Source organism: Ascidiella aspersa, chromosome 6, assembly GCF_963924565.1.
Source record: "Ascidiella aspersa chromosome 6, kaAscAspe10.2, whole genome shotgun sequence".
Classification (NCBI taxonomy): domain Eukaryota; kingdom Metazoa; phylum Chordata; class Ascidiacea; order Phlebobranchia; family Ascidiidae; genus Ascidiella; species Ascidiella aspersa.
Window position 1 is genome coordinate 32,713,187 of NC_139452.1, and position 284,617 is coordinate 32,997,803.

The window sequence follows — 284,617 nt, forward strand, 5'->3', positions numbered from 1 at the left end:
CGGTTGTATGACATTCAGTTTTAGAGCTAAATAAATGGAGATTTGTTGAATATGACAGTAAAAGTGTTGCAGCAAGTTAGGAAGTCCTTGTTGTAATTCTACTTGCACAATAAAGTCCAAGTTAAACCTTTAAAAAACAAAGTCAAACGGCATCAACAAAAAATCTACTTACAGGCATCAACAGGAGGTTTTGTGATGAAATGTGTACTTATACAAGTTGGCAATAAAGCGTCAATCAAGCTAATTACTTTGGCCGACTAATTCGGGAAAAGCCTTTCCTGTGTCACCCGGCATACAATTTTCGCTTAATCGTTAGTTAGTATTACTCCAGCAAGGTTGATAACCTGCCAAACCACAACTTTATGTTTGCTTTATTTCGGTGCTTATTTACAAACTTCCATTTACCAAGTGATTTATCGACTGACTTATACTGTGTGAGGTTTGTGAGCCGGACATTTTCGTAATCTAAAATCCTATTTATCACATCGTAAAATCACTTAATGAACTCTAAGATTTGGCTTATGGCAATTAATCAATTTGGGTGTTTAAGTGTTGATAAACACGTAACACAGTTGCATAGGAGAAAGTATATCATTCAAAACAATGATATACTTAAAACAAAGAAATTGAAAACAAGAAATTGAATGCTACCAGAATAATAAACATTTAGTATTTTTATATTAAATTTTAAATATTGTATACTGCTAATTTTAGACACAGTATATAATGTAGAGCATTATATGTTTACAATACAACATTCAGCAATTTTATAGATAAACATGACATTTTATGCCGATAAAAATAAATCAGAAAAAACAAATCTTCTTTCACCACAAAATGTTAACACACTAAATCATGAAGACCCCGAAATAGGTTTCAGTGTCATAAGTTGCCACTTTCACATATTCAGGTTTCTCGATATAAAGCCACAGCCGGTCACCGTTTAAAAGCTTGTAAGTTCCCACTGAGCTTAAAGTGTGGAAACCGACATTTGATTTCCCATAACCTGGTCTGTCTCTGTGATAACCAACAGGCAAGTCACACTGAACCACTTCTTGACTGCTCAGTATTGATTCTCCGTTGTTGGGAGATTGTGATTGTACTTTCCATTGTCGCTTTACTTGCTGGGAAATTGAGCATCTAAGACAAATGTTACATTACTATCTTTAGCTAAAATAAATGTCTTCGGCATCTACAAGAGAAATATAATAAGGCAGTCTTATTATGTCCAATTTAAGTAAAATTTATCATGGGTTAAAAATATCGTTTACGAATATTTAATATGTATAACACCATTAATAAATTATGATTTTAGTTTGGGCATCTGTAACCAAAATAAAATTAAGCAACTTTAGAATTGAAATCAATGATTAAGTCACAATAGCCATTAATGCAAAACAAATCTTTGCCTTTTTATCTTATTTTTTCAAGGTAATATTAAAAATTAACAAAGCCTGAAGACATCTGATTATACCTTGAAAAACATAGATCATTATATTAAATTACACTTATGCACAATTCTTTAATTTTGGTTAAAAGTAATACCTTGTTTTGTTGTTATCCTCTTTTGTGCTAAAGAAGGTTGTGTGAGCGTAAACTTTGTACAGTCCGTTCCTTGGAATTGTAAGCACCCCCGTTTGATCATCGTACATTGATTCAGGGTCGGTGAAAGACCAACCTGATAACGGACTCCATTTCCACGACTTCATAACCCATCCACGCTCGGTGTCTGGAAAATTGTAACAAAATACAAAATGTTTTAAAAAAACAATCTCTTAGCCCCGTTTAATCAATGTCTCTTATGCTATCAAAAAAAAATAGTCAAACCACCACTAACCTAATTGGAAATAATTCCATAACTATAAAAAAAAACATTTTTAGAATATTGTTATCAAGTTAATAAAACTTAAAATTTGTAAAAATACTTCAGGTTTCCACTATGTATATATATATCTTGTATTTTGTTTTGAAAATATTTATTAGAATTGTTTACCTTGAACTTTCTCTGGTTGATCGTTTGCAAGTAAATGTGCAAATGGAAGTTCTGGTTGAATAATTTCCTTATCCATAGTTTTTAAATTACCATCATGTTGCCAAACTAAATAAAATGTTTAAATTTTTTCACCAAATTGAAAAAATGTTATTTTTCCTAAGAAACCAACACCAATTATGATTTTTAGAAGACAGTATATTTTATCTAATGACTAAAAAGTAGAAACAATATTATTAAAAAGATGCCCAGAATATAAATAGGTATATGTTTTAAACTACAATATTTTAATATTGTTGTGTTACCTTCCATTAATGAATTGTCATTTGTAGATAAAACCATGTGTTTCTTTAAAATCTGTAAAAGTTTATTTAGTAAAATGGGAATTTACGAAAGGTATACAATTACACAATAAATATGTTTTTACCTCTTTTATTTCATTGTTATTGAACTGTTGCAGAGTTAAGGTTTCATTCACTTCACATGGAACACTAAAAAACACCATGTTTAATTAAATTAATAAATTACTAAATTGAATTATTAAATGTCCAAAATCACAACAATCAGTTTGCATTAAATTTTAGACCAAACAACAACTTTTAAATGTTTCTTTCAATCAAGCCGATGAAGTAAGACACTTCATAAAAAAGAGGAGGTAGCTAATTAACAGGATTGCTCTTTCACGCTTGCAACTATAGGTCATGAATACTTTGGTGTCCTGGTCAATAGCCTCATCTAAAAAGCATGATGAGCTTTGTGTTTGGCAAAGTTAAAAATCAAGAAAGTAAAGTTTTGGCGCTGGTCTAGAATCCTACCATTTTTTTATAGAACGATATAAGTTTTCAAAAATGAAATCGCAAGAGAGAAATAAATATGGAAGAATAAATGGCGTTCCTTCAGTTAAATGTGTGTAGAAATTAACCAACAAAGAGCAGTCCACAAATGCCAAGTGACCCACCCTCACCCAAATAATGTGCGTTGTGGTATGAGGTATATTTTGTTTTGTTTTTTTTGCATAACTTTCTACAGACAAAAGTTAAGGAGCACCGACTGAATGTAATATAATACCTGACCGAACCAAACCCAAATAATGTTAGCAATATAATATAAATATAATATATTAACTGCACTGAAGTCAAGTCAATGACTTAAGTCATTACAACACTGTAAACCCCCAAACAAAAATAGCGGCAAAAGCTACTTTACAGTACAACATATTATAAGTAGTTTTATTCTGACAAACCTGTTCTTGCATGCATCGCATTGTTTGGAAACAGTTCGTTGAACACAGCAGTCTAAACAAGTTTTCAAAGCATCAAAACTTTTTATGTATTCCTCAATTTTCAGCTGTCTAACCAGCGTGTACTTCCACATGTAGCCCATAGGTGGGATAAATACAAAAGAAGTGAGCAAAAATACACGCAGAAACACGCAAAACATCTTGTTAGCAGATTAATGTCGGTAAAATGAAAGAGGAACTACAATTAAATTCAAAAGCAAATTTTACAACTAGGGAATTTCCCTGTTTGAGACAATGCTTAAACTGTTACACCACGATTTCTCAAGTTAATCTTTGATATTAGTTTTATACAAAGATATATTACCATAAATTAATCCCGTTGTTTGATTCTTATAGTTTTTAAGCGTTTTTGTCGTCAATGCTTTATCTATTTTAGTTTGGCCACAACGCGCAACCTTTTATAAGAGATTCAATATGTTCCTAGAAATATTTATCTTTAAACTATTTTTCAGAGATAGCGTGATTTATAACATCTAATAATGCTCTACACGAGCTTTCACAAGATCTGTTAAAATACCGAGTTTGTAATTTTTTTATTGATTTTGTTTTTTTGACTGAACTTTCCTTTAAAATATTGGCATCTTACGGGCTTATTGGTATTACTTATGTAGCGTACCGTAGTAAATATTTGTGTTCTTTTAAGTTCTGGTACGAATAAAGGGTCCCGGTCAGGATTTAAATGCAATTTTTAAGTTTTAAATAAGAAATTAAAAAAAAACGTTCAACATTTGTCGATAACTAAAGCAATCTAGCTTATGATTTAAGAATTGACCATACCAACCTGGCCCTACTACACTGGTCATGTAAACAGACTAAAAACGTGGACTATTGAAATTTGTTTCAAGATTGGCATTTTTTGCAGAAACCTCTGAAGAGAAAGTGAATTGATTCTGTGTATTTTGTGGTTTTATGGGCTGTGTGGATAAATTAGGGGATCGCATAAAAAGAAAGTGATACTTCTACAAAAGCACAGATTGCGAATTGACGAACAATGACAAATTACTAATATAGTGGGCTGAGTGATTGTGAAGCAACAGTTTAATGCATTGTGACGCACTATTCTTAAAACATCACGCCAACAAACCTTGAAGTTCAATTAAGAGCAACTTTTTCGTTATACTTTGGGTTTACTTTTTCATATCATGAAATGTCAATTGACACATGGGAATATATCCACTCGCACCTTGAATCAATTGCAACATTTTAAGATCAAATACTGGGATGGGCAAGTTTGTCGTTGAATATGAATAGAAGCAAAGGAATCTAAACAGATGCTTTATTTCAAAATGACCCAAACCTTATCCCGGCTTGACCGGAGGTCGTGAGTTCGAACCTCACTGCAGGCCAGTTGTTTTTCTGGCTTGCTCTGCTTGCATCATAGATCGACAGATTCGGCGAGTCTGCGATGGCTTTTCGGTGTACTTATGTAGAGAGGTGTACAAATTGAATTCGGCGTTTTTGTGTTCGCCTGTCGCGACGGAACTTAATTTGTTCAAGGCGGGCAAACATAGAAGGGCAGGAATAACCCAGACAATGTTTTGTATTGTACTGTAATGCAGAACCAACCAATGGCGTGAAGGGGCGGATGTTGTTTACCCCCGAACTGGCCAATCAGCAGCAAGGTAACCACCAGCTCAAAGTCAACGACCGTAGCAAAATAAACTTTGATGCTCATTGCCGCTTGCAGTCTTAATATATGCAATGCCAGTCGTTTGCTTAAACAACACAACATGTAGTTTCCTGAGGCCACTTGCATTATGTGGCTTGTTAAATAGCAAAACCAGCTTGTGCTTTGTATAAAAACGCGCTGCACCAATCGAATTGTTGAGCAACCAACTGTAAAACGGGTTCCTCCAGTGGAAAATTTTAGAAGACGCCAAGCGTGAAAATAACAACAGAGCGTTAAAAACGTCACATGGCTGCTCGTATTCCTAGCGAAGCAGTTGTTGGGTGTGACTCTAAAATTCACAAAGCCTGGTAACCCTAGATACAACCCTTTGTAACATACTATTACTACAATACTCTGCTTTGCTGCGACAAGGTTCTTAACTTTGCTGTCGGACACTTTGCCGCCATTTTTATTTTCATACATTTTGCAATTTTTTGGTACACTATGCACGGATCTGTAATGTAGCTTAAAAATAAATTTTAAAGCCAAAAAGGTCGAGTAGATCTACTCGACCTTTTTGGCTTTGAAATTTATTATTTTGCAATTTTATTGTATCAAAATAAGGCAAAAAACATATTTTCGGTCATAATCACGGTTCATTTTGTTTTCGAAATTTTCAAATAAAAATTATTTTAATTTTTGCGACAAACTATTGCGTTCTGGCCGTATTTTTTTCGTCGCCTGAATACACAATAATGTTTTTACCCGAATCATCGTTCAAAAATACAAAAAAAATGAACGATTTTGTCTACTGTCCAAGCCAACTAAAAACACCCTACCAGTTATTTGTAAATAAACATAAAATGCATGGTTTTAAAGTGTATTCTCAATGCAACAAACGTTGTGGCTCTTCAAAGTTTCCAACGCTTTTATTACCAGAGCAAAACTCTTTCACACAAACAAAATTTGTTTAAAAATCGAAATGTATCATTTAGTGGCGGCAAACATTTTTGTCGCGGTCCAAAGTACTCTTTTCAGAGCTATTTAAGGCCCACTACGTAAAACACTACGAAATCGGTAGCGGATTCAGGATATTGTTTTTCAGGTGGGGCCAAAACACTGCCACGCCGTAATAAAAAATATACTAGAAAATATTTTGCGTTTACCTAAGGTAGGCAGCTCCGGACCACATTTGGCACGGTTGGGTCTAAACGACGCTGAGACAATATAAAAAATTTAAAACAACATATATCTTTAAAACAAAGTGCAGTGAATGTACGGCTACCACGCGGCCCACAACTACATGATAACACTAAGATATTCAAGAGTAACTCGCGGCCCACAGTTGCCGACCACTGATTTAGTGTTTTGCTCGCCACTGGGAATAGGCGACATATCAAGGGAAATTCCCATATGGGGATTCCCAGAATTGTGTTTCAGTTCCTCTCGATGTAGGATTGTGAAACAGAGGTAACAGTTTGCCTTGGGAAGTTCCTTTTCAGCTCGTTCCAATGTTTTTAAATATTATAATATAACGTTATCAAGCAATGAAAGTATTTTTACTGTAGTCATGACGTTACTAGAGATGTATTTATAAATATTATTTTACAGAACAATTTATCAGTTGTCACAATTAATGTATTACGGTCTTTAGCTTAAGGTCACTTAATATACCGTAATATTCAATAAACATAGATTTCAAAAAGTTGAAAAATATACAACATATGAAACTAGCAGCAGTTTAAGTATGAATTGGAACTCGTCCAATTGAATTTTCTAGTGTGATAAACATTTTGCTAGGTTTAACAAAAAATATGTATATTTTTTAACTTTTGATGTTTTTACAGCTTGAAAGGGTTTGTTAATATGAATAAATCACTCTGTCCATCATTATTAACGTTTGGTTGCATTTCAATATGGTTTCTCCCCTTTATAATTTTCATGGGGAATTCAATCCACAACACAAACATGGTTTATAAGGATCACATGGAAAGTTTGGACCATAACATTAGGTGTTTTAATTGTTGTGTGAAAGGGTTTGAAATCAACTCAACTGGGTGTGAAGACTGTCCTGATTTCAGGTATGAAATATCAGTTTTGTCCCACATATTCAACATCATCAAGGGCATGTTATTTCAAGCCATTTTGCAAAATATGCTCAGTCAAGACCCTTGGTTGGGTTAAGTAAGTCATTAGTAGAGAAAGTCAGCTTTAAGTCAAATCACTTATATCAAAATAAAACAATAAAATATTAAAATTAGTAAACTCATCTGTATAATGAGCAATAACTAATTCACCTTATTAAAACTTCAGTTTATAAAGTGTTTTTGGTTGATTAATTTGTTGTTTATTAAGTTAACATAAATCAGTTTGCTGTCATAATTTTTCTTTATTTTTGTACTGATTCTTAATAGGCCAACATCTGTTCCAAAGGCACCGGTATATTATTATAAGTATGATGTAATTGTTGGTCAGTATTACTTCAGCTGGGCTAGACTTTATGGTTTGGCTAAAGTATGTGTAACTTAAGTGAAGTAATTTTGATAAAACCTTGACAACATTCAGAGATCATCTCACTTGTTGTGAAGTACCTTAAAACACCTCCCATGTGTTCTCTACCGTTGCCTTTATGACATGAAGGTAGAATCTTCCAGTCAATAATCCTTTAAAATTAAAACCGTTTGAATTTGAGTTTAATTAGACATTTGTAAAGAATTTAATTTCAGAACATAAAACTAATAAAAAAATCATTGACTCTAGATTATCCAATGAAATCTGAACACGCGCATGTGTGTTTACAACTGTGTGTTCAGATTTCATCGGATAGTAATATGGTACTGTGAATCCCCTTCAATTGAAGTTGCTTGTACTAACAGATTGAGCAAGCATTGGCGTATGGTTGTTTCTCGACTCGTTCCCTTCTGGGCCTGCATAACTCAGTTGGTAGAGCGACGGTCCAGGCTTTACCGGAGGTCGTTAGTTCGAACCTCGCCCGGGCTAGTTTTTTTTTTCTGCTTAAAATTAGATGCAGAACATTTTACAAATTCAAACCCTATTATTTGCTAATCTAAATAGATGTGAAATATATAAATGAAATTAATAACTATTTATTGTTTTCAGATGTAATGTTACAAGTTCTGTACTTCTGCAACATTTTAAAACAAAAGAAATTAAAAAGGTATCTACTATACAACTCCATGCTTGACAATAGTATAATTTTCATTTTTAGACTAATTATATTTCTGAGCTAAATAATGTGTTGAATATTGTTATTCAAACAATATGTAGAAACAAGTTAAATGTAATTATATTTAGTTCCAAAAAAATGCATTTAAGGGTTCCGGAGTCCAACAATAATTTCTCCACTTTATCTATTTCTATAAACCATAAGCTTAACATAAAATGTAATTTCTTGTTATGTGTTTTAGGTCTTGATGCGGGAAATGAGAAAAAAAGCTGAAGGTATGTTATATTATAACAATAGAATAACGCTACACCAAAAGCCATCGCAGATTCACGAAATCCGATCTAATTATGCAAGCAGGGCAGGCTAAAAAAACAACTAGCCTAGGGTGAGGTTAGAACTTACAACCTCTGTTATTTTTCTAGCCTACCTTGCTTACATCATTGATCTTCAGATTTGTTAGTCTGTGCCAATGATATGTAAGCTTGATTGCGTATATGTGTGTGTGTATCTTTCATTGTAGAATGATGCTTTTAGAAATTCAGAGGTTTCCTTAATACGGCAGAAAAAGTTCCTCCAAGACATGAAATTTGAATTTCTAAAAAATTATATTCGCCACTTAGGGCACTATCTATTTCAATTCCTATTCATAACTTTTATTGCACATTTCTAATTTCTCCCACACTTTTTTCAGTTGGTGTTGAACACAACAAGCAGATGATAAACTTGTCGGAATTCATAGTTTCACCAAAGTTGTCGTTTGCTCATTTCTATGCGAACGGACAACCGGAAAAAACAGGTAATTGTTTGCTTTACTTTATAGGTTATACCTTTGCTATTTTAATATTAAAATATTATAATTGAGCAGTTAAAGAAATCGTGTTAACATTTGTCTAAAATCACTTCTTATTGTTTTATTGCCTGCTTGACTGTATTACCATAAAACCCAATTAAGTTGTTAAGTTTGTTCATATAACCAAATAAAGTGTTTTATATTAACTTTACCAAATCTGAGGCAACGTTCCTTTTTTATCACAAACTCAAAAAAAATATATATTCTTTTTTTAAAATGTTATGTTTTTTCAATTGATTGTTTTCAGACAATGGTAATTATGTGATGAACAATTGGGAATGGCGGAGGGGTGCTCGTCACGCTTATGTGACCCCGAGTGAAATGTACCACAATCGGAGTTCAAAGGTCATCGTGGCACAGAGCGGACTTTATCTGGTTTACATTCACACAACGTTCATTAACGATGGCGATGATTCGGAATTGTAAGTTGATCATGTTTGGACAAATTTTTGTGTTATTTACTGAAAGAATCATTTTATAAAATACAGTTATGTGGATTTGAAAAGCCTCTAATCCAGGGGTCGGCAACCTTCGCACTTTACGCCAATACTTTACCTGCCTCCTTAAATGTAATTAAACACGTTTTTAAGTGTAAAAAAAGATCTGAGGCCCGCTAGATTCACAAACCTTTCTAAGTTTGGTTTAGGCCCGCGACTAGAAAAAGGTTGCCGACCCCTGCTCTCATCAGTGCTGTAACTCAAGTCAATGACTTCACTGAGATGCGAGGTCACACTTTTTAAATGACTTGACTTCAGTCCCTTTCACGTCGTGGCTTTTATTTAATTTTCGAGCAAGGTAAAGGTCGTAATAGTATTAATCTTTTTTTATTATCAATATTTTACTTCATTAAAAATTTCTTTAAACCGCTATTTGTTTTTATTTTATGCAGTTCTTAATTCTCACACGATTTTTTTGGCTTTCGTAAGTTTTGTCTAATTTTTAGCTGATAGTTATTTGTGTTGAACCTTTTTTAATTCTTTTTAATTAATTTTTTCCAGTTGTGAATTCTCACATGAACTGAGATCAAATCCCGGGGTTTTATTGAATGCAACCGAAGTTCGCTCATGCAGAACCGGCCTACTGACCAATCAGCATCGAGCATTCCACACTCTCCACTCAAGCGGAACGTACCAGTTGAAGAAACACGATTTTATTTCAGTTTTTTACCAAATGCCAAATCACTTTCGGATCAGTGATGTTTGCACGCAGACATACTTTGGGATGGCAATGATTTAGTTTTGGGGGGTTTGTTGCTGTATATATGAACTGTACTGTCCCTAAACACTACAAGAGTCGTTGTGCGGGTTATTTGCGTGCACAGGCATCCATTTAAGTTAAACAACGTCACTATTTGGCTAAATAACTATACCTCACTTGGTTGTAATATAAAGTTTCTTAACCAAGGCCCTCAGCCTCAAGAATATTATGTTTAATTATTATTCAAACTTAAATTTGTGGTTTTCGTTATGACTTCATAGACCGCCCTTGTGACGTTTGGTGGCGTATTTTTGTAAACCGTGAGCAATGGATTACTTGGACTTAAAATGCGACCGACTTTTAATGTTTTAAAAGGATATTCAGGTATTTTAACTGTAGTTTTAATATTATTTGGTAAAGGTGATGCACAACAAGCTCTTTTTATCACATCGTGTTTTTGAATTCTGGCGATTTTTGGCTCAAAGAGAATTTCTTTATATGTTACAGTTTGTTTCTAATTATGAAAAAAAAAATTATGCTAGAAGTTGTTCCACAGAGTTTCATTTTTATGCACTTTATCTTGATTTTTAGCTTTTACACCTGCTAGCATTTGTACAGTTCTGTTCCAGTATGTTGTGCTTTTGTATGCGCCTTCTCGTTTTGTTTATGTAATTTAAAATTATGGTGCCTCCAAGTGACTTAATACATTTTTAAGCTGAATATTTGCAATTTCATGGGTTAAAAAATAGTCTATAAAGCCACATGTGAACATCATATTATTTCACTTTCATTCAACGCAAGTCGCCTTTTTCAGCTCTCAAATTTACTTGGCTCGCCTTTTACTTTGTTCTTAGTCTGGATTCTGTAAAAAAAAAACTCTTTAAACTCGTTTAAAAGCTAAACTTCGTTCGTTGACAAACTTGTGGATTTGGGTACCTTTTTTAAACCTATATAGCTCCCCGATACTAGGGTTGTATCTGTAAGGTATCTCCGCCCTAATTTGCTCTAACGCCGGGTTTCTTAAACTTTTTCACCGACCCCTCAATTTTTTTTGCTTCACGTGGATCACCGTAGGCAAGAAATTTAATAAAATGACGTCATAAGTTGACGTCTTTATACAGATAGACTGTAGAAATCTGCAGTTTTCGGTCCACAAAATGTGAAAAGGAGAATAGAAATAGGAGACATGGAGTGCAAAAACGTTTCATTTTTTATTAAACTATTTCTTTAGAAAAAGTAATTACTTCCTAAATATATACCGGTACCAATATTTCAATTTGTCCCAGTTTAAGAACCCCTGCGCTAACACGTCTTGATCAATGTTTCTATTTGAGCATAGTAATGCCGTTATTTGGTATTGATCCGAGTTATTTTACCCTAAATATCAAAATAAAGTACAACAGAGGTCATCGCTAGCATAATATTGTTGATAAATATGTTTTCAAACGGTGCTTTGTATTTATCAGACTTCGCACACTTACAAATATTTTTATTTGCGCCCCCTGTTTCTAGCAGGGCTGCGGAGTCGGACTCGAGTAAAATAAAGTTAAACTACCAGAGTCCGACGTGCACATTGTAGATGTTTTTAAACCATGTTCTGTCAGTAGATGAGTTATTTGACACCTACAGCCTGCATAGTAGGGGCTTACCTCCAGTTGTTTTGAACCAACTTTGCTACCTAGGCTTAAGTTACTGGTGTATAGTTATACTTGTTACGTCACACAGCTAAAGTTGGTTCGCAGCAAGTGGTGGTGATTTTGGTTGCTGTATTCGAATGACGCAACCGGTTTAATAAGGGAACTGAAATTGCAGCAGGTGGTTTTTAGAGGATATGAAACTGTGGCTTCCAATAAAAGCAAAACAAATATAAAGGGTGTTTGTCCTCTCGAGTGCTTTGCATAGTCGTAAAACCCTTTTAGACACCGACGCCATTAAATTTGTCCAACAATGTCAATATGCGAAGCGATATAAAATTGAATTCAATATTCTGTTAATGAAAAGCTTTAAACCACCTCGTATAATTGGAAATAGCGGTGTGTATTAGATTTCTACCCTTTTTAGTGAAACCGTGCTTCCCATATTTGAAAATGTTTGGCCTTAAAAATATAACAGATTACGTTTTCTAGGTACATTTTGCAAATAATACGCTACCTTAACTTTCTCAGAATCGCAAGAGTCAATTTAATTAGCAACTTAAGTGCACTTCGCATTCTGTTCAGGATAAACGAGAAGGTGGATTGTCCCGAGAAACCTTCAACAATAGTTCTCAGGTGAGCAGCTAGTGCAGGGGTGGCCAACCAATCAGACAGCAAGAGAGCCGCATTTGTGAACCCCAAAGAACCGTACCTCACACAAGAAAAATGGGGAACAAGTATCGGGTATTTACAGTTCGGGGAATTTCTCGGTTGGGTGAAGTTAAGTTGTAACGCGAGTTTCGTTCGTGCCCACACCCGTCCTGGTCTATTGCTCGTCAAAACACAAATACTAGGAAAACAACCTCGAGTTTGAGGGTTTTTGTTAACTATAAATGCGTGCATTGTTGTAGAATGTTATTTCATAACACTTAATTTAGTTTTTGTTTTATTTTCAACCGTTTTATTTCCTCACTTACTTATGCCAACAAAAGTCCAATGTGTTTGTAAAGCTTGAGGTCATTGAAGCATTTGTAAATATCAAACCCATTATTCTACGAGCCACGATATTATGCTTGACTTTTTTGCTATTGGCCCGTGTAAAAATAAACAAACTTGCTTTCCCGACTATTCCGTTGAAATGAATACACCTCGGTTTTCCCCACCATAGAGCTACGGCTTTTCACTACTGTAATATTTACTCTGAATGTTGAATATATATTGTTCCACCACCAACGAAGCCATCCGTGGAAGGTTCGTGATTTGTCACCGGAAAACGAGAAATGTTCACAATTTTTTTCAATTGTATTTGGTTTACTCAAAAATCGTTAAATTCATAATAAATGTCCGAGGTAACATTCAACGCTTTTATAAGAAGAAAATTACGCTAAAAAGTTTAAAACGTGTGAAACGAAAGTATGCACCAACTTTGAATAAATGAGACAGTCCTTTGGGATTTTTCCACACCTCTGACACAACGTTCGCTATCGCAGGCCAGAAAAGCGAATAGTATCTTACAGCGTTGCGGAGTTTGACTCGGGACTCGAGTAAGACTACAAAACTACCCGAGTCCCGAGTCCGACGTGCGCATGCGAATTTAAAAACTGATATAGACGCCAAAATGTAAATTGTAAAGATGGAATAGCATATGGTGGAACATTTTCCAACCATGTATTGTGGGTAAATGAATTATATAACACCCCTATAAGTGAAATACAGGCTGCAGAGTCGGACCCAGGCTTTACGAAACTGGAGTCGGACTCGAGACTCGAGTTTATTTCAACCGACTCCACAGCCTGTATTTATATCGGGCAAATCACCCTACTTTTTAATTGGTTAAAACGTAGGACCACCCGGGTAATATTAAACGGCAGTATTATAAGATCGGGATTTTGGAGCACCACATAAACCTTCACATCGAATAGAAGCCAGTTGCTGTGTTTTCGGCTTTGGTTTCAATAACATTGAACTGAACTTTTGGTTTATCATTTTATGCCGATGTAAAAAGTACCCCTTGCTTGCTTAATTGCGCAACCGTTGCGTTTTTACTATTACAATCTACTGTATGTACACTGGTAAACAAAGTCTTAAATTGTCGACACGAAAGGGAGTTGCAACATTCGATATTACACAGTTTTGTTGCAAAATGTCAATATTATTTGCCCCTGGGCTACAATCGTTTTTATTGATTTCATAGATATGGAACCAAACAGAAGCATCACGTGGATTCAAAAATGTTGTAAAAAATGTAATAAACTACATTTCTTATTAACTCGCGTGCTGATAAATAACATTTGTGGGGTTATTGAACTCACAAAAAACCTAAACGAGGTGATTTTATTGCCCAACAACAGCTGTTACGATTTGTCACATGTGTTTAACTTGGGGTTCGACAAATTTACTATTGCAATTATACCTAAAGATTAATTGTGAATTTCAGGCAACGTATGCAATGTAATTCAGCCTTTTTTTCACTTTAAAAAGTAAAATTTTAGAAAATAGTATAACCGGATGAAATTTCGGCTTATCAGTGGTGACCTGTAAGAGGGTTATGCGACCCTTTCTCGCAAACACATTTACACATTATAGTGGTTTAACGAAAGGTGATATTGGCTTAATATCCTCATTCCTCTTCCACACTTACATATAGCGAACGTTTGTGCTCACTTTCGCTTCTCAAACTTGGATGCAAAGCAGGGTCCAACTAATTAATGGGTTCTTGTTCTGCCTACATTATTTTAGTTTAAGGGGCAACAAACTCCATAAATACAAATTTTGTTTTGTAATTATCTTTATTTTTTGTAATTTTCATAATGATGCGGGCGTTTAGGTTTAAAAATGGCAAATTTGAGCAAGTTTATTAGCAGCAGGGACCTCACACAACCCCAAAACCTTACTAAATAATTTAAACGCGTGAACTCATTTAATTCTAAGTGGTACACAATGTATTAAATCCATACTTATTTGTTACGGGTTAAAACAGCGCTTTTTTGTCAATTATAGTAACATTCCCATAAACCAAATTTTCAAACAGGGTTGATCTATTACTTTATGGCTGTTTAACTAGCGGCCATGGTTGCGTTTCTGGCAATATTTATTATTGCGCCACGCAACTAAAAGTTCTGTGTTCGTTCCTTCGCGATATTAGCGAAAGCACTACTTAAATAGAGACGGCCTTTCAACCCACCACCACACAAGAGTCACGCCACTTTGTTAAATATTGACAAATGTGGGGGTGTGTTGTAATAAAACCCCGAGTCCAGCCCCGGCTCCACAGCCTGGCGTGTTGGGGGTGTGTTGTTTACTGAATATACGCCATTTTAATATCTTTTTTACATACATTCACGTAGCATTCACGTAGCAAACCCTTGTATATTGTCCCCTATCATCATAATTTAATAACCGCTTAATATATCGTATGAAAAATAGTTCTTTATTTAATTTTTTTCCGGAAACTTTGCAAAGTATGCAACGAAAGTTTTACTTTGCGATAATGTTTAAATATTTCAAATAAAAAATTGAATATTTATAAAGAATTGTTCGACTTCAGACTTAAATAAATCAAAGAAAATTACGCCAACCTCTTCGAGCAAACCAACAAATACTCTAATCAGCATCTGCCAACCATCTTACATTAAACAGGTCACACCGCGATAAACCTGTCAGACGGTGCCACCTTTAATCAGTGGTTCTTTCCATCTTTAGGGGCACTTTTGTTTCTCAAACTGGCTGCGGACCGTTCAGTATTGTTTATCCAAAATTTCAGTTTGTCATTAAGTCAAGAAAAAAAAGTAAGCAAATGTTCTAACATACTACATAAGTATCAACCATTCCGAAAATTTTGAAACTCTTGCCCCCCTAAAATGCTTCGGGGACCCCCTAGGGTACGAGGACCCCTGTTTGGGGACCACTGACCTAAACGTTCCTGTTAAACCGCGATATCTTGAGACATGTTGGATCCGATGTTTTAAAAGATGGCGTAAGAAGGTTTGAAACAAAGATGTGACTGTAATATTGCGAAGCATGAGAACTTCACGTAAACAAAAAACTTGAACTCTATCGCTATAGTTGTTAATTTTCGCAGGTCGCTACATTCTGAAATTATATCGAAAGTACTTTATCTACAGGTATTCACCGATTTTATACACAGATTAAAAGAAAATCGTTAAAATATTTGTTCCAGGTGGTAAACTTAAATTTGATACATAGCAACAGCTTCGATATACAAGCGCTGTTCATCGGGACAACAAGTAAATCCAGATATTCGTTAAATTTGGTTAAACGTTGATGCTAATAGGCGATTTTTGCCAAAAAAATCAAGTTTCAAGTGATGTTGGTAACAGCAAACGTTACTAAACTCTCAACTGCAATACTTGACCTTTTTGTGTATAAAGGTGAAATGTTATTCCGTGTCAGCAACCTTCACCACTGATATGTTCACCTGTACGTGAACTTAAAATTAACTAAAAGTCACATTAATTTATTTCCTTTCAAACTTGGTCAATGTTTTATTGTTTATTATTTAATTACCGCCAATATTTGTAGATAAACAGTTGCAACATATTACTGCAACGCGTCGGATAAAAACATATGTTATTGATTTAAAATCGCAGGTCACATGGGTATTTGGGTAATAAAAAACCGTGTGTAATAAAATGACTCGGCAATAAGCAGTAAAGTACAAAGCTTTATTGGCTGCAACCGCACTCTAAACCTATAACGTTTCGGTGCGACTACAACTTTAAAATAATGAGCAAGTTTCGAATTTAACCAAACGAACCCCCCTACCCGCTGGGGGATTACCTTTGAATTGCGCGCGACAGCTGAAAATAAATGTTTTTATAGCGTTGTCTATTTACTCATTGGAACTTTTCACGACGCCCACCCAATAAAGAGAAAAAGCAGTTTTAACATTTGATGTTTAATCTAATCAAACCAGTTTATCATGAGGATGTCTCCCGCCCCATTCTCTTGTGGCGAAATAAGCAATATAAAACATTTAACCAATCCCAACGTGATTCAAACCCGTGTAAGTGGATACGTAACATGACCTATAGTAACCTTTGACCTCGCGAATGTTGTCACATCAACAAACTCCGATGAAAGCTTATACTCGACATTTTGACACGGTTACCCGATATTTTAGGCAGAAAATATCGTCATCCGATACCAATGACGTCATTATTGAGCTTAACAAGAAATAGTTTAAATCAAAGTGTTTAAAGGTGATTTTTTCCAGGATATTTGGCCAAAACTTGCATCAGTTTTCCTGTTTTTTTGAATGGTTTGACTTTCAATGTAGAATCGCTATTTTTAGATCACAAATCATGGCTGAAATATTTATATTAAACTGGTGTCGGCACCGATATCACCTTAGTATCGGACGAGCACCGATATCACCTTAGTATCGGACGAGTACCGATATCACCTTAGTATCGGACGAGCACCGATATCACCTTAGTATCGGACGAGTACCGATACTCACACTTGGTATCGGACGAGCACCGATATCACCTTAGTATCGGACGAGCACCGATATCACCTTAGTATCGGACGAGCACCGATATCACCTTAGTATCGGACGAGTACCGATACTCACACTTGGTATCGGACGAGTACCGATACTCACACTTGGTATCGGGTATCGGCTCCGATCCGATATTATCGGACATCCTTCAAAGTATTGTATTCTAAGGTAACTCCGCCGACGCAAATGACAACATCATCGTAAAACAGAGTGTTACTGTAACTCGAGCTGAAATGCGAAATTCTTATGGATTTCAAAATTAATTTAACCAAATTAAGCACTCAACTGGTGACGCCATCTTTGTGAGACTTTATTGTTAAAAATGTCCGATATAAGCAACATGGGCCCTTAATTGAAAGATCGTTGTGAGAACAACCTTTGGGGTCGATCGCTCCTGAAAGCCTTCAGCTAATTACACCACAATGGTCGCTATAGGCGCTTCGCATTGTTAACAATATTGTTAATAGATATACTCCCACGAAACATACATTCCAAAGGTAAGAGTTTGAAGTGATTCTGTGTTTCTATTATTGACAGCGACCTCTAGTGTCGTCACAAGATCATTTCTCTCCTCGTGAAACCACAAAGATTTCAGATCCCCTCATTCCCAAAGTGTGTGCCACGGCACTCTAGTGTGCCTCGAAAGATTGTCAAGGGTGCCGCGAAACTTTTTGTAAGTTCGAAAAATAGTGTTTGTATTACCAATAGGCATACACGCAAGCATTTTAGACTTAAATACGCACTATTCATTATAAAATTGATAATATTCAGACATTTACATATAGATTGCTGTGTGTTAAGAACGATTTTAAAGTTACTCTATTGTTATTCTGTTAAAGGTGTGCCGCGAAATAGTCAAGACTTTTTTAGTGTGCTGGGAGCCAAAAAAGTTTGGGATCTACTGCTCTAGAACTTGAAATGCCAATGACGCCGTTTGGCTGTTACATGCTTTCTTTACGTAAAACTTAATTTATTTCTCGCGTACCTAATATATGGGCCACGCAATTTGTGACGTCATCGGCTACGAAACAAATAACGATATCAGCGTTTTGATTTTAACGTATGGAGCATCGGGCCCATAATTGAGTTTGGGGTCTAAAGGGGAATAAATAAACGCATTTTTATAAGGCAGAATTAGTTGGACACGTGACAGATTAACGAATTACATCTCGCAGACGGAACCACTCAAAATATGCCCAATACGCTTATCTGGTATTTTAATGCAGAATGAATATATTACGCTATTTAATTGTTTTAACAACGCAAATCCAAGCATTAAAAAAAGTACTGCATTAACATGACCCCTAGTAACCTTCTGTATTAACCTGACCCGTAGTAACCTTTCCGACCGGGGCATTCCCTGTTGTTCCATCAACAAGCAAATCTGGAAGTAAAAACTTATGTGTGTGATACTATAACACTCCGTGTACTATTGGGTGAACCATAGTAGGTTGGGTTACGGAAAACAAAAGACGGTAGCAATTTGCGGTCAGTGAGATAAATGTCTTTGTAGAGTATGAGTTGGCAATATTTTTAGATATAGCAATAAGACGCACGATGCATCCTGGCTTAAACGGTTTTATTAAAATAGGCTGAGACATAAAACGCAATTAGGGTTTGTGCCGACTGCCGAGCGCCAGCGCAAAAAACAAATATGTAAAAACGACGTGTGCCACGGCCACTCGCCCCTTTTTCACGGTAGTTGTGCACTTACTCAAGGTGCTAAAAATATGGAGTATTAAAGTGTTTATTTGAAAAAGCTCAAAGCAGCTAAGAAACGACATGTATATAGCCAATACGTAGGAAAAAAAAGAACACGAAAGTTACGTCATATTTGGCCAATAAGACTGGCTGGCACTCTAAAAACATGGCTTAGGCATTACAGCGGCCATTCTAAGGCCAAATTGCAGCGGTAGTCAGACGCCAGCAAAACGGCTTGTTTTGCAGAACGTGAAAACACCGCCCGCAAGACTGACAGTTATAGATTACGAGATTAAAGGTTACATGTCAAGTTTGAAACTAGGCGAACTGAAGCAGGAAAACACAGGAATTTTACACACAACAATACGGAAAACTTTGCATCATCAAATATGATATTATGTAACTGAAGAACACATTTGGCAAACGAAAGCTGAAACGCGTAATCTAAAGCCCTATTTAAAAATTTGTAAGATAACTTAATGAACTCTAAGATTTGGCTTATGGCAATTAATTAATTTGGGTGTTGAAGTGTTGATAAACACGTAACAATAGCGCAGGAACCAGTATCGAAGCTGAAGTGTTTGGTTTGCTACTTCAGCCACGTAACTGATTACATCACAGGGGACTTCTACAGAGACTCATTGTAAACTTTAGTCTGGCGCAACCTTTTGTAACTTGAGCTGAACAACACGAAATTGTTGGGAATTTCATTAATTTAATTCAATCAAGCGTTCTTCTGGTGACGTTCTCTTTTTGTATCGCTGCCTTGCAACTCACGATTGAAAGGTAGCCTAGTGATGTAAGCACGACTCGCTTCTGAAAAGGCCTCAATTCATTATTGCGCAGTATAGTTATTGTTCTTTAACACGGACGTTCACCACTTCGGTACTGAATTAACACAACAATAACGTTAATACGGTGGACAACATACTTTCCAAGGCGACACTTTGAAATAGTGCCAATACGTTTTCGTATTTTACTAAGTTTAATTATCCCTGTAGATTCATACCAAAATATTTCCCAATCACTGAGACTGACAGGTAATACCAATTTGTACGAAAGCCCGATAATTTATATTTTATTCAAATTATCGATATTTGGAAAACAAGTACCGCGATCCGATTCGATACAAAAAAACGTCATGACTACGCCAAAATAAATAAAATTTAAACGTTTAAACGGCAATTTTTTTATATTATTAATACAAAATTTGCTTTTGGTTTGGAAATTTAGCGTCACAGTTGTTAACCTACTATTGTTGATAAATTTACCTTTCAAGCTAGATTCATTGCGTTGTATCATAAATCATAGCTCTGTACCGTCCTAGTACCGTTACTGCTGCATTAAGTATCATATCCATTCGATGTAATCGGACGCCCCTACCCTTTTAAAAGGGGTAGAATGATGACTAAGGTGGTGAAATGTGTTCTAAGGTCTTAGGTTCGATTTCCAGTGACGCATGTAAGGTGCAATAAAGTTGTGTTGGGGCAAGCTTCAGGGAGTTTCATTCAATTAGCATCCAAGTTTCACGGATGTAGCGAAAGTGCAGATTGTAAGGTTGATTGGGTAAACTGTCACTTGTCACTGTTGTTCGGCGAATGCCATCTTGTTACTTGACACCAATACTTCTGTTTTAAGCTAGGTTATGTTGTAACCTACTGGGACAAACAATAAAAGGTGGATTTGGGAGAGAATCCGGTTCCAATTACCGACCTGCCTTTTTGGGCTTTTGAACAATGTTTCTCAAATTTCAAACAGACAGTTGTTTGTTGCAGCGGCCGACAAGCCTTTTTGTAGAAGAAAAGCGCCTAAGAGTTCCTAATTGGCTGAAAGCATAGTTTAGGGGGCATGGCCTAAAAGCTCTGCGACAATAAGCCAATATACAAACTCTTAGCCACGCCATTTAAAAAAAACTACAATAAATTTACGGCTATCAAGCGGCCCACAACTACACGTGTCTCCCCTTATCTCAACAGCACCCCCTCAACCACTGTGACGTCAGACCTTCCCTTAAATGTGACGTCACTGTTCTATTCGGGCGGGGAATACCGCGATGCTACCCAAATTGAAGCCCAAATTGAAGTACGAATGATTTCACTGAATAAACTACCAATGATGCAACTTTTTACGTCACGAGTGATGACGTGGCGAAAAGTTTACCGTGGTAGATAATATAATGTCAAACTGGTAAAACACCAAAAAAGCATGTTTGTTTACTTTTAAAACTCATAAAGCTACGTGTGGTTAATAATAGGGTTGTCCGATATTTCATTTTATTCCGATACCGAAAATCGATATTGTGGAAAAAGTATCGCGATTCCATTATACCCAATGACGTCTTAGTATTGTCAGATGTGGAACGCTGACCAATTCAGTGAGTCCGAATAGAATAATTTCCGGGTATTCTGGCTCAACATTGCCTAATTATCTTCGATTTTATTGTAACATTTTTTAGAAACCTGCCTTTGAAAGCTTCAGAAGGATTGTCTGAGGAAATATTTCAAACTATGTCCGATGCTTAGTGTTTTTTCCCGATATTCGATATTTTGGAAAAAGTATTGCGATCACCAAAAACTACATGACGTCAGAACTATGATCAAACAAAGTTCGGTGTTACGTTGTTAGCGTTTTATCACAAACCATGCCTAAAATTCCTAAATTTCTTTCGCACCGGCTTCGATTGTTAAAATTTCCTGTTGTTGCGAACAAAATATCCTGGGAAATTGGAATCTGTTTCTTTGCTTGAATAGGCTTTGAGGCCTTTGTGCTTTTGTGGTCCTAAAAGGAACTAATCGTTACCAGGTCGCTGTGTATTTTAACGCAATGACGTGATTACTGTAGAGCCCCAATCAACCGGCGCTAATGGTTGATTTTATTACATTATGTTATTGAGCTATTATAACACAAACCGATGAAAATGGGTTTTATGTTAAAACAACAACATCCATACAATATGATATTGCCCTGTTTAGTGTTTATAGACTATTCTGGACGGCTTTATAGATTTTTTCAGCGCAACAACGTCAACGTTGGCATATGGGGTGTGTGTCTTTGAGACATTAACCAGATGGTGCTGTCATCACAATGACGTTCGTGTGATAAGAAGCATTGCGCAAACGTTTCTTCAATAAATAGAACATCCCTGGTGTTCAAGCGCTATATACGAAAAAAAATGTTTGTGTTTGTTTTAAGTTTTATTCTTTTACGCCTGATATATCATAGTATGGGAATCTTGCCTTAAATGCGGATCTTCGCAAATTTAACACATTGGCTTTGGGATACGTATCGACAAAACTGTAAAAGTCGTTTTATGGTTTGCACTTTATAGCAATACCCGACAACATTAAACATGTATCCTTGCTAAGGGAAATAGATTTCATTCAGGTGAATTTCCGCTGTTCGGGTTATTCTCCAGTTGCCTAGTCCACGAGTATCACATTGCCTTAAGCGGGAATCGAACCCGGCGGACCGATGTTTGGCAAGCGTTGTAGCTTGAATTATAACAAAACTACAAAAGCAAGTAGTTGGGGTTTTCCTTCTTTCTGAAAATACCCAGCAACCGTTGTGTGTACAAACTTTTGTGGTTCCCTTTCCCAGGAAACCTTTTAAATACTCTAGGGCAGCGTTTCTCAACCGGAAAATTTTGAGAAATTGTGAGAATTTGTTTTGTTTCTAGTTTATTGAAGCTGAGCACAGAATACAGAGACTGTTCTAACTACTGTCTATCGATACAGACCAAGGTTATAAATTAAGAAAGTAATTTTGAAACCCGTGAAAAAGGCAAGTCATCGCCTGCCCAAACATTGCATTAAGCGGGAATCGAAGCTTGAATTATAACAAAGCCACAAAAGCAAGTATTTCCTTCTTTCTGAAAATACCCAGCAACCGTTGTGTGTACAAACTTTTGTGCTTCCCTTTCCCAGGAAACCTTTTAAATACTCTAGGGGTTGCTTGTGTAGCAAATATTTGTCAGATAGCAAACCGTTGGTTGGGGACCTATAACGTTGGTTACGTCATTGGGTTTCACTTCTGTATTGTTTGAGCTGGGTGAAACTTTAGTTTCTACAACCGCGTGTTGAACTAGGACTTTTGTCCTGTACAAAAGTTTATCGCATGCGAGGTTCTGAATGATTTAGTTCCGTTTTATTTAAAAGTGTAGCAAATATTTGTCAGATAGCAAACCGTTGGTTGCGCCTATAGGGTTTCACTTCTGTATCTTTTGAGTTGGGTAGAACTTTAGTTTCTACAACCGCGTGTTGAACTAGGACTTTTGTCCTGTACAAAAGTTTATCGCGTGCGAGGTTCTGAACGATTTAGTTCCGTTTTATTTGAAAGTGTTTTCATTCAACGCAATGACGATTTATTAAAGTTATGCGATAAATAAAAAATCTATTTGGTGTTCTTTTCATCAAATAATAATTGTAGCATTGATATAAATAGAAACACTAAAAAGGTGACGATCTCCTGAAAGCAAAGCGAAACACGAATCTATATTTCAACAATTTATACGAGTAGGAACTACTATTACACCACAACCAGAATAGAAAGTGGTGACGTTTGCGACAGAAATCAACATAGCAAGCGAAACTGCCATTGGTGATAAAATATCAATACATGAACCGAATATCAATATTAGAGTCATAAACAACTTCCATGTGACCAGGGCTTCTGTTTGTTTTGCTGGACTCGGGACTCGAGTAAGACCAGGTAAAACTATCCCAGTCTGAAGACCGACGTGCGCATGCGCAGTACTAAATTTTAAAGGTGCCGCAAACAAATTGTAATGGTGGAATATTTTCCAACCATGTATTGTGAGTGAATGAATTATATGACACCTCTATAAGTGGATTGCTAAATACCAAGCTTATTTCAGTTCTGTTAATTGGTGAAATACAGGATGTAGAGTCGGAGTCAGGCTCTTCCTAATTTTTTCGGCCTGAGTCGGCCCCTGGTTATTTTTACACGTCTCCGCAGCCCTCTATGTGACGTATTGTTTGGTTAAAACTACTAGCGTTACCTTCAAAAAAATAAATGTTTGTCGTTCTAATTTTGTCTTCATTGTTTAACATAGATACGGAGCGAGTGAACAGTGCAGTTGTGGGTTGGAAATTAGTTTGGTAAATGTTCATGTTTTGTATTTTACCGATATAAAAAAAAAACTTTAGCTAAAAAAGTTGATTAAGGTTAGAACAAACATATAATTCATTGTCACATTTAATTTTTTATAAAAACGATAGAAACATCATAAATATATACAAAACAATTTGGCAGTAATTAATATTCACAGCACAGGGTATAGCATAAAGATTCAACAAAAAAAACACAGATACATAGCAAAAGGCTAAAACTGTTGAAGCAATGAGATTATATTGTCCTTGCATAAAAAACGTTTTAAAAGGCATTGTATTTTAACGAACACATCAATCAGTAGAATAAAAAAATAGAATATATTAATTAAGACGCTTGAAAACGGATTTCTTATGTATTTTGCCTTTATGTCTGTTTCACCAAATCTGAATATGATCCGCATGTTTAAAAAAAAATTGAACAAAAAACTTTAACAATAATTGCATTGTTTCACCAAGCACCAAATTATAAAAAATAAAAAAGTAAGTGCGACGAAAAATTTATGTTAAAGCGAAAATCATAAAATATTAAAACTTGTAGCACACAATTCACTACTGTGTGTAGAAATCACTACTCTAATGGTAAAACAATATTACATAGTAAAAACAAAACATGTAAAAACATCGCTTTAATTTTGGCTACTGCTACACATGTACAAAAGCCAGATTAAAATACAATCAAATTAAGTTTTTTTTCTGTATTTTACACCATAGTGACGCCCCAAAACGTGCTACAATCTTTAGTGGAAACCTCGAAATGTTCAGGCATTTCAACTCGGACCTGTAAAGTCTGCCCGCTACTCAACTCGTAAACGGTGCTCGAGTCAAGCGTATCTCGACTCGAGTCCAACTCGTTTGAGACATACTTACTCGCCTTGATCACATCCTGCATTTCATCGTGGCCCGCTAGAGGTGTGACAACCAGGTGCTTGATTAAACCTTGCGAACTGCGAGAAAATAAGTGATTATCGGCTGTTTTTGCGGGCACGAAAGATTGGCACCGGCCGATATAAACATATGGATAAATGCTGAAGGTTTTAATGTGTTTAAGAATAAAATATTATTGTTTTAGCTCAAAAAAAACTTAAAGACTGAAATGATCGATTATATGAACTGCTTTTAAATGACACACAAGAATGACTAGTATATGGAAAAACGCGTAAAGAACAAAGTTTCAGTGTTTGTAATTCAATATACGTTTTTTAAAGAACTTAATAAAAATATTAAAGCCATAATATTCCATAAAATTGACATTTTTCTTGTTTTAAGGTGTTTAAAAATGAAACTCCCTCGTTGTAGAATTAAAAAAATATAAAGAAAGTTCTAGCCAAACAAAGTCTTCTATGGAACCAATTTATTAATTAATTAATCACTTTCGGGGGTTAAAAAAGCTAGTTATATCCTAAATAAAAGCAATAATATTCTTTTCAGTATCTCTCTACTCTCAGAACCCAAACATTTTCTGGACCTACGGTTACCCAACCCTTTTAATTTGTCGGCCTTGAAAATTTTCGAAAGCAAAACAAGGTTTTAAAAATCTAGCCCGCGGTGGGATTCGAACTCACGACCTCGGGTATTCGTGTATATCGCTGCTAGTTATAATATAAGATCTCACTTTGAAGGTATTTCTTTAGTGAACGTGGTGTGGAGGTGGATACTGTACCTCCCAGCCTTCTCTACTTGCAGCAAACCTGTTGTTTGGTTGTAGCTGAACTGGTGACTAAAAGCAGTCTCCTCACCTTCGCGTGTTCGCCATTGCTTCAGTACGAAACTAGAGTTTCCTGGTCATATCATGGAATACATAGGGGTTAGTAAAAAGTTTTTTAGAATATTGTAGGGTTAGGGTTAGTAAACACCAAAAAATTTAGTTTCAACCTGACAAAATGTATTTTTCCACCTAAATTTTACAACATACGACCAATCCTGCTGATTTCGTTGTTAGGAAGCCATTATAACATGCTCGAAAGAGCTAACTAAGTTGGAGGCGCTAAAGTGTTAAAATTGTAAGTTATTGGGGGTGGCTCATCGGTCCGGCCTGATCATAGGTCCCGGTTTCCCCTAAGTGATAAAATTATACATGTTTTACCATATGGAGTTTTTATTGCATATAAAACGCTCGAATTGTGATTTGCACAGAAGTCTAAGGTTTAGGGTACTACAACATTAGGGTACATTTAGGGTACTTTTATTTTAGATTCCATTTAGGGGTGCTAGTTCGGCTTTGATACCGTAGGTTTTAGTGTACCCCTTTAATTATCGCGAAAAACGTATAAAAAAGAAACCAAACCATTCGGAATGTGAACTGAGATTATTAAAGCCCATACAGAAGTTGCATTGTGGACGTTTCGAATAAATCTTTATTCATCTTTCATTCGAAATGTTCAAAATGCTACCCACTTCTGTATGGGCTTTGATGTTCTTTCTACATCTAACTACAACCTCCGGATGTTATGCTCCACACCAAAATAGGAATTATGTTTTGTTTATAAACTTATATTTACCACCCACCAATCATGTCCGGCTCCCCTCTACAAGTAAACCTCACAGCAGGTCGTGCAGAGGTAGCGAACACTTGGTGGAGCCCCTCCATCGCTAAGTCAAACGTCTTCCGGTCTCCTAACTTTTGACCAACTGGAACGCATTTGTGAGGTAAGAATACCAATAAAAATTTACTCAAGTTATGGCCGGGTTAAGAATTTCTAAACTAGAAAAAGCAGTTTTCATTGGATAATATCGGCCTAAAATGCACTTTCATTGATAGATATAGTCCGTTAAAATAAAATTTTGAAAGAAAAAACTGAATTTATCAACAAAAAAAAATGATTGTTTTTTTATTTAAACTTTGTGCAAAAGAAGCGGAACAGGACTAACAACGCAAATTTAGCAATTTAGTTCTTTTAAACCGAAATCTTAAGAACAGAGTTTAAACTTTTAAAGGTCAGAAAAAGGAAAGATGTTTGACCGGAAATGTTTAATTTCACGTTTCCTAACCTTCTCTTTTCCATTTATCCATTCTTCCGCTTTCTTGCTCCGCGATCTGAAAACGTAAAAGTTATAAAACTACTGTAAAAACCACACTTAAAGCTACAAGTTACTCACCTCGATAATTTCTTGCTCAGTGTACATCCCATGCTGTCGGCTCTTATGCGCCACTCTACTGCATACAGCCATGCTAAACACAAGTGTGTATAGTTGTAAGTAGGATGTTCGATAATACCGGATCGGTGCCGATACCTGAAGTGGTTGTACCGGTGCTCGTCCGATACTAGGCTGGTGCGATACTAGGACGGAATCGTAGCAAACTTAGGTTTAAAATCCTGTCAAAAATATCCCTTTGAACGTTTTTATTCCAGTTAGTTTCCTTGTTCAAGAATAGTAAAGACGCCATGGTTTTCATCGGGACGCGATACTTATGTCTAAAATATCGGGCATCGGACATCCCGTCAAGTCGCGCAAGTGCTACAATCAGTTTGCGGGGTTAACTTTAAACTAAAAGGTTGGGACATGGATTTTTAGGGATGACGTCACAAAGTTACGTCATAAAACAACTATTCTTAAAAACACCTGCGCAAATCTACAAGCGAAATCGAGCATAACCGCGATTTTTGATTTAAATTGGCAAAAGTTTTAATTTAAAGGACACGTGACGAATTAGGCATATTTAATGGGGAATTCCCTGGAACGTGTGACATCACAGTGCACCTCAAAGTGTTGCTAAGTAACAGGAACTAAAGAAATATTAATACGTAATGTCAAGTTTTGAAAAGTAAAAAGTAATGCATTTTGAAATGCAAACAAGTTACACCAAGCTCTTAAACCGATGAAAAGTTTGAAATGCAACTTGCCTTAAATCGCAGCCAGGACATTCCCTGGCAATGCTGCAGCAATCGTAGCAGTAGCTGTTTTGACGTTTGCTTATTTCAGCTTCGTACCTTGCTTTGCTGGTGTGGAGGTAAACAACAAACACAGTAAGCATTACAACGTAGACCACAGCAGATGTAACTATTGACTGGCCTATCTGCGAAGTCTTAACATCGACATTAACATCGTACTTTTCTTTACCCATGACTAAGCTTAAAACTGCGTACTTGATACAGAACACAACTCACAAAATGCTGCAAACTGTTGGACCCTCTCTCTTGTTGCGCTCAAATAGGGAACTACAAAAAAAGGGGCTTGGTCGTTGCGGTTCCTCGCTGGGTGTACTAAAGGTAATGTAGAGTAGGGAACCTTTTATTGTCAAACAGTACGCATCGGCTAGACTACGGTCTCGCGTCGCATTTTTTAATTCGCTTTTGCACCCAATATGGCAAATACTATAGTTAAGGAGTTGGCAGTCCCTGTGCTTATAATGCTGGCCACAACTACCGCATATGCAGTCACAAGTTACTTCATGTTGCTGGACGCTAGTGCATTGGAGGAACAACTCGGTTAGTTTAGAGTTTATTGCATATTTGAAATTGTAAGTAAATGCATAAGTTATTGCAATTTGTTTCGCAAAAGTATGTTCTGTAGAAGTAAAGTTATTGAGGCTCGAGTTGTGCAACTTTGAAAGTAAACAAGGTTGATTGTGACGCGCGTAAACGAGAGAGTAGGGAAAAAGGCAACCAACGTATACCACTACTAAACTTAATGTATTGCTATTGCGGATTCATTGCGTAGGCACATTATGGAACTAAACGCTCATCCTACCCTAGAGACAATAAGGCACCGATACTCCTATTGTTATGAAGTCTTTGACACCGTTATGCTAATCTTGTGTTTTCTTTTAATTAACAAGTTGCTTTTTTTCCGCTTTTTAGTTTATAATTATTAGTTTTTATTAAATGATGCGAATACTGTAAACACAAATCGTGCCACATTTAACTTACATTTGAAGTACAATAAACAAAATTTGGCGCAAATGACCAAATTGACCATGCTGAACTGCAAATCGACTACTTAGTGCTGTGTATGGTAATTTCGCAGTTATGTACACTTAACTTGTGTTTCAGTATCCTAATAACTTTATTGTATTTGCTTACAACTCTGCATAAAGCAATAATTTACCTGCATTTTTAGACGCTCTACACTCCGACTTGCAACAACGAGCAGCAAAAATACAAAGTTCCCTGGAATCTTACTCATCTGTCCTTCCACAAAGCGCCAGACAGGTATTATCACGTCATAATGACCATTGTTTACAACTTATTGTTAACGAACCCAAGAAAGCTTCAACTTAGCTAGCAAATGTTGCAATGCAAAAACGTAATGTGTTACGTCACTTAGGACGTCATTGTATTACGTCACGACCCTGTAGTAGGGGAACGTCATTCCCACACGATCCACAGCAACACGCCAACAACAACATTTAAGCTCGTAAAACCTTACTATTCTATGGATACCTAAAGCAGGGTTTTTTATCTGGGGTACGCTGGTCCCTCGGAAGTATTTTGAATAGTTTTGGGGGTCTTAAGGGCCTAATTAAAATCTTGGTTTGTGATTTAAATCAAGAATCAAATATTTTTAAATAAAAAGTTTACTTGTTTTATCCACACGAACAAAAAAATGATTAGCGGTGTTCTGGGTTAAACGGCAAATAATTTTGTGATGTAACAAACCCAGTAAATAAAATAGCCAACAAACGTTTCTGTTAACCGAAGTATTTTGCTTGGAATTGTGCAATATTTTCGTATGTTGTTTTAGCACGTCATCAAACAACGTCAGAAGTTGATTGACAAGCAATGTGAAGTGGCACCTGAGCCATTTGAATCTCTGCAAGGTAACAAACATTTCGTCCAGGGTTTTATATTGCTAACACTATCTCGGTTTGGGATGAAGTATTCTAAATATATTTATTCTCTCATATTTATTTTCTCCTTGCAATTTTGACAACTTGTTTGGTTACTATCAAAAGTGGTAGGATTCTAGACACGCGCCAAAAACTTACTATTAGCAACGCACTTCAAAATGTATTCACAGTGAAATCCGCTTTCTTAATGGCAAAATAATCTACTTTAAGAGACACATGTAAACTAAGAAAGCAGAAACTCGCAAGTATACTTAGCTGAAAAAAAAATTTTGGAGCATGATGATTGGAGGTTGTAAAAATAAGTTTTTTTTCAACTTTTTTGTAAATTAATTCAAACTTAATTCTTTTCTTCCAGTGGTCCGTCAGCTTCTGGCCAACAAAACTGAACTCGCTCACCAAGCTTACCTCGACGTAAGAAGACCGATCGCTCATCTGACTGCACGAAAAAACCATACCGCTCATCCATCCAAGGGTACAGTATTAAATCAACATTCTACAACTTTATAAAAAATGTTAAGACTTCGGTTATCAAATAAACGGCCAGAACCGGTTCGTGAAGTTCCGCTTCGGTTCGACTCCCCGGCTTCATTTTCGTAAAAGTAGTTTTTTTTATATCAGCGAAACCCAAAATAAGGTTTTTCTTATTTGAACTTATTTGGTCTATTAAATAAGTTAACGTTTAAAATGCTAAGATTTCATTGGGATATTTTAAGCGCAGTTCTATACCAAATGACGCCTTAACCATAAATGCTTCTATTTAAAACCTCTACTTAATTGAGAAAAAATCTAGAATTTAAAATTCATCTTTCTTTTAATTTTTAGGCCCCAAAGAAGTGAAGTATTGGGGAAACCCCGGATCTGACCGTAACTTCGTGTGCAACCAAGCGGAAAAAGGTCAAGGTCACCAGCTCCGAGTCAAGGTCAGCGGGAGATATTACGTCTACAGCCAAGTGACGTATAAATACAAACGACATCGTAAGTAATAATTATCCCTTGGAACGGTTTAAAAATTGTCAACAAATATTATAAAATTTCATAAAGAGCAACAGTTGTGCTTATAGAAGCAGTTTATTAAGGTTAGCTAGTGAACATGTACTTCAACTCTTTTTACAAATTCAGTTTGCCATAGTTCAAATCCTTTCATGAATGGCAGACCTTAGATGAGCTTTCAAAACTTTGCGTCTACGCTTCCCAAAAATGAATATGAAGCCATAATGAAGACACTAAGTTCAATTTTAATTGTAAATATAAATTGAAATAATATATTCTGCCAGATACAGATACACTTTGTACAATACAAGATATTCAGTAAATAATACGATTTTATAAAACTGTTCTTCCATAAACAAATCGCGAACTTCTTTTCATCTCATAGAGAACCAAATATATTAATTTAGGTCTGCAGGTAATTTTGACACTAAATTGGTCAAAAACTTACCAAAAGTTGTTTTATTTTTTTTCAGCTCCTGCTAGCTTTCACAGTCACGTGACCACAATTATGCCGGCTGGAGTGCGTTCAGCCAAGCATGACGTGATGGAAAATAGTTATCTCCTAGGAAACGAGCCGCCTGGGGGCGCTAAGGAGGCGAGCAAGACGTCATACCATGGGGCTGTTTTGAGACTAGAGGCGGGAAGCCTTGTAGAGGTCAAGGTCACCACAGGAACCCACACTAAGCTTGAACTTGGAAGCACTGACACATACTTTGGCATGTTCATGATCTCGTGAAACCTGGTTAAAAAACTTCTTTTGAAATGTTTTTAGTAAAGTTTCCGGCGCTACTCTAGAATCAACACATTTTGTTCGGGGGGTTATATCAGGGCTGCGGAGTCGGTTAAAAAATCCCGAGTCCTTAATCCGACTCCGGTCAAATATGCGATTTTGTCCTACTCTACAACCTGTATTTTACCCATTTACGTAACTAAAGATATTCAGCAATCCACTTATAGGGGTGTCATTATATTTCATCCACCGACAATACATGGATACAGAATCAACACATGGTACCCCACCTTTGCAATCTACGGTTGGCGGCCATATCAGTTTTAAATTGGTACTGCGCATGCGCACGTCGGACTCGGGTAGTTTTACGTTGCCTTACTAGAGTCCCGAGTCAGACTCCGCAGCTTTGATTTATATTGTTAATATTATTTGGGTTAGGATGCAAGTTAGCGTTTGGGTTTGGGTGGGTATTAATATTACATTTATTCTCCCATATTTATTTCTTCCTTGCAATTTCATTTTTGACAACTTGTTTCGTTAGTGTAAAGCAGGGGTTCTTAAACTGGGGTCCAAGGACCCCTTAGGGTCCGTGAGCTAGTTTTACGGGGTCCATTGTTACGTGTGTATCAACACAGTAAACATCTAAACTTGTTAATTGTCACAAGCATATAATCTCAAAGTTCCACTATCATTAGGAGTTATTACGAATTGTTAAATAGGTTTTAAGACGGCGATAATTCTTAAGTGTTTTTGTATTTCGAAATTAATGTAGTTATTGTCTGTTCCTTTCTATCTTTTTCAGGTGTACATTACCACGACTTTATTTCGGTCATTTAGAGCATACAATGTTAATGTAGACTGTGCGTGCGAGCGACATTCGCTGCCCGAAGCGATGGCCACTCGGGCGAGATAAGTGGGCCTGTGTACTGTTTATCTTAGCAAATTCCTGCTAGCCTCGTCTGCAGGTCTTTGAACGACTGATGGACTTTTTTGTGTTTCTAAATTTCCAACTTGGCCAGAAATAGAATTGTTAGCATGATGACTTTGCTAAATTGTATTGCATTTTGTGCTATATATTTGAGAACGATTCGGTTCTAATATGCCAGTTTTGATTCGTGGTTATTGCAGTAACATGTTATGATTTGACAATAATATTGTAAGTAGATTTGTGTAATGCCGATATTAATGCTAACTCTTGTTTGTGATAGTTATTAACGCTCATCTTTTACACTTAACCCAATATATACTAAAGAGATACATTTGTGTTGTTTGATTATTCCTAAGGACAGAATAGAATTTATAATTACCCGGATAGAACTCACTTAGCGACTTTAGGTTTTGTTACTTATTAAACGAATATAGGATACTACCATAAGTTTCTCAACATAACTAAAAAGTCGCTACATCCATGGAGGCCTAATTGAAATGCTAGTGTATAATTAAATAGTAATAAACTTAAAAAATAGTTTAATAAAACATAAAACGGTTTTGCACTGAATGTATTTAGACTCCTTTTCACTTTCACATTTTGGGCCGAAGTCAGCAGATTTAAGAAGTCTATTTGTATTGTGACGTAAATTTATGACGTCATTTTTAATTCTTTTAGCCTGCTGTGGTCCACGCGAGACTAAAAATAATTTTAGGGGTCCGCGGTAAAAAAAGTGGTAGGTTTCTAGATCGGCACCTATTTTCATTTTATTGTGTATAAATTACAGTTTATAGAATTGACTTTTTTTACCAGGTTTTATTTTTCTGTTCTTCTGACCAAGCGGAACTAATTCAACCCACACCTTTTTATGTGTTCTATAATTCTGCATGTTTCAAAAAACTATTTATCAAATACTGCATTTGAAGAACAAATTGACGCACAAGTTCACAGGGAGAGTTGTCAACTTTTTCTCCCTTAACAAAAACCCTGAATCCGCCCCTGGGTAAATTGCGCACAAAGGGTATTTTAAGAGCAACATGACACACCTCGCTAGATTACAATTGCAATAATACACCACTTCCACGTATTGTTGCAACCCAGGCATTCTTCTGGACACCGAACACTTGGGTGTTATTTCAACCCGCCTTTTGTGCGCAACTCGTAGGAGGGTTACCTCATGACCCATTTGGATTTGTTATCAGGGAAATTCCTAGATTGCATAAGCTTGAACACACAACAGGACCTTAGCCAGGGTTAACATTAAAAGCCTAAAAAAGTTCCGCCTTTTGCCCTGTTTTTCACTACCCAAGCCCAGCAGGTCTGTATGCTAGTGGCAGCGAAGAAATGACAAACCTCACTGTAATTGTTTACTCATTGTGCGCTTCCTGTCATTAACTTGGATACGTTTTCAAGGTGTAAAACACACTTTACGCCACTGAGTGTTGCTGTTTTAAGTAAGGTGCTACGTCAGATTGAAACAACTAGAGTCCGACTCCGGTCAAATTTACCAATTTCGTCGAGTCCCGACTTCGGACTCTACTGACTATATTTAACCCATTTAGGAATCTATAATAAGGTTAATATTAAGCAATCCATTTATAGGGGTGTGTCATAATCCCTCCACCTACAATACGTGGTTGGAAAATATTCCACCTTTACAACTTCGCATGCGCAACTCGGGGCTTTGTTAGTTCTGCTTGCTCGACTCTAAATCGGTTTCAAGTGCCTTCAATTGTCACAACTTCAATTAAGCGCTCAAGTAGGATGTGAACACAGTTTCTTGCTACGCTTCTTATTTTAGAAGCTGCGCATTTTGGCGCAGCAAACCTTGTCGTGGAACTATAGAGAACAACTGTGCATATAATCCCATGTAAGGGGAATAACCAATAGCTTTTATGTCGATTAAATTAAGGTTCTTGTAAGTCGGGGTGACTGAGGGTTGTTTACCAGGGTAAACGATTAAGGGTGTTTAGGAATACTTGGGGGACACCTATGAATTTACAGGGTGCAAAATTAATGGAGTAAGTTTAAAGAAACTCCAGCTTCATAAGATGTGCTGTTTAATGCGCAAACACTATTTGGAAACACAATTTAAGACTGTTAGCTCCGTAATGTACCGGTAAAGTGATTTGGTCCACGGGAATTACTTCGAGAATTAACAACGAGCTGTGTCAACAAATACTTAATCCCCACAGATTTCTACCAACTCAGTGTCTGGACAACCTTATCTGTTTGTTGTATCGGTTCATAAACTAGGGTAGGGTTTAACATAACTACCTGAAATACATAAAAAACAAAAAAGTCTTAAGAGAATTTCGTAACGGGAATGTTTTAAGCAAACCGCTAAATAAAAAACACCCAAGTTTATGAAAAGCAATCATTTACCTTTTTTATTGAAACGCAAACTTTGGGTATTATGCAAAAAAGGGGCAGTGAATCAAAACCAAGAAAAAGTAGATGTCGTTAAATCAAACGTCGTCTCGCAACTAACAAATCGTCATATCCGTTGCTTCCTTCCCCTATGACGTAACACACAGCTCAAGTGTGATGTCACTACAGCATGACGTAATCAACTGGTTGCCACAGTAACGATTTATACGTCAGGATTTAGTGTTAGAAGTTTTCTTTCCTTCGAGAAATCGTTGAAATGAATCTTCAGCTTCTGCAGGGTTTTCTACAAAAAAAGACGAAACATTGAATAAAAAAATATTTGTTTTAGAGAAACGAGTTTATAAATCAGCAACAAATAGTTTCTATTTATATGACATATTGGTTGGGTATAAGCATGGTTACAATGTGGTCAACATCAGGAAGCAATAGCGGCGCTCTCAAACAACACCTAGCCGATATAATGATGCCGTCTTTGTGTTAACTGAACCGTTAAAGTATTTTGGACAAATGACTTGTTTACAACACTGATATCGAAAGTGCGCTCTAAACGCTCTTACACAGGGGACAAATGGAGGCTGGGAAACACGACTAAATAATAGGCTCGGCACGATTTGGGCTCAAACTTGCGATATTCATTTTTTGACAAAGTTAGTAAACTTCGCCCAACTCACCTTCTTCATCGATCGAGCTGTCCGATGTGTCGTCATCAGTGACGTCAGTACCACGCGTCACAATGATACCGGGGTCCGCTACAAGTTCTATGACGTCACAATCAAATTATAAAGTTTCGTAATTGTTCTAGGTTCCGTCATGTTTACCGAAATACTTTGGGAATCAGCGAACTAAAAATGTTCATACAACGTCCTGGCAACAGTTTACAAACACAAAATTTTTAAAGAACTTTAGTCTTACCGGAGTTTGAAGGCATTGATTTTCCATCTTTCTGTTTCTTTTTAATTTCTTCGAGTCGTCGTTCTCGTAACTTGTCATACTGAGGTTTGTATTCACTAATAAATAATGTTAGGACTGTTTATAAAAAATAGGTATAAAACATAAACGAAATATATGTTTCGCCTAATGAACATCACCGGTTACTTAATTTGAATAAATCACAAATAATAATATTAAATAAAATGCATTTAGTTTTGAAAACTTTTGGTTTTTACATTTTCCTTATAGTAGATAACTTGGTCTTAAACCAATGCAAATTTGTATAACTCTGCTTAAAGGTCCTTTTAGAAACCGAATATGCAACAAAATGTTTATAAAAATATGAATATAAGATCAATTTATGTCTTAAATCGTGAATTAAATCCATTATTAAGAAGCAACTCACTTGATGTACTCTTCCCTCGCTTCTTGAACAGCTTTTAGAAGTTCGTCCGTCCCAGATCCAGTTACAGCTGAGAAGCCAACCAACTGAAACAACAAACTCAAATGAAAATACAACATGGGTTGCATAGACATATACTGACAAACGGTTAACAAATAAAAATATTGATAGTTCAAAAATTAATTCAACTGAAGTTAAAATGATTATTATAAATCACAAATGTTCATAAAGAGTGTTGAAACTCTTTTTACAAACTACCTTGTAAGTTAAGTTGTTTATTCTGTTCTTAGCAGCTTGTATAAACTTTTGTGATTCAAAGATAAAATATATAGCAAGAATATATAAAAGTCCTTACAAAACTAGGCATCATTTTGAATGTTTCAAATATTTCTTTAAACATTTAAAATATGCTTACTTGTGCATGGGTTTGATGTTCTTACTGCGACCTACCAGAACCTCTAACCATTATGCTCCGAAGATAAAATACTTTTTATTACCTTAAGTGTGCTGTAAAACTCGTCGAGTACGAGGCTCATCGACCGCGAAAGGTTCGACATGTAACTCGTGTCTGAGTTTAAAGCATCCTGGAACGCAATGAAGTCCGTCGTCCACTCAACCGCGAAACTATGGTCGACTATATCAGTCTGAAAACAAACTGTTTTTTAGAAACTGTTTTAAGTTTGGCAAAGGTAAAGAAAATAATAAGTCTTTTATGCAACATGATGGAAAAGTCCCTTTTTAAATATTAAGATGTAGAAAATTGATATAACATGCGTGTTTTGTTAATTATCTTCACAAAAACATTAGAATATTATAAGCAATTTGGTGGGCAACTTCAACTTTAACTCCCATGTAGAATGATATAAAGTGCTTACTTTGTTCATGACGACAATGAAAGGTAGTTTAGTCTTGTACATTATGCTGCAGGCGTACAACATGTTCGACATAAATGTGACCGGGTTTGTGCTTCGAGCGGTGTCCATCACATACACAACTACTGTGGGGAAAGTAGAGGCCTGAAGAAATATTTAAAAAGTTGTGAAAATATGTTAAAGGACTGCTATAACTCAATAAAAGAAACACACACACAACACATGTGTTCAACAACTAACCCTTCAGACAGGATTGCTATAACTTTGGTTTTACCAATTTTACATTATTTTACCTGCAACAGTATCCAGTGCTCTGGAGTACAAAATTTAAGTCTTTCTAACAATAATTCACTTTTATTCTTAATTGGATAAATATGTTAATTGTGTTTATTATGTGAGTGTTAGTTGCCAGAATTCATAATAGAAATATTAGTTTCACTCGGTTAGCATGGCTGTGCAGCTTTTTAATTTTGACAATACTGTGTTTTTACAGTGCGTTTTGACAGTAACTAATTTTGTAAAAATTCATTACATTTTTATACTTTTTAACAAATGGATAAAAAACTTAATTATAAAAAACTTTTACCAAAGTTTCAGTGATAATTGCTCCAGACGCCGACCAAGTAAAAACTTCAATTTGTCCGGGAGTGTCGATCACAACATTTTTCACTTCAGATGAACGCTTTTCCAAATATGACATCACCTAGAAATTAAGCAACATCAAATAGTTTTATAACTTATTTATAATTGTGGTGGAATCCTTAAAAAGTTTTAAATTAAAGTAGAACTTTGACTACTTAACAAACATAAGGTTTTTTTTGTTAGCAATTTAAAAACTTAACCAGAGTATTTATGAAAAATAGAAATTGACATTAATTTTGTTTAGTTAGGCTGCTTTAGGCATAAAAAAACTTCATTTATTATAAAATTGTATTTATTTTTTCTTAGTAATATAATGATACCCTTGCGAAAAGTTAATACTAGTTGCATATATGCTTAGAAAGCTAGTATTTTATTCGCAATGGTTTGCGATTTATGACAATTTGTTCTTATATGAATAATACAGTTTAAAACAATGATTTATTTACCTGATCAAATTTAGTTGTGAAAAGGTTGAGAGCAGTCATGATTCCACCGTTAGGTCCAAGACCATATTGCTTCATAACTTCTTTGTAGTTTACTGTGTCTTGGATGTCGATGTTCACAGGGAAAGGGACTTGGTTAACTGCCGGGTCAAGGTTTATAACGTACGGGGGAGTTTTTGTGGCGTGTAGATGTGCTGTGAGTCTCTTGAAATCAAAGAATACTTTTTACTTTTATTTAAATAAAGAGTAGCAACTTTAAAATTAAATATATAAAGTATAATGAAAATATCAGTAGACTTAAACAGCCAATACACTACCCTGGAAAATACACCTTTTTCCACATCTTAAATATTTAGGGACAGTTTGCCATGGACCACAGAAACCACTAAACTTAGCAATATAGTAGAATATGAATACTTGGCCAGATCTATTAATGCGCAAGTTCGAGGGAAATTTTGGATATTGCGCAGGGGATATGTTATGCACCTCAAAGTTGAGCTAAGGCCATAAGAAGGTGCTGGTCTAAAATCCTGCCACATTTTTGTCTGTTGGTTTATATTGCTAACAATATTTGGGTTGGGGTTAGCGTTTGGGTAATATTTAGTCATGCTTTCCTTGCAATTTTAAATTTGACAACTTGTTTCGTTCGTGTTAAAATAAATGTGGTAGGATTACACTAGAGTCACTGGAGTTTTGTGTATTACGCGATTCATCATGGCCCAATGCACTTTACAGCAAATTGCCACGAAATCCTGGTTGGAAAGTTTGGCCTGCGCAGTAGCACCTTCAGCCGCGGTCACAGTCGCGCATTTTATAGAAAATGTGTTCAGCCGCGCAAATCTGACTCGAGCAAATGCGCAAAACTTCAGCCGCGCAAACTTCTGTATGAAACTAAATTACCTAAAAATGAGTAATACTGCTAAAATATAAATATGGACTTTAACAACCTTTACTATTTACGAGAAGCATTATAGAAACGTTAGTATGGCTCCTGTAAAACTGACGTCACATTTATTCACTCATCACTCGTGTATGACCGAAAATGTGTCACCTTAAATCAGGCCTGCATAACTAAAATGTACAAGGACCACAACAAGCACAAAAAAATTGGCGGGCCGCATACTGAAGTTGCATAACATTTTTTAACGCTAGTTTATAAGACGTATATAATATAATGCATCATATAGAATCCCCTGCAAAACGCTAAAAAGCACAGTTCTGCGTTTTGGTCATGCATCAGTGGACAACGGTCACGTGTATAGTGACGTCAAATTAGGCAATATCGAGTAATATTGCATATTAAAAGCTACACTATCAAACTTAAATATTTAGCTGCGCCTGCACACCAAACAAAAATTGCTCAGTGCCAAGTATTCTAGGAACGCTGTAAACCTGTAAGTTTATTATAATGTCGCAACTTAGAACGTTCAGTAGCCTGGTGGTTTATTTTCAGCCGCGCAAGTTCAAGTCGAAATTTTATTTTCAGCCGCGCATTTTTTCATCTGCAAAACATCTCCCCCGCGCAATATCCAAAGTTTCCAATCTGGCACGAAATGCATTACTGAGAGTGCAACTGGCCTAAATTATCCTGGTAGTAGCTTTTGCTCAGTCAAAATTGTCCGATTGGAATTATCACTTTCCATTTTGTATAATAATCCGCCCAAAACTAACTAAGAAGTGTCAGTTATCAACAAACACCTGAACAAGAGTTGTTTTTCCCGACCCAGCCATTCCGAGCACAATCATAACAGTCGGTAGTTCGTCATTTGTCAGCTCTTTAACATCAGCAGTTCTTGTGTCTTCGTTAGATGTTGATGGTTCACCCATTTTGTATTATAAAATTGCATTAACTAAACAAGTCTATAATGCACAAGGAAATTTGATTGAGGTCGACTACTTTGTACTCACTTTATGTAGAATGTAAATATTTTTTTTAAATTGTAAATTACGACTTTATAGAAAACACACTAACATTTTCAAAAGGAAGCAATGTTGTTCTAAATTACAAACGTGTTACATTTAGAATTGCTGATTTATTAATCTTACCAAAACACACCTTAACTTAAAAACACATGAGTGACCTTTAACCCTTATTGTTAGTAACCATGCGCCTCTCGAACTATGCGAAATAATAATATTTCTATTCTGTGTACCATAAATAAATTTTGCGCTGAATAACATTTTATTTAATTTTACGAATATAAAAATAACTATATAAATATTTATTAAATGCATTATTTTAAATGTTTTTTGTTGTATGAATAATTTGTATTTTAGTGAATCCTAGTTCCTGGAAACTTTTGTGGTAATCGGATACAATTGATTTTTATTAAAAAGGCTATTAGAAAAAACACTTTTTTCATGCCGAAGAAAAACCGACTAAAAATGCAAATAAACAATATTTATTCAAATAAATTAAACACATAGTTGTTTTGTGTACATTCCAAAATACCTTAATTTTATATGCATTCATTTAAAACCTTAAAACAGTTTTTAAGTTATTGACTGCAGTTTCTCTTAAATCGCTACAGCGAAACTTGCATAAATTAATTACATCTTCACTCTCTTGCTTTTTTATCAAATCAAGGTCGTTAAAAAAATAAGTCGAAAAAAGTTTTGTTTGTCCTCGCTATACAAAGTAAGTCGTTGTTTTTTTACATATTTTTGTTGCGCTATATAAGACCCACTTGTATTTCTATTTTAAAATCACTCGAACAGGTAAAATGGTTTGGGAAAAATGATTTTATCTAAATATTAATAAATCACTTTATTTGCGCTTAATATCAACATAAATTAAAGTTTTACCGAACTATATTTGTAAATTAAGGTCATTTTTCCCTTATCAAACGTTCTGACGATTGACTATTGTGTAAAACATATTTAATGCTGTTATCAAGTGAAAAAGTTTGTTTATATACAATTATGGGTTCACAATCTTTGTTACACATTTAAGTAAAAAGTGTTTCATTGAAACATTATTATTTTATTGATTGCGGCCATGTAGGGTTGTTCTTTTCCAAACTTTAAAAGAATTTCTAAAATAAAAAACAGAAATTAGGTTTGATAAATTACTATTAATCTAAAATATTGTTTTAAATTGTCCTAATCTACTGCTAATATACAGTGGTTCAACCGAGCACTATTTCTAGTGCTAAAGGATTTTCATATTTTTTTTTTAATTTTTCTTGTTGGATAAGAGTGCAACAAATTAAGATGATTTTTTCAACTTTTATACAGTTTCTGTTTGCTCTTTCAATTTAGCTTATTGTAAGGTTACACGTGGGTAACACTAATTTCCGGAATGATGAATGGTCGGAACGTTCACAGTATTATAATTAAATATAATAACACTTGACCCACCTTCACCCAAACGCTAACCCCAACCCTAACTCAAATAATGTGCGTTGGTTTAATAATTGTTTTAACGGGGTAACACTTAAATTAGTGAGCGTTCCGACCATTCCGACCATTCATCATTCCGTAAATTAGTATTACCCTGTTGCAGTCCACGCTTGAACAAACATCCTAGTATAATTTAAGCAGTGTGCCGTAAGTTAACAACTGGAAACCACTGTGCCAATACAAAAATAGAGTGTTATCGGTGCCATTCCAATTTAACTTTTACATTTCAACAATGCTCATTTTTGGCCTAAAAGTTACTTTTTTTAGAAAATTTTATATTAACTAGCGATAATTAATGAATTGAAGCACTGAAGCGTTTTCTTTTTTAAGAATAATAAAAACAAGAAAAATTTCACTTGATTTGGTTTATGTAATTTGAACAAAATCAATTTAAACCAGGGTTTTTTTAACTGTGACCCTCACCTTCCTTTTAGGGCCACGGAGCATGTTATATTTTAATAATTATCCAGTTCAACTTGAATTTGTAGTTTTCACTTGATTTGGTTTAGGATTAGATGATAGGTTTTCGTCTAGTATCACGTATCGTTATCAGAAAAATAACAAGTATCAGGCAGCTAGTAAACATTAGTGATTTATCTGACTTGGCTAATTTTGTCCTTGGTTATTTATAATTTCGCATTATTAACAACAATATTTTAATCTCACCTGTACAGGAATCACGAAATGTTGGGCCAGCTAGCGAGGAAAGCGTTGTTTGTCGTTCCGAGACGTACCAAGGTGATGCGACCCGACGCTGCCAGGTTCCAACTGAGCCGAGTTGGGGTCAAGCCCCCGACCAACCAATCAACACCTCTGGTAAGATATCTATGTGGAAAATTTTGTATTACATTTCGTTTTGTTACTTTTTAAAAAAAAACTCCAAACAAAATGCTAGATTCACTGAGTTATTAATTTTGTCTAACAAGGTAGTTTGTTCAATACTACTCTTAAATATAATATTAATTTGTAAGTTTAAAAAATAAAACAACATGTTAGGTAAATACCTCTCGTAGATTTAACAAAACTAACTGAAAGTAACTTTAAAATATATTTTTTAATGGAAATGTTTTAAAGTTGATTTTTAAATCAAGATTTGCATTGAAATGAAATAAGTTACACATAAAATGCATTTAAACAGTATTACAAAAATTGTAAGTAAATACTTTAATATTTGAGGTAAACAAAAAAATATTTTAACCTTGAAATAAAAAATTGGTGAAACCAAGAATAAAAGTTTGGAAATAATTGAGACTTAATTTTTTTAGAAAAAAATCATTGCTATAAGCATAACAACTAAAACAACCTTACCTTGTGTTTCAGGAAATAATTGCTGGATTTGCAACTTTCACTTTATTCTCGGTCGGACCGGCTTTTTACTTCATTCACTTGTGGCAGCAATACAAACCCGCTGATATGTGAACAACAACTTGCTGTTTTATGTTTTTACATCATTTCGGTTCGTGTGAAAATTCAAATTTATCTGAAATAAACGTATTTAAATGAAAAAAAGTGGTACTTTTATACTTGTTTAAATTTAAATGGTTACAAAAAATACAGAAATGCCTAAAATAACTTTTGTCAATAAGTTTGTAGACAACCTTTTCAACAACTTCTTTTCATAAAGAAGATGACTCAAAATGTACTTTTTTCATCTCCCTTACTGCTTTACATCCTATTTAAAATACACCCATTACCTTGTGTGTCATCTATCTTCGTAACAGTGTAACTCATAAACCAGTTGTTGTCTTATGTCTGTTTAACGGGAGTTTGTCAAAACTTTAATTTTTAGAATGCACCGTTTCACTTTATGTTTTAAAAACGACTTTAAAATCTTTTGATGTCGGGTCTGAAAGTAACCATTTCACAAAATACAACCACTAGCATCTCGCTAATAACTAAAGCTTTTGTTAGCTTGCAACATATATTAAATAAATTAAAGGAAAAAAATAATTATGCAAATAAATCCTAAATTTTCAAATCGTATTTCTCTAACATTTAAAACAAGCAACTCGCCTACACTTTTCACGACGCAAGCTCCTACACCGATCGACCACTTAGCAACTGTTAAAATTTCACCCGAACGCTTTCGTTTTATTGCGTGCGTACGTGACTCCATAGTGTTGTGTGGAGCAACGGAAGGACAGCTTCTATTGTTAGCGCCTTAGCTCGACTCATTTACTTACAACTGAAGCTGATTTTTTCAGTATAGTGAAGTTTATTGCACCCTGCTAAGAGTGAAAGTTACGTTTGATTAAGGTGCACATGAAAGCTATTAGTTAATCTTGCAAAGGCGGGGAAAAGTTATGCCTATGCAAATGTTAGGCCCATTGGAAGGGAATGCGTTCCTTGAACAGGTTGGTGAAACTATAGTTTTAGTAAGCACTAATTAATTACTAAAGGTCTATCAGAAGCTTTCCGTATTTATGAAGATAACACAGGTTAGCGGGGCGGCCACAAGAAAAAAATTATAACTTGTGCGGCGCGTAAATGACGAATAAGTTGGAGATTAGCTACAAATAATTGCCTGGTTATATGCCTATTGGACAAAAATCCTCGTCGATTACCTCTTGTTTTAAGTGTGTAGCATAAAGTGGTTTTAGACTTGTTTTTCTAGTAAAAATTCTTGTTCTTGTTATGCGAGTGAGAAAATAACTGTTGCGGTTAATCTATTCTATAAGGCAAGTTAAAATCGCACAGATGTTCAGACTTTTACTTAATTTCTGTGCAAAAGAACTAGTTGAACTTGCTCTTGCGCGACACAAAAATATATTTCCACTTTTTCGCGTCTCTGATCTTCGAATATAACAGACTTCAATGCAATTTAATTTCGGAATTTAGAAGGAAATAATTGCATTATTAAAACTTTTATAATAATAACCTCAACCTTTTAATATCTACATATATCTGTTCCTCGGAAGAGTCAAGTCAGAACATTTATCTAAAGTCTGAACAGAGGATCAATTGTTTCACAGCACTTGGTTGTTGGTGGTAAGTCAAACAGACCTGAGGTGTTACGAGCTCAAATAACGATGGTTAAGGGGCTGGTGATAAATGGCGCTTCACAACACGATTTGAAGGTTTACGACCAACGTTGTTTAATGTTTTAGCAGAACAAAGGTGGGATACTGATAAGCTTGAGGCTTCTATAGTTTAACCAGAAAAATAAAGCAGTGGTTTGCGACAAGTTTTATTCTACGGTTAAAATAAAAGTTCTATATTAGAAAATTAGAAATCCAAGTGTTTATTTTGGGACAAAGTAGTCATCGGAGTGGTAAAATTATTTCAACTTTCCCTTTTTATTCGACGATCAGTAGCAAGACGAGTATTAAGTTTTAACAGACGTTTGTTCATGGCTTTATGAAAGTAATATATTTAACAAAAAAAATATCCGGGCCAGAAAATTTATTTTAACAAAAAGAAAACGTCACACCCTTTATTCCGTGACAAACTATTCCAGAACATATGTGTTCTTTGTTTCGAAGCTTTCATGCACTTTTATTGTGTTGAAATAAACAAGATTAAAATGCTGTCCAGTTTGCCGAGTCGACTTTTACGCCAAACTTTGTCCAGACACGTGTTGCTTCAAGGTCGTGGCAAGGTCACACGTCCAGCGTGGAAACAACCAACTTACAGCAGAATGCACATTCGGCCTTACAGGGAGTCAACCCCGTTTGTAAGTCGTGTTTCGTATTTGTTTGCGTATAACATTAACTATATATTGTTAGAAATCAGTTTTGTAGGCGTGGCAGGGGTGTGTTCCTTGTCAAGGTGTTTTTAACAAAATAATTAAACAATATTTAAGACATTTACGCTTCATTTCCGTGTATGAAGGGTATTGTCAAGTTATTATTGTGTGAGCTGCGAATATAATTTAATTTTTTGATAGAAGGCAAAAAACACTGCGTTTAGTGGTATATTGTTTACAGAAAGTACAAATATAATGTTTCTTGATACATACTTGGATAATTTTGTAAAATTTCATGTTTTTACTAAAAGTGCAAATTCTAAAAGTTGTTTTTTTGTTTTCAGGAGTACATCGTTGGGTTCCTGACGTTGAGTGGAGCTTGCCTCCTTCCATGCCTGTGGTTAACAAACGAAATGGTAAAACTCACTCCAAAGAATGGAAACATGTGACGTCATCCAATCAACTTGTGACGTCATCACTTGTGTGTTTGTGATGTCACCATTTTATGAAAAAAAACTGTAATAAATTCCTGGGATGCCATGGTTCTTGCTAGAGTGGTTTTAATTTCAGTTTTATTGATGAAATTGACTTTTGAGGTTTATTTAGACTCTCAAATAAGATAAATAATGTCGAGTCCCATTCGGAATGTATGTATTTCACCCGTTTACGTAACAAACACGGTGGGTATTCAGCAATCCACCTATAGGGCTGTCATATAGTTGAACCACCCACAATACGTGGTTGGAAAATATTCCACCATATGCTATTTCACATTTTCGATTTGCAATTTGCGGCCTTTAACAGTTTTAAATGTGGTACTGCGCATGCGCACGTCGGACTCAGGTAGTTTTCGCGGTCTTTACTCGAGTCCCGAGTCCGACTCAAAATAAATATCGGCCAAGACCACAGCAGGAACGAGGGTCGCCGTTGAGAAACCATGCAATAAACGCCTAATTTGTTGTTTTAATAACTTGTTTAAAAGTTTGTTGGATAACTAAGTCTAATACAGAAACAACATCCTTAAAAAACAAACAGTTTTTTATCGTTTAACGTTATTATTCCAACGCACGACTAAAAAGCCACAATTGGTTATTTAGAACCACTTGAATCAGGGGTCTACGAGTCACAAAACATGACCTGCTGTCTACAGGTCAAAACAGAAAAACTAAATAGTGGTTATTTGCACAGGTTAAACCAATACATTTATGAATCTGCTAAAACCTTCACAAAAGGCACAATATTATTCACGGACACCAAAATGTGATTTAAAGACCTCTGCTTTCGGTAGAATAACAACAAATTAGAAATAAACAATAAAAAAAAAAAACGGTTTGCAAAATGCACGATAACATTTGCAACCAATTAAAGTTGAAATTACAAATGTTGCGCCATTAAGGCCCTTCATAGGGGGGGTTACTCATGCTTGATGACCCCCCTCCCCTGCATTCGTCCTTCAAGCAACGTCGTCATCGCTTCGGTGATCTGGTCGAGTTTGTAGTAAATCATCGGGGGAGGAATTAACTGGAATAAATCAAAGTTTGTCTTTTAACTTCGGCTGGAATTAAACTTTTTACCTTAAAGCCTTTTTTTATAAAGAATTTTACTCGGGGGTAAGGTTTTTTTAAAGCGTTTTTATCGTAAAACAAAACCTTTTAGCATAAAGGCAATTTAAATCTTCACAGAAAAACACCAGCCGAACAGTTTATTGTATTCTTTTTGTTTTTATCGAAACTCAATTCTAATTATTATTAGCGATGTTTTTAGATCGATTTTAAAGCATAAATATCAGTAAAAATATACACAACATAAAAATCAAATTAACTTCGAAAGACGAAATACAAAATTAATGTAAACTTTACCTTGTTTTTATCGACCAGCGCCACAAGGTCCCTGAGTTGTTGAATAGTTCCGACAAGAACCCCCCTGATTTGGCGACATCCAGTGACCATATAAGGGAGGGATAAATCGACAGCTCCCCCGAACAACCCAACCATGACGATTGTTCCAAACTAAACATAGAAATCATATCATAACGAACATATATTTTTACTGATATTAGTTTTAAATTTATCTTTGTAAAACTGCTTCTTAAAATTCCAATATTTCAAAACTCAATCAGTCGTCGAAAGCGAGCAAGTCGCAAACTTTATTAAACCAAGTTTTATTAAATTAAACGCATTTCGCTTCTTCACCAGAACTTGATGCAACAAGAGGTAAATCGAAAACTTAAAACCGAAAAAAAACACCTTGAAGGGTGAAGACGACCCAAGCATTTTATATTCCAGGTTTAGCGCCACCTACCGGTCTGAGGCACTTCATGTTACGTGCTGCCGTGACCTTGTTGTTGACAAGGTCAATCACCGCGTTGTAACCTCCCTTGTAACCTTTCTCGCAAGTTTCAGCCAATAGCGAGCTCTCATCTGCACCACGTGACCACACCACTGTGTCGTCACAACCGCGTTCGCGCGCCACTTGAAGCTTCTCGTCCTGTGACGTAATAAAGGAAGATGAAACAAGGAGAAATAACAATTGTTAAAATACAAAATGGCGTCCAAAGACCCATGTAATGCGCTCACCTTTCCTATATACGTGGATTTTTAAGTTGCAAAAACCAATTCCATCAATACGCCTTCAAAAATATTGTAAGAAGCAACACACTTGCATTAAACACCTCCCCCATCCACACTCTTTAAAGTTTCCACATTTTAATTTTTACCGTGATATCGGCGACGACGATTCTCGTGTTAGGGGGAAACACCGCCCTGGCGATCTGTAGGCACCAGAGGCCGAGTCCACCGGCGCCGACTAACAACACTGCAGCCTGGCCTGGAACAAAATAAGTTCAATTTACAGCAGGGGTTACAACTCACGCTACACTCAATGTGAAAACTTTATAATCGTGGCTGCTCCTGGCATTTTTTTGTGGTCTTTGTGTTGATAGCCAGACAATTGACCAAAAACATTTTTGTTAATGGAATTTTTTTTGATTATTAACTTTTGGCTCTTTCTGCAGAACCTATTTTTTTTTATTTCCATTTTTTATTTTTTAAATAACCCCCAAACAAAATCCTGCCCCTAGGCGCCTATAGGTTTAAGCATCATATCTAAATACCGAGGATAAATGGATAAATTAATGACACAAAGGGGAAATAAAACCTTTAACTTTAGGTTTGAATCATCCATCGGAGTACAGTTGGCACCGAAGTTAAACAAACTTCTGCTTTGTTGAAATAACAAAAAAAATTACGAAAAAAAAATTCCGGATAAAAAGTCCCAATCATTGCAATACTTTAAAAACAAACATAAACCCCTAATAGATTAAATAACCGTAAAACTTCCACCGACCCTCGAAGTCATGAGCTTCCTGCACAGCTTGCTTTGCTTTCTCTACAGCGTTGTAAGTTGTTAATCCGGAGCACGTGAGCATACATCCCACATCCAGACCTAAGGTTTCCGGGCACTTGAGGGCCATGCCACACTCCGGAACCACAACGTAGCTCGAAAACCTGGGTATATAGGGGTGATATTTAGGGGGTTGGGCATGTCTGGGCACGTTGGTGGTTTTCGGCCTAAAAAAAACTGTTAAAACCCTTGGTGTATCTGGGTCTGTCATTCACTCGCTAATTAAATTACGATTATCAACATCAAATTACACAAAAGATAAAGGCCAGTTGACTAACACAAAAAAGTCCATGTCCCCAACGAAAGTTCATGAACCCCCAAAAATTTCCTGACCCTAACTAAAGTTCATGACCCAAACACAAGTTCATGACCCCAACAAAGTTCATGACCCTATGACCTGTAGTAACCTCACCCTCCAGGCCTCCCTGCACCGAGTCTTAGTTGTGTTTGCTTCCCACATTGGTTTGAGAAGCCCTTGTTGCAGAATCCACAATTGTTGCAACCTCTCCACGGGTAAATCACAACGCGGTCGCCAACTTTGAGGTCTTCACAGGAAATAAAATTTGTTGGAACATAAAACGCATTAAACGGTTGAAGGTTACAAATTTGATGTCAAATTATACATTTATTCCGTTTATTTAGAGTAATTTGCCGAAAGAAGGCGTTTTAGCACACCAAGTTGATTTAAGCTTAGTTGTGTCGCAAAATACTTTCTGACAATTTACACCTCTGACGTAAAACAGATTATGACGACATACAAGGTCAATCAAGTGACGTCATACATTAATGTAACATTTGCAACACATAGATCAGAAGTTTTAAGCCTCTTATAAATAGTGACTGCCTTCCATGGGCCTTTAACACTTTTCCTAAAGACTAGTGGCGTCAAAATAAATGTATTGACGTCACCCGCACATGACGTCACCCACACATGACGTCACCCACCGTTAGTAGGTTCTTCCCCGATGGAGTGGACCACCCCAGCTATCTCGTGTCCAAGGACAACAGGGAAATTGTATCTGACCCCGGAGAAAGTTACTTTCTTGTCACCAAAGTCCAACTCATCCTTCCACTGGTTGACGTCAGAATGGCAGATGCCGCTGTAAACCGTCTGTACATATATGGGAGGGTTAATTCTGTACATACAGATGCCAAGGGTTACATGGGTACAGATGCAATGAGAAATATGTATAAAATAGAGTTAGCTCCACCAGGCAACATTTCAATAGATAGAAATCGCTCTTCTGGTGTAAACCAAGTTATTCCGACGCAGATACCAGCTGACCTCATCAGGGTTAATAATCGGTTTATAATTTCAGTAACACCAGAAGAGCGATTTCTTTCTATTTATTTGTTGCCTGGCGGAGCTACTTTATTTTAAGTGGCCCACATGACATACTCGCTTGAACTAAAATTAAATAGTTTCTTTTAATTACAAAGGTTCGACTATTAGTTTTATTTCAGAGAAAAATATCCCTTTAGTTTACCCGCTTCTTCAATACCACTATATTTTCATCTTATAGTACAAATTAAAAAATCTCAATATTGAAACATTGCGAAAAGTGACCAACAATGGCGTCCAACTTATTGGACCATCAGGTTGAACGAACCTTGATGACGAGGCCTCCTTTCGGTGCTTCAGGGATTGGGACTTGCTCCAGAACAAAATCAGCTCGTGCTTTGTAGAGGTGGGCTCGGTTCATTGCGAGGGTCAGTTAAAAACGATGCTACGCTGCGATTCGGGGGTATTGCATTATGACGTCACGCAGTAATGAACGCATGACGTCATGAGGTAATATGTAATTGACTCACTAAATATATTATCTTTGCAAGTCGATTTTTTTTACATCGCCTGTTACGAACAGTTTTGAATTCGTGGTTTATATTATTTTCCGAATAAGATGCTTTTCAAAGGTGCCTTGATATATCCACATACGTCTAACTAAAACCATCGTGCTCCATGCTTTCTTCAACAAAATTGCCTACATCGATTGTGTTAACCAGTGATTTTTGACCGGGACAAATCAATAAATTTCTTGCGGAACCCCTTTGGTGTTACGCGTGACATCGGTTAAAAAACAAGCGTCAAAACGACAACTGAACCACAGGTGTGCAAGGCGGTAGTAACGGTTGGATGAAATCAACTTCATTGAGAGCTTACACCTGTTTATCACACTGAGCAACAATCCACACTAGCAGTTAATCCAGCAATAAATGCTTAACCCCAACAACTGTCACTTGCATTCCAACTCATTGACACAAAAAAATGCAGCTTGAAGGAAAATTAAAATTTCTGGTTTGGTGCGTCACCACTAAGAGTTTTAGAACAATGCTTTCTACAAATTGATGTTTAACAAGAGCAAATTCATTTAAGCTAGATCCGAAAGACCACGACTAACAAAACCTCAATTTAAACATTTAAATCGACTCTAAACAATATTCTTATTAACTTTACTTATTACCTGTATTGCGAATCTTATAAACATAGTTGCTAACTGTTATTCGACAGATGTATACTATTTGACAAAACGTTATCGCATATTTTTAGAAACCATCTAATTGTATTAATATTTTATTACCTATTCAATTTTGCAACTTAAACTTCCAACGTAAGTGAAATGCACAAGGCCGCTTTTAACTAAACAAGTTACACCACGCATTACACTTGGTTTAGCATTCTGCGCTGTTATGGTTCCTACCACAAAGTAAAACGTTCCCTTATCTATTATAACAATACAACCGCCAACAAATTGGTTATTTAAACACACAAAAGCCTAACGTCGTATAAATATACAATTCCATTCGCTTTCCCATAAACTTATCGTTCTATCCAGGAAGTTGTTCGAATGTCGCGTAAATAATCCACTTTTTATAAAAACCTTGACTGTTACATGTCAATCTTCTAAATCGCTTTAACCAGCACAAAATTGCCAACATTAGCGTGAAAAAATCTTAAATTTGGTCATAACCCAACAACTCAACTTAGTCGTAAAAACAAACTTTTTGAATAATAATTCGAATTCGCTCCCAGTAGAATGCAAGGGCTGAGGCAATAATAAACACGTCCATCTTATAAACCCCGATATTTTGATGAAAAATACTTGCAAAAACTCAAGATATTCCTGTAGTAACTTTTCAATCAGCCAACAAACCATTAATGTTAAAATCTGAAAGTGTTGTTGCAAACATTGCAGGCAAAAGTAGGCTGGGTTGCAAGAACTGGCGAAGCAGGAATGTTGGTTTTGTGGCTCCTCAGCAAATAACCACGTCCTGACGTTCTGTTTGCATTCTACTGATAGATTCCACCTTACTCATGCTCAGGGGTGGATCCACGATTTTTGGTTGGGAGGAATTTGGTAAAAATTTTAGGGATAAAAAAATCCAAAAAATATTCATGAAAACAATTTCAGTGATGACGTTATAAAGTTACTTTAAAACGTGACGTCACAAAGTTGTTATGACGTCATTAGTTACGTCATAAAGTTGCTTCAAAACGTGACGTAGCTCTTCTATTAAAAGACGGGAAACACTCGCGTGCTGGGTAAAAAATTGCAAAAAGTTTAATTTTTGGGGGTGCGATGAAACGGTTTTATCAAAATGTTGCAAGACATGCTTGAAACAGGATTTACGATTGTCATTTACGCATTTAAAAAAAACTGTTTGGGGAATAAACTTTAAGTCCTTTGAACCTCCTTAGTTCACGACCTCGCATATTTTGATAAAATCATTTATTTTCAACGAGATGAATATCCTCCGTTTATATTTGTATGAATTCTAAAACAACAAAACTTTACCGCGCTTTGCGATGATAGGATTAGTTTAAACAAAATCCTGTGCAACTCTTTAATATTAAACACTTGCCTACTCAGGGGTTCATTGGCCCTCAGTGGAAAGCCCCAGGTAGATTATTTTTTTGAACACACCTCCCGCCAACCCACGTGACCTGCCACGTGTTAAACCCAGCAAAGGTCAAGGACGCGCCAAGGTCAAGTGTGTCACGCCACTCTGGCGCCAACTCCGCTCAGTCAGCAGATAATTTGCATGACCTTCAAACTTGTCAGCATGTAAAATGCAACAAGTAGATATCCTGATTTATTTCTTAACCCTTTTCCTTGCTGCACCCCTTTCAAATCACTAACCAGCTCTCGCACCCTCTTGTAGAATTGCTTAAATTACAAAACCATTGCGTTTTTTTTAAGTTACTGATAAACACAGTTCCATCTGTTTCTACAAGACAGGTTAGCAACAATATATTTTGTGAAGAGAGTGTAAATAACTTAATACATTTTTTTATTTTTTTTATTTATAATCAACCATTGAAGTACAAACAAACCACTTCACAGCTAACAAGCGTTTTCTTCAATCTACCAAAGACTTCCGACTTTTAAACCCAACAAAAATAAATTAAGATCGATCATAACTTGCTTCGAAGATTATATCAAATTAACTAACTAAACCCACTCCTACCGTATTTTGTTAAATTAGTGTTAATTAGCTTTTTTACCAACCCAAGCATTAATCACAATGCACAAAATACCTAAAAACCTTCCGGTCACAGTTAACATCACATGTGAACTCATTCAGTGATCCCTCAACTTGTTCAGTTTTGTTCGCGCCTACCACAGATTGTTGTATTCCATCCATTCAAATTACCAAAAACAATATGACTGTAGCATTCCAACTATATTAAGATAGGGGTGCATTCTACAATATTTAGTTTAGCTATAAATGTTGCGATTAAAAAACCTTCTCCACGTTTTCAGTTAAGAGGATACAGAAATTTACGAAAGCAACAAGTGTAATCATCCAATCTATTAAAAAAAACACAATTTGACTTTTAAACTCAATACTTGGAACTTCAGACACATTATTTCAACGCCCCAACTTGCTGCAACCAACTAACCCGACCTTAACCACAAAATCACCTCTGAAATTACCCAGCTTACCTTAGTGGAACATATGTTTGTCCAGAGTCCACATTATTATCACGTCACTATAGCGCTACTGCAAACCTTTTAACCTTTCACTGCAAATCACGCTTTGTGTACTTTGCTTGCGATGCTTGCTTTGTACTTAATCACCTATTCTTCACTCAAGAAAATGCCCTTAAGTTAACCTCTTACTAAAAGATCCCATCTTAAGGATTCTTGTTGAGCGTGGATTTTAACGTTTTTCTAATAAGTTCAATTGTAAGCTTATTATGTGTATCCACAACAAATCACGCCCTCCAACAGGACACTTAATGCAGACGATAAAAGTTCTAAAAGTCTTTACTAGCTTAGCTCACCGATTAGAAAAATAATCATACCACAAAGTGGTAAAATATTATAAGTTCAAGACCTTGCTGGCTGATTGTTCGAAACATTTCGTTTCTTAAGCTAGTAAGTTCAATATTTGTTATAATATTTTTGCATTCTTGTGATAATAGGGTGGAACTAGCAAATGCAAGCGGATAAGAGTCGTTCCAACCATTTTGTGGATTTTAACACATTTTAAACCAGTTTTAGTTTTTTAACATTTTCTCGAAACAAATAAAAACCAGCCACCAAACGCTGTTGCAATTATAGACTTTTTTTTAAAAGTTTTTGTTGTTATATAATATTGAAAATTTAAACAAGATCTTCAATTAAATTTCTAATTTGAATTGCAATGCTGAGAATGTATCTATATTACAGAAAATGCTACAACTTTTAAATTGAATAATATAATTTCAGTTTATTCAGTCGTAAAACTTACTTTGCCAATGTGATACATTCTTTAGTTAATTAGAAATGTAAAAAGCATAACTCCCGATAAACATCAGCAACTTGCGAAATATCTCGCATTGTGTTGCAATTAGTCGCAGCAATGTTCCCGCCAACTTTGATTGACGTCGATGTTTGCTTCTCGATGCTTGACAAACATTCCAAACCAAGACAAACACTTCATTATGACGTCAATTGTGCTTTTCAAAATTCTTGCAGATTCAAGTTTTATTTTGATTGCAAAACGTCAATGATTTTTCGAACATAAGTTTTTCAAACGAAGATCTAAAATAAGTTCATTTGGCAGCATTTGCTAAAATTGTGAAATTTAAAAGGGTGGAGTAAAACACGATAGTAGTTTATTTACGTTATAGACATAGAGGAGCTTTTAGTTCTTCTGGAGCTAAATCTCTAAACTTCTGCTCACATTTTCTTGTGGTAGAAGTTGTACAATATGTTGATTATATTGGATTGCGTTTACCGAAACACGCTTAGAGATAACTTTAAGGCTACTATATAATGCTGAGGGCATAAAGCGAGGTAACTTGATACCGCACACATTAACTGTGCACAGCTCGGGAAAATATGGTAGACTTGTTGCACTCATATCGTGCACAAAACATTTGAAAATAAGCTCACAAATAGAGTAAAAAATATAATCTGAAAAAATTGAGATATCTGGCAACGTTGAGCGTTAGAAACGGCGCCTGGCTGAAAACCACTGGGCTACAACATTAACAGTGACTTTTAGCAGCGATACCATTAGCTTAAAATCACCTAATCAGCAGACGTAAGAAGAATAAGGTTTTAGGACGAGAATAAATACTTAATAAGAAATCGCACTAAAAAATTTCCCATCTAGATTTGCTTGCTAAAACTAACTTCTCATAAATCTACAAACTAATGAACTTAAAACATTGAAAATCAACTTTATTATTTTGATTCCCTCAAATTATTCGCAATAAACTCAAAAAGCCACGTGCACTATGTACAATGACGTCACACAAACATGTAGCGGCGCTGTTCAATGACGTCATATAGTGGGCGTTAATCGAACTTGATGATGCCACGCCCCCTCATCCCGCCACGCTTGAGTAGGCTCAACGCTTCAGTGACTTCCTCCAACTTGTAGAAGTTGAGTGGAGGAGGAATTAACTGCAAATACAAAAAAATAACTAAAAAAAAGGAATTAATTAAAAAAATAGTAATTAATTGAAAAATATAGAAAACGAACTGAAAAAAAACCCAGAATATTATAAGGTGTGAATAATAGTAGTTTTTGAGTTTTAGTTAAACGACATCCAAAATAATACTTTATATCTTGATAAAGCGGTTTCGATATGCACTTGTATCATATCATCTGTTGATCGAACCAAAAGGTCTTTATTAAGATGTCGCCGATTTATTTGAAAAAAAAAACTATGAATGCTTGTGATATTAATCTTGGTGCTTTATACTTTACCTTCTATATATAGTATTATTATGTTTGAAACTTTACCTTCTACTTAACATTAATATGCTTTATTCGTTACCTTCTGCGTCTCCACAAGCTTGATAAGTTCCTGTAAATGTCTCAGTTCACCCACGAATACCCCAGTTACCTTGTTGGACCAGAGGACCATGCTGGGGAGCGAGTACTGGCCACAACCACCGAACAAACCCACCATGGCGAGCATCCCGTTCTGCAACAACATTAAGTGGTGGTTAGAGATTCCACTTTATACTGCATAAATGCTCTCGGTAGCTGTTTCACCTTATGCAGCATCTGTAGGTTTTAAAAAAATGTGATAATTCAATATTTTGTGTATGCTGATATTCGATTTATTTAAGCTTTTGATCATAGACCTCATGGATGCATTATCAAATACCAGGGCTGCGGATTCGGTTTGTTTTGCCTAAGTTGAAGGTATTTATTGTAGTTCTTCCCAACATTTTTACTTTAAGGCGCATCTGTACAAAAGTTGTTTCGGGTCTATCGATAGTTTTAAGGTAATAATCGAATATGAAAAAAAACAAATACCTAAAAATAAATTGAATACTTTTAATCTCCCTTGTACACATCTGGCAACCTTGAATAGCACAAAAGCCGAATAAACATAATATGCAACTTCATAAAATGACCTAAAGGCAATACCAAATTGTGAAGAGCTACAGTCCGCAATTTACTTAATAAATATCTGTTTAGATAATTCACAGTGTGAACAACAATTGACAAATAAAATTTGTCATTTAAACCAACTTATGAACTTTTTTGAGCACGGAGCGTCCGCTTGGTGGCAGCAAAGAGCCACAAAATGGCTCCGAAAAACAAAGTCAACAAATAGGAGACAGCTTAAACAACAGCAACCAACAACCCCAGTTAGCAGTTTTATGGGAAATTTGGTATTTGTGCTATAAATCTGCGAAGCACTTAATGGCGTTTGTTAATGATGTCGACAAACACACGTGACCACTTCGCAGCTATTAACGTCAGAACAAACTTTGTCACAGCAACTCATGTTCAATGCGACTATAATTCGGTGATAGTTGTAACTTATGGGCGCTATTAAGAAACCGAGAGATGGAATATACCTGTCATAACCTCATATGAGCGAATGCAAAAAACTATAATGTTTATAAGTTTTACAGGGTTCTCAATTTTTATCGATATTCACAGACGGGTTTCTTGATTAGGCGCACTATGCACGTATCTGTAATGCCGCTTAATAATCAATTGCAAAGTCACTAAGTCATAATCGACACCATCTTGATAAAGACGTTTCATTAGGCACTTTGATCATACAAGTTGTTCAAAACTAAAATCCCCTTAGCATGCCACTAATCAGGAAGAAGTTTTTCCAGCTGATTTTAAAAAAAGAAGAAACTTTTCATAACAAGAGTAATCTGTTGATTGTGTCAGTTCCGAAAAGCCCCGTGATGGCCGCAATCATATTTCCTATTGTTTTGATAGTATTACATTGTTTTCACCTATGGTCTTATATTACCCAAATACACTTACCTTTTATGGTGGAAATTCATGCTACTGTTCGCAAATTATTGCTGGAATCCGATATTATTTGTTAATCGATGATTACCGATAACACCGAATGTTTTCAAAGGTATAAATGATTTATCGGGTTAAAATGAATGGGTTTGTAACTAGGGTGTATTTCTAAATACCCCGAATTTTAGAGTGTTTTTTAAAGAAGATTTAAATAATTAAAAAACAGAACTTAGTGACCTATCCACAGATAAAGGTTTACGTTGATCAACTCTAAGTTTATTTGTAAGTTTTATTGAAAATCACTTCAAAGCCTTAAACTTGCAAAACATCCTAGTGTCTCTCCGAAGGGATTCGAACTAACAACCCCCGGAACTCACCGGTCTGAGGCACTTGAAGACTCTCTTGCTAGTGACGGAAGTGTTTACGTAATCAATGATGGCGTCAAACCCATCCCTCCCCTTGGACTTTGTGAGTGCGATCAATTCATCTTCGCTCATGTCGCGATTCCAGAGCACTGTGTCGTCACAACCGTGATCGATCGCCACCTGAAGCTTGTCTTTCTGTGACGTAACAATAAAAGATAATGGTTAAGAATGCTACACTTGTTATTTTGTTCCGATACCGAAAGTCGATATTTTAGGAAAAATTATCGCAATCCGATTAAAAATGACGTCATCACTAATAAAAATTGATGAATAATAAGTTAGTATCGGATCGGCACCGATATCACCCTAGTATCGGACGAGTACCGATACTAACACTTGGTATCGGGTATCGGCTTCGAATCCGATATTATCGGACGATAACCGATACAACCACTTGGTATCGGGTATTGGCTGTGGTCCAATGTTATCGAACATTCCTATAAATATAATCTACTTTTGTTCTTTAAGCTCTAGCGCGAAGTGTTTTGCCATTTTAACGCTAATTAACAAATACATCTAATTATTGTTACTTCAATCACAATAATATCAAACGAGCAATTTTAACATCGTGGGGGGGGGGGGGGTTACGGCTTTTTGCACCTTTTAAGTAAATTAACATTTGTAAATACTTAAAAGCAGGTTTAATTATCAGTGATTAACTTATATTTTCAACGTTTTTTATTGATGAATAATTCCGGCAATTAATCAAGTTCAAGGTTTCCTGTAAGTGTGTGATTTACGGTTGCATGTTTAACTTGTTTGCGAAGTCAAAGGTTGGTTTGCACAAAATCCCGATTTAGAACGCTAATAAATTCAATCGACTGAAAGCATTAAAATGTTCCCTCTCATAAAGTTCTTAAACATCGTTCCTTTGTGCTCACAACGATTCAAAGTTGACCTTGTCCCGACCTCGGGTCAAAGGTCAACCCTTATTAATTCCAGGAAGCGAAACGTTTGTTTTTATTTGTTTTTCGGGAGTCAACGATTGCTTTTCCATCTCACTCCAGTCGTGTCACGTACACAGCGTCTTGTTTGCTCCCCAATTCCCCGAAATAGATCGACAGCCGGCGTCTGGATCGTTGTGCAAACAAACCGCAAGGTCACGTGACTTTGAACGCGTGTTGTTTTCCCGAGTTTACAAACGATCGTCAAACCACAGGTTGTAAAACTGCAGCGTTCAATGCTAGGGGATAAACATTGCGGCAAACTCGTTACAAGCCAAAGTTGATTATCGCTGGGGAGAAAAAATGCCAAAACTTGGTGAAAATTTACACGTTAGGTCAAGATTTTTAACAGTCCTCCTTTATTATTATCCGTAATATGGCGGCAGGCAAAGGCGTAGTATTGTCAAGTATGTAATGGATATTGTGCATCCAAGTCTCACATGCTTGCTTGGATACCATTTGAATATTCATGTTGTTTCCAGCATTTGCGACGAAAAAAGAAATGAAATGGGTCCTTAGTGTTAAAGTTGGTGCAGTTACAAACTTACAACTTTAAAATCGCCCTCATGTATCATTATTAAAGTCATTTTGCTTGTCAATGGCACAGGTTTTTCTCTGGGCTTTTAAGGTTGGGTGATTTTAATACATTTAAAACACCAGAAGATGACTAAAGGTATGAGTTTCAATAATGCATTGGTACCGAGTGTTACTTTAATGTGATCTCACCCCAATATCTGCCACAACTATCTTCGTGCATTTGGGAAGAACAGCTTTAGCGATCTGAAGGCTCCACAATCCAAGCCCTCCAGCTCCGACGATTAACACACAAGCCTGGCCTGATCATATTAGAGCGGATTAATATCGCGGGTCACAACAATCATATGAAAGGGTTATTACTATAAATTTTTACACGCAGGTTGTGAAAATTCAATTGAGTGATATCTTATTTTTGAAAGTTTAACAAAAGAAGTAACCCAGAAGTTAGTCTTCGTTATAACAGAGATATATTTATACGAGATTGGTTATGAATGGTAAAACAAACGCTATAACTTAATTTTAAAACAAAATGTTAAATAAAAACCTTTCATTTCAACCAAAGGCATTCGGCTCAACGATTTAAGTCCAAGTCAATTATTTTGTCCAAAATACTTTTTTAGACTTTTTTTTTCTTTTGTCCAAAGAAGTTATTTAAAAACAGTGACTTATGTAATCACAATATGCAGATTACCTTCAAACCCGACGAAGCTTTCCACTGTTGGTTGGATTGTGGTGACAGCGTTGTAAGTTGTGATGCCTGAGCATGGAAGCATGCAACCGACATCGAACGGAATGTTGTCGGGAAGTTTGAGGGCGTGCTTGGCGCGGGGAACCACCACGTAACTAGAGTACCTGGGGAAACACCGGGGTTGGGTAGAGTGTCCGATAATGTCTGATCGTAACCGATACTAAGTGGTGGTATCGGTACTCGTCCGATACTTGATATTATCTTTTAAAATATTTACTCCCGAGCCTACAGCAGTGGTGACCAAGCTTTTCTAATTAAGGGCCGGATAACTGTAAGGATTTAAGAAGATACGATAAAAACTGTAGTGAGCTGGCGCAAATATTTTGTGAAATGCCCAACATGTAGCATCAAAACTTCAACGAGCAAGCAATCTCACCCGACAGCGATTTTTTAACCTTTCAGGCATAATATGTTTTAACAATTTTTGATTTCGCCAAACAACGTCATTAGAAAGTTTTGTTTAATATTTATTAATTCATAATAAATCAAAAGAGTAAACATTTCATTCTCACCCCCCAGGAAGACCGAACCCGTAGCACCTCAGCCTCTCCTTGCACTTGTTGTCACAGTTCTTGTCGCAATATCCACAATTTCCGCAAGCCGCCCACGAGTAGATCACCACACGGTCGCCCACGCAATGATGCACGTCTGATGTCATAGTGATGACGTCAATAAAGCACGTAACATTTATGACGTCAAAGTAAGTACACGGTAACGTGGTAAGTGGAATGCAACTTTGAGATAGTTTGTAGTTTGTTGTACTTCATCATATTATTGCTTAACGTCACCAACTTAATGATGACGTCATACATTACATTTTTGACGTCACATACAACATGACGTCACATTTTTGATAATTTCTTATTTAGCTATGATTTTGACAACCAAACTTTTACATTTAAAAATGTTTGCCATAGATTTCGCTGCAAACAAACAAACTATGACGTCACAGAAACAATGCTGACGTCAACCGTTCATTAATCCAGTAAATGTTTTTATTTCATTGATAGTTTTATCAAGCATTTAGAAACCGTTCGCAGGAGCCAACTTATGACGCCATACACATCTCTACGTCATTCTCACTAGTGACGCCACACTTACCTTTTGGCTGCTTGTCTCCGATGGAGTAAATGTTGCCAGCGATCTCATGTCCTGGTGTTATTGGGAAGTTGTAGAACTCAACATCAGTGAACCTCATGGATTCGTCGTTACCGAGTGATACTTCATCCTCCCATTGGTGCAAGTCGGAGTGGCATATTCCACTGTACGTTGTCTGTAAGTATAAGGGGTTATTCTGGGTAAGTATAAGGGGTTATTCTGGGTAAGTAGGGGTAAATGTTGGTAAGTAGGGGTATTAAGGGTTGTTGTAAGTAAATTGAAAGTGTAATTCAGCACTCAAAACAACAAAGTTCTCGAAAACACAAAAAACACATGCTCGTTATTTGTACTTCTGAATTATTCGAAGGCAACTTCAAGTTCCCCCGTCAGTAAAAAAAAGTGTTTGGTTTATGAGCAATACAGCAACTAAAAAATAACAAAAACCAACTCAAAAAAATAAACAACTAAATTTTAAAACAATTCTTTTTTAAACCAATTTATTTGTCCAAAAGACATGAGCTACTCAAGTCACTTACAAAAAGTGACTTAAGTGCACATAAGTCAAGGTATTGACTTAAATCTTTGCAACACTGCGTCATATTAATGACGTCACGTATATATTGATGACGTCACGCCCTTACCTTGATGACGACACCGCCATCAGGGGGGCTCGGGATTTCAGTGGTGCTCAACCTCAGCGGTTTGTTTGCTTCGACGATCTGAGCTCGCTGCATATTCGGGGTCAAAGTTCACGCTACAGAAACTAAAATGGCGTCCAAACTGAAAAAATCGTGCAACCACTGGTGAGTCGGTTGGTGCTGGGAACGTAGTTTTTCAGTGTGCGTTATTGATTTGAAAGCCGCTACAAGGCTGGTTGGTTAAATTTAGGCTTTCATTGCGTTCCTTTTCCGTCACCTATTTGTTGCAATTGTTTTAGGGCATCTCATAAAACCAAACACATCTTAACCAATACTATTCTTTGGGAAAATATCTTAAACGTCAAGAAAAGCGTTGGCTGGTGTAAAATATTTTTGATGTTTGTCGTTTTGATTGGCCAGTAAAATTTTTGTGACAATCTCGTGTATAAATATTTAAATAAAAAAATTAAATAACGAATAAAAGTTACTGATAAACTGTGAAAAAATTCGTAAATATAATCGCATGAATGTTTAAAATATCACTCGCATATTTCTATGAAATTGTGCGATTTTTAGAGTCACTAACTTGTAGCTTTTAGTACCTTAGATAATTTCTAGGGCGTGTTCGTTTATTCTCTAGTAAACCATTAACCACATTAAACGCTCGTCCTTTATCTTCAATACTTGGTTGACCTAGAAACAGCAATGTCCATATTTGCCCGAGTGCAAAATCTGAGCTGCAAACGTTAACGCCTGAACTTTGTGTGGGCGATATATTTATAGCCTTAACATTGACATTTCTGCAAACGTTAGATATGAGGACTCAAGCTGCAACTTCAATTAATAACGTGCGATTTGCGTTTTATCAAAAACAAATAATAAAATAAATTAACCGGCCTGAATTTAAATGGCAAAAACGAACGATTCTGGTTGCACATCAATGATCAAGAAAAAACGAAGGAAAACGATAATCAATTTGTTGATATTAACCTTTTTTTTTATTGTTTAAAAAAATGATTCTCTCATCATAGAGGACTTAAAACAACAAACTCTATCAATCCTCCAACTAACCAAGTTGTTTCTTGCTAGCATCGGAATATTAATCGATAGACCGACTCCTGTCCTGTATTAAAACTTAATTAAACAAAAATTATGGAAAATATTTGTAGGCCCTACTGCGCATTACAAACAATCAAACCCAGTGTTATCTTTGGACAACACCTCGTTAGGTCGTGAACACATATATCTCGAATGTTCTGCCAGTTAATTGAATCGTAACTCAGCTAACTAACTTAATGTTCTGGTGAAATCTCTGCAACGAAACTTTGCAGCATTCGTCCCACATCACGCACAAGAAATAAACACAAGTATCCCAACCCACACACTACATATAGCAAGCCACACAGTGCCACACAAGCCAGCTAACCCACCCTTATATGCGCTCGTTCTTCGAAGAAGTAGATCTAGAGCTAAGGGGCTGATCTAGGGGTGCCAATGCCCCCCAAAACTGGATTTTTCACCTATTTTAACTATACATGCCAATTTTTTTTGTATTTTTGCTTGAAGGCGTTGTGCGTGTCATCGCATTCTATATAAAAAAAACATGAAAAGTTCATAAAAAGTTTGGGGCAACTTAAACTTTACATCAAGGGTCTTAATACGTCACTCGCAAAATTTTCTGTCCAATTTATACAAAATTCGTTATGTTTTGACGTAGCTTTGGACGTCACATTGTGACGCAACCTTATGACGTCACACCCCTAAAAATAATTTTATGCCCCCCAAACAATAATCCTTAACCGCCCCTGGTGAAGGCATGGGTGATTAGAAGAAGGTTTTTGTGCTAACAAGATGTGCGATGTTTCATGAAGGTTGTGAACGTGACTTGAGCCACACAACTCAAACCCCCTCATCCTGTGAGTTGTGTGCTCTCAATGCGGGGGTAGGGAGCTATTCTGGGGGGGGTGAATTGGGGGTGAAAATAATCTTTCTATTCGCTGGGGATCAAAGATGAACGGTTTTTCATTAAATGTAATATAGGTAATTTAAGATATAAAAACATCTCAGTTTAGAGTAACAAATAAAAGATAAACAAACACTAACGTAGTAATTTCCTACCTAGATAGAGATAGCCACCGTTATTAGCCAATCAGATCGACTGATTTCTATTTTTTTTTTTTTTTCTAGAGCTTAAACACTCTGATAACAAAGAACTACAAGATGGAAGAAGCCTAAAGGAAGTATACTGTATTGACACAAATCATTATAACACTTAATAGTTGCCTTCCAAGCAGCAATAAGCAGAATCACATTGTTTTTAGACTAATAGCTGTTTAAATTAATTGTTTACTCGTCAGTTCAAAACCATGAAATAACTGGCAATGATTTGCAATTGCAATATCCAGGTTTTTAAGGATTTCATAAACGGTTCCTTAAATTCCAAAATAGCAGAGCATTATAAAATGTCGGTATTTCTACAAAGAATTAAAAATAATAATGCAAAAGGCTTATATATTCATAGGTTCGTCTTCAGTCACACACACGGTAATTTGTTTATAACCCACTTGCTTTTTGCAAATCATTAATTGCTCGCCACGAATGAACTTTACCCTAAATTAGCCCCACCCCTGAACAACCCCCTGATTGTGATGTTGAAGCAGGTGTTGGACGCAAATAACTTCCTGGAACTAAACCACAGGAACCTTAGCATTGCTGACTCGCGATAATTCCAACATTACTTGTTTGATCTCAACATTAAACTTGTGTACGTGCAGCTCCAAGTGTGTTTGTCTCTCTGTGTGTCTGTGCAACCGTGTGTTTCCGGGGAGGGACAAGTTCTCGTTCTTACACGAATATCGCGTGTTTCAAATTTGCTTAAATATCTCGCAGCGGGATGTTTGCTCGTTCGTTGGTGTGTGTGTGCCTCTGCGCATTGTGTGTGTGTGCAGGGGAGCATGGGCACAAGCCAATATGCCCGACTCACCCCCAAAATACGTGGTAAAGTATCAATTTTTACGCGACAAAGTGCTTTTCCTAGTTTTTATTCGATACATTACCCACAAAGAAAATAGTGATATGTCTTAGCGCTATAACAGGGTTCGTTAACTTTGGAGCATAATGGCTGAAGGTTGTAGCAAGGCGTTGAATGAATATTAAAGCCATACAGAAGTAAGTAGCATTTTAAACGTTTAGAATAACTCTTGATTCATTTTCAATATGTTCATGTTTCGAATATCTTTCATCTGAAACTGAATAAAGAGACATTCAAAACATGACCATGTTTCAAATGAAGTTTAAAATGCTACATTATAACTAAGTATGTATAAACTCAAATGCAGGGGTTCTTTAACAAGGGAGACATAAACATCTCACAAAGAAGGTTCAACTGCTAACCTTTTGCATTTTGACGCCTCTTTGTACTCTCTGTGCGATGTTTGTATTAATGTAAAATTCCCGCCTGTGTAAATGCAGATAAATCTATATTTAAGTAAACGTGAAACCTGTTACTTGGAGAGGGCGGACCAAAAAAGATGATAGTATCGTGCTTTTCTGAAACACTTATGTTGCCGTTTGTTTAAAGAAATGAGTGAGGTGAATTTGCGTTTGATAAGGGAACAAACAAATAGCACTTTACCACAAACACCTTTTCACCTCTCCCATCTGCCTTTGTTTGTACTCCTTCTCCATATTGTGTGTTTTGCGTGTTTTGTTTGTTTTGTGTGTCTTATGCGCTATGGTGGAGTAAATTTAAGTCAGTTTACAACCACTTTACAACAAAATTGCACAAAGAATAATGTATTCTTATTTGAACAAACTTAATAGCAAGAAATGTTTCGTTTAACATTGTTTGACATATAGGGTGACGAAATGTTTTAATAAATTAAAAGATCACCAAAACCCTGTTACTCGAGTCAATACCAGTATGTGCTGTGGATTATTGCTTGGTTACATTGGGCATCCTTTTAAAGTCCAAACTGTTTATTCCGAGGCTAAAAGCATAACAGTTTAAATATTTTTAAATTGTGACTGTTGTGTAATTTCACGTTGAAAGACAACATCTACCGTCTTGCAAACAGTGTTCCAGGGTGTTTTTATTTATTGTTTGAATGTTATTAATTATTTCGCCCAGATGCAATATCATTGACCTGATCATCTAACATTAGGAAAGAATTACGAACAATAAAATTAACCTTAACCTATGTTTTCAACTTTGTGACAAGAAACAAACATTTCAACTTTGTGATCCAATAATACTAAATATCCAGTTTTGCAATAACGTTAACACGCTTGAGTGGCTTCAGTTGTGTATTCCAAAACTTTCCGTTAAACCTGTTTGTTTCGTCACACCTAGAACTCTCCCACGCGTCACGTGACTTTCTCGCCGCGTTCGGATCGCGGCGTTTGCACTGTGACGTCATAGTTGCTCTGGGAGTACCAAGTTCGACGGGGTTCAAACTTGACCGACAATAACCTCGGTTCGCGGGAACTTTGGGTGGATATACCCTATTTTATAACAGAAATTATAAATGAAAGTCATTTGGCTCAATGACTTAAAAGCAAGTCATTGAGCCAAAAGACTTAAGTCGAATCAGAGACTTGAGTGCATTTAAGTCAAGTCATTAACATAAGTCATGTCAACTCTGCCACTCGCCTATTTGATCGACCTTATGTTAGAGTAACATATATGTTAAAACCGAGGTCAATTGTATATGAACATTAAACAACCTTTCCAGGTAAAAGTTCGTGATTTTAAATCGGCTCAGTGCTGCCATCTAGCAGTAAGCTGTTTTTGTAGCAAAACTATTTAAATTAGTGTTTCAAAAAATACAAAAATAATTTCGTTTTTAAAATCCTTTTACTCAAAATTTATAGTTTTGTTTCTCATTTAAAAAGGTTGTCAATCAATTGTCACAAACCCAAAAGCAAACTTGTTTCGCACAAACATCACAAAGCAGTGCTCAGCATACAAACCAGCATTGTTGTCACAAGTTGCACTTCATCAGAGGTTTAAAAAAACACGATCGGGTTGTAACTTGCATAGGTGGGATCTAGCGTCGGTGCTGCAAACTTTGCATATGCAGTGACTGCAGATAATAAAACTTTGATTTATAAATGTTTAATGTTTTTTCTAGCGCCCTAGCAAAGACTAGCAACTTGAAATTGCATGTAAGAGCCACTTTTTAAAGGTTGTAAAAAACATTTAACAGTTTAAAAGTAATTTTCATAGGTTTTTTGTAACTTTTTTTTTTGTTTTACAAAAAAATAGAACAGAGAGACGTTTTTTTACAAAAAAGTGGGTTTAAAATCAAGATCTTACGGAATTCTGTTTTTATTCGTTTTTTTTTTAAAGTTTTTTTATTATTTGCCAAGAACATGAAGAAAGCCGAGTTAGTCGCCCCACAAAGGCCAATTCTGACGTCAGAAACACCGATTGTTCCCGAACCACCGGATGCGGGACTCGTTGTCAAGGTAACATGACGTTTATACAATTTAGAGAGATTTAAATTTCCTTTTGTGGCGTTATTAAATTGGAGAAGCAGCTATCACCGATGAAGGTGAATTTTAAATCACAAATGCTTTTAAACTAGCTTTTTTATTTAAACACAGTATTGCGACTTGTTTAGTGTGAGAAACATTAGGATCGTACACGTAAGAAAACATTTTTATTTAACCATCTAAATTTACTACAACCCAATTTAATATGAGCCTTACGTCCTTACTTTGCATAATTTTCAACAAGGCAACAATTTTAATGCAAACCATTTAAAATTATTTGATTTTCCGGGTAAACAACAACAGCATGTTTTGGTTTGATTAGGGGCTTAATAATAGAGTTTTAGCGTATTATTACATCACAGACGGCCTTCTGTGGAATTTGTCAGACCGACCTCCACCAAACCAAAGACCAAGTCAGCTTGGGGGGTTCAAAGGTCATGACCTTTTCGTCAGCCCCTTTCTACAACTTTCCCAAAATACTGGGTCATGAAGTATCGGGTTGGGTGCATTCCCTGGGAAAGGACCACAACTCAGGTTAGTCCATTCATAAATTGGAAGTAAAAACATCGATACAGTTCTGATATTGTTTTAACACCTTTTAAGTTTAAATGTAAAATAGAATGCTTCCATGGTTTCTTTTCTTGTGTCAGTAAATTTAAGGCTTTATGATCTTCATCGCTCTAATTTAATTTTATTGAAGGATCAAACTAAAAACTTATTGTTGTTTTATTGGAAATCATACATGCAAATTCTGCTTGAGCTAAACCTTTATTCTTATCGTTCACCGGAAATTTGGAAAATTATATTTATCTCATTTGTGTCTGACATTGTCGTTCGATTTTACCGAAGCCGCTGAATAATATTCGTCTTTTTGTGTTGCAAAGTTATTTTTTGTCGCCACAGATCTTGTGTTGGGGGACAGGGTCGTGGTCTATCCCTGGATCGCGTGCGGCGATTGTGACGTATGCAACAATGATTGTTCCTTTCTTTGTGACGTCGCTTCAAACAAGATCGGGCTCGCGAAAGACGGCGGGTGAGAAAAAATCAATATTTTTTTTTGTTAAAATCTTTTCTAGATGGATTGGTGTTTACCACTTGCGGCCCATGAGGTGCTTTTAAGGGTCTTAAAATGTGGCGGCGCACCTTACGAGCGAAGCGAGCGAGAAATTTTTGAGGTGTACCGATATTTTAAATTGCCTGCATTTTTTATTATATGGGATTTATAGTTGCATATTTTTAAAGTGACTTTCAGCCTTTGAGACTAAAAACGTTATTTTGTCCATTAAAGTCTTATTCCGATTAGTTTACTTACTTTGATATGTTTTTTCCTTTTGCTCGCGGCGCACCAAGCAGCCTTCCATGGCGCACCGGTTGAAAAACGCTGCTCTAGTGTATCGGCTTCGATCCGATATTATCGGACACCGGTACCGATGACGTAATTTATTGCAGGTACTGCAGTCACGTGGTTCTCCCCTGTGCAAAATACGCGCTTAAACTCCCCCCAAACGTACCACTAGATGTCGCCAGCATGCTGCCTTGTTCCGCTCTGACCAGTTTCAACGCTCTACAGGAAGTGACGTCAGCTGTGAAACGCTTCACTGCACTTCACGGTTGAGTGACTTGCTTACTATTGGTTCGCTTTTATTTTTTGGAGTCTAAGAAAAAACATCCTGCTGATTGTGATTTTTAAAATAAATAGGTCCAATATTATTAGAAGAAGACGTTTCGAGACGAGCTTGTATCATCTTGAGTTAATGTGGCTGAAGATGATACGTACAGAAAACGTCTTAATCAAGATGCTGTCGATCTACTCGACCTTTTTGGTTTTGAAATTTATTATCAAGTTTCTATCACAGTTGTATGCACGTGAAATATTTTTGGTCTTTTATTATATTTTTCAAGTAATTAAATATGGTAGTTCTGATCTCAAGTATACTAAAGCATTATTGTAGTGAAAGGAAGGTGGATAAGTTAAAAGCCAAACTATTTGTTACAAACCGTTTTGATGTTTCTTGCTTTCATATCAAGCTGTTTTCTCAAAATTAAAGCTTTAGCGTTTTGTCCATATAATTAAAATTTTGCAACAAACGTTTTGCGTCAAATATTTGGTTGATTAACACATTTGCATATGTTTTTATTTTAAGTTTAGCCCTATATCGATAGACACTCGTTTTATCTTGTAATATAGATAAGACACAGAAAGCAACTCCCTTATTAATTTTAAAACTTTATTTTGTTTCCGCTAGGTAGCAGCAGTGTGCTGATCATCGGTGCTGGGGGGTTGGGACTCTGGTGCATCGGATTAGCAAGATTATTGCTCCCCAGTGGAACCAGGCAGGTGGTCGCCGATTGTTCGGTAATAATTAAACATAGTTGTCCAAAATTTTACGATTGCAATCCGTATCTTTCGAATTTGCTGAGGATTTAAATCAATTAAAAGGCATATTTGTTGTTGTTTTTTTGCCAGATTTATAAAAGAAACACATTAATAAGCTAATTTTTTGGTAAAAGCGGTTTTAAGGTAGCCTAGTTTACACAATTACGATTTGGATAAAGTTCTGTTGGCTAAATTTTAATTTAACATTTTGTCTCTGGTTACTTGAGATATTTTAAACATTTAAAAAAATGAAATGATAATAAGACAACTATTAAAACTTAAACAGTTATAAAATTTTATAAAACTATTTATTATAAAAATATATATTTTCTTAATTATTTTATCCAGACAAAGAAACTTGAAATCGCGCGTCAGAAATCGGTCGATGACGTCATACACTGGCCTGTTGATGACGTAATTGGTGAATTGGTGAAGACGACAGTGGCAAAGTCGGCAAGCAATGCTGGATATTGCGCAATAATCGACTTTGTTGCGTCATCTCTGACGTCACAGCGAGCAATGAATTGTTTGAGAAAAGTGGGAATAAAATAAAAGTTTAAAAAAAAAACATAATATTCGATATATTCGACATATTTTTCAGATTTTAAACATTTCGGCAAAATATCATGTTAAAATCAATGTAAAAAGTAATAAAGAAAACAATATTTTATCTTTATTTATGTATTTGCCTGTTTTATCTTCACTTCATTGTTATATTTTTAATGAAATTGCCTTTAAATCTGTGTATTGTGTTTCAAAGAATTTTAAAAAATTCACTTTATTTTGTTGTGCTTTGACCCCAACTGAGTAAATACTTTCGCTCAGGGCGGCCACCTAGTGTCAGTAGGTTTGTACGGAGGTTCGGTCGAAGTTGAAATCCCGAGGTTTGTGATCGGGATGTACAAGTTCCAAGGGTTGTCGGTTGGAAGCTGGGCGCAGCTCAGGGAGGTTATGAACGTCGTTGAACAGGGAAAGGTGAAACCGAACTTCATAAATTGATGATAAACACTATGTAGTTTAGTTTTTATTATGGAACTTATTGCTTTAAGGATTATTTATTCAAAAAAAAAGTAAACTTGATTTTTTCATTAAATTTTTTAACAAGACTTGTTATCTATTATAACAGTTTTTTTAATATTAAAATATTATTTTGGGACGTTTTAGTAGTGGCCTTAACCAAAAAGGAATTATTTAAATCTTTGTTCTGCAGATAACAGTTTTGAAAATAAGCAAGTTTTATACTTTATCTGTTATAACAAGGAACGCCAAAATTAAAATTATTTTTTTCTTCTTTTAGTATTGCATTTTTTCTCACAATTAATGTTTTAATACCCTACAGTGGTTCTCAACTAAATTGTAAATTCTTTTTTTCCTGATCGTTTTAGGTCGAAGCCCCGAAGATGATTTACTTCAAACTCGAGGAAATCAACTCAGCTCTTGAGAAGCTCGAACTTGGTGAGATTGAAGGAAGGGGAATCATCAAGTTCCAATAAAACCAATGTCTCAATATTTGTTGGGGTTTATTAACCGCTAGACGGAGCTACAGAGACAACTTTGTAACCGATGCTAAGTGGTAATACAGATACTTGTCATATACTGAGTGGCAAAAACACCCATTCGATACCATATTAATTAGGAATTATAGACATGATTTGCGATGAAACACAGCGGTTTTACATTTGAGGTAAAACTATTAAAAATACATCTTTCAACAACTATAGAGTAACTAAACTTCGCTAACATATAAAAGCTTAAATAACCTAAAAGAAACAATTCTCAACGTTTCAATTTATTTATTTTTCTTGTTTTGGAATAGTAATGACGTCATTTGGTATCGGGTCGCGATACAATTTTTTAAAATATCGGTTATAGGAATCAAATGTCAAGTATGAGACATCCCTGCCCACTATTTATAACCACTTTCTTATTTAATTTGTTGTTTGAATCAATTCCCAACTATATATTGTATAGGCGTAAGTACAGACATGCAGTTTATATCACAATCAAACTCGGACACAAATATTGGACTTTTTGGTTTTAAGTTCATTTAAAAGTTTTGTCTAAGATTTACTAAACACAATCTTTATGGTTTGAAATAGAACATCACAGCGTGTCTGTGTTTACTCGTTTGCCAGAATAACTTCTTGATTGTGGATCTTTTCCATTTTTGGTGCAAAAACATTCAGGATTTTGTTGCAATTTATTTGTTGGTAAATAAATACGAAGTCACAGTATTAAGGTGGTCGGATGCAGAAGAACAATGAACAAAAAACATTTTTCTTAAAATTTACGCGTCTGCAAATATAGTTGTTGTATAGACTTAAGTAAATAACAGTTTAAAGAACTTGAAATGGCAAAAATATTTTGGATTTTTGGACTAGCTGATCTTAAACATTGTTTTCTATCGAATTGTTTGTTTAATATAACAGTTTACATTTGCTGATGCGTATAAGTTGACTTTTTTAAATATCTTGTTCACAACATTTTTACAAAATAATATAAAGCGAATTTGTAAACAACATTTCCAACCAAGATTCAAAACTTTTTGTTTCCCCGAAATTGCAGTTTTTTTTTACAGGTTAAAAACAATTTAATTTGCTTTTCTAGTTCCCTTGTAATTGTTCTGTTTAAACATAATTTTTCAGTAGCTTTATGATCGTGTAATAAATTTAGGATATTCATGCCAGGCAGGCCGATTGTTTGTTCGATAGATTAAAAGCTTTGTCGTAACTAAACAATTTTTTTAATTATAACAGTTTAACATTAAAGCTATCTTGCTTGAATATCGTTCGACGGACTCGGTTAATCTGTTGAAGAATACTGGAAGTTGTTGTTCAAAAATGACTTCAGAAGCGCTAGATCACAGTTGTGCACATTTGGATTTATCTTTCATTAAATATTTAAACAAAAAACGAATAAAATTTTCAGATTTTCAAGTTTCCATTTATCCGTAAACCGCTTCCGCATTTCCGCTTTCCACCTCGCTCCACCTTTGCGCACTTCTGTTCGGGATTTCCCCTTACGTCATCGTGTGACGTCATTTGACCTTGAAGCGGCAGAGGAAAGGTCGCGCGTTGATCGAGCACCTTCGGTCGTACATTCCAATCCTTTGTCACAACAATTGTTACGTCACATTGGGTGAAAGTTTAAAACGAAACATAATTGAGGTTCGACTCACGATGCCGGAGTCTGGCCTGATGTTGTTATTTTACTTTAAGCTCACAAAAAGTAAAAAAAATTGGGCGCTAAAGCTTTGATGAGATAACTAAGCTAAGTATTTGGGTTTTCGCAAAAAAATCGTCAGTAATATTGAAATAAACCAAAGTGTTACTGCGCATATTCTATTAGTTGGGAGTCGATGACATATTTCTAATGTAGCTTATGTATTGAAAATAACACCAGTCCATCCTAAAACTTCAACAAATCAAACGAACTGCGGTGTCTGAAGGTTACTTCTTTATGACGTAACTTTGTGACGTCATGCCAATCATGCATATATTGAAGCAGCTGGTTATTGCGTATATTCCAGTTTGGACAGCCATTGTTAGTTGTTGCACACATCTGGGCCAAACTCGTATTTTTATAGGAGTTTTATGATCAAAAGGCGCGCTACATAAATTATTAAAATCATCCAAAGTAGGACAATTCAATAAGAACAAAGCAAATTGGGAATAAACTAAGAATATTTTTATTCCAATTGAAGCTGGAAACAATTTGACCAACATTGGTTTACGAAATACAAATATTTTATGCGTGGTTCCCACACGTGGCTAGCCATGGCTCTACGGAGCATTCTTCACAGAGCCACAAGCATATCTCATTTTAATGATTAACCAGATAAACTCAAATTTGTCGTTTGCGATATGGCTTTAGAGATCTCTCGTTCGATGTTATGTGAAGTATTTTTTATTTATTGTTGAGCAAGGGACGCAAATTGCTAAAAGCCCACAGTGGGGACCAACACTCATAAACGATTGAGAAAGAAACGATTTGAGAAAGACAATAGAGTTACTGTACAAAGCCGTTTCTATCTTGCTTTACAGCGGTTTTAGTTTTTCTGTGTAAGTTTGTCACTTCGATATGTACAGCTGTAAAAAACTTACTAATTACACAGCTGTGTGCAGAAAAACCTGTGTAATTAGGAAAAAACCCTTGCAGAGTTGACTTGACAAAATAACGGTGCCGGTATCGCTCAGTTCATGCATAATAATTATCAATTATATTTTGTGCAAAATAAACAATTTTCGTATTCAAATATTTAACAAATAATGCTGAAAATAAATGAATCCACGAAAACACACAGTTTATAATATGTTGATCCAGCAGGTGAAACAACTTATACTAATCAGACAAAACATGGCGGCCAATATGTACATCCAGCAGGTGAAACAACTTATACTAATCAGACAAAACATGGCGGCCAATATGTTCATCCAGCATGTGAGACAACTTATACTAATCAGACAAAACATGGCGGCCAATATGTTCATCCAGCATGTGAGACAACTTACCTCGAGTAGACAGGGTCGATCCTTATTTGCGAGCAATCGTCTCCTTCGTCGAAAATGTTTCCTCTCGCCCACCGGGTGAAGGTTGCCACCCTCCCATTGCTGTAACGCCACACCCCCTGACCGTCCTGAGGGAATAGTGACGTTATAAGGGTGGAACAATACGTATTGTTAAATTGTAAACAACAGTAACATGAAGAATAGTATAACAATGGAGACAAAGAATAAGAACATAAAGAGTGGTTTAGAGATCCCGCAGTTCTGTGCGTAACAAGTCCGAATCAAGTGTTTTCAAACATGCCAAGTCAAGTCCAACTCATCATTTAAGTCTCAGTGAAGTCATTGATATAAAAGTAAAAAGTTTTCAATTTGTTTGCTCTCCGAAAAAATAAATCACAAATAACAGAAGGTGGATCCAGTATTCTTTGTGAGTGAAACTAGAGCTTTAAAAACACGATTATTTTTGGTGTTTGTGAAAAAAAAACACGAAAAAGTTGAAACTATTTCTTGGTTGTTGCAAGTTTAACAAATTTTTTTGTATTAATTTTTAACACAAACTCAAAGCGATAGTTTCTCCCATCTGCACTTTTGTAAAAGCTAGAAGTTTTGTTGTTCACACAATGTTTTGTGTTGTTCACATTGCGAAGCACTTAGAAGCAGATTTTGAACTAATTCGCAGTAAATTAAGTTCGTCTTCTCAAAGATCGATATTCCAACCCAACAATGTTTCAACTAAACGCACAAACATTGAGACAAGAAACATTTACAAAAACCTCAATAAATAGCCATTTAGTCAAAGCCAATACACTTAAGTGTTTATTACTTGTTTTAATGGATATTTCAATCAATATTTTTTTAAACCAAAAAGGCATAGTAAGGTAGTTTTAAAGAGATTTGCAGTTTCTCTAATGCATTTTAAATTAAATTAAAAATCCGCAAGTTTTTCCCAGAAAAAGTCGGTTTGTTGTTTGAAGCAAAATAAATAATTGAGTCAGAACTGCGGGTTAAAAGGCAAGTGGGGGGGCAACTTTGCGGCAATATTGATTTGTTGCTCGCCTGGAACACAATTACACATCACGACCGAATTAGTTGCATGCTTTGGACGGGGATTTCAAGGAATCTAGTTGTAACTCGGCCATTTGTGCAAGTTTATTTACTTTTTTTATTTGTTCGTTGTATCAATCAGAATAGCTCTTCTGGAATTAGTTTTATTGGTAATATTTTGGTGATTTCATTGAATCACTAAATCATAAAACAAAGTTGCGCTGACGAGCAATTCTGTTAAAATCGTTTAAGCTTTCGCACAGCCGTGTTTTATTAGGCCAGAGTAAGTAAATATTTCCATATTCAGAATTAACAAATACAGCCTTCATTACAGATGGGTCGTTGGGTCCCATACTTTATGCCTCCTTAAATATCGCTCACCCCAACAGCCTTATGCCCTTGTAAACATCCACAACACATTCAACGTGGAGCTTTCATAAGGACCCCAGCAATAAAACGAAATTAGAACAACCGGGCTCGAACAAAGTCTAAATAGAACTAATACATAATAGTCGTAATAACGTATAAATCAAAATAAGTCGTAAACCCGTCGAAATAAAACCGGAATGGCCATAATCAGGCCTATAAAACTTTTAAATAACCCAAAACCCCACCCCTAAGTACATAACTAACTCCCCTAATAATTTCAATTAGAACCCAATTTCTAACCCAAACTTTTACCCCAAGAGGCAAACAATCCGGTGGTAAAACTGCGACGGCCCGTTTTAAGGTTTTTATTTCTCAATTAAACAAAATGGATGAAATGCTTGGGTTGTGAGTTCGAATCTCATCGTAAACAAGTTGTCCAAGTCAACCTTTAAGGTCTATCACAACTATGCTTTATCAAGAAAAATAGATTTAATAAAAACGTTTACAAATAATAACACTTCAAGGGTATTTACCCTAAATTTGTTTTAACGTAAAGAAGTTAAATTAAATTTATTGTTAACCTACTATTTTTCGATAAATTTAATGTACAAATTGCTGCTTGAAGTGGCAAATATGGCTAAACTACCTTTATTGACTTAGTATCGGGTCGGCACCGATGCCAGCCTATTAACGCCACGATATCACTTGGCATCGGGTATGGGATCCGATCCAATAATATTTGCTGCATTGGGCGGCGAATTATGACGAAAATACCTATAGGAATCTAATAGACAGCAAGTTTAAGCATTGCAACCTGTGAAGTCCCACCTTGTAAACTCCAGTCCAAACCTCCTTCATTCTGAAGCCTCTGTCCAGCAAGAAAGCTACAGTCTTGTTCCAGGATTCAAGATCATGAGCAAACCCCAGGTGTCCATTCCTCGCTGCGCAAAAGTCAGCGGCTTGCCAAAAGTCGAGCTCAAAGCGCTGCAACCGGAAGCAAAAACCCCTGGAAATAATAAAGTTTGAAGTTTGTATAATTATGGCTTTTGTGCTTGAGGCTCATAAAATGCCGAAATCAGCTTTGGGATGTTGAAAATGAACAAAGATTTATTCGAAACGTTCAAAATGCTCCCTACTTCTGTATGGGCTTTGGTATTCATTCTACGTTGAACTAAAACCTTAAGCCATTATGCTCCACAGTTTTAAGAGATTTTACTTCGAAACCGCTGGAAAAATATGGAAGTTAGAACTGACAGCTTGCGGATTTTTCCATTACAATTGTTTTTGTTTATTAAAATTCCTGGCTAATCTCGACATTTTAATTAATTTTCAGTTACTTTAAAAACCGACAAAGCAAGTTTAAAGTGTAGTATTGGGTTGAAACAGAACCCGCAACTTCTAAGAACCAGCAACTGTAATTTAATATCAGATGGAGACTGATGCTCGGTACAAAGTACGGATATACGATGATGTAGGATCGCAAGCCACACTAAGAAGCAGGGCTGCGGAGTCGGACTCGGGACTCGAGTAAGACCTTGTAAAACTACCCGAGTCCCGAGTCCGACCTGCGCAGTAGCGAATTTGAAAACTGATATGGTCGCAAACTGTAAATCGTAAGGATGGAATATCATGGTGGAATGCTTTCCAACCAGTTAACTTTTAGTCTAACTTCATTGAAATAAATACATTAAATTGATAAAAATTTACATGAGCGCTTATTTCGCTTTGTCGTTGATATCCTGTTCAGACGGCATTATCTCATATCTAACGCACAATACATCTGTGGTTTAGACCAAGGTTGTCTTTTTGGAAGACTGGATAATGGTAAGCCTTTTGAAGTTAGTGTTTGTCGTCTCTTAAATGTTTTGTAATTAGCATCAAACATTTTAAAAAATGTGGAAGCGGTATTTGTTCAAAAACCAACTTGGGACAACTGAGAAAATCCTTTGAGTCGTGCATTGAATTGAAACGGATAAATAACTCATGTTCCCTTTGAAAGGTAGATTGATCAGATCAGTGATAAGTTTGCTCTAAGCTGCCAATTAAAGAGCAGGGTTTAATAATTAATGCAAATATGCGGGTTGGAAAGTTCTAGCCCTCCCGGTAGACAACACGTGCTCTAAACCATGTTGTTGTTTCTCTGGAACATAATGCTGAGGTTTGTAGCTGGAATAAACACAAGCCCGTACATAGTATGTAGGTAGCATTTGTGAAGGTTTCAAATAATTTAGGTGAAAATAAATAAAGATGTTTTCAAAACGTTCACAAAATGCTTCCTACCTCTGTATTGGCTTTAATATTAATTCTACGTCTAACTAAAACCTCCAGCTATTATCTTAAGATTTATTCGAAACATTCAAAATGCTTCTACTTCTGTATTGGCTTTATATTCCTACTAGTTTCTCAATCAGTTGAATTAAAAAAAGCAAAACACAAAACGCACTCACCCCGATGTGAAATCATGCCCGGGTACACACGCTGAGTGGTTTGCCCACCTCTGCAACAAACCAACTTCATCTTGCACAGAAGCAACTTTATCGGCGAAATACTTGGACAAGCCCCCGTTGTTTGACCCCATAGTGGGGCTGGCCCCAAAAACCCTTGCTTCAAGGTTGTTTAAATCCTCTCTCAGTGCTGTAGTCATCATGTAAAGCATCACACACCCAACAACAGCTACAGTGGCCACAGCTAGCGCGAACACAGCGATAAGCACGTATATGTTGCTGTTTGTCGAAGTACTTTCAGCCTCAATGCTGTAAGGTTTCAGCTCATACACAGGACTCAGGTGGTCGGGCTTGAAATGAACTTTCCTACTCACTTCAGTTTTGTTATTGCTGTTGTTTTTAAGCGCGGTTCGAACGTGGCCGTTTCTTGGCGATTCTTCGCCGTTTTTTGTGTTTTTTTCGCGAGAAAACGCTTCCATAGGTGACTTCCTGTGCTTCCCTGGTCCGTGATTTTTCTCACACAACCTCAACTGAGCGCAATCTACTGATTCCGAAGCTGTTTTGCCTCCGTTCAAATCCACATCCGACATCGTCATGGGTACAAGCAGCAATGAACAAAACTAACCTAAGAGCGATCTAAAAAGCAAGAGGGAATGCAGGCTCTAGCTCTAAGCACGATTTATTGCTCCTATGTTAATGCATTTTCTATTGCATTAGCTCTAAAGGGATTTGCCCGTTCTAACTTGATTTAGCATACTTGACCAGTTGAACTCACGATCTAACCTTGGGTAACCCGGGCCAGAAAGAGGTCCGAACATGGCCGTCAGTGACGTAATAATGGCCTTTATCGCATAAATAATTAAACAGCGTCATTTGAAGTAGTTAGGTCTGCGTTAATCAGAACATTGTGAAAGTTTCACGTTTGCATGTGGTTTTGTATGAACCACAAGCCACAGTTAGTCATGCAGATAGATTACTTTGTGTCTATCGTGGCATAAAAATATCTGCCTCATAAAAAGGAACAACAATTAACCCGTTTTATATTTGGAATACACTAAGAATATAGATACGTTTACAAAAAACATATCAAGTGTTATTTTACAGTAAAACCTTTATACTTTAACGTTTTAAAACATATTATGGAAATAAATTGATGTTAAATTCGTAATTTTTGGGTAAACTATTTTCAGCCATTTTTGGCGAAGTATATATTCCATTATGTAATATAAATTAACTGATTTTGATCACAATCTGAGGAATAATAACGCATAGTTTCCTATTTTCCTAATATCTGGTGCAGTAATGTGGTTTTTAAAGCTGAACCGGGCAGTAAAATACAACTGAGTTACTTCAAAAGATATTCTTCGCCTAAGAATGACAGTTTTGTATTTTAATCTTCTTTGAATCTGAATGCAATTACAAACGATTCTTCATCCGTCAGTTCTAATTAATTTATGCTTAAGCCTTTCAATTGCCTAATCAGCTTACTGGTCTTTCCCTTACGTTTCTTAGAAGTATTTTAGTCGGACTTGCATTACCAACTGAAACCATCTCCAACGAACTAGGCTGTTTGTTTTGACCTTTTGTCCACTCAAAGTAACTGTTTCACCTGGCTAACACTTTTCTTTTGTAGAACTCCTTATAATTTACCGCACACGTGCGCACTTTACAATATGACGCACATACCAACTTATGTCTTCAAGGGCTTTCCAATAACACTTAAGATTACTTTAAACGTATTTTCTTCCAATTGTACACAATATCTACTTAAAATTAAAATGAATCAACAATACGGTTCTTCGAATTTGAACAAACCATTTGTTTGTTAACAATAGGTCTTGTTATGACGCACAATATTCATTGTTAAGTAAGCAGTTCGAAAATATTTATGAAAGTATAGTTTCACACACAATTTTTGTTGTATTGATTTTTCTTGCAAGAATGCACACAATCTTTATTGCTTCCAATAATTTAATCTATCCTTTATCCAGCTGCTCAGCTTAAACCATTACACGGGTCAATAAAAGGTTATTCTGTCTGCTGTAACAACCTAGCATTTTAAGCAACTAAAACACAAATTACACTGTCCTTGCACTTTCAGTCTAGGATTTAAACCAGTATTTTAGTTATATAAAGTAAAATAGTAGACTAAAACTAGTATTGCAAATTTTAATTAAACAGCAATCCACAGCTAATTCAACTAATTTTAGCTTAATGGCGTATTTCTCGATTCACTTTTAGAATGATCTTTATTTCGTTTTGCAACTAAGTTATTTTTACCAGAGGTTGCATCTAAAGTCCACCTCCGACTCTGGCTAATGTTTAAAATGGCGCATGACCTTTTAGTAAAGGGCAAGTTTGGAAGAAAATAATCTTCGTTAAGTAGGCGTTTGCTTCCACAGAAGTCAGGGTATTTACCCTCAGTAATTTAAATCCGACTTACACAAGGAAAAAGCTTTTGCGGAACTATGCAACAATTAGCAAACTTTACAATTATACAAAGCATCGTTTTTTTCGACCAGAAACTTTTTACTTTAGCGTACGCGGATATTTTTAGTAAATATTTTTCGTTCCATAAATTACTATATTCTAGGTTGGCTAGCTGTAAACGTTCGTACATATTTTAAACGCGAATGTTTGAATTGTGCTTCAGTACGTAAAATGGTTTCAGCGCAAAGGCATCACACCCTCGAAAATAAAAGTTTGGGCGACATAAACGGTATATAGGATTTTTTGCTTTGCGTAAATCGAAAAAATCTTTGTAATGTAGCTTTTATATTGACACCTCTGAAAGTAACACTTTCCCAACCTGAAGGTTTACCAAAATAAACAATATGTGTGGGGTAAGGTTGCTTTTTCTTAAGCAATTATTAAACAAACGTAACTCAGTACAACAAAACAAAACATATGTTATGTAATATTTTGTTTTTCGGCGCTGGCCTGCCTTCCTATCACCTTTTTTAGGCTACAGTAACGAAACAAGTTGGTCAAAATTAAAACTGCAAGAAAGAAATCAAAATGGGAGAATAAATATTATGATAATACTTAACCCGCCCAATCCTAAACTCTCAGCCTAGCCTAATCCAAATAATTTCAGCAATATAAACCTTGGACGAAAATGCGGTAGGATTCTAGACCAGCGTTTCACTTTTAACTCTTAGCACCGCAACAGTCATATTTTTAAGAAAAATTTAACTTACTTTGTAGTAACCGGACAACATTTTTACGGGCGCGCGATGTAGGCGGTGAGTTACCTGACAATTGGATTAAACTTTTAAGCAAATTAAATGGCACGTAGACGTAATATGGCTCTTTATCACTCCTAGCGGCAGCTGGTCTATTACTGTTGCGTGTTTCAAAATTTCTTCCTTATTTGTTTGCTTTTGTAGGCCTAATCTTCCAGCCTCAACGTAAGATTTAGGGTTCAAAAACTTTACGGTTTTCTTAAAAATCGAAATCATTTCCAGTTTTAGCTGCAATTAAACAAACTAACCTCGTACTAATGCTTCAGCCCCATTGTACGACACACCCTGAATACTTTATTACAGGAGTTTGTATGTGACATTAACTGAAGATGAAACAAGCTCGTATCGAAACGTCCAAATCAAGATGATGTCAATCTACTCGATATTTTCGGCTTTGCAATTTATTATCAAGCTATATATATATATATATATTTTATCATATTAACCAAATTTACAACGAACAAAGATGCTGTATTTTGGGTTACTCCTTTATTATTTTTTTTATAATAAACTGAAGATAATACAAACTTGGAACATAATTACAACACGAACCGTTGTGAGAACGCAGCCCGGGGTTAAAGGTTGATCTCGTGGCGAAAATGTTTTGCAAAAAAATTTACAAAATCACGTTTTACAAGTTTGTAATGTATTCAAAAGTTTATTTTTGTGTATATTAAATATTTAAAAGTACTGCATTAGGTTTGTATGCATCTTTATTTTTTAATACCATGTTTTCCGCATATTGGTAATCAGTCATTTTTGAGTTGTAGCGTAAGAAGATAATTGCTAATTGTTTATGGTTTATTAATGGTGGAAGGGCGACAGTTGTAAACTTTATAAACGGTATTTGGCGCTGGTCTAGAATCCTACCACAGTTCTAAAATCAACGCACAAAATTTGAGTTAGGTTGCGGGTGGGTCAAGTATTATTATATTTTTGGTTTAATAATAATACTTGACCCACCCTAACCCAAATGGTGTTTCGTTGTGGTAGGATTCTAGACCAGCGCCCGGTATTTAACTTCAATTTCAAACTTTAATGTCATAGTTGCTTGTTAGAAACTATTATTGTAGTAAATAAGTCGTTCTTAAAGTAAGGTAAAATTTTCAACAAATGGAAAGTCCATTTTAAATCGTTTATTCAAAATACTTAAGTCAAGTCATTCAAAACAATAATTAAAGCCATCATTGCAACTAAACACTAGAAAACATTGCCTTAAAATAAAATTAATTAATTTTGACTCAAATTTTGGGTTATTATTTATAATTGCTTTGCAAAAGATGCCTCAAAAGTCCTTTAAGCGTTGTGTAAAACCAAACACTGCACGTGTTTACTTAGCTATTTTTATTTGGATTAAAACTTCAAAACTTGCGCACAGCTTGGCTGAGTAAAAATATTTATTGCCAATTTAATAAGCGCCCTTCGACTTAAAGGACCAGTAAAAAATATCACGAACTATTTTATAAGTTAAATCATAAATCGGCTAATTTTTAAGCCTCGCATTGTTCCCGCACAAAAATATCCGAGGGATTATAAGACCTGCATTTTTGTTTTATTTAAAAGGAGACATAATTGATAGAAGTTTTTTGATATATCTTGCATTTGTGAAATAATTTGACTTATATACAGTTTGCAGAGTTGAATGTACGTCTTGATGTGCCTGTTTTGGTATTGTGGCTTGATATTTGAACCTCAAAACACTCTATACCCCTGCAAATGCCAATAATTAATTTAAGAGTTTAACTAATTAACAATCATACAATCTACACAAAATCCAATTAATTTTAATATTTTGTTTCAGGTAATTTCTTGTAAAATCATGGCAACACAGCTTTATGTGTTGTACGAGCACGCTTCAGGTTACGCACTTTTCTGCGTCAAAGAAGTTGAAGACATCGGGGCATTGTTGCCGACCGTCGAGAAATCAATCACTGACTTCTCACTTTTCTCGTCCACTGTAAAACTTGTCGCCTTCTCTCCGTTTAAATCGTCTACAAACGCTTTGGACAACATCAACGCCGTCTCCGAGGGAATTGTCCACGATGATTTGAAAACGTTTCTTGACACAAACGTGCCACGAAATGATAAATCTGGGGTCCTTCTGGGCATCGGTGACACACGGGTGTCCGCTACCATTCAAGATGAGCTCGGGATAAAGTGTTCAAACAGCGATGCAGTTGTTGAAATCATCAGAGGAGTTCGATTCCATTTCCCGAACATGGTTAAGGGTCTCACGATGCACGGGGAAGCAAAAGCTCAGCTCGGACTCGGACACAGCTACTCAAGGGCAAAGGTCAAGTTCAATGTGCACAGAGCAGACAACATGATCATCCAGAGCATCGCGCTCCTTGACCAACTCGACAAGGACATCAACACCTTCTCGATGCGCGTTAAGGAGTGGTACTCATATCACTTTCCAGAACTTGTTAAGATCAGCAGCGACAACTTCATGTACTGCCGCTTGGCAAAATTAATCGGCAACCGGAAAACCATGGCTGAAGATATCGAGGAAAAGTTGGAGGAAGTTACGATGGATTCTGCGAAAGCAAAAGCGATTATCGCAGCTTCAAAGATGTCAATGGGGATGGATGTTTCTCCGATCGATTTAATCAATATTGAGTCGTTTTGCAGCCGGGTTATTTCACTCTCCAATTATCGCAAGAGTTTGGTCGAATATCTTCACGCTCGAATGCAGTCGGTCGCTCCAAATTTGTCAACGCTCATCGGAGATGTCGTTGGAGCGCGACTTATTGCTCACGCTGGAAGTTTGACGAGTCTCGCTAAATATCCCGCTTCCACTGTTCAGATTCTTGGGGCAGAAAAAGCACTTTTCAGAGCTTTAAAGCAACGCGGTAATACGCCAAAGTACGGCCTCATTTTCCACTCTACGTTCATCGGACGAGCCGGAGCGAAGAACAAAGGTCGCATCTCGAGGTATCTCGCTAACAAGTGCTCCATCGCTTCGCGCATTGATTGCTTCACAGAGTTCCCGAACAACATCTTTGGCGAGAAGCTGCGTGACCAAGTCGAGGAACGACTAAAATTCTACGACAGCGGAGAAGCCCCGAGGAAAAACGCCGACGTTATGAAGGAAGCAATGAGCGAAGCGAATGATTTCATCCAAGCTCAAGTCAAGGAAACCACGGCAACCAGCGGAGAAAAGAAAAAGAAAAAAAAGAAAAGGAAGTCGGAGCCGAACGCAGAAATAATCGAGCAAATTGCTTCCGATGGTGACGAACCTTCGAGCAAGAAAATCAAAGCAGATGATTCCGTCGTCAAAACTCCAAAGTCAGAAAAAAAGAAGAAAAAGTCCAAGAAAGTTGATGTTTCCGTCGTCGAGGAGGTTGTAGTCCCGTCACCGGAGGCGCTAAAGAAGAAAAAGAAGAAGAAAGATAAAAGCGAGAAAATGGACGTCGACCTTTCGAAATCCGTAAACGACGTTTCGATGACCGAAGAAAAACCAAAGAAAAAGAAGAAAAAGTCACTAAATGTTTCGCAAGAAAACCAGGAAAATGTTTCTCTGGTCGTTGCGGAAACACCAAAGAAGAAAAAGAAGAAGAAGTCGCTAGATGTTTCTGTCGCTTCTTTAAATGGTTCGACTGATGTTGATACAAGCCTCGTAAAGCAGAAAAAGAAAAAGAAAAAAGTTGCAGCTTAATAATGTTTTTGCTAAATATGAGTTTTGTATCCTTGGAATTGTGGGTTTTCTACAAACATTTTTAACATTTTCTTTATCTTAACTTTAATGGTGCATTTTTTTGATTTAGAATTGTGAGAATTTTTTTTTAGTGAAACTGTTTTTTAAATTGCTTTTGTTTAAGACCTTTTTCTTTATAAAGCGTAGATCTCCAGTTTCTTAGCTGAAACTGTTATACTGCCTTTGTCTAAATTCTTACACACTCTTTTAGGACTGTTAAAACAAATTTAGTAGATTATTTTCTTGTAAAATTGATAGACAAAAAGCATTTTGTTACTTTGTCAAATTTCTTCATTAATCATAACTTTTTCACAAATCTGTGCACCACATTTCTGCTGTACATTTGTTAACTTTCGTTTGGTGATCATCACTGCCCTTCGTTGTGGGAATTGTACAAATATTAGCTCCGGCTAATTTCAATAAAACTGCTCGTAATGGATAAAAATGTGTCTTGCTGTTGTTATACTGCCTAGATGTCAAGCTTGGTTAATAACTGTGTAACCAAAATCTGAAGAGTTGAACTTTAAAAATGAAATAAAAAGCCCAAATCGTGTGTTTGGCTAAAAAAATATAGAGGCCAAGTCTTCCTAAAGTGTTTTCTTCACAAACACCATGTTTAGTGTCGGACCCGAATGACATTGGCAAAAGCAGAAATTAAAACTGTAATCTGTCGCTAAATGATATTTAATAACGTGAACCACCTGGACATTTTTCAGTCCTGCATTTTTTGTAATTTTGGACAACAACTTTTTTGTTGCAAATAGTCATAGAGGGCCACAATTGAGAACGAAAAATATAGTTATAGGTCTAAATGTAGCGTGCGATCTTTGGTCGCCCTAAGCGTTAATTTCTTCGTTTCTTTGGGCATTTTTCCAAACTATTATCTATAGCGAAATGAAAACTATATCTATAGCGAATGAAGGGAAACTTAAGAGTGTTAAGAAATATGAGTTTTGCGCATGTTAACACGAAAAACTTTTATAATAGACCCCGAACGGTTTTATATTTTTGCAAATGTAATAAAATAGTTTTCAAACTACTAGTTTTTTCAGTTTTTATGAATTAAAAGTTTTTGCGAAAAACTGTTTTGTGTTATATTTACATTTTAACAACAAAATTATGCTAAAGGCATACTGCACAATTCGAAGCATTTCCACCTTAACTGAGTGTTGAAGGTGAAGCAAGTGGGTTGATTGTGAGTTCTCATTAATTGTCTTTGCCCGGTGAATCTTCCCTACTTCTTCAATGGTGATATTAGAGTCAGATTACAACTCCACACAGTTTTTGTTGGCTGGTGTTAAGCAAGACAGCAACCAACAACCGTTCTGTTTATTGACTAGACATGACTGGTGTATATTGATATAACGCTCTCGCATATAAAAGTTGAAAATTTTGCATGAAAAAAGGCGACACGGAAAAGCGGAAATGTTTTATAACCCGAAGCCTTTTTGGCAGCCAGGAATTGTGACAGTAACGTGTTCACACAGGTGAAATACTTTTATCTGTAACGGAAATATGTGTTACACAAAAACATTTGTCATGAGTGAAAACAGCCGAAGCTTTGTTCTCAGAGTGACAGCGAAAGTTTTCAATAAAAGCGTGAAAAATCAACATTATGCACAATCAATAAACATCTGAAATACTCAATTAAACACCTGAAATACTCAATTAAACACCTGAAATATCAATTAAACACCTGAAATACTCAATTAAACACCTGAAACGACCCCAGATGCTACAAAGGTTTAAGTTAGGTCCTTGTTCAAATTTTGTTATTTCAAATTAGCATTGCTTTTTACCTTTGTCAGCACAACAACCTGCCATTTTTTTAGCAAAGTAATTTTATGTAAAATAATTTTTTTATATTGTTCTTTTACAGAATTAATTGTTGAACGAATTAAGCGCAAAAAACGACAATCAAGGACATCGCAGATTTTTACATAAAAGAAATAACGTGTTGCAACAAATGTATTGTTAAAAATTGAGATACACACAGGCAGTAAAAGTTGTTTCCTCAAATGAAAGAAATAACTAGTGAGTATCAGCACAGAAAATAATTTGCACAAAATCGGAGAAACTTTTTAAATAACCCGAAACCATAAAGCTGGTTTATGATTGCCGATCACTGCTAAACAATAAAAATTCTGGTAAATTGCAGTAAATCTTAAGGCACGACATTGTAAGTAAGCTTGTTGTGTTTCGACAACAAAATCTTGCCCTCCAACAGGACACATGTTAATTTATAATTTGTTGTTTTTAGTTCTGCTCCGCTTTTATTTAACATAGGCGAAATAAATTACAAATATAAGTTGATTTTTTTAAAGAAACGCCTCATCGTGTAATTTAGTCGTGTCTTAAAATGTTAAAAGTGATTTGTAAAAAGCTGAACATTCAACAAAACCGTTGGCTTTCCGCGCGATTACAGGTGACGTCATTTGTTGATGACGTCACAGGAAGTTCCTGATCCACTCCTGCATAGCGTTGAATGCATCAGCTGCTTGCTTCTTGTTGGCGCCGAAGTTCTTCACATACTGGCAACATTCTCCGGGGTCCATCTTGCGAATCAAGAACTGGCCGAGTAAGTCCTTGGCCTGAAATATTCCAAGTTCGAGTATTTTATGCGATGTTTTATTTGCTGCGTTATGTTCCATAAAAAGTTAAATAACTTTGAAACATCCGAAACGTCAACACAGTGTGTTCTGCGATCTAGCCCTTTCAGATCGTCCTGACGAACGTTTAATTACTTACATAATACACATGGTGATTCGGAAAGACGTTCGTAAAACCGTCAGCTTATTAGAACGACGGTCACGGTTTGACCGAGGTCGTGAGTTCGAATCTCATCACAGGCTGGTTGTTCTCTAGCCTTGCTTGCATTATAATCCTGATAAAGCCGACTGATTTCTGATTGACTCCCGCTTTGTTATGTTTTGCAAATTTAATTTTTCTACTTTAACCCAAAATATTTTCGGTCAAAAATAGCCATTTAAAAATGTAAAAAAAATCACAGAAGTGTTAAAGAAGTTCGTTTCACTCACGCAGTTGATGTTGTCATCCTGCAATCTCTTCCCGAGCACTTTCCCGATCCCTGGGACTTCCTGGATTTCTTTGTTCCTCATCGGACCTGAAACGAAACTCTCGTGCTTCTTGGTCGTTGTTGCCATGGCAACCACCTGCAACACTACAACTGAGCAGAAAACTAGATTGGTGAGCCAGTTGGTCTTACCTTTAAGGTGAAAAAGGGCTAATTCGTGAAAATATGGGTGTACACGAAATAACACCTAAAGAATAATAATCCAAGATAACATTAAGGGGAACACACTTCTTCGTCGTTGTTGCCATGGCAACCACCAACACTACAAACAATAAGCCTTGCGAAGCAACAATATCTAAAGCAGAAAAATTTATAAAACCATAGTATTAACACCAACGACATAATAAAGCTATTCATAATAAAGCTAGCTATTTACGCGGTAAAATTTACTACAGAATAAGATCGTCTGAATGAGACATAAACCTGTCGGAATAAGTCCTAGATCGGAATAAGACCCAAATGGACAAATTGACGCCTGCAACTGTAGGTAGAGGGTATGGAAAGATCGGGGGCCGTCGGTCTGGCATCGGCCATTCTGGTGTCGACGTTTGGGCGCCCTAGTTTCAATAGTTTAATGGGGATTAATCCCTGTGCAGTTGCCCCCTCAGCCGCGGTCGCAGCCTCGTACTTCGTGTTAAATCACCCTGAAATGCGCTTGGTCGCGAAGAATCACTCAAACTCCGCGCAAAACTCCGCGCGCTAACGATTTTCAGTATAGTACTTCATTTTCAGCCTTGCAAATTTTACATATAACGTTATTCCAGCCTCGCATTTAATCTGCACAAACGTATATCAGCGCAATATCTAAAGTTTCCAATCTGACACGTGCGTTACTTGGTTTTCAATTCCACAACTAACAGAGAACAAACAGCCACAAATTCGTTGTTACGTCACAAACAACCTGAAGCCTCACTTTTCGCTTTCAGCCAAAATCGCATTCGTCCCCTAAGACTTTTAACACCAACAGCCCATGCACTAAATTCCCACTCCGATGTTCCCAGGTAGTTATAAACAGCGTAATGCTCGGGAATTCCCTAAACACCTACGTACCAGATTGTGTGGGCGGGGAATCGATGCTCGAAAACAGCGCTTTCAAGACCTAACCTCAGCAAAAACTAGCCAAGCACATTTCTCAAGGCGAAGGCCGTATCCATAAACACACCGCCGCCCATATATATCCCTTGCACTGGAATGGTTACCACTTGCCTACATTTTTTTCAGTCGGGGATTATGTTTTACATCATTTTAGACATTTGCTTTTTTAAATTGAAAAAAAATTTTATATAGAAGGCAGTGGTAAGAGAACGGCGTTCCCCTACAATAATTAGGCGTATCGGAAAAAATATATCCCTTTCAAACGGCGCCATGTTCCAAAACCATGTTTGCCTGTTTCAGTGCATATTAATGCATGACACCTAAAGTTAAGCCCACTTGTTTAAAGCTACATGCTTTATGAGCCCAAACCGGTGGGGACAACAATTAAACAAAATGTTTAAAAGTGAATAACTGCTATATCAAACTTATTTGTCAAACTTTTTTTTGGTTTGCGTTAATTCGTTTTAAGAACAACATAGTTAGCTATTCAATTCACGACAACACTTATTTGCAAAACTGCATACAATGTTAAACTGTTAAAGAGCAACTTGTTTAGCTGAAACCCACCGAACATAAAGGCCTTTTGAACTGTATCAGCGGTTTGCCCGTCACTGTTGCGCATTCAACCGTGTCCAAGCAAGGGCTTGTTGGCTTTTAGCACCGTTGCGCTGTTGAATGCTGCCAAAAAACTGCGTCGTCGACAAACGGAAACGTATTCAAAATATTGGGAATATATCTTTTATAGTATTTGTTTTATTTTCGGCGAAATAAAGAATATTAAGAAATTTAAAAGAAATGCCGGTATACCAAAAAAATCGCAAGATGCGCCCGGACACAAAAAGATTAATAACACTGAACTACTTTAACTATGATGGTTATCTCGTTTCTTTAAAGTACTTTTATTACACTTTTCATTAGTATGGATGACGACCTGTGGACTCGAATTTTATACAAAACTAACGCTTTTTGTACCACTTTACTGCCTCAAGTAATTAAACACGTTTCTAAGTGAAAAAAAGATAAGAGGTCCTACTGATTAAAAGTTGTTATAACATTTTAATAACACAATTCTTAGTTAACATTTTGTGCGGCCCGCAGAGACCTTTCTGAGTTTGGTTTTGGCTCGCGACTAGAAAAAGGTTGCCGACCCCTGGACCCCTGATTTATGCTTAAGGGCAAAGTTTAAAAGCCCTGGCTAAGCGATGTAAACCTCGAGAGAATCCGTGTGATCTTCGGAAACGCTCTGGCTTGATTTTTCGTCTTTAACCCAAGCACTGACGCCCCACTTGCTTCCAGGTATTTATAAACAGCGTAATGCTTGGGAAATCCCCTAAACACCTACGTATAAGCTTGTGTGTGGGCGGGGAATCCCCAAACTTACGACACTTCAAAACACACAGTTCGCCAAATTTTCGCGTTTTTAATAGAAATGGTGCCATTTTTCGTTTTTTTTTGGATATTGCATAGGTTTGTAGATTTTCACAATTAACGATATTTGACGATTTAATCGTTGATCGTAAAACAAAGTAACAAAAATATATTGACTGCACGAATATTCGTGGGATTTCATTTACTTCGCCAAGCTGAAATAATGTTCTTCACGGAAAATACTTTCTTTCTTCAACTTACTTTACATATGCGGCCAAGTAATTTCCTATTAGCTTGTTTGAAATGGTCGGGGGATCTAATAGTTGATCTAATGCGCAATATTTACACACAAAAGCATTAGGAACGCGTTTAGCGCATTGCATGTTTTTTAACGACAAAAAGGAGCATTAAATCATAATTCAAATAAATTTCTGCGGTTTTAAATGCACAATATTCAAGCCAAAGTTGAAATAAAAGTACAAATTATATTCATCCATAAAACATGGATAAGCTTGTTTACAATGGATTATACATAACTATCAAAACACCCAAACAAGTCCACACCATTAATATAAGTAAGGATGTCCGGCAATATCATATCGCAGCCGAAACCCTAAGTGTTAGCCGGTGGTTTTTTAAGGTGTTAAAATTTCTCCAGCGGTTTCCCAAATATGGACTTGCAACTACAATAGCTATTTTTGGGTATTTAAATGAAACACTTGCGGTCTCTTAAAACTACTTAGCGGTCACCCAAACCAAACCTTAAAAAAACCCTGAGTGTTAGTATCGGTACTCGTCCGATACCAAGTAATATTGCAATTTCATGCATGATTTGCCTCACAACGCACCAATTGCTACCTTAAATGGTCATTTATAAAATATAGTAACTGGAGGTGACTGAACTTCTCAACACGAAAGCAAATTGAAACCTAATTGCCTGAAAAAATACTTTGAACGTTTCAATTTCACCTATTTTGATTGTTTAAGCATAGTCATGACGTCATTTTTTCTGTCGGCTCACTCCAAAATATCGGGTATCAAACATTCCTACAAGAAAAACCTCGCACAGCAATATTGAGTTGCTTTGGTGAATCGGCTTAATTAATCATTAACAACAATATGTTTTGTTGTGTCAATCGATTTGTTACAAAACGTGGTCACCTCCTACTCTGTAGTGCACATATAGCTGCACATTAAAACTACACTTATATTGGCTGTTAGGGAACAAAATTTAAAACTGGTGTCTTAAACATTGATTGAAATATTAAAGACTAAATAAACGGAATTCATTGACTTTGTACACTGATCTACTTGCCCAAATATTTTGTGGCAAAACAGCTTTACTTAACGCCATTTGAAGTAAATCGTTGCGCTTTAGGGTTTCGGGGCAAATCTTACTTGAAAGTGATTCATTTCAAAGAAAACTAAAAATAATCAACAGTCACTAAATACAAAGTAATTAGTTTGGTTGACGCTTTATTTCCAACTTGGATAAATACACATTTCATTACAAAACCTCCTGTTGAGGCCAGTTGCTTGCTTTGGTTTCAGAGGTTTAACTTGGACTTTATTCTGCAAGTAGATTTACAACAAGGACTTCTTAACTTGCTGCAGCACTTTTACTGTTCTATTCAACAAATCTCCATTTATTTAGCTCTAAAACTGAATGTCATACAACCGCTGCCACAGCCTTGCTGTTTGCTAGCCACTGTTACGTCACAACAACCTGCTATGACGCTGGAATTTCCCGAATTGGAGACAGCGCTCACGATTGTCCCGATGTGAGACGTCACAATACCTATTGTTTGCTATGTTAAACCCAGTGATTGTTAACGTCTAATGAAGGGGTGGGCAACCTTTTTCTAGTCGCGGGCCAAAAACAACCTCAGAAGGTCTTTGCGGGCCGCACAGAATGTTAGCTAAGAATTGTGTTATTAAAGTGTTAGAACAACTGTGAATCTAGCGAGCCTCGGATTGTTTTGCGCTTAAAAACATGTTTAATAATATTTGAGGCAGCAGTAAAGTGTTGACGCGTGAAAAAAAGCGTTTGTTTGGTTTGAGTTCACACGTCGTCATCCATACTACTAATGAAAAGTGTAATAAAACTACTTTAAGGAAACGCGATAACTTCAATGGGTAAACTTGTTTAGTGTTTGTTAAGTTCGGTCGCACCTGACGAGCGAAGCGAGCGCGTTTTTTGTTGGTATACTGGCATTTCTTTTAAATTTCTTACATGTTTTTATTACATTGCTGATAAGAGTAAAATGTTAAAAAATATATGTACAATATTTTTGAATACGTTTCCGTTTGTCCGCGCCGCCCTTATCTGTCAAGCTTTCACGGGGCAACGGTAAAGAAGCGTTAACCTATAGTTTAAAAGACAGCATCAAAACTAAACAAAGGGGACGTAGAATGACAATTCGCGCGAAGCGCTAAAATTTTTCGCACTAAGGTAGTTAAAATTGTCAAAAAGTATGTGAAATGGACTCGTATCTAGTTTTCCTAAGAGGTCGCGGGCCGGATGAATTTTACTGGCGGGCCGGATCCAGCCCGCGGGCCGTAGGTTGCCGACCCCTGGTATAATGTGTTGTGGCTCCTTTCAAATGATTTTAACACTTTTTCTCCTAATCAATAAAAACCTAACTTTGTTTTTAATACAATATGTTATTTAATTCCGTGAAGTTAGCATTATTTCAAATGAACGATGTTAGTGCGTTTTTACGTATTTATCGCGAATAAGATAATTAATATGAAAAAGTTCTAGAAAGAACTCATGAAAAATATTAAGGAAGGTGCATGGATTTAATTAAACAAACAAATATTGAAATGTTGTCAGGTGTAATTTAAAACTATATTTTGATAAAATTTTTAACTGTTCAAGAATTTATAAAGGTGAACTACAATTGTTGTTGCATAGTTATGTATATTTTCTTATTTTAACTTTATTAAACTTATTTAACTTCGACAAAAATGTATATCTGTCCCGTCATCCGGCCCGGGATGGTCAAGGCTGAAAAAAAGTTCGATAAATCCTGGTGTAACTGAATCAAACTTATTTCATTATAAAAATTCGTAATAATGTCACTGCTTTTTTTTTTTTTTTTTTTTTTTTTTATTAATTTAACCCCCTTGTTTACAAAATCAACTATGTATGTAAAAAAAAAATTGGTATGTTTTGTTTTTCGCAACCTTTCGTTTGTAATTGACGATTTATTCGCTAACTTACTATTTCGTCTGACAGAAAACCTGCACCGATTTGTACACCGTTTTAGCTTTGTACTGTGCGAAAATTGTATGATCGCAATCTACATGGAGTACGCGAGCAATAAAAAGAAGTGCCGAGTATTGCAAAGCTTGATTTCTACAGCTTTGTTTTTAAAAGGTTCAACTTGGACATAAGTTATGCAGCAACTAGATTTACAACAAGGACTTTCACAATTCTTTTTGATTATGTCAAAAAACTCTTTACTACAAATTAACTTTTTCGCTCCAATGGCGTATTTTTGAGTGCTATTTTTTATAAAAACTTTATTGATAGAAAACTTTGTTTTTCTTTTTACTCCATTAAATGTGAAAAGTGTTTGTTTGTCGGCATGAAAATACTAGGATTGTTTAAACTTTGGGGTTATAAACTATAAAAGGTAAGCGCGCAAGAAATTACTTTGGGTTTTTAGAGTCAAAACAGGCAAAAATGGCTTCCTGTCGCTATTCCAGGTGCCTTGGGGTTTGCAACAAGATAATTCCTTTGTGCGAATAAAATTCCTGCACGTGATGTTTTTTTGCTTGGTATCTACTTTGCTTGCGTGTAGACTACATGAACAAGCTTTGGCAGACGTTGCACTTGTTGGCAAACAGTTGTTAGGTTTTATGGTCTTTGTCCGCTTTGCATTATCAGTTGCGTGTCCATTGTAATGATTAACCAGTTTAAGTGTAAGAGGATTGGAAATAATTTCCAATTGTTCGTCCATACACGGCGTTATAAATGACGTCACACAAAAAGATAGCGGTATTTTATCTTATCGCGCAAACCAAGAAGGTTCAAAAGCTTTCACGCACTTTTCAATGGTTGGTTCGGTTAGATGCGTTACAGATAGAATATATATATTCACCGATAAGTTGCACAGAAAACAGAAAGCTAAGCCTTGCTGCAACACTTTTACTGTTCTATTCAACAAATCTCATTTTATTTAGCTTTAAACTGAATTCTGCTCTTATACAACAGCTGGCCACAGCCTTGCTGTTTGCTGGCCACTGTTACGTCACTACAGCCTGTTGTGACGCTGAAATTTCCCCAATAAGAGACAGGGCTCACGATTGTCCCGATGTGAGACGTCACAATACCTACTGTGCGTCACAATGTGAAATGCAACATTGTTTTATCAGCAGATAAACTTGACTCAATAAAAGCTTGCATACTTGACTAATTTAGTTAGCGAATAACTATAAAAAAACACAAGTTTGCAAAGTTTTTATTAGTTTGTCCCTAAAGCGAGATTCTATCTGTTATATAACAATCAAGTTTTGGAAAATGTGCGACTTAACACAAATTTAAAAAAGGTTCTGGTTTTATTGAAACATTTGTTTTTATTAATTATACGGTTCAGGGTATAAGGGTGAAAATAATTTCCGAAGTATATACAATGTTTTCAATACGCTAACAGAATAAATATCTATGCCAAATCCCCACACAATGCTATATCTACAATGTATGGGTATGTATTTAAGCTTTCAAATGTGACCCAGCCACGATGTCTGGGTTAAGTGGTCATGGTAGGAGCACAGCGTGGACGTGGCCTTAACCTCAATTAATACAGCGTAAAGCAGTGGTTCCCAACCGGGGAGGAATTCCTCCCTTTGACAGGGTGTCAATAAAAAGTCACGACCCCTCCTCATGGTAGGAGCACAGCGTGGAAGTGGCCTTAACCTCAATTAATACAGCGTAAAGAATCCATGAACTGACATTGCAATGCGCACGCATACATTTGGTAGATTACGAAAATAGCTCAACATCGAGTTATGTAGCAATTTTGGGCCGTAAAATCTAATTTAGCCGACGATTTTTCTAAATAATAAGCAGAACTGCGGAGAACTAAAATAAAATAACCCAGGTTTTGTTTAACACACCGACTTAGACAGGGCAGGTTCTTTTAAAAATCACACACAGACGACGCCTTTTTTAGCTAAAATCCTATTTGTGCGGCGATTTTTTCAAATGTAAAGTTTCAATGTAAAAACTAAACTTTGTTGCAATAAAATGTTTGAGTCACTTAATATCCTATTTTGGACATTCACGTTTAACAATATTAAACAAATACCATTAAAATAAGTGAAATGTATTGCTTTTTGAAGTTCATATTACGTTTTTGTTTGTTTATTTTCCAGATGCTTAACTGCGTGTATTTTAAGTCTTGGTGATTTACGAAATTTTTATTTAGGTATCGACAATTTTCAGACAATATGCTAACTAGTATTTCCGCATAAACTAACATATCTTTTATTTATGATTTTTCGTGACGGCCTTCAACTCAAAACCTTATTAATATAACTGTTGCCGATCATGGCGAAATAATTTTTATTAAACTTTAACAGTTTGTTGAGCAATAAAAAATCTGTTGGATGTACGTGATGGAATGTGGGCAGGCGATGACTTGCCTTTTTCACGGGTTTCAAAATTACTTTCTTAATTTATAACCTTGGTCTGTATCGATAGACAGTAGTTAGTACAGTCTCTGTATTCTGTGTTCAGCTTCAATAAACTAGAAACAAAACAAATTCTCAGCCAAAATTTGCGTTTTTTGAGCTATTGTAGGACGCTAGACATATATAACCCAGAATGCTCTCTGATCTGCCAGAGTCAGCCATCTTTGAGGAATCAATGAACTTAACATAAAGTAGACAGTGCTTTGTTTATTTTAAACAGCAATTTTTTTCCTTTGTTTTCTTGTGTTTTTTTACCGTTTTAATAAAATATTTTCAGCCCAAAGCCAACTTAAACATTCGTTCCATTTATGTTGTCGGTACAAGTTGCTTCTCAGACTTGTGTTTTTTTGTGTATTTTAGTTTATTCAAGTTATCCGCGTTGTTGACTTAACACCATATTCTGTGGGTCATTCACATGAAGTGTAAAATGAGATACCTGATTTTAACTGTTGATTTCGACAAAGTTGCAAATTAAACAAATATTTATACTATCTACAAATACCAACTTCTGTTACAGAAAATTCAACCTTGTCTAGCTTTCAAAAATATTACTTGTAAATTCAACCATGAGCGATATTCCTGGATCGTCAACAATAAAGCATCTAAATTTTATCAGCGGACCGATGAAAGGAAAAGTTATCCAAGACGTACCTGGGGTTGGAAATACGATTTAGAGATGGTGGCATACTTTATGTAAGTCCAACCGCGCAAAAACGTTAATTTATATCTGCCAAAAAAAAATCTAACAATGTTTTGTTTGGTGAGCTGACTGTATGTTTGATTTATAAATAAATTAATTATTTGATTAGCAGATTCCATTCTATCAAAATATTTAAAATAAAAAAATATTTATTCAGTGAAACGTCTACACAGGACTAACAATATATAAAAACATAACTGAAAAACAATAAAAAATTTATATATAAACCCTTTCCAAATGCCATTCCTAGATAAATAGCTGAGGAAAGCGTCTAACAATAACTGGTAATATTTCCCGGGTGTTTAGGCTGACCAACTCTATGGACAATGCTTAGTACATCAGATGGACCAAAAGCTATGCGAGAATTACATCATGGGGTTCGGAGCGAATAGCGGCCAAGCGTCGAAGATTTATAACGGAATGTCGGATTGGTACAAACAATTCCAATAAACAAACCAACAATTGGAATCCCAACAATATTTTTAATAAAATAATAAAAAAATTGATTTGGTGTAATTTCATTAATTAAACCAACCATTGATCTTTCTTGTATCTTGTACTTTATTGGGTGTTCAGTTGACATTGGCGCGACAAACAAGCTTGCTGGAAACTGCACCGGTCGAGTCTAAACGTTTAGTAGCAAAAATAGTAGCCCTTTAGTATTCCACTTGACGGATGTAGTAAGAATATCAACTAAAACCTCCAGATATTATGCTCCAAGTTTTATTTATATTCTCCATAAAATTTCCAAAATTTCACTGGATGATTGTAAATGAAACGTTTGTATTGTAAATATGGGAAAAAACAGAAAACAAAAACAGAAATAATAATGACTCTGTTGAATGAAAAAAATTGGAGTCAGTTCGTTTATTATCGACGGCCAAAGGCAGAACGAACATTTTCCAAACATGTATTGTGGGTGAATCATTTACATGACACAGCTATGAGTGGATTTCTGAATATCAACCTCATTTCGTTAGGTAAATTGGCGGAATACAGGCTGTAGAGTCCGGGTCGGACTCGGGACTCGACAAAATCGCACATTTGACCGGAGTCGGACTCGGGTTTGTTTTTTTGGCAGGACTCTAAGCTTAATCGAACAGAAGTATTGTAAGTTTACACCACTTGTGGATTTCACAAATGACTGATACACTTTCAAACGAGCTATTCCTCTGTGGTTCGGCGGTTGGATCCTCTTACCCACTTACCTCGGTAGTAAGCCTATTACGAGCAATATCAACTGAGTGGAGTGACTTTATCTAGGGTTCAAGAAGGACAAGTATTTTACTGACCTGCTCCTTGGAGTCAGTTGTATAGGAACGTGGAAGAGACCTTGGGCAGCCGTCGGCTCTCGACTTAAGGATCAGGCGTCGTAACAACGTCAATTGATAAGCTAGTCTCGACTTTACGCCCGCAAACGCTCAATACACTGCGGTCATTAAATTGCAATATTTTGAAGTCATAGAATTTATTCGAATCGTTACTGATTTTACAAACAGCAGAGGATAAGACAAACAATAAAAATCAAAGTTGAAAAACCCGAGTAAAACACAGGATTAGACTTTTGTTAAATCGCCCTAAACGGCATATCCGGTTCCTGTAATTTCAGTACAATACATACAAATAAAATGTTTGAGTCACTTAATATCCTACTTTGGACATTCGCGTTTAACAATATTAAACAAATACCATTAAAATAAGTGAAATGTATTGCTTTTTGAAGTTCATATTACGTTTTTGTTTGTTTATTTTCCAGATGCTTAACTGCGTGTATTTTAAGTCTTGGTGATTTACGAAATTTTTATTTAGGTATCGACAATTTTTAGACAATATGCTAACTAGTATTTCCGCATAAACTGACATATCTTTTATTTATGATTTTTCGTGACGATCTTCAACTGAATACCTTATTAATATAACTGTTGCCGATCATGGCGAAATAATTTTTGTTAAACTTTAACAGTTTGTTGAGCAATAAAAAATCTGTTGGATGTACGTGATGGAATGTGGGCAGGCGATGACTTGCCTTTTTCTCGGGTTTCAAATTACTTTCTTAATTAACCTTGGTCTGTATCGATAGACGGTAGTTAGAACAGTCTCTGTATTCTGTGTTCAGCTTCAATAAACTAAAAACAAAACAAATTCCCAGCCAAAGTTTGCGATTTTTGAGCTATTATAGGACGTTAGTCATATATAACCCAGAATGCTCTCTGAATTGCCATAGTCAGCCATCTTTGAGGAATCGATGAACTTAACAAAAAGAAGATAGTGCTTTGTTATTTTAAACTGTAGTTTTATTTTTAGGAAGGTGTTTATATTAACTATGAGTTGTAGAAGGCAGCATACAGAAATTAAAGCTCCTTGGTACTTACTTGTCCAAACTTAACACCAATTTAAATGAATTTTTCATTCAGCTGCTTGTTAAGGTTACCTAATAACTGCGATCGGGGTTGGACCCAGAGGGGTTCAGGGGGTACCAGACCGTCCCCTAAAAACATATATATTTCACCAACTTTTACTATATAATAGCAATTTTTTTCCTTTGTTTTCGTGTAATTTTTTTCCGTTTTAAGAAAATATTTTCAGCTAAAAGCCAACTTAAACATTCGTTCCATTTATGTTGTCGGTACAAGTTGCTTCTCAGACTTGTGTTTTTTTGTGTATTTTAGTTTATTCAAGTTATCCGCGTTGTTGACTTAACACCATATTCTGTGGGTCATTCACATGAAGTGTAAAATGAGATACCTGATTTTAACTGTTGATTTCGACAAAGTTGCAAATTAAACAAATATTTATACTATCTACAAATACCAACTTCTGTTACAGAAAATTGAACCTTGTCTAGCTTTCAAAAATATTACTTGTAAATTCAACCATGAGCGATATTCCTGGATCGTCAACAATAAAGCATCTAAATTTTATCAGCGGACCGATGAAAGGAAAAGTTATCCAAGACGTACCTGGGATTGGAAAAGAGATTGGAGGAAGATTGAGAGATGGTGGTATAGATAAGGTAAGTCCAACCGCGCAAAAGCGTTAATTTATATCTGCCAAAAAAAATCTAAAAATGTTTTGTTTGGTGAGCTGACTGTATGTTTGCTTTATAAATAAATTAATTATTTGATTAACAGATACCATTCTAACAACATTTAAAAAAAAAATATATATATAATTATTTAGTGACACGTCTATCCAGGTCAAACAATTTATAAAAACATAACTGAAAAACAATAATAAAATTATATATAAACCCTTTACAAATGCCATTCCTAGATAAATAACCCAGGAAAGTGTCTAACAATAACTAGTAATATTTCTCTTGTGTTTAGGCTGACCAACTCTATGGACAATGCTTAGTACATCAGATGGACCAAAAGCTATGCGAGAATTACATCATGGGGTTCGGAGCGAATAGAGGCCAAGCGTCGAACATTTATAACGGAATGTTGGATTGGTACAAACAATTCCAATAAACAAACCAACAATTGGAATCCCAACAATATTTTTAATAAAATAATAAAAAAATTGATTTGGTGTAATTTCATTAATTAAACCAACCATTGATCTTTCTTGTATCTTGTACTTTATCGAGCGTTCAGTTGACATTGGCGCGACAAACAAGCTTGCTGGAAACTGCAGCGGTTGAGTCTAAACTTTTACCCTAGTATCGTAGGCTGATGAAATCAATGATGGAAGTTATAGACAATTACCCGGCGTTGGCTATGCGTTTAATATGGCAGGGGTCCGCAAATACTATTAGACGTGACACAAAATAACCCTAACCCTAAAGTATTCACCTGACGGATGTAGTAAGAATACAAACCAAAACCACCAGGTATTATGCTCCAAGTTTTATTTATTTATTTTCTCCCCAAAATTTCTACAATTTCACTTGATGCTGATAAATAAAATGTTTTGTAAATATGGGAAAAAACAGAAATAATGACTAGGTTGAATAAAAAAAAATTGGAGTCAGTTCGTTTATTATCGACGGCCAAAGACCGAACGAATATTTTCCAATCATGTATTGTGGGTGGATCATTTACATCAGTGGTCGGCAAACAGTGGTCGGCAACGCCGGTCCGCGAGGAGTTGGTTACCGGTCCGTAGCAGGGTTGTCAGATTAAATTTTGTTTAAACACGAACTGTACGTAAAATCCTGGTAAAAAGTCAAAAATAATTAAATGCATTTTTATATTTAACACATTTACCTTCGTTTTAATATAGCCTACTACTCCATTGTTGATTGGTCTAATAAAAAATCACAATTAGTATCAAGCTCTCGTGAGGTTCAAAACAACTAGTTTGTTGTGGCCATATGAGTTACATAGCACGTTCACAACATCCATAATGCATATTTTATTACAAAATCTACTTCTAGTGCTTACAATATATCGAAAAATGGGCCAAAATATCATGTGTTCTAATTTTAAGCGTATTCATCTTAAAGTGCAATAGAATTTCATGTAAACAATGTTTAAAAATTATACCCCATAATGAAATAATTTATTATTTTGATTAGATAGAAAAGGTTTCGAAAAAAACGTATGTATATTAATTAGTTTTAGCCTCTATAAAAATGACAAAAAAGCCAAATGATTTTTCTAACATCAACCACGTTAAAAAAATTATTTTTGTTGTCAAAAAAGCCATTCTGGCAAGCTTTGTACGTATGTCCATCCTATGCCTTTCAGGTATTGATAATATTGGTATACAAGTGTAGTTTAAGAAAAAACATAAAGGCCTAAACGTTTTATTGAAATGAGCCGCGGGCTAGGTTAAATTAAATTGTTTGGCTGACCAAATGCCGCCCGGCGCGGGTTTCAGTTCAATAATTCCTTGATGGGAGCCTCACTTTGCGACAAAACAAGCATAAAGTTCGCATTGAACGTTGTAATAAATTTCCTTTGCTGGACATTTGTTGTTTTTAAGGCCGGTCCGTGACAAAATTTTAATTTTAAACCGGTCCGCAGTGTAAAAAAGGTTGCTGACCCCTAATTTACATTACATATGAGTGGATTGCTGAGTATCCACGTTATTTTAGCTACGTGAATTGGTGGAACACAAGCTGTAGAGTCAAGGCCGGACTCGGGACTCGACGAAAATCCCACAGAAGTATTGTAAGTTTGCACCACTTGTGGATTTACCAAATGACTGATACACTTTCAAACGAGCAATTCCTCTGTGGTTCGTCGGTTGCACCTTCTTACCCACTTACCTCGGTAGTAAGCTTATAACGAGCAATATCAACTGAGTGAAGTGACTTTATAAGTATTTTAGCGGCCTGCTCTTTTGAGTCATGTGTATACAAGGACGTGTAGGAGACGTTAGGCAGCCGTCGGCTCTCGCCTTAAGGATCAGGCGTCGTAACAACGTCAATTGATAAGCTAGTCTCGACTTTACGCCCGCAAACGCTTAATACATTGCTGTCATTGAATTACAAATGCCCAGAGGTATGGACCACATGGAATTTATCCGAATCGCCACTGATTTTACAAACAGCATAGGCCATAGAATAAGATAAACAATAAAACTCAAAGTTAAAAAACTCAAGTGAAAATATATATACGTTAAAGTTTAATGTTTAGAGTTAGTTTTGGAAATCTTGTGTCGATTAAAATCCTTCTTGGTAAAAAGCGTTGACTCAATTTTGTTTACAACCAGCACCAAGTGACAGGTATTTATGAATTTGTCTTACCGCTAGGTGGCAACAAAGCGTAGGAATCCAGATTGAAGCTGATGTTTCACATGTGAGAATATAAACATTAAAACATGCTGCAAAATAAATTGTTCGTGTGTCTCACATCTAAAACCTTGTAATAGTGAACGCGCTTGACTTACTATAGTTGCAGGTGTGCATTTAAATTGCAAGTTTTTTAAAACGTATTTTATATTGATTTATGTTTGGTTTGTATTCACTTTGCGTGTATTTCGTGGCTTAGCATTTCTTCGCACTTCAACAACAGCTGTTACTTTCGATTTAATCTATTTATCAAGGGTTGGTCGTTAGTTGGTTGTTGGTTAAGTGAGTGTGGGCGCTGGTCTAGAATCCTACCACAACGAACATTATTTGGGTTAGGGTGCCGGTTAGTGTTTGGGTTTGTATGAGTCAAGTAATAGTGTTAAACAGTAATACTTGACCCACCCCCACCCAAACACTAACCGACACCCTAACCCACATATCGTGCATTGCTTAATAATTATTTTAACGTTGTGGTAGGATTCTAGACCAGCGCCTGAGTGTGTGCTTTGTAAATCTGATCGTTACGATTGGAAAAGCTCAGAATAAAGCGGATGTAATTTGATCTTCATTCACTGGAATAATGATGAATGGAATTGGTCCGCCCGTGTTCGATCTATTTGAAGGTAACCTAATCTTATGTTTATTTGTTAACTTTAGTTTGTAGTGCTGGCAACAAGTTAGTGACAGGCCATAGCTGTCTTGTAAAATGAGTTATTTTGTAAAACAAGTTTATTTTGTTGTACATTGTTTTAAGTTTAAAAGTTACTTCATATCTGTATATTTATGTAAATAAATTGAAATAAATAATTTAAAACATATATCATCAATTAATTGCAATTAATATATGCATATAAATATTATTTACTCAAATCTTATTATCAACAACTTGTTTGGGCAGCCATTTGGTCAATTTTAGCCTAACCAATTTATTTTTTCATATTTTAAACAAATATCACCAAAAATAGATTAAGATATATTCATAGAAATCAATTTGTCAACCCTAAATGCCTCGCAATCTTGATTCGCACAGTTTTGCTCAACAATTTCCTGTCTTGGCGCATTTCGTTTTATGTTATGCGCATCAGACTAGCAGCTAGCAATGTTATTATAATCTGCAGTTTAAAGTAATTCAGTTTGTAATGCTTCAATTGTAAGATGTAAATAATGAAAAGTATAGTTAAGTTTTAACATTTTTTAGTAAAAGCATTTTAGAAAGTTTTAAAACAAAATTGCAGAAGTATTATTGTGTGATTGGTCTTATTTTACAGTTTAATTCCATGGACAAATATTTAACCTTGACTCTCCATGAAGGCCAAAAGTCTTTAAATCCACATTTGTTGAATAGAACTGTTTAATTTCTTTGTACCTAAGCGACATCTGTATAGCGTCGAACAAATATTAGCTCAAAACGAACAAAACCAAGACTTGAATGCAACTAGCTTTAATTCATGATCATAAGTTTTATATGAGAACAATACATCGGTAAAGAACGTGATATTTAGTGGTTTAAGGGCTTGTGACGAAGTTTAAATGTTAAATTTTATACATTCTACAAAATTTCTGTAAATTATTTAGTCTTTTAATTTAAGTTTAACAATAATTTTTTAGTCATATTTATCATAAAGCTTTAACATAGATATATATATGATATAGATATATAGTTAATAAGATATAATATTATTGTTAGTTTAAAGTTAGGAGTTGTGATTTGTTAAAAACAAGATGAGTGACTCAGAAAACTTTACACAAGAAAATGAAAGTAAGAAACTCATGTGGTTTTTAGTCAGAAGTCTTGTTCATAAATAAAGTAAAAACTTTTAGATGAAACCCTTGTGTATTTAAAATTTCTCCTGTAAACAATAAAATGTAAAAGAAAGATTCTTGCTTTAAATCAGTTGATCTTTAGATTGTTTATAAAAACAGGTATAAAGCATAAAATACCATCGCAAAATTTGCAAATAATATGTTTCGTCATTACATAAAAAAAAAATTTTTTAGCTGAAAAACTTTTTTGTGCTATAAAAAAAGATGATGCAAAGTGATTTTTAGCGATAAACCAGAATTTAATATATAGACCTGAGGGCAATTTGTAGAATAACTTTAAAATAAAAAGTTGCGGCACTTTAAAACTTTTGAGTGGCCTCGAATCAAAATGTTTTTTTTGGCTTATCTTAACATTATGATCAAATTCTAATTGTTACGTCACAACTGCTTGTTGCCAGGCAACACGGAGGACCGTATCCGAGCCTTGGAGCAGCGAGTGGAACACCAGGATGACGAGATCGCGCTGCTGAAGTCATCGCTCGCCGATGTGCTTCGTCGACTCAAGGACGTCGAGGGAAATGGGGGAATCAGAAAACCATCGCCCATGAAAAGTAAGATTTTGGTGGTAAAGCTCATCTTCTGAAAAATATTATTTGATATTTTGAAGGAACTACGTTAAATATTCTGGAGCAGTGTTTTATTTTGTGTTTTAATTACGATGTATTACATTTTTGCTCATAAACCGATTGTTTTTTTGTATTGGCTAAAACTTTGTCTACACCTAAATGCGAATAAGGTGTAAAGAATATCAGAAGACCAATGCGGCCAACTTGTTTGTTATTTTCAAATATGCTTAGGCAGTTTTATGCTTGGATTACCAAAATGGGGCCTGTAGCATCACCATAGAGCAGTGGTTCTCAACCTTTCTTGCTTTGTGGCACCCTTTGAAAGGACTTTTTAACCCTTGTGGCCCCCTGCTTTTAAAAATTCCCAGTATTGTGTTTAACATCTATTCACTTGTTTTACTTCTAGGCAAAATATAGCCATAAATAACAAATAGAGCTGTCAATCAACTACCAAATGCACTTAGTTTCTAAAAATTAACAAATTAGTCATTTTAATTCAAATTAACTTAGTTAGTCATTACAAAGTTGTTCTTAGACTCCGCCAAGGTATTTTTTATATTCGGTTCTGATTTGCACAGAGCCAAGCGATGTCACAACATTCAGTAAGATGATTTCTTGATTTTCGTTTTATTGATGCGTTACTCTATGTTTAAAATGAATAAAGAGTTGTTCGAAACGTTCAAAATGCTACCTACTTCTGTATGGGCTTTGATATTTTTATTACTACAACCTCCAACCATTATGCTCCAATGATGCGTTACTATTACTTGACAAATAAGCTGTGCATAACCTCGCTGAATATTGACCTAAAATTGACCTGAAGTAATCCTGCAGCCTACGTTTTTCTATAAAATGTTTCTTATGCAACTAAAACCCCTTTAAGGAAATTGCAAAATCGTTTCACCTGGTATTACACATTAGTTGCTTGCCCAACAGCATTAGTCGGATATTTTTAGGCGAAGATTATCAGCAAGTAATTGGCCGCCCGAAAATGGCTAGCATAAAGCAGCACAGAAATTGTTTTAAACATTAGCGTGGCAAGTTGAATTAGGCATAACTTTCGGTGATAAAACGAATAAAATAGATCCAATATTCTACTTTAAACAACCCTACTAACGAGTCAAAGCAGGTGTCAGAAAAATGTGTTACAAAACCCTACAAGAAAGGTTTACAGTCATAATAAAAAACATAATATCTTTTTTTTGTAAATAGTGACACTCTGTACCTAGCTAGAAAATAAGGCCGGTGGCCCCTCAATGACTGCTTCGTGGTCCCCCAGTGGGGCCGAGGGCAACGGTTGAGAAACCCTGCCATAGAACCTTCTTCGGGGACCACAATTATGTGAATTGCCTTTAATCGTTAGTTAAAGTGGAATTTATGTTTTTTTTATTGCTTTATAGATCTCGCTTATAATGTAAAGTGACTTGTTTTGCATAACTTAAGCAAAGGGCCACAACGTGTTGAAATCCTATTGAACCACCGATCATATAAGGTTGAGAAGCACTGGGTTAAATCTTATAGAATGTTTATATACTCTTAAGATTTTGAATTTTTAGTTTTTATTGTAAAATTGTTTTGTTCAGATCACTTTCAGCCCCTTCCATCGCGCCCCATTGTTGACAACACAATGGGCACCCCCAAAGCCCGAGCTCGCCCCCCCTCACCAAGTCTCCACAAGAGGTCTTCCTCCAACAAAGACGACCACACGAGGAGTAATGGAGCTGGGGGTGAAAACATGAAGTAAGCGACGGAATATGTCAAAATGAAATATATTGTTTGCCTGGTTAAGTTTCTGCATTGGTGACCACTAAAAATTTACTAACCACTAATTGTCTACTGTAGTTACAGAAATGGGCCAAATTTTAATAGGCTGTTGGAAGAAATTTATGCAGCCATTTTGGCCCGTCAAAACACATTAAAACAGACTGGACAGAGTTTCCGCCGCTCTACCTACAATTATCAGAATAATTGAAACCAATCTGATTTTCATAGCGAACAACCTCATAAAATTCAGAATAATATAAACGGGTTTGCATAATAAATTGTTGCTTTGTTAAAAATCTGACAAAATAAGGGCGTAAGTCACATTTACTTAGATTAAAAACAACAATTTTCTGGTCAAGAACTTGAAAATTGCCATCTCGTAACTTTATTTTAAAGCCAATTTGTTAAAACCTTTTTTCCAGTTGCAACGTTCAGTGATTTGGTTTGTTTATGTAAAAAACTGTTGACAAGCTGAAAAAGCATTTGCAATTTTAAAAGCGTTGTAAATCCAAATACAACATCCTACCTAATCAAACAACAGCAACAATATTAGTTTGTATAGCAATGCACATTATTGCAAGAGTCACAGACATGAAGGGTGGAAAAAGTGTGTTTCTGTGGCTTGTGTCTAATTGTTACAAGCTTCCTAAATAGAAGGGGTTAGGGTGTGTTTTATCTAATAATTTAAGAAAAGTGGACATTTCAGGAGTAATTAGGTCTATGTTGTTGAATTTTGCAATATAATCTGGGTTAAAGTATAAATTTTTTGGATATACAATGCTTTAACGTTAGAATGAGTAATAAATATTGGCCACTCATTTTATGTCTATAATCATAGGACCTAATTGCATCCCTAAACTTACAACTATTGTTTTGTTCTAAAATTAGATTTTTTATTAAAGTGCATTGGTTTTTTCCCAATGGGAGTTGTACAAAGTGTAAATTCAAGCACTAGACATTCCTCTTGAGTATAGATTGCCACAAATGCAAGCTCCAAATAAATTTGTACATATGTTTACCAAGCCAAGAAATATCTATATTAAGGTATTATGTTTATAATTAGCTATTAGATATTTGTTTTATAAATACTACTGCAATCCAGTACCCTTTTTAGAAATAATGAAATATATTATTGCAATGCTTATCTAGAATAATTTCAAAAATAATAAACAACCTTATCACAACGGCTATTTTAATCTGTCAGACACTTTCAAATCATGTCAGCTAATTGATCGAGCATTTCCTGTGGGAAAAAACAACCCACTACTCACCTGACCTGAATTGAACTTCTAATTAAACAAACAGGAGTATGTCCTTCTAAACTGAGCAAGCAGATTGTATGTGTTGGTGAAAAAGGCACTCAAAGTTAATTATTCATGGTGAAGTGCCTTTCAATGGCCAGCCACTGCTGAAAGATTGATATGCTGCTTTTATTAGCTTCTGGCTTCAAGTGTGTTGTTGTGTGGTTCTGTGTGGTTTGTTGTTGGGGTGAAGTTATGTATTATAATGCCAGAATGTTGTGTTGTCAAGTTAGATCAAGTAAACTGTATTTTGTGCTGACTTTTAGTTCAAGCTTCGGTTTTATTTACCTTAAAAGATTTAAAGCCAGTGTTTGATTTTAAAGTGAAATTAGTATAAAGTATGATTCAAAGTAATAAATAAATTGTAAGTCTTTTTATTGCAATGATTTATGCAAGTAAGGTTGGTTGAATCCTGGTGTTTGTTGTGTTTGATTGGTGACAGTTTGACAAAACCTAATTATTGACCATTTCCTGATTTGGTCCAACAAAGTTTAGCTGACCATAACAATAAACATATATGTCAGGCCTTGAAAGCATCAATTTAACCCCTGGCTCATTTCATAAACTTTTGTAAGCCGAAGGAAAGCTTTATATTTTATATTTTTGTTTGATTTTATAATATTTTAAAATCAATTACACTTGCAAATGCATCCTCACATATTATCAAAATAATAATATTTCCAGCTTTAATTTAAACGGAAGCACAATTTCGATGGTGTGTATTTCACATCCACTTTTTGACCAAGACAATTTCTGTTTCTTATTGGGCCCCATGTAAAAGCTATTTGCCAACCTTCACATATGAGGTTAACAAACTTTTTACATTTTTATTGTCGTATTCACAGACATAGTTTTAAGTTTTAGTTAAACTTCAAACTTTTTTCACCAAACCGCCGAGATGCCTACGAAAAGAAGGTGAGTTACTTTGATTTCTATTCTTTTATTTAGACGAGTCGGTTCGTCCGAGAACTTTTCTCGTGAAGGAAAAAGATCAAGTTTCAGATCGCGAAAGCAAAGGTTGGGCGAAAATCTTTTCAGAAAAATAAATTTAGTTACTCATTGCTTTGACACTTGGTTTGTTGAGATAGATATTTTTCTGTATTAAATTTATTCAAATTATTGTTGTTTCATAATTTTTTTAAGGCTAAAAAGTTTACGTCATATTACTTGGTTGTTAATTTAAATGGGATTGTGAAAAATGATTTACTAAACCCTGGCAAAGCAGCACAAAGTACAAACCTTGTACAACAGAATCCACTTGCAAATGATTAGCCAGCCGATCAATATGTAACAACGTTTCAAAATGAAAGTGTGCTCGGGGCAAACAAATTTTAATGTTAGTTCAAGGTGCATTAAAGCCTTCGGTAAAATATTATAAAAAATTTAGTAATACATACCTTCTCCTTAAACTCCCTTTTAAACAATTTTAATTATTTTTGTCTATAATTTGTCCTGTTTAAAAATGTTTTTCTGTAAATTATTTTTAATTTTGGATAACATTTTTTTCCTGCAAAAACTATTTTTTAAACACTTCTTAAAAATGTTAAGTGTTTTTTTTTTAAATGTTCAATTAAACTTGTCTCTCTAGCGCTGGTAGTGGAGGAAACCACAAGCAAATGTCGTACAACGCTGACGAGGGTTCCGTTCGAATGCACCTTCGCGGTCGACCGCTCGTGCTCTACAAACCAACAGAGGTCGAAGGTTACAACCTCGCAACCCCTTCCCAACTTCCAGACAACAAACTAAAGCTCGAATGGGTGTGAGTATAAAGCAGGGCAAGGTTTTCTGAATCAAAAATAAGCCAACTTTATCTTTAATTTTTTTTAAGTTAACACAAAAAATTAACTGTTACTTTCTTTACAATTTTTTTAAACTTTTTATAAAAAACAAAAGCTTACTTTCTTTACAAATAATCTTTTTTGAAAGTTTACACAAAATAAAAGTTTTACAAAACATGGATAGGCTCAAAATGTTTTGTATTTTCTGTTTTTAAGTACAACTTTTTAGCTCTTTACTTTATTCTTTTTTACCTAAGCCAGTCGGATTATACTCAGCTAGGCAGTTTTAAGTTTTTTTCCTATTATATATACAAGTAAAAACCTATGAATAAATTAGTAAATACATTAAATTTATTAAAGCAGTAGGTCAACAATTGGACAAATCTAAACTTCTTAACCTGAAAAAAGAATTACTCTAAACATTTCAATTTCATCAATTTTGCTTGATTAAGCAGATTTATGCTGTCATTTGGTATCCGCTCAAACTGCAATAAGTTGCACCAAACATTATTATCGAAATAAAATGTCGAGTATTGCACATCCCCAATAAGCACTTTTCCATTTGCACTCAACCCTGACCCTGTAACCCCCTCCAGGTACGGCTACCGTGGGAAGGATTGTCGATCAAACCTCTACTACCTTCCAACCGGTGAAATCGTCTACTTTGTGGCGGCAGTCGTCGTCATGTACGACCCTAAGGACGGATACCAGCGACACTACCTCGGACACAATGACGACATCAAGTGGTAAGAGTTGGCTAAGTGCACATCGTTGACACAGAGGGTTTTTCAGACCATTTAAATTGATATAGCATACTGGAAATTATTTTAAATACCCTGTGTTGAACAGTTTCCTGAGCATTTAAATTTCAAACTTGAAAATCTAGAAATTTTCCTTAAAAAGTCTTATATTAATGTTTTTTTATCAAATTGTGTTCGATAAACTTGGATATTTTTTTTATTATACAAATCCTGTTTAAATGCTCTTAATTTTAAAAGGCCCCAACATTATTAGTATTTTTAATAAAACGAGGTTGTTCAATGGGTTGGCTCACAGGCCTAAATCTTTTTCACCAAACTAGATATTTTTTCCATGTTTTAATCGTGATACAAACATGTAGTTTAGTTTTTTTTTTTTCTGTAACACAGATGAATCTTTCCCTTTTTACCAGTTTATATGGTTACAAGCTAATGATTTGAAATAATGCTCTTTAATGCTTTCAGTATGTAAAAGCACACACATAACAAACACCTTTAATAGCTCTTATGAACCACATATGTTAAAAAAATTCATTAGATTACAACACCAATGGCTAATTAGATTGTTGTTTAACCTTTCTAAAGCATGGACAAGAATTCATTTACTTTGTCTTTACACTTGCTGTAGTTTTGTCCAGTTAATAAATAAGTTATACCGAGCCACTTGTTGGTTTTACATTGTGAATGTTGTTCAATTATTCATTGAGTAAGCTGCCTTCTTGCCTACAATTAAATTACCTGTTGTACATGTGATCATTTTATAGTAGTAAAGTGTAGGGTTAGACCCTAACACTTGCTGTTACCAAATCTAGGCAATGTCGCACCAGTATATTTGGTAAATCTCACTATACAAGTTGTTTGTTTAGGTTTTTTTAATACAACACCATTTAAAAACGTTTTTTAGAGTTAGGTAAACTACTAATGTAGCTTGAAAATGAATCTCAAAGCAAAATAAGCCGAGCAAATTGACATCATCTTCAAGACGTTTTTATATGAATTTGTATCATTGCCAGTTAAAGTGACTGCCATATATCCAAACCTCACATACAAAAGGCAAAACACACCTTTTGTGTAGAATTACTTTTGTATCCAAGTAATAGGAATGGTGCCAATCAATTATTCCCAAAGCTTGTTAGTTCTGCCTAAAAATCAATAACCTTCTTTACTTAAATCAATGAATATAATCTGAGGCCTGAAATGAAACTTGTGTGATGGTTCCCTTGTTAGTCTTATGTGAAAAATAAAGCACTTTGTCAAAACTAAAATTCTTTAAACACTTACTAAGTGGCTAAATAGTTAAATAAGAATGTTGGCAGAGTATAATGCTTAAAACAAATAGTAAACAGGATTTTTTAATAGGTCGTTCTTTTAATTTACTTTATTGCAAAGTTACTTGAATTGTATCCAAAGCAACCATCTGTCAATCAAGTTGTTTTAATCCACAGTTTAGCGGTTTAACATTTTTTATATTTTTTATTAAAATTGAGTTTTTATTTCCGTGGTCTTACAATACACAATTTTTCAAACTTAACCAAATTCTTTGTTTATTATTTTAAATTCATTTATTTAACCTTTCCTCGTTATTTAAAATCAACTTATTTTTTCTTCTAGCCTTGCGATTCACCCGGACAAACTGAAGATTGCCACCGGGCAAGTGTCGGGACTCGAACTCGACGGAAGGGTGAGCAATAAACTAACAACCTCACATTATTAAATTTATTATTTCTACTTATCTATTGAGAAATCCCATTTTAAGGTGTAATTTTGGTTTAATAAATTTAACTATTTTGTATTATTTTTATGATTTTATTTATTTTAAATACTTTTTTGTTTTGTTTACCAAATGCTGTATTTTGAACAAATTAAATTTGTAATTGTTTTCTTGGTAAGTTTATTGAGTCATAGCAGATGCCAATACTTATATTATGCTTTATTTACATTTATTTTATTTAAAACAACATTTTCACTAATTTGAAGGAGTTCAAATCTCGCGGTTGCACCAAGGTACAACTTGTGGCATGCCACTAACAAAAGTACAAATCGCATGAAAACAAAATGTTGCTGTTCGTAGAATGTTGCTACCAAGGCTGGAATATGCCAACTAAACATGAATGCCGTGAAAAGTAGTATTATGAAAAAGATGAAATACAAAAAGATGTTTTTTTATATAAAATATGATTTTTCAACATATGGAATACAGAATTCAACATTTAATATTGATTTTTTTCCTGATTGTTTTTAGCGTCTCTGATGCTTGGTTAAAATAGTTTGTTTTATTAATTTCTCAGAAGCAAAGCATATTCTACATTCAGTTTGTGTAAACTGTAAACTCTCGTTACCCCAAATGTTATTTTGTTATTTTAGATTTATTTGCGTTAGCCTAAACTTTTTGTTTGATTTTCTCGCCTTTTGATTCTTTTGTAAGACAGAATGCAAGTGGTATTCCTTGTTAAACAAATGACACACTGCTCAATGTTAAAATTATTGTTGTATTAGTTTATTGAAGTCATTTTTTTGTTATTGTTTGCTTTTTTATGTCTCTGCAAACAAGTTTTGATTTATTAATACTTTGATTTTGTCTGATATTAACTGGATTTATCTGTTGTTGTTGTTGTTTTTAGTTTTGATATGTTTTTATTTTCTAAATTATCACGCTTCAATGTTAATTGTTGTAAACCAAAAACTAAAAATAAAACTTGGGGACATTTAACAACGTAAATAAAACTACAAACTAAAGTAATATCACTTTTTCTGCCAAATATACTCTTTAAAAAAATAATGGAACTAATATTCAAGTTCTTATAATTAATTGACCCAGGTATTTGTTGATTTACTGAAAATATTTAATTTGTAATTTTCAAGTTTTTGTCAACCAATAAACGACAGAAAAGTGTTAACTGTTACGTAACAGGGTGTAATTGTTGCAGCCTCGGGTTCCACAAGTCCATATTTGGGACGCTGTTAGCCTCACAACGCTTCATGTGATTGCTTCGTTCGAACGAGCAGTTGCTTGCCTGAGTTTCTCCAAAAGCGTGAGTACGAGTGAATGCAAATGTAGATGTGAAAGTGGGTTGAATGTAGGGAGCGGCAAAAATTGCGCAGAAACATGAAATTTACTATAATACACCTCAATGACGCTATCTAGCGGATATAAATTTCACCTCAGTATTAAACCCGTCTTTGTAAATGGCCTTATTTGTCTAATCCCTAATAAGGTCATTAGGTTGCCCTGTATAAAGACAAATTGGATTTTAATGGTGAAAATAAAATAACGGCCCAAATAGTCATAAAAAGCGACATGCTTTATTATTCAAACGTTTCGACAAATTCTCATGCCATCATCAGTGATATGAATTGTATTTTAATGTGGAAAAGCTTTTGCGCAACCGTGATTGTTTACTTTGACCTGATGAAGCACGGTTGTGGGAAAGCTTGTCGAGAATCAAATACAATTTGTCTTTATACAGTGCCACCTGATTACCCTGTATTCAAACCAGTAAGATGTTTGTACAATAACCATAATCAGTATATACTTAACGTTGTAACATGATTTTCCCAATTTTATTTTTATTTTTATGTAGGCTTAATAAATTAATGCATTAAGAAGTAAACTGGATTCTAGATTTGACTTTAAATTCAACCTCCCGCTTATTTACCCCGAGAGAGACTGTAGTGACCTGGATATTTGTAGGACGGCGGATCCCTGCTGTGCTGTGTTGACGAGTCAAATGATCACGTGCTTTCGGTCTGGAACTGGGAGAAAGAAACAAAGATTGCAGATTATAAAGTGAGTATCGAATAAATAGCAGAATAAAACAAAACTTATTTCCCTCTTGAATATGATTTTTTTTAGACTACTAGAAATGCTAAGAAAATAGTTTCCAATGGCATTTGGTAGTTTAAGATACAAGAAAAGAATAGAATGCAATTAAGAAGAAAAAATCTTAATTTACTATTGATTTTTTTTAGTAGATTTTTTCCAACTTTTCTTAAATTACTTTTGAAATCCATTTGATTCGTAACACGTCGTCGTGACTTAACTGCTTGAATGACGCCACAATTGTTGTGTTAGTCGTCGAAGGACCCGGTGCTTTCTTGTGAGTTTCACCCCCACATTGAGGGGAGCATCGTCAGTTGCGGGAAAAACCACATCAACTTCTGGACACTAGAGGGCACACAACTCATCAAGAAGCAGGGATTGTTCGAGGTAAAACACTAGAAGTGGCAGGGTTGCTTTTCAACAAGCGGTAATGCGGTATACTAATTTTTAGATTTTTGGGTTTTAGTTGATTATGCGACACATTTTGTGGGGTGTTTATAACTAGGGATGTGTGGGTCGGCTTTCTACTTTAAAAGGTAAAGAGAAAATATTACATTAAAAATGAAGGTAAAATCATTTACGCCACATTTATTGTTTTTAAAACGCTAAAAAATGTCAGTGATAATATTATAATAGTGTTCACCAACAAATTTAACTCTAAATATAAAAACACGGTAAATATTAAAAACAAATACGCAGGTAGCGACTGGTTATGTAAATCACACTCCACTTTCGTTTTCACCCGATTTATTTTTTTAGAAACATGACAAACCTAAGTACGTTCTGTGCCTCTCGTTCGCCCCTAGTGGCGAAGTGTTGTCGGGGGATTCGAACGGGAATATTCAAATGTGGGGGCAGGGAAGTGTGAGGAAGATATCACATGTCATTGAGGTAAATACACTCTTGCTTTGCTGTGCGCTTAGCCACATCATAACATAAGTTTACCGAATATACCAAGCATATGTGTTTTTCTGCGTTTTTTCACAGACCGACTTAAATATAGTTTTCCTCGTTTGCAAAGCGCTCTGAAGTAACAGAGTTTAATATTTAAATTAAGATATAAATATCGCTTGTTAAATTGTTTCCCAAAGATTATTTAAACTTAACCTAACAAAAGAAAAAGTTAGTGCCTTTCTATAAATTTTGTTAAGGTTTGTATTTAAATGTTGTTTTTTTTGGTTTAATTGTATAACTTTTAAAATATATCTAAATGTTTTTCAGCAAATATGATTTTCAAATTTAGTATTAGGTACCTGGGCACAATTTAACCCCTCATTTTTTCACCCCTGTTTACCCCCCTCACTTTGACCGCAGGGGGCGCACGACGGCCCAGTGTTCACGATTTGCGCGACACGCGACAACACTTTCATCACTGGAGGGCGCGACGGAGTGATAAAGTTGTGGGATTCAAAGTTCCAAGCAAAACAACAAATGCAGGTTTGTGTGCAACTGTACATGTGGATGTACGATAACAACGGATCGACCGATAACCGATACTACCACTTGGTGGCGGTTACGATCCGAGTCAATACGGCGATTTTAGCCACAGTTTGCCATTCAATGCAGCAACTTTCGTAATGGAAAATAGTGAGTGGACAACGGAGGCAACTTCTTAACGATTAGGCACTTTTTGGTTTAATAACGTGGAATTTTTAATTTTCTCCATTTGTGTCGACCTTTTGTTCCTCTTTTGGGAGAAATTAGTCCAAAAGTTCCACAAATACAACAATTAGTGATGTCCTGGCGTAGCCGATCATCTAACTAAACTTTTACATGGAAGCAAATTTGTTAAAAATGGTGGAACAACTGGAGGTAACTAAACTTTTACATTGAAGCAAATTTCCAAATAAATTTACTCATCGAGTGTAACGTGTGACGTCATTGTGTTCCAGGTGAGTGAGCAGGCGGGAAGCATTCGCACAGTGAGCTGCGGTAACCATGGCAACTTGCTGGTGGGAACAAAGCGCAACTTCATCCTCCAGGGGGCGATAGAGGGCGAGTTGCAAGTCATCGTTCACGTGAGTGGGGAATTTGTTTGGCAGAAAAATTTCGACTTCAAATGTCTCTCGATATTCTTTTGTAACCCAATTCTTGCCACGCTTGGTTAGGAATGCCAATTAATGGCGATTGTAAAGTCAAGAAATGTAATTTGTTATAAAATTTTCACAAATAAAAACATACACGAAAGGTTCAAAGTTATACCTAATTTAAAATATGGGATTACTATTTTTATTACGTCTTACTACAACCTACAAGCATTAAGCTTAAAATCAAAAGTGTTAGTAATATAATATAAACTTGCAATTTGTTGCTAAACATTTTAGATTCCTTAATACTAGCTAACTCTACTTCAACATAATTGTTTCGAGTGGTTGGGCTTTAGGGTTTACCTCTTAAAATGCAAGTATTGTACTGCTGTTGTGACGTAACACTCCCCATTGTTGTAGGGTCACACTGAGGAGCTTTGGGGTCTAGCAACTCACCCCACCCAACCCCACTTTCTATCGGGGTCACTCGATAAACAGCTGATCTTGTGGGACTCGGAGACCCACTCACCCATCTGGGTTAAGGTGCAAGAAACTAAGTCGATTAGATTTAAAATAAAAAAAATTAAATTGTAAATAAAGTCAACTGATTCTGTATGAAAAGTATTTTTAATTGCTTTAAAATTGTCAGATAATCTGGAACTAAAGCGTTTTGTGTTTTTTGCCCCACATGGAAACCATTTTGTATTCTACAATATATATTAATCAAATTGTTATCGGGGAACTCAATTCCTTAAAACCGTTACATGAGCTTGGTAATACAGACTTTACATTTTGTTAACCATTTAAGTATTTTTATTTGAAATTGAACGGTTGCAATTTCTCACTAAGATTTAAATTCAGGATAAAATAAATCCCTTCCACCTGTTTTTAATCCAAATACTCGTCAGTCATTGGACGACGGCATCCAGTCAGCTGACTTCCATCCGACCAATCACAACGTGGTAGCTGTTGGCATGGTAACGGGTCGCTGGTTGGTTCTCGACGCGAACAACATGGAATTCATAACGGTTCATACGGACGGATTCGAACAACATGACGTCATAAAGTTCTCACCAGGTGGCGCCACAGAGATATCAAGAATAATTACTTTGTAAAAAGTCATAATCGTTTAAATATTTATTTGTAAATATTTTTTTTTATTATTATTAGGAAAACTAGTTTCGAGTTCTCGCATAATTTTTGGAAATTTTATTCTTTAAAAACTAACCATCTAAATTATACACCATTATCACACAAGGCAATTTTTATTTAGTTAACGGAAAATATATATAATCGCTTGCACGTTAACTTCCAACAATCAGTGGCTTAGGGTTGTTGCTCCCACGTAGAAGCAAATTCGAGCAAGAGACCCTTAACGATTTATTTTGAAATTAACTCTGCATCACCCGCACCTAATTTCTACTTATTTCTGCCACTAATCACCACAATCTGACAACTACCTTGTTCCGCGCATGCGCAGACGGCAGCCAGCTTGCCATCGGTTCCCATGACAACAGCATCTACGTGTACCACGTGACGGACGGTGGTAGGAAGTACCAGAAAGTTGGTCGATGCTCTGGTCATAGCAGCTACATTACTCACCTCGACTGGTCCAAGGACTCTAAGCATCTGCAATCCAACTCGGGAGATTATGAACTGCTCTACTGTGAGTCATAAGCGACCTTGTGACGTAATAGTAGCCGGGTTTGAAAGATGCAAAACTTTTGATAAATATAAACTACAACTGTTGTTGTTATATATCAGTTAATAATTTTTGCGTTTTTATTCCATTAAGTTTGCTCTTGTTGCGCTGCAAATATTAGTCACCTTTTGTATTTTAAAAATGCTTTTTTTTTTAATTTTAAGCTGAATGTACCAGTTGTGTAAAAACAAATATTTTTAATTGTTTTAGAGAGTTATTTTCTTAATTTTAAAGGCTTAAGTACGCCACACGCACAAACGGCTTGCATATATTAGCGGCCTGTATGTAAAAATATAGGCAGCCACTTTTTCGTAATAACCTAATGTATTTGTTTTTACATCTTGTGGTTCAGTTTCCTTCTGGTACCTGGTCTGTCATTATCGCATATTTTTGGCATTACACAAATTATTTTTGCGGAATAACTTCTTCGACGTTGTTCCGCCATATATGTTATTTACTAAACAGCCTGTTGTACTTTGGTTGCAGGGGACGCCCAGAGTTGCCGTCAACTCACTTCAGCTTCGTCAATGAGGGATGTTGAGTGGAACGAACAATCATGTACACTCGGCTTCAACGTACTCGGTGAGTGGGACGAGTAACAACACGAGTAGCTGGCACAACGGGCACATAGAGCAACTAGTGCTAGCTTAAGTACTCTTGGTTATTGTGTGGTACGAACTTCAAACATTAGAAAAAAAAGTCTAACTTTTTGCTACTATAATTGGATTTTTGTAGGCCTTGTTGAAGGCGCCATCTGGGCAGAGTCATAACTGTTAGAGTCGTTGCTTTTTATCCAAACTGCGCATGGCCTGACTTATTTAGTTTGAACATTTGGGTATAACCCTTAACCACTCAGGAAAAGAACCATGTGCAGGTGTATTAATGTCCCCTTCGTAAGTGCATTTCAAACCAAGCTCTACTAGATAACTTTTCACGTGTAAAGCGTAAAGCTAAATTTGTTTTTATTTAACCTTTATGTACATCGATAAAACCACCTACTGTTGTTGATTATGACGTAACAACCCCTGACGCTATTCTTAGGCATCTGGCCTGAGGGAGCGGATGGAACGGATGTTAACAGCGTGTGCAGGTCACATGACAACAAACTGCTTGCTTCAGGAGATGATTTCGGCAAAGTTCACCTCTACAAGTTCCCAGCCACACAACCCAGGGTAAGCAGGGGGTTTTAGAATTGTGGTAAAACACATAAAGATAAATATCAATCTCTTCCACCGCCTAGAGATGCCGTGTTTGTGATTTTTAAGTCTATAAATTTAAAACTCGGACCCCGGTTTGAAATTGCATCATTCAAACCTCTGCTCGCTTCTGATTGGCTGCCACTAACCACGTGACCATTCGCAGAGCGCAGGTCATTGTTACAAAGGTCACAGCAGCCACGTCACAAAGGTCAAGTTTCTCTCATCCGACGAGCGACTTCTGTCCGCTGGAGGGCAGGATTGCTCGCTCATGCAGTGGAAGGTCGTATGACGTCATCAACCAACAAACCAGTGACGTCACAACCCCATCGTCATCACACGTCATCAAACACCAAACTCGACCTTCTAATTTAGTGACGTCATAAGTTAACTACATTTTCACCAGTATGACGTCACGACTAACCATTTTCATTTACACGTCTTCATGCGTGACGTCATTAGTGAGGTTATGACGTTATTCTCATTTACTAACTCTTATTCGCCGCAAATTGATTTTGTAGGTTGTAACATTTTCTTATCTTGAATATGTTTGTAAAATTAAAAAAGTTTAGTATGATTTTGTTCCAACCAACTAGAGTTTGTGAAATACACAAATATTTTCTTGCACCCCGCTTAGTGTTAAACTCGCGCCATAGAGATCGTAATTCTGTCGCCATAATTAACTTCAGTGTTTGTCTGTAGAACATGCAACAATTGCTGCTATTATGACGTAACAGATAGGTTCGTTGTAATGCCGCTTCGCAATTATTAGACTTTGCACTTCGAAGCTACCTTTATTTCACTAGAATTGTACTTTTTATATTTTCGGAATATTTTAACTAAAATTTACCACAGTATGATTTAGCTGAACACTGATAAACATTTAAAAAGTATATTCCATATTTTATAAACTATTTAAAGCGCTTAAGATACCTAAATAGGTTTCATTTTAAAAATACGTGTATTTTAGTACATTTTGGTAAATTTAAATTGTTCTTTGGAATGTCAACTTATCTATATTTTCTTCACTTAGTACTTTTGTTTTATGACAATGCAAAATAGTTACTTCGCATATGTAGGACTTGTGTCGCAGTTGAAACGTTTATGATGCCGCAGCCTGAAAGGTAAACAGAAATATGTTTATCTTTGTTCTAATAAAATCCCCCAAACACACTTTTTATTAATAGCAGTTAAAAACTACTCAAATTTATTATTTCTAAAGTGTAAGAATGGATCTATTTGTCGTGAAATGTTGATATTAATGAGTCTCGGTTTGTTTGATTATACCTGTTCTTATTGGGGGTAATTATTTTAGTTGCAAAGGACAATATGTTCCAATACCTTCGTCAAACATTCAGTCCATTTTTACCTTTGTAGCAAAATCAACTTGTTGTAATTTCACTGAAATTAACTACAAAACGTTCCACATTTACTTTGCACAGTTTAATTTCAGTTTTTACTTCAACTTTCTTCATAAAACTAACTTTTTGGTGTTTTTTTGCCCTTCTATTCGTTCTACGTCAACAAAAGATATATTTTAACCGTTACCTGACGTCACAACCTGCTAGCACTATTTTATCATTACGTCACAATACCTTGGTAGCTGTAGTCCACTGTGACGTCATCGGCGAATCTACCACACTAGATGACGTAACAATGCTGCTTTACCTTCAGACAATCGGTCATTGTTCCACTTGGATTAAAATGTTTCGCATGTTCATGTAAATATCCAGGTGCAAATAAAAACTTACCCTAATGATTTTGAATTATTGTTGTTGTTTGTGATTTACATAACCTGGGTGGTGTTTGGGAAGTTACCCTTTGCTGGAAACCCCCCAAAATAGGCAAATATCACTTTTTTGCAAAAAATGAAGTGATTGTACGATCATAGGTCAAATATCGTTTTCTACATTGGTTAACTTTTGGCCAGCAGGGGCGGTAGAGGCCACTGAATATGACGTCATATCCTGCCTTATTTCTGGAAACAATTTAAACGTGTGTAGACATTTGATTCCTGCAATGTGACGCTTCTAAGAAATCTGTTGGTGGGATTAACTCTGGTTTCAGCTCAAATCCATTTAATACACAACAATGCTGTTAAACTCCTGCAGTACGCTTTGTACAAATATTAAACACTTACCACTATGGACACTACCACTACATTAGGAATATTATACCTGGTAATTACAAAACCATTAGGCAACTTATACCATCTGCAACATTACGTGGTTTTCTTTCAAAAAGCCACTTGTAAAAGGAAGTTTAATTATTCATAACTAACAACTGAAAGGTAGTTTTCAACTAACACACTTGCACCCAAATATAATCACTATTGTTCGTAAATTGCTTTATACAAGCAACTTTTTAGTAAAACATTAAAAACTGTTGTAGCCTTAGTTCCAAATAGTATTTGTTCAAGATCTGTGATTGTTGTTTTCTAGCCACAGTTCACTTGAATATTTAAGCAAATAAGCTTTTGTTTTTAATAATCTCTGATTACAATGAATGCAGCGTCATGCAAAAACATCGACATAAAATTGTGAAATATACCAAGAATAACAATTTCAACGGAAACTTAGGAGACCTTATGTATACTCGATAAATTAATTGCAACATATTGACCAAGTAATGCATTAAGGCATCTAAAAAATTTATCATTTACCATATTAACAGTAACAGTTTTCACATAATTTAGCAGTAAATTCATTTTACAGATTTACCAATATTAAAGCAATATGGCACAAAAAGTTACAAAACAATTAGAAAAGCAATGACTACAAAACATGCTAAAACTACACAACAAACAAACAATGACCTACAGACTTAACAGCGGCAAGCAGGGATGTTCGATAATTGAGATTTATTGGTAGTTCGGTCACCATTATTTTACTCAACAATTATCGCAATCCAACACAAAACCAAATGATGCCATCACTAAGCTTGAAACGAGCAAAAAAATTCAAAATTTGATTTAACTAGCGTTGAGAAGTTGGATCCAGCTGTTCACCTACTCTTGGGACTATTTTTGATAAAATTACCTTTGAAGGTAGAACTGCTGGTTGGGATCGCAAATTATTTCTAAAATTAATAACTTAATTTCACCCTAGTACCGCACTAGAACAGCTACTATCAGTTAGGCATCAGTAATCAGTACCGATCAGATGTTATTGGATATCTCAGGTTACAAGCTTAATTTGGATGCTGTTACTTTAATAAGCAATATTTTAAATTGACATACTGTTTTGCGAAAAGGAATGAAAAATAATTTCACTTTAAAAGTTAGTCACAATAATAAACAACATATAAGAGGCAGCAAAATTTTTGGACAGTGTAATTGAAGTACCTCATAAAATTTCAGGACAAATAATAGGAACAGCCCTTGACAGAAAGTAACAACAGTTTGAAGCAGCAGTTTGTAACAAATAGAGAGGAACAATAAATTGATGTGAATCAACTTTTGGACTTTGCACGGATTTTTTGCAGCCCAGAGTAAATACACATTGATCACATCGCAAAACAAACTCATGACAGCAGATGTGGTTAATTATTATTGGCACTGGGAGGTGTCAAATAACATTGCGCTGCAAAATGGTGTAATGTATGCCATGCATAAAACTGAAAACAACATTGCTGAATAGCAAGTACAGCTTTTTACATTCAATTTCACATTATTTCAATAAACATTTCAAACAAGATTCATTACTTACAGATGTAAAATAATAAATTTTTGCAATTTATTTAATTTTTATACCACCACACTTAAACAGAAATGATTTTACAATTTCAACTCAAGGTTATTTAATTATAGTTTACTCCATTGGTGGTTTTCTGCAAAAACGCTAAAAAAATTATTCACTTTAAACATTTATTGGATTTCATCCAAAAACCACAACAAGTTTTACTTTTCAAGTTCTGCTTCATCTTTAACAGAAATCCCGGCGGTGAAACTTGTTCCAGACGGAGAATTGGACGTTGATTCAGATTCTGCGATCAGCCGGTGATATTTTGTGCGAAAAAATATCAGGTAAATAATCCCGATGACCCCAGCGTACCCGGTCATAACATAAACCGGCACCGACATATCAGTGATGGGGATTTTGCCGAGGTTGTCACTGTCGCACTTTGAATAAATTGCTTCGCTCGCTGGAATCACAGTTCCAATCGATTGAAGCAGAAGAACAAGAATAATCCCTTGGAGCTGACCGAACATGAACACAACCCCGGAACTTGTGGCCTCACCGACCGGGTATGTTGTCTCCACCGCAAGCTCATTGCCCACTGGGTACACTGGGATACCAAAGAAGCCAAATATCCCGCACATCAGAGCTATTGGGACAAACTGGTCGGGTCGGTTCTGGAGCACGGCGAAACCAACCAAAGCCCCGACCGCGACTGCAAAACCCACCTTTGTCACTTCCGTGAAGCGCTTTGTTTTGTCGACAATTACCCCAGCGAACCCGGAACCAATGAACCCGGCTCCAACGAGGACGCTTCCGCAGACGACACCAACATAGAAATCATCATAACCCCACGGACAGAGCGTCTGCGATAGAATTGTTGTGAGAACGCTGAACAAAGCAATTCCAGCTCCTACGGTGATCGAGAGAAGCCAATACCTCCAGCTCCTCACAAGTATCTTAACTCCAGCGACAAAGCTCTCCGACGGTTCATCTGCGCTGGCACTAGGGGGAGTCGGGGGGCGGCTCGACCACCAGCCACATGTTGCCATAACGACGGCAAGAATGGCCGGGATGCTTTCGATTCCGAGCATGAAGAGCATGTCTGTGTAGGACTTTAGTAGAATGGGTGAAAGAATGTTGCAGAGCATTATTCCAAGCGGGTTTGCGATTGTTGCGAGCATATTGGCGACTGCGCGCTGATCTTCATCAAACCAATGAGCTGCCAACTTGGTGGGAGCAAAGAGCATAAAGGGCTGCGCGAAAGCTGCAATGCACTGGCCCAAGAACACTAGAGGGAGCATCGCTTCTTGTGAGATTCCATCAATGGCGCTGACAACGCGGAGAACACAACCCACAGCATTCAACCAAGCACTCAAAATCACGGAGAAGCGGAGTCCGATCGAGTCGATGAGCCAGGTTGCGATTATTCCGCACGGAATTCCGGTGATCATGAACACAACCGACAACCAGTTGATTGTGTCCAGGTCCGTCTCGTAAAAGTTTGCCGCTTTATAAGCCACTGGGCCAAAAGAAAGCCAAGCTAAGGCGTTGGAAAGGTTTAAAACGGCTAAAGTTGCCAACAGGAACCATCTCCGCTTGTAAACGCGGTACTGCGTCGGGTTAATTGCGGTCGTTGAAGTCACTTGGTCGTAACTCGGCGGCATTTCTCCCAGCTTTATATCCATTAAACCACTTCAAACTACAACTTCACAAAATCCATTCAAGAAATATTTTCCTGCTTCTATTATTCATGAACCTACTCAAGCGGAACATCGAAAGATAACGCCCATAGAGTGCTTACACAATTTACTATTTTTTTTTTCGGAAAAGATTTTAATTTTTGGGTGTTTTCATTTTCCCTCTTGTGTAAGTTTCGGTTGTAGCAGTTAGCCTACTTTGACTTCACTAAACACGTGACCGTTGTCCACTGACGTGTGACCGCCGCGCCGAGCGAATTGCTTTTCCGCGTTTCACATTCATTCTACTATAGGCCTACGCTTTGATACTTGATAGTTACTGATTAGCGGCTTGAATCACCGCTCTGTTTATCGCTGTATTTCTGAGATTTGTGAATATACTCCAGAGCAATTATCTACTGAGTGGATTGTCTTTGCCTAGAGTATAAGAAGTTAAGGACAGGTATTCTAGCGGCCTGCTCCTTTGGAGTCGGATTAAGAACTTGTAAGAGACTATATCTACAGAGTCAGCAGCAGCCCTCATACACCTCCCCACGAACTCCCTACGCTAAATCGGTTTATATTTTCTTGTGTTTTTAGACACTCATGTTGTTCAATTGAAGGAATATATTTACCCCTTTTATCTAAAAATAAACTGATTTTAACATTTTAAATCAGTTCTTAATTTAATGTTAATTTTTTTTTACATTTAGAAATCAACAATACCAAACCATCAATTTGTACAATCTTGCCTAAATGACATCCATAGACATTTTAGTATGTGTTGATAAACCCATATCGTAGTCCAATGATTTCTGTATATAGCTTTTTTAAATATTTTCAACATCATAATTAATTGACATTTAAACATCACATTTAAGTATAGCATGTATATTATGACTTTTATAAATTTAATTTAGTATAGCAGTTTTGTGAAATACAAAATATGAGTGTTCGACATCTTTTATGGCTTTTGTACAGCTACTTTAAACACACATCGTTGTAAGAATAGAATTGCAGCTCGATATTTTTTCATCTTTTTACGATTTTTCGTTTTAAAGGCAAACAACTGAATATAGAAGACAACTGTCTTGTACGATGTTTGACAAGTTAATAAAAGCTCCACTTTGTTGATTTAATAAACAGCAGACGTTTAGTGAACAACTTTAAACAAAGTGCTGATTAGGAGAAGAAAGGTGCTTTACAACACTTACAAGTTTCAATCAGATATGCTTTGCTTAAAGATTTATCGGGAAGTTTTAACATTATAGCTAGCTTAGTTCAAGTAAAGTAAACGCAATGGCTAGTTGGCTGAAGGTTGAACGCAGACAGCAAACCAGCTATCTTCAGGGATTAGTTACTTACAAAAATTGCTGACAGTTTGGTTAGATACATTACGAGTATCTTTATTGCAGCAAGCTGCCGACCTCAAACTATTATCCGTTATTTCGGGATTGGAAATAAGCAACGGCATTGTTTTTTGCTTTTCCTTTAAGATAAAATGTTATTATCGAAATCCGACTGATCCTGGATTTTAAAAACAGATTTACGTTTCAGGGTTTGCAGGAAATAACCGGGTTTGCACAGAGTTTTACATTTCCCGGTGCAGCATATTAACAGACATTTTTTTTTCGCAACGTTGTGACCTTATTCGTAAAATTAAAGCCATTAACTGCTGTTTATGGTTTGATCTTCGATGTAAAAATAAAGGTTGACAGCATTGTTTTCACTGTTTAAGCTTTATATAGATTAGTTAGAAGGAAGCCACAGCTGCAGTATATTTGCGGATATGAGCTGGATTCATTTTGTGAGTTCAGTTGAAATGAGCGCTTCGAAGGTCCGCCTGTCTATTTGTTGCAATTATTTTTTTACATTAAAGTCCAGATCAGTAAAACTCATTATACGTTTGGTTTTACTTGAATTCTGCCCGATGCAAGCAGACTTGATTAAATTAAAACATACAATAGTATTGTTTCCCGTTAGAAAATTACTTACTTTTATTGTTATAAGGCCATTTCTTAAAAAATATTAGTGGTGAAATGAAAATCGCTCAGTTAGATTGCAAGATATGACTGAAATGATAAAATATACTTCGCTTATCGGCACCGATACCACCCTAGTATCGGACGAGTACCGATACTACCACTTGGTATCGGCTCCGATCCGATATTATCGGTGATCGCTTGTTGTTGGATCGCCAAAGAGAATGAGCGAAGTTATTTCAGTTTTCTAAAACTTAGAGTTTGATTAGCTTCAGTAAGCCGATGCCCGATACCAAGTGGCAGTATCGATCCTCGTCCGATAAGAAATTTATGGTGGTATTTAGTCATGATTTGCGATCCAATTAAACGATTCTTTCTTGAAATGTAAATTTCGCAAAAAATAGTGAGTCAGTAAGTTTCATATTAATGACGTCATGCGGCATCGGATCGCGTACATTGTTTAAAATATCGGGATCGTTACCGGAATGAAATGTCAAGTATCGTACTTCCATACTCCGTATCAAGACAAAAGTATCAAATTATTTTTACAATTGTAAACAGGAACACCAATTTTAATTTTACAACTACAGCTAACAAGAAAACTTATTTTTTTTTGTTCATTTAGATTTCTCAAAACTCTTTAAAGATGTTTAACTTGCGAGACAAAAACTTTGGTTGCTACGAGAAACGGCTCTGTATTCTGTTGCTACTGGCAACCATCCCCAACGCGTTCCCGCCCTTGCAGTTCCTTGTGACGCAATACACGCCAACTCATCATTGTGACGTAGCGTCTATTTATAACGTCACAAACGAACAACAGGTAAGGAGGTTTTTAGGTTTAATTTTAGTGACCGCTGATCTGTAAGAAATGCAACCAACCACTTACAAACACAAACTGTTCTCTGCTGTAGTTTCACAAGTAAGCTAAGAGTCCTTAAATTTGACTGTACGGTCGTCGGTCGGTCTATCCAAGTGTTTTCAACATTTTTTACGGATTGTAACGATGGAACATTCAAACTGGTGAAAGTGGACAATAAATTTCATAAAATAAAATCTACTTGAACCCATTGTGTCAAAGCAGTGATGTTCGACTTGTGTCCATCGATCATTTGGAAAATTATTGAACTTCTTGCGCCTGACAGTCTTTAACTAAATACCGGTTGAAAATCACTGCGGTCTAAACACCTTTAAAGTCGAAGAAAGAGTGTCGGCGTTTATTGCATTTCGTATTGGACCAAATAATTAAAACAAACAGAATTTTCCTTCCCTTGAGTTGGAAGTCGTTGTTAAAACGTTTTTTAAGCCTCTTATGAGAAATCTACCCTAATACTTTTAATTCACATCCTCCCAAAAGTAAAAATCCCTTCTACAAATTATGCGAGTTGCTTTATTGGCGAATGTGAACCCATTTATCAGCAACCATCAAAAGTAGTAAATTTCCGGATAAATTATCCCAATGCTTTTTACAACTATAACGAAATTGTAAGGCACCTCGTGAAGTGCTTTATTATTCCAACCAGCTTTTTATTGAAACCCGAAATAAAATATTGTTCTTATAAACGGGAAATCCCCATTTAGGCTGCTTTGCTTGGTTTTGACGTCACAAAGGATTGGGATGCTCACCTGATCAACGTCACCGTCCCCATGGAAACCGATCAACTTGGAGTGACGTCACGAAGCTCGTGCCAATATTACAACATGACGTCACAACAACTCAAACTGTCCATAAATGGTGACGTCATAATACAGTGATTGTTTCTTTTTAAGACATAAACGATATGTATTGTTAAAGGTTGTAATTCACATAATCTACTTCAAAGTGACGTTTTCAAAAATGTCCCGCGATTTATTTAAAAAAAACGGATCATTTTATTTGGACTGTACTAAAATAAAAACTAGTAGTAGTTAAATAAATATTTTTTTTTAGAAAACAGAAAAAAAATATTGCACAAAAGTTAAAGTTTATAAAAAATATTTTTATTCACATTTTCTTGTTTAAAAAACAACTTTAGTAAACGTGATTTTTTGTATTTTACGACCTAGATAAATCAACTACTGGCAGTGTTGGACAACCTTGGACCTCATACAAGCAAAACATTAATATTTCCGCATTTGTTCAGGTTCGCTGGGAAATGTTACTTTGAACAAAACAACTTGCTCGGAATATTTCTTCTACGGGGAAGAAGTTTCAGCTGTTACCGAAGTAAGCTTAAATACTGTGCCCGATAACCGATATTGTGACCGATAGCCGATATTTTGCAAAACGTATCGCGATCTGATCCAATACCAAATGACGTCATCACTATGCTCATTCAAGCAAAGTTGTTAAAATGTGAATCTAATGTTTTCAGATATTAGGCCACAATTTACTTTATCGTCAAAAACATCAGTCATCTCAGTACTGGTTGATAAAATGGACTTTTAATGGAGAATCGCTGCGTGAAAATGCAAGTCATGGCTGTAACTCTAATATTAATTTAATATCGGATCGGATCGGCACCGATACTACCAAAGTATCGGACGAGTACCGGTACTAACAATGGGCAGCGGGTATCGGCCTCGATATTACCGGACATTCCTGGGTAATTGTTGAAAGTACAATTAAAAAATAACCTCAAAAAAGAAGAATATCTGGGAGCCTCAGTAGCACAGAGCACAAGAAAAATAAAATTGCTGTAAAAATTAGAATCTTTGAAAAGTATTTGCCAAGTCATGCACCAGAAACTTTAGAATGACCTCTAGTGATGCTGTCGCAAAAATGTTGGCGAAGCAGAGTTAGAACAAGCATTAATCTTGTTTCCTTTTGTGTAGTTCGGGATGGTTTGTGCGAATTCGTGGCAGAAACCGCTCACAACTTCGGTGTACATGTTGGGACTTCTGTGCGGTGGAGTGGTGTGCGGGATGCTCTCAGACGCGTGAGTGGGAACTTGCAGCTGTATAAGCTGGGGGGGGGGAGTAAACCACCTGTGAGGAAAGCAGCTTGCGAAAAGCTCAAATTTCGGGAAAATACTCATTTTTAGGATGTTTTTAACCTGGAATATAAGCGTTCAAGTTTTCTATTAATATGTTTTGGTGTTCTATAGAGGAAACACATGGTTTTAAAAGCATTCAAACACTATGAATAATACTAAACACACTATTTATAACATTTGTCAATAAGTGACAAGCTTAAAATGTTTGTTAAATCAAAAATACTATTAAAATTAAAACGTCAAAAAGTATATGTTTAACTTATTAGAATAAAATGCTTTCCGATGGGAAAACTAAAAATCATGTTTATTTAGTTTTTAAATTACTACACCCATCAACTCCGATCCGATATTATCGGACATCCATGGTATAATCTTATTTTGATACCGCACCTTCTTTGCCAGCTTCGGTCGTCGCAAGATTTTCCTCACTTTCACTTTCCTTCAATACGTCACAGTTTTGTGCGCGAGCTTCGTCAATGACGTCATAAGCCACGGTATTGTGACGTTTGCTTTGGGCATTGTTGCGTTGGCCAACTTCGTAGCGGCAGTCCTGCTCGGTGAGGCGTGACGTGAATAAAAATAAAACAAATTACGCCATAGTTTTGATGACGTCTATAATGTAACTGACGTCATTAATGTGTATCGCATCTAATTTGATAGATTTAAGATGTAATCTAATTTTATTTTGTTTTTAATAAGTCAACCCACTTTTATATATTATTGAAACTTTAACTAAATTAAGTAAAAATATCGAGGTTAGTGTAGAAGTCGATAATATTCTTAATTTGATATAAAACGAACGGTAACTTTCTTTGGAAAAGTTAAGCTCTACATATTTAAATATTTAAGTTCTAAGTCATTTCATGTTTTAATTTCATTTATATTAACCGCTTAAAATGTTCTCACCTCCCTAACCCCTTTCCCCCCAGCGACGGAGTTCCTGCCTCCCAGAGTGCGCGCCCTGGGTTACTTCTCGGTGGAGGTCGGCTACTCGCTAGGAAGCATCCTCATCTCACTCTTCGCATTCCTACTTCCAAACTGGAGGTCATTCCTCAGGGTCACTGGGGTCATCGGGGTCATATACATCCCTTACTACTGGTAAGTACACAGGGGTCATCGGGGGTCACCAGGGTCATTTGGGTCACTTAACTTAAGTTTTATAGTTGAAATGACTGGGCTTGACCTAATTTTTGGGGTTATGTACCTCGTTTTTCGTAGTAAACCATTTTGCTTGCTTTTTAAAAAAAAAATTGCGATTCGAACTTTGCTCAGAAATATAATGGTTTACCCGGTTTAATAGTAAAAAACAAAAGTTTAAAACCAGCCGATTCACCCAGGCTGATAGACGAATCCCCGCAGTGGCTCGCTGCTTCGGGCAAGAAGCAAAAAGCGGAACAAGTTATCCGCAAAGTTGCGAAGTTCAACAACAAGCTTCGCTCAAATGAGGAACTCGATGGAATCGCGGAGAAAAGTGAGGAAACTGAGGCGCTCGGGATTTGTTCCACTTTGTACCAACTTTTCAGCAACTTTCAAATCTTCAGGAGAATGTCCATCGTCTTCTTCTCATGGTAATCTGTTAAATAAAAAAATAACTCTTCTTGTTTATCTAATTTAAATTGAATTGCTGTTTGCTAATTCTGTGACCTCTAGCAACCCTGACCTATTATAACCTCACATTCTTTGATAATTCTATGACCCCGAGTAACCCCTGACCTGTTGTAACCCCAGATTGAATATAAATTATGTAACCCCAGGTTCGTGGTAGTTCTGTGACCTCTAGAAAACCCTGAGCTGTTGTAAGGTTTGCTGTTAAAACTACAGCCTTGGTTAACCCCTGACCTGTTATAATCTGTGATTTGTTCTAGCTATGACCTCAAGTAACCCCTGACCTCTTGTAACCCCAGGTTCGTGGTGAGCATCGGTTACTTCGCGATGAAGTTGAACTTGAACAAATTGAGCGGAGATCGATTCATCAACATCTTGTTCGGGGGAATCACCGAACTAGCTGCTACTTTCCTCTTTTATTTCGCGGTCGAAACTCGGGGGAGGAAACAGTCGTATATGATCTCTATGAGCTTGGCGGCAATTTTCATCGTTCTCTCATCTCTGCTGACATCTGGTGGGTTAAATGAGCTTTTAGAAATTAAAGAATTTCATGAAAAATTATCAGACAATCAGTCTAAAAAGAGCAAACCTTAAAAAAGTTATACCGTAAATCCCAAAATATAACCTTTTTTAAATACTGCTTTAAACAAAAGAAAACACTAAGATTGACCTCGTCACTTTAGTTAACAACGAGGTTTCTCTACTGTTCTGGAATGCCTTAATTGCCATAAGAATTCTAGAAAAGTTAAACGTCATATCCATTATTAACACGTCATATCCATTGTTATAACGTCACGACCATGGTTATTACGTCATATCCATTGTAATTACGTCATATCCATTGTTATTACGTCATATCCATTGTTACGTCACAGTTGGTTCGTTGTCCACCGTGCTGTCGATGATGGGTCAGCTTCTACTTTCGGTCGCCTTCAACGTCGTCTACATCTTCACGAGCGAACTCTTTCCAACAAAGTCACGTCAGTCAGTGTTGGGGCTCAACGCTGTGGGGTCAAGGGTGGGCGGGTTCATTGCCCCCTACCTCATATACGCAGGTGACCTTACACTAGCTAACAACTACTGTGATGGAAATGTATTGACACTTTATTAATTTCCAACCTTCATTGGTTTGCAATAATTTCCACTTGCGGGGAGAAAATCTTAGTTCAAAAAGATCCCCAAGTTCCTCTGAAATGAAATGTGTTTCGCCACTTCATATGTAGGTAGCTTATTTCTAGTTTTCCTTGTCTAATACAAGTCAAAAAAAATTTAAAACAAGATCCGTCGATTTTCAATCCTTACAATTCTCCTGCCCATTAAAATAATTTTGGTGACACCTGTTGTAAAGGTATTGTGGCCTGGTTTTAAATAAAATGTGTTTTGTCTTTTTTTAATCAGCGCTTAATAAAAAGAAATATATCAACTGAAATTTTATTTCCAGGCGACTCCGGCAGCACATTAGCGCCCTCCATCGGCACGAGTGCGGTGATTATTTTGTCGGTTCTCTTATCTGCTTTCCTGCCTGAGACCAGGGGGGCAAACCTCCCCCAGACCGTACAAGACGCCCTCGATCTTCCCGGGTAAGAAGGGGTAAATTTGTTAACTAAAACAGTCAGGCAACATTTTTTTTCGTCCACTTTCCCTAATACTTATTTTAAATTGCTAAAATGGCTTGTGCATTTTTTTTACTTTAATTATTAGATTTGTAGCTTTTTATAATGTTTAATCAATGATACCACATTATATGGTATAGTTCATTTATTCGCGTGGTTCCTTGCAAACAAGTGGGCCTATCGTTTGGAATTAAGTCGAAGTAAACTTGTATAAGATTAGTTACGTTTCATTTTGATTCAGTTTAAAGAACTGAGTTTGTGTGAAGCTACGTGCAGTTCTAATCAGGGTTGCAAAAAAATAAATTATAGAAAACGGTTAATCGACGTTTCATTTTGATTCAGTTTAAAGAACTGAGTTTGTGTGAAGCTACGTGCAGTTCTAATCAGGGTTGCAAAAAAATAAATTATAGAAAACGGTTAATCGACGTTTCATTTTGATTCAGTTTAAAGAACTGAGTTTGTGTGAAGCTACGTGCAGTTCTAATCAGGGTTGCAAAAAAATAAATTATAGAAAACGGTTAATCGAAAACGTTCAAGGCGTTACTTCAAAAGTCACATGCGCCCATATACGGGCACACACACAGACGGTCGAAAAAAACTTCCACCTACATACTTGTATCAACCTCTTACTTAAGAGTTTCCACCAACTTATCTACTTATTTTTAGGGGAATTGACGTCACAACTTGTAAACGTGGCGGGAAAACACCTTCTGATGACGCCAAACAACAACAAGAAGAAATGTTGTGACGTCATGAATAGCTTGAAAACAGTCGAATATAAAAATACGATGGATTTTTCCATCAACATACATCAACAAGTTGATTAAATACCTCTTTACAGACGAATTGTGGATGTGGTCATTTAACTAAATAAAACGATGTACGACATGCTGTTTTTACGTAAAAAATTGATGTTGTTGAAGTTTTAATTTTGATTGTTGTTGAGTTTGAATCAATGCTACTTTATAAATTTATTCTTGTCGGTTGGTGTCACTAAAGCGCACAAAAACGCGATTTACATCAAAACAAATTCGTGAACGAATAGTTCAGGTTGTTAATTACAGATTCGGGAGCATGTTGGGATTTCACTAATATGTTATTAGGTCAAATATTTTTAGATAAAAAAATGATATTTGTTAAACACAGGTAAATTTGATGTAGTTTTCAACCATTTATCAAATTTTTATGTCAAATAGATGAGCTCGTATTCTTTTCGTACTTTTCACAAAATACTTAATATTATTGCAATATCTCTAGATGTTTACAAAGCATCTTTGTGAAGCACCCAACTAAAATAATTTGCCCCAAAATAAATCACGTTTTGGTAAACAACCGGTTACCACGGCACGTTCCGCTCGAGTAGCTTCAAATGACGTCATTTGGTCGCGAGGTTTTTTTTTCGAGTCGCGCGAAAAAAGTTGGAAACATTTTCATCGGATTTTTTAGGTTTGTTGCAAAACAAGGTATTTTAATGAAATATTTTAAGCTTTTTCTTCTTCAATTAAAATAGTTATAACGTATTACTGAATAATTGGTAAAAAATGTAGTAGATGAGGTTGAAAAACAAGCATAAATATAGAAGTGTGGCGCTGATCTAGAATCTACAACAACGCACATTGTTTAAGTTAGTGTGGGTCAAGTATTATTATATTCAGTATTTAATAATATTACTTGACCCACCCTAAGTCCACTAATGTGCGTTGTGGTTGGATTCTAGACCAGCGCCCAAAATGTAATAATTTTTTAGATCCATGTATTTTAACAATTTATAGCTTATGCTTATTTGCATTCACACGAAGTTTTGGAGCTTTGGTTACATTAGGTTTGTTGCATTTCTAATCAAACATTGCATTTTTTAAGATTATTATTGCAATTGACTTGGGATTTGAAAAAGGTTGTTGTAAAATAAAATAAATATATTATATTTGCAAGAATATATATTTTAGTTTTAAATTGCTAGTGACCCAGTCTGTATTATGTCGCAGGTGCACATCCGAGATTTTTTTGCAATTTGTACTTAAAAAAATGTTTGGTTGTGGTAGGATTCCGAACCTTTCATTGTGAAAAAAAATCCTGCACAGCTCAAAATTTGGCGCTGAACACTGCTCATCTCTCCATAAAATGCAGACTGGTTCTGTGGAGGTGCACAGTAAATTTTATTAAAACAATTTATGTACAAACCTTGCTTAGTAAATCATACAGTTAAATCTTTATGTTAGCATGAAACACCTCCGGTTCAAAAATACATGTCCTGCTCACCTTAACATTTGGCGCTGTACACCTGAGAACTTGGTGGGTTGGTGGCTAAAAGATATGTAATTGTAATCAGACTTTATGCAAATCTTTCATAGTTTAACTAATTTTAAACTGACCAAATAAAAAATGCTGAATAAATTTTGGTAATCATTTTCTCGAAGTAGCTCCACATAGTTTTGTTTTTGACTTTCTTCACCGCAAAACAAAATAATATTTTTGATAAAAAACCTTTTGCAAGTAACTTTTAAGGGAAATAAATTACAAAGTTTAAAAAACTATTATAGCACTGCTCAATAATCCTGCTATGTTTTGTATAAATTTTATACTTTGATTATTATGTTAAATTTTAATAAAGGTAATCCCCTAAACTTGGTCAAAAATTAACTTAAAGTTATTTTGAAACGAACAGCTTGAAAAGTTGACACAAAGCGTGTGAACTACAAACATTTTAAAGTGTTAAGCATGCAACAATATGCAATTTATTTACAGATGTACCAATTGCCTGCTACAACATGTGATTTGTTAAATAACAAAGTCCATAGTTCCGCTAATTGTCTGCTGACAATGCCCAACTGTGTTGTCACAATGTGGTGTAATTAAACAATATCAGGAATCTCTTATCATTATGCAAAGGTTAAAGTAGGATGGTGTCTGTTATTTTCGTGCTAATGGTTTTGCCAGGCATTCGCTTAATGTTTGCGTTTGATTATTTTTCCCATGCTCTTTTGGTTTGCTTGTGGCTCCTCTTGTTTAACCTTCTTATCTTGAGAGCGGGCGTTTAATAGCTTTGGTGGATGTGGCTCCAACCAACCTCTCTTTCTATCGATTATTGTGTTGAAAACATCATTAAATTATACTTAAAACCTTTTTACAATTAGTCAATTTTCAGTTTTGATTTACTATGTTTTACTGAGTATGATATTGGATTCTTTTTTTAAATATAAAAATATTTTACATGCATATTAAAAAAGATTGATTCTGCTGTAAAATAAAGTTGTATTGATTAAGCATGTTGTCTAAAAGTTAAACACAATATAAACCTTTTCACAATTAATTTTAATCTTTGATTTAATTTAATGCACTCACTATGATAGGAGTCTTTTTGTAAACATTTCTTGTTAACAAAATAAAGAGGGTTTGTTTAAATTAATGCTAAAATAAAGCACACAAATTTGCTGTAAAATAAAGTTAGTTATAGCAACAGTTTTGTCCAACAATAAATAAAATGGAACTTGTAAAAGCAGATGTAGTTTACTTATTTGGACCATTTTTAAATTTAGCAGCAAATTTTAACTAAAACGCCCAACAGCGAATCTTACGACGCATGAATCACGATTTGCAGACAGACATCACCTTCTTCTATTCACACCATTCTTTCACTACAGACACAACTCACAACTGCTTGATATGTGGCGAGTAATTTAACACCTTGTTTACAAAAGACTCAAATTTACGCGCCTTTATTGTAGCTCTAACGTTACAATGTGTTTACATGTGGAGACTACAGACCTATTTGCGTTATAAGCGATTGTATGTGACATAGTTTTGAGTTATAAGCGGTGGCCATTTAGTTTTACGAATTTCACATTGATAAATCATTACTTCAGTTTGCATTACTTAGCATTAGATTGTGAGACGCAAAAGTGTGAATTAAGTGACGTAGTTTGCTTGAACTTACGAAGCTGTAAGCCACACTTTTCCTTTTTACCTTAGTTTGCGATATTATGTCTTTGTAAGTCATTGTAGTTGGTTAATGGTGTTTAGCGGCAGAGTGTGAACTTCGTGAATGACCAGTGTGATAATATCAAGGTGCTTTACTTAATAATGTTTATAGCTGGCGATGAATAAGCAGCATCGTGCGTTATATAAATGCAAAGTCGGTAATTTTTCGAGGTTGGAATGGGCAACGATCGTCTTCGGTTTGCATGCGACGTCATAACGGTCCTCGTCTATGACGCCATCACGATGATGTCACCAAACGTCACCGTTGACCTTGTTGTTGAAATTCGTGTTTGCTTACTTTAGTGCGCTGTGTTGCGGAGGTTGGACGCGCAACTCCGTTCAAGCTTTCCTTCAGTGCTTAGTTCGTGTTGTGTGCATCACAGTTTAGATAAAATACAGCATTCGCGTTTTATGTTGATGTAAACTATTTAAATTACAGTTCGGTTAATCTCTTTAAACGTCGCCGTGTTTGTAAGAACAGGTGTTTTTCCGAACAACCTTGAACCTACTTCGCCCGCTGTAATCCACAAATTCGCATATTTTGTAAGCCGAGGCGCAAAGCAAAACGTAATCACTAAATATACTCTTATTTGAAACTTTACAATTAATAAATTTATTTTATTCAATCTCTGCGCGTTTTGTTGACAAAAACGCTTGTTGAAGGTTTACAACTTGCAACACCCACCATCACAACACGAGCTGCATCTATTGTTACGTCACAGTTTCCTGTCGCGCGCTCTTGCTCAGGAAGCGCGCGCGACGTTTCCATGGCTACGGTGCGCTGTTGTCGTGGCAACGAGTGTGACGTGTCGATGTGCATTGTTACGTTACAATCGATCGGTTGCATCGAGCAGTACTTGCTTGCTTACTGCCACTGCTGGTGGAAGCTTGTGCTGCAGCTTATGGTTAAAGCGATGGTTGATTTGTTGATTTGCCGAATTCTAGGATCCTTCGTGAAGGGGAATTTAAAACTAGATTTTTTTCGTAGAACTGTTTTTGGTCCTTGAATTTTATTTTTTTTATGGTTATAATCTTGTCCATCACTTTACTTAAATTTTAGTAAGTTAGTTGTTACGTACAAAGTCTTGTTGGAAGTAATCTTTTGTTTTTTGAAATTGAAGTTTATAAGATTCAAAGTGTGTTTTTACTCACTACTTAATTTCAGTTCGATTGAAGTTCGGTGATTCAACTCGATCGTGTCTTTTCGTAGTTTTCATTAAATTGAGTTTTCCAGCCTAATTTAAAACTGTTTTAAAAATAGATTGGAAGCTATAGGAATGGTTTTTGTTTTCGTTGCAAAATGTAAACAGTGAAGTTAGTTGTGCGATGCTGTCTGCACCGAACTTGTTGTTCAAAGTGAACAGTGAAGCATGGTTGAAGGTTTATACGAACTGTGGCTGATGTTTGTGCGAGGAAGTGCCAGTGTTGTGACTTCTGGCGTGCAATTATGCCGCTACAAAACCTTCAAACCTCTGGTGCTTTAAACATTAATAATTAAACATGCTGAGGGCCTAGAAACGTAAAAATCATCATTTTCTCGATTGCTTCAGACGTATATAATGCACCTTACATGTATAGGCCTAAGTAGCATTAAAATTGACTGTAGCAAGACAACATTCCATTTCATTTTGTTTTATTATTATTAAAGAGGTGAAATAATCTGTTTAACTTTAGTTTACCGAAACGTCTGCTTGGGAATCAGTCATGTTAAAAAACAACATCTGTTTGTTAAAATCCTTTATTGCTAGATTGTGGAAGACATTTTTGTGACGGATTTTTGCAAAATTAAAGAATGAGTTCTTATAAAATAATCGAACAAGAATACTTTTGGCTTAGTGTTTATTAATGATGTTGTGGCGAGCAAATGTCCATTTTAAAACCAAAAGAAACGTCAATTTTTAAAATGCAGCGAACATCACCACGACCCCCTTTATTTCCAAACGTTGCTCGCGACCCCCATTGTGACGTAATAATCCTCGGCACACGCCAGTAAGCAATACGCTATATCTGTGTCACGTGATAATAAGACGTCATGTGGAGAGCTTCCCACGACCCACTGTGACGTAACAATAGCCTGGGTCGCGACGCTTCTGCATTGTGAGAAGCGATGTTACTGAAGCCAGCTTTTTATTAACTGGAATATGATACTTTAATTTAAATTGTTGAAATTAAAAAAATTGTTCAAATGCTACAAAAATAAGTAAAGTCAAGGTTTTTTTATAAGTTTTAAAACTTTACCTATACGCTGACGCTTGTTGTTGATGGCGGAACCAGTTTTTGTGGTCTGTCTCAATATAATACTTATTGGACTTGAATTGTATTGTTAGCTTTTTTGTTTTACGCCACGAAGTAATTTATCCATTTTATTTTATTTTAATGAGAAGCGGTTAAAAGGCTAATGCACAATATTATATCTTACTATGGTCTGCAATAAACTGCAGCTGAAAACCTGAGCTGGGATTCCATATAATGTGTTCTATAAATCAGAAACATTTCTTGTCTTGTTGATGGAAACGCAAGCTGCATAGAGTTGTCATTGTTAAACTTTATTTGTTTGTCGAATTCCCTCCTTTCAATTACGGCGCAACTTTTTACGATTCGGCAATTATCGTAAATATACGTTCCATTGTTGCGTCACAATGCAACAATTTGCTGATGTTGCGCAATCGCTTGCAATAACATCGCGCGTTTTACGAGAGAGTTGGAACAAATCCATCAGGAACAAATATTTGCACAAACATGCAAGTTTTTTCAAATCACGTTTTTATTAATTCTTAAGTAATAACTAACAGCGTTACAGGTTTAAACATCTGCTCAAAAAACTGGTTAAATCTGTCTGAAAAATAAAAAAAAATCGCAAAGTAGTTGAGAAACTATGCTAATTTAGCTTAATTTTTTTTTATTCCAGTTATTTTTGTAAAAAATAAATTTTAAAGCGACTTTTTGTTAGTTGATGACTAAACCTAAAAAAAGTAGAAAAGTTTACCTTGTGTATTTGCTTTGTGTTTATTTAAGCCACCAAACGACTAGTTCTCCCCCAAAACTTCGTCTCGAAGGAGTTAAACAACTTTTCGCCCAAGGGATTCGCGCGCAGTCGAGCGTGACGAAACTTTTGGTGGCTATAGTGACGTAACAAGTTGTTTTAAACGCCCCAGGGCTGCGAGTTCAATTACATCTTATCGAGGCAGGCCTGGCTCCCAACTGTGAAGTCTGTGAACGACTGTGAGCTGTTTGGTTGAAACTTGGCGTTTCTGTGTAAAAAACTACGGGAAGAAGTTGTAGAAAGTTTAAATTTAAACAGTTAGAGATTGTTTTTAAACGCGGATTAAATGTTTTAGAAGTAGTTGGCATTTTGTGAACTTTTTGAATAAATGGTGATAAAATTAATTAAAATCTTTATTTTGTAGACTTAAAAAGTAATTTTCCGTAATTCAAAACGGTAATAATATTGTTACTTACAATTGTGTAAACTTTGTTATTTCGTTGCAATATAAACCCACGAGGAAATAGTTTATGAGGCGAGCAAGCTTCAACAATGCTCCAATTCTAAACCATTGTTGCTTGCAGAACGTAACAGTTGTGTGTTGTGACGTGATAATGCTTTCCATGTGTGGGTTTCAATTGTGATTTTGTCGCAAACTCCCCAAAACCGCCGAAATTTGATCGACGTTTTGATAACGCGGAAACCGTTTGTGGGCGATTGTGACGTTACAATGCAGTTGTTGAATGGCATCGATTCATTTTTTGATTTTGTTGCAAAGGAAAGATTTTTACGAAAAACAATTTTCTTAACATTGTAGGAAGATATTAGTTAAAGGAAAAATAAAGGATAGCATTTGTTTAACGTTTTTAAATGAAATCTTTCTGCGCAGTGTTTCTGACTTTTTTACTGGCATTACACTTAGTTGGTAAAGATTAATCAATATTTAAAGAATGTTTATTTTCACGAAATAAATGTAGGGTGTACTATATTTCGCATTATCTGAAATATATTATTATAATTACACCAAATTTTTTTCCCCCATAATTACACCAAATTTTTAGTAATATGGAAATAATTTCGATATTTTTTAGCAAATAAGCCACTAACTTGCGTTATAAACGCTGTAAATTGATTTGTGGTTGTACTAGTGTAACCTAGTGACATGTTAAAAATAAAGAAATAACCTATATACTTTGTTATTTGTTGTACTGTAGGATATTCCTTACAATGTTGATCTTTTCGAGAAAAACAGCAGCAATATATTACATTAGAAACGCGTCAGCAGCAAAATGTAGTTGTAACTGTTACAAGTAATATGGTAAAAATAAAGAAAAACTCCATATAGAGTGCACGTTCACTAATTCTTGTTATACGCTTTATGGTTCTTATATTTTACGATTAAAGAAGGCAGTGTTGGGATTTGTACAAGTTGTTGCTTGCCAGTCTCATGTTCGTTATACCTCGCACTTCCCTGCCAAACCAGCACCACGTGACCTCGTGCTGAGCCCTGATTGGCTGTTGCCATGACGACCGATGCGTGACGTGTCTGGCGAGGAAACGATCGCGTTTCCTGTGCACGGTTGCCATGGCGACTGCGCGCTCTCACTGCACGGTTGCCATGGTTACGGGCTGATCGTGGAGCCGATTAGTTTATCGGATTAGTATCGACGCAGATTTCGATGCTCGGTTTGTTGAGCGTTTGTATGAAGTGGATGTAGGAGTAGCGCTGTGATTTTAGTTTTTATTTTGCGCTTATTTGTTTGTTTTGTCGAAGGATGGATATTTCGTATTTAATTTATGAGTTTAATTTTTTGAGAAATAGTCGCAGGAAATATACGAGTGCGCCTTTTTCGCTGCAATTCCAAAAATATTGAAAAGTTGTTCGACATATTTTGTTTTTGGCGGACACCTTCCCTACCTATGCAATTATATTTTAAAAGAAAGAAATGATTGCTTGAAAACAAATTATTATTTTGTATCCTTACGATCTGAAACGGGATCCATGTTTTATCTTTCCGGCGAGTTTAGCCAGATTATTAAAACGCTCACTTGTTGTTGCAATCCACTTTTTGTTGTTTCGATCAAAAGTTGTTTTCGACCTGAACGCCCCAGGGCGGGGAATCCCCTCATGTAAGGGCATCATCTCAAAGATTAAATCAAAAAAGTTGTTGTTCCAACCTACAGCGGTTTAAGGTTGGCGCATGCGCACTAAACACGCTCAAGGTCATATTTAAACCAACAAAGTCGAAAAGTGAGGTTATAGAGCCGAACTTTCAAAATTTGTAGTGGACAGACCACAGACGTTTTAATTCGGTGATCGTACTTTAATCTAGATTTTACGAAAAAGAATAATAAATCGTGATTAACTGGTTTATATTCCACATACCAACGAGCGCAGTGTTTTTTGACCTGTTAGTCGAGATCAAAATTGTTTTGCCGTTGGGTTTAGTTGGTCGCCGACCGTCGTTTTATAAGGTTAGATTTATTGGAATTAGCTTTGAACAGTATTTTCTCCAAAATTTGAGAAAACTTTCGAACAAATGGGAAGACGTAATAAGAATATCAAAGTGTATACGCTTACCATCAGTGGCTTCTCTCTACGTTGAAAATGAACAAAGAGTTATTCGAATCGTTCAAGATGATACCTACTTCTGTATGGGCTTTGATATTCTAATTACGTCTTACTACAACCTCCAAATATTATGCTCCAAAAAAAATGAAGACATGAATCGTAATATTTGGGGAAGTACCTATGGTAAAAGCAAAAAGAATTGTGCAGCCCAATCTTCAATGTTATACTTACGCTCTAGTTTTTTGGTCGCTGTGGAAAAAGGTTGAGAAACACTGAGTAGCATACACCGCTTAATTAAGTTGTTATTGCTTGTACCGAGCCTGTGTTTGTGAACCCAATAACCACCGATCAATGTAGATTCGATAGAGCGGCTTGTGGCAGTTTGGAACTAGAAGCTCGCTCCAAGCTAATTGCGTCTAACGTCTGTTGTGTGAAGTGAGGCAGGAAACGATTGACGCGATGAAACGTTGGTCGGGTGAAGCGACGCAGTTTCGGGATGTTCAACCAACAACAGAATGCTGTCAACTGTTGGTGTTTGTGGATGAGTTAGATTGCGGTTTAGTTAAATTATGAAAGCCTAAATATTTAATAATATAGACATACTTCGCTGTGTTCAAACGTTTCTACAAACGTCAGTGTACATTTATCTTCAATTCTTTTTAACTGATGGTATTATGCGTATTGACAAATGTGTGAAAAAATATTGTTAGTTCAAAGCACCTATAGGTTTCAACATTTGAAGACCGACATAAATTTGTTTGTGTGACTTGTTTGAGGTTCCAGTCAGCTGAGTATGTTTGGAAGCACACTTATATTTCAACCTGGTTTGAAACGTTTTATTTGCTTCATTCTGCGATATTTTCTCGTAAACATCAAAGCGCTTTATATTTGCTCGAGGAAGCGACCCAGTGTTACGTCACACGTGTGGCATTGTTACGTAGTAGCGTTGTTGTCTGTTGAAACGCTTAAGTGTAAAATGTAGCAAGTAAATGCGTGGGTTGCCTGTCTTCTGCTGCAATGAGAGTTAATATGTATTTATTACTGTGCATTAACTTAGCTTCAACTGTTTATAACTTTACTGGATTTATCTGTTGCCATTAATCATTGCATTTCAAAATATACTGAGGTTATAGCAATTGTTTAATTAGCATTATCAGAATAGATTTGTTGGTATTTATTATACATATTTGCCATTTTAGTTAAAAAAGAAGGGTTGGCATAAATTGTTCCAGACATGTGAGAATTTTTGGGTGTTACACTCAGAATTTATAAAATGGTTACCAAATTTAGATTAGACCTGGTTGCCATGCTTATGTGAGATTACATTTATAAATATGGTTCATCAGAGCAGTTAATTATAAACAACCTTAACTTACGAACCTGCTATTTTGTTTGATGTTTTAGGTGTTTATTTATGTTTTAATCAATCATGATACCCCCTGAAAAACTCCGCTCGGAACCAACAGTTGTTCAGTCACGCACCATCGCAGTTCCGGCCTCCGCACAAATCAACCGCGACTTTTCTGTCGTGAAGAACATCAAACAAGAAAGCTCCGATGGAAACGCTCCCCTCGGGTCAAAACTGAACCTTTTTAAAGTGTTAAAAAATCATCAGAACGGAAATAAACCCGATGTTTTTACGACAATCGGGAACCGGATTGTTATTCCGATGAAGATCTGCGTTTCAGCCAAGAAGAAATTCCCGTCCGGGGGTGAAAACGTGACGGAAATGCCGTCAACGTTTCGAATGGCTGTCCCCGCTAACAAAGTATCGCCGAGCAGTAAAAACACGACGACGATTTACAAAGTCGAGCCGTCAACCGACTCTACCTCAGTTACGACTTTCACGACGACCACAAAAACAATTGTTTCAAAATCAAAAGATGAAAATTACGGCGACCTCAATAAATTCATGTCGACCGTGACCCCCAATTTTCCCCCCAAACCCAGGGAAATCCCCTCGCCCCCAAAACCGGCCCCAGATTTTGACGACGAGTTGACAAGCTTGTCGTGGTTGATGAGCGGGAACAAGGAGCTTCTCGATACGATCCGTCGTTGCAATCCCGACGATCCGGGGATTAGTTTGAGCGGAGATGACATGGAAAGTGATGATGAAGGGGGGAAGGGAATTTTCACTGCAACGTCAAAAGTTGATAAACAGGTTCGTATTTATATTAAAGAGATTCTTAGCAAAGACAACGTATGTTTTTTGCATTCTTTTTTCTTCTGTTTATTCTTTTTTTTAGTTTTTCTGAACTTCCGAAACTTGTTTAATTGTTTTCAATAAGTTATGGCATGCAAACTCTCCCAACTGAATTGATTAATTTACTGAATAGTTTAATTTGTTTGAATTGAGCAATGCAACTTTATTGGTGTGATGAAATTTATTTATCTTACAATGGAAATATGTTAAATTCCTCACTTGCCAACTTCCAATTTTTGTGTACATTTAAATTTTAGAAACTCTTGCTTTTTATAACTTGTTTCAAAGTTTATTCTTTCTATTTTGTATTTTGTGTCCAGAGCTATGCAAGTCGTCCAACGGTGCTGACGGAGTACAACCCCCTCAGTAAACCCCCCTACTCGTTCAGTTGCCTCATATTTATGGCCGTCGAAAACTCGGCTGAGAAGATGCTGCCAGTAAAGGTACGATACATCTCGCCTTAAACTAGTGAAACTTGGATTTTGCATTGGATATTGCTTTTTATAGAGACTTAAATCCATTCTATCCATTTTCCTGTTTTTCTTGTCTTGGTAATAATGACTTTAAAATAAAGTTTTGTACAATCTATGAAAAATCATTTTTTAGAAAGGTAAACATAAATATGTAACAAACTATTCAAATTAGCTCTTTTTGAACTTTTTAAAAAATTAAAAAAAGCAACAAATTTGACCATTAGCCGAAAAAAATATATTCACAAGCAAATGAAATTAATTTTCATGGAATATATTTGCCAACAGAGTGTTTTCACATTACACAACACTCCAGACAACTTTTGTATATTTCTTGCAGGATATTTACAACTGGGTTTGTCGAAACTTCCCGTACTTTCGCACGGCGCCCTCCGGTTGGAAGAACTCGATACGACACAATTTGTCGCTCAACCGATGCTTCAAGAAAGCCGACATAAAGGAAGGAGCAAAGGTTTGTGTTCAAAATATCCCTTTGTTCGCTCATCAATGCATGGTTTACATCCTAGAACTGCATCTCCTGTTACCGGGGCAGCATTACTGTCTTCTGCGTGCCTCCTTTCTTATTTTTGTTTTTATAGTTAAAGTCGACATGTTGGAGAATTAAATTTTCATAGAAATGTTGAATATTTAGGTCATTTTTGTTGGGTTTTCAACAAAACAACAGTTTAAAAGCAAATCTATTAATATTATCCTAAATTTCAAGGTATTGTTCACTTATTGTGGTTAGAGTCTTGTAAAACAAATTGGCAACAAAAGTTTGTTATGTAAAATGTCTGGTTTCTACTATGCTTCTTTATTGTAAAAAAATAATATCAGAATATATTTTATAACTGCTAGTAGCTAATTATTTTTACCCAAACTAGCATTTTTTTCTTCTAAAAGTAATTATTAGTGAGTTTTTAGACATCAAACTAAAACAAGCTCACTTTAATAAGCAATAACAATTGACCCACTAGTGTAGTTTTCTTTTTAATTGCTCTGCCATAGTTAGGGAAGGCTCCAGACATGTTAAGTGGCCCGTTGTGAGTTAATAGTCAGGTGTGAGAACTAGCAGACCTCGTCGTCGTAACATCGCACCCAGGGGTGATTTTCCTGCCCGCTGGAGCGGAACAATGCCCGTTCTTTTGTGTTTTGTCAGATTTTAACACCCAGTAATTTGTAAATCGTTTCTCAAAACTTTTGTCAATGCTTTGCATTGCATTGAGAGATGTTCCCTGTAAACTGTTTACAAGAACAGTTTGAAAAGTTAGGTGTGTTTTTCAAATTTGTGTATATCATGCAATTTAGGTTCACCTTATTTTCTTAAATTTAAGCTTTTTTGCTAACAAAACAAAACGGATGTAACAAGACAAACTTTTAAAATGTTAGCACTTAAAATTTTTTTGCCTGAGTTTATGCAATAGTACTTTGAGAATTTTAAACATATACAACTTTAAATTAATACAAACAGACTGCTTTAAAGTACTGTTAAAAGTACATTTTTTTATTAAATAAAAAATATTTTGGAAAAATAAGTAAAAAAAATGATAACATCTCTATTTATTTGTTGCTAATCAATTCACACAACAGCATTGTAAATGTTAATAGCACAAACTATGTATGTTATGAACTCCCTATCTTTATCTAAAACTCCTTAATCTGAACAACTTTAAGCGACATATAAACCCTAATATTCTAAACTTACCCCTATTTTACCCAGGACACGGTGAAGGGGTCGTTGTGGTGTATTGACCCCGCATACCGACCCAACCTCGTCCAAGCACTCAAAAGATCCCCGTTTTACCCCTACCTTCACCCCACCGGCATCGGGCAACCCCTTTCACTCAACAACCTCGCTAATTTGCTTCCAGGGTAAGTTTTCACACTTTTAGGAAATTAATGAAATTTGTTGCAAAAAATAATCTTTTTTTGATAAAAAGTCAATAAATCAATTTTTTATTTGCTGGATAATAATTGCAAGTACAACTTTCTCGAGTAATTTTCTAAAAATAAAAATATATTATGATTTTGTGCATTGTTTTTACTATTTTGAAGTTGATACTAAAGTACAATTGATGCGTTTGATAAATTGTTGAAAGTTTAAAATAATATTTTACTTTGCAGAGTTCAGACGGGTCGCGTTCCAACTTGGAGCCCTAACTTTCCACCGACCGGGAATCTATGGGCCGGTGAGTTTATGTTTATAGTGGTTAAATATGGCTGTCTTTATATATATATATATATATATATATATGGGTAAATGGTTGTTTTATTGTTAATCACTGATTGTATCTGCACTTGGCTATTATATTTTGAGCAGAATATTAACTTAAGAAGTTAGACAAACTTAAAACTTGAGTCTGGACTGAATTAGGAACATAATGGTTGGAGTTTGTACGATAATATACCATAATGTGACATTATATTTTATAATTTTACGACTGGTTGAAATTCTTTTGATCTCACAGATAATATATTTAAGCAATTGACTGGTCCAGGAATGCAAGTTTCTCGTCTTATTCAGTGCTGGATTGTATCACTTTTAAAACTCTAAACCAGGTTGCTAAGGGGCTGCATTCTTGTTGCTAGGGTAACCGTCGAAGCGTGCCGGGTTGTCACGGTGACGGGGCTTCATATTGAGCTTATGTTAAGTGACCGTGACAAGGTTTAGCATGCTTCATTGAGCGACAAAACAATCGCGGGGCGTTCCATTGTTTGCCGAGGTTCAATTTGTCAAGTTTTGGGGAATTTATCGTGATATTAGTTTCGAGGAATTGTTGTTCACTTAAATTTTGGGGAATTTAAAAATTCCTTGTAAATCTTCTAATTATGTCTGGTCTCATCTTTATTGTCATCAATCCAAAAAACGTGTTCGAAATTTACCAAAAATGCTCACGTTTAACACAGTTAAAAATCTTGAATATAAATCCTGAATAAAATGGTGTTAAGCAATAAGTTTTTCTCATTGCTAAAAAGATTTACTAGTAAAATATTTATCATTTAAATTTTGGTGAGAAGTTTGTAATTAACACTGTGTAAGTGGGTTTAATTTAAACTCAATTATTTTACACAGCCTGTAATATTGGGGCTGTAAGCCTGTAATTAATTTCTACTGTTTGCTAATATATGTTAAATTTAACTGAGAGTGTTTTTTAAACCCAGTTTAAATTGTAGAAATATTCGTTGAATGGTTTAAATGCCGCTTCCAGCCTGGATTGAACGCACGTGGTTTGGTTTTAGTGGTTAAGTATAATGAGTTACAATGGCACTTGTAGGCACTCAAGTACTTCTTTGTTGATATATTTGTTTGCGATGTTACCAATGTTACTACAAGTGCGCTCGTTACAAAGGATAATCATGGTAAATGTTATTCAGCAAAATTAACAAATTACAGCTTCAGAAGTTCAGCAAACTTTCAGGATGTATTTTATTTGTAAAAAATCGTAGTTAAAAAAAATTTTGTTTAATAGCAGCAATGTTAATATTATTCCCGATCTTATGGCTTTTAAAATACATAAAGGTCATAGCAACTTTAGTTTGTATAAACCAGTCACATGCATCAAGTGGTGTGGAGTTCATCTGGGTTTAAGCTGATGTGATTAAAGTTTTGATCAGCTTAGCAGGGGGGAGTTGGTTTGCAAAATAATTGGAAAGCTTGTGTAATAACTAACTGTTTTAAAGTGAATCTTTTTACAAAGGTTATAGTAACCACTAACCAGTCTAATAGGGATAATGAATGTTTAAACTTACCCAAAAAGAAGCCTTTTTGCAAGGTTTTAAAGAAATTTATTTTGCAAAGCATCATAAGAGTCTGTTAAATCAATCGTGGACATTTCTTTGTAAAACAACAAGATGTCATTTTTTAATTAGTCCCTAGTTTGCTAAAATAATTAAGTAATAAATGAAATTTTTCACCATTTAATTGCCCTACGCAGCATTTTATATACGCACATATTGACCATCCATCTATACACGCGCATATGTTCGTTAATTCCCGCTGGTACACCAGCGTCCCTGGAGACACAACGTCGCCTAGCAACCTCTATCGATCCACTGTTGCGTCATAATCAAGCGACGCGAGCACTTGCAAGCAACATTAGCGCCGTCAGCGAAAATCTCACAACTTTACACTTTTCTGGATTTTTTAGTTGTAATTTTTTGCTGGGGTTTCGTTCAAACTTATCATTTAAAGAAAGAACTTAGTTTTATAAAAAATGTTTCTATAATCTATACAACTACAGCGCGGTAAATATTCTAATTCCAAAATGTTATTAAAGTTCAAAGTGTTTTTTTTTAAGATTAATTAAAAAAGTATCCAACTATTTATTTTTACAGCTAAACCGATTTTTTGTCGTTTTTACGACTTAGCCATTTTTTTACTTTTCAAGATGTTATTTACTTCCCCTTCCCCCGCACACATAGAAACCACCCTCGCGATGTTGACATGGAGCGACTTACCTTGTCATACAAGTACTTTACACTTGTAGCCACATAATGTCGTGCGCCAACCTTGTAAAACATCCTCAACCTAAAGCGCAAATTTGCTGGCCTTGCGGATGTTTGTTACGTCACCATGTAGTATTGCGTCACAATCCCAAGTTTGTTCCAATTCGAACCCGAAAACAATCAGTATTTTAACAATAAAGTTAAAAGTTCTTAGTTTTTGTAAAACTTTTTACTTTCAACCAAAAGTTGGTCAACATCTGTTCAAACTTGAATGACCTTCGTTTGACCTCCATTTTATGACCTCTAAATGACCTCCACGCTGTGCTTTTGTTGGCGATTTACGGCCGCTTAATCCCTTTATTACGTCCATTGTTGTAAACAATCGACACGCGACCGAGAACCGCCACTTAGATTGTTACGTCACAATCGCTCTGTGTGTTCGTCACTAGCGATAAACGATAACATCGGATCAGGCACAGACACCATGAATAACATAAACCAGGGTTGCATCTGTATTCAAATGTGCATTGGATAGAACATTGTTTACCCAAAGAAATGTTCTTGATGTTAAATTTAACTGAACATCTTTGTTGTGGTGCAATCTGCTGCCTTTATACTTAAGGTTCGACACTTTTTACAAATCTTCATGTTCGTGTTGCAAGAAAATATATGAAGGAAAACATCTTGGTTTTGTTCCTCACATTTGTTAAACCCATCACGCTCCTATTTACTGAATTCCACAAATAAAAGCGGTTGAAATGTTGAAAACATTTAAAGCGGAGTTTTATTTCCTGCAAGTATTGAGTGAAACTTGTGATATTTTTATCCGGTGTTTTAACTTTGTTTTTGCGTCTCAGTGTAGCATTAATTTCATTAAGTTTTCACGAAGTAGATTCATCTTGTTTCCAACTCGAGGTTGTACATCGCGTGCTTTGTTTGTGACGCAATAAGAGGTGCACAGCTCGCACCATTTGGTGAAGTTTCGCTTTTATAGCTTGTTAAACTTGGGGTGGGCCAAGCAATAAATAACCTGCTAAGGTAACATACACCTGCGTACATGAAGCACATGTATAAGGCAAAATAATTATTTTTAATTAAAAATGCGGCGAAATCGTCGCTTTGTAATCGCTTCTGAAGCGTTTTGCGGATGTTTCAAGCAATAAATAACCTGCAGGGAACTTAAGCCTAGAGCCATTTAAGACCGAAAACACCATTTTTTATAAAAACTGGGCAAAATTTTCCCCTTTTCTCACCATTGAAGGCAATTTGTGTTCAGTATCCCAGCTCAATGGAATAAATGTTGAGTCAAAAAGTGATTTTAAGTTACAAGCTGCAGTTATATGTGGCGCGCGAAGCAATAAATGATCTGAAATGAGGTGTGCCTGCGTAGGCCAAAAAATTTAAGGCGTAAGTATTTATTTTCATTTGTAAATAAATGGAAAAATTTATTTTTTGATCGCTTTTGTGTCGTTTTGTGTCTGATACTTGTTTTCTAACTGAAAAGTGGCACAAGTGTCCCTTGTTTGACCGTCTAAGGCTATATTTAAAATATCCATGCCAGAAATGTTTGCCAAACTTGTTTTCCAACCTGCAGTTACACACGTCGTGTGCAAACCTGGCTTGTTGACTTAGTTGGAATGCAGTTTGCAGTTCTACCCGTGCCAAGCCCCGCGTATTTACACAACAGTGCAATCACTTGTTGCCACTCGCCTGACTCATAACAGCTTCCGTGCACAAAAACCTTAACCAGACATATTACAATGTTAATATTTTAAGTTGTTTAGGTATTTCGTTTAAAGTAGGAAAACTTATTTTATTCGTTTTTGAAAACTTGACAAAAAGGTTTGTTTAAAAAGTTCAAGTCTCAATCTTCTATCAAATTTTTTTCCTTATTTTAAGTACACCACCTACTACAACTTAGCTCTACACAACACCGGATTAATTTATCCAATATGTGGTCGTTCTTATTGGTTATTGCGACTTTCTAAGTGGCTGGTCCCAGTTAAATAACAAACTTAATTATGTGTATATTGTAAAACACCCGGAAATCTTTTTTAGTTTTGTTTCTAAACATCAGCAAGTGTAATTAACTAAGCTTTAATTTTAGATTGTGTTTATGTGAAGTCCGTCTATAAGCTGATGACTTGCGTATAATGCAATCCACATAATTGTTAAATGGGGTGACTTATCGTGAGTCAATCATCATCCATTCCTCGTGACGTGTCAGGTTGTGATTGGTCACAGCTGTTTGGGCGGGTAGTTTGCAACCGACGCCATGCTTGGCTGGGTTCGGATAAGGGGAGCAGTCAAGCCTAACAAGGGGCTTTGTGACGTGTGAATGGTTGTGTGGGTGATAATATGGCGTCACTAGTAACCACATCCTCAATGGGATACAAATGGGTCATGTATTAGCGATTACAACATTTTAGTGAATGTTTCATTGTCTCGATGAAGTTGTTTAACGTGATTATCCGGAATTTAGTAACTTTGTATACAAGCCTTTTCCCTTCTAATATATTTTATTAGATAAGCCTTTTTTTAACTTTTTCGTATTTCACTAATTTCAAGAGATCGCATTTTTTGTAAATTTGGAAACAAACTCAAACCTCATTATAGAAATATTTGTGCATCACAGTGATGTTTCTATCAGTAAACAAAAAAAAGTTGTTTTGTTGTTCAAGCTGATTAAAGAAATATAAAATATGTTGAATGTCCAAAGTTTTACGTTAAAGCTTGTCTATATACTTCGGCATCACCTTTGTTGCATTGTAAAGCTGCTTTTGCCCAAAATGTGTTGACCCCCACATTCCCCAATGGTTGTTTGTTATCAGGGTGTTGCCCCAAACCCCAACCATGGGTGAGCAATCGTTCTTCAAACGTGACATTTGCTTCAAACAATGTTTTCAAAAGATGTTTGACGATTTGCTTGTTTCAAAAACTGCAGGAAAACCCCGATTTTCACCAAAACCATAAAAACCGTTGGTTTTGGCTCCAGCCGCGTTTCTACTCTCCAATAAAACCCTCTAACAAAAATCATTTTCCATTTTACGACACATTTCCGCGATATTTGGTTTTTAAGTGGCGTTATACAACCTTAGTAATGGACCCAGCTTTCAGGTGAATCATTTACCTTTTCACATTTGAACCACGTGCTAATTTTCCCGCCCTTCGACACAATGTGTATGTCGTCACAATAGCTATTGACACAGTTGCGATGTGATTGGCTGCTTTGTAATTTGATCCGGTGTGCGGCCTATTTATAATGTGGAGCGCCTCTGTTTATCTCCAGATTAAGTTTCACTATTTCGTCACCTCTTTATGGTTGGATTCGGCAGTGAAGTGCTTCTTTGGATTCCTGTTAAAAATCTTTAAAATAACTATTAGTTTGATCGTTGAAAACACAAATTTGCGAATGTGTGTTACAACATAAAATTAAACAACTCTTCCTTTCTTCCTTTCTTTCCACTATTACGTCATAATACACACGCGACGCATTTGAAGTTTCGCGCCCTTTTTTAGGGGTGAATGTCTTTGAACCAACAAAACCTGATTAAATAAACTCCCCCTAAGTCAACTTTATGCTTTGTACAAATTTGGTTTTGTTGAGCTGGATGTACTTTATTCACAATTCTACGAACTTAAACAAAGTTGTGAAATGTTGATAATTCGGCTTATTGCCAAAAGTTGACTTCATTCTTGAAAATAAATAAGGTTTGCACGAAACAATCAATGCAAGCTACTTCAGTATGTTAAACAAACTGTAATAGCTATTCTAGTTATTGTGAAATTGTCGGGATTGTTTGAAACCACTGTTTTACATGTTACAACAACCTCCAACCATTATGACGTGCATAATGCATATTATTGAACGTAGAAACAATGCCACATGATCCAGTATGGCTTTAACTGTATCGTATTACGTTAATACATTCTTACTTCTTACTTCTGCTTGATTAATGGCTTCATGTTAATGTTCTTGTGTACTTTGTAGGACTGTAGGTACAATGCCTATTGATGTCGTGGTATTTACATTGTTATTTCGTTTCAGACCCTGACATGGCTTCAGCAGCTTTAAACCTCATGGAACTACGTCAGAACGGTGAGTCAGCACATTTGAAACTAAACAGTCCATTGGAATCGTCACAATGACCATTGTACTTTATACAACGTTTAAAGCTTTGGCGCGTTTTTTTCGATATTTTGGATTCATATTTTCGTATTTAATATAAATATCCTCTTGTAAAACCAACGAATATTTCCTTCTCACTCTGCAAAACAAAGCTCAATTGCCTTAAATTATTACGTAAAGTAATTTACCCCCTTTAACCCCTATTCACCCTTTTTGTCACCCAGAACCCCCGAAACGAAGCGACTCTATCACAACGACCTTGCAACAACTCCAGGAAGAGATATTCAAGGACGCTGAGAGAAGCACCAGGTGAGGGGAATACCCCTGTAGTAAAGCTAGCTTATCCCTAACCACCAGGAAGGCCATGCACTTTATTGCCACTGGTCGTTATAAACATGTCTACAGAAATAACAATGCGATAAAGCAACAAGCTGCTAGAATTGCACAGCACACACAGTATATGCTGGTGCCTTTCAATCATTTTCTATTTATAAGTTTCGCCGACATGTTTTAAGAACAAACACTGTTTTATCAAAGAAATAAATGATATTCTTGTTTTTTTTTTATATTTTGAATTCTCCCTCTGCCCTATATTAAATGACGTAATAATTCTAACTGTCCACTAACAATGAGTCACATCCCCCACAGACGCGAACGCAGCGTGAGTTGTACATCAGTTGGAGGGGAGCAAGTCGTCATCACTGGATCCACCCAAGACCACAACTACTCGTGCTCCACGTCACCCATGACGTCATCAGCTGATGACGTGGAGCGATGCGCGTCACCGGAGAGCGACAAGTCGGCGCCGGATGCAGCTTATGAGTTCGAGACCGGAAGTTGGAGCGAAGGGAGCGGAAGTGATGTAGAGGCATTGTTCGACAGCGGCTTCGCGAGTTTGAGGAGCTTCACGACAAACGACCATTGTGACGTCATTACGGACAAACAGAAGAAGAAGCGGAAGCGAAAAAGTGGCGGGAAAAGTTCAAAGAAGATCAAGGTTAAAGTGAACGGCAACAAAAAGCACAAGGGGAGCAAAATACGAGGGGGGAGCAAGAATAGTGACGTCGACAGCGGGAAAGACTCCCCCAAAGTGTCACGTGTTCAACGCAGGAGAAAAATCAGCCAATCACCGCTCAAGAAAAAGCCGCGCAATTCGCACCAATCACCGGTCAAGAGCAAGTCACGTGACTCGAACCTCGGCCAATCACCGCCCTTGAAGAAGAAGTCACGTGACGCGGTGAGCCAATCACGGAAGAGATCCTTCGATCGTTTGGAAGATCGACCCAAGCTCAAGTTCCGTAATTCTGCTTCCCCGTCCAACTACAACACGCGGTCGTCAGGGCAACAAGCGTTGCCAGGCAGCGGTCGGTTGCCAGGGCAACAGCAGCATCCCCCTGAGCGCCGTAGCAAGAGACGACGAGCGAACTGTGACATCGATGAGGAGGTTCAACTCGCTGCTGGATCCCTGCTCAGGTTGGCAGGTCTAAGCTCACCTCTACCGCCACCTCGCGACAAAACGACGTGACCGGGGTGTCCGCACGGTGGCGCTCGTGTCAATACGAAGATGCATTGAAGATTTTTTGCTGCTTTTTTTCGACTTGAATAAGTTTTCCATCTCTTGTTTGTTTTGGTGAAAGTTATTTTCAAACTGGCGACATAATATTTGTAACGTTGTGGAAACGCATCCGCTTAATTTCCAAGTTTAAAGCCATTTGTTTTGAAATGTGTTGATTGTAATAATTAGTTTCTCATGTCATTGTTTCTTGATGCGAAGTAGTACATTTTCTTCTCGACAATTTCAAGCCACTTTAGTTTAACAACAATCATTTGAAAAGTGCAAACTTTAGCAGTTACTGAACTTTTTATTTGTCATCTTAGAGAGCTGTAATCATCGAAATGCAATATCTAGCTTCACCCAATCATCTAGTACCCCCCAACCCCCTAAAGCTGCCCCCCATGCAGTTCCCCACTGCCAGCCACTTCCTACTTGCCAATCTAATCTCAATTCGTGTTTTTTCGCGCAGGGAATGTTGTTCAAAGCCCGCGAACAGATTGTTGTACTTTTGTTACGTCACAATACGCGCTGTCTTCCCTCTATGACATGTTAATGTAATTTTTTTTCTGCTGAGTTCTTTGTTGTTCCTTGCGCGTTTAAAATATGCATTTTTTTGAGTAATTTAACAAAACCTTGTATTGACATAAAAAATATATAAATAAAAAATGCTGCCGAACTAACAACTTCTTGCAATCTCAACTTACCGCGTTTATTTGATTAAAGCCCAATTTTTACAGTCATACAACTTATTTTTTTAACCCTGATTTTTGGCCATATTTTGATTTGTATCATGATTACTTTGTGAAATCACAATCGTTTCGAATCAGTTGTTTGTTCAAATTTCTCGGTTTGTTTTTTTGTTTTTGGTTAACAATGTATAGAAGAAACATCTTTGTTGACAAATAAACGCGTTTGTTACTGAAAATGGAATTCTTGAATGTTTGTTTGAAACTAAAATGGCTACAAACTGAATCTTGGGAATTATTACTTCAGGAAATATTTGTGAATGAATGAAAGGTTTTTGATTTAAACTGTCGATAAAACCTTCGCGGTATGAAATATTATCTTTGGCTCTAGAATAGTTTATAGAGTAGAACAACTTTGGATATAAATTGAATATATACATTTAGGTTTGAATTGTAGTTTTACTCCCACATCACCGGTGTTGTAATGAATTGACTTAAGTCACTTTTTTCAAACGAATAAACTTGATGTAAGTTATTTCAAATAAATAACTGGCATTATTCCTAAATGTTTTGACTAAATGGGTTATTTTTCTTTATTTTTGTACGTAAAAGATATGTTCGGTATTTGTGTAGATTTTGACCGGTTATATGCGAACCATTGCTCAGTATAAAATAAATTTTCTAATTTTAATAGTTTAAACCAGGGGTCGGCAACCTACGGCCCGCGAGTCGGATCTGGCCCGCCAGTGAAAATCATCCGGCTCGCGACCCCCTTTTTTTAAACTAGACACAAGGTCATGCACAATATTTTTAACTGTTTGAACCATACGAAAATGCAGAAAGTCGTCTTGTTTCGCTTTTAACTACATTTTCCTTTTAAGGGAGTCTTCTAAGACCAAAGGGCCGTGCGCATGAAAACTATTTAAGTGGAAACTAATCGTAGCATGGAACTCTCTAAAAACAAAGTTTCTCCAACTTAATCTTTTCTCCGATGAATCCTGTCTTTTATGATAAAATTACACCAGAGGTTATCAGAAATGTGTCTAATTTTGCTTTTGTGTGCGCAATGCGTCACGTCTTGCAAATTGAAAGGCAATTTAAACCAATCAAACGCAATTTTTCGCGCGTTAAGTTTTTAGTATAAAATAGATATTTTTATTCAAATTGCATAAAACATTTAGGTCCGACCCCGATTTAGAGTGATTGAAAACCACACGTTTTTATAACAACATTTTTGTGAAAATTTTTTACGGCCCGCCAAGAACTTGCTGAGGTTGGTTTGGCCCGCGACTAGCAAAAATTTTACGTTAACGCTAGACGCGTCTAGTGTGAACCAGCCTTTACATTTAATTTTAAAAGACAATGGCCAGACTTGGAATGGTATCGCTAATTTGCTATGGCAATTGCTTTACTGGGACTTTACAGCATTGTACCTTATCTTACAAGTTACAACTAAAGGTTGGTTTACATTCGACGCTCGCTAGTTCACACATAACCTCGCAACCTCGCTTCTAACTGAAAAGCGTCAAAGTTGAAATCTTTCACCTTTAGACGTCGATGCTTCCGTTAATGCAAACCTTATTTCATCCCCGATATTATGTCGAACACCGAGTAATGACGTCAAAATCTCCACAACTGCCTTGACACGATAAAATCTCCAACAAGCACTGAAGCACGTGTTCGCTAAACAGCTGATCGGGACAACAAGCTATTGTGACGTCACTAAGAGGCCATCTGCTGCGAACAAAGGGGGTCGGGCTTTATTGTCAGGAAGGTAGGTCATCAGCAAATCTGTGCGAGCGTAAATTAAAATTGTGGGTTTATACGCTGTAAGGAAATTCGCTGTGTTTGTTTGTGATACAATAATCATAGGTTTGTGATGTCACACATATGGCCCGTTAACTTGGGCATAAGTTGAAATACCTGAAGTTTAAGGACATTAATTTGCTTAAAAGCGATTTGTTGGACTTTAGACCCAATGTACAAAGGTCGATGTTTGCAGAAATGTCCCAAAGTTTGCAAGACAAAGGAGTTTATTGATTTTTACAATGTCGAGGCTTTTAAGCGTTAAATCCAATTTCCTAGTGGTGTATTAAGTAAAGCTTTGCAGCATAAAAGTCTATAGTTGATAAAAAGTTTAAACTTGATTTTTTAAAACGTTCACATTTCAACGTAGCCAATGTGTCTCAGATTGTTAAAGCTTGTAATTATTTTACATTTGTGTTGAGATAAACATTTTATTTCTTTTAGATTCTGTTTCCAAACATAGTTTGTAAATTATTGATAAACTTGATGGGAAATGTTCTAATAAGTGGAAATATCATGTTAAATAAGATATTTTAGAATCAATCCCACAATGTTGTCTCTAGTGAGTGTGTAATTATTAATATCAAAACTGTTGACGTTTTAATTTGTTTTACAGTTGGGATCTAACAAGTTGTAAGTTTTATGAGAATGATTTTGCTTCGGATAGCAAAGTACGGAATTGCCTTGGCTCTGGTTTATATTCTGATTGTTGTGTATGCACTCTATAAGCCGTACCACGTCCCAAAGTCAGAATGGAAACCAGCAAATCAACCTTTCCCTGGTGACAAAGCTAACAACATCTTCTGGTTTGTTCAGGTAAATCAAATGTATAATTTGCTACTATTTTGGTTTTGAATTCCCCTGTTGTTAACAATATAGTTGCATAGTATTGTGCGTCAAGTTTGTTGTTCTAATTTTCCTTCATGGGTAATTGTTACTATATTTTATTATGACATATTGGCCATAAATCACTCCGTATAAATAATACATATTTTGTATTCTTTCCTTCGAAGACCTTTTATAGCTTTATAAACCAGTATCTATAGTTGCACACATTCAAGTAATGATTTTTCAGTGAATAAAACGTAAGATTTTATTTGAACTGCAATTTGTAGCAAAACTTTATCGATTTTTATTTTAGGTTTCTGACATCCACATAAGTAGGTTTTACGACGAACAGCGAGGTCCTGACTTCAAAAAGTTTTGCTCAAACACTTTGGAAACAATCGATCCTGAAGTAGTTTTGGTAACGGGAGATTTAACGGACGCAAAAACTAAAAACCGCTACGACTCGGAGCAATATCAAGATGAATGGGAAACGTACAACAAGATTTTAACAGACACAAAAGTTGTGGAAAAATATACTTGGCTTGATGTAAGAGGAAACCATGGTGGGTTTGTATAATTATGTATGTCAAAATAATAAAAAATAGTTTTACTATTTGGTTAATTAATGACAACAATGGGCCCCAAAATGTTGCGAGCGTATATTTCCAACTAACAACAAATAACCAAAAATATTCTGAAGTTATTTTGATTATCATAGTAGCTATAAGTTCATGTGGTAATAAAATCAATTCAGTTTGTTTCGTTTTTCGACTAATTAAGGATTTTATCTTTTTTTCTCTCTTACCTAAATAAATAAAATAAGTTTTGTTGTTTTATTTCCAGATGCTTTTAACATAATCTCCCGGAATTCGCCCGAAAACTTCTACAATAAGTTATCAGGAAGTAAAGGCAAGCTTTCGAGCCAAACGTGGAATTTGGTGAAACCATACGGAAAGTATTCGTTCATTCCGGTTGATGCGTCGATGATGCCAGGACCACGACGACCTTTCAACTTTTTTGGTAAGATTTTTTTTTTAGAAAATGAATAGTCATGTAAAAGTTGTTGTGGACATTTAATTTTTTAAAACAAATATGAGTTTGAATAGGCTTGTGACAACTATTATATTTATGTTGTACAAGTCCTGAAAACAGTGCTAGAAAGCCAAGATATGTCTGCTTGAATACATGAGCCTAAAACACAACAAAATCGTGTTTACACCAAATTGATTTAACAAAAAATAAGTTAAGCTATTTTAGAACCTAATTAACAAATTCCTTCAGAAAATAATTAAATTGAACAATTTTTTTAGCTTTAACCCTCTTAGTACATATTAAATGACACAGGATTGTTGCTAATTATAATTACAATCGCGCTGCAAACAGTTTTAAGAAAGATTTCATAAATAATATTGCCTTTAAAGACTTACATAAAGCAGGCCAACCACATTTACCCTGAATGACAGAGAATTTGTTCTCCTAGGTCACTTGTCGTCTTCCTCGATGCAGCATCTTGAGGCTGAAGCCCAGCGAAGCGTGAAGAGCAATGTTACGATGTGGTACGGACATTTTCCCACCCCTACCATATCAAGCTCGGCACCACTCGGCATCAGGAACCTACTCGGACGCTTCGGTTCCGTATATTTCTGTGGTCACCTCCACGACATCGGGGGATTGTTCCCACATCTACAAGCCATACACCCTGCAGGTCGGGATAAATTAAATGTGTTGTGTTTCAACAGGTCTGGATTATTAAGTATAGTAGTTAGTCAAACTGGGGTTCGTCAGAAAGTTTAAGCTTCTGATAAAAATCTTGATTGCCTGATAAATTACATTAGCTGTAGTAGGTAATTTCTACTGAGGTTTAAATTTAATTATAATTTAAATCATTTGACAACTTGTGGATGAGTTCCGAACTAAAAAGTAAAGAGTAATTATTTTATCACAATTTTTAAACATTGACGCGGTCCTCCATTAACTCAATTAAAACACATGGATTTTTTATTTACTGTTATAGAAGTCCCCAGAATATTCTGACATGTTAGTTGCCAACCTAACATTCACTTTTTATTCATTTAATCAAAACATTTAATTTGGGAGAATTAATCTTTAAATAATTTATATATTTTTACACAAATATTCAATTGTCCTAACAATAATCCTAATTGTATTATTATTTAGGCTTTTTGGAGCTAGAATTGCGTGATTGGAAATACAGCCGGAAATACCGCATTGTGTCGGTCGACCATGACCTTCTGTCCTTCACCGACACTTCGCTCGATGAATGGCCGGTTGTCGTGGTTACTAACCCCAAAGCAGCCACACTCATGATTCCTCGTCATGAGCCAATAGGAAGAATCGCAAAATCAACCCACATAAGGTGAGGTTTTGGAGATTTGTAAACTTATATTTATGAGGAATAACAATTAAAGTAATTAACTGTGATTTATTTACTGAACCACCCTTTAAATAAAAGTAATTATCATTCTACATAGAGTTAAAACATTTGGAAGTCAGTTTTCTAAACAGTTATTAAGTAAAATAAAGTACAGAAGTTTGTCAGTAAAAATTACCCTTTAAATAATTCATGTATGAATGAGTCCAAGTCAAGTCATTTTACCTAAAAGACTTAGGTTAAGTCAAGTCATTTGAAAACAGTTATTTCCGTAGGTTTTTGCAACCCTTTTGATGTTAATCATAACATAAAATTCACTCTGCACCATTTATCACCAGGTTTCTTGCATTCAGTCCACATGGGATTGAAAAAGCTTCGGTGACAATAGATGGTGTACCACTAGATGGCAGCAGACATGTTGAAGGCCCGTTGTGGGTTTGCAAGTGAGTATGGAACATAATTGTCATGCCTAAAAGTGTCATTATACAATTGTGAATGCGTACTATAGCATTGGAACATTATCAAGGTTTATGCTTTAAAAACTGATAAAAGAAGGTTACTAAAGTTTTTATTATCATATCTAACAATGTTTTTCTTATAAGTGGTGCTGTAACAATTGGTTTATTTTATTTTAATGCTTTTCAATATATTTATTGTTCTTTGATACAAGCTTTATGTTTGTGCTGTGCTTGGTTAGTTAACTTAACAGTTGCACTTCTATTGTAGTGATTAAACTGTAGTTTGCTTCAAACTTTTTGGTTTTTGATTTAATAATTAAACAAAAAACAAAAGTTTAACACATCTTGGAATACACATTTGCACACAAGGAAAAATCTCCATTAGAGAGCTCCAATTGCAACACAAAGCAGTGTTTTTGGTAAAATAACATTTGATTTAATTGCGACTACTTTGTTTAGGTGGGATCCTTCTTTGCACACAAGTGGAACTCACAACCTCACAATTGTTGTCGAGGATAATGTCGGAAACATAAATTCCCAAACCTCGATGTTTAGTTTGGACGATCACTGGCAACGTGACTTTTACACCTACGCCACAATCATACTACTCACTGATTTCTGTACTTTGGTGAGTTTGACGCAAATGTTGTGGTCACTGCTTGTATAACTTGTAGTATTATCAACTCTTTAAATCTAGGATTAGTTGGATTTGGAATCCTTAATTAATAAGTACCGATTTTCCCTGAGCTCAGTTGTAAGTTTCACATAACTTCCTAAAACTTTAAATGTCAACAACTAATTTCATTGGAAGCAGTTATCTTTGCATTTATTCAATTTTAAATGAATTATTGAATGACTGAAAAGCAATATCCCTATCTGAAGCACTACTTTCTGGCAAACAAAATGTTGTAATTTGTTATTTACTAAAAGTGTTAACATAGTTTTTGTTAGCTCTGCAATTTAATATAGCAAAATATATTGCCAAAAACTAGTATATATTTATCATTTTTTTTTGCACAACTTTTTTGATAAAGTTGTTTTTATTAGGGTCAAGTTGCTTTCTCTCTGATGATTTGCGTCGCTATTTCCACCCTCATCATGGTCAAGTACTTCGGAGTCGGGGTTTCTAGCGATCGATCGTTTATCATGATGTGGTTGTTCCGATTGCAAATCCTAATCTCCGATAATCTCTCTTTCTATGGCTTAACCTCGTTTCTCGTCAATCTTGCAATAGGTGAGACGGGATGTTTATTGAAATTATTGGTAAAGCGTAGTGTTATGTTTACTCCCTAATTTATTGTGAAGGCCAATTTATTCCGTCCATATCCAAAGTATGCAAACTTCCTGTATACAAACGCACTATGCATTAGGGATCAATAATATCAGTTTTTAGACCAATACCGATTATTTTCGTTCACATGGGTTATATTAATAATTTAAATTAATTAATTTATCGTAGAATGTAAATATCAGTCAGTTTATCTCTCAATTTATTGTGTAACATTTACTTTGCACAATAATTTTGTTTTATTTGGTAATCATTAAACCAAACACTATGTTAAATCAGCCAGACTTGAAAATAAAAGCAAAGTTGTTGGTTTTTAAGGAAATTTATAGGTACTAACCTGCTGTGTATGAGTATTTGCTCTGCAATATTTTGCTTTAAAATTAAACAGTTCTTTATTTTTTTATTGATACATTTTATTAGTTACCAATGACTTGACTTGGTGACCAGTCGAGTTTTTCTTTAACATTGAAATGGGAATATACAGTCAATCAACAAGTTAACGTAAACAAGAAATGCATCAAAATTGTATTTGTTAGCTTTTCTTAGTCGAAACTAAATCAGTCTAAATGCCACTCAAATATACTTTTCAAACCAAACTAAAATCAAATTATTAGTAAAGTAACACCGCTTAGTGCTAATGTTTACTTCCTAATTTATTTTGGAGAATAACATATTATTGCGTTAACCCCTCAAGCATTTAAGCTTCCTGTTTAAGCACATCAGACACTAGACAGACTGTTGTGATGTGTTTTACCATTAATAGATCATATCAACTCAGTATGAATACCGCTATTAAAAAGTTGAGGAGATAAAATCACAGTTAAACCTGCAATTATATTTTCCCAGGTCCACTTTTCATCGGCGAGCTGATTACCGGTCACACCGGGGTTTGTTTCACTTACGGAATCTTCATCGATGGAAAACTTATAAGTGAAAAGTCCATTTACTTTCATGTTATATTTCTGGTAAGTTGTATGTGTTTGCATTTAATTTATTGATGTTAATAAGCTTTATACATTTAAGCTGTTAAATATTTGAAAGGATAACAACCAGATTTCCACACTAATAATGAGTTGCGCCAGAAGGACCTAAATACCATAGACTTGAAGTCACAATAAAAACCACAAATTTTAGTTTCACCGGGGAATAACATATATCATGACAAGTGTTTTTCTAAGTTGTTTAAAAATATTAAATGTTTTTCAATTCCTCCAAAAATATCTTCTGTAATTTGTCATCAATATCGTGCATACTTCAATAAAGTAGTTGAACAAAAAATTAATTAGCACTCACCAAAACTAATCCTGTAAAAAAAGATTTAACTTTGAGGTTTGGAATAAGTAGATATATATAACAGAAAAAAAATTAATTAGTGAAGTATTTTAATTCTTATTTCAATTTGCTTAATAATTAAGGTTACATTTTGGTTGGGCTATATCAGTTTGGAATAAGTATATAACATAAAAAAAAATTAATTTTCATTTCCAGATGTTGTTCCAATACTTTTCCTTCATCGCTTACGTTTCGTATTTCGCCGAGAAGCGATGGAAAGAAAACTTAACCTTGAATCAATCGTTCCGTACGCGAGCTGTCCTCATGCAAGTGATGCTGTGCGGCATTTTCATGATCAACTACCGAACTTGTCGGGAAGTTTACCTCAGTTACGGAACAATGGCGCTATTGTTGAGCCCCGCTAAACTCTGGTGGTCGATGTTTGTCGTGTTTTTGACCCTTCGTTGTTGGGGAAATGACGTCAAGTTCATGATCAAAAGATAAGAATAAGTTACACTAAAATAAAATGATCTAATAAAGGCTGTGCACTTAATGGTTTTAATACTCGATATGAGTTAGTAGGTTATATTTGGTAACCACCAAAAACAGATCCAGGGGGCTCCAGGTTATCTATTAAAGTTTTTTTCCCAAACTATATTTTTGCCAACTTGGATTTCCTTTCATTTTAGAATCACTTGATCTGTAACCAATTTTAAAAGCTTTTGTTGCTTAAATGATTTTTTGTTTTATTTAAATTGTTTTACACTTTTTTAAAAATGTTATAAAGCTTGATTTTAAACTTTTTTGAGGTCGTTAAAGAAATATTTTTAAGCTGGTTGAATTTTATGACTGCCACCAATGTCGGCAAATAAATATACCTTCTGAATTCGGTGGTTAATACAGGTTGGCCCATGCTCTGCTGATGCGTGTTTTACTTAAATTTACCTAATTATGGTTAATACAACCGACCTGCAACACCAAACACCAGAATTGTGTCCCAAGGATATTGTATTAGTGTTATATTTGTTGTGCTCAAAGTAACTGTTCTGTATTTCAAATGTTGTTTCACTTACTGTTTCTGTGCAATGTCTGTTGTACTTATTATGCCTTAAATAAAGCATACACTTTAAGTTATAATAGTTTTATTGAACGAAAAAGTGTTTTCACAAGTATTGATAGCACCTGTGATGTCATTAACAATTTATAAATGATGGAAAAGTTTGGAGACTTCACAGATACAAAAACACCAAATAATTAAACCAGTTGTCCATCATTTAACTGAAATATGCACACTTTCTCTATTTGTCCATCCACATTTTAAAACTTTAAAGCACATAAACCCAAATAGTAATTCTGGGGTTTATAAAAACTCCAGTAAACCAGCATTGGCAAGATAGATTTTATAAAATGCCTGAAAGATTGTATTCGTTGCATATGACATTTGACCCAAACCTTTGGACAATGAGTAACGTAAATGTAGAGCATTTTCTGCAAAGTATAACCATTACTCTTTTTACCCCCGAAAAGTGTTCTTTTCAAAAGATCATAAAGCTTTGATTTAGACACAAGGTAAATAGTTTTATTTTAGTTAAACTTCATCTTCATTTAAAAGCATGTTCGGAATTCCATTTGAAATTGGGAATTTTCTGCCAGACTCTGGACATTTTAAACTTCCAGTAATTACTTCGATTTCCATCAAAGCGTGATGCGTTTTGCGAAGAAATTCATCGTCTTTTTCGTAATCATCAACAACTTTTTCAGGAATTACTTCTTTCTTTCCAATCTGAAATATAGTGATTAATAAAATTAGGTTTTGTTACAGATTAGCTTTGAACATAAGAATAACAAAATTATCAAAAGACGGCGTCGCAAAATTATTTTGAAATGAATTCCAAGTCAAATCATTAGCATAAGAAAAAAAAGTAATTCACTAAAATTAAGAACTCTTGAGCAACGTTTTATTTAGCAAATAAAATTATTCAAAAATACTTTAATCTAAGTTATGTCATTTTTTTACACTTTGGTCAAGTGATTTTCAAACAGTGGCTTAAGTCAAGTCATTACAAAATTGTAAAATTGCATTAAAGTTTAAAGTGTAACCAACCATATCAAGAGCTGTAACAAGTGCCGGCCATTCTATCCTCGGGATCATTTTCGAGATAAATTCTGAGTTGAAATCAACCTCCTTTTCTTCAACTTCTGTTGCCTTTAAGTAAAATATGACATATAACAAAAAATAACAACACTGATCTTAACATTGTTTAAAATGATGCTGAAAACTACCCAAGGGCGCTGGTCTAGAATCCTACCACATTTACATCTGGGTTTATATTGCTAAAATAATTTTGGTTAGTGTGAAAGTTTGCGTTCGGGTTAAGTATTATTAATATATTTATTCTACATCACCCTTCCGATTTGATTTTGACAGCTCATTTTGTTACTGTAAAAAAGTGGTGGGATCATAGACCAGCTCCCCCAAAAGTCATTGTATATTTATTTACAAACCTCTATAACAAGTGGGTATCCATTAGTGACTCCCTTAACATGAGAAGTGAGCATATTGTGGGTGATTAGCCGCATTTTCAACAATCTTGTCAGAAACATGTGTAAAAACTAAAAACGTTTTGTTTATACCTGGAAAGTATATCTGGAAATAAAACCGGAGTGTAAAATAAAAAAATCTTACTAAATCCGCCAGGTTAAACAAATAGTATGCAAAATAATATATTTAAATCATATAATTTTACCCAACAGTGCTTTCTTGCTTGTTTATATCTACTTTTGAAGTTACTGTTAAAAAATATTTGATCTTTTAAAAATTCTAATGTCTTGGATTAAAAAGTTGCGTTATTGTTTATGGGAAATCCCCTTAATCGCGGATAATTTATTTTTTTTAAACCTTTTCGTTGATGTTTAAAAATACATTTACGTCTTTTCTATGCAATGTTTATTATGGATTTTTCGTATAATTAATACTTTATTTAATGATTAAACGATCGCTTCTATCTTATGTATTTAATGCAAATTTAACAATCAGTTAAAATCAGATTGTACGTTTAAAAAAATCATGTGATCTTTTTTTATATGTAAATACTTGTCTGTTGATTTAGGATCTTATTGATTCTTGAATAAAGCTTTCCAACAATATGCTTTACATTGTGTTACGATTTAGGTTAAAAAATTGTTACCAATTTAAACTATATTTTTGCTGTTTAAGAATCTGGCAATGTCAGATTCAGGTCGAACCATTTTGGTAAACCCTCTCAACCATGGAGATGTTTTAAGCAAAGTCACCATAATAAAACAATCTCTGCTGAGTAGTTACGGCCCAAGCGGGAGGATCAAGATTTGTGGCCAAGATGGAAGCCAAGAAACTACAGTTGGCAGTTCGTCTAACTTGTTGATTAACTCGGCTTTATTCGAAGAAATTCCACCCGCCTTAAAACTGTTTTTTGCGGCAGTTAAAGAACATTTGAAAGTCCATTATGATTTTGGGTTATTTTGCTTGATTTTTAGTTTATCATTGATTGAAGCTGGAATTAAGAGTGGTATTCCACAATGTACAGTGGCGAAATGCTACAGATATTTTCTGCAAGAAATTCTCAAAGAAGACACAATTTCAATGGTTACTCAAAAAATTGACATTTCAAAGATTTTTCCTCTTATGAATTTGGTTTCAGGCATTTTAAAATCAAAACCTATTCTTTTGTTAAACTCTGAACAAACTGATCATTTATCATCTTTGTTGATTAAAGTTTTCTTGCGATGTATGCCGACAGACTGTTTGGGAAAAAAGTTAGATTGGCCTGTCCTGCATTTTCAACATAAAAGTCATTTTGAACAAAGTAAAGTTTTTGACGGAGTTTTGCTTAAATTGTCGCATCATACCGATGAAAGTTTAAGAGAGATGTTTCGAAATTTTAATAAAAGTAAAGAATTGAATGTTATATTATTGGACGTTACTATTGAAGTTGGCAGCTTAAAAAATAACACATCTGTTTCAGATAAAAGTCTGGTATCTAATACATTTTTGGAAAATTTTATCTTGAAATTTGGTGAAGATGTTTTATCAGCTGGAATTAAAGTTGTCTTCAACCAAAAAAATATTTGTGATAGTTTAAAACATTTTTTTCTTCAACACAATATCTTGGTTCTGGACAGAATTGGTTTACAAAGTATTTCTTCCCTCCAAAAAATAAGCAAAACTAGAATTATGGGATTTATAAATGATGATGTAACTTTATGTAAAGGATCTATCGACGGAATTTCTCTGGCAGAAGTCGGCAAAACTTTATACGTTCATGTGACAAACAATTCCGTCCCACTTAGTAGCTTGGTTGTCGGCATCCAAAGTGAGATGTTTTTACCAGACTTAAAACATGTATGTTGGGCGAGTATTAATGCGATAGACGCAACTCTGCGCTTACAGAAGGTTTTGGTCGGCGGAGGGAAGCTGGAATTGCTTTTATCACAACATTTAAAAACACATTTCTCAAATGTTGAGCTTTTGAAACCAATTTGTCCACCTGGACAGTTTAAAGCTTGTTTGGAAGGTTTCTGCAAAGTTCTTTCCACACTTGGAACTGGTTTGGAGTCAAATGATGAGATTTATGATGCTTTCGATGCAAAATTAAACGCTTTGGTTGTCGCTATACAAACTGCAGCAATGGTGCTGGAAATACAATTCCAAATTATTGGATGAAAAGGTAAGTAGCTTCTTGCTAACTTTCATTCATAATTAAATTTTAACTAAAAAGATTAAAGTGTGCTATTTCATGATAAAATATCCATATGCATGCAGATCTACTGACAAAAAAGAGACAAAATACAAAATATAAATAGTTTGTGTCTAAGTTTATATAATTAAAATAAGTAAAACATGTCTCACTTTTCTTGGTTTGATAGTTGTATGCAGTGCATGTCAACAAATAAAAGCTTAAGGAATAATTATAAATATTTTTGTTTAATATTTAATAGAGTATTTTTTTAATTCATTAAAGATTATATTTTCTTTTGTAAAATACAAAAGAACTGCTTTTCCTAAGAAATCAAGCAGACCAAACCGGGTTACGTTTTCAGGATGGGCAGCCTTTTATTAAACTCTGATTGCACTTTTACAATAGCTTAAACACAAATTTCTGATTAAATCAAGTTTCAGGCTTGTTCTTCCGTATAAGGTCAATGTATTGTATAGTATTAGTGCAACGTTTGTAATTCTATTATACTGGCATTATAAACTTTATATATCTTGGAAATAACCTTAGCTAAAATATCCACCTATTCTCAGGGAATTATTTTCCACATGCTATATAAGAAAAAAAATCATACTTTTTATGATTTTTTATTTTATTTTAATATTGTACCTGTAAATAATTGTTTTGTTTGTGTTTTAAAGGGGGCACTGTTACCAAGTTGTTGAGGTCTCTTCGGAAATTTGCACCAGTAGGTTATTTTTATATTTGTATGTTGCAAGGTTAAAACATAGAAATAGATCAATATATCAGTTTATTGATAACATTTTGCTTCTGGCCCCTAAAAATATTGGTGTTTAGCATCATGCCAAGGTAATATGCAAAATAGGTATATAAACTAAATCTGTTATTGGAAAAAAATTGTAAATTAACAGTTTTTGACATTTTCCAGGAATATAAAAAATCAGTATCGGGTATTGGTTCGCAAAAATGTGAAAAATCAGTTTCGGTCCAAAAAGTGATATCAGCCTATCTCTAGTAAATTGATGAATCTAAATTAAAAAAAATGTGAAAAAGTATTTAAACTAGCAGATAAATGTATTGTAAATATTGTTGTCAAGTTGTCCCTGTAAGAATGTTCATATTTGCTGCTGTAGCTTTTCGTATCAAACAACTATGGACTATTTATCAACCACAGAGGCACAAAAATGTTTTACTCCTACCATACAAAACTTATAGTAGCAGAAACTTTAAAGCTAATCTAATCGAAGGTGTCTGTGTGTCTGTTTGTCTGTGTGCGTTAAACACCTCCTTGATGGTAATTACCTCCTAACTAATAACTTACAATCATAAAACTAGAAAATATTCGACTAAAAAACAGTACTCAATGTTCGTTTGTTTCGTAACAATGCTCTTCTGTCTTGCGATTATGACGTAGTTAACGTCATCTGCGACTAACAACTAAATTGTGACGTAACAGCGATCGCCAGAAACGACAACGTCACAAAAGAAAACACGCGACAAAGTTTTGAAATATTTTATTTTCGCTATTTTCACGCTTCACCGCACTCGTTCACAAAGGGGGTAATATACTCGGAGTGACGTATCCCGGTGGAATATTGGGGGGCTCGGGGCCGGTTTATGTTCACCCTCTCGGGGTAATGCGCCCCCGGGCCTGGTTTCTTGGTCTTGTCCCCTGGCATGTACCTCCTGGCCAGCATCGAGAACCCAGGGGCGCGTTTGCGGTAGATGTTGGGGTCTACTGTGTTGTAGCGGGCAGACCCGGGCGTTTTGGCCAAATCCTCGTCGAAGCTGCCGGTCCTGGACCTCCCTGTCATCGAGTAACTGGCGCTGGAGAACTTGTTGATCACTTTGCTGCCAAGCAGACTCGGCAGGCCGTAGTTGTTGGGGGAGGGGTACGAGTCGCACTGCCGGTACCGGGTCCGCGACCCCATCGAGTACTTGGGGGCGTGTTTCTCGCCCTGGGGGTGCACCTTCTCATTCTGGTACTTCCCTGGACCCGGGGTCTTGAACACATTCGGGTCTTTGGGTCTCCCCAGGATGGAATAGTGGGGGGTACCGTCCTTACCGCCCCTGGTGTACCTTGGTTCGATGTAGTAAACCGGTCCAGGGCTGTATTTGTTGTCGGTGATGAAAGAGTTGCCAAGTCTCTTTCCAAACGAGTAAGCTGGTTTCTGGTGTTTGGTGAAATCGTGGCCGATGAAGCCACAGGTCGAGGGCAGGGCGTATCTGCCGGAACCTGGACCCCTTAGCTTGGCTGCAATGATCAGGTTCGATTCCTTGTCCTCCATTTTATTGCAGCTTTCGTTCCAGCAGAAATTATTTTGTTTAGTTTTCACTTCAGGTTGCTATTGCCATTGTTACAAGGAGGCATTGTGACGTAATAATGGTGCATTGTTGCTGAATGCTAGTATCAGCTGATTAAGAGAAATTTTGCAAAATTAGGAAATTAAGTCGAATGTTTTGCAATTTTAAGGCAGAAAAACAAAAATATAAACAAAATACAGTATGTTTATTCCATGAAACTTTTAGGTCAAATTTAACCGCGTTTGCACTTAATTTTCAGAGTTTTATGATTACCAAGTATTTATTTTAAAAAAAGTTTTTGAAAAGTGACCTTCTAGTGACTAGTCTTACTACGTAGTTAGTGGCTGTTTCAGTTTTGTGCAAATAAAGTTTTGACGTATCACATATGACGTCATGTGGTTACTGTGGAGTGACGTAATACAAATCGGGCCTAATTTTTCTTATTTGCGCAACAAGCAACGAATGATTTTTTTTACTTATCAAAGTGAAACATATTTCGGTCGATTTATTTCATCCGCGAGGTGGCAATGTTGCAGTGCGCGAAGATGTTCTATGTGACGTCACAGTAGTGTAGACAATGGACGGTTTAGTCGTCACAATGTGCAGGGCAGATTGAAGCGAAGATGAGAAATGGTTAAGTTTCTGCAGTTTGTGAAAAGTTTTGTGTTACAAGGAGCACAATAATTTTCCGGATTTTTGTGAAGTGAATGTTAAAAAAACTATTTCTGCAAGACTGGATGTAATATAAAAGTGTTTTGTCTAATTTGTAAAGTCATTTCCAGATCTGTACAATGCACGGCAAAAACACCAAAATGCGACCCGCGGTTCAATATTATTTTTCGGTTTATTTATTCGTGTTTAAATAAATGCTGGATTATTAATTTATTGCAAGATGTCAACATTAATTTATTGGTAGTAAACCTGCTAGACAGTTGGTTTTTTAACTTGGTGAAATGTGTTCCTCTACTTATTGGAATTTTACACGTTACAACGGTTACATGTTGGATTCTTAGTAGTGTACCAATAAAGTTTTACTGTTGCGTAGCACCTAGTGTCCTAGTTCCAAATGAAACACTTTTGCCTAATTATATTTAAGCAATAAAATAAATGAAAAGGTCAATTGATAAAGAGAAACATACCTTACGACAGCCGCAATTATCTTACGCTTGCAAATTATGTTGGCTTCCCACTTGGCTTCTGAAAGTTGCTTGAGTAACAATACTGGCGCATGCGCACAACCGACAACCACTCGCTTGTTTTGAAAGTAGTTCGTAACCCAACAAAGTCACAAAATCCCCTGAAGCGATACTTTTTGGCCAGAAATTGAACGTTTTATAAACGAATCAGTTTATTTAACATTTTTCATATGAGTTTTTGTTACAGTCACAATTAACCCCTTGCCGAAAAATAACATTCTATTCTGAATTTTTAGTTCGAGATTTGACAAACAATCATGATTATCGAACTTAATCTGTACCAAATGAATTGTAATAAAATTATACCGTAGTATTGATTTTCGTACAAAGTTATTTTTGCCTATAAGTAAAGATTTGTTTTTAAAATTGATAAGGATTTAGTTTTAGTATTTGCCTTGTTATTTTAAAACGATTGAAAGGTTGTTAAGTTTGATCCATCAGTATAGATGGTTTGTTGAAACTGTGCAAGTTTTATTTTGATGAGCACTCGGACTCGAAGGAGACCACGAAAGGAAACCAAAAAAAAGTCCCGAGCCGAGTTGCGCATGCGCAGTACAAAAAAAAACGACAAAGACGCGAAATGTAAATTGTAAAGGCTAAGTATTTTCCAACCACGTTTTGTGGGTGGATGGATTATTATAACAGCTATGAGTAGATTGCTATAATTCCACGTTATCTTAGTAAATGGGTGAAGTAAATACTTAGAGTCGAAGCCGTACTTTATTTTTTCGACCTGGGGTTCCGATTGCGTAAACCTAATACTTAGCTCACCATACAAGTCCTGCAAGTGCGCTAGCAAAAAAATTAAATGCATAGGTTTGGTGTTAAGGGGAAAATAAAGATAAAACCTGGCCATTATTTCATGTTAATATAAATCAAAATAAAGAAAACTTCTTTTCAGTTTAAGCGTTTGTTCCACCTGCTAATTTATGCTGATCTTAACTTTCTAAATGACCAATAAATGATTGAGTGTGCAAGATTTGCACAGTAACTTGATAGTTGGGGTTAAGGTCATCTATTATTCATCCGCCACAATCTAGAACTTGTCTTTCACTTGTGACGTATGTTTTTCGCGCGAACTCCATTGTTTCATAGAAATCTTACTCACCCTGTAGCGACCAGCTCATCATTTATTCATGAAGCACAAAATCGGGAATTACCTTATTTTGATGGCGCTGTGCGAGTATGACGTAATAATTGGATTGCAGCATGAACTGCAACAATGTAGCTCGGTAGAAATGAGAGGTCTGTGCGAAGATAGTTAGTAGAATAAAGCAAAGAAATGAAACCATTAGCATGGCTTTTAAACTTTTAAACTTATTTGGTGACACAAAGCAACAACATCTAAAGCGGATTATCTATAATACAAATGGCATCAAGACCAAAAAAGCACTAACGCATTCGATCAAGGTGTAAAACAGTTTGGATATCTTATTGCGAGGTTCGGCACCGGATTGTTCGCCCTTGTTTGGGGTTATTGGTGGGTAATGAGTGGGGTTAGAAATTGGGTTAGGGTTGGAATTATGAGGTGCGTTAGTGTTGTATTTAGGGGCGGGATTTGGAGAAAAATTGAATTGTTTAAATATTATTGTGACGGTCAAGGTCTAATTGTTTTTCTCACTTGCTTTGTTCTTTCTTCCAGAACGAAATTGTGACGTCATATAGCCTATAATCAAAGTAGAATTGCTTGATTATCTCGAGAATGGCGAGCGAAAACGACGAGGGTTCAGCAACCCAGGTGCCCCTCACTGAACCCTCCCACACCGACAGCGCCCTTGCACCCCCCAGGGACGTCAATAGGGCTAAGGGGCGCAAGTTCTCGGGGCGCATAATGGAGGTGAGGGACCGCAGGGGGCGCCTCCAAGCGGCCATCCCCTATGTTCCGGGGGGCTGCGCTTGGTTCTTCCTGTTCCTCAACGTCTTCCTACCAGGAACAGGTCAGTCTTTTAAAATCTTTTTTTTCATTTACTTCAAAATGAATATACTGTTGCTGCTAGATATTGTTCCTATTATAAAATTGTTCCTCCGGCAAAATTTTCATTAAACTAGCAACGCATCATATTCTGTGTAGTAGGGGCTTCAAAAGTTACAGTCTTGTTTTTTACTTTATCTATTTATCTTAAAGCAGTGGTTCCCTTTCCTTGCTTCATCCCGTTCAAATCAACAAACAATTATTGCACCTTCTACAATTGCTTAAATAACATAACCACCATGCAATAACCTACATCAGACATCTCCATCGAATTTTACTTTATACAAGTAACTGATAACACAGTAACGCAATCCCAAAATGTGAGTAAGTTATACATTTATCTGAGCAACGAACTAAATTACATACATTTTCTGTGTCTCATTCAGCATCACCGCACCCCCTGGGAATAGTTCTCATCCCTGGTTAAGAAACCCTGTCCAAGTGTGTCGTAAGCCAAAAAGGTCTGAAATGATTGCTTCAACATCGCGGTTGTTGTCCAACTTGTTTTGAGCAGATGATTTGATTTATTTGTTTTGATTTATTGGCCGCGACTGTTTAGTGTAGACAGCTGTTAGCGCCTCAATAATGTGATGGCTCGTGTTGCAACTTTAAATGATTTATTACCTTTAAACCTCACCACCGTAAACACAAAAGTCTGTATTTGTCGCCCATATGCTCTCACTCCTTATCTCATGATACGATGCACTGTAAGAAAGTTTTACAAATTATATTGTGACCAATAAATATAGAAATGTTTTTGTTAATACTAATTTCGTTTCATATTTTCATGCAAAGTGTTTTGGCAAATGTTAGTAGTTAAAAAAATGCCAGCCCCTTATATATTTGCGACAAAGTGCTTCAATTATTCCACTTTAATCAAATTTCTGCATCCACTCACTTAATGCACTCAATAATTTCATTTCTCCGCCATATCTTTAAATCATCGATAAATATTCATCCGCAGGTTGCGCGACCCTCCGCTAGTTTTATTAATGCATGCCCCCCGCTGGGATTGATATAAATCTCCCCTGGATTGATTGAACCGAAATATTCCCATCGCAAATCTTCAATCGATTCATTTTAATGATTCATCTTCGGTTTTGGCCAATTTTTGTGGCCACTTTGAACGGCCGGCTCCATTCTACTAGGCTTTGTTTTTTTAACTTAAATGTGGTTAAAATATCCCGAAAACATGGTTTGCAAACTTGTAATTGTAGCAACTTGTAATGGTGAAATGTGTGGGTGGTTGCAATTTTTCGCTCGTCCATATTTCCTGTTCGATTGCATTATGGAAGTTGGCTTTGGAATATGTTTGGAAGTATGTTGATGAACCGTGAAGAAATTTAACGGTGTGCAATAATTGCATGGTTTTGTCGGTGCAAATAAAATTCCTTCAGTTTTGGCTTCATTAGAAAAAGGAAAATGTACGTTCCGGCGGCATTGCGTGGTTTCGGCGATATTCATCGCATAATTGTCGGCAGGAAGATGTTGCACTCGCCCGCTCGCCAATGAAAGTGCAATTCGGCCCGGCTGGCCAGTGGCTTCGGCGAAGAATCGTTGTTGTTATTAGACAGACTGGATTCAATTTGTTGATTTGCGCAAAATAACTTATGCCAATTATTGCGTAAAACGCTGACGATGCACACTGCAGAATTAAATCGACAAAACGTACCGCATCTAAAGAAAAAGTCCTTTGCATTGAATACCCCGGCAAACAAGGAAGGACGGCCATTATTAGAAAACATGTCGACGCACCAAAGTAATGAGCAGGTTGAATTATTATTGGTGGGAATAGTTGGTTAGGTGCTTTCCCACTTTTTGGTCGATGTTTCGTTTCTTTTTCCCACTTTTTGGTCGATGTTTCGTTTCTTATGTATTGGTTAGTGAGCATCTTTGGCTTTGACACAAGAAAAATAATTTACCATGTGAATAATTTACCATGTGTATAAAGTTGAGTATAACAGTCCAGCAACCTGTTAAAATATGTTTTTAAAAAACCTTCTAAAAAACTCCTTGCTTGTGTCCACAAAGTGCGACACTTGATCCATTGGTCGCCGGTTAATTCGCTTCTCTCAGTTGATCCACCATCGACTTGGGACCGCCAGAAGTTTTATTTGATGTTGTGGATGTTGAATGATTGGTTTATTTGCCACTGACGATGTAGGATTAGCTTCAAGCCAACAATTGTCCGGGGATTGAACTATGAGCTCAGACGTTTAATAAACCTTTAAATGAAGAGTTAGTTATGTCTATGATTTAAGCAGGGTTTGATTAAATATGGTTGACTTTAATATTGGAACGCTCTTGTATTGTCCTGGGGGTTGCAACGCCGACTAAAAACATTTCTAGATTTCATTTGTTAAAGTCAGGTAGTTTGCATTTTTTACTATGTTTTACGGAAGTTGCTTATTGGGTTTTGCTAAGTCATTCACTTTGCACCATTACAAAATAGGCGTTTAGAAAGGTCTAAATTCTTTCATTGGAATAAAAATGCAAATTTTACTGGCTTCTGCACAAGAGTTGTCTGTAATATGTCTTTCATTCCTATTTCGTAACAAAAGTCCCGTGGCCACGTGTGCCATTAAAATAATTTTAAAAGTTAAAATCAACGCGCGATGCATCGTTTGTCGGTTTTATGACGTCACAAACACAGCTTCATAAACAATACCCCCATATATCCAGGTACTTTTCTGATGGGGTTCGCTGCATTGTGTGGGGCTCGAACCAACTCCAAGAAGCCCAACAAGTGCGTTGATTGTCTCCTCAACTTCGCAACTGGATTCCTACAAACTCTCACCGCGCTAATCATCGTTGGATGGGTCTGGAGCATTTACTGGGGAATGCACGCCGTCACACAAGCTAGTAAGTGCACTGCTACGTCACACAAGCTAGTAAGCACACTGTTACGTCACACAAGCTAGTAAGCACACTGTTACGTCACACAAGCTAGTAAGTGCACTGTTACGTCACAATAAGCACTCTGTTGCGTCACACAAGCTAGTAAGTACACTGTTGCGTCACATGAAGTAGGTTGTTACGTCACACAATAAACACATTGTATGTCACTGATGAAATAGTCCCGCTTTAATAATAAAACCTCGCATTTACTTTTTTTTATTCTATTTGAATAATAGACTTATGATGCTGGATTGGCGAAATATAATTCTCTATTAATGACTAGAACTTATTAATGACTGGTTTTTACTTAGAGAAGGTCTGAAGTATATATTACTTTTCTGTTTACTATTCCAAGAACAACCCCAGTGAGATACGCGCACGACAACATATTTACATACCTTTAAATATGTTTTCTATAGCAATGGTTCTCAAACCTATTTTAACGCTGACCCCTAAAAATAACCTTTGTAATTGCAAAGAGCGTTAGATTTTTGCGAGGGTGCAGTCCAATTTTTTCCTTGGCATAAAACCGCAAACTAAAATTACTAGGTTTTTCGAAAAGCAACTTTAAATATTTAATTAAAATTTGCGTTAAAGTGCTGAGAGTTGATAAACACTTTAACGCCGCCTAATTTGTTGAGAGAAGCAAGTCTTCTAATGTGCTTCCCCAAATACTTAACTTACCGCCACATAAATAACAGCGTCAACTCTGTCTTGATGTAATTTGAAGGTCACTGATGCAAACAATATCTAGGGAATTTCCATCCTGACCAGATGGTAAGCGCATCAATTTATAGAGGAATCGAAAGTTGTGTAAAAACATAAAACTGAATTTGTCCACTTTTATGATTTCGAAGAAAATGTCAAAACAAACTTCAGATCGCTTTAATCACTGCATTCTGTGTTAAGTGATAGTATCAACACTCGTCCGATACTAGGGTGGTATCGGTACTCGTCCGATACTAGGGTGGTATCGGTACTCGTCCGATACTAGGGTGGTATCGGTACTCGTCCGATACTAGGGTGGTATCGGTACTCGTCCGATACTAGGGTGGTATCGGTACTCGTCCGATACTAGGGTGGTATCGGTACTCGTCCGATACTAGGGTGGTATCGGTGCCGATCCGATACTAGATTAATGTAGAAATTCCAACCCTGGTTCAACGCAGCGATTTTTATCTTGAAAGTTGGTTTGTCAAAAACTATTAGGTAACAACTGGAGGAACTTTTACCACAAAAGCAGATTTTGCACAAATAACCCGGGAAACAATCACCAACGCACTTTTCAATTTCATGCATTTTGCTTTGAGCATACTTATGACGTCATTGGTATCGGATTAGTGTGGGACATCCTGAGTCCTGATGCAACTTCCCACTTTGTCGGGATCAAATGAATCGCCGCTTATTTGGCGAATGATCCAATTTTAAACCTTATTGATTTCTCATCCAAGAATTGGACAGCGCCTGAATTATTGATGCAGTGCGCATGCGCAGAATATCCCCGAATTATTTGTCGGACTTGAGGGTGTAAATATTTATTGTGTCGCCATTTAAATATTGATACAGTTTTAACTTATCTTATAAATAATTAAAATACCCAATGTTTGATTGAGCGACAGAGTTTCCAAGACTTAGTTAGGAAATTGACTTCAAATAAAAAAATATTGATGATAAATAAGTTTAAAATCACCATTCTATATTTAGTCGCTCACCTAATATTTCAAACTGAGGTGAAGGTTTGGCGATGTACAAGTGATGACGTAACATCTTATCGTTGAGCAAAACACAATTTGTAAAACAGCCTTTTTAAAAAAACTGATAATGATAAAAGCTCGTATCGATACGTCTTAGTCAAGATAATTTCTATTTACTCGAACTTTTTGGCTTTGCAATTTATTATTGAGCTACATTACAGGTCCGTGCATAATGGCGTGCCTAAGCCTTTTTATGACAATTGTTTACACTTATAACTTAAATGTGGTAAATCCCAAGTTCAACATTTGCTGGATCCGGCTTATAAAATAATTATTACGAAACATTCAACAAACGGTTTCGTTCTTCAAGTTCAGAACTTAATTTTGTTTTTCGTTAAAATTAATAAAAATATATTTTTTAGACGAAACTCACCGACGACCGCCACCAGATGGCGACAAGGACACCCACATTTACAATCCTCCGAAAGATTAAAAAGTTTTGCTGTTTTCGCTCAACTTCCAACAATTTCCACCATAGTTAACAGTGGAAGCCCCTAAACCTCACAATGGAAACTTAAACTTATCTCGCTCCGAACATACTTCAGCATATTACGTCATCATGTGAAATTGCCTTGACAAAGTGTGGTCGCGTATTCCCCCGGTCGTGGGTTCGAATCTCACCAAAGCACCAGTTTAGTGGTTGCTGATTTCTTGGACGAAATATTGATTTTAATATACGTATTGATTTAACTATTTATTTTGTAACATGTTGCCTATATACTTATGTTAACAGCTGTAAGAATTCCAATAGCTTCTAACGTACATGATTTTAAAAATATTGAAATTATTCAGTTCGAACTTTTTAGTTGTAAGCGAACTTGCAAACTCCAAAATATACCCACAATGAAATATAACTGAGCACAAAATTGGCCATAATTAAGTTTTAAAATGAATTTTGGAGCTCAATGGTTGAAGGCTGTAGTAAAATGTAGTAAGAATATGAAAGGCCGTCATACATAAATGCTAAGTAGGTATCATTTTGAACGTTTTAAGTATCTCTTTATTCATTTCAACATGTAAATGAATTCCTATTTATAATAGTGTTACTGAGGATGAAATTTAGCTTACACAGCTCGTTTTTTGTGAGTTATTTTGTCTTTTGCGTCGATGTTTTAACCAATCCCAGCTCAAGTTACAACAAGCCTTGTGTGACGTCACAAACCTCACATCGCGCGCACTGGTTTGACCTTGACTCGCCCTTGCCCAGCGGTGGGAGTCTATTCGCAGAAGACCGCATTTCCAACTTATTATTAGACGCCATTTCACCACAGAACACTGTGTGACGTCATAACTAGACTTCGCGAAACGAAAAGTATGTTCGTTCGAATCTGTCGTCGCGATAATTTCAAAAATATTTTATTGTTGCTGTTATTGACAGCAATTAACGCATTTAAAGCAATTGCCAAACTTCTTGTCAGAATTGTCTGTGATACTTATCGCAGCCGATGAATATTTCACCGTTTGTTGTTGTTGTTTTGCGACTTATTTTTGTTGTGAACTGTCGATTTTGGATTGTGCTTTACTTCTTGCATTTTTACTTGTTTTGCGGACTTTGCATGCCTTCGTGTTATCAAGATGGAAATTTTGTTTACTGCGTTAAAAAGCGAATAAAAATGTCTTCATAAACATATTTTTTTTGTGTGGCTTTCGTATTACTAAGAAAGTTCAACAGTTTGCAACTAGTTGATACGTATGCAAAATATGCCTATTGCTGACTAACTGCTAGTTATGTGATGTAGTTCCACAAGTGGGCTATGTTTTAAAAGACCGTTTGAGAAATTTGATAGGATTTCATGTTTGAAAATACTTTAAAAAACATCCGCTTCACTTTTTAACTGTGGCGTTAAATGCATTTCATGAGGCAGACAATTCACAAACAGTCGAACCACATTCGCACTGTCCAATGTTGTTGTGGGAATATTGTGGCGCATTCTGCAAGCACAAGCAGCCTGGTAGCAGTGGTGTGGAGCCATTAGTGGCGTCAGCTGCTACAGCAATTACTGATCCCATGGGACTTTAGGGTCTGCTCCAACAAATGCACAGCAGCCTGCTCCACCAATGCGGCTCAAAACGCCGTCCTTCTAATTAAGTTATCTGATGTTTTAATGAATCGGACAGGAAATGTAATAAGGGTGGCGTCTGTAAATGCACAGAAAATATTTCCAATTATCAAAAACAAAAACGTAAGTTTACGTTTAACCTGGATTTTGTGTGATCGTGACCAAATTAAGGCCATAACATTTCCAGTGACTTTTACGAAAATACAAGATTATTTTCGCATTAAATTTTGACATTAAACAAACATTCGTTTCCCTAGCACGAAAAACATTGAGGACGTTTGTCTTTATTTCGTAATTTGTGGATAATTGTGCGATTTATTGCTTCTTTTTCGCTTCTTTATTATTTTTGCTTGTGTAGTTCGTCGTGCTATCAGCACCTAGTGGATGAAACATAGCCATTTTTATACTTGGTTTTTAAATTAAATTAGCTTTGTTATTATTAATTTCAAACCCAGCCCACATATACGCAAGTGAACAATTTAAATAAACTTCGCTATATATAAGTTACTTTGATAATGCTATTTACATTAAACTAGGCCTACTATTAAACTTTGGGGTTTTCGAACTGATTAAAGCAATTTGGAAAACATAAAGAAAAATACACAAATCAATATTGTTTGGTATTTGTACATATTTTGGTCTCTCTTTTTACTGTTTATTACCGCGTTAAACTTGGCTCGTTGATTGTGCTTCTTCTTCTGGTAAAAGAGGTTTTGTGTACCAGGCGTGTTTCTTAATCTCAGTCATTCCATAGCGATGTTGTAAGTCGAAGTTTAGGGTTTTCGTCAGAAGGTCCTTAAGGTTCTTGTTAAAAGTGTGAACCATGCTGCTTGGAATATGTAAAGGCAACTTCTGGTCTTTAATGAGTAGTTTGATGTTGGAGTCACGAAATGGCATCGATGAACAAGCCATAATGTACAAAATAACCCCCAAACTCCAAATATCAGATATCTTTCCAACATAGGGGATTCCCTGCAGTAATTCAGGCGCTGCGTAAGCTGCACTTCCACAGAATGTTTTGCTCAGCTCATTTGGGCCAATTTCTCGCGCAAAACCGAAATCAGCAATCTTAATCATGTTCTTTTTGTTGAGAAGAATGTTTTCACACTTAAGATCTCTATGAACCAGACCACGGTCGTGCATATATTCCACTCCTGAGCACATTTCCTGAAACAACCTCCTGGATTCGTTATCTTTCACGGGACCTCTCAGCCGAATATACTGCAGCAGATCTCCATGTCCGCCCCATTCCAACGTGAAATAAAGTCGGCTGGAAATTTGAAAAAGTTCGTACAAACGAATCAAATGTGGGTGGTTTGTCATTTTCATGACGTCGATCTCCCGCGGTAGAAACTTCTCCAAAAAGTCTTTTGGCGCTGTTTTCTTGTTGATGATCTTCAGCGCCACTTTTATGGGGCCTTTTTCACCGCTGGATTTATTCCAAGTGGCATGCTTGACTTTTGAGTAAGTACCTTCGCCTAAATCGCCCAGCAAAGTGTAACCTTTCTTGGCTAAAAGTTGGGTGTCGTCCCCAGTTAGAAGGGCTTTCAACTTTCCCATCGAAAACTGGTTTATACTTCTTTAGTTTTACTGCATTTCTTTATTTTACAACAGTTTCCATCTTTATATTTCAACTGGGCCTTCATTTTCACCCAAATGCCATTTGATGAAGGTGTATAGTAAAACCCTTGTGACGCAAGAAACGCCGTTTGTTCGCAAACAATACAAGCTGGTCAGTTTTGACTTGGTAGTTTTCTGTTGAATTTCAACAAGCTCTAGGATGTATCGAACTAGAAATTACGTGTTTTCTGTGTCATAGCCAAAGTTTTTGCGCCTGCCTCGAAAATGTCGGCGTTGGCGGACTCGCATTTTCTCAGAAAAGCTGGATTTTTGCTCGGAGAGCGAATTAACAGTGGATCTTTCTCCACAATTCATTGTGCTCTCCAGATAAAAGATGCCAGTGTTGTAGCCGTCAAGCAAATCAACTTGAAGACCAGTAATCCTTGCTTCAGAACTAGATTTCTTCCAAGAGAACTTCACAACATACAAAGCCTAGACCACCCCAATATTATCAAGGTGGGGAAATATGTACAGCACCGTACATCAGTGTTTTTCAATTTGTTTTCAGGAATCAAAACAGTCTCTTAATGTATAATCTACTTTTACAAATACAGTTTGTGGCATATTTAGATAAAATAGTTGCTGTTTCTAAATTTTTTTAGTGGTCAAATTATAAAAACTTGTGAACAATAATTATTAGGCTTAGAAAATCGCCTAATACTAATGGTTGTGTAGAAAAAAATGTAAAGCAATTATATAACAAAATATGTCAATTTATAAGTGGCATTTAAGTTTTTATCAAATTGTTTTAGTTTTTATCAAGCCAAAACAGGGATACAAATACAAATAACCTAATATTAAGGCTATATACAAATTACTCTTGACAATTAAATTAGGTAATTTTTACTAAATTATGTAAGCAGAAAAAAAGCAGGTGATATTTTAATAAATATTTTGTTTATTTTAGGTCCACCGAACCCTTAAAAGTGACACAAAGGTCTACATTATCATGGAACACGCCCCCAGTAACCTAAGGCGTCAGATCGAGCTTCGAACTTACATCCCAGAGGACCAAGCTCGCAAGTGGTTTCGCCAGCTAGCGTCCGCTTTGTATTATCTGTACAAACGCGGGGTGGCGCACCGTGACATAAAGATCGAGAACATTCTCATCGACCAGCTGGGAAACATTAAGTTGTGCGATTTTGGCTTTTCGAAACTAGTAGGTGGAGCTGCTAACAGTAGTCAGGTCAACAGCACGACATTCTGTGGTTCCCTGGGGTATTGTGCCCCCGAAATACTACACCGAACCCCCTACAACCCATGGAAGACCGATGTTTGGTCGCTGGGAGTTGTGCTTTACAAGATGGTGGTGGGAGGGATGCCCTTTGGTGAGGGGAATGACCTTGGCAGTGTGCGAAGAATCACAAAAGCTCAAGCTAAAGTCCTTGAATTCCCAACTTTCCCGAGAACTTCTGTGGAATGCAGAGAACTCATCAAGTCACTTCTCACAGGTAAAAAGTTGTTTAAAAAGATCCTAGTTCGTTTGGTGTAGTGAATAAATTTGTAAGCAATTTTTTTTTTCAACCTACCCGACTTTTTGACTCGCAGTTGAATCGGATCGTCGCATAACTTTGCTTGACATATCGCGCTCCAAGTGGATGACCTCTCACCTACTAAAGGCCTGTAAGAATGACCCCACTGTGACGCGACAGACGATATCATGCTCCCCCTTCGGGGAGGTGTACATGGGGGACAGCAAACCCCCCAACCCCACACCCTCCGTTATTTCACGCCTGAGGATGCGATTGCCAACCAAGACTTTTCAGAGCAGAAGATACTGACCTTAAATACAAGAACAACGCACTTAATTTTCCTGTGTGTTTCTGTGGTGCTACTTTAGGGCTGCGCAGTCCGACTTGGGACTTAAGTAGGACAACGTTACAACTCGAGTCCCGAGTCCGACGTGCGCATGCGCAGTACCGAATTGTAAAACTGATCAGGCTTTTCGAAACTAATAATGTAATCGTAAAGACGGAATAGCAAAATGGTGAAAGATTTTCAACCCAATTGAAGTGATTTTTCCGGAACTGAATTGTTTGGTAGAGTTGCTTTAGTATTGCAAAAGTATAGACGCTGCCGCTTATTATCGTGTTCCCTATCCGATATTATCGAACATAATTTGTCACGGTTGCGCCACGGGATAGAAATGTTACTTTGTTTTGGGTCAAAGGTGAACCACGTGCGAAATAACAACATTAGTAGACTGGGTTCGAGTTTGTTGTAATTGTAGATGCAAGTGGTTTGGTAGTTTTGTCCGACAAGCTTACAATAATTAGAACTTTTAAGTAAATTAATCGAAATCTGAGAAGTGTTGACCGGATAATCCAGGAAATAAATATGAAGTAAGTTTTGTCAAGTTTGAAAGCAAATCGATTTGATATTTTTGAATAACTTAATAAGTTTAAAATACAAACTAAAACAGCATTAAAACGCCTTAGTTAAACTTTTGGCGCTGGTCTAGAATCCTACCACAGTTCTAAAATCAACGCACAAAATTTGAGTTAGGATGCGGGTTAGCGTTTGGGTGTGGGTGGGTCAAGTATTATTATATTCTTTATTTAATAATAATACCTGACCGACCCTAACCCAAACGCTAACCTGTACCCTAACCCAAATGGTGTTTCGTTGTGGTAGGATTCTAGACCAGCGCCAAACTGTTTTGCCCACTTACCTTGGTCTAACTTCTAAAAAAAACATGTAAATCGCTTTCACAAACTATATGAATGCAAAACAACGTTACGTTTTTGTCCACAGGACAACTTAGATTTCCTACAGTTATTCGGCGCTCTTTTACTTTGGCCTATGTACGTGAAAATTAATAAAAAAAAAACTTGAAAGTTATGCAAAAAAACAAAACAAAATAACACCGCATACCACAACGCATATTGTTTGGGTTAGCGTTTGGGTGAGGGTGGGTCAAGTAATATTATGTTTATTATTAATAATAACTTGACCCACCCTTAACCAAATGCTAACCCGCACCCTAACCCAAACAATATGTGTTGTGGTATGCGGTGTTATTTTGTTTTGTTTTTTGCATAACTTTTCATGTACATAAGTAAAAGAGCGCCAGTTATTCAATTGTTCATTTTCACAGTGTTGGAACAATTGTTAAATCGTAATAAGAATATCAAAGCCCATACAGAAGTAGGCATCATTTTGAATGTTGCGATACCTACTTCTGTATGGGCTGTGATATTCTTATTACGTCTTACTACAACCGCCAACCATTATGCTCCAAAATTGTTAAATCAACTCACACTATTTGGGTTAGGGTTTGAGCTAGTATTTGGGTTGGGATGAGTCAAGTACTTAGTTAATAATATTACTTGACCCCCCAAACGCCAACTTGCAACCTTACCCAAACAATGTTGGCAATATAAAACCCCGGACAATAATCTGGTAGGATTGTAGGTAGACCAGCGCCCAGTTGGATATAATCACATGAATTCCAAAATCTTTTATGAAATATCTAGTTTACATTGTGTTGTTCCAGTACACCTCTACTTATAAACCCATCGCATAACAATCAACTTATAATGTTACAGACTTAACGTTGAAGGATTGCTCGTTTATTTCCCGTACGAGTTCATTTACCCAGAGCAATATTCATACATGATTGAGTTGAAACGTACGCTCGACGCCAAAGGTCATGGCGTGCTTGAAATGCCCTCGGGAACGGGAAAAACAGCAACTCTACTTTCACTTATTGTGGCTTATCATCTGGTGAGTTGAAACTTGAATGTACAAAGCAACAGAGTATCTTTTGAGTTTTGTTAAAATAATTTTGTTATGGTTTGTAACATTTTTGTTTTTTTGTGTGCAATTTTATTTTTTGTTAGCCATAAAATGTCCTGCAGCATAAAAGCTGAGAATTTTATGTTAAGAACATGTTTTTGTAGTTATAAGAGAACAAATCCTTTTTTTGTTTTTAAAACTGTAAAACGAGATTTTATAATATTTAATATTAATTTTCAAGGTGACACCACATTCAGTATATATACGTTTGACCGGTTTTGTGAAACGATTGCAGGAATATCCACAAACAGTGAGCAAGTTGATTTATTGCTCGAGAACCGTACCTGAGCTCGAGAAAGTTGTCGAAGAATTGCAACGTTTGGTCGAGTATTACACCAAGGAGGTGGGGGAAGCCCCTAACATACTGGCCCTAGCTCTCAGTTCAAGGTTCCGAGTTTAAAATAATATTGAAGATTTTTAAAACTTTTTATATTTAGTTTTGCTATGAATTGAAATTGTATTGTATAAGACCACATTATTTTTACTCATGATGCGTCAACCAACTGATGACAACTTAAGTAACAAGTAAAATAAATTGAATTGCTTTGTTATTGAGACTTTTAGCTTCTACATGAAAAAATGAAGCACAGAAGTGGAGTGACTTCTGAGAGCCAATAATGTGAAGATATCTTTCTCTTTTTCGACTGAAAATTATTCTTAAATACCTAATTTCTATGTTATTTAATGTAGAACGATTTGCTTTGTTCCTGCAAAGCTTACATAAAAATTGGACACATGTAAAATTATTGGCATTGTCATTATTACATCATAACTTGATTAAATTTACTTTACCTGTATGGTTTGTGTTTCTATTAACTTCATAAATTACATATTTTACTAATATATATTATTATGAGCCATTACTACTAATTTGGATGTTTTTCCAAAGGGAGATGACTTAACATCTTATCCTTTTGTTACAGTTTACCATTTCGATGTTTATGTTCAGGAAGAATCTTTGCATCAACCCGGAAGTTCGAAGTTCAAGGGTGGGTAAGGAGGTCGATAGCGGATGTCACAAACTAACGGCGTCACACGTTCGCATGAAACAACGATACGACCACTCTATACCTCTCTGCTCATTCTATGAGGTAACAAAGAAACAAAGCCGATCTCCATAAACAGTTATTCAGTTCAGGTGTTATTACAGATGATTAAGTGATCTTATCTCAGTATTATTGTTATTGCCCGTTTTTATCAAACTTATTTTCATTATCTTATTCAGGCTGATTTCCATGATTATTTTTTTTACTTAATGTGTGGTTTATTCTAGTGATATACTTCAATTGCTGTTTTTTCTTCAGGAATTTGATTCAAATGGTCGAGAGGAAATACTGCCACCTGGTGTTTATAACCTGAGCGATTTACGGCGATACGGAAAGATTAAAAACTGGTGTCCCTACTTTATGGCAAGATACACAGTGAGTTCAACTTTCAATATCGGATCCTCTGCATAAATAAGTTACCAAGTGTGATGTCACAAAGTATTTGAATCTTTAAAAGTCACTAAATGCCTTTTAATTGATTAACATAATTAATAAGTCTTAAAAAAAAAAAAATCTTAAATTTATTCAAGTCCGGCTTAAGTTATGTGTTTTAAAAGTGCCTAAAAAAAAATTAAGAACTGTTTTTTAGATTGTTTATTATTGCTTAATTTATATTGTTTTGGTTTTTAATTTTTTTCATAAACACCTCAAGCAAACCAATTTTAAGTCTTTCAAAACCTACAAATTTTCTATCCAAACTTTTTGAATCTTGCAGATTTAGTGTTTTTATTACTAAAACATGGCATTACAAGCATTGTTGTAGTATAACACTGTCACAATGATTTGGACAATAGGTTTTATGTTTCAGATAATGCATGCTAATATTGTGGTGTACAGCTACCATTACCTTCTTGACCCCAAGATAGCAGACCTCGTTTCAAAAGAACTTTCCAAGAATTCCGTTGTTGTTTTCGACGAGGCTCATAACATTGGTTTGTATTGCCATTAATTTATTTTATTATTTGCTAACTTGATTTCTCTGTAACGACCAATTAGTTTGTAAGTAACCTTATTGTGTGTTGGTTTGTTGCTCGGAGAAGAGTTTAATAAAGGCATAATAAAGCATTTTTTACAAAACTTCTACTGTACTAAACAAAACATTAAAGTGCAGAACTATAGAAAAAAAAATAGTTGCAAAATAAGAATGAAAAAATATAGTTAAATAAAACATATATATATATTTTGTTAGGCAACATTTTTTAACTCATATATCTTTTTACAGCAATAATACTTTTGATTTTAGATAATGTCTGCATAGAGTCTATGAGTGTAACAATTGGACGACGGACGTTAGACAAATGTTCACAAAACATTGAATCTCTACAAACACATCTACAAAGGTTTGGAAACATTTTGCTGAAATATTTCTTGTGTTATTAAACTGTCAGTGAACTATATGGCAATTATTTTCATTTTTTTAAATGTAACTTTTATTCAAGTATATGTTTATTGCATATTTTTAGTGTGAAGGACCACGACCAGCAAAAGTTACGCGACGAATACAAACGATTAGTTGAGGGACTAAAGGACGCAAACTTAGCTCGAGAAACCGATGTTATTCTCGCAAACCCCGTTATTCCTGATGAAATACTAAAAGGTTTGCTAATTAACAGTTTGTGTTTAGTTAAAATTAATATCAGTACAAAACAAGTGTATGTATTAATGTTAAATTGTTAGAAAATTATATTTGTATATAATGTAAAAAAATGTTCTTTTTATTAAATTTTTATGTTTGTTCATATTTGTTATTTATTATACTTAAAACTCACATTATGACATCACAGAAGCAGTCCCAGGTAACATCAGAAACGCGGAACATTTTGTTGCTTTTATGCGGAGGTTTGTGGAGTATTTGAAGTCGCGCTTACGAGTTCGTCACGTTGTGTCCGAAACTCCCGTCACATTTCTTCACGACGCCTTCGACCAAGTTTGCATCGACAGAAAGCCCCTAAGGTGAAACTAAGTCTGCTAAAGATAAGCTGCTTTGTTAGGTTGACCTGGAAACCTTACATAATGATAAAATTTATAACTTAAATTTATAAGCTTTTAGTAGGAAAATAATATATTATTAACATGCTTAAAAATAATATCTGATAGCGAGCTAGTAAATATGCTGTCCTGGACTATTTTTCTTAAAACACAATTTACAACTTATAATTCATACAAAAACATATATATTTAACATATGTAAAACTGGAATTAGTTTTAGGAAGAAGCGATGTCCGACTCTTATGAGCACACAATTTTATTTTTGACTGGAGTAAAATTATTTAATTGATGCGACGCAGGTTTTGCTCGGAGCGGTTGCGATCTCTCCTTCGTACTTTGGAGCTCGCAAGTATGTCCGACTTTTCTCCGCTTGTTCTCATCGCAAACTTCGCAACACTCGTCAGCACTTACAATAAAGGTAACAACATCATATATTTGCTAATAAATTAGTTATAAGTGTATTAAAGAGTCTTCTTGTAAAAACATATTTTTACTTATAAAACTTGTTATTGTCCACATACTTTAACCCAACTAACCTTGACTTGGGGCGTAAAAAAACAACTTACAATTTTTTTCTGTTTTCTGTTTTAGGATTTGTCATTTTAATCGAGCCATTTGACGACAGAACACCAACAATTTCCAACCCTATTTTACATTTTAGGTAATTTATGTAAATTGTTGTTGGCCTTGAAAACTTACCCAGATATTAAACAGCATTATTTCACAGTTGCATGGATGCTTCAATTGCCATAAAACCAGTTTTCTCGAGATTTCAATCGGTCATCATAACTTCCGGGGTTGGTTTGTAAATATTGTTAAGCTGAAATGTTCCTAATAGTTTGTTAACTCATAACCTCGTTGCCATTATCACATTAGTAGTTTTGTAATTAAATGTACAAAAGTTCTAATATTTGTGATAATAAATTTTCCCGTTTTAAGTGATATGCAAATAATTCTAAAATACAGTTGACTTGTATCTTTTGTAAGTAAGTTGATTCTAAATATTGGCCGCTTGTTTGAATTTCCAATAATTTAATTATTCCAGACACTTTCACCCCTCGATATGTACCCGAGGATCCTCGACTTTCACCCCGTAACCATGGCAACCTTCACAATGACCTTGGCACGACCTTGCCTCTGTCCAATGGTGAGTAGGTATTGGAAGCAGATTGGTTTGTATAATGCTACAGTGTTATGCAACTTGGACAATTAGATTGGAATTAAAACTACACCAAATCACTCCTAATTTCTTTAGAATATGTAAACTCTGGTTTCTGTACGACAATGCGTACTTTACAGTAAATCAATAAATCTTCCTGAACCATGTTTCCCAGGTGGTAACCCGCGGCAACGACCAGGTTGCCATAAGTTCGAAGTTCGAGAGTCGGGAAGATGTCGCTGTGATCCGTAACTATGGCAACCTGCTGATCGAGATGTCGAGGATTGTTCCGGACGGACTCGTTTGTTTCTTTGTGTCCTATGCTTACATGGTAATAAATAGTATTTAAAAGAAGTTTCCCTTATTGATTCTAGCTTGAAATAACTAAACATTAGTTTCATTCCAAGTTGTCTGTTAAAAAATAAAATTTTCAAACTAGAAAATCTATTTTAAAAGCTCAATAATATCTTTTCAAGAGGGCGTCTTCAAAACGTTTGTTCCCCCTTAACCTTTGTGTAAACAGCTGAAGCACTATTTATGTGTTATTTGATGTTTGTTGAATTGCAGGAGAACACAGTGGCAAGTTGGTACGAGCAGGGAATCCTGGAAAGTGTACAAAAAAACAAACTGATCTTTATCGAGACGCAAGATGCAGCGGAGACAAGCATGGCTCTCGACAAATACCAAGAGGTCAGGGGTCACTGTGGGTTAAATACCAAGAGGTATTAACAACTTAATAACTCTTTATTAATATAAAATATGAACCTAATTCCTGAAAAATGGCCAACTTATGACGTAATACCCACCATCTTAGGACTTAACACATTAATGATTTTTTAATTTTTAAATTGGTGATTTTTAACGAACTTTAGCTATTTTTGCTGCATAAGTTTTTTCGAAAATTGTGTCATACGTATCTCAGCCATGTTGCCAACGCACCTTTATCTCAATGCAAACGAGTATCTGTTGTGGGGCCGGTATGGTCGTACCCCTAATTTACCCCAACTAACCCCCCTTTACCCCGCTAGGCTTGCGAGAACGGTAGAGGAGCTGTGCTACTTTCTGTGGCCAGGGGAAAAGTTTCTGAAGGAATCGACTTCAGTGAGTTGGGTTTATTTTTAACAAAGTGTCACTCGAGGCTACAACTGTAATTACAATGTCATGTGGAATCCGGTATAATGAAAACTATTAAATATCGGTCGTTTCTATGTGTTAGTGGCCATATTTGCCTAATGATAGGTTTGCATATGTTTACGCTAAAATGGAAAACGTTCTTTTAAAATTTTGATACAAGTTTGTTAGGAAATCAATAAGCTTACTTTGGAAACCGGGATTAAATATTGTTTACGATTATATAACTAGAAAAAATATCTAATGTTTGGATTTACTATTGTTGATCGAACAACTAATATTTTTCAAAGGTAAATCAATGTATAATCACTAATGTGTGTATGCGTAGTTTTGCGAGCCGGGATATTAGCCACTCCCTTATATTACAACAAAAAATATCTTCAATCTACCCCGTACTGGTTCTAACCAGTGTTATTTCCCAGCGCACCACTTGGGCCGGGCGGTTATAATGTTCGGGATTCCTTACGTTTTCACGCAAAGCCGGATCCTGAAAGCTCGCTTGGAACACTTGAGGGAGAACTTCCAGATCCGGGAGTCTGACTTCCTCACATTCGATGCGATGCGACATTCAGCGCAGTGTGTGGGGAGGGTTATAAGGGGCAAGACTGACTACGGCATCATGGTATTCGCTGATAAGGTGCTTGCTGTGCTGCAATGTCTGTGTGTGCAAGGTTTGCAGTAAACGCCCTTTTTTTAAAAAAACTTTAACCAAATTAAAAAAAAAATTGTCAAAAACATTTTTTTAACCTAGACTATTATTTATTTTACAAGTTGCGGATTTCTGTTACAGCTGCTGGAGGTACAGTAGCAAAACCAAAAGATGCATTGTTAAACTTTGTTTGAAACCTACTCTGACAAAATGATACAAAACACAATTAGCTTAATACAGAATAACTGAAAAAAAAAACAGTTAATGAAACAAGTATAATAATATTCAAAAACAGCTCATCTGGTAATTGTAATTATTAACCAACGTTTCAGATTTAAACAGGGTGGCGAAACGTTGGTCAACAATTTCAATTACCAGAGGCTGTTTTTGATTACTACAATTTTAATAACACCGACCAAAACCAGATCAAACGGGTTCTCACCTGTTTAATCCCATGTCAACTGTTTATTTATGTTTTGAACCGGTTTTAACCAGTTGAACTCCGTGCAGAGGTTCTCGCGAAGTGACAAGAAAGGCAAGCTTCCTCGTTGGATTCAGGAGCAACTTTCAGATGGAGTCCTCGACCTCTCAACTGATGAAGCGGTTCACATCTCAAAGAGGTTCCTCAGACTGATGGCCCAACCTTTCACAAGGGCAAGTTCACTAATATATAATAAACTCATTCTGTGTTAATATTCTGATGGTCGTCAATTAACCGGGTTGATACAGAAAAGTTTTCACGTCGTTCTGCTCTCACTTGCAATTATATTTAAAGAATTAACACTAATATTTAGTTTTAAGAATGATTGAGAAGATAATTATTCTGTCATCTGCAACTTTATTGTGTAAACGTAAAATTGTTCAAAAGTAGATACTTTGACAAAAAACTTTACAAGAGTAAGTCCAAACACTCATCCAAAGTCACTCGATGTTTAATTTCCTTGTTAAAATCGACAGCGCTCTTCTGTCAATCATTGTTGTATTTGAAAAGTTAACTCAACCATACTCAGCAACGTTATAATTAATATTTTGACAAAAACCTTCAACTTTGTATTCTTGTTTCCAGGAAGACCAACTTGGCGTGTCCTTGCTGACCTTGGAGCAGCTTAAATCCGATGAGTTCAGGGAGAGAATCCAGAAGATAGCTCACCAACTCTAACCCCTGACCTCTGGTAACCCCTGACGTTTAACCCTGACCTCTGGTAACCCCTGACCCTGAGTTAAGTTCGTGGGGCAAAGTCTGGGTTCTTCTAACATTCAAAGTTGCTGGCACGCGTGGGAAGTGTGTTTCCATTTACACACCATTGTGACGTAATCTGACGCAACAGCGCGTTGTGACGTCATGCTTTCATAAAGCGGGTTTTAGTTAATCCTTAGCCGAATAGTTTGACATAACACGATGTTGCTGCTGTGTGTCCCAATATTGAGCTGAAGCGAGGAATTCCAAACAAAGTGATTCGCGAGATCGCGCAATAACTGCAAGTGGCGAGTATTTTGAAGTTTGTTGGAATTTTAATATGGAAGTCAATTTTGGTCAAAAGTTTTTGAGAAAAATATACAAAAAGTCTCTATCCATTGCAACATACAAAAGTTGTTACACTCAGTTTATATTAATTCGATCTGCGCTTATGTCGCTAAAGGTTAGCGCCATTATGTAAAAAAACAATTGAATACAAAGTTTTTTGCTATTTAGCAGAAATGGGGTTTAACGCATTTATGTTTGAATTATTATTATGTATACGTTTTTTTTCTTCTGTTGAATTGTTTCACTGCCAAACAAGTTCACCTTTCCTGACTGAAACATTTTGTTGTGACGATTATTTTCTGATTAAATAAAGTGAGATTAAATTCTATTGTTGCACTGAGCTTGACTTTGTGTTTGGATTGGCAAGAGTTTAAAAGTGACGGAACATCCAAATTCTTTGACAGAAGAAAATGTTGTTGTTAGTCCTACGCGGGTAATCTAATGTTTTTTAACAATTATAACACTTTTTAAGTAACATTTTTTCGATATTTCACCCGAAGCCATGAGCGGCTATCCGACTAGCCTTGATGACGTTTTCTCGCCAACACAGCAGTTTGACAACAAGAATTCTCACCCTATAGTGCGGAAGCGAATATACCGAGAGTTGGCCAAAACACGATATAACGGCAAAATAAACTTTCTGCTGGCTATAAGCTCTTGCCTGTCAATATGCCGTATTGAGGAAAATCGTAAGTCCGGCAATATACTAATTTTAACATAAGTTTGCTCATTTTGTATCAGCTGTTTTGTGGAACCAACAACATGGTTTACATAAACTTCTAACAAAAGCTAACACCTTTTCACCTTAGCTATGCCTAAAATTCTTTGCCTGAGTTTTAAAACAAAAGACAGCTGACTTTTTCTTCCACAAAAACTACCTGAAATGTGGCAAATAGTCCGCGTTTTTGGTCTATAAGCACCTTTTTAAAGGGTTGGCGTAAGGATTTTAACTAAATTAAATTACAACTCAAATAAACACCCCTAAGATTCGCGCTTAGATTTTAATTTGTTTCGCTGTTGGATTTAAAAGATGTAAATGGATTTTCATCGAAAATTAAACTCTTTTATATAAAATATAAATCTTTCCGGTGGTTATCAAAGTTATTGTGAGGAAAAACAAATAAAATAATTTTTTTGTAAACACTTTGAATATAATTGAATATTTGTATTTAAACATATTAAGAACTATATTGAGCGGTGGTTCGAAACCGGTTCAATGTACATTTTTAGGAATCGAAAAACTGGCCGTTACAACACCGCTTTCGATCAGGAGTTGATTTTCAAGATAAATGTTTGTGTTAAGCTAGTTTACGTATAAAGTTTATATATCATAAATATATGAAAGTAGGACTTTCAATAAATCTTAATGTAAAATATATATTTAATTTAAATATTTTAAATGACCACAAGAATTATGGTGCTTTGTTGTTATCTACCGAGATAAAAAGCAATAGTATTTACCACAAAACTAAGAGTTTACCAAAGATATAGTTTTCGTTTTTTCTTGAAAATTGTCATATATCTTAATTTCTTTGCCTTTAAGGTCACATTTATTTTTTAGACAAAACTAAAGAAAGCAACGTGTCTCTTTATCAGCACCTAGCGGTCAAAGTAAACCAAGATCATGTTTCGCTTCCGTACGTCAGATTAGAAACGTTTCCACATTTCCCGCGATTTCACTTTTCGCCGTGTGCAGTCATCCGTGGAGGCATATTCATCCGCGGTCCGCCATTTTATTTCCACATTTGCCAAAATTATTCCTCAAAATGTTTTAACTTTTCCCTAAGTTCGCCTAAACTTTGGTAATTTGTCAAAAACAATAAACGAAGCAAAATGAGACTTACGTAAAGTTAACAAACATAGATAAGAGAAGTTGTTTTTGTCGAGCTTATGTAAAGCCTAAACTGATTGCTGCAACTTTACGCGGATAAGCTAGTCAAAGTTGATAACTTTTTCTGAGCAAATAGGTTTGTGTGAAATGTTCACTTGCGAAAAATACCTGCCGCAAATATTCTTGTATTACGCTTTACAGCAAAGGTTTTGGTTCAAGTGTGCTATTGTAGGGGAAACTTTAGCTTAGTAATCAAAATGCAAATTGTAGAAGCAAAACAAGTTTTTTAGACCTACAGAAACAGCTCTACACCTTCGATCTTTTTTACTTTGAAAATATGGATTAAATTATACATTTGTATTATTCTTTATCATGCTGATTATTTTTAGCTAATATAAGCTTTTTAGCGCTGTTGCAATATTTAAGGATCTTTAATAATTTTTTGAAAGAGTATACTTTATGTACAACAATATAATATTTAATGTTGCTAAGCAAAAATAAATAGTACAAAGTTAAAATGGCATTAAAAACAAACATTTTTTTATTTTTCAAAGTATCAAGTAAATCCCTTGGAAAAAGATTTGTAAAGGTTGAAAGGTTCAGTAGTTTTGTGTTATGTTGGTTTTATTTATGTGGAACTATGATTTTCACTTCCCCACATTTGGCCTCCGAAAACCTAAAACTACTCAACAACTTACGACTCAACAATGAGTATTGTGACATTACAATCAATGTACAAGGGCGCAATTATCCAGCCCACAAAGCGGTTTTAGTGGCGAGCAGTCCTTACTTCCGTAAGTTCATTCCACGTAATGTCGGAAACATGTTTAACATTAAGCTGAGTTTGTCAAAACCGGAGAATTTTGACGACATTCTGAGGTACATGTACACCTGCGAGATTGACCTTTGCGAAGAAACCGTCGCAGAGATTATTTTGCTCGGGACTTTCCTCCAAATATCGGAAATTTCAACAATAACTTCAAAGTACATCAACGGAATGCAGAACTTTATGCTTCAAGACGATGATATAACAACAGATAAGATGCAAGTCGCGACAAATAACAGCAGTTCTGAGTATGAGAAGAACATGGAATTGATGGCGAATACCGTGCAGTTCATTGTTGAGCAAAACTCTATCGCTTCTGCAAATAATGAAGTCAACGTCTTCTCAAACGAAAGTTCAAACTCTGAGTCCGACGTCAGACTTTCAAATTCAAGAAAAAGGCATTTTGCCGCCATAGATTTGCAACCCACAGCTCCCAAGCAAAGATACCCAATCAACAGAAAATCAGGTTTCTTGGAAACAACAGATTCTAACATTCCACATTTTAACAACGGTTCAGTTGACGGGCAATCCGATCCCAATAACACAAATGCAGTTGCTGAAACGAAAATGTACCAGTGCACTTTTTGTTGGCGTGAGTTCAAAAACCGTGCGAACTGTGTGCGACATTACCGTAGCCTTCACACCGGCCAAAGACCCTACCAATGCCTTATTTGCAAGTCACATTTTGCAAGGCACGACTCCTTCAAATCACACTCAGATATTTGCAGAAGAACTCTCCAAAAAGACATCAAGTTCAACCAGGAAACGAACCAGTACCAGTGTCCACACTGCCAGCGATCGTTTAGGGAGCATTCGCCGTGCATTAAACATGTTCGAACACACATCGAGAAGCCATACAAGTGCTCGTTGTGTCGTGCTCAGTTTGCGAGGGCCGAGAGCTGCCATAAGCACAAAAAAACGTGCAAAGGACCTCCGCCGATGAAGAAAGCTCTCTTCAACGATGAGACAAACCTTTTCCACTGTACTCACTGCCAGCGAGGTTTCAGCGACCGATCAAACTGCCTCCGTCACTACAAACTACACACCGGCCAGAAACCTCACAAATGCCCGACGTGCTTGAGTGTGTTCTCAAACCTTGATGTCTTCAAGAACCACCTCGCAATTTGTGAATCACCAGATCCACCACCGGCCCCGGAACAACCTTCGTGTTCAAACTCCATTCCAAAGACAGAATACAACGACCTGGTGGACTTCAGGGGGATTACTTGGGCCTCGGACGGCCAGAGTTTGGATGGCTGGACTCCACACGAACGGAACCAAGACGACGTTACGTCAGATGGTGATGAGACCGATGTTTGGGGGGCAAAACGACGAGGGAGGGACGGTTCCGTAGGAAATGCTCCAAATAGTTGGGCTTCAAACGAACAGAACGCTGAACATAATAGTTTGTGGAGTTTGAAAAATGAACCGATTGAAGGGTCGGTGGAACCGGGTCAAGGTTTAGACAATTCGGAACCGAAAGATCCGCTGGCACCAGATCTTACAGAAGAAACTGACACTTGACAAACACTGCCATAAAAAACATATTTTAAGCAATAGATAAAGTGAAAGTTATTTCTGGGAACTCACTCATAAAAGTACTTAAAACTATTATGAGTTTGTTTTTTAAAATATTCCTGATAACAATGCCTACACTAATTGTAATTAATCTAATAAAGTTGCCTTTTGATTTCATTATTTTAAGGTGGATTATTTATGATATTGTTTTTTTTCATGAGAGAAACAATTAATTTATGTGTCACTTTATACTGCTTAAAAACTAATAATTTGCATCAAAGTTCATATTTTGTAACATTATTCACATTTGAGTTTTATATCTTCAAAGAAGATAATTTATTGTGTTACGCTTAAATATTTACCTTACTGTCGTTGTTTCCCAATAAATGGAAAGTATGTTTTAAACATATTTTCCGGTAAAATCCATTCCAAGTTTTCTTGCCGAATATATGTTTCAGTGCTTCTTTAAATTAGCTGCTAATTTGTAAGTGTTTTTTATTTACCAAATATTTATAGAAAAAGATAAATCATTGTGAAATTAAATTTTTACATTTTACTTTTTCGATCCCAAATTATGTTGGAAACCTTTTTGTTGTTGTTGTACAGTACATAATGAATTATTTTATTGACAGATTGTTTCAGGTTAGGTTTAATTAATGAAGGTTTTGTGCCAACAATGATCTACACTTCCCCTGAATTAGCCTCGAAGAATCTAAAGACATTGAATACGTTAAGACTAAACAATGAGTATTGTGACATCATAATCAATGTACAGGGTCAAAAATTCCCGGCACACAAAGCGGTTTTAGCCGCAAACAGTTTGTACTTTCGCAACTTTTTGCCAAAGAATCCCGGAGATACGTTCAACATAAAGCTGGGTTTGTCACACTTGAACAGCTTCGAGCTGGTTCTTTCGTACATTTACACTTACGAGCTTAACCTTAGTGAGGAACGAGTCGCTGAAGTCGTAATGATCGGAACTTTCCTGCAAATCGGTGAAATCGCTGTACTTGCTTCCAAGTTTATGACAAGCATGCAAAACTACACAATCAACAACATTAACTCGCCAGAAACACGCATCGAAGTCACTGTTGAACACGACAAGGATTATGAAGGTGTTTTCGAAGATTCTTACGATGAAGTTGATCATAGGATCGCTGTGAAAGGCGATTATCAACTAAGAAAGCGACATTTCGCTGCAATCAAGTTAAAACCTGTCACGGTGAAACTAAATGCAAATAACGATTTATCGATAAAGCAGAAGCAGGATTCTGACACAAATTACCGCTCACTTAATCGTGAACTATTCCAAAAACTTGCAAAAAATATTAAATACAACCCCAAAACAAGGATGTACCGCTGCACACATTGCAACCGCGAGTTTAAAAGTCGCGCAAACTCGGTTCGCCACTATCGCGTTCACACCGGGGAGAAACCCTTTAAATGTTCGATCTGTGGAAAGGAAATGGCAAGAATAGACACGTTTAAAGTCCACTCGAAGGCTTGCAAGAAGTTCTACGAGGCTAGCGGTCGTTCACGCTTGCGGATGTACAACCGAACGTCTACACTTCCCCCCGCATCACAAGCCGTAATGCTGCCCGAGATTGACCCTTCCGTTACGACGGGGAGTTGCGAGGATTGCGAGGAAACATTTGACAACATGCTTGATTTCTATAACCACCGTCAGGACCGCCACAACATCGAGTACTGGCACACCTGCCCAATCTGCCAACGCAAACTACAGACGATTAAGGGTTTCAAGGATCACATGGGCTTGCATTATTACAGAACCAACGAGAAGCAGATGCCAGCGTTTCATTGTCGCAAGTGCAAAGAACCATTCACAAACTTAACGGAGATCCATGAGCACTCGAAGGTGTGCGGGCTCCACACTTGCAGGTTTTGTAGCGCAACTTTTAAGACACAGTCCAACCACCGGAGGCACCTACGAGTACACACGGGCGACAAACCGTACGAGTGTCCGATTTGCGAGCGAGGATTTACACGACAAGACACCCTTGTTAAACACCTCAACGTCAACACAGCATTCATTCGATGCGGACAGAAAGCGCTGGAGCGTGGCATCGACGTTCACAAGGTTGTTGCCGGGATAAGTAAGCAACTCGCTCAAGCGCGTCAGTTGGAACACACAGATAAAAGCGATGACTCTATTGTTTTGTCAGAAAACAACAATGAAGATTTTGTGGTTGATCGCTTTCCTGACTCTGCCTTGTTTAAATGCGACATTTGCGACACAAAGTTCTCTGAGTTTTCGTCGTTCAGCGATCATCGCCTCGATGAACACGACATCAAGGAATCGATGAAGTGTCCAATCTGCCAGCTGAGCTTCGCACGGGAAAGCTGGCTCAACAAACACATCGAGTTCCACCAGATCGCGATTGCAACGAGCCACGAACGTGACGTCAACCACACGCTCTTCATGTGCCAGATATGTGAGAAGGTTTTCGACAACGAGAACGACTACGTCGCTCACAACTCGCTTATGTGCGCCACCAAGTGCCGATTCTGCGAGAAGATTTACACAAACCGACATTATTTGGAGCAACATATACGACTACACACCGGAGAGAAACCGTTTGCTTGTCACCTTTGCGGAAAAAGTTTCCGCGTTCGAAAGAAACTTACATCACACCTCACCGACGACCACAAGGTGGCGCTGCCTAAGTACCTTCGCATCGAGAAACAACCAAGCGTCGTAATCATCAGAGACGATTCGTTGGTTAAACAGGAGGAGAGCTCCGTCATCAGCGAGTTGAAAGCAGCCGACGACGAACTTTTGCACAACAGTGACGGAACAAACAATGAAATTATAGAAGACTTGGCTTCGTGACGAAGCAAGTTTGTTGTGAGGTAAACCAGTGGGTTTTGGTGAAATGGTGAACTTTTATTGTTGCCTACCTTTATCAATCCAGGCAATGATAAAAACCTTGAATAAATAAATATCCTTATATATCTAGACCAGGTTTCTCAACCGAGGTCTTAGGGTCAACAAGAATATAAATATTATAGTAGTTATTTTAAAGTTGTTTTGATTCCTATTCACAGTCTTTATTTTCAATTAAGCTGAGTATGTTTTTTTTACAATGTATCACAGGTTGCGAACCTTGACCTTAATTCAAGTTTGTTAAAACTCCTATTACTTATGGTTTCTGCAATTATGCCAATATAATCATTCACTCATGTTTCTGCTGCTTCTGCACGTACGTGTTTTATTAAGTACCTTTGCTTAAAAGATGGTCTCACAATTGTATTGTAACTGTGGTTACTTAATATTTGTCTTGTGTAACTAATGTTTATGATCAGGTTCTAGGGCAACTAAAACTTATCACAACTGAAATGATTTGCACGGCTGAACATCTCGCATCAAACACACTAAAAATTCTCAACGACTTCCGACAGGACAATGAGTTTTGTGACATCACAATCAATGTCCAGGGCCGCTACTTTCCGGCCCACAAAGCAGTTTTGGTCGCAAATAGTGCTTATTTCCGCAAGTATTTGAGAAACTACAAAAAAAACATGTTTACCGTCAACTTAAACTTGAGCAACGTCGAGGTGTTTGGTGACGTTTTGGAATTTCTTTATCTTTGCGAAGTTGAAATGACGCAAGAAAAAGTTGAGGAGATTTTGTTAATTTCTTCGTTTTTGCAAATCACAGAAATCTCAAACTTGGCTTCAAAGTTTGTTAAAAAAATGCAAAGTGAAGAATATTCTAAGAAAAAAGACGGCACATCTTCAACCAGTTGTGACGACACTTACTCAGATAATAAAAACATTGCATTGAGTGAAGACATAGTTGGTCGGAGAAAAGTTAAAGTTTATCAGTTTCCCCAAGGAAGAAAACATAGCTCTTTGCTGCCACCTGACATCGAAATGATGAAACAAGACGTCGCAAGTGGGACTTACAAATGTGTCGCTTGCAACGCAAAGTTTTCCAGTCGGAATAAATGTGGAATGCACTTTTTATCACACGTTGGGCGAAAAGCTTTTAAATGCACAATGTGTCGGAAAAAATTTGAACAACTGAGCGAATTAAACAAACATAAACTTAACGATTGTAAAACTAAGTTTCAAAGAAAAGTTGTAAAATTGCCAACAAAAAGAACTTCTTTAAAGAAACTTCCAGAAAATCTTTTTGGTAGTGAGTTTGAGTGTGACGTTTGCAATCAGCAGTTTGACCACTTTGACGACTTCGCAAGCCACCAATCGTCGCGCCACAAAATCAAATCGTCACGGAATTGTCCGGTGTGCTCGCGTCCAACTTACTCAGCACGTGGGTTTGCTCTACATCTCAACAGGCATTATCACCAGAAGAAACACGACAACGGGGAAAACTTATTCATTTGCAAGATGTGTAAAGTTCAATTTGATGATATTAATGCAACAGTGGAGCATTGTAAAACTTGCGGCTACAATGTTTGCCTGGTTTGTAAAATGATTTTCACGCGTGTTACGTCGCTGAAAAGACACCAGGCCACACACACCAAGGAAAAACCATTTAAATGTGAACATTGTCCTGCAAAATATTCCAGGAAAGATGCTTTAAGGAATCATCAAAAAACAAAGTGTCCAAACCAATCCAAAAAAATATTAACTGTAAATATTTCTCCAAAACGACAAAAGAAAATTCCAGCGCAAAGCAAAAACAACCCCCCAGTTTCGTATGGCAACATACAAAGTCCATCGGAAGTTGTTGATTATGAGAATGAAGTTGAAATCGGTGAGTCATCGGACAGCGATAGCAATGAGTCAGCAGATAGTAGCGAGTCTGAAACATCGGACGATGAGAATCGAATGTTCAAATGTGACATTTGCAGACAAAGCTTCGATGAGTTCAAAGACTTCTATGCTCATCGATTAAATCGCCATCGAATCACCGAACCGATGTTGTGTCCAGTTTGCGGACTTTCGTTTAAACGAAATGTTTCGTTTGCAAAACATCTGCTTCATCACAAAATCTAACACTTATCTATGAATGTTATTTGTTATAGCGTTGTTTCAAGTTACATCATTTTATTTTGTTTCACCTGTTTATCATGGTAGGGATTTTAACCATATAAAAACATTTAATGCTATTTTTTTCAATTTCTTCTTTCCCAGTAATTGTTTTTATTTTCAGCTGTGGTGCTAGGTTACAACACCTGGTATTTTAAAAATCTGGGTCTATCATAATGTTCCTTTTATAAGTTGTTTTGTATAAACTCATAGAAATGATTACTTAGATTTAACATTTCACGCTGTTTTATTTTACCAGACTTAGGTTGTTATTTGTAATGTTGTGATTATATTTTGGTGATTTTCCATTTGGTGTTTCCCCCACAATGTTACCCCACTGGTCAGTTTCACTTGAGGGGGGTCCCCGTCGTGTCAACCACTCAGCGGCGCTAGTGAGCCACCAGATATTTATGTTCGGGGGATATTGCATGGGGGAGGATTATGAGGTCACAAAGCCAATCGATGTACACGTCTTTAACACATGTGAGTTTAATGGTTTTACTTCCTTTTTACGAATGTCTGTTTGTAAACCCCAAGTCGTAAGAGTTTTCGTTATAAACAAAAACTTTCAAGACTTGTGGTATAAATATTTTTTGAACTTTTCAACCCTAACCTTAACTTTAAATTACTTCTGAAATTCAAAATTTACATGTTGCCTATTTCATTTTAAAAAAGGTGCTCATTTTGCAACAAATATTTAACTGTTGTTCACTCTTTAAACCAGGGGTTCTTAACCTTTTTAATTTGAAAAGGACTCGAAACATCAAAAAAGTGTAAGTAATAAAGAAACTTATCACTTACAGCTGTGACATTGTTTGTTACAACCATAATTCTAAATATTCTGGTTCAGCTGATTACCCACCTGCTATCCTGAAATTACCCACATGTGTACCCATAAATTACCCCATGTGTACCCATAAATTACCCACATGTGTACCCATAAATTACCCACATGTGTACCCATAAATTACCCCATATGTACCCATAAATTACCCACATGTGTACCCATAAATTACTCCATGTGTACCCATAAATTACCCACATGTGTACCCATAAATTACCCACATGTGTACCCATAAATTACCCCATGTGTACCCATAAATTACCCCATGTGTCCCCATAAATTACCCACATGTGTACCCATAAATTGCCCACATGTGTACCCATAAATTACCCCATGTGTTCCCATAAATTACCCACATGTGTACCCATAAATTACCCACATGTGTACCCATAAATTACCCCATGTGTACCCATAAATTACCCCATGTGTCCCCATAAATTACCCACATGTGTACCCATAAATTGCCCACATGTGTACCCATAAATTACCCCATGTGTTCCCATAAATTACCCCATGTGTCCCCATAAATTACCCACATGTGTACCCATAAATTGCCCACATGTGTACCCATAAATTACCCCATGTGTTCCCATAAATTACCCACATGTGTACCCATAAATTACCCACATGTGTACCCATAAATTACCCCATGTGTACCCATAAATTACCCCATGTGTCCCCATAAATTACCCACATGTGTACCCATAAATTACCCCATATGTACCCATAAATTACCCACATGTGTACCCATAAATTGCCCACATGTGTACCCATAAATTACCCCATGTGTTCCCATAAATTACCCACATGTGTACCCATAAATTGCCCACATGTGTACCCATAAATTACCCCATGTGTACCCATAAATTGCCCACATGTGTACCCATAAATTACCCCATGTGTACCCATAAATTACCCACATGTGTACCCATAAATTACCCACATGTGTACCCATAAATTACCCACATGTGTACCCATAAATTACCCCATGTGTACCCATAAATTACCCCATGTGTACCCATAAATTACCCACATGTGTACCCATAAATTACCCCATGTGCACCCATAGGTTAAGAACCGCTGCTTTAGGCCCTGTTAAGTTAAAGCTGTTGATAAATAAATATCAAATGTAACAAACATACCTGTCTTCACAAAACTTTTGAATTTGAATGTATTTTATTCTCGTGTGAAATCACCACTTAGTGGCAAAACCTGTACCTACAGTAATATTGTTGATATACTCCGTGATATTAAAAGTTTAATTTCTGTTTGTGTTTGTTTAGACTCTTACCGATGGTCGGTTGTTCCAACAAGTTTGACGTTTGACGACATTTTGGACGCTCCATATATGAGGTTGAACAATTTGATTTAAACTTTTGTAATTTCTTATTTCCCGAGTGATATACCTGTTTACCTGACATATATTCAAAGCATCACATTTTTCTGTTGTTTTTAACAATTTTTTGTTTTACAGATACGGCCATTCATCAGTTGCTATCGACAACTGTGTGTATTTATGGGGGGGAAGAAACGATTCTAAGGGGGCTTGCAATGAACTGTTCCTCTTCAAAACTGGTAAGTTTAGAATACCAACTCCCCTTCTACTGATTGAATGGAGGGGGATTACTACGTAAGGAAGACGCGGCGTGAGCAGCGCTAATGAGTGAATGTGTGCCTAAGTGAGCCGGACATAATATATACAATATCACTTCCTAAGGTTAACTTACCCGGCTAACAAAGTAATTTATATGGATTAGAAATCAAACCATGGAAATAATGCAAAACTTGAAATTTAATTTAATAATACCACATGAACTCAACCTTAACCCAATGTATAAAACTAATAAGTGTATGTGTAACAAGCGTGCAGGGCAAATAGCCCTTCCTATACATATTATTGCACTGTGAATGTATGTTGCAAAAATGAACAGTGATGTAACTTGGCTAATTAAGTGTACGTTAAGCAATTAACAAAATTCCCACATATTTATAAAAAATACATGAAATTGTTATTCTGTGTTTACTTTAATAATTAACTACAGCCAATTTCCCAAGGTCATTAGTTCAAACCCCACATGCCCCCCATTTATAACGTTTTTATTAATATATTAACTGTGATTGACTTTGCTCAACCATAAAGATAATTCTTGAACCTACTTTAAGTTGTGGTTTGTGCGCTCACCTGTGACTCTTGGTTCCGCAGACCGCTTAAAATGGTCGAGGGTCAAGCTGCAAGGGGAATACCCGGGGGCTAGGGACGGACACGCGATGTGCGTTGTCAGCGGCAACATCTACATCTTCGGTGGATACGAACAAGACGTTAGATAAAAAGGATTTTATCTAAATTATTTTACAAGTTTTTATCCTTTTAAAAATAACTGTAATTTAAACAACCACACTTCCTTCTTTGTACATTGATATAAACTCGTAAATGCGCAGAAAACTTGCCAATCTAATCTATATGGTTTTAATTTATTAAATGCTTGTATTTTAAAATATTATTGCAATCAATTTATTATGTGAAGGCTGGTATCTGCTGTGTTATGTGCAACTTTTGATTAAATGCTTGTTATTTTAGCTTGATTGCTTTTCCAACGATCTTTTTATGATCGACGTTAAAGAGAAGCAATGGCACCATGTTAAAGCAAAGGTGGGTCGTGCATTTGATATATTGGATGCTTGTGTCGCATTTTATGAAATATTTGGAGACCCTGGTCAACAACAAATTGTCGCCACATGAAGCACATTAATACTGACTGTTGGTAGAATTGTAAACAATTTTAAAATTCGTAAAACAAAATTTACTAAAAGTACTACTTTTTAGTTTCCGATTTTTGGGATTAACTTCTTTCTTTGTTGAAGTTTTTTCAAATTATTTTGCTTGTATGATATTACAAACTTTACTTTGTTTTGTTAAATAATACTATAATCTTAATCTACAATACCAATGTTCTTAAAGTGTTTAAGGACAAACTTTTCTAGTTTTTAACTAAAATTATTTTTTTGAAACCTTGCGAAACAGAATTATCAACAATTTACAGTTTTATTGTTTTGCCAGATCGGCGAACCTGCATCGTGGCGAGATTTCCACACGATAACCAGCCACAATCACCTGATCTATGTGTTTGGGGGGCGTGGCGATGTTTCAGCCCCCTTGCACTCAAACAGGGAAATATACGACAACGCACTTAAGGTAAGAACACCAGCTCTTGTTGTACAGCGCAAAAGAAACGCTTTATAAGAATATAAGTTTATTTGTTAAATCAGTTTTAGAAGATCTAAGATATTTTTTCAACTTTCCCAGTACTCCTGTGTGTAAATAAAAGGTAGAGTTTAGTTGTTTGACTTAATTTGTATGATTTAAGCAGAAGTAGTAGCTGTTACGTGAAAAACTCAATGTTGTATTTTTTTTCTTGTGAACCCCTTTAAAATTGTAATCTTAACCGTATTTTCAATTTTTTTCTTGCAAGGTTTTTGACACTTTAACGATGAGTTGGAGCGAACCTGCGCGACCTTTGACCCTTCACCCCAGGGGAAGGCGAAGTCACTCCGCTTGTGAGAAACATCGATAACTGTTTGTAGTTTAATATAATGTGTTTGCAAATTTAATGTATGTTATAACAGCTAGCTTATGTTGTTAGGAACGGGCAACGTTTATTTTTTCTTGTTTTAGTTTAGTTTTCATTGCCAAAAACTAAGATTGCTGGATACTGTCATCAAGGTGACGACCCTTGTTTATTCACTAAAACTAATCTAATTGTTGGTTAAAAGAAATATTTATAATATGTATAACTTAAACCAATAATAATCTGTCACAATAATTAGTATTTTTGTATAATTTAGCGATATATTTGACGCCGTTGTTCTTTCGTATGCTACACAGCCATTATATTATTAGATAAACTATGCCCGGGCGTTAATATCAGCATGTTTTCACAGCCTTAAAACTGAGCAACGGATGAATGAGAGTAGAATTTTATTGTTACTTTTTTTTTAATCGACTTAGCCATGAGCCCCGACCCCACGATGTTCTACTTTATCCACCCTCGCTTGCTTGCATATAATTTATTGTCAAGTCCTCCCGAATATTTGGTGATAAAGGTGTTGTCAAATATTCAGTGTGATTTACTTAGTCCGAGTTATTCTTGTTCTAGTTATGTACAAGGACTGTCTGTACATCTTCTGTGGTTACAACTCGGACTTGGAGCAGCACTTCAACTGCCTCTGGAAGTTTGACCCAGGTAACAAATCAAGAAGACAGCAAGGTTAAAATGTTTTAAAATTAAAAACTTTTCAAAGATTACTAAAATGTTTAGATTTAAGTGTTTTGATCGTTTTATTTGTTTTTTTTTGTATTTTTGTGTCTGATGCCCGCCTTTTTTGCAAAAAACGCAATGGTTAAATGATTGAGCTTACCTTAAAATACTATAATCTGATAATTTTACCTAAAAAAAGATTCGAAAGTTTTATCGAAATTTAAAAGATTGGTCTAATATTTAAACCACATCAACTTATTGTTTTAAACTTTGCAGAAACATGTTTGTGGGAAGAAGTCCGAACCTTGGGCCGCAAACCGTCCGCTAGGAGGCGGCAGTGCTGCGCGGTTTATAACGATAAACTTTTCATGTTTGGTGGAACAAGGTTTGTTCAGTTGTACCATTATGCATCAGAAACACTATTCAAATGTTATTTAAACCTGTTTGTTTAGGCCAATGGCTTTCTACCTTATTTTTTCCACCTATTGTAATCGTCCTGTAATTGCAAGAAACCTGCTCCAGCCAACTCTTGTTCAAACATTTAATCAAATTTGAGCCTTAATTAAGTCCCGAAAAATGCATTTATTTTTGTGTAAATCGACAATGTTTTATTTAGAAGACGTTACGCATTGGAAGCACAAAGATATTTCGTACACTTGCTGGTTTTTGTATAAAGCATGAAATACTCGATTACAATTCGACAGCATAAAACCATTATTGTAAATAAGTTTAACACTAAGTGGATCTCCCCAAGCATTTGTTGCCCGGTTAAGAACCACTCGTTCAGATCATTTATAAACTCACATGATTAATATCAAGTTGTGTGAAACCGATGTTATTTGCAGTCCTGGTGTCGGCTTCATGGATGACGACAGCGAGTTAGTGGACCATAACGACACCCATGTGCTTGATTTGGGTGAGTTGCTAGGCACGGTTGCTATGCAACACTAGAGGGCACCAACCTCGCAGTTGTATGATTTCTATGAAACATTCTCGATTAATATTTACCGCCATATTTAACTCGCGCTAAATATCAACGACTCAATGGTTTGTTAAGTTAATACGCTTGGGGTCAAAGGTCACCTCATCTGACCTGCGTGACACCACGAGGTCAAGGGTCAACTATTTATCGCCGCTTTAAATATTTGAAGCAAATCTGTTGATTAACTTGACCCATGGCCATAAGGTATTTGTTAGAATCCTGTTTGTTCCGTCACAATCCGAGCACATTGTTGGTAAATCACTATACCATTGTTACGTCATAATTACGTAATTGTTTACAGCACCTAGTCTCCGAACCCTCAGTGCATTGTGCGTCATCAAACACGGACTCGACCTTGCTTGGCTATCGCAAGACGTAAGGTGAGCTATTGTGACGTAAGGTAAGCTTTGTGACGTATGGTAAGCTATTGTGACGTCACTAGGCATGTCAACATTGTCCCTCATAATTAGTAAATAGATATGAGGTCACTAAAGGCCATATTTAGGACGTTAGCGTGGAAGTGAATGACCTGGGGACACAATGTGACGAAATATAGGGGTCATGAATGCAGACTGTGACGTACATCGGTGTTTTTATTACGTCAGTCGTTGAGCGAAAGCTAATTGTACTTTGTTGCACGATTAAGGCGAGGTATTTGTTAAAACTTTTGAAAGTGCAAATGTACAGCTTAAGTCATGCGTTTCGAAAAGTGTGGATGCTTATTGCATAGCTTTTGATTCCGGACACAATCCAACCCCTGCATACATTAAATAACCCAAACAGAACCCAACTCCAAGTTGCACATTTGAAGTGGTTCCCTGCTTGGTTTGTGCGCTAGTCTGCATTAATTAACTCTCTAGGTCTAGGTCTGTGATTTTCAACCCGTGTTCTACGCAACATTTGTGTTCCCTATAAGATCGCGTTTCATTTTTATATAAGCCGTTATCAGTTTTCAATGTTCATGGAGATTTGCTCCGTGGCTCAAAAAAGGTTGAAAAGCACCGCGTTAACTCTCTAGAAGCCACCTGGCAGTTGTTATTAACCCCATGATTTTGTTTAAAACTTGGTGTATTTTCTGCTTTCAATCGTTCATAATAAAACTTATTTGTTTTAAGGTGGGAAATTAAAATGATGACAACGCCAAACGTCATCAGCAAATCGCTGACTCACGGATGAACAACTGACTCATGTTTTCTGCTTTTGTTTTTTTCTTGCACAATTTCAAGATATGCGAAACTATCTTAACAAGTTTATTGTTAAACACTGATTTGTTTATTGCAATTTAAAGTGTTTTATGTGTTTTACTGTGAAGGTGTGTGTCAGTATTTTAGTTTTTGTCGCGTTTGCCTTAGGTTTGCAAAATTAAAACTAAAAAAAAAATAAAAACTGTTTTTACCAAACAAACTGTAGCGACGGTTTCATGCAGTTGTTTAGTTTTGTGTCAAAATATTTGTTGTTGTTGTTGTTGTTGTTGTTGTCCGCTGTATGGTGTTTTACAACGTTTTTTGTGAATTTTATCTGAAACTCGGTGCGATTTTATTTAATTTGTAAATCCTAAAAATTTTCCCAAACACATGATTACACAGCTGCTGCTACGCATACACCCATCTGCGATTTAATGTCGTTTGTTCGGTACAGTTTAATCGTGTATAGCTTGGTGGTATTTTATTTTTCATTGAATTTGTTTCAATAAATTTATCATTCGTTCAGTTTTATAGTTATTGAGCTGATTTTCGAAATAATAAGTTTGTTTTGTGATGCATTTGGTGAAAACCGACATTGCAATGAGCAGGGCTGCGAAGTGGTTTTGACTTGACCCCAGTTTTAAAGCAAATTTCTCAAACTTTAAGCAGTTTTCCCAAATGTTTTTCGTAATCGATTGATTTTAATAATTTAACACTTTATCATTATTTAAGTTGAAAACACTTAAATTTTGATGACTCGTGTTACTTCCAAGTATTTCAAAATGATTATTGACAGCATTATAAACCACACCCAGAGCGGCAATCCACTTTTTTGTTTATCCTGAAATCATAAAAGTTACTAAATGCTCGTCACTAATATGTCGCAAAATGTAGCAGCAGATTATATCTAAATGCAATATTGTAAGTTGTTGAGTATCGACAGGCTTGATTCTAAAATATCGGGTAAAGCGATCTTGTCTTCCGTAATGTTCGGTAAGGTTGTGGTTGTGTTCTAACTTTTAGCAGAATCGATTAAATCATTGTAGTGTCGCTTTATATTTACAGCAATCTCCATCCTAGAACTTTAATAAAATCAACCAACTGTAGGCTACGGGCTGTTCTAAACGTTCCTTCTTTATGACGTCATGTTTTGACGTGAATTTGTGACGTCATTTCCCCGAATAAAAGTCCTGGCCCATCAAACAAAACACTGGTTGCGATTTTGCGAAAATTAAAAGTGAACTTTATGCAAAATCCAAACTAAACATTGTTAAACTTTTATTGGTTCCTTGCTACCTAATATTTCACTATACAAATGTGAAATGCATTTATTTTTTACTTTAGTTGCAAATAAACACAACTGATGGCAGCACAGTTAACATTTGCCAAACACATTCCAGCTTATCGAACAGCATTGTTTTAACACCTTCACCTAATTACGAAATGTGTCGATGCTTGAGGCTGCTGTAGCCGTCACGTGACCTCACGAGTAATCAGCGCGGATCGAAATTCCTTTTTCGGCAGATTGAAGAAAGAAAAAGTAAAACGTGTCAGTGGTGGAATGCTGTCAAGGTGGAAAGGGTCATTCTTGCTCAACCGCTGTCAGGTAAGTTTGTGTTAATTTAGGTTATCAGCTAAAGCTATTTATAAGCTTTATAACTATTTACCAAACTGATAGCTTAACCCGATAACACCATCAACTAAACGTGGTTTAAACGTAGGTTAACTTTATTAAATCAGTGTTTAATTTTTAAAGTCCATTAATCGGTATCCAAGTGATGTTATTCGTCTTACAATGTTGGTTATTGCCAACAATCAAGTACCAGGGTTAGTTTTGTGATAATCCGCTATGGGCGCTTGTTTCTGAGGGACGCAAGCTGAATATTATTTACTTGGCTGATATGTCAAAGAGGTCGCCGCTATTTGAGAAAGTTATTCGCCCGTATAATTGCTGTTTTACCTTGTTCTACGACTTGATAAATTATTACTATAGCCGATCACCAACCGCTATAAAACCAAAGTATGCGAGTTTTTATTTTTTGCTGGCACTATCTTTTGCGAACGATTACAGTTTGTTGCTTTTTTGGCTTTTTGCGCGCAAAAGTGAACATTATTTAACAAAAGCATTCGCTTCCATTCGTTTTTTCACACACATGTTTTTCTTTACAATTTGACGTTAATAACCACGGAATTCCCCCAAGTCCCCAGTCGACTTTTGTTTTACTTGTTTGCTGAAACTATTTTTCCTCTTTTTTCTCTTCTCTTAAGCAGAACCGCCCTTCGGTTTTGTTTGTGTGCTGTGATCGTAAAAGTCGACTGGGAACATTTTTAACAAACTCTCCTACTTTCGATTTTAACTTTATAATCGCTTATTGACGGTTTGTAATTCGGCTCCTAACGATAAGGACGTGGACCCAGGATTTTTTTTGCGATATCAATTTTTTACATGACGTCACCGAGTTACGTACTAACGTACTAACGTGACGTCATAAATAACACCTTCACAGTTTGTTTATTCTGTTCAGAAAAGTCGCATTACGAATATGTTATTGATTCGCACAAAGCGAAAAACATCTGAAAATCTAGTTGCCATAACTTTCATTCCCTATGTGGCGATAGAAAGTATAACGACGACCTTTGGCTGAAAGTATTTTATCAAAATGGCCCAAGACATGCTTTTTTTACATCGCTAGCAAACTTATAACATTCCATGGTTTCTAGTTCGTCTCTGTCCACCGCGGTATTGTGATAAATATTTAAACGTTTGTGTAGATCAGTGCCCCACGACCGATGTGCCGCGAGACCATGCCAGGTGCGCCGCGATGTAAACACTGTTTTACTTGCGGTTACAAGGGAATAATTCCAAAAACGTATAGTTTAGGCGGCCGTTTTGATTGTTTTTAGGGAGTTTTCTGTTTGTATCAAGAGGGTTAAATGATGCTTGTAACTAATGCTTTTAGTTTCGTAGAGTATTACTGCAAAGACAAGTTTCATCTTTAGATCGAATATCACCTTTTTGCTATGTTTTTGAGGTTTGTTATTATTTTATCTTGTATGAGGTTTATAATGGTTGCGTTTTGATTATTGCTGGAACTAATTCAATGGTTTTGTTTTTCAGAAGGAACTCAATTGATCCCTTTGTATTTCGGTTTTGAAGGGGTTGTACTTTCAAGACACAATTTCTATTGCAAACATTGTGACATATCTGGTATTATTGTGTGACATAGACTTCCGTGTTTAAATTTATTGCTTAATTGGTTAAACAAAAATTTTTCTATTTTGTAGAACTTAACATTCTTACTAACGATGCCGAAATCTAATTGAAAGGAATATTTATGGCAAATTAACCTTAGGATTCTTTTAAACTGGAATTTTAAATGTTCGACCTGGAAATTACGACACCCGCTAGGATAATGAGGTTTGAACAGTGCTGTAGTTATTTAAATGTGGTGGGTCAGGCCTACAATTTGACCAATGTTTTTAGTTTTGTAGATGATTACAGCAAAGACAAAATATGCATCTTAACAGCGAATATCAATACACTTGTCAAGTCGAGGTTATTATTTTATTTTGGTATTTTATCTCGTGAGGTTGTAAGTCGATTCCTTCTCCAAATCCAATTGCTCAGTACAATTAAATATATTGGAAATAAGCATTGCTTGCATTGCATATATTTTTTATCAGCGCCAATTTTATAAATCCTTCAAATTGTTTTTCTTATTGCAGGCTAACAACGATTGTAACACCAGCACAACTCACGATTATTTCGAGCAAGTTTGAAGTACCTAGGATGGAAATTACGACCGAAGCTCAATATCGACCTTTAAAAAATGTTGTTTGTTTTATAAACGCAGCTTATTTATTGCAAGTAAATTATTTTCAATAAAATATGTATAGGGTTTGTATAAATCTTGTTTGTTTAGTTACGTAATTTCACTCGACTTGCATGCCTTTGTGTGGTTTTTGTGTTTGATACTAACCTTTGCCACATGACGTCACGTGAATGCGCTTTTTACGTAATTGTTGCTATTCATCATATAAAGATCGTGACGTCATTATTCGTGACGTTGTAAAGTTACATTTTACTAACTTGTAAATATATTGGAAACGTTAACCGAATATGTTGTTTGCTAGCCAACTATAGCTTTAAATATTGTTGTTTTTAAAGTTATTTTTGGTGGTAGCTTTGGCATAGATTTTAACCAATATTTTTTTCTTTGTAGATGATTACTGCAAAGATTAAAGATGCAACTTCGAAAAGAATATCACTCCACATTTTGTAATGTTTTTGAGGTTTGCTGTTTTAACTTAAGACGCGATAATATATTTGCGTTATAAAGAGGCTGTTCCCCTGGACACCAAAGTACCGGTAGTTCAAAGAAAGCTATCCTGTCAAATAGGCTAGTTGTGCACCTCCGGAGGCTATTTACCCGGCTGACAATTATATAAATCGATTTAAAACAAATCATTGAAATTTTGCAAAACTCGTTAAATTAAATGTAATACTATCACCACCCAACCCATACGCTAACACTAACCAAAGAATACTCCTGTGTAAAGCGTAAAAAGATTCGGTCAAATGGCCAATTCCGGACATACATTGCTTAAAAATTTAAATGTTATAAGCATTGTTTTGTTTTCCAGAAATAACTTAATGGATGTTGTTCCAGTTGTTCAAGTGCGACTGTATAAATGAAAAGAATCAAATTTATGGCAAGTAACCCGTATGATTGTTTCAACTAAAATTGCATATAGACACCTGGTTTTATTTATTAACTAAAACTAAAGGACACAATGTTTCCTGTTTTCGATGGTAGCCCAATCTGCGATAATATAAAGTTGAATAGATTAAATACAAGCTGATAATGATATTTACCTACTCTACTTGGCATCTTTGCTATTATAGTTGTATTTTGTGACCACCGAGTTTTGACGCTTCATCCTAGCTGGCCAATTTAGATATTCTTAGATAATGGGTTCATCTGCTAGTTTTTGACAAGCCCCCTTAAAAAATAAAATTGGAAATAAAATAATAGTCTCAAGAAGCATTTCTAGCCTAACGTTTTATTTCGTGGAGATTCACACCTGATCGACCTGGAAATTACCAATCGAGCTCGATATCGACCTTTAAAAATGTTGTTTGTTTTATAAACGCAATTATTTATTGCAATATTGTGAGTAAATTATTTTCAATAAAATATCCAGCATTTATATAAATCTTGCTAAGTTACGTAATTTACTCGACTTGCATGCGTTTGTGTGGGTTTTCTGTTTGATACTAACCTTTGCACTATGACGTCACACACACACACCAACGCGCGAAACAGTTTGCAATCTTCCGTATGACGTCACGTGTGTTGTACCGCGCTTTTTACTTATTTGTTCGGATATTTATCGTACAAAGCATTTGCCGTGGCGTCATTATTGGTGACATTGTTACTTGTGACGTTTGTGTCTATATTCGTGACGTTGTCATTTGTGTCGTCATAATTTCTCTATCGTCATTGTAATAAAACAATCCCAACAATACTTGTAGGTTGTTCAGTTATAACAGTTAGTTATTTGCCGCTTCGGTTAATTGTTTTAAGATTGAGCTGCATTTTGTCTAATATTTGTACTTTTCAGATTCTGCTGCTGCACCTTCTACAACCATGCGTCATTTGTATTCACTGTTTTGTTTGATCGCAATAAACTGGATTGTGTTGTGTTTCTTACATTTCCACCAACCGTCAACTAAAACCATTGTGGGAAAATAACTTTGCAAAATCCTCTACATTTTGCCTTTCGGGGAAAAAAAATCAAATTGACCAGTTTTTATTAACTTCTTGCCAAAAAAAGTAAACTCGGCCCAATTTGCGATAGCGTTAAGTTTTTTGTAAATATTTTTGATAAAATCACCTTTAAAAGTAGAAGTTGCATTAGATCGCAAATTGATTAACTTCCTTTATTATTTTGGTACGCACTAGTATCGGACGAGAACTTAGACGATATTTTATTATCGGGCATTTTTTCGTTCCTCTATTAACCCTGTCAGAAAGCTCCTTTTCTTAACTTAGATTTAGTAAAAAGCCGCGCTAATTAAGTTTTGTGCTGCTCTTATTGCACGTTTGCGGCTCACCCCGATGTCAGAGGTGGCCAAACTTTTTCTTAAATTATCAGATTTTGTTGTTTGGTTTTTTTATTCTCTACGCGATATGAATGATTTTTATTGTGTTGTAAGTCGTAAATAAATTGTAGATGGAATTAACACAAATTTAAAATAAAAAATAATTCAATTTTTTTTCCCACGGAAACGAAACAAAAAGTAAAAGAGTTGAGTTTGTGGAATGTGCTTTTTTTGATTTATAATTATTTATTTTCCAACAGATATATATTTTGGTAACTGAATTTTTTCACATTTCCAAGGTTCACATGTATTGTGATGGAAGTTTCCATATTCCATTTGTTTTCCATAGTTTCCAGTGATATCTGTGGGAAGAGAGAAGAAGGTTGTCCTGCCTGCCACGCCTAGATTCGAACCTGCACCTACCTAACCGCAATCCTAATCCCTAACCGCAACCCTAAGTCGACCGATGGAATCCAGCTCGTCAAAAACTAGTTATAACAACCCTTGGTTAGTACTGCATTACAGTATATATATATATATATCTATATAGGAACTTTTTTTAACTTTAATTCATATTTAATTTTACGGCATTAAAGTGAAACGGGCCCGCGGCGCGCCGGTTAAGAGTCGGACTCCGAGTCGGTAGGGTTCCGGATCAAATCCCGGTTGTCCTAGGGCCCCCGCAGGTCCCGCGCTCGACTGAGCAACTCACTGGGGCCCTCCGGGCCCCAAAAGCCTCCCCGACCACCCAGAACCCCCCCAACAGTGGAGCAGCAAGGGGCCCGAAGGGCCCCCACGCCATCCAGCCCCCCCAAGCGCAATAGCGGGGCCCGCAGGGCCCCAATCGGCAGGGAACCCGTAAGGGTTCCCGAACATACCTTTTGCTTAAAATTTCTAGTTTCCAATAAAAAACAAGTCTCCTTTTTAAATTATAAGTATTGATAACAAAGTATGAACTTTTTGTTTTATTGGCGCTAAATTATAACACAACGAAATAAACACCACAAAGGCAACAATAGAAATAAAACACAACAAACAAAAATACCTCCGGACTTAAACAACTGAGCTTCTCACATTTTAGCACAAGAACCTCAAAGTCCCCCTCACGCAGTCGCTTTTGTTGTGCAGTTTATTGCGGCTGCTGGTAAAGCAAAGCTAGTCCCAACTGTATGAACGAATACTTTTGAGACGTGTTGGTGTTGTATTAATTACATGCTTAGTTGTTATCCAGACTGTTCGAATTTTTTCTAGCAGTTTCGACTTGGTGTGGTTTAGTACGGTGGTTAATGTTCCTGGTTGAAATATACACTGGCTACTTTTGCGCTTACTAGACAAAGTCTTATATAGAATACTTGCTTTCATCAGGCCCACTATTAAAGACCTAACCCCCCCCCTAACAATAAAACCTAGAACTTTCTATGTACTGGACTACACGAACGCAAATTACTTGCCTTCACTTTGCGCAGATAAATACTTTTAGGAATGCCCAGTATAACCATATCCAAGATGTCATTTTAGCACTGTTTACACGTTTTATATTTGAAGAAAAAATACTAAACACATTAAATTTCTACTCGCAACTTCCTTTATTTTCGCCCAATATATTAATAACGTCGTTTTGTTTAAATAAGACGTCGAAACTTTTTGCGTAAAATACCGGTTACCGTGGTCGGAATGAATCGATATACTGGACATTCCTAGTAGGTATTACTCAGGGTGGCTACAGAATTGTAAATTTATCATATTCACTTAATATGAATAACTTAAAACAATAAAATTTTAAAAAGCAATAACTTCAAACACTGGAAATGCTATTATGTTAAGTAGGCCAATTTACAAAAAAGTTACTCTCATGAAGGACTGACAAAATGCATGGCAAAAAGTTGAAAAACAAGTCAGCATGTAAAATTAAATTCTTTTTTAAAGGGTGGTAGAAAAAACATTAGCAAACTTAAAAGAATTACACATTTCTAAATTAAGTTCAAGATTGTAGCCACCCTGGAGTTTGGTTGACAAATGGCAAATGGAAAATCAAGTTGAACAACACGCACACATGACAAGGTTGCTTTCTGCAACAACGAAACGAAAAACAAGTGACAATGTAAAACAACAACTAAGTTATTGCAGTTCAACGTGGCTGTCTTTATAAATGAAGTGTGCGAAGACATGAAGCTGAAAACATCATTCCTGCGACTTCTATGAGAAAATGATTTTCCCTTTTGAAGGTTGTTTAATTGGAAAGCTGAAATGCACAAAAAAAAATAAAAAAATGTAAATCTTGTGTAATACTAAGAAGTTATAAATTAAGTGTATTTTAAATTACTTTACAAAGTTATTGTTAAACTATAAAGTACTGGTGGTTTGGTACAAGATTGTCAGCTTGTAAATCCACAATATTGTTTGCAAATTGTCACAGATCATGTCAAAAAGTTATGTCATTAAAGCAAGTAACTAGAATGAGTTTTGTATTGACTGTCGAACTCGTGCTAAATTTGCAACCCAATTTCAAAACAAATTCGCACTACGTGCAAAATTTTTTTACGCATTTTGTTTTATTGCAAAACTGGGGGTTATAAATAACGCATTGAGCACACAAAATAATTTGGAAATGCTTGTGTAGTCGTTGTTTTATTATTTGTTGACCCAATTCAATTCTGACAACATAAAACATTGACCCCCTAAAGAAACACGGAGATGTTATTTACATCCCGTTAACACACCTCTGCTAAAAGATTCTATGAACAAGATGTAATGTTATAAAGATACGTGGCAAAAACTGTTAAATGAAATACAACCTCATTCTTGCAATTTATATTTAAATTTAAAATACAGAAAAACATAAAACTTTCATTAGAGAATTTGACATTATGCACACAGCAATTTTGGGCCAAATCACTTTAAACCGGGTTCAAAACACCTCAAGTTGAGCCTGTATTCCACCAACTTACGCAAATAAATACTGTAGATATCAAGCAATCTACTCAATGAGTGTCAACTGTGTCAATTCATTCACTCACAAAACATGCTTGAAAATAATGACTATATGTTATTCCACCTTTACAATTGGCGGCCATGTCAGTTTAAAAAGTCGGACTAGGAACTCCGGTAGTTTTACATGGTCTTACCAGAGCCTGGTCCTTGTACCCCAGACATCAATTTAGACGAGTGCTACATTAATGGAAACCGATTAACATGAAAAGCAGTAAATTGTGAAGCAATATTTTGCTGTTTTTTTTATATTACTGCAGCTTTGGATAATTGGTGTTACACAATTAGAAAAAAATATTGGGAGTTACCTAATTTAATAATGCTTGGTGGGTCAGATGATGATGTATTGGCCACAGAGTCAGAATAACTGGTCTGATAACCAATTTATAAAATAAACATTACACAGTTGATACAGAGTAATTAAATAGCAAACTATGTGACACATAATTTAGTTCTTGGCTCAATATTTCTAATTTAAATATTGCCTCAGATAAAACAATATTACAACCACCCCACAAGATGCTGGTGATTTAAATAATAAATAACATTGATATTTGTTGAAAAACATGTTTTAGGTAGAGTTTACATTTACCTTTGGAATAAGGGTGATAAACCTGACTGATGACTAGATTTCTTAAATTAACATCTTGGTACATTTCCGAAAAGATGTCGATTTTATAAAGTACCTGAAAAGACAAGTTTTATGTTTGTTTGATAAATTAAAAGTGAACTTTGGTGGAATGAATTGTGAAAGTTCTATTCTTTTAAACTTTAAAGCAAATACAAAAGGGATTTTTTTGGTAATTTTAAACAAATAGTTCGGAATAATTCCCAGTTTTAAGTATAATAAGGTTCAGACTTTATGGATTGCTCTGCCTTACTTAACAACTGCAACATGCCGAGATCATCTGTGATGAACATCGTCAGGTTGGAGAGCTTGGAGAGATCATCATTGGTTCAGCAACCTTTTATAAGTAAAGCGCCAAAATTACGATGTGAAATAACAGGTGTAGCCAACTTATGTTTGATTTCGATTAACTAAAATATTTTTAAAGGGTGGCGATCGACTGGTATAGTAAAATAGTCACAAGAATTAAATATTTTGAGCATTATTTAATTCCAAGTCAGCGATGGTGGTTAATTCGTTATGTTAAATAATGCGATATTAGGCTTGTCCAGACAACAATTGGTCATTTTAATGTTCTGCTTGTGTGCCACAGCTACTGTAATGACAGTTCACATATTTGACACAATAAATCAGGTGAAATGGGGCGATCGACATGTTGGCTACCACTGTCCTATAACATTAAATCGTGGTATTATTAGTGCCACAAAATTATTTACAATTTTAACTCAATGATAAATCACAAAAAGCTAAGAAGCACTTCTCTAAACAAACCTGTGATGCAGTGTTTTTCTCAGGTTTTCATCTTTAGGTGAAGTTATCCATGTGGTAATTAATTGCTTGGTTGGATCATTGGTTTATTTGATGCATTCACGGTGAGCAAAAATCTTCAAGTTTACAGATTTTTGTCACATATATTATCATGCTTAGCTTTACACGATTATAGGGTCAAATTATCAGCTTACCTTCAGCCTAAACCGAGTAAAAAATGTAACCAATTTAGTAGTGTTTTTAATAAACTGAAGTTTAGAAAAGTTGCATTTCACTTTTAGTTACTAAAGCACAGTTTTAGATTTTTCAAATGTCAGGGTGTCTGTGTCAATAAATTAGTGTTCAGTTTTGAGACTGCTGCAAAAAAACACAAATTAGTTACGACTTCCCCAAATCTTGTGCAAAAGTAGTTTAATTTCCAATTTATTGTTAAAATTTTGCACTCGCCCGCTCGCTAAAAGGTGAAATTAGTTCGAGACGAGAGATGATTAAAAGCAACTGGCCCGACTGCCAAGAGGCATAACTATAAATTATTTGCAGACAAAATTTTTCTTAAAGAAAAGCATTAAACTTATTAAATGGTCAAGTAAGCCATTAAGACTGGCAATACAATAAACTATGTAACAACATTTTTTGGTGAATTTTTATTCATCTGGGTAGAGTTTGCATTTCACTTCGAGATCTCAGGTGTGCAATTGATATTATGCACATCGAGGTTTGAAATGTTACAGAAATTCAACCTTTATTAGTTTCTTTATTTAGTTTGCAATTTTAATTTGACGACTGGTTTCGTCATTTACTTTTCTATTTGCATGTGTGTTGTAATTAAGCGTGGATGGGGAAAACAATAAAACTTGAAACTTGGTTTCGTTACTATACTTATCCCAGACCAGCGCCGAGCTGTTTAATCTGTAGTTTTGCTTTTCTTACAGAACTGCATGGAGCTATTTCAAACACAACTTACGTTTCGTTTTCGTTGACGAAGAAACAAGATTTTTTTATTTTCGACAAATCAGAACTTGCAACCTCTCATCCGATATTAACACTGACCTCTAAACTACAACCTCTCATCCGAAATCAAGTGCTATTAAAAAAAATTAAAACGAAATTGAAAACTTACTTTAATACTTTAGTTTGGATTTGTTTTAAAAAATCTAAATAGATTATTAATATCCCCAGCATTGATTTTGTGCGAATAAATGGCGTTAATATCGACATCCCGGTTTGCTCTACCGCTGCCTAGCGGCCAGATATTTTAGCGATACATACCACTAGCGTTTAAATGTATATATGTATATTTACAAAGTCCTGTTAACATAAATTGCCCCAAGTAAAAGGACGGATTCAGAAAGACAAAGCCATGCTATTTTAATGTTTTACTGAGTAATACTGCTGTTGTATCGTAGTAAATAAATCCATAACTTGAAATCTATACAAAATAAGCTCATTTTTTGAGGTTAACTGTTTTTGTGAAACCATACTGTTGGGCGAATGGATCACAACTTATTTCCAAACTCCTACCGATACTTGAGAGGCAGCAGAATTGATGAACCTTACGGCCTTTCGCTGCCGCCTTGGAACACCAATTTGTTTCTAATTAATTAGCGTATATTTTGCTTTAAGACTTTATGCAAGTTAAGCTTTCAAATTTTTTACCCATTTAACGTTGAATATTTATTATTACAAAACTTGATGTTTGACATTTTTATTTCGTTGAATTTGAAATGTAATTGGCGAAATGTGAAGAATTGCGGAGCATAAATGAAACGTAAATGAATTGTTCTAATAATCACTTTACAAAACAATTAAGAGCATAAAAAATAAGCGTCATTAAAAACTCCACTTTATAAAGAGCGGCTCAAAAACAATCAGTCCCCTATCAAAATAAAATCACAAACTAAAGAAGCGAAGATGTTTTCTGACTTGTTTTAACAATTGCCTTTTACGTGGTACCGCGATCCACAAACAACTCTGGTTGAAAAGCAACGAAAACAAAAATTTCCCGCGCAAAGTTCCCGCCAAGCCGGCCACGTGTTGAGTCACGTGCTAGTCCAAGTAGCCAATCACGATGACGGTGAGGCTTTCGATCATGAGGCAGACTCCGACAGCTCCAAGCACCAAGGCTGAGATCTTCTTGGGAGATGAAATCTTCCGAGGATCAAGTTTGAGGAAGAAGATGCAGGGGAGAACGAAAACCAACATCGTGGACGCCGTCGCGCCTGCAACAATCAGGTCATTGTCACAAACAATCAGACATAGAATTGTGAAATAGCGTGCGATTAAATCGTAAAAACCCAAGTTGATACAGATGCAGTAAGAACCTACTTTGTGTATTTATTTAAAGTCAGCATTTTTAACAATAAAGATTTAAATGAAATTAATGAATCTTGCAGTCAAGATAAAAATAAATAATATTTCCTAAATGATTTTTATTTGTCAGTTGATTACACTCTTTATCACACATAAGTGACGATGTACGACAGAAAAATGAAAATACTAAAGCGGTGTGACGTAGTAGGTATGACGCAACCAATTACCGATGATGCCGAACACTTCTCTGATGCTTGGGACGAAGATGACGAGAATATTGATGAAGGTGAGAAGAAAGAACATTATCCCGAGGTGAATCGCCCAAGAGAAGTCGCGGTTCGGAAACAACAAGAAGGTGAGGGCCTTGCGCGCCTACAAAACACACACACCAGAGTGAGGTTTGGTGGCGATTACAGGGGAACACACACTAGAGTGAGGTTTGGAGTCGATTACAGGGGAACACACACTAGAGTGAGCTTTGGTGTCGATTACAGGGGAACACACACATCAGAGTGAGGTTTGGTGGCGATTACAGGGGAACACACACACAAGAGTGAGGTTTGGTGGCGATTACAGGGGAACACACACTAGAGTGAGCTTTGGTGTCGATTTCAGGGGAACACACACTAGAGTGAGGTTTGGTGGCGATTACAGGGGAACACACACTAGAGTGAGCTTTGGTGTCGATTTCAGGGGAACACACACACCAGAGTGAGGTTTGGCGGCGATTAAAGGGGAACACACACTAGAGTGAGCTTTGGTGTCGATTTCAGGGGAACACACACACCAGAGTGAGGTTTGGTGGCGATTACAGGGGAACACACACTAGAGTGAGCTTTGGTGTCGATTTCAGGGGAACACACACACCAGAGTGAGGTTTGGCGGCGATTACAGGGGAACACACACCAGAGTGAGCTTTGGTAGCGATTACAGGGGAACACACACCAGAGTGAGGTTTGGCGGCGATTACAGGGGAACACACACCAGAGTGAGCTTTGGTGGCGATTACAGGGGAACACACACTAGAGTGAGCTTTGGTGTCGATTTCAGGGGAACACACACACCAGAGTGAGGTTTGGCGGCGATTAAAGGGGAACACACACTAGAGTGAGCTTTGGTGTCGATTTCAGGGGAACACACACACCAGAGTGAGGTTTGGTGGCGATTACAGGGGAACACACACTAGAGTGAGCTTTGGTGTCGATTTCAGGGGAACACACACACCAGAGTGAGGTTTGGTGGCGATTACAGGGGAACACACACTAGAGTGAGGTTTGGAGTCGATTACAGGGGAACACACACTAGAGTGAGCTTTGGTGTCGATTACAGGGGAACACACACTAGAGTGAGCTTTGGTGTCGATTTCAGGGAAACACACACACCAGAGTGAGGTTTGGTGGCGATTACAGGGGAACACACACTAGAGTGAGGTTTGGTGTCGATTACAGGGGAACACACACTAGAGTGAGGTTTGGTGGCGATTACAGGGGAACACACACTAGAGTGAGCTTTGGTGTCGATTTCAGGGGAACACACACACCAGAGTGAGGTTTGGCGGCGATTAAAGGGGAACACACACTAGAGTGAGCTTTGGTGTCGATTTCAGGGGAACACACACACCAGAGTGAGGTTTGGTGGCGATTACAGGGGAACACACACTAGAGTGAGCTTTGGTGTCGATTTCAGGGGAACACACACACCAGAGTGAGGTTTGGCGGCGATTAAAGGGGAACACACACTAGAGTGAGCTTTGGTGTCGATTTCAGGGGAACACACACACCAGAGTGAGGTTTGGCGGCAATTACAGAGGAACACACACACCAGAGTGAGGTTTGGCGGCGATTACAGGGGAACACACACACTAGAGTGAGGTTTGGTGGCAATTACAGGAAAACACAGACACCAGAGTAAGGCTTGGTAGCAATTACAAGGAACACACACATCAGAGTGAGGTTTGGTGGCGATTACAGGGGAACACACACTAGAGTGAGCTTTGGTGTCGATTTCAGGGGAACACACACACCAGAGTGAGGTTTGGCGGCGATTACAGGGGAACACACACTAGAGTGAGCTTTGGTGTCGATTTCAGGGGAACATACACACTAGAGTGAGGTTTGGTGGCGATTACAGGGGAACACACACACCAGAGTGAGCTTTGGTGTCGATTTCAGGGGAACACACATACCAGAGTGAGCTTTGGCGGCAATTACAGGGGAACACACACACCAGAGTGAGGTTTGGCGGCGATTACAGGGCAACACACATCAGAGTGAGGTATGGTGGTGATTACAGGGGAACACACATCAGAGTGAGGTATGGTGGTGATTAAAGGGGAACATACACACCAGAGTGAGGTTTGGTGGCGATTACAGGGGAACACACATCAGAGTGAGGTATGGTGGTGATTACAAGGAACATTTCGTAGCGATTTCAGGGGAACACACACACCAGAGTGAGGTTTGGTGGCGATTAAAGGGGAACATACACACCAGAGTGAGGTATAGTAGTGATTCTAAACACTTAAGATATTTTTTGAATACTTTAACACCTACCGGGAAATGCGTCAGGGGCACGGTTAGGATGACGGCGAATAGAACTGTGAGTCTGACGATCAAAGTCAAGATGTCACCGGGGTCGCTCAAACTGTACATCAGCAACATCTCAGCCTCCATCCAATCTAAGCAAAGATGACGTCATATAGCAATGTGACGTCACACAGTAGTCAGGGTCACTCACTGTAGAAGGTGAGGTATCCGAAGAGGGCAGCCAGTGAGTAGAGAGCGAAGCAGAATCCGATCGAAGTGTTGGCGACTTTCTGCATCCGAGCAGCTGAGGGTCTGGGAAACAAGATGTTTGTAACAACAAGATGTTTGAAACAACAAGATGTTTGTAACAACAAGATGTTTGTAACAACAAGATGTTTGTAACAACAAGATGTTTGTAACAACAAGATGTTTGAAACAACAAGATGTTTGAAACAACAAGATGTTTGAAACAACAAGATGTTTGTAACAACAAGATGTTTGTAACAACAAGATGTTTGTAACAACAAGATGTTTGTAACAACAAGATGTTTGTAACAACAAGATGTTTGAAACAACAAGATGTTTGTAACAACAAGATGTTTGTAACAACAAGATGTTTGTAACAACAAGATGTTTGAAACAACAAGATGTTTGTAACAACAAGATGTTTGAAACAACAAGATGTTTGTAACAACAAGATGTTTGAAACAACAAGATGTTTGTAACAACAAGATGTTTGAAACAACAGGGGTTCAGCGGGTATATGGAGGATTGAGCTACATCGTGTGTTTAATTTAAGTGTTCTGGTGGACCGAATCTGCCTTTCAAGTTTTGACAGTTCCACAAAATATAGCTTACTTGTGTGCGGCTAGTAAAGCAAGGATTAGCAGTTAGCCTTTGTAAGAGATTACCAAAGCTCATTCTTAACAAAACTGCACATTCACACCTTCAGGTTTCAGGTTGAAGAGATTTGTTAAATCGCTACATCTTATTAAATCACCCTAAAGGTTAATAATTACCTTGGAAACAAAAACAAGGATCGTATAATGCTTGTTTTAAACACCAAAGAAAAAACAGCAGGTTTTCTGAGCGTATGACTGGATAGAAATTTCACAACTTTAATGAAAACCAGCAAGTAAAACACCAATCTTTAAGTTGTTTCTCACCTCTTTAGTTCTGCGTAGATTGGAAGCACCGCTGTGTGACAAACGAAAGAGAACGTCATAGTAGGGATCGAGTACGCCCACTGTTAACAAACAACACATTAACATATGTGTGTGACGTCACAATCAATACAACTGCCAAATTTTTAAGCATAAAATCTGCTCTCCTTGTACTTTATTTTATGATCCCACATTCCAACTCATCGGATTCAGTGGGAACACACAAAACAAGTGATATGAACCAAATGTGCACTTCAAGATTTGATTCTAATTGTATTTATAGTTTACAAGAATTAATTCGCTGAGGGTTTTGCTAACTGACTCTTAAAATATCTATGCTTCAGTTTAAAAAAGTCATTTTGAAATTACTTTTCAGTCTAGTTAATGCAAGTCATTGACTTAAGTCCTTACGAACTGTGATGTTCACATTTCCCAACGTATAAAAAGTATAGGTTTCTTAGATTAGAGCAGTGGTTCTTAACCAGGGTTCGATCGAACCCTTGGGGTTCAACGCAGCTGTTTCAAGGGTTCGGCGAGAACGTCCTTGAAACATAAATGCTGTTATTTCAACCTAAATTCGAATATCTTTTATGCGCCAAGGTGCCATGTAACGTTATAAATTGAAAGTTCAGCCAAATTAACCTATGTAAATGCAAGTTTATAATTTGATGAAACGAATATTAAGCGAACATTTGGGATTCGACGAAAGCTTGCAGAATGACATAGAGGTTCGACAGGTTACCAAAAGTCAAGAACCACTGGACTAGAGGAAAACTAAAAACAGCGTAATCACTGACCCGTGACGTGAACGCGAACGGTTCCGCTTGACAGACTTGCTCGCCGAACACTTCGTACAATTCCTCCGCTCGCTTCTCCATGGCAACCTGCATTGCGTCACTCTCGTTGTGTGACGTCAGGTTGTTGTACGTTGACGTCACCAACTCCGTCACGATCAGACCCGCCGATGACGTGACGTTATCGTCGTAGTGTGACGTCACATTGCTGTGCATTGTCGAGTTGTCGTGTTCGAACAATGACTGGTCGAACAATGGACAAGGGATCTGGAACTTCTTGACAATGACCTGATTCAACAATAGATGTTTATTACGTCACACATAGCATTTGTTCAATATGAAGATAAACGAGGGTTGATCGAAGTTAAGCCCACAATATTTTTGGAGCATTTAGTAAATGATATAACCATGATATAACGACACGTTACTTTCATAAAGGTTTGAATTGATCGATTTGAGTAGTTTCTTGCCATTACAACAATTAGATCACTTGGATTGGAATATTCTCGCCTACTGAAGTCAAATTTCAGCGGGGTTTATGTTTGGTAGTGGGGAATCATGTTTTCATGTTGATAACGACTCACCACTCCTGTGAAGAAAAACATGCACGATATTGAAAATCCGCTCGTGTATCCCAAGAACCCGATGTTCTTTAGGGTCGCCAGGGGCATCACTATTGTCAACGTCACAATAACAACAAGGTAGTCCCCGTTGATGTACCAAGACCTGTGACGTAACAAACAAGTTTCGGGAGCTTTCCCACTTTATTGATGACGTAGTTCACACTTTATTGATGACAAGGTCAAAGGACGGTTGGGGTGAGTCAGCGTAAAGCAACTTAAGTTCGGGAAACTGTGGCGTATTTTAAATGTTCGATTTACAGTTACAACGGATGACGTTTTAATGCCACGCCTGAATCTTGCCAAAAATAAATAATTAACCAATATAAAATGTGCTTAACCACTTGAACAAATTTTATTTGCAAAATATCTATGAATGAAAAGCATGTAATTAACCCTAACCCTAGCAAGATATTGTGGATTTCAGGTTGTACCAGGTATTGCGCAACATCTGACGTCACGCATCCCCTCTGACGTCACTCACCCGTCATTCTCCGACATTCCTGCCAGCGTCATAAGCACGTTCGGGAGTTCGTACTTTACGATGAAGAGGTAGCTGCTCATCGCCCCGATGTTCTGAAGCAAGATGCAGCAAGCAGCAGTGATCTGCGGGGTTACTGAAGGTCAGTAGGGGTATTTGGGGCTACTCCAGGTCAGCAGGGTAATTAGGGGTTACTCCAGGTCAGCAGGGTAATTAGGGGTTACTACAGGTCAGCAGGGCAATTAGGGGTTACTACAGGTCAGCAGGGTAATTAGGGGTTACTACAGGTCAGTAGGGGTATTAGGGGTTACTACAGGTCATTAGGGTAATTAGGGGTTTTCTACAAGTCAGTAGGGGTATTAGGGGTTACTCCAGGTGAGCAGGGGTTTCAGGGGTTACTACAGGTCAGTAGGGGTAATTCGGGGTTGCTCTAGGTCAGTAGGGTCATTAGGGTAATTAGGAGTTACTACAGCTCAGTCGGGTATTTGGGGGTACTACAGGTCAGTAGGGATATTAGGGGTTACTCCAGGTCATTAGGGATATTAGGGGTTACTCCAGGTCAGTCGGGGTATTTAGGGTTACTACCGGTAAGTAGAGGTATAAGGGGTTACTACAGGTCAGTGGGGATATTAGGGTTTACTACAGGTCAGTAGGGGTTTTAAGTCAGTGGGGTTAACATGTTAGAGGTTATTACAGGTCATTAGGGGTTTTAGGGGTTATTACAGGTCACTAGGGGTATTTGGGGTTACTACAGGTCAGTAGGGGTATTAGGGGTTACTACAGGTCAGTAAGGGTGTTAGGGTTTACTACAGATCAGTAAGTTTATGAAGGGTTACTATAGGTCAGTAAGGTTATTGAGGGTTATTAAAGGTCAGTTGGGTTAACTATTGAATTTTAAAAGGACCAACTGAACAACATTTTTGGAGCATTGGTGCAAAGTGCTTTGGATGTGTATGTTGAGTACAAGTTGTGGTTGACGCACATTTCGACACGCATGAATTAACACACATAGAAACCTTAACATCATTCGCACTCTCGGTGTTTCCCCGCTCACGTCTGCGGCTTAAATGCGCGTTGCGCGTAAGAACAATGGGTAACAATGCTGCGGTTGTTTACTTAGACAACAATTGTGGGATTGTGATTCGCGCGAAGTTATTGTTTGTTTTGATGCTCGATGCGTACAAACGTTGATAAATATTTATTGTGATCTCACAAGTTACTCCATTGTAATGCACCTCGATGCTGAGCTTGCCAAACTAGCCCTGGTGCGTTGTTTCTAGTTTTACATGCAACGAAACCTTTCGCACAAAAAGAGCCTCCCAGACGTGACACGCGATAAACAATGTTTTTTTAAGGGTGTTGCAAAACAATATTGGGGAACCACCGTTGTAAGTTAACCCAACTATACTGTTGTGTGTTTTAGGAGACCTGAATAACTTCCAAACCCTGTTATACGAGAAACCTCAATTACCGAACTTTTATGACAAGCAAGATAAAATACCAAACTTTAAATGACATAAATTAAGCTCGAAATAACTGCTGTTGTTTAGAACTCAAAATATGATGGGACTTTAATCAGTCCAGAATAACAAAGTATAAAGTGTTTTTATAACATTCAGGAAACAGCGACAATGGCGACGGCGAGATTGCATCGTTCAAACAATCGCAAACAATCGATTTCCGCGCGAAACCTGGCATTTTCCCTTGTTGTTGTTTATGACATCATAGGTAAATATTTTCGCAATAATTGAGTTATTGTGGCGTGATTAAGGGAGCAATACCCTTAAATCAGGGGGTGATATTTGTGTTGGTGCTCAACGTCCATTGTTCCACGAGCAATAATTCGAGTCGTAAAAGACGTAAAAGGCGTTTTAATGTTGCGGTGAAATAATTAGGTTTGCGATGTTGTAAACTGGGAGGCGGCAAGTGCTGCGGGTTTCTGGTAACATTTGTAAATTGAAAGCCAAGTGATTTATTTGTGGTCGGCAGATCTAGCGGGATATTTTAAATTTTGTTTCGAATTTTATCGAAGTAACTAATTTAAAAAAAAACCCTAAAACAAACACGTCACAGATCACGTGACGTAACATGATGGTCTGCGGGAACACTGTCATGTTGGTGGCCACCGGTGTAAATATGAACAACCACCACATAACAGCCCCACTAACGTTCCACTCACCCTTCCAGGAAGTCCGAACGCGTTGAAGCCAAGTTTCTCGTAAGCCTTCACTCCTGTCTGGTCGCAAAGTATTAGGAGGAAGTGGATCGAGTAGAGAGCCACGATCGCCACCAGAACCATCATGATGCTGCAATATAAACCACAGTTACACCAGAACCATCATGATGCTGCAATATAAACCACAGTTACACCAGAACCATCATAATGCTGCAATATAAACCACAGTTACACCAGAACCATCATGATGCTGCAATATAAACCACAGTTACACCAGAACCATCATAATGCTGCAATATAAACCACAGTTACACCAGAACCATCATAATGCTGCAATATAAACCACAGTTACTATAAAGTTATCACCAAACTAGATCGGTACTTTTGTCATTGAATTTCAAATAATTTAGTAAATAAGCTGAAACACTTTGGGGAGTAAGGAATCTCCCGCAGACAATGAAATGTAAAAGAAACACACCTGCTTTCGTATCAGGTGATCTTAACAATAAATTATCTTTTTTTGGTTTATTTACCGTGGCCGGAAACTTTATCCTGGCTTTACTCTGTTTATTCTTAATACAAAATATATTTTTAGGCTCAAGTCACTTTCCAAGTATTTATGGCAATTTATTTCTATAATTTGCTTATTTCTATAATTTGCGCATATTTTTTACTACAGTGTTTTAACAAATACTAAAATGTGCCTTTTCTATAAAACGTGCCTTTTTGGTGTGTTGTACAACTAAGACCAACTAAGTACAATTGTTGGAAGCTATTAATAATACTTTGGCAGTTTGACAATTTTAAACCAAATTAATTCGCTGGACGTACTTAGTAAAAGCTTGCATTAAATAATTACTGGCAATAGTGAACTATTACATAACCACAGAGCGACGTGTTTGTTTATTAGCAGATGGTAACCTCGTGTACTCACTGCCCTGTTACTCACAAGAAGGTCACCACCCCGAGTTGAGCCATGGCATAAGCAAGCCCAAGTATCCCGGATCCGAGGATCGCGTTCATGAGGTTGAAGACGCTGATGGAAAAAGATGCAGATGCACCGTCTGGTTCCTGGTGGTAAACACTCATCTTACGCTGGCTGTCCGTCAGCGGCTGCAACATACAACAACCATAGATGGTGGGTGTACACCAAGTGTGTGTACATCTGGATTCTAGAGTGTGTTAATCTGGAAGCAATGTACACTAATATCCGATCTGAGCCGATACCTGATGTCGAGTGGTATTATAGGTACTCGCCAGGTGCTAGAGCGGTACCCGATCCAAATTAATATAAGAATTTCAGTCATGATTTGCGATTCAACACAGAGATTCCACATTAAAAAGTAAGTTTATAAAAATAGTGAGGTTAAGGAACTGTTGCTGTTGCCTAGGGATGACCGATAATATCGGATCGCAGCCGATACCTATATTTTAAGTTGGAGTATCGGTCACCGTCCGATACAAATTACCATAAGATTTGGTTAACACCAGCATCGGAACGGGCATCATTCTGTCTGTGCCACCTATGTTTGGACGACAAGGTTAGTGCTCACAGAATAACATTATAATAAAACCTTAAATATTTAGTTTGGCTTGTACCTGTCTACTTGAGTTTTCCATTAACTAAGTTGTTCGATGACGTTTGGGAAGTTTCAGACGAATATAAATAAAACCTTTTAAATTAAGGATTGTTTACGCAAATGCGTTAGACAAATTCCCCTGAGTATTAATTTTACAGCCACTATATTTAAATTGGGGGTAACCCTGCCTTTACCAGAGGAATAAACCGCCACTTTACAACCTGGATCCGTTATTATTTTACCACCCAAGTGTTTTATTGCCACAAGCCTCTTGTTAAACAGTTTAGTTTCTTCATAAAACCAACAGACAAACCTACAGGTAACTTTACGAATATAAAGCTTACATAAAGATGATTCGTGTATACACAAAGTATATAGCTTTACAGCAGGGGAGGGCAATTATTTTTGACAGGTCACACATATTTTGAAGGACCAGAGTAAACGGGGATGCAAAATACACATAATGTTGCGTGTGATCTCTTTGGAAAGAAAGCTGTTCGAAGTAGGAATAAGTTAGGATGCCTAACGAGTGTCACTTGTTTATCAGCATATTCTAAAATCGAGAATAAAAACGTAAAAGCCTATATGTGCTGTAAATTAGTTATGAAAAATGGTCCGCGGGATGGACTACAATGCTGGGCCGTGGTTTGTCCAGGTCTGTTCTATAGCACTAGGCATATACCAAACTTGAAATAGCCATCACTCTTTTGCCCATTACTATATACTCTTATTCTTCCGCATGGAAATCTTACGTTTAGTTTGAAATTGTTGCGTAACTTCGAATAAAAGGCGTTTTGCCGGTGAATTCCCAGGGGTAAGCAAAGGGTAGATGTTGTTATGTCAGGTTTATGGCAATCATATATAGTTGTGGTATTTAAAAACATTTAGTAAAGCAATTTTCTGTGGTAATCTCAACTTCTTTCGGAAGTTTCCTAATTGTGCGGTAGATTATGTGTTACCATTGTTTTATGTTGGTATTTGGGTTAATAGAGATAAGTTGTTGCAAAAAACAAGTTATATTTGTGGTTACTTTTGGCATGACAAGTTACCATTTCAAACATCAAAAGTGCCACTAACATGTGTTTTTAAACGCTCGTTCTATGCGGGTGATATTCACCAGCTACAACCGAGCAGAGGCTTGTATGGCGCGTATACACTTGGTACCTGGGCCGAACATAACAACTTATTGTGTTTGTGACTTGGAGGTCCAAAGTGCGCAGTTTCGAGCTGAGCAAACAATAATTTCCCCCTCCCCCCCCCCCAGCTTCACAAGCAACAAACTGTTGCGAAACTTCGCTCGACCCGCCCTGGTGTTTGTGGTCGGTGTGATTATCGCGCCAACAATTAAAATAATTTACTCGGGGCAAGGTTAAACATTAACCCCAGCACCTCGACGTGGAACGTGCCAGTAAATCGCGCTGCTCATTGTGTTTTCGCGCAGGTGTTTGTGACGTGTACAATGGGGTCATTTTTCGGGTTTAATGAGCGATGGGCTTAAGTAGAGAATACACATTTGGTGATTCATGAACAAACATAAGGCTCAGTTCACGTAACCCCGGGTATGAACAGGTGGCAACATATGGAAGGTATTTAACTTCATGTCACTAACTTGCTGCAATATCCCACCTTTGTGTCGCACAAGTGTAGTATTTACCTTGGAACGTTAAAGACTACGAAGGAAAGCGCGAAATATTAACTTATTGACATAAACCTTATCACTTACCACTTATCAGGGATCAGATTTACAGTAAGTGCATTAACCATTAATTAAAAAAACAAACATTGAATAAACTACTAAATGTATAATCTACTTATAGGAATTTTATGTAAACGTGGGAAGAAGGTTTAGTTTGTGCTTTTACGAAGTTAAAAACGGCTAAAGATCAATTTTAAAATGTTTAATACTTTAGTAAACTTATGATATTTCGTTAACGTTTCACTACTGCCTAATGTATTGTGTTTTTGCCACTTCTATGAGTTTAGCATTTTTGCTCGTTTTTAAAATTCCATCTAGTGGTTGGTTAATAAATCTCATACGCGTGCTGTGATTGGTTGATATACTTTACAGACGAGCTGTGATTGGCTCACCATTGTTGACATGCCGCCCACTGATTGGTTCCTGGGAATGAACACCTCACTCTCATCACGATTCATGTTGGTTTCCTTGATGTCCCTTCGACACCAGGGGTCGTGCTGGTGCAGCTTCTGGTAGTTGCTATGACGACAAAACAACGTGTTACGTCATAAATGGTTATACAGCTGGCAAGCACGTCACAATGGTTTAGACGGGGGTCAGTGACATTAATTATTATTTGTATCATCTTGAGCCCATCCTTCTCAGTGATTTAAACCCCACAGTTAAATTTAAGATTTGTTAGAGGGGGACTTCATTTGACGCGGACCCCCCTAAACATCGTTTGTTCGCGCGGACCGGGGTTGGCATAGAATATATAGAGATGACGACATAAAACAAGTAAAGTTAGAAAACCTGCTCTCAGGAAAAAAACGTGACACTGAAATAAATAAATGAAGTTCAGGGGAAGCGCCAATTTACATTTTTAGTTAAAAAAATTCTATTTTTTAAATTATACACCAGGATTTTTAACAGGCCCTTAATTGTTCCCCTAAAATTAGCCCACAAACCCCCAAGGGTTCCACGGACCCCAGTTTAAGAAGCCTTTTGTTGGATTTTTTGTCCTAAAAATTGATCAAGTCCTAAATTATTTCATGAAGACAAAATTGGAATCCAGTTAAAAAGTTTAGGAAACAGTGGTTTGCGGTGAGGTCGCTTCAAGTAACACTTCGACAGCAAGGCGCGTTTCGCACAAAACCTTCCAATCAAACACGAGCGTTGCACAGATTAGCTTCAATACAAGGTTTGGCTTATTCTTGCTTCAGTTAACAAACCCTCACGTTTTAGGGGGACGGAAGGTAAAAACTAGGGTCACTTAACAAAGGGGTTTTCCCTAACCCACCCATGCCTTCCTGAACTAGAAAGGTTGTTATTGGAAGTTAAGATTATTTATAAAAAGTTGTTATTTCAGCGCAAATAAAAGCAAAAGCTTAGCATTGCACGAAGTTTATGCTTTATGATAAACGTCTGATCCTGTTTTTACTCATGTTTTTAACTATGAGTTTTACTTGTTAATATACGCGTCAGCGGAGCAGTGATCGACTGGCTAAAACCTGCCGCCGATGGTTTTCGATTCTATAAAGATACACCCTATTGCTTTATGATGAGTATGTTGAAGTCAATACATTTAGAAACAAATAGTAATGGGCAAAGTCAATGAAGGATATTAAAGGAGAGGGTTGTTTGCGTAAGAACAAAGCAAACAGAATGTGTTAAAGGTAAAATCATGCTTAAACACAAAATAACATTGTTAGTTGGCAGTTTTCACTTCATTCAGTTTGTTATGGTTTAAATCTAGCAGCCTTGTTAACTTTTCATGACGTAATAATACCGTATTTGTGACATAACAAATCGATCTCCATTAAGATGTTCCTTGGACGTGTCGCCATTTCTCCAAATTCTGCAGATTATATTGTTGATTGTGACGCTTCAACAAGCAACAATCGCCCATTGTCAGCGATCAATGGCTCAGCGATTTATTTCGCGCAAATGCAATAGTTTGCAATATTTCCGATCGATGAGATCGTGGTTTAAATGCCACCTCGAACACTGCAAATAAATCGCTGATCTTTGCAAAACCACTTTCCATTCGAACCTTGGCTCTTGTTGCGTAACACCAACCCATTGTTGGCCTCACTTATTACGTCATAAAGCTCAATTGCTTCCTGTTGTGACGATTACAGAGATGCAGGTGTTCGCGCGTTTAATAAAGGGCTGCGCAACAAGCTAATGGAGCCAATCACAGAGCGATAGAGTTGATTGACAGGTCGCTTGTGAAGCGATACATTGCTCGATTGAAATCTTGCTTTGTAAAATTTGGATAACTTGTGAGTTTTTTTGTTTTGTTAGTTTGATTTCGCTGATGATTTTACTTCTTGCTCTAACCTTTTGCCTTATTGTCGTGTTGGAAGTCATTTAATCGCTTTGTCATATTTTGAATTTGCATTAAATCTAACCTACTTAACACTTATTTCTACCTCATCAACAATTTCCGTGTTCCAAATTCCTAGTTTTATTATAATATTCATCTTATAGGATTCTCGCAGTGGTGAAATATTTTAAACTGTGACGTAATAAAGGTACGCGGTGCCACGCCCCCATAAAGTGCATTTCCCCCAAATTGTGTTTTCTGCAAATTAAGCACCTTTAAACGACGGTTTCCGAAACTCGATCATGCGTGTCGATTGTGACGTACAAAGCGCTTTGTTACGCATTCTGTGTTCAGTCATGCGTGGCTTGAGACATCGAGGATTTTTCTTTAAACGCGAGACTTTAGAAAATTACTTTAAATCGCGATCAAGATAAATAGAAGAGTGAAATGTTTGGGGGAATACCCTGAATTTGCCACGCCTAAATCCAAGTTGTTGAAATGAGTTGATTTTTATCAGCCTGTTTTTACCTTTTCGAAATATTGCTCATAAATGAACAAATTGAACATTTTAGATGTTTTGAAATTATTATTCGAAGCAACTAACTTATTGTAATTAACAACGCCATAGTTTAAGTGAGATATTTTAAAAGATATGACCATGGTAATTAACTCAAAGACTTGTCCGTAAAAACGATAAACACTTAAGCTCATTAAAGTAGGGCGCTGGTCATGGTTTTAACAGATGGTGGAATGTTCTGTTGTGTGCATTACACGATCTCTTCGTTTAACATATGTTACATGTGGTTGCTTCATGAATGGTTGCAGCTGCGACAAATACAACCATAAAGATCACTTGAAGTTTAATAATTCATGACTGTAAAGTTACTACAGTTGTTATCATTTGAGCAACGGTGTTTATAGTACAGGAAAACACCCTTTGTGACCTAACATGCGCCTGTCACGTCACAATACATGCTTCCTTTGGTAAGGTTTGAACGTAAACAAACCTCGGTTGCTTGATTAAGCTCTCAAACGTTGATTGTTCGCGACATTTTAATAATTAACCCGAAATGTGACGACTGCAAAACACATTAATACTTTTCTAGTTTGCCCCAACCTAGACAGAATGTTTAAAACAGGCGTTTGTAGTAAATACTGAAAGACGTTGTAACTTTACTAGTTATTGTCGAAGTTATTTGAAAGAAATCTAATCTTAAACAACCGATGTTTTAAAGGTTTTTAGAAATATTATAACACACTGTTAAATTTAAACTCAAGCTCCGAGAATAGGAACTTTTGTGTCACGAAAAAAAATCGTTTTTCCCGAAAGATCAGAGTTTAACTAATACGCCGCTTATCTAGCATTTCAACAAAATGTTAACAAAAACACAAATCACAAGAAAACCCAATAATACTAAGGCCTAGTATAATTGCTGCTCGTTGCAAGCTCCGAACTTGCTTTCGGGCCGACCTAAGTTTGTTTCATGAATCACTTTTTACTTACTTGTTTGCCTCCATTTTTCCGGCACTGAAACCTTCAACGAAAACTTGGTTGTCTTCCTCCATTACGATTTCTATGTTTAGATTTTTTTTTTGGATGTTGACGTTCCAGGAGTCCTTCCAGCGAACCTTGTTTCCAGCAAAGCGCGATTACAGAGTGAAGCCTCGAGCTGCAAAACATCGAGCGTTCTTCTCTGCAACTGTGACGTAGCCATTCTTGCGAAACAATCGTTTGCACTAAGCGCTGTTTCGAAATCGAGCGTGGCATTGTGACGCAACAACACGTTTGTGGATTGTGTGAACTCAACCGATAAGTTCTGTAAAGAAGTTTACTTTCTGTGATTTAAGTAAATGTGGAATGTGGGTGAATACTTTCTGGTTCTTTCTATCACTTCCACTTTGTTTCCACTTTGTTTGACCAGGTTGCACGATTATTGCCGCCACTTTACGGTGAATGTTTGCTTGAGACCGTGGCTTCCCACAAATAATGTTTTGTCCATTTTATTTTTACCCGTATCTTCTAATGTTTCCAGTTTCACATTTGCACTCGAGTTTTAGCAGGTTTTTTTTTTCATGTTATAACATTAAGACGCGAATTGTGACAGTTTCTGCCAGGGGCTAAGCAAATAACGAAACACTTACAACAACAAACCAATAAACCAGGGCTTGACCCGCTTTATGACACTTTAACTTCGCGCGTCCCTTACCATGTCCTAACAATGCGCCTTGTGACGTCACACTTCTTGGTTGTTTTTGTTTATGATTGAATTGTTGTGAGACGGAAGCCCTTTGTGACGTGAGAGTATTTTGATTATTGCGAAATTGAAGCGAGACTTGCAATTACTTTGGGATTACATATAACGACTTCGTGTTAAGAACGAAGGCGTTATAACGTTATCAAACAATCTAAACAAAAATTAAGATTTAGAAACAAGTCAATGCCAAATGTGCAATCAAATGTAAAATTGAACTGACATAAATTTAATTATATGTTACAAGATAAGAAGGCTATGCAGTGGCGTCCACCCGGTCTATCTACAACACTGCCTTAGGGATGGTTATTATGTTACATGGGGGGAACCCGCATCGACTGAGCACCTTGGCAGTATTTCCCAGTTATAACTTCGGCCAGAAACATTTGCTTGGGCGAGCTACTTGCGTACCGGCCTGAATAGCGCGCAGTAGAGACAAAGTAAACATCGCTGCCGCGTGCGGTGCCTGTAGAAATGTAAAAGTTTGACGCCTTCAAATATAACGAAATAGAAAGGAATGGACCCCTTAAAAATAGTTTACATTGGAGTAAAACAATTTAGAAGTAAACCAACAAAATAGATTCATACCATGCTACCGAAGCGATAAAGACAAAATGCCAACATTTTATTGCGATGGTTTCGATCGTGCGGTTAAAGCCGCTTCGTTCGCTTTGGTACAAACTTTATATCGAGGCGAACGAGGCTTTGTAATATAAAGAATAAAACCTTTGTGTTATGCTTGCACTGAGGACCCGGTAGTTCGGTTGATTAGCATTATTACCACTTTATGCAATTAATCGTAATAAAGTTTAAAAAAGTAGCAAATGTTTAGAAAATTGATAAAAGTCTACATGTTTTGTTGAACACGCTGAAAGCTGCCAATCGAGTCAATGAACTCTGGTAACATCATCATTGTCTAACGGCACAACGAACGATGAGCGCCGCTCAAGTTTAGAAATGCTGTTTAATAGAATTTACCAAGCAGCTGTTTGTCACCACCTTGTGGTACAAATAAACGTCAACACCTGCCGCTAGGTAGCGTGGTTGAGTAAATAATATACATTACGTCGATAATGGTGAAAAGAAACCCCATATGAATGTGAAACATTGCACATGCAGGTAATAACAAGTGCCAAATACCTGATTGGTACTGCTTTATTTCTTTATTTTATAGTAAAAGGCGAACGATTTACACGTAGCAATAATTTTGTAATTGGAGCGTTTACTGCTCATGGGCGTCGAAGTAATGTTGCACCAAAAAACTAATAACACGCGCGCTTATATGGGCGCAGAATGCAATCACCATTTCAACGTAAACCAATAGTTTCTGCGAATTAGGGACGCTAGCGAATTGGCAACGCGAGAAACAAGTGCACAAGTCGTGCATGCTGCAGGGTAGTAGACATTTAGAGTGCGACAACAAAACACTCGGTATGAAATTGATGCGATGGTCGAACGGTTGTTTCCAGCCGTGACGTCACTATTCACGTCATCACGTACGTCACCATACCTTTGACCAGTTGAAGTTATTTACGACCGAGCGGCAACTCCTAAATATTATTTTGTTTCGTTAGGTGGCGTGCGGGAGGTCCTGAGCTTGATTAAACAACTTTTACGACGCAATATTTAACCATTCTCTTCTATTATGCTTTAATAATTTGCAGTTGGTGTTTTGGTAAAATTTTGCTTGAACCAAACCTGATATATGACATTATACAAAGTTAGACAATATTTACGTTTAAATTGTAAACTATATTTACGTTTAACCCTAACCCTATATTTACAATTCCTCTTGAGTTAAACGATTTATTCCTAATTATGGGGCATGTGGTTTGGCATTTGGCTCTCCAGCATTTAACCCAACCTATCCAATAAGTTGTTTACTTTTTATACAAAGCGTTCGTTGTTTTCACCAAAGCATCGGGTTTAGGTTTGCAAAATTAAGTTTAAGCGCCACCTAGTGTGTGATTTTATACTATTATTTTACCGCTAGATGACAGCAAAGCTTCGCTATGTATTACTTTGTCGCGCCGATATTTACCAACCACATAAAACGTCGTCGCTACTCTACAATGGAGCTTATTATGTCACAATGGTTAACAATGGCCACGCGCACCCAGGCGTTTGTATTGTGACGACATAAGTAAATCTGTTGCCGAATAAACGGCCTCTGTTTAAAAACAACAAATTGAAATTAATCTTTGGGTAAACGTGGTAAACAAACAACGATTGAAACTGATTGTTGGTGGATTGTGGATTGTGACGTAACAAAAGATGGCGCGCGTACAGACTAACTCCTTGAGGGGTACTTTCGGGGGGTGTGCCTTCTTGAACCGTTGTGTGCGTCGGCGTTAAGTGTTTGTAAATAAACGTGGTCGATGCGAATAAATGCAAGTATGACGTCACATTGAACTTTTTAGAACACGAAATGGTTCCCAGTAAAAGTGCAAGAGTTACTGACAGTAGAAACAAAAAAACTTAGTGAAGAGAGGAATGCTACTCGCAAGCCGCTGGTTCACCTTCCCTGTCATACAACATTGCACAGCAAGAAGTTGAACCTGGAACTTTTGTTTGAGATTGAGCGGTGGGAAATAACATTTATGGAAATTGTGTTGACTTTTTACATAGTTCAATTCAGCGAAGTTATGTTTTTTAAATATTACAATCCTAAATCACTGATGAGTGAAAATCATGTGCGAGTCGAACAGAGAATATCGAACTTTGCGTTTTCAAGGTTTGTTGCATACGTAGTTCTTTATTTATACAGAAAAATATTGTAATAAACAAAAAGTCACAAATGCTAATAAGTGGTAAGTTGTAATTTATAAATTACAATTTAATTGGAACTTGTGAATAAATCAACTTTACTTGGTTTGAATAAGGTAACTTACCTCTTTATAATCCATGATATTAGGGCTACTCAATCTGCTCTTGCACTGACTGAGACAAATCAAAGTTAGGACGAATTTTGTTTCATCCTCCATTGTTTTAAAGCAGAACAAACTCACATTTTCCCAATCAATGAGATGCTTCGTCCAAACTCAACAAAACCTGCAACTATGAAAAAAAAAAGTACATTTTTAGAATTCGTTTTTTAAATAATTCAGCGTTGATTGGTAGATGCATTGATTTGGAACAACAAACGCAAAATTAAACAAAACTAAGTAGTAAATTTGCGTTGAAATACTTTGCGGTTAAATAAAGCGCTGTTAAAAGTGGAAAGTCACTAAAAGCCGCTGGAATCTCAACAAAGTGCAAAGGGATTGCAAACTGAGGCGCCACAATCACTTAATACCAGCTTATGCTTATTTCCAGATAATACCCCACAACTAACTTCCAGGGGTGTCCAGTATCCCCTGCCCCCCCACGAAGCAGGTCCCTGGTGGATTATGGGCAGCAATAACAAGTAAAGTGTGTGGGGAGTGTGTGAGGTCACGCATGGTTGCACCCACTGACAGATGTGTTGGTTGAGAACCTTACTTTCCTGACGTTCCCACGATCCGAGCTTTTAAAACTTGAGACGCTTCAGCGCACAAGTGGTGCTCGGCGGATGAATATCAACGCAACACCGCGGATGAATATCACTTTGAAGTCAGGGTTGGCAACCCAACGTAGATATTATGGTTTAATACATTTCCGAAAAGGTTCCATAAATATGTGAAAATAAATGAACTTTCATCCAAACACCCCTGCTTCCGACAAAGTTGTATTTCTCACTTTTTACTTTAAACCTCGTTTATTTGTTGAACGCAGACGATTCGTTCGCTGAGAGTTAATTCGACTCAAGAGCTCCATTGTCTCAAACACGCGCCCACTCGCTATTGTGACGTAACACGCGTGCCTTTCTTTTCCGAGCTATTATTACGTCACACAGGCACACTCCCCACATTCAGGGGTTTTCGGTACTAACTCGTGCGTAACCAGGATTATGACGTCATAAGGTGAGTGATATTTGAAGTTTAATTTGAGCTTTTCATATTTTTTTAAAATTTTTTTGTTGTTTTTTTAATTTATTTATTTTCCTTTTTGTTTCAAGCGAACGAAACATAGCAGAAAATATTTTAAGATGCTAATTTCAGTAAAAACTTATTTTCTATTTTTTGGGTACAAGTATTTTTTTAACTTTTAGTTAAATATGATAAGCTGTTTTTAACGTAGTTCCATAATCCGGGCTTCACAGTTAAATAACTGTAACCAAGTGAGCATGTTTTAAAAAAGGTTGCACATGTTAAAACATTGGCACCCGCCATTTTTATCGCGGTTGTAACAAACGAATCGCGCTTTTGGTTTTGTTGCGACATCTCTCACAAAATGCTCGCCTCATCCCACTAATCGCTGCTCTCATGGGATCCTGGCGTTGAAATCAAAGGTTTAGTTTTTTTGGGGGGGAGGGGCGAAATCCAAATGTGACCGATTTGGGAATTATCGATTCCTTTGAGCTTTCGCCAAAATCTTGTCTGGCTTTTTGTGGCCGCCTCAAGTCCTGAATCATCTGTAATTGGCCGATGAAAGATTGTTTCGTCACAGTGAGATAATTATAAGGTCACAATGGGAGAACACAAACCACCAGAGATCTCACTTGTTACGGCTCAATTGGTTTTATCGGGTTTATTTAGGTTTTACAATAAATGAAAACACGTTCATTTGTTTTAAAGCCATTTTTGAACAAAGCAAATCCGAGGTTTGTGAATATAAAGAACTCAGTTTTAATTAAAATTATAAAAGAATTCTGTTTATCAACTTCACAATTGATCGTTTTTTATTTAAAACCGATTAATTTTTACTTGTCCTATTTATTTAATAAAAACTAAAAACTTCCATTGTCAATGTAGAATTATAAATAGCATCTTCACATATTGCATAGCACAGAAAATTCTCTAGAACAATAAACAATCGGCCCTACCCTGTTTCCATTTGTGACGTAACAGGGCAAATGGATTTGAAAGTAAACAAGTTTGTTTTTTGTGAATGACGCATCTCAATTGTGCAAAGTTGTGAATGTTGTTGCTTTAACTCTTCACACTAAAATTCACTTCTTCAGCACAACCTGGACATAAGTGAAGCAAATAGTAAAATTAAAACAAATATATTAACAACCACAGTTTACAAGCATGATCTTATTTAAGCGCTCTTAATTTCAACCAGAAGGTCTGTTTATATGAACGTCAGTTTTCGTTCCATCTTTTAGGTGGAATGTGATTTATGGCGGGGAAGTGAACTCCTAACGGCGACACGAAGTTGTTTAGACTTAGTTTCAAGTTTCCCTGGTTTGTTTGTGTTTTGTGAGGGATGGGCTGCAACCTTCAACACTATTAACCCGCTGACACGTCTGCCTTCTGTGCCACTTGCCACACACGCATGATACTTGCCACACACGCATGATACTTGCCACTTGCCACTTGTTGTCAGTTTTCATGCAGTAATACCTCCAGTAAAAGAGTTATTGGTCAAAAACGTCATTGGTCAATATTTCTTCCCTACAACTTGGTGTTATTGCTATTTATTGATTATACGCACAAGTTTTGTTTAACCCAGGGTTCTAGCCTGGCCCTCTACGCTCTGGGGCCACGAGTATACGATATTGCATTATTCGCAAGTTAAACTCTTGGTAAAGGGAACAAATACTGACTAAACGTTGAAAAGCACTGAGTATAAGATATGTTGTTTAAACAAACCATACTTACTTGGCTCAACAAAACTTGCACGTGTTTGCAATCCACAACCTTGTATGACCTTTCCCCCCTCCGCTCTAGTCCCAAACCAGCCTGATTTGTTTAACTTCGCGTCGGGGGATTGTGACATCACAGTGTCGGGATTATAAACAATGGCTTCCCGCGCGGCGAGACAGCGGTGGTCTCGAATCAGCCGCCCGTGATTAATAATATGACCTTCAAATGTCCTTGGGCATTGTTCGCGGCGGTTTAAACAATGGGAGTCTCGCGTTATTTTAGTTATGCCAAGTTTGGTGAATCGTGTGCTAAGTGTTCTCAGCATGCAAAAGTGGGAATATTACTTAATAACCACCAAAACCGAATAAAGGTTTTAAAAATCATCGCCGCAGAAAAAGCCTAAAAAGTGAACATTTGTAAAATGTTTGTCAATTATCTGTGGCCCTCTTCTTTCAAAGCAGCGAAGCCTTGGTGAAACTTCAACTTTACATTTCGTGTCTCAACCGACGTTTTGTGCAGGTTTTAAATTGAAGCGGTTTTACAAAGAGTGAGATTCCAGCTTGTCATTACAACTTGCCGATCCACTTCACGCAAGTTTTGTTTCGGGCGAATTTGTGAAACTTCTCGCGTTTGAAGTTGGCCACGTGACGCGCAAAGTGCTCGCGACAATCAAAACGCGATTCTCGCACTTTTAAAACAATCGACCATTGTTACAACACAAAGCGTGCCACTTCCACACTTCAAACCTCTTCACACCTCCTAACAAGGGCGTTACGTCATTTATGGATGACGCCACTGTATTATAATTGTCGAAATCTTTAGAAATAACTAAAAACTAAAACTTTCGCAATCTACTTAGTAAAACAATTGTTTCGCAACTATGGGTTCTAGCTTCTGTGTTATTCAATACTTTCCCTAAATTTTTTTTTGTGTCGCGGGAATTGTGAAATTCTTAATTTTTTGCTCGTTCAACTTTTGTGTTTATTTCACTTGAGCATTGACGTTTGTGTTGGCTAAAACATTTTCACAAAAGAATAGTATTTTAGTTTCTGTCGTCAAGCAAACTTCGAGAAATAAATATAGAATTGACACGGCACAGCGGTGCCTTATGACGTAACAAAGAGGCTGGGTTCCATTGTCGTTGTTTTGTCATAATACATTTCCTAAAAGGCAACTAATTCTGGATTTGTAAGGTAAAGCTTTGTGGTGTAATGGTTAAAGGATGTAACTTAGAACAAAGCAGAACCAACATATAAAGGTAAAACATCGTGTCGGCGGTAAACCAATGTATTTATTTCTCAACTTAATCGCAAACCAAACCTTCACAAACGTCACTTAGTAATAACTTTCCTGGCTCGCTTATTCATTAAACTGTTTTAATCAAAATTAATTCATGTATTTAATATTTTCGTTTCGTGGAATTAACTTCTCAGTTATTACACATGCTTACATGACGTAATCAGTTGTTGTGACGTAGATGGGGGGAGCGGTTTGGGAGGGGCGACACGATTGATGGCGTCATCACTTGTAAGCCAGGGATCGGCCTGGATTGGTGGAGTGACGTCAAGCAAATGTGGTTCTTGATGAAACAAGTTCAGTGGCACAACTATCAACCATTTGCTGCCTGGGGCCTTAAAGCTGACAATATAAGAAACATTTCACTAATGTTACGTCACAAAGCTTGTATTATCATATAAACAATTACCACATTATCGACAATTTAGCACTTCTCATCGTAATCTGGTTAATATTGATTTCCTGCCTAAATGTCTGTCACTGAACTGATGCGGATATGCAAGTTATTACGAGAAACTTCTCTTGTTGCAAACGCCCATAAGCTCTCCTTTGACCATCACCTTCAGCCCAAGCGTTCAACAACGAGCGTTAACGGCATGCCTGAACCAAGACTGCCCGTGGTGTGTCACTAATTGTAAACCAACGATTTCACAACAAAAGCGCAAAACAATCAGTGATTGGGAGAGGAAACGTAGAAGTGTAGAGGCGGAAAACTAAACAAGGTGTGGAACAAATTTAATCAAAGCAAATAAGTTAAAAATGGGGAATATATTCGTGCGACATTAACGGCCTAAACCAGGGGTGTCCAACAAGCGGCACGCGTGCCAAATATGGCATGCGACCTAATAAAAAATGGCACGCAAGCCCTCCCCAAAACATACTAAAATTGTTATTCAGCCAATTCTCAAAAAAGCTCAATTTGTTATTCAGCCAATTGTCAGAAAATACTAAGTTTGTTATACAGTCAATTGCCATTGTTTGTTCACAATATACCTTTGTTTGTTCACAATATAAAACAATCGCGACAATCACGACAACCAACAATTACTTTTGATCTAGTAACATTATACTGTGTGGAGGCTTGCATTCACATAATATTATATAGCTTGGTGTGAAGAAACAAAAGTCAGATCACCGAGAGACACTTTGATGTAGTGATGCGCATTTCTACTAGACAGTTTTTTTTTCAAGTTTAAATAAGCGTTTTTATTTTTGGTAAAAAAGCGCTTTTATGATTAAAAAGAATTGGTTCGGTTACGAAACTTTGGCACGGGAAGAAGTTATAAGATAAAAATTCGCACGCCAGCATGTTTGAGTTGGACACCCCTGGCCTAAATGTTTCTGGTGCTAAGAAAAGTATTTTTAAAGGGAGTCATAATATTGCCTAAATACCAACAGGTTTCTTGCTCAAACGGAACCAAGAAAATAGTTTTATTATTCAACTCACCTCCACCCCTATTATGACCCCTTCTATAAATACCCACCCACGCCCCACAAATAGATCGCTTCAAACCTGAAAAAACATTCACTTTTATCGCGCAATAGCACGCACAACAATGCAACGCCAGCGTCCATTGTTACCCACACATTATGTCATAATCGAAACAATTTAATTGTCAAGTCGCGTGCTTTTAGATCTGCTTGTTACGTCATCAGTTTATGATTATTTCGTGTAAAGTGATATTAAAAAAGTTTCACAATCCTGTAACTTTTCACAAAACTTAACATTTTGTACAAAAACCGCCCTGAAGGCTCATCGCTATAATGTCGTGTGTGCGGCGTCTGTTATCGAAGCACTAAACCATCAATAACAATCAATATCGTCTCTGTGCACCGATAACAATAATATCGCTCTATAGCACCGATACATCCCCTGGGACCATCGTTACCCCAACATCCCTAACCCCCTCAATCGCCTCCATCCCCCTCAATCGCCCCCATTTGATGAAGTCGCCCACATATCAGTGACCCCATTAAATCTAACCCCCCTAAGCGTGTGTACAGGGGACCCCGGCTCGTGACCTCACAACTACACCCATTGTTACCCATTGTTTGGATCGCGTTTAATCAGAGCGCGAGCCTATTGTGACGTCAGCAGGTAGAGGCACCTTACAGCGGTTTCCCATGACGCAACAATGGTTGTGGAATAGGCACGCGCGCGTTCTCACAGTAAGCGAACCTGGACATATATCTGATGTCGATGTACATTGTTGCTGGTTCGGGGGCGTCGATTTATTGGGCAACTTTGTACGAAGGTTCTTGTCGTTTTAATCCGTTATGTTGGCAACACGAGACAAGGAAAATATTTATTTTAATATAATACAAAAACTATTTCCTTCATTTTAAGATTTTTGTTTCTAAAAACCCAAATAGTTGCGCAAATACTAAACATGTAAAAACTTTAACGAATGTCTTTAATCTTATGAAAGTAAAGTTCAGAAGAAACTATTTTCTGTCTTAATAATAAAACTATATCAGCGGTCAAACAATCCTTAACTTAATGATTTTTTGAAGTACTTTTTATTGTCTTAATCCCCAAATAGATTGTTATAGCGGAACTTGTTTGATCTTACCGAGTTAAAGTTGTGTTTAAAGGCTCCACTTTGATTTGCTGACAGCTTTCCTCAGTTGTGTATTCCAACAAATCGCGTCGCACCAACAATGGTCCAACAATCGCGCTATTGTGACGCGTTCCACCGCTTCTTATGTTTCTTGCCCCCCTAACCCCAGCAAGGTTCGGTTTCAATCCACGCTCGTTCGTATTTGTTGCTTTAACGCTTGTACACGACCGAAAACATGGAATACCAAATTAAAACTATTCTCACAAACTTGTATGTAACACCGACTTGCCTAACCATGTCCTAATTCAAATTGAAACAGCTGTGTTTAAGCGCTTATAATAAGATTTTTATGTAAACGTTTTTGGAGAAAAATAAAAAGATTTCCACTGTTTTATTCAATGAGTAGTTTTTGGATTAAACACTTAAAGTTACCCTGGCTTGCTTATTTAATGGCCAGTACAAACCGAGGTTAAAGAGTGCTTTTCATGTATTTTCAATATATTTATATAACTCTCGAAGAAGAAAATGGCATGAACAGGCTTGAAACATTTGAAGGCACGAGTGAAACATTGTCGCGCCTCGGTTGAAAAAACACACAAACTTCCAAAATGTTAAACATCTTAAATTGAAGCAGCTTACATAAGATTAGTATGAGGTCATAAATAACCCTTTGTTAATGACGTCACTAGAGCCCCGCTATAGCTGAAGGCAGTCACAAGAAAAGCAAGAAAGTCATCGGAAGGTAAAACAGACTCGAGTCTGCAAAGTTGTCGAAAAAGCAAACACAAAAATAACAAGGAACAATAAAGTTTAATCCGGTGCGCTGTGGCGATAATAATCCCGATCACCAGGGTCTCCAGACTTCCGATCCTTCGCTGCCGTCATCCGACGCGGCGCTGCAGTCATCCGACATATCGGGGGAACAAGGTGCAACATCTAGCGGTTGGTGTGATGACGTAGCAGGGAGCATGAAGCCCCCCTGAAGCTGACGGTCATCGAGGGGTTTCTTGGGGGAGGGGGAGAGCGACAGGGGGGAGCTAGGGAACCCTGATGACGTGAAAGATGATCCGCTATTGTGACGTACATGTCGCGGTCGTGGGGATTTCCCGCTGTGTGAGGAGGTTGGTGAAGTCGCGCTCTCCATCAAGTGTGCTTGTTGTTGCTGTTGTTGTTGTTGTGCTTGTTGTTGTTGCTGTTGTTGTTGTTGTAGCATGCTCCTGTTCATTGCGGCAGCTGCAGCGACCATTGCGTGCTGGATGTGTGGGTTTGGGGCCATCCGGATCTGCAGAGGGGCAGGACCCGCTTGGACCGGGGGCGTGGTGGTCAGGAGGGGACCGTGGGGCAGCAGGTGGGGCGGAAGGGGGTTCCCCTGGTGGATCGGCATGTTAGAACCGAGGTGGCTCATCAACCTGAGAAGAAAATAACGTTTAAACTCATGCTTTAAAGTTAATTACAAACGTATATTGTGATGTCATAGTCGCTTAGATTTGAAAGATGCACTTTTCTTATGTTTACTCACCTTGCTTTGACCTCTGGGTGTACATTCTCGCTCGTTCCGTCGATGAATTGCGCAACTTCGCTCTTGCACTCCTGGTATCCACCCCGGTAGTTCCCCATAGCAGCGGGGTCCATGGCCATGGCGGCGGTGACCCTCTGTCGCTGGATTGTGCGGAGGTAGCGGACTGTCATCTCAAGAATGTCGGCTTTCTCCAACTTCGAGTGGCAAGTGCTCTGCTGTGGGGAAAGCAACGTTAGATCATGAACTGACTGGTCGGATTTGTAAAATGTGCGGCAATATTATGTATTGCAAATGTTGAACACAAATGCTTCTAGCGTTTGGATGAATTGATGTTTGATTTTGTACAATACTTTAGAACAACTACAACACACGTGACGTGTATATTTCAACTTACGTCTTTTCTGAGCGCGTTCAGCAGAATTGACTTGAGTTCGTTCAAACTCTTGTTGATTCTTTCGCGGCGTCTTTTCTCCATGAGAGGTTTCGAAGCCTGAAGACAAAACAACTATTGTTAAAGTTGTCACAAAAAACGCTAAAGTAACACGAAAGTGATATGGAAAATAAATTAAACACTACAGTCGCAAACAAGTAAGGATTTCTTCACTAAACTCTAACCTATAAAGGCCGCCTTATATTAACCAGCGGCGGTCGGCCATTTTATATTGGCTCAATAGACCGTGGTTTAGTTCTCACCCTGCGGTCGTTTTTCATCACAGCTCCGGTGTTGACCATAGGAAGGGTTGGGGTGTGGGGCGCCATTACAGTCTTCATTGGTGAAAGCAGCAAAATATTCCCTTGGCTCGTGGAAAGAGCTTGTCGATAATTATCGCGATATTGCGATTTGTCAGAAAGCAGGTTTCTAGCTCAGTTTAAAGCTGGAAAATAAAAAATAACTTGGTGAACAACGATGCAATAAAAATCAACTTTATCTAAAGCAATTTAAATAACAAAACAATCTAATGGCTTATTGTGACTTGTATTTGTAAGTTGTCTTTCTGTCAAATTTTAAGTTGATAAATCCTTAACTTTGAACTAAAACCTTCAACTGAAACCCATCGACTGAATGCGATTAAATAAACTCAAGCTGCATTAAATCCAACAAGTTCCTTTTTATTTCCTAACTTAGCAAATATTTCTTCCAAGAAATGCTTCCAGCAGTAACGGACATCCTACTTGGAACTCTCGCCGAACTGATCGCGGCGTCTATTGTTTCGTCACTTTTAAGCGTCTGTGTCGCGTGGGCCGGCGCGCACTTTCAACAAGCGCCTTTTTCCGCCGCCGCGCGTTCAACAATGGGAGTTGTGAGGTAATAAATAAGCCGCGTCGCGTCTGGTGGCTGCGATGCGAACCCCGGTCGAGGCCGGTTCCCACGCTCCTCACAGCAGAGGCCGATTGTAAACACGAGCCGCGCGTGCGCCTCCTCCCACTCTGCTCCTGCTCCTCCCGCCACTTGACCAACCTTTAAAGGCTGTTGGAGTTTTATAAGTCGTGTGTGTGATTCTGGGGCTGGAAATGGTGAAATTGGGGCGGGTTTGGTTCAAACTATCCTTGCGTGTTAATTTGAACACTTAACAAAACGTAATTCCCGATTTTACTAAGTTTTGTGCGAGTTTTACTCGGTTTAGTATCAGTGTCGTAGCAGACTGGGGTTTCTTACCGACTTGGTAAATTTCTTGTTAAAAAGTCAAAACTTTTAAAATCCCTTCAGCGGCATTTAAGTTGGAACTTCACATTTCAAACATCAGGAATCAAAGTAGTTTGGAAATGTTGCTTCAAAAGCTTTCGGCGCGTTTCAGCGGATTTTCCCAAGGCGCTCCTCCTCTTAATGCTCTCACTCCATCCCAGCTGCTCCTGTAAGCCACTTGAAGTTTGAATTAATCTCCAACTCCAAACCAGAGCCAACCACATTCCGCCTTCAACCAAGCTCTAAATAACTTCGTGGAAACAATTTGGACGTGGTGAAATATATAGGAATAGTTACTGTGATGTTGCTTTTATTTTGGTGTATGTTTCTGTTAACTTTTCATCCTAACTTACCAACATTAGAATCCTTGTTTTAATGCGCGAAGTTGAGGTTGTGCTTAGATCGACAGTTTTGCTTCCCACGACAAACCCACTCTGACATTTCGATGCTCCAACTCAAATTAATCCGCTCTAAATCCGCCTAAGGATTCGCAGCAAGTCTGTTTCAAACGCGGCGTAATTACAAGATTGGACGCTTCGTGCCAGCAACCGCGAGTAACTCGTTACCTAGATTCGTAGACCCACGAAAATCTCAGCAGCCGACGTTGACACCAAAGAACATTCCCCTGCTTGTCGATTAAAAAGTTTATCCAAGTGCATTATGCTGAGCGATTCGGTTTCAAGTTAAACTTTGACCTCAGGTCGCGAGCAAATGTAACTCGCTTAGATTGTTGAACTTATTACAACTGTAGAATATTCCTGGGTATTCATACGCTATAGGCAAATCACAAAATGTTGTCAGCGCCGAGCAAACAAAAACTCGATTTTTTCACCACAGCAGAAAGTCACCCCCAGTCTATCTTGGCTCCAGGCGATAAGATCAGTTCGGGCGCGAAACCAAAAGTTTAGGTTGTTTAGGGTTCATGTGATTACCTGGCAAGTAACTTGTGGTTGTCGCATAGAGTATTAATGTTCAACAAATTCATGCAATGAGATTTATGCATTTACAATTATTTTTGAAGAGTTATTGCGTCTAGAAGTTTATTGACAAATCAACTTTCTCCGATAAGGAATTATTCGTCCACAACCCCCTCACGCCGAGTTTTACCCCCCCCCCCCAAACCCTCCCCCACTTCCTGCACTTTCCCGCCTCAACATCCTGCAAACAGGGGATTCCCCGTCGGCACCCTTCATCGCATTGTCACGTCACAATCGTGAGAACGCGCTGCTTCTTTGTATCGAGCGTCTGCGAAACGTCACAATGTACAGATAATGGGTGATTGTTACGTCGCGTGTTGGGCATCTGTCTGCATCGCGCGCTAATTGATGACGCGAGCGACTCTTTGTCTTTTAAGGGCCGTAAAATTCGATTAGGAGCCGAGAAATTGTTTTAATCGCCCCAGAACCTCGGTCCTTGGTCGGATGTGAAAAAATACAGACTTCTGGAAATAACGATTTGGTGAAAAGTAATTATTCGTGTAATAGACTCGACAAAAAATTTCGGTCAAATAACTATTAATTTTATTTGGGTAAAATGAAGATTATTGTAAATCTTTTTTTCTCCTGAAATCAATCATTTAAAATGCTTTTTTCAAGTTATTGGTAACGGTAGAGAAACAATTAGATTGTTTTAAATAAAACGCCTTGAAGTTTCAGAGTCTCTTATATGGGTCTGCTTTAATAAGTTTAATAAGTTTATAAATATAGATATTATCGATTTTAAATTGCCGGGTTTGACTCGAAACGATGAAATATTGCAAAGTAAGTTCACACTTCTCAAGTAACTTTATGGCATTCAAAATACATCAGGGTTAACTAATGGCGAAATCACTTTCATGTGGCATTATGGACTTGTATTAAAACCTTTGTAGAAATCCTGGACTTTCGTAACTTTTTATCAGTTGATGTCGATGCTTGTTGCAAAACCTACAGCTGTGATTTACAAATTGAAATTAAAATTCACATTAACCCCTATAATACCCAATACTATTATCAACGTTAGTGACTTGCAAACTTATAACAGCTACACAAAAACATCCCTCAATAAATGCTCCCTCTATTTCACAAAACCACGCCACGTCACAATGCATTGTTTCTTACGTTACAATCCCATTGTTCTGGGGAAAACCCAGGTTAGGTGAAAACATACTTAGCTCGGCCAATACAAAAGCTTTGTTTTCCCGCCAATTCCAGCGGATAGTTAATTAGTTTGGCGGGAAACAAGTCGATTGTTGTAATGTTTTTGGTGGTTTAAGCGATGTTTTTGTGGGAAGTTTGGGATTTGAAGGAAGCAAATTCCCACAACTTCACTTTATATCTTGTTGTTGGCCTCGGACAAACGGAATCGGTTGTAAGTGGATTGTTGCGTTATTGGTGTTTGTGTTCAAAGGGCGCTATGTTCAAACAATGTAATGTGCCTCGGAACGTGGGAAAGCCTTTGTTTAAATTGCCGCAATTTTCTTAATTCGCCGAGAAACGATTTACATAAACATTTGTCGAAAACGTTTAAACGCGAGCTTCATTTATTATTAATGGTTCCCACGACTTATACCTGCCTTAATGCGCTCTATGACACCACAGGGGATTTGTGACATCACAGTCTACATTGTGACGCTGTTTAAATATGAATGCGCGTGCATGAGTCACGTGCCGAGCAGATTAACCAATCACGTCGCTTCTAATCCGCTTTTAAGTCCTTGAAATGTCCTTGAGGTCAAATGTGTGAAGACATCAACTAAACAACTTCAAAGTAAGAAGCACCACAATGAAGCGGTAAATTTCGCAATTGGAACTAAAACTTCGGTAAATTAAACAAAGGAATGACTTGACGTTTTGTGTTCGAATAAGAAGTTGCTTCCTGAAATACGGTTGTGGTAAATAGTTGTGCCTTTGCTTTTTGCTGATTTTTTTAAGTGTTTTGTGATATTACTTCCACCAAAGAAGAACTTGCCGCATGTTTATGTTTAATTGTGATCTTACTGTGAGTGAAAATAGTTGGTTTATTGCATTGCACGCTTTGTCTCTACAACAGCGGTTATCAGCCTGTGGTACACTTCCGACTATATTGATACAGACGAACTCTTCTTTAGATATTATGCGGTATTTAGGAACAATGCAGGAGGGCGATGTTATTTGCGCATAAGTTACATTCTCTCTTTGCTACATTCGGTCGACTTGTAATATTTACAACTAGTGCTGGTGCGAGGTTGGAAATCCATTTTTCTGCTTAAATAAAATAAGTAAACTTTAGCAAAATAATAACGAGGTTGTTCGGTGAGAGAAGGTTGGAACCACTGAAGACCACGCAACCATACAAACCTGTCCCTAGCGACCTCCTAGAGCTTCCCACGCTTTCCACCAACCCCCCGTTGTTCCGCTGCGAGGGGCGACCAATTAACAACAGGGGGCAACCGGCTGCGCACAACCGCACTGCGCAGCACGATGCCAACGTTGTAATCATAGAAAACAATTCATTCTTTACTTTGTTGTTGTGTTCGATGCCCGGTGACAATCTGGTGTCGGTTTCATCAACTGATTTAAATCGGCACTATTTATAATTTCGGTGAAAGTTGACCTGGGATTAACCTCGTCGTCACTTGACACCAGTGTGACGTAACAAACGGTCGCGTTCGGAGTCGCGCGACGCTCGGTCGCCTGCTGCATCGCGATCTGCATCGCGGCGCCTTTATAACGTCATAAATCAGATCGTGCGATTGTTGATTAAAAAGCGTGGAAATGGCTTCGTGAGAAAAGCTTCGAGTGAAACAAATTGGGGATAATTGAAACAATCGCCTTCTATTGTTCCCACCGCGATGCGCTTTTATTGCCCATCGCGATTGCGCCTTTTGTTCTATGACGTAACACTTGACTTGTCAACTAAAATAGTTCGTTGCAGACAAGGTCGGCTCACGTCCACAAAAATAATCTGCTTTATATCGCTATTATTTAAAAATATATAAAGAAGTTCGATTTTAATTTTTTGTGCTGAGCTTACTGGGTGGACCACGTGACAATTACATTGTGACGTCATAAAAAAACACCTAATGCGTGCTTTGGAAAAGTTTTTATGCCTTATTCATATTTTGACTTATTGATCTTTCATACTTTACAACTTTTTAAAGACGAGCATCTTTATTTACTGACCTTTGACCTTTCTATCCCAAAATTCACCTTCGGAGCATTGTGACGTTACAATGGAATGATGAAAGCGGCCTATTTACGTGGAAAAGTGCGACGTGTTGTCCTTATGTCGCATGTTTTCACGCCCTCTAATGCGATGCTCGGGGCAGGCCAGTTGTTTGTGAAGCTACAGTATGGTTGGGTTTATATCAAGCTGTGTCAAGCTGAAGGTTCACTTGGTGGAAATTTAAAGGTGGTTTAGCAAGTTCGCATTTCCCACGAAACACAAAAACTGGTTTCTTGCGCAGTTGACATCCTTAGAACCTCAGTAGTGTTGACTTAAGGTGGAGAATTGTGTCAGAACTTAGTATCTTCGTATTTCCAGACCTAAACGTAATCCACTATAGATACTAAACTTTTTTATCCACAAAATTATTTCTCGATTTTATTGAAATAAGACTTTAAGCAGAACTGTTGATGCTGTTTTTGGCGCAAATGCAGTATTTTGGAGTTATTTATTCAATAAAAGTTGTTTTAGATATAAACCTTTTTAGTTCTTTTTGGAATTTACTTCTTTACATTTAACGTTAATATCCATTTACAAAATAAATAAAAAGCAATAAATGTTAAAAACATTCAATTTCTTTCGATGTTTGAAACTTAATTCGACCAACCAACCCTAATCCTCCTTTAACCAAACCTGACAATTTGCTAAAAATAATCGCTTCGGTAATTAGCACAAAATGGCCTCCAAATTGCCGACATTAGGTTGAACAGCTGAACTTGTGATAATTGCTTCAAATTAGTGGTTGCGGTTGCGGGAAAGCACCGGGTTTACGCGCAATTATCTGGGATCGGCCTCAATTAATCGCGCCTCAATTGTGACGACATAAGGCATTACATCACCTGATGATGTCATCCATGGCCTCGTAGTATCAGGGGTGTTCAGTTGTGACGTCATAAAGGACCTGCGATAATATTTTCCAACAAAACAAACGTGTGTTTGGAACGTGTGGAGAAAACGTTCCCAAATTAGCAACAAAAACACTTTTTATTATTCCTCACGGCAAATTGATCCGGCGCCAATCACAGGCCACTAATCTCCCGCCAAATTGTCCCCCAAATAAATAAACCCCCGCCATGACTTGCACTTTGCACCCCTTCTTTGCATTGTTACGTCACTGTGGCCGCTTGTTGCAACAATAAATAGAATTGAAAGCGGCATCGCGCGATCCTAATTGTGACGACACGCGCGTGCCATTGTTACGTGTGCAAGTTGCTTCTGTGTGAAAGTTGTGACTTGTTTAGCGAACAATCACTTTTCAAAAGTGGATTGTGACAAGACAATACAAACAAGATGGTTGACGTTTGAATATTTCTCATGCTGCAAGTAATTGTGGGTCTTTCACGTCGAAAGTTGTAATATTTGTCATTATGTTAAATATAGTAACAACAAATTAAGTAGTTTTACTATTTTGCAAAATACAAATGAGTTACCTTGATATTAGCATTAAATTTAATCCATAAATCTGATCAAGTTGATCTTATTTGCTCAAACTTGAATGTTTTGCCAGCAGTTCGTTTCAACAATGTCACTTTTTAGATTTTTTAGCAATTAAAATACTTTATTGAACTTTCTAGATGAATAATATGAAACCTTGTGCTGACTCGTTTGTGACGTAGACAACTGACCTGTGTCTGTAAATAAACGGAAAATATTAAATTTCGAATCGTGTTATTTGTCATGCGCGTCTTCTAAGTCTGACTTGTGTTACGTCACAAAAGATCCCCATTCGTGCGACATTTCGATCCGCTTTTTAATTTTCGGAAAACTGTTAAATTCGTCGAATTTCCTGTTGCGTCGGTGGCACTAGAGGTCATTGACCCCGGCAAGTTAAAGGTCATTGACCTCTATCCACTTGCGCTTAATTGTGGGAAGCGAATTTAAGGAAGCGAAGGTTAAACAAAGCGCCATTGTCGAATGCCCCCCAGTCTGCACCCCTACCCTGCTGCTCCGGAACAACAATTTGTTTCCAAAAGAGACAATTCCTCTAAACCGGAAAACAAAGCTTTCGAGACTGCTTTGTCAACGTCACAATGCCAATTATGTTGGGTTCCTAATCCTGGAGTCGCGCGTGCCTCTATTACGTCATAGGGTCTTTCGCTGTTCGAGGGGATGAATAATTGTCGGGGCATTGTTCGCTCACTGAGGGTTCATTGAAGCGGAACGATTAGACGAGTTAGAGTCGAGATTCTCCAAAAACTACTTTCCCACAAACTTACTTCAAACTTACATTAGAACATACTGTTGCTGCCAGGCATTATATTATATACCTGGATAGGTTATCGAAACGTCGGTACAGAATAAATAATTGTCGGAAGAACCCTCTTTATAACTTACATTAGAACCTCTTCAAACCTGCTGTGGCATCTTAAAGCATGAGCTTTCCTCGAGTGATTATGTGCGCTTCACTCATACGAGCGATTCTACAGATCAGAGGTGGAAAAACTGCGGCTCTCCGGCATGTGTTTTGTGGCTCTTCTAGTTGAATCGTAAAACTGTTTTCTTTATTTAGGCCAGCATTTCGTTAATGATGTAACACTAGAAATAGAGTCCGAAGAGTTAGTTAACAAATGAGGTATTTTGCTATTACGGTTATTACCGTGTTGATTATTATCGTTTTGTTATATTACAATTCCGTATTATTGCTGCTGGCCTAGCATTATTTACCGTTTTTGTATTGAAATAAATTTGAGGCTCTTTGGTACTTGTATTTTCTGCAAATGGCTCTTCCATTGAATACATTTGCCCATTCCTGATCTATATGATGTTGTTCATTTGCAACCAAAATCATTTACAATTTGTCCCAATAAGATTTGGTTTGAAACTTACTTAAAACTTGACAATCCGTTCTAAGAGCATCAAACGCCATCCAGGTTTCAACACAGGGGACATTTAATAGCAGTTGATTGGTTGCTTCATTGCTTCAACTTGACAACTTTACATGAACCGGTGTGTGACACCAATCCTTATGTTCGGTGATTCCCCGAATTAATTGCTGTTTATTGCGACATCCGGTGAAATTAATCCACAAGAGACGCCTTTATGATGTCATATTGGAATTGACGACCGTGCATTGTGAGGTCATAAACTGGGAGAATCACTGAAACATAGAGTTTTAAATCAAACTAGATTAACATTTTATTATTTTTTGTCCTTTTGAAATGCAAGTGTTGGTTGGTAGTCGTATTTTTCTCATTTTAAACTAAAAAGCAAGTGGCACTGAAACAATTTCTAATTGACTATATTAAGCTTTCGCACAACCGTGCTTCATCAGGTGAAAAAGTGATTGAAATATACGAAGTAAATGCTGCTGCCTGTGGAATGTCTGACCTTATGCTTCTTATCGCTTTTACTCGCGCTTGTGCTTTTGCATTTCTACTTTGACCTGATGAACTCCGGTTGTGCGAAAGCTTAATCGGGTAAAATACAATTTATCAACAGCTTTACGTTTTGTTAGTTTTTGGATAAAATTGTTTGAACTCGCACCGTTTCAACCTTCTTGTGACGTAACAGTCGTACGTTATGACGGTTGAATTGCAGGGGTCGTGTGACTTTCCGCTCCTCTATTGTTACGTCACGGATCACATCCAGGGCCGACCCTCCAAAAAAAATACCACGAGAGGGAGCACCACTTCCCGCCCTATGTTTGTGACGTCACAACTTGGGAAGTTTGTCTTTGTTGCAACAATGGCCATTGTAACAAAATCACGAGCACGTGTCTCGAGGTATATTCATCCGCGTCGGTGAAAAGCGGAAGGATACCACTTGTACCGGAAATGAATATCCGAGTGCAGTGATTCGAAACGGCAGAATGTGTTCAGCGGAGCGTGAAGGTTAAGTTGAAGGTCGTTTTTGTTGCAGCTCCAACTTATTTCACCGGCTTCAAACTTATTTCACCGGCTCAACTTTTTAACGAGTTTTTAATTTTTTTCTGATTCGATCAAACCTCGCCCAAAGCCCGGAAATAAATCGCGGATATGAGGTTATTAAATCGCGGCCCATTGTCCCACAACGCGATCCCTTTTGTCCCCGAAGCCACCAGCATCGCCCCTCATCATTCACTACGTCACAATGCCCTTCCGTTCCAATCGATTGTTAGGCACGCGCGCGCCGCTCAAAGCCCCGCTGTCACTTGTGCGCGCTCAGCCGTGACGGATCGGCGCACTTTCCCACACTACGTCACAATGGCCCGCACACACGTGACGCGGGAACGCGCGCGCTCGAGTAATCGAACACTTCTCGCGCGTGGCAACACAAACAAGCGCGCGCGTTCCGTGGGGGGAGGCCCGCCACTGCGGGGAGCGACACTTTTCGCTTTGTGATGTCACACTGCTTGCTGAAGTTGGATTGGAAAATTTTAAAATATATGTTTTATGACGTGACAATGGCAAATCGCAAATTCTTCGAGCGCTTTTGTGTTCTAATCGACTGATTCGATTGTTACGTAGTAACCCGGTTGCTGGTTCCGGAATTATTTATACAAGGTTCATTAATTATCGCGGATAATTATGACGTCGGGTGAAAGGCGATTATGTGTCATAATTAGGAGCATTGAAGCGATTGTTCGTCATAATCGCCTGGAAACATTCTGTTGTCGTTATACTCGCCCCAATTAATCAAATGATCGCGCCGAGAATTCGTTGTTGGTGGGAGAAGCTATGTTTAAAGCGAACAAGTTACACTAAGTTGGTAAGGCGGGAATTTATTGATAGAAGGAAACATATAAACACTGGGTGCCTATGTAGCTGAAATGTGTTTTAACCAGTGGGTGTGAAACCTTTAAAATAATGAAGTCTAACATTGAAAAAAAACTAAATATAAATTTGCGAGTCAACTTTCCTTCAAGGCAGATTCCGCACAAATTTAAAACTTCAACATTTTGAAAAAAGGTTTAACCTTTTCTAAAAAAAAATTTAAAACATGCATTTTTTGTTACTCACAGTAGAATTATGCGCCGAGCTTTTACGCCCCCCCCCCTACTTTATCCCCCCCCACACTTTTACCCCCCGCAGCACGTGCTTGGTTTCCCGATGAATCACGTCAGGATCGAGCGGAGATAAGAAGCTCTGCTCACTTCCCATGACGGTTCCGCCCCGGTGATTCCCCGGCACGAGCGGGGTCATGGCCCGTCACGCCCCACTGCACACAGCACCCGTTCACCCACGTTAAGCACCACAGAACACCACTTTGTACTTACACGCATAATCCCTGCGATCCTGCAGTAGTATGGTTAATCCTTGCACAACTGAAGTATTATTAATGCTTGTCGCACTCTGCATATTCATATATTTGTCTTTGTGCGAGGTTATGTGTTTGTCTGTGTGTGTGGTTATGTGTTTGTTGTGCTCGTGTTTGTGCGTGTTCCAGACTTACCCAGCGCCAGAATCGGAAGCCCCAGGTTAATGGGTCAGATAATCGCTGACCCCACTTCACCCACTTCACACACAAGCTTCCTCGCCGACCAAGTATCGTCTACTTTTGTATCAAGGCTTCAATGTTTCGGCCCGATCTTGATTTGTTTTTTGATCGTCACAAGTTGTTTAAGTTTCCCAACGAGTCGGTCGATCTCCAGCCACAACCTTCACTTAAACCCGAACCCGTTCCAACATTAAAAACAACGAAGATCTACTGGCTAAGCTTGCATTAAATAAGCAGACATATAGTGGTCCCATGGTGGGATTCGAACCTCAGCCTCAATCATCTTCGAAGTGGAATAATTGTTATTTGTCCCACAGACCTTTAAACTCACCATTTAACCCCCCAAACCCACCCATATTCCCCCCAACCCCGCGGTTTGCTCCCTCGGGCGCACCTGTGTCGGAAAGTGCTTGGGCGGAAATCTTGTCTGACTCTTGTCGGAATTCGATACTTGAGGGTGCATGTGCACTCAGGCGTGACTACCCCCAACTTGAACCCGTGTGTGGATAGCAACCCCCTTATTTGTCGCGCATCTTTGAATTGTTGCAAATTTATCCTGTGTTTAGAAATTATCGCGGAGCCTCCAAAAATTTAAACTTAAAAATCTCTTTAGAAGCATTCATTCTTTACTAAGGTGCGCCTCAAAAACTTGTTTACAATAATTTATGGTTATTTACCTTAAACCAGTTTTGTTTTAAATTTTATGTTATTTAGTTTGTTGCGCTATCTTACAACCGATCCATAATTACCTGGAACCTTGAGAGTTGCGACCAAACGTGTGGTTGAGTTAAAGCAGCGACGAGCTTTGAAAGTTTTGGAAGTGTTGCGCCATGGCGCCACCTTGCGGATGGTGCTTTATAAATTAAAAACTTTCATTTTCCTGGCAAATAACAAAGTTAAGTCACATTTTACTTCACCTCAATAAATCGAAGTAAATCCAACCTATGTGACGCCATCTTCGTCATGACGTCATACCCCTATTACGTCACTTCGTCCCAATTCACCAAACTCCCTACTGCAAGTTCGTCCCCCAAAACCCTTTATTACGTCACACATCCCACTTGATCGCGGCAGAGCATTGTTTACGTCACGGCTGTTAACAAACGCTTTGATGTTGTCATGACGACAGCCTCTTGAATTGTTTAAAGGTCATGACCTTGAGAGCGTGGGAAGCTAAACTCGTGACCAGGATTGTTTGTGACGTTACAAACATGAAAGCGCGTAGAACGGCATCTAAGTGACGAAACAATTGTCAACAAAAGCGTGCGACTTTCACGCAACAATCGCCATTGTTTGTCGCGCACTTGGGTTTGTTTCGTCACAAACAAGTTCCAGAAAAACCTGCAACATTGTCACGTGACCCAAGCTAAGGACAGTTGTGAAGTTGTTTTTTTTTTATAACAAATTGTGAAGGTTTTAATTATATTTATATCATCATGAGCTAGTTCAAATCCAAACCAAATTGTTGTGCTACGAACATTATGGGGTTCATGTAAATGTCACCTTTCCCTAAGCTAGAATAATATTTTAACATTCGCTTCATATTGTGGGTTAAATCTCGCTAACCTGCAATTGCTGATCGGGGTTGCGAGGGTTCTGGTTGTGAAATGTGGAATATAAGTTTTAGCGGTCGGTGGCGTAACATTGATAATGATCGAGGTTTTGCAATAGCAAACGCTTGACCTTTCACCTAGTTATGACGTCATACTTCGTCGATTTCGAGAAAAATCTAAACGATTGTCATGTTGTTTGTCAAGGACAGTAAGTGAAGCACTCATCGAAATAATATATAACATTGATCGAAGCAATCCTTGTAAGTTTCGTTTATTTATAAAATAAACTTTAAAATTCATAAAATCAACAAAACAAACGCGTAACAATGGCTGCGATTGTGACGTGGAAGCTGTAGACAATGGCTGAGTCGGTGACCACGTGACTAGTTCCAATATTTCTTGGGGTGGTGGCGGGTAACAGCGCCGCTGGTGGATAAACACAAGAAGTAAGCACTCTATGTTTAGATTGCGAAACAATTGTTGATGATAAATATGGTTTAGCGCATAGCGTGGTAAAGCTACTCAGTAATTTGACATCTGTCAGGAATATAGCAAATGTATAATACAACTCATGTGTCCGTGCTTGTACTCACAAAATGCAACTGTGGGAGAGGGCAGGCACTTCTCGTAAAGCACAAGTACGTCATCAATCGCTATGTCACCCTCGTATCCATTGTCTTGTGTGATTTGCGCCTCGAATACTATCTGTGACGTAACAACAATAGACGATTAGTTACGCGTAGTTACATTTAACTCCAGGTTTATGTTTGTAGTTGTTATTTTGTGAAAAAGTAAGAAAGTTATTTTTTCAGTCACCCAAAAAGCAACGGTTTCTGCATCCAACAGCTGTGTTACACTGATTAGAAGTTAATTATGTTAGTATCTATATATTGACTGACTTGGTAGGCGGTGCCGGCGAGCAGATTGACCCTCGCTTGCAGCCAGGAGTCCGCTTGCGGTCCGGTCCTTGACCAAACCTCCGTCATGTTGTCAGTCCCCACAAAAGCTTGCAGAACCCGCAACTTGCCTGGAATACGTGATGTAAACTTTAAATAATACGTTTCTTTGACTGATTCTATGCAAGTGTGATTCATTATTTTCTCATTTATCCCTGTTATTGCAAACCAATTAAACAAATAGTGGATTACCGATGTGCCTTCCCTTCATGTGGTAAACGAACTTGAGGCAATGTTCGAACGAACTTCGGTCGTAAAATGTCGGGCTCAACAACCGCGCTCTGGCGCCCTTGTGCGGCGTAGAAGATTCGATGAACATATATCCGCCTGTGACGTAACAAACACGTTGAAATAGGTGCTTGTGACGCAACAGACACGCTTGAATAAACTAGCCATCACATATGATATGTGCACATCTGTGGAAAGGAAGTTAAAAATACTACACCAGGATGAACTTAAGACAAAGTGCTAGGGTTTCATTTGTAAATTATAAGTGAAATGAAAGCTGCGATCGCTGCCACGTTTCAAACCTTGGTCTCGTTGCTGAAGTTTCATGAGCAAGTTGAAACTTTATAATCTGGTTAGTTGCTGATCTAAGACTGTTTATAAAAACAGATAAAACATAAAATCATTTATTAAAATTTACAAGTTAGTTGCTGGCTGTTACTTTAAATTACGCAAAGGTTGAGCGCGTGTCTTACTGAACACCCCTGTTGTACCCCACACCCCCAAATAACCCCCAAACACCCCCTACCGTGTGGGTCGGAGTTGGTCTTGTCCTGCCTGGGGCCGGTGTTTGGGGTTCGTCTTGCTTGATTGCCCACGTAATTCCAAACCCAATCAAACTCATCAGCGACATCTTGTGAGAAGGAGCATATCTTGGCGCTGTCGAAGGGACAGAAGAAGGGGCGACCTGCAAATAACCCGGGAAAACACCTTTAACCCCGTGGATCACAAAATAACGACAAAATATTTACCGCTTGGGTGAAGCGTTGGCCCCACTCCGTTCACATCCCCTGCAAAATGTGGTATGCGGTCAAATAAATGTGGTATGCGGTCAACACACCCTTATGCTTAACCTACTTTCACTCCTGACGTCAATCATCGTCTTGCTTGCGTCACCGTAACCTAGCAACGTCTTGGGGGTGACCTCTACTTCGTACTGGCCGCTCACAAGGTCATTCAGCTTGCACGTGACCAGCTCCCCGTAGTTGAGCGTAGCTGTGGAAGTGAACGTGTTAGTTTGACAATAAGTTCCAGGGGTCTGGGGTTCGAACCTGGCAGGAGTCTGTGCTTTTCCGTCCATGGAACCGGCGTCGATTCAGGTCCAGTGTTCCCGTCACGCTTCATCGCTTTCCCGATCTCCCGCCATCTCACTCTGCGAATCACGTGACATACGTCATTATGTACTATGACGTCACTGCGTTCCTAAGGTTTAGTTCGATCCAAACTATATTCTCCTATGTTTATGACATCATAACAGCTACCTGTATTCCAGAACGGGGTCAACAGAGTCCGGGTTCTTTTGCGTCCAGGAGAGAAGGTAAGCGAAAGTTCCGGGTGCAGAATCGACCTGCGGGAAAGCTCTGAGCGAATCCCTTCGCAATATCTCGGGCGGGAAAGCGCGGCCTGTGAGGTTTATCGAGCATCTTCCGCTTCCAACCTCGTTGTAAACATCACAAGTGTACAAGCCGTAGTTAGCTGGGCTCAGGTTCAACAACTCGATCCCGTGCGACGATTTGTAGCGGGCGATCGTCACGTTGTCTTTCTTCCAAACGTAAGTCAAGTTGCTGCAAAAAAAGTAAGTCCAACAGGACATACGCTTATACAGGTTTGCGTCACAATAAACGCACCTGAACGGACTTGCGTCACAGCATACGCACTTGAATGGACTTGCGTCACAACGTACGCACCTGAACGGACTTGCGTCAACAACATACGCACCAGAACGGACTTGAGTCACAACATACGCACCTGAACGGACTTGCGTCACAACATACGCACCTGAACGGACTTGCGTCAACAACATACGCACCAGAACGGACTTGCGTCACAACATACGCACCTGAACGGACTTGCGTCACAACATACGCACCTGAACGGACTTGCGTCAACGACATACGCACCTGAACGGACTTGCGTCAACGACATACGCACCTAAACGGACTTGCGTCACAACATACGCACCTGAATGGACTTGCGTCAACGACATACGCACCTAAACGGACTTGCGTCACAACATACGCACCTGAACGGACTTGCGTCAACAACATACGCACCTGAACGGACTTGCGTCAACGACATACGCACCTGAACGGACTTGCGTCAACGATATACGCACCTGAACGGATTTGCGTCAACGACATACGCACCTGAACGGACTTGCGTCAACGATATACGCACCTGAACGGACTTGCACTAACGACGCACCTGAACGGACTTGCGTCAACGACATACGCAACTAAACGGACTTGCGTCAACGACATACGCACCTGAACGGACTTGCTTCAACGACATACGCAACTAAATGGACTTGCGTCAACGACTTATGCACCTGAACGGACTTGCGTCAAAGACATACGCACCTGAACGGACTTGCGTCAACGACATACGCAACTAAACGGATTGGCGTCAACAACATACGCAACTAAATGGACTGGCGTCAACGTCATACGCACCTGAACGGACTTGCGTCACAACATACGCACCTGAAAGGACTTGCGTCACAACATACGCACCTGAACGGACTTGCGTCAACGACATACGCACCTGAACGGACTTGCGTCAACGACATACGCACCTAAACGGACTTGCGTCACAACATACGCACCTGAACGGACTTGCGTCAACGACATACGCACCTAAACGGACTTGCGTCACAACATACGCACCTGAACGGACTTGCGTCAACAACATACGCACCTGAACGGACTTGCGTCACAACATACGCACCTGAACGGACTTGCGTCAACGACATACGCACCTAAACGGAATTGTGTCACAACATACGCATCTGAACGGACTTGCGTCAACGACATACGCACCTAAACGGACTTGCGTCACAACATACGCACCTAAACGGACTTGCGTCACAACATACGCACCTGAACGGACTTGCGTCAACGACATACGCACCTAAACGGACTTGCGTCAACAACATACGCACATGAACGGACTTGCGTCAACGACATACGCACCTGAACGGACTTGCGTCAACGACATACGCACCTAAACGGACTTGCGTCACAACATACGCACCTGAACGGACTTGCGTCAACGACATACGCACCTAAACGGACTTGCGTCACAACATACGCACCTGAACGGACTTGCGTCAACAACATACGCACCTGAACGGACTTGCGTCAACGACGTTGCAAGTGAGGGTTTGGCTTGTTCCTGTTCTTTTCCTGATGTTGGTGAAAGGTTGATCAACTGTCGGAGCATCTGTTGAATCAAATAAATGTTTGTAATTGGGCGTCCGTTACGAGATATCAAATTATCGATCACTGAGTTGGTGTCGGTGTTGTGCAAAAGTGTAAGCGATTCCATAGTTATCTTAATGTCCAAGGCTGTGTTTCGGCAACTTAAAGGAGTGTGTTAATGGTAGGATTGCATTTATTGTAATGCAGATTAGCATTAACAACCTCATTGTTTAGCATTTCTTCCTTTTGATTTACGGAGGATTAGTAACCTATATTTATCCCGAATACGAACCCTAAGTTATCGCGCCTCGCCCACTTTACAATCCCAAGCGCAAAAATCAAATCCGCTCAACACGTGGTTCTCACTTTGACCTCGACATTATAATTCGACCTTGAAGAATGGCGCAAAGCCACTAAAGAGAATCTTATTTTGCCTCCAAATGTTCACTTCACAGCCGCTAATTGTGTCTGTGTGAGTTTTATGTTGAACTCACAAAGAACTTGGAGCTCGACCGAGTCTTCAAACCCTCGCTTCCTTAAACTGCTGAATCCGTTGAACCTTGCTGGAGAGCAGAAGTAGAATCCCGCGTCTTCACGACTCACACTGGAGATGTTTAGGCGGCCGTCCTGTCAAGCAACGACAGACAAGCTGGTGTGTTGTTCGTTTACAAATAGTAAAAACAATATTTGTAAGTAAAGTCAAAAAGTAAAACAGCTTTTAGCCCTATCTAAAACATATTGATGAAATTTCAGACCATGAAAATAATCAAGCTTTTGTTGTTGTAACCTAGCAACCAGTGACGTCACCCACCTTAACAACGTCCTCCACGTTTCCGCTCGGCATCGTCAGGTTTTCCTCCCGTCGCCAAGCAACCGACGCGCGCGGTGTTCCCATGGCAACGCACTCCAGGCTCGTTTGCGCCCCCTCGCGGGCAACCACCGTCGCAACTTTAGTTCGAACGCTAGAGGGCGCTACAACGAACAATAAACCCCCAATGTGAGAAAAGTATTGTATTTATTTGTTTTTGCGGAATCTTTTGGTTTTGAACCTGATTTGATTTGCATCGAATGAAAGCGACATTTGCTTCGTTTGGTTTCACTTAATTCGATTCCATCCAAGGAATCAGGTTTGTGAGATCTTGGCTCATAAATAAATAATGATTCTCTGCAACTGAGTTCATGTTCACAACAAAAAGCAAAAGCCTAGAATCGTGCTTTAGCGCACAAATAACAGTCGATCGCAACAGCTGGAATCAATGGGTTAAAGTTTGCTTTGTATGACGTCATTACCAATAAAAAGCGATTACGTCAACAACCTAAACCACGACATTACAAACAAGTGTTGACGCTATTTGACCTGAGTCTGAAACAAAGTGTTTACGCTTTAAGAATATTTGACCTGAGTCTGGACTTATGGTGATTGTGGCGGACACCGAAAGGTTGGTGTTTCCCCGAAGTCTTCCCTCGCAAACATACTGGCCGTAGTCGTCACGTGACAAGTCCCCGATCTGTAGACGACTGTCAACAAACAAACACCTTAGTTACATCAGATTGTGACGTCACAGCACATCGTACCTTGACTTCTCGGGGAAGGTGAATCCCCTTTCCACCTCCTCTTCATCAAGTGACGTCACGATGACGTTTCTAACGATTCGATCGAGAACGCGGATTCTTTCGTAGTTTGAGTTCTGTGGGAGTTTGTAAAAATCTTAATTCCAACCTTTTTGACAAACCAAACAAAAATGTAACTAGATTGCCACACGCATAATACATTTCCTCTAAGTCAGGGGTTCCCAACCTTTTTACGATCTCGTACCACTTGGACGCTCTGTATTGCCATGCGTACCACTTCTTGCGGAACAACTAATTTGCTAGACCAGTGTTTCTTAACCTTTTTGTAAATTTTCTTATGCCTTGCACCGCCAAAATTGGTTAATGTTTTCGTAAACCCCATGAAAAGCAATTCGGCATTTTCAATTAAATATCACTAAGACAACTTGAAAATAGTCAAGTCTGTTGTCGGTCGCGCGAAGCGCGAAAAAAATAGGTTGAATTGGCGCTAAAGTACAATTTTGCAGGGCAATTTGTTGAAAAACATTAGGGCAATTTGTCGGAAAACCTGTTTTAAACCAGCAATTCAGCATGTTTCATGGCTACATTAATTTTCAGAAATAAATACAACGTATCGCCTAAAAGTCTTGTTAAAGGTATAAGGAACTAACTCGAAATGCAAAAAAGGGGACATTTGGACACTTTTGAGCGTCCTCGGTGGACCATTCAGTTTTCTTGAAAAAAGAGGACATATGGTAGGCCTAACTATGCTCCTTGTCGTCAATTGACATGGCCTGCATTTTAAAGATCGCATTGTTTCGAAACAACAGGAATAGTTACGTAACAATAAGAATGGGCTTCGGGGAAAATTATTTTATGTAAACAAAATATAAAGTTGTGAATGCAGGTTTTGTGAAAAAAAACGGAAGCTACTCGCGTACCACCTGAAAAACCTTCGCGTACCACTAGTGGTACGCGTACCACAGGTTGGGAACCCCTGCTCTAAGTGGTTTGCTGTGATGTCACAAATAAAAATACATTCATTAACTTTAAACAATTTAGAACAATATTGTTCGACAATCATGAACATTACACAATAATTGTATCAAGAACGCTTTAGTTTTCCTAGTCCTGAAGTAAAATTAGTGAAAAAGTCGCAGCGCATTGCTTATACGTTATGTTATATATTTTTGTTTGAGAATGCGGTGAACATATGTTGTCAAAGCAACTAGATGGCCAGGTTATAGATGGTTGGTCCCCTTGGTAAAATAACGGTGACGTCATAACATAACGTAAATAAGAACAAATAATCCTCGGGACTTGTTATGGGTATACACTCTACTACTTCGGAAATAAATTGGCGGGCTTTCAAAACAATTGAGGGGTGAAAAAGATTTTCTGGCTATGATTGCTATTTTTTTGGTCTTTTCGCCGAAAAAGTTCTCACAAAGTTCAAACAAAGATTTAGGGGAGGAACACCCACGTGTTTGCTATATCCAATGAGTGATACGCATTCATGTGGAAGAGGGCTAATGCGTGCTTATAAGGCAACTCCGAGATAACATATGAGCGGGTTCAAACAAAGAGTTTGACATACCAGTTTAAACCATGAATACTCGAGCTCAGAATAGGGCGAAGCGTCAGCGTGGCACGTGATCTTTGCTTCGCTGTGAACAACCAATCGGAGGTCGTCACGCCTGAGTTCCGGTGTGATCCAGTAAATCATTGGACCGATGTCTGAACAAAGTTAAGTTTAAGTCGGTTTTAATGAGTTAAGTTAGTTGTCGAACTTGTGCTGACTTACATCTCACGGCGAGTTTAGTTGATTTTCGCACAGGAAGTCCAACGCCGTTGCTTCCAACACAGAAGTAAGTTCCACTGTCCGACAACTGCACGCTGTTGATGCGGAGAGTTGCCCTGAAACAAACACATGCACGATAAGTGAAAAACACTTTAATTTACACACTCGGTTCAACGTTAGCTGTTTTATTGTTCGCTACATATTTCTTGAAAGTAGTTTTCTCACAAACGTTTCTTCGCTTTATTTTGTTCCAAACCTTTTTCCCCCGACCTCGGCACTTGGAGGAAGTTCCCCGTCTAGTCGGACCCACGTGATCGTCGGGCGCGGGAAGCCGTTTATCACGTCACAAGTGATCTTGACGCGGTCTCCTACGTCAACAACGAGGTTCTCGGAAGTCCTAAGGGCGATTTCAGGAGGAACTGCAGCGAGCAAGTGGAAGTTAAGGTTAGTAACCTGCATTAACCTGCATTAACCTAATTGTGCTTTCTTACCTATCTGCGATGTGTAGGTGAAGTTGGCTCGCGTGTCCTTGACGTTGTAAGCCTTCTCACCTCCGATAGAAGCTCGGCAGATGTAGTTGCCGTAATCGTTAGAGTTGGCGTTCTTGATCTTAAGCACAACTGAAGAAATCCCGGGTTTGTAGGGGTCAGATGTGCGTACACTGGGACCTAAAGGGTTAATAAGGGTCAGATGTGCGTACACTGGGACCTAAAGGGTTAATATGGGTCACATGTAAAAGCAGTGTTGATAGTAAAATATTTAAAAGCAGTGGTTAGGGTTTGTGTTAAACACGCATGGGTGATGAAATTTTACCGTTCATCTTCCCAGGTTTGATTTTCCTTCCGTCTTTCCACCAAGTAAATGTTGCCGCTGGATTACTCCGAACTTCGCAACTTAAATAAACTGTATTTTCGAACCAAATGCTGCTTCGCGATGTTTCAGCTCTGCTTGGGTGGATCGACAATTTCGGGGTGTCCAGGTCTGTGACGACATAATAACATATTATGGAGCGCGGCGACAGTTAGTAACATCTTGATCTTAAGTAACCCCGCACTCACATAGTACTTTGATGGTCTTGGTGGTGACCTCAAGTAACCCCACACTCACATAGTACTTTGATGGTCTTGGTGGTGACCTCAAGTAACCCCGCACTCACATAGTACTTTGATGGTCTTGGTGGTGAGAGCAGGATTGCCGATCCCATTGTCGGCTCTGCAAGTTACTCTTCCTCCTTCGGTCCTCCTGATCTTCCTGATGTTCAAGCGAGGATTCCAAGGATCCAACTTCCTCCTGACGATAACGATATTATTATATTTGTGTAATCCCGGTAAAGGTTGTGATATTTGTCTAGTGTTGTGCCAACCCTACTGCACACTAAACTGTGGTTTAAACCCAAACCAACGTGGTCTACCGAGCAAGGTTTTTAAGATAACAAGTAACCAATTTTTACCATCACGGCTTGACGTCATAATTGCCATGACGTCATTATTGTACTTACCTCGTCAGAGCCCCAGCTACGAACGACCACCTCACCAACGGCCGGGGATGTCCCTCTGCTGCACACGCCATAGCTACGTCATCAAACTCCTTGACGACGATGTACTCTGACGAAGTGGGCTCAATGCGAACCTTTGGTCGCCCTGGAAACATCGCTACGTCACTCAACGACGAGTGTATTACGTCACAGGTGTCGGGAGTTATTTGTGTTTGAATTGTTTGACCAATCATAAGCCGAGGATGAACAAGATGGCGAAACGCGGTTCCTATTAGGAGCATTTTTTACAGAGAGTTTATTGATTTTTGTTGTGCATCGGTTTCAGTGGAAAAAAACGAAGTTGCTAATTAACGGTGCGCGCTGTGCTCCCCAGTCATTAATAATAAATGAGCTCACAAGGCCTCTAGTGCTACTTACAACGACATAATTGATGGAAAAGCATTGTAGGAGTGAGATGTTATCGATCACGACAAGCTAATGTCCCCACAGGACACGTCATAATGACCACAATCACTGTCACGTCATAATTAACTGCTTGACCAAGCGCGCTGGTCAAACGTCAACAAGTTACCCGAAGATTCCTAGAGATTCTTCCGAATGGGGTTAGGGTTAAACTTGTTTATTTGGTTGAATAGCAATGGATTTGCATAATAAGTCAGTTAAAACTACAAATGTTTACTATACATATATATTTACCACAAACGCGGTTAAAAAGACGTCCCTCTTATTTATTGACGCTAGTTTTAACTTGAAATCCTAATTTATTTAGGAGCATAATGGTTGGAGGTTGTAGTAAGACGTAATAAGAATATCAAAGCCCATACAGAAGTAGGTATCATTTTGGACGTTTCGAATGACTCTTTATTCATTTTCAACCATTCCATTTACAAAATTGGTTGAAAATGAATAAAGAGTTATTCGAAACGTCCAAAATGATACCTACTTCTGTATGGGCTTTGATATTCTTATTACGCCTGATTTATTTAAATCATTAGAATGATACACACTGAAGACCATTTTTTGCGTTTCTCAAACAAAACACAAACTTAATATATTTTTCAGCAAATCGCTAAACTTTATATTTAACCTTCTTTTCTTAATTACTTTCGCTTTGTATCGTCACAGTGATAAATTATATTTGTTACGTCACAGTGCCTGATCTCGCGCGTCGCAATTAAGCAAATTAAATTTTAATCGAATTAATTCACAGGCGGGCAAAAATCACGTGACGGTCGGGATGACGTACTTTGTTTGTTTGTGACGTAATACACTTCTTTGTACCCCTCAGTTCAGGAGGGTATAGTGGCCAGGGGCGAATCAAGAATTTTGTTTGGTGGAAGGCCATAAATATGTTTAGTGATGACGTCACAATTTACATAATGACGTGACGTCATAATTTAAGCAATCTCAAGAAGAGTTCTGTTCTCGAACGAACTTAAGTGGAAATATACAAATAATGAAGCTAATCGCGCGAAAAACTTGCGTCTATTTGGTTTCAGTTGGCAAAACTTAGAATGAGACTTTACATACTGGGAACATTAAAGTATTTAGCACTATATTTTTCATAACAGTATTTAATTGCGTTCATATTGTTTACAATTTGGATAGTTATTACTCATGATAGAATGGCCATTTTGCAAGGTTGTTATAGATTTCTAAGTCGACACAGCTTAAGGCTCTAGCACGTAGAAAATATGAAAAATTACACATCGCCTTGGCTGGAAAGATTTCATTCGTATCGACAAAACTTTCTATAAAACCAAATAAAATTCGCGCGGTTAATGGGAAAAACTATAGATTAAGGGGGCATGGCCAGGTGACCCTGGACCCGCCCTGGTAGTGGTTCAGGGGGCAACTTACTGTAAGCGCCGGCTTCTCTGTTGTTCTGTCCATAACTCGTCGCAGCACAAAAACACAAAAGCACACAAAAACTAGAAACTGACATTTCAACCTTGGAACAATCCTGTGATAAAACACAAGTACTGAATCAACAAACACCTGTCTATTGCGTCACAAATAACAACAATGCATCGGCGCAACACAATCGCTGCATCGAGTAATTCCATTTTTTCGCGATTCAACGCGATCGACCCATTGTTGCCCATTGTTATCGTCGCCATTTTCTCTCGAATCGCGCACATACTTTTACGCATACCCCTGCGCACAACCTTACTGCGCACACCCCTGCGCATGCCCCCTGCGCATCCCCCTGTGCACAACCTTACTGCACATACCCCTACGCATACCCCTGCGCACAACCTTATTGCGCATGCCCCCTGCGCACAACCTTACTGCACATACCCCTGCGCACAACCTTACTGCGCATGCCCCCTGCGCATACCCCTGCGCACAACCTTACTGCGCATGCCCCCTGCGCATCCCCTTGTGCACAACCTTACTGCACATACCCCTACGCATACCCCTGCGCACAACCTTATTGCGCATGCCCCCTGCGCATCCCCCTGCGCACAACCTTACTGCACATACCCCCTGCGCATCCCCCTGTGCACAACCTTACTGCACATACCCCCTGCGCATCCCCCTAAACAACGTACACATGTATATCCCAACAAATTCCCAAATATCGACCGAGCTTCCTTTTTTCACGGCCGCCAACTTTCACGCAAAACGTCTCCTGCTACAGCGATGAAGCTTGTGACGTAACAGGTGGAAGCTTGTGACGTAACGGGGTTGAAGCGGGGTTTCGGGTCAACTGGCGAAACCCTTACTATATTCTTTGGGTATGGCAACGTCATCAGAGGATTTAATTTACCGATAGTGGGAAGCTTGTTGCGTTAAAACTTGCGACGCGTGAATAAGTGCGACACCGGCCAAGGCAGATTTCGATGTTGATTATTTTCCAGTGGTTATTGTAGCGTGAAGCGGCTTCGAGATCTTTCCATCAAAATGCCGCTAAAAGCTTGGATAAATCCGGGTCGTTAGTGGCCGGTGATCTCCCCTGGGTGTTAAATATTTCATGCGACGACAAGCAAGCCCGGGGGAGTTGGAGCCACTTTTAATGTAAAGCTCGTTTTACAACGAGCTCACGTGCGCCGACTTGTGGATGGGTGGAAGGGGACGCACCGAAGCCGAAACTCCTCTCGGCAAAGGAAAGTTGGACGAAGAAAATAGAAGTTTCAATTTAGCATTTTTAATATTACTTTTTCTTAGTACATAAAAATATTTCAGCATAGATGGTTTATTTGCGCCACAAAATACAAAATTCACAAATATTTACAATCATCAATCATAGAAATCAAAGTCATCGTCGTCCAATTTGTGACCTTTGACCTTTTGTGAGTCGAAACTTTCGTCATCAGAGTCAGTGTCCCAAGGAGCTACGTCACAATAGTGCATTGTTAACTAATATTACTCTTCCCAGTTAAACTTTTACATTTCTATCTAGTTTAGTAATTTGTGAGCTGTTGCTTTCTGGCAACGACCAAAGCCTCACATTTACTGTGCACTAAATATTTTACTCCATGCGTTTTAACTCACGGTGCATATGATAACTTGTTTCAAAGATGAAACACTAAGGGCTTCTAAATGCATTGGCGACCAGTTTGTACACAACCACAAAGTTTGTACATAACCACAAAATATACCTTTATTGCTTTTGTCGGTCTTAAGGTTGCTCTGCATCTGTGGTTTAGTTGGGTTTGGTGGGACTGAGTCGCTACTGGAACACAAAGTGTAAGCACACCTTAAAAACTATGACATTATACATATGTAGTCATGTTTTGTTATGATGGTGTGTGTCTGGCAATAGCAATAAATCACTTTTGGTCAACAATAGCTACAACATTCCAACACCCTTATCTGAACAGCTACTGAATAGAAGCTACTTTTTGCATTTGTTATCCACTTTGTGGTGCAACTTTTGTCACTAACCTTTGTTCTACAGCTGTTGATATTGCAATGGGATGGTTCGTTCGAATAACAGACTCTAAAACACAAACCGGCTTTGTAAGATACTAAACACTACTTTGTGAGAACATAGACATCCATTTAATAAACATAATCTAATAAAGTTAAAAAGGTATTTTTTCTGATTAAAATATGTTGTAAATGCACATTTAGATAACTACATTAAAATAAATATTTGTGATTTTACCTATCAGCTAGAATATTTTAGACAAAAAGGTTAAGTTATATGATATTATTTAATATAATCAGAGTGGTGATACAAAATCTTATAATTTAAAAGTAGTCTTTTATCGAGCTAGTGCTGTAATGATGTTGTTTTAAAGATGTTTTTTTTCTCAAAGAATCATAAAAATCCTACCTGGCCCTGAATCCTCTTCATCAGAAAATCTGTAAAAAAATAAAACAAATCACTTGCAATTTATTACCAACTAATATATATATATGCCTGGACTTCAGTAACAAAACAAATGACCTTGTATGGTGACCTTTAGGTGACAAAACCTCCTCTAAATCATCTTGGTCTTCGTAAAATCCTTCTGTTCCTAGAGTGCTTGACATGTTTAGGCTGTGACCTTGCAGGATTGCCTGGTACGCTGCACTTGCTGGAAGAAATGCACAACCATATGTAAAACTAAACAAAAGAATTGGATATTATGAGATTTGTACAAACTTGTAACACCAAGAATAAGTTAAGCGTCGGGTCGTTGAGAGAAAATTATTCAGTTTGATATTTATTCAAGTTTGATATTTTACCATTTTCTATTAACGTTTAGTTTGCTCTTGGCCTTTCGAGAAATAAGGTATACGTTTCGAAAAATTCTCCATCTATTTTGCACGTTTTTTCACTTTTACCAACCAATAAACAGAAACAGCACAGGGAAGACAAAACGCACGTCAACGGTAGCCGTATTATCTCAAGGGCCAGCGGCACAGCAGGGGTAATACTAATGTTTGTACAAGGCATTTTGGCAAAGTGCGAAACTGCTAGGACAAAAAATCGGTTTAATGAAATGCACAACTTACAAGTTAAAGGTTTCTCTGGCCTTGGGCTTGTCTCTGTTGTTAAACTTTCACTCAGAATGCTTTCCACGTTTTCACTCTGGGCTCCTGCAATAATATTACAACACATTAGTTGATGCTATGTATTGGAACTGTTGGACAAATGTGTGAGTTACCAGGAATAACAATCTTGTTCTGCTGGTGGGTGTTGTGTTGTTGTGGGGACGACACACTCTCGCTGATTGACACCGACATCAAAGGAATCGTTTGTTGCTTGTGGTCGTCATGGTGATCACTGCTACTCTCCGAGATGAAATCTAGGTCCTCATTGTGAGTTTGATTTCTATGATGAGGATTGATGCTTGCATTCGTTTGAAACTGCCCAACTTTACTTGTGCTAGCTGACACAGAATGCACTTCACTGGTCCGCGAGAGGGGAGTGGGTGAAAGGTCGTGAGTGGGTGAAATGTCGTGAGTTGGTGAAAGGTCGTGAGTAGGTGAAAGGTTGTGAGCGGGTGAAGGTGAAATGTGGTGAGTGGGTGAAAGGTCGTGAGTGGGTGAAATGTCATGAGTAGGTGAAAGGTCGTGAGCGGGTGAAGGGTCATAAGAAGGTGAAATGTGGTGAGTGGGTGAAAGGTCATGAGCGGGTGATAGTTTGTTTGGTTTTGTTGGGGGTGAGAGGGTGTTAGAAGGCTGGGAATGGTCACTTGAAGATGAGGTTAGGTTATCAGAATAAATTTCACCCTCAGCTGCAAAATGTGGAGGTTCCGTCGATGGATTTGAACGCATTTTATCTTCCTTTGCGCTATCTTTTGCACTAAGAACATCTTCTAAAGTTTTTTCATAAAATGAAGTTAAAGGTTCATTGTCTAAATTGAGGGGTGGGACATTGTATGGTTTACTTGGAGTTGGTTTTGCTGCTTGAGAATTGTTTGCTGGAGGTTTATGTTTGGATTGTTGCACAGCGATCTGTTTTATTACATCAGCTGGTTTCGTCGCTTGGTTGGAATAAGATCCACCTTGTGATGGTTTTACGATGTGGGCTTGTTGCATAGTTTCAGCAGACTGGACCTTGCGATGGGTGACAAGGTGTGGTGGGGTGACATGGTGCGATGGGGTGGCATTATGAGGGACCAACTGGTAGAGCGGGGTTGTGATGTTTGGGGCAACAACCGTAGCATTTATGTCAATACCACGGTCAATTAACTGCTTGCGAGCTTGCTCAAGCTCAATTTCATTTTTCCATTCTGGATATAATCTTGTTATTTCATCCTCGTATTGTTTCTACAACAAAAAACAACATTAATTATACAAAACAAAAGTTGTCTTTTATACAAAAACAAACATTTTTAAATTAGACTTAATAATATTTAGGGAGACAGGATCTTAACCCAAAATATAAAGTAATGCTAGGCAAAAAATTCATGTTAATACCAATAAAGAAATAGCGTTTTACTACAAATTTTTTAAATGGGTGTCTTAAACTCAATTATGTATTATCACAAAATGATACATGAGCCATCTGTTTCACGGTAATTTCATAGCTTTAGTAATGTTTTAATAAAAACACACGCTATCGGTTATTTACCAATATGCAAATTTTCAGAGTTTAGAAATTAGTAAACAATTTGCGAATATATTAAAAGTAGGATTTAGAGAGCAAGCTTTTGTGTTTTAAAGTACATAGGCAGGCCGGGCAAATAACCACTTCTTCAACTCTAACACAATGCAATTTTAAAGAGATAAATACCTTCATTTGTTTCAGCTTGTTGGTCTGATTGTGCAAACTCTGATATCTTGATTCAAGTTTTGCGAAATCCTCTAAAAGTTCTGCATTTCTTTCCTTTGATCTTTTTTCCCTTTCACACAATTGCTGCAGACAAACATCGTCATTTAAAGCATAGAGACATAATAAACCTCACCATCTTACCTTGTAGTATGATCGAAGCTTGGAAGTGCGCAGTGAATGCATTCTCTTGTCGGACCTTGTTATACTGAAGAACTCACGTTCAAGTTTAGAACGTTCTTGTTGGCTGCAAAACAAGGAACTTGACCATTTAATTTCGTAAACCTCAAAGAAAATATATGAAAAATAATAAGCTCACATTTTACTCAGTTTTTCTTGAAATTGAATCTGTCTATCGTAATATTCAACGTCTTCCATATTTTCAGCAGATTTTTTAAATTTTAATTAAACCTTAAATAACAGCAAATCACTCATCCGTGGAAAAGCTTCGTTAGTAACCCCGCAACCGTGACGAGGATCTTCAGGTTTATTTGGAGCAATCCTTTTCTTATTTTAATTTTTCATATAATATTTTTTCATTTAAAAAGTAAATATTTTTATTTTGTAAAAAGTTATTGTTCTACCAAATGTATTAAAGTGTGTAGCGCCTCTAGTGGACCATTACCACGTTATTGCATCACTGAAGAATATACATTAACACCTAACGCAAAACTCGAATAAAAAAATAATTTACCCTCAAACGAGTAAGTTTCTAAATTTCGTTTTCCAAAAAAATATAAATAACTAGAGAACGTTATGCAAATTAAAATAGGGAACGTTAGGCAACTTACAAATAAAATAGGAATGAAACGTTTATCACAAATTTTGCAAACTGGCTAGAGTTTAGGTGTAGGACAAAAAAGGTGAAATGAATAAAGTCACGTAATGTTCACAAGAGGAAATATTCAGGCTTACAGTGAATTTTCAAAAGAATTGGTAAACGTTTTTTATAAAAATGGTTGCATTTACATTTTGTCGATCAAAAGACTAAATAAGTTTCCAACTAAAAGTCTGCTTTGTAGCTAATCGAAATGTCTTGATTGCTGTCACCAAACTAAAGGGATTCAAGAATGTAGTTTATTGTTAAGAGAAAATATCTAAAGTTGTCAACGTTTTTTTTTGGTCTAAAAAACAGCATTTACTGGGCGCTGGTCCAAAATACTACCACTTTTTTTACAGTTACGAATTGAGTTGTCTAAATTGAAATTTCTAGGAAAGGAATAAGTATTGTAGAATAAATGTATTAATAATACTCAGCCGGGTAACACTAATTTACGGAACGATGAATGGTCGGAATAGTCGGAACGCTCACTAATTTATTGAATGGAATGAATAGGGCCGAAACTAATTTGATGAATGGTCGGAACGGAATGGAATGAGCGAAGCTGTAGGAACAGAATGAACTGTCGGAATAGAATGAATGAAAGCTGTAGGAACAGATTGCACTGTCGGAATGAGATGAACGAAGCTGTTAGGGTTGGGGTTAGGGTTAGCTTTGTTCATCTCATTCTGAAAGTGCATTCTGTTCATACAGCTTCGTTCATTTCATTCCGAAAGTTCATTCTGTTCCTACAGCTTCGTTCATTTCATTCCGACAGTTCATTTTGCTCCTACAGCTTCGTTCATTTCATTCGGACAGTTTATTCTGTTCCTACAGCTTCGTTCATTTCATTCGAACAGTTCATTCTGTTCCTACAGCTTCGTTCATTTCATTCGGACAGTTCATTCTGTTCCTACAGCTTCGTTCATTTCATTCGGACAGTTCATTCTGTTCCTACAGCTTCGTTCATTTCATTCGGACAGTTCATTCTGTTCCTACAGCTTCGTTCATTTCATTCGGACAGTTCATTCTGTTCCTACAGCTTCGTTCATTTCATTCCGTTCCGACCATTCATCAAATTAGTTTCGGCCCTATTCATTCCATTCCGACAATTCCGACCATTCCGTAAATTAGTGAGCGTTCCGACCATTCATCATTCCGTAAATTAGTGTTTCCCTACTCAACCAAACCCAAACCGAACAGTGTTAGCAATATAAACCCCCGGAAGAAAATGTGGTAGGATTCTGAAACCGCCTGGCTGTGTCTTGCTTGGTTAAATGAATTGTAAATTATGACGAGTAGGTAAGTCTAATTTTATATTTAGTTCTGGTATGGAATATGTGTCAAATCTAGTCTTTTTAGTACAATGTTGCCAATTCGATTGAGTATTAATGTTTACCTTCCATCCAAGTTGTAAAGTTTGGCCTGCGCGTGGGATTTTAGTTGGGAAATGACTATTTGACCTTGTCGCTCTTTTACGTTTTCACCAATTTATGATTATTTATTGATTTGGGTGGTGGAAGTATTAGATTTAATTTCCTGAGTTGTAAAATTTCAATTTTGGAAGAATAATAAACTATCAGCAGCGCAGTTTCCTAAGTTCCATGTATGTGACTGGCGTTAAATTACAGGCACGCCTATCGCCAACTACAATTCCAAACGAAGGCCAGTGTTCCCGAGTGTTATTATGACATAATTAGCCAAACATCTTTGCCGAGCTGGGTACCAAGTTAGCAAAAATACAAGCTGCGATTAAGGGGAAATAAGTTTATAGAGAATAATTTTGCGTTAACTATCATAACTTAAAAATAGCTACTTTGAAACGCGCACAACAGTCATCATTATACCACCTTTTAAGAATCTGCATGAGTTAAACAAAAATCCATTGTTAACCAATATAGAATATTATAAAGCAGACAGCGAACAGCGAGGAAAACATTATCTGCGCCTAACTTCTACATTTCTTAGCGTTAAAAAAGAAGACGATTTGACTTAGCGTTGTAAATTGTAAAATTCACACTTGATGATCATCCAACCTCAACAAATAACGAAAGAGCAAAACTATACTGCGTTTTACGGTCGACCAAAAAATACAAAAACAGAGTTTGGCATTAGTTTTGGTTACGCATAAGCTTAAAGACTCATGACTCAATTAGATTAAAAACATTGCCGCTTAGGACAGTTTGCTTAACCCTGACCAACACGAACAAAACACAATAATATCACTCACAAAAAAGGGGGGTCACAAACCCAAGCCCCCCTGGATAGGCCACTGTGTCACATGATCAGTAACCCAAATCACCTGTCCTAGGGGGTCTGGTGTGAACAATCTCCAGCGAGAAAAAAATTGCGTTTTGTGTATTCTGGATGCTAAAAAGGGCGATTATTAGGAGCTTGCGGCTGTTCAAAGTCGTCTATTTGACATTCAAAAAATTGCAGCACCTCGTCGACTTATTCATGGCCGAATCTCACGTGATTTACATTGTGCGCGAAATGCTATAGAATTGCGGTGTCAGAACAGCCTCTGTGACGTATAAATCACAAACTGTTGCACTTCATTGTCAGCAAACTTAACAATGCTTATCAATTTGGTGATATTTGTAGTTTTATTTCGCCGATGGTAAGAAGCCTAGCTTCAAAATCGCTCTTTTTGATCTCTGTATGTAAGTTATTCAACTGAAACCGTGCAAGAAAAATACAAACATAGCTTATTACTGAAGTCACTGTAAGACGGCCATTTATTATCAGTTTAGCGGGAAGCTATATAGTTCGCTGACATTTTAATCTATGTTTCAAAATGCCACGGTCAAGCGTTCCTTTTCGAATTGAGGCTAATAAAAACATTCAATACAGCGACATGCAGTGAAGACGTTTTTATGTTGCTTACACGCCTGTTTTCTACGTTGTTGAGAGTGTTCGTTTTAACAATAAAATTTATCAGGCGAACTGCTAAATGAAACAACGAAAACGAGTGGTGATTGGTGGCGGTGGTAAGCACCGACATGTTTTGAATGCCAGGTAAAATGTTGCCAATGTAACATTGCAGCAATCACGGTTTTAGTTTTGTGATAACTGTTTACTAAGATTTCAAAGGGGGGTGTCAAGACTCCTAGACACTCCTCCACGCTACGCCCCTGATCATAATGATGTTTGCTGGACATTAGAAAATCATGCCATATTATAAAATTTGTTACTTTTGACTTTTTGTGTCCTATAAATGCGCAATCCATGTGTATATAAGGAGAAGATTTATTTTAATTGTTAATTACCTGTTCTCTTGTTAGCGAAACCTCCCAGAACCATTTTTCTACATTAAGTTTTGAAAATGTGATCTTTTCATAATTTTTTCTAGAAACTGACAAAGATTTGAAATCCAAGTTGGATTTGTATTCAATTTTGCCATTAATTTCTGGGAATTGGAACGGATATAATTTCTTTGTTTTACCACTGATGGTTGCACCTAATTGTACAAACGCAAATACTAAGTTTATATAAATGCCTCCGCTTGCTTTAATTGTACTATGCACCGCGGCTGTAACGACTTTTTAGTTATGTTTCGTCACCTATGGTAATATCCTATATTCGTTTAATAAGTAACAAAACCTAAAGTCGCTAGTGAGTTCTATGCGGGTAAATATAAGTCTTTTTCTGTCCTTAAGAAAATCAAACACCACAATTGCATCTCTTTAGTATATATTGTATTATGTGTAAAAGATGAGCGCTAATAATTATCACAAACAAGAGTTAGTATTAATATCGGCATTACACAAATCTACTTACAATATTATTATCAAACCATAATATGTTACTGCAATAACCTCAAATCAAAACTGGCATTACTGAACCGAATCGTACACAAAGCACAAAAGCAATGATTTCGCAATGTCCTACCGCTCAAAATCTATTTCTGGCAAAATTAGTAATCCCAGAAGCCCAATAGTCCAGCGGCCACTTAACGACCGGCAGACGAGAAGGAAATTACTAAGTAAACACACCCGGCCTTCGGCGCTCAATTATTTCGCCCGAGTGACCATTACTTTGAGCAACAAATTTTGTTTGCACGCTAAACCCCAAATATAACATGACATCACCAACGCATGCGTACATTGCTAAAAATAAACCCTGGTAATGTACACGAAAAATAGAAAAGAACAGATCTTTAATAACTACATCAATTTCGAAATACAAGAACACTTTAGATTTATCGCCGTCCTAAAATCCTATTTAACAATTCACAATAATTCCTAATTTAGGAAGAACTTTGAGATTATATGCTTATGGCAATTAACCAATTTAGGTGTTTATTGTGTTGATAAACACGTAACAGCGGCGCCAGCGTTTTTTTTGTTTGTACGTTGTACTCACTATATGGCAACATATTAAGTTTTTACAGAAATTTGGTATTTGAATATGTTTAATGTTTGTTTTATTTTTTTATATAGTTATGCATTACATTTTACACAACTGCTTCAATGGCAGATGTTTTAGAATGGTTAAAATTGGGAGACCGTTTTTTTTTTATAACAATATACACATGCTATCAAAGTGTTAAAATATTGCGATTAATTTCTATGACTGTAGGCCCTGTCGGCTATATTATGATTAAACCCTCCCCCTCCCAAACAAAATTGAAGTTGAATGATAAATAGAAATATACTGGGAGTCGACATTCTTGTTTATCTAGGTTCAAAACCCATCCCTTTGGATTGTACTTTAAACATCCCCACTGACAGCCGGAGGCGTATCCAGGGTGGGGGGTGCGTGTCTGGACCCCCCCTTTTCGTTAGTGATATTATCGTTTTTGTGAGGATTTTACTCAGTGTCCTAGTGTTACTCAGCGGCAATGTTTTTGGGGTAATGTTTTTAATGTAATTGGGTTACCCATCTTAAGCTAGTGCGGAACCTAATTCAAATGCAAACACCGTTTTTCGTCTCTTGTTCGGTCGACTGTCAACGCAGGATATTTTTTCTCTTTCGCCTTTCGTTAATCGTTCACGTTGGCTGATTAGCAAGGGTGTATTTGACGATTGACAACGCAAAGTAAAGCCTTCTTACTTTTTATCGTTAAAATGGCCGAGTGAAGCACAGCTAATGTCCCTCTCTGTTCGCACTAATAGCCGATGGCATTTTTTTAACTGAAGCAGATTCCTAAGAGGTGGTTAACTGTGACTTTCAAAGTGGCCTTTTTTATGTAATGATTGTTCCCGCAAAACTATTCGCTTTAAGCATGTCCTAAGACCATGTGTTTAGTGT

General features: G+C 37.0%; 27 protein-coding genes, 2 long non-coding RNA genes and 1 pseudogene across 40 annotated transcripts in view; 16 read left to right on the forward strand and 14 right to left on the reverse strand.

Annotated features, from left to right (window-relative positions):
* Window positions 1-640: 640 nt before the first annotated feature.
* LOC146141340 (uncharacterized) lies at window positions 641-3,461 on the reverse strand. Its single transcript, XM_083392167.1, has 6 exons — window positions 3,234-3,461; window positions 2,418-2,481; window positions 2,296-2,347; window positions 1,994-2,098; window positions 1,546-1,729; window positions 641-1,140 (listed from the first exon to the last, which is right to left on the reverse strand). Exons 1-6 carry the CDS (start codon window positions 3,428-3,430, stop codon window positions 849-851), a joined length of 894 nt encoding a protein of 297 aa, XP_083248293.1. The 5' UTR covers window positions 3,431-3,461; the 3' UTR covers window positions 641-848.
* A 3,289-nt stretch (window positions 3,462-6,750) lies between these two features.
* LOC146141341 (uncharacterized) lies at window positions 6,751-11,072 on the forward strand. Its single transcript, XM_083392085.1, has 6 exons — window positions 6,751-6,980; window positions 8,020-8,077; window positions 8,328-8,361; window positions 8,778-8,882; window positions 9,184-9,358; window positions 9,935-11,072. The coding sequence occupies exons 1-6, from the start codon at window positions 6,766-6,768 to the stop codon at window positions 10,170-10,172; spliced, it is 825 nt and encodes a 274-aa protein (XP_083248211.1). The 5' UTR covers window positions 6,751-6,765; the 3' UTR covers window positions 10,173-11,072.
* A 13,744-nt stretch (window positions 11,073-24,816) lies between these two features.
* LOC146141342 (uncharacterized) lies at window positions 24,817-28,171 on the reverse strand. The gene is made up of 5 exons (XM_083392114.1): window positions 27,964-28,171; window positions 27,218-27,290; window positions 26,627-27,155; window positions 25,734-25,899; window positions 24,817-25,065 (listed from the first exon to the last, which is right to left on the reverse strand). The coding sequence occupies exons 3-5, from the start codon at window positions 26,706-26,708 to the stop codon at window positions 24,822-24,824; spliced, it is 492 nt and encodes a 163-aa protein (XP_083248240.1). The 5' UTR covers window positions 26,709-27,155; window positions 27,218-27,290; window positions 27,964-28,171; the 3' UTR covers window positions 24,817-24,821.
* A 267-nt stretch (window positions 28,172-28,438) lies between these two features.
* Window positions 28,439-32,228, forward strand: LOC146141343 (uncharacterized). The gene is made up of 6 exons (XM_083392054.1): window positions 28,439-28,548; window positions 29,180-29,271; window positions 29,804-29,879; window positions 30,265-30,381; window positions 30,732-30,884; window positions 31,373-32,228. Exons 1-6 carry the CDS (start codon window positions 28,470-28,472, stop codon window positions 31,633-31,635), a joined length of 780 nt encoding a protein of 259 aa, XP_083248180.1. The 5' UTR covers window positions 28,439-28,469; the 3' UTR covers window positions 31,636-32,228.
* A 2,728-nt stretch (window positions 32,229-34,956) lies between these two features.
* Window positions 34,957-40,088, reverse strand: LOC146141344 (GPN-loop GTPase 1-like). The gene is made up of 9 exons (XM_083391433.1): window positions 39,937-40,088; window positions 38,242-38,442; window positions 37,740-37,856; window positions 37,157-37,297; window positions 36,779-36,925; window positions 36,285-36,367; window positions 35,861-35,955; window positions 35,620-35,706; window positions 34,957-35,231 (listed from the first exon to the last, which is right to left on the reverse strand). The coding sequence occupies exons 1-9, from the start codon at window positions 40,063-40,065 to the stop codon at window positions 35,158-35,160; spliced, it is 1,074 nt and encodes a 357-aa protein (XP_083247559.1). The 5' UTR covers window positions 40,066-40,088; the 3' UTR covers window positions 34,957-35,157.
* A 680-nt stretch (window positions 40,089-40,768) lies between these two features.
* LOC146141345 (uncharacterized) lies at window positions 40,769-43,171 on the forward strand. The gene is made up of 3 exons (XR_014501373.1): window positions 40,769-40,876; window positions 42,315-42,456; window positions 42,961-43,171. It is a non-coding gene; the product is annotated as an uncharacterized LOC146141345 (long non-coding RNA).
* Window positions 43,172-72,754: 29,583 nt separating this feature from the next.
* On the reverse strand, window positions 72,755-78,678 carry LOC146141346 (uncharacterized). The gene is made up of 4 exons (XM_083392893.1): window positions 78,086-78,678; window positions 76,467-76,644; window positions 74,229-74,353; window positions 72,755-72,824 (listed from the first exon to the last, which is right to left on the reverse strand). Exons 1-4 carry the CDS (start codon window positions 78,676-78,678, stop codon window positions 72,755-72,757), a joined length of 966 nt encoding a protein of 321 aa, XP_083249019.1.
* Window positions 78,679-83,133: 4,455 nt separating this feature from the next.
* Window positions 83,134-85,460, forward strand: LOC146141347 (nucleolar protein 56-like). Its single transcript, XM_083391426.1, has one exon. The coding sequence runs from the start codon at window positions 83,147-83,149 to the stop codon at window positions 84,983-84,985; it is 1,839 nt and encodes a 612-aa protein (XP_083247552.1). The 5' UTR covers window positions 83,134-83,146; the 3' UTR covers window positions 84,986-85,460.
* An 841-nt stretch (window positions 85,461-86,301) lies between these two features.
* LOC146141348 (barrier-to-autointegration factor-like) lies at window positions 86,302-89,140 on the reverse strand. Of its 2 annotated transcripts, XR_014501311.1 has the most exons (3): window positions 88,063-89,140; window positions 86,721-87,615; window positions 86,302-86,679 (listed from the first exon to the last, which is right to left on the reverse strand). XR_014501311.1 is itself a non-coding variant. In XM_083391848.1 (2 exons), the coding sequence occupies exons 1-2, from the start codon at window positions 88,186-88,188 to the stop codon at window positions 87,472-87,474; spliced, it is 270 nt and encodes an 89-aa protein (XP_083247974.1). In that variant the 5' UTR covers window positions 88,189-89,140; the 3' UTR covers window positions 86,302-87,471. The 2 variants fall into 2 exon arrangements, 1 of the variants encoding a protein (XP_083247974.1); XM_083391848.1 differs by having other exon boundaries at window positions 86,302-87,615.
* A 10,671-nt stretch (window positions 89,141-99,811) lies between these two features.
* On the forward strand, window positions 99,812-100,550 carry LOC146141349 (barrier-to-autointegration factor-like). The gene is made up of 2 exons (XM_083392902.1): window positions 99,812-99,994; window positions 100,311-100,550. The coding sequence occupies exons 1-2, from the start codon at window positions 99,857-99,859 to the stop codon at window positions 100,452-100,454; spliced, it is 282 nt and encodes a 93-aa protein (XP_083249028.1). The 5' UTR covers window positions 99,812-99,856; the 3' UTR covers window positions 100,455-100,550.
* Window positions 100,551-103,209: 2,659 nt separating this feature from the next.
* On the forward strand, window positions 103,210-120,589 carry LOC146141350 (echinoderm microtubule-associated protein-like 2). 4 transcript variants are annotated; one of them, XM_083392356.1, is made up of 20 exons: window positions 103,210-103,347; window positions 104,947-105,099; window positions 106,698-106,854; window positions 109,128-109,196; window positions 109,768-109,938; window positions 110,554-110,703; window positions 112,327-112,396; window positions 112,693-112,719; window positions 113,643-113,747; window positions 114,407-114,502; window positions 114,788-114,922; window positions 115,295-115,426; window positions 115,850-115,972; window positions 116,428-116,553; window positions 116,983-117,105; window positions 117,471-117,639; window positions 118,043-118,228; window positions 118,751-118,846; window positions 119,306-119,436; window positions 119,627-120,589. In XM_083392356.1, exons 1-20 carry the CDS (start codon window positions 103,305-103,307, stop codon window positions 119,750-119,752), a joined length of 2,388 nt encoding a protein of 795 aa, XP_083248482.1. In that variant the 5' UTR covers window positions 103,210-103,304; the 3' UTR covers window positions 119,753-120,589. The 4 variants fall into 4 exon arrangements, with proteins under 4 accessions (XP_083248482.1, XP_083248484.1, XP_083248483.1 ...); XM_083392357.1 differs by lacking the exon at window positions 103,210-103,347 and adding an exon at window positions 104,364-104,483; XM_083392358.1 differs by lacking the exon at window positions 112,693-112,719.
* Window positions 120,590-121,925: 1,336 nt separating this feature from the next.
* Window positions 121,926-124,876, reverse strand: LOC146141351 (solute carrier family 49 member A3-like). The gene has a single exon (XM_083391471.1). The coding sequence runs from the start codon at window positions 124,823-124,825 to the stop codon at window positions 123,359-123,361; it is 1,467 nt and encodes a 488-aa protein (XP_083247597.1). The 5' UTR covers window positions 124,826-124,876; the 3' UTR covers window positions 121,926-123,358.
* Window positions 124,877-127,444: 2,568 nt separating this feature from the next.
* LOC146141352 (organic cation/carnitine transporter 2-like) lies at window positions 127,445-133,736 on the forward strand. The gene is made up of 11 exons (XM_083392894.1): window positions 127,445-127,618; window positions 128,377-128,530; window positions 128,919-129,001; window positions 129,610-129,713; window positions 130,173-130,327; window positions 130,700-130,868; window positions 131,108-131,338; window positions 131,675-131,889; window positions 132,251-132,430; window positions 132,817-132,955; window positions 133,655-133,736. Exons 1-11 carry the CDS (start codon window positions 127,445-127,447, stop codon window positions 133,734-133,736), a joined length of 1,686 nt encoding a protein of 561 aa, XP_083249020.1.
* A 10,197-nt stretch (window positions 133,737-143,933) lies between these two features.
* Window positions 143,934-156,226, forward strand: LOC146141353 (uncharacterized). The gene is made up of 8 exons (XM_083391748.1): window positions 143,934-144,682; window positions 145,045-145,167; window positions 145,535-145,666; window positions 146,915-147,066; window positions 147,319-147,383; window positions 153,689-153,739; window positions 153,994-154,078; window positions 154,418-156,226. The coding sequence occupies exons 1-8, from the start codon at window positions 143,951-143,953 to the stop codon at window positions 155,292-155,294; spliced, it is 2,217 nt and encodes a 738-aa protein (XP_083247874.1). The 5' UTR covers window positions 143,934-143,950; the 3' UTR covers window positions 155,295-156,226.
* Window positions 156,227-158,438: 2,212 nt separating this feature from the next.
* LOC146141354 (transmembrane protein 62-like) lies at window positions 158,439-164,941 on the forward strand. Its single transcript, XM_083391656.1, has 10 exons — window positions 158,439-158,632; window positions 158,958-159,207; window positions 159,488-159,664; window positions 160,125-160,349; window positions 160,823-161,021; window positions 161,375-161,479; window positions 161,954-162,122; window positions 162,542-162,728; window positions 163,629-163,747; window positions 164,271-164,941. The coding sequence occupies exons 1-10, from the start codon at window positions 158,459-158,461 to the stop codon at window positions 164,556-164,558; spliced, it is 1,893 nt and encodes a 630-aa protein (XP_083247782.1). The 5' UTR covers window positions 158,439-158,458; the 3' UTR covers window positions 164,559-164,941.
* A 594-nt stretch (window positions 164,942-165,535) lies between these two features.
* Window positions 165,536-166,687, reverse strand: LOC146141355 (multifunctional methyltransferase subunit TRM112-like protein). 3 transcript variants are annotated; one of them, XM_083392138.1, is made up of 3 exons: window positions 166,560-166,687; window positions 166,159-166,260; window positions 165,536-165,837 (listed from the first exon to the last, which is right to left on the reverse strand). In XM_083392138.1, exons 1-3 carry the CDS (start codon window positions 166,656-166,658, stop codon window positions 165,643-165,645), a joined length of 396 nt encoding a protein of 131 aa, XP_083248264.1. In that variant the 5' UTR covers window positions 166,659-166,687; the 3' UTR covers window positions 165,536-165,642. The 3 variants fall into 3 exon arrangements, with proteins under 3 accessions (XP_083248264.1, XP_083248265.1, XP_083248266.1); XM_083392139.1 differs by having other exon boundaries at window positions 165,536-165,821; window positions 166,155-166,260; XM_083392140.1 differs by having other exon boundaries at window positions 166,177-166,260; window positions 166,560-166,669.
* Window positions 166,688-167,236: 549 nt separating this feature from the next.
* Window positions 167,237-180,523, forward strand: LOC146141356 (protein stum homolog). Of its 3 annotated transcripts, XM_083391508.1 has the most exons (5): window positions 168,667-168,760; window positions 169,450-169,496; window positions 173,912-174,206; window positions 176,924-177,103; window positions 179,256-180,523. In XM_083391508.1, the coding sequence occupies exons 3-5, from the start codon at window positions 173,972-173,974 to the stop codon at window positions 179,324-179,326; spliced, it is 486 nt and encodes a 161-aa protein (XP_083247634.1). In that variant the 5' UTR covers window positions 168,667-168,760; window positions 169,450-169,496; window positions 173,912-173,971; the 3' UTR covers window positions 179,327-180,523. The 3 variants fall into 3 exon arrangements, 2 of the variants coding, with proteins under 2 accessions (XP_083247634.1, XP_083247635.1); XM_083391509.1 differs by lacking the exon at window positions 168,667-168,760 and having other exon boundaries at window positions 169,153-169,496; XR_014501295.1 differs by lacking the exons at window positions 176,924-177,103; window positions 179,256-180,523 and having other exon boundaries at window positions 167,237-168,760; window positions 173,912-173,987.
* LOC146141357 (ciliary microtubule associated protein 1A pseudogene) lies at window positions 170,299-171,057 on the reverse strand (annotated as a pseudogene).
* A 1,096-nt stretch (window positions 180,524-181,619) lies between the features above and the next one.
* LOC146141358 (testis-specific serine/threonine-protein kinase 1-like) lies at window positions 181,620-182,513 on the reverse strand. Its single transcript, XM_083392895.1, has one exon. The coding sequence runs from the start codon at window positions 182,511-182,513 to the stop codon at window positions 181,620-181,622; it is 894 nt and encodes a 297-aa protein (XP_083249021.1).
* Window positions 182,514-182,798: 285 nt separating this feature from the next.
* On the forward strand, window positions 182,799-184,354 carry LOC146141359 (testis-specific serine/threonine-protein kinase 3-like). The gene is made up of 3 exons (XM_083392896.1): window positions 182,799-183,029; window positions 183,481-184,024; window positions 184,122-184,354. The coding sequence occupies exons 1-3, from the start codon at window positions 182,799-182,801 to the stop codon at window positions 184,352-184,354; spliced, it is 1,008 nt and encodes a 335-aa protein (XP_083249022.1).
* A 422-nt stretch (window positions 184,355-184,776) lies between these two features.
* Window positions 184,777-194,211, forward strand: LOC146141360 (general transcription and DNA repair factor IIH helicase subunit XPD-like). Of its 3 annotated transcripts, none has more exons than XM_083392992.1 (19): window positions 184,777-184,915; window positions 186,122-186,299; window positions 186,607-186,758; window positions 187,321-187,462; window positions 187,676-187,792; window positions 188,226-188,349; window positions 188,661-188,757; window positions 188,881-189,014; window positions 189,202-189,370; window positions 189,706-189,824; window positions 189,998-190,067; window positions 190,134-190,203; window positions 190,452-190,553; window positions 190,741-190,896; window positions 191,133-191,255; window positions 191,594-191,666; window positions 192,119-192,333; window positions 192,856-193,003; window positions 193,416-194,211. In XM_083392992.1, exons 1-19 carry the CDS (start codon window positions 184,911-184,913, stop codon window positions 193,502-193,504), a joined length of 2,283 nt encoding a protein of 760 aa, XP_083249118.1. In that variant the 5' UTR covers window positions 184,777-184,910; the 3' UTR covers window positions 193,505-194,211. The 3 variants fall into 3 exon arrangements, with proteins under 3 accessions (XP_083249118.1, XP_083249119.1, XP_083249120.1); XM_083392993.1 differs by having other exon boundaries at window positions 192,856-192,999; window positions 193,412-194,211; XM_083392994.1 differs by lacking the exon at window positions 184,777-184,915 and having other exon boundaries at window positions 186,174-186,230; window positions 192,856-192,999; window positions 193,412-194,211.
* Window positions 194,212-196,206: 1,995 nt separating this feature from the next.
* Window positions 196,207-200,905, forward strand: LOC146141361 (uncharacterized). Its single transcript, XM_083392897.1, has 2 exons — window positions 196,207-198,049; window positions 198,678-200,905. Exons 1-2 carry the CDS (start codon window positions 196,219-196,221, stop codon window positions 200,894-200,896), a joined length of 4,050 nt encoding a protein of 1,349 aa, XP_083249023.1. The 5' UTR covers window positions 196,207-196,218; the 3' UTR covers window positions 200,897-200,905.
* A 406-nt stretch (window positions 200,906-201,311) lies between these two features.
* On the forward strand, window positions 201,312-203,321 carry LOC146141362 (zinc finger and BTB domain-containing protein 8A-like). The gene has a single exon (XM_083392983.1). The coding sequence runs from the start codon at window positions 201,403-201,405 to the stop codon at window positions 203,026-203,028; it is 1,626 nt and encodes a 541-aa protein (XP_083249109.1). The 5' UTR covers window positions 201,312-201,402; the 3' UTR covers window positions 203,029-203,321.
* Window positions 203,307-210,852, forward strand: LOC146141363 (kelch domain-containing protein 3-like). 2 transcript variants are annotated; one of them, XM_083392984.1, is made up of 12 exons: window positions 203,307-203,544; window positions 205,189-205,258; window positions 205,380-205,480; window positions 206,109-206,224; window positions 206,484-206,555; window positions 206,964-207,098; window positions 207,376-207,460; window positions 208,060-208,146; window positions 208,438-208,550; window positions 208,981-209,077; window positions 209,445-209,523; window positions 210,259-210,852. In XM_083392984.1, exons 1-12 carry the CDS (start codon window positions 203,388-203,390, stop codon window positions 210,317-210,319), a joined length of 1,173 nt encoding a protein of 390 aa, XP_083249110.1. In that variant the 5' UTR covers window positions 203,307-203,387; the 3' UTR covers window positions 210,320-210,852. The 2 variants fall into 2 exon arrangements, with proteins under 2 accessions (XP_083249110.1, XP_083249111.1); XM_083392985.1 differs by having other exon boundaries at window positions 203,311-203,544; window positions 208,438-208,546; window positions 209,007-209,077.
* A 6,560-nt stretch (window positions 210,853-217,412) lies between these two features.
* Window positions 217,413-221,005, reverse strand: LOC146141364 (uncharacterized). Its single transcript, XR_014501382.1, has 4 exons — window positions 220,821-221,005; window positions 220,303-220,386; window positions 220,014-220,107; window positions 217,413-218,675 (listed from the first exon to the last, which is right to left on the reverse strand). It is a non-coding gene; the product is annotated as an uncharacterized LOC146141364 (long non-coding RNA).
* A 1,501-nt stretch (window positions 221,006-222,506) lies between these two features.
* LOC146141365 (putative sodium-coupled neutral amino acid transporter 6) lies at window positions 222,507-238,153 on the reverse strand. The gene is made up of 13 exons (XM_083393041.1): window positions 237,975-238,153; window positions 235,931-235,999; window positions 234,555-234,681; window positions 231,836-231,999; window positions 230,890-231,016; window positions 228,714-228,835; window positions 228,194-228,335; window positions 227,613-227,897; window positions 226,819-226,898; window positions 225,864-225,964; window positions 225,680-225,804; window positions 223,355-223,499; window positions 222,507-223,036 (listed from the first exon to the last, which is right to left on the reverse strand). The coding sequence occupies exons 1-13, from the start codon at window positions 238,034-238,036 to the stop codon at window positions 222,864-222,866; spliced, it is 1,722 nt and encodes a 573-aa protein (XP_083249167.1). The 5' UTR covers window positions 238,037-238,153; the 3' UTR covers window positions 222,507-222,863.
* A 10,444-nt stretch (window positions 238,154-248,597) lies between these two features.
* Window positions 248,598-250,895, reverse strand: LOC146141366 (transcription factor HES-1-like). The gene is made up of 4 exons (XM_083391792.1): window positions 250,461-250,895; window positions 250,162-250,257; window positions 249,768-249,982; window positions 248,598-249,657 (listed from the first exon to the last, which is right to left on the reverse strand). The coding sequence occupies exons 1-4, from the start codon at window positions 250,536-250,538 to the stop codon at window positions 249,093-249,095; spliced, it is 954 nt and encodes a 317-aa protein (XP_083247918.1). The 5' UTR covers window positions 250,539-250,895; the 3' UTR covers window positions 248,598-249,092.
* An 11,273-nt stretch (window positions 250,896-262,168) lies between these two features.
* LOC146141367 (MAM domain-containing glycosylphosphatidylinositol anchor protein 2-like) lies at window positions 262,169-271,987 on the reverse strand. The gene is made up of 22 exons (XM_083392898.1): window positions 271,836-271,987; window positions 271,494-271,627; window positions 271,151-271,318; window positions 270,829-271,005; window positions 270,594-270,756; window positions 270,341-270,453; window positions 270,134-270,273; window positions 268,561-268,673; window positions 268,385-268,503; window positions 267,797-267,957; window positions 267,480-267,612; window positions 266,911-267,007; window positions 265,048-265,350; window positions 264,838-264,938; window positions 264,644-264,781; window positions 264,538-264,576; window positions 264,315-264,473; window positions 263,753-263,887; window positions 263,504-263,631; window positions 263,171-263,309; window positions 262,923-263,030; window positions 262,169-262,284 (listed from the first exon to the last, which is right to left on the reverse strand). Exons 1-22 carry the CDS (start codon window positions 271,985-271,987, stop codon window positions 262,169-262,171), a joined length of 3,036 nt encoding a protein of 1,011 aa, XP_083249024.1.
* A 2,909-nt stretch (window positions 271,988-274,896) lies between these two features.
* Window positions 274,897-278,960, reverse strand: LOC146141368 (uncharacterized). The gene is made up of 10 exons (XM_083392899.1): window positions 278,864-278,960; window positions 278,689-278,791; window positions 278,509-278,631; window positions 276,935-278,042; window positions 276,783-276,866; window positions 276,232-276,361; window positions 276,118-276,146; window positions 275,724-275,778; window positions 275,438-275,511; window positions 274,897-275,170 (listed from the first exon to the last, which is right to left on the reverse strand). Exons 1-10 carry the CDS (start codon window positions 278,920-278,922, stop codon window positions 275,076-275,078), a joined length of 1,860 nt encoding a protein of 619 aa, XP_083249025.1. The 5' UTR covers window positions 278,923-278,960; the 3' UTR covers window positions 274,897-275,075.
* Window positions 278,961-280,576: 1,616 nt separating this feature from the next.
* The window catches only part of LOC146141369 (mitochondrial import inner membrane translocase subunit Tim17-B-like), a 5,244-nt gene continuing 1,203 nt past the window's right edge, over window positions 280,577-284,617 (forward strand). Inside the window, exon 1 of the mRNA XM_083391834.1 lies at window positions 280,577-280,666. The gene's annotated coding sequence lies outside the window, so the exon portion shown is untranslated. The remainder of the gene's footprint in view (window positions 280,667-284,617) is intronic.

Bases quoted from the DNA above. Each gene is read 5' to 3' on its own strand.
- LOC146141340 (XM_083392167.1), bottom strand. From the start codon at position 3,430: ATGTTTTGCGTGTTTCTGCGTGTATTTTTGCTCACTTCTTTTGTATTT. The intron at 2,482-3,233 runs GTTTGTCAGAAT...GGTGTTTTTTAG, and splicing joins TGCGATGCATGCAAGAACAG to TGTTCCATGTGAAGTGAATG. The intron at 1,141-1,545 runs GTATTACTTTTA...CATTTGTCTTAG, and splicing joins GAGGATAACAACAAAACAAG to ATGCTCAATTTCCCAGCAAG.
- LOC146141341 (XM_083392085.1), top strand. From the start codon at position 6,766: ATGAATAAATCACTCTGTCCATCATTATTAACGTTTGGTTGCATTTCA. The intron at 8,883-9,183 runs GTAATTGTTTGC...GATTGTTTTCAG, and splicing joins CGGACAACCGGAAAAAACAG to ACAATGGTAATTATGTGATG. The intron at 9,359-9,934 runs GTAAGTTGATCA...AATTTTTTCCAG, and splicing joins GATGGCGATGATTCGGAATT to TTGTGAATTCTCACATGAAC.
- LOC146141342 (XM_083392114.1), bottom strand. From the start codon at position 26,708: ATGGAGGGGCTCCACCAAGTGTTCGCTACCTCTGCACGACCTGCTGTG. The intron at 25,900-26,626 runs GTGGGTGGTAAA...TGATATGACCAG, and splicing joins AGGGGAGCCGGACATGATTG to GAAACTCTAGTTTCGTACTG. The intron at 25,066-25,733 runs GTGAGATCTTAT...ATTTTCTCGCAG, and splicing joins ACTAAAGAAATACCTTCAAA to TTCGCAAGGTTTAATCAAGC.
- LOC146141343 (XM_083392054.1), top strand. From the start codon at position 28,470: ATGCTGGCCACAACTACCGCATATGCAGTCACAAGTTACTTCATGTTG. The intron at 29,880-30,264 runs GTAACAAACATT...CTTTTCTTCCAG, and splicing joins GCCATTTGAATCTCTGCAAG to TGGTCCGTCAGCTTCTGGCC. The intron at 30,382-30,731 runs GTACAGTATTAA...TTTAATTTTTAG, and splicing joins TACCGCTCATCCATCCAAGG to GCCCCAAAGAAGTGAAGTAT.
- LOC146141344 (XM_083391433.1), bottom strand. From the start codon at position 40,065: ATGGGTGAACCATCAACATCTAACGAAGACACAAGAACTGCTGATGTT. The intron at 36,368-36,778 runs GTAATAAAAAGT...TTGTTGTTTCAG, and splicing joins AGTTTTACAGCACACTTAAG to TTGGTTGGCTTCTCAGCTGT. The intron at 35,232-35,619 runs GTGAGTTGGGCG...CTTTTTTTGTAG, and splicing joins CAGCTCGATCGATGAAGAAG to AAAACCCTGCAGAAGCTGAA.
- LOC146141346 (XM_083392893.1), bottom strand. From the start codon at position 78,678: ATGACGATGTCGGATGTGGATTTGAACGGAGGCAAAACAGCTTCGGAA. The intron at 74,354-76,466 runs GTGGGACTTCAC...CTATTCCCTCAG, and splicing joins TTTGGACTGGAGTTTACAAG to GACGGTCAGGGGGTGTGGCG. The intron at 72,825-74,228 runs GTAAGTTGTCTC...GTTGTGACAAAG, and splicing joins ATCGACCCTGTCTACTCGAG to GATTGGAATGTACGACCGAA.
- LOC146141347 (XM_083391426.1), top strand. From the start codon at position 83,147: ATGGCAACACAGCTTTATGTGTTGTACGAGCACGCTTCAGGTTACGCA.
- LOC146141348 (XM_083391848.1), bottom strand. From the start codon at position 88,188: ATGGCAACAACGACCAAGAAGCACGAGAGTTTCGTTTCAGGTCCGATG. The intron at 87,616-88,062 runs GTGAGTGAAACG...GGAATATTTCAG, and splicing joins AGGATGACAACATCAACTGC to GCCAAGGACTTACTCGGCCA.
- LOC146141349 (XM_083392902.1), top strand. From the start codon at position 99,857: ATGAGCGATATTCCTGGATCGTCAACAATAAAGCATCTAAATTTTATC. The intron at 99,995-100,310 runs GTAAGTCCAACC...TCTTGTGTTTAG, and splicing joins GAGATGGTGGTATAGATAAG to GCTGACCAACTCTATGGACA.
- LOC146141350 (XM_083392356.1), top strand. From the start codon at position 103,305: ATGATGAATGGAATTGGTCCGCCCGTGTTCGATCTATTTGAAG. The intron at 112,397-112,692 runs GTGAGCAATAAA...ACTAATTTGAAG, and splicing joins GACTCGAACTCGACGGAAGG to GAGTTCAAATCTCGCGGTTG. The intron at 113,748-114,406 runs GTGAGTACGAGT...GGATATTTGTAG, and splicing joins GCCTGAGTTTCTCCAAAAGC to GACGGCGGATCCCTGCTGTG.
- LOC146141351 (XM_083391471.1), bottom strand. From the start codon at position 124,825: ATGGATATAAAGCTGGGAGAAATGCCGCCGAGTTACGACCAAGTGACT.
- LOC146141352 (XM_083392894.1), top strand. From the start codon at position 127,445: ATGTTTAACTTGCGAGACAAAAACTTTGGTTGCTACGAGAAACGGCTC. The intron at 131,339-131,674 runs GTAATCTGTTAA...TTGTAACCCCAG, and splicing joins TCCATCGTCTTCTTCTCATG to GTTCGTGGTGAGCATCGGTT. The intron at 132,431-132,816 runs GTGACCTTACAC...TTTTATTTCCAG, and splicing joins CCCCTACCTCATATACGCAG to GCGACTCCGGCAGCACATTA.
- LOC146141353 (XM_083391748.1), top strand. From the start codon at position 143,951: ATGATACCCCCTGAAAAACTCCGCTCGGAACCAACAGTTGTTCAGTCA. The intron at 147,384-153,688 runs GTGAGTTTATGT...ATTTCGTTTCAG, and splicing joins GACCGGGAATCTATGGGCCG to ACCCTGACATGGCTTCAGCA. The intron at 153,740-153,993 runs GTGAGTCAGCAC...TTTGTCACCCAG, and splicing joins CATGGAACTACGTCAGAACG to AACCCCCGAAACGAAGCGAC.
- LOC146141354 (XM_083391656.1), top strand. From the start codon at position 158,459: ATGAGAATGATTTTGCTTCGGATAGCAAAGTACGGAATTGCCTTGGCT. The intron at 161,022-161,374 runs GTGAGGTTTTGG...ATTTATCACCAG, and splicing joins GCAAAATCAACCCACATAAG to GTTTCTTGCATTCAGTCCAC. The intron at 163,748-164,270 runs GTAAGTTGTATG...TTTCATTTCCAG, and splicing joins ACTTTCATGTTATATTTCTG to ATGTTGTTCCAATACTTTTC.
- LOC146141355 (XM_083392138.1), bottom strand. From the start codon at position 166,658: ATGTTTCTGACAAGATTGTTGAAAATGCGGCTAATCACCCACAATATG. The intron at 166,261-166,559 runs GTTTGTAAATAA...TTTTACTTAAAG, and splicing joins GATACCCACTTGTTATAGAG to GCAACAGAAGTTGAAGAAAA. The intron at 165,838-166,158 runs GTTGGTTACACT...ACTATATTTCAG, and splicing joins TTGTTACAGCTCTTGATATG to ATTGGAAAGAAAGAAGTAAT.
- LOC146141356 (XM_083391508.1), top strand. From the start codon at position 173,972: ATGGCGAGCGAAAACGACGAGGGTTCAGCAACCCAGGTGCCCCTCACT. The intron at 174,207-176,923 runs GTCAGTCTTTTA...CCATATATCCAG, and splicing joins CGTCTTCCTACCAGGAACAG to GTACTTTTCTGATGGGGTTC. The intron at 177,104-179,255 runs GTAAGTGCACTG...TATATTTTTTAG, and splicing joins GCACGCCGTCACACAAGCTA to ACGAAACTCACCGACGACCG.
- LOC146141358 (XM_083392895.1), bottom strand. From the start codon at position 182,513: ATGGGAAAGTTGAAAGCCCTTCTAACTGGGGACGACACCCAACTTTTA.
- LOC146141359 (XM_083392896.1), top strand. From the start codon at position 182,799: ATGTCGGCGTTGGCGGACTCGCATTTTCTCAGAAAAGCTGGATTTTTG. The intron at 183,030-183,480 runs GTGGGGAAATAT...TGTTTATTTTAG, and splicing joins ACCACCCCAATATTATCAAG to GTCCACCGAACCCTTAAAAG. The intron at 184,025-184,121 runs GTAAAAAGTTGT...TTTGACTCGCAG, and splicing joins CATCAAGTCACTTCTCACAG to TTGAATCGGATCGTCGCATA.
- LOC146141360 (XM_083392992.1), top strand. The intron at 187,793-188,225 runs GTGAGTTCAACT...TTTATGTTTCAG, and splicing joins ACTTTATGGCAAGATACACA to ATAATGCATGCTAATATTGT. The intron at 191,256-191,593 runs GTCAGGGGTCAC...TTACCCCGCTAG, and splicing joins CTCTCGACAAATACCAAGAG to GCTTGCGAGAACGGTAGAGG.
- LOC146141361 (XM_083392897.1), top strand. From the start codon at position 196,219: ATGGCATTAAAAACAAACATTTTTTTATTTTTCAAAGTATCAAGTAAA. The intron at 198,050-198,677 runs GACAAACACTGC...TTTTATTGACAG, and splicing joins TACAGAAGAAACTGACACTT to ATTGTTTCAGGTTAGGTTTA.
- LOC146141362 (XM_083392983.1), top strand. From the start codon at position 201,403: ATGATTTGCACGGCTGAACATCTCGCATCAAACACACTAAAAATTCTC.
- LOC146141363 (XM_083392984.1), top strand. From the start codon at position 203,388: ATGTTACCCCACTGGTCAGTTTCACTTGAGGGGGGTCCCCGTCGTGTC. The intron at 207,461-208,059 runs GTGAGAAACATC...TTCTTGTTCTAG, and splicing joins AAGGCGAAGTCACTCCGCTT to TTATGTACAAGGACTGTCTG. The intron at 209,524-210,258 runs GTGAGCTATTGT...ATTTGTTTTAAG, and splicing joins TGGCTATCGCAAGACGTAAG to GTGGGAAATTAAAATGATGA.
- LOC146141365 (XM_083393041.1), bottom strand. From the start codon at position 238,036: ATGGAGGAAGACAACCAAGTTTTCGTTGAAGGTTTCAGTGCCGGAAAA. The intron at 228,836-230,889 runs GTGAGTGGAACG...GTAACCCCGCAG, and splicing joins CGTTCGGACTTCCTGGAAGG to ATCACTGCTGCTTGCTGCAT. The intron at 225,805-225,863 runs GTGAGTGACCCT...ATCTTTGCTTAG, and splicing joins CGGATACCTCACCTTCTACA to ATTGGATGGAGGCTGAGATG.
- LOC146141366 (XM_083391792.1), bottom strand. From the start codon at position 250,538: ATGAAGACTGTAATGGCGCCCCACACCCCAACCCTTCCTATGGTCAAC. The intron at 250,258-250,460 runs GTGAGAACTAAA...TTTTGTCTTCAG, and splicing joins TGATGAAAAACGACCGCAGG to GCTTCGAAACCTCTCATGGA. The intron at 249,658-249,767 runs GTGAGTAAACAT...TTTTCTTCTCAG, and splicing joins CACCCAGAGGTCAAAGCAAG to GTTGATGAGCCACCTCGGTT.
- LOC146141367 (XM_083392898.1), bottom strand. From the start codon at position 271,987: ATGTTTCCAGGGCGACCAAAGGTTCGCATTGAGCCCACTTCGTCAGAG. The intron at 267,008-267,479 runs GTGAGTTCAACA...TTGATTCAACAG, and splicing joins GGTCGAGCTCCAAGTTCTTT to ATGCTCCGACAGTTGATCAA. The intron at 263,310-263,503 runs GTCAGTCAATAT...GTTACGTCACAG, and splicing joins TCGCCGGCACCGCCTACCAA to ATAGTATTCGAGGCGCAAAT.
- LOC146141368 (XM_083392899.1), bottom strand. From the start codon at position 278,922: ATGGAAGACGTTGAATATTACGATAGACAGATTCAATTTCAAGAAAAA. The intron at 276,362-276,782 runs GTAAGTTGTGCA...CATTTCTTCCAG, and splicing joins GCCAGAGAAACCTTTAACTT to CAAGTGCAGCGTACCAGGCA. The intron at 275,512-275,723 runs GTTAGTGACAAA...TTTGTGTTCCAG, and splicing joins TCAACAGCTGTAGAACAAAG to TAGCGACTCAGTCCCACCAA.